This window comes from Ylistrum balloti, unplaced genomic scaffold (assembly GCF_031769215.1).
Source record: "Ylistrum balloti isolate Yb309-2 unplaced genomic scaffold, AGI_CSIRO_Ybal_v1 Utg371032, whole genome shotgun sequence".
In the NCBI taxonomy this organism is placed as follows: Eukaryota; Metazoa; Mollusca; class Bivalvia; order Pectinida; family Pectinidae; genus Ylistrum; species Ylistrum balloti.
Genome location: NW_026782573.1, coordinates 1 through 224714, shown reverse-complemented (window position 1 = coordinate 224714; position 224714 = coordinate 1). Strand labels below are relative to the sequence as shown.

At 36.0% G+C, this 224714-nt stretch overlaps 11 protein-coding genes across 12 annotated transcripts; 3 read left to right on the top strand and 8 right to left on the bottom strand.

Moving 5' to 3' along the window:
* Positions 1-42312: 42312 nt before the first annotated feature.
* LOC132560214 (phytanoyl-CoA hydroxylase-interacting protein-like) lies at positions 42313-44608 on the bottom strand. The gene is made up of 2 exons (XM_060224874.1): positions 44071-44608; positions 42313-42808 (listed from the first exon to the last, which is right to left on the bottom strand). Exons 1-2 carry the CDS (start codon positions 44577-44579, stop codon positions 42799-42801), a joined length of 519 nt encoding a protein of 172 aa, XP_060080857.1. The 5' UTR covers positions 44580-44608; the 3' UTR covers positions 42313-42798.
* A 1962-nt stretch (positions 44609-46570) lies between these two features.
* Positions 46571-49134, bottom strand: LOC132560199 (uncharacterized). The gene is made up of 3 exons (XM_060224852.1): positions 49131-49134; positions 47560-48060; positions 46571-46971 (listed from the first exon to the last, which is right to left on the bottom strand). The coding sequence occupies exons 1-3, from the start codon at positions 49132-49134 to the stop codon at positions 46571-46573; spliced, it is 906 nt and encodes a 301-aa protein (XP_060080835.1).
* Positions 49135-58660: 9526 nt separating this feature from the next.
* On the top strand, positions 58661-60019 carry LOC132560198 (neuronal acetylcholine receptor subunit beta-3-like). Its single transcript, XM_060224851.1, has one exon. It carries the CDS (start codon positions 58661-58663, stop codon positions 60017-60019), a length of 1359 nt encoding a protein of 452 aa, XP_060080834.1.
* A 4573-nt stretch (positions 60020-64592) lies between these two features.
* Positions 64593-71239, top strand: LOC132560223 (uncharacterized). Of its 2 annotated transcripts, XR_009554650.1 has the most exons (5): positions 64593-64666; positions 65735-65876; positions 66363-66474; positions 67099-70321; positions 70357-71239. XR_009554650.1 is itself a non-coding variant. In XM_060224882.1 (4 exons), the coding sequence occupies exons 1-4, from the start codon at positions 64633-64635 to the stop codon at positions 67198-67200; spliced, it is 390 nt and encodes a 129-aa protein (XP_060080865.1). In that variant the 5' UTR covers positions 64593-64632; the 3' UTR covers positions 67201-71239. The 2 variants fall into 2 exon arrangements, 1 of the variants encoding a protein (XP_060080865.1); XM_060224882.1 differs by having other exon boundaries at positions 67099-71239.
* Positions 71240-71657: 418 nt separating this feature from the next.
* Positions 71658-90404, bottom strand: LOC132560206 (uncharacterized). The gene is made up of 2 exons (XM_060224858.1): positions 90290-90404; positions 71658-73803 (listed from the first exon to the last, which is right to left on the bottom strand). Exon 2 carries the CDS (start codon positions 73791-73793, stop codon positions 73029-73031), a length of 765 nt encoding a protein of 254 aa, XP_060080841.1. The 5' UTR covers positions 73794-73803; positions 90290-90404; the 3' UTR covers positions 71658-73028.
* A 3971-nt stretch (positions 90405-94375) lies between these two features.
* LOC132560219 (uncharacterized) lies at positions 94376-96317 on the bottom strand. Its single transcript, XM_060224879.1, has 4 exons — positions 96235-96317; positions 96019-96115; positions 95720-95849; positions 94376-94668 (listed from the first exon to the last, which is right to left on the bottom strand). The coding sequence occupies exons 1-4, from the start codon at positions 96315-96317 to the stop codon at positions 94376-94378; spliced, it is 603 nt and encodes a 200-aa protein (XP_060080862.1).
* Positions 96318-99587: 3270 nt separating this feature from the next.
* Positions 99588-103228, bottom strand: LOC132560212 (small ribosomal subunit protein uS15). The gene is made up of 6 exons (XM_060224871.1): positions 103175-103228; positions 102209-102257; positions 101873-101951; positions 100742-100911; positions 99923-100023; positions 99588-99661 (listed from the first exon to the last, which is right to left on the bottom strand). The coding sequence occupies exons 1-6, from the start codon at positions 103195-103197 to the stop codon at positions 99628-99630; spliced, it is 456 nt and encodes a 151-aa protein (XP_060080854.1). The 5' UTR covers positions 103198-103228; the 3' UTR covers positions 99588-99627.
* Positions 103229-105828: 2600 nt separating this feature from the next.
* Positions 105829-116230, bottom strand: LOC132560208 (KRR1 small subunit processome component homolog). The gene is made up of 11 exons (XM_060224862.1): positions 116213-116230; positions 115027-115223; positions 114370-114504; positions 114016-114141; positions 113031-113114; positions 111621-111677; positions 110782-110952; positions 110213-110290; positions 109857-109959; positions 108382-108431; positions 105829-107391 (listed from the first exon to the last, which is right to left on the bottom strand). The coding sequence occupies exons 1-11, from the start codon at positions 116226-116228 to the stop codon at positions 107377-107379; spliced, it is 1032 nt and encodes a 343-aa protein (XP_060080845.1). The 5' UTR covers positions 116229-116230; the 3' UTR covers positions 105829-107376.
* A 12864-nt stretch (positions 116231-129094) lies between these two features.
* On the bottom strand, positions 129095-191274 carry LOC132560197 (hemicentin-1-like). Its single transcript, XM_060224850.1, is given in 41 exon segments — positions 129095-129158; positions 129707-129745; positions 131344-131425; positions 132615-132746; positions 132881-133141; positions 135074-135328; positions 136951-137247; positions 139771-140076; positions 140313-140615; positions 141562-141858; positions 142637-142936; positions 143389-143688; positions 144428-144727; positions 147688-147987; positions 148579-148869; positions 149577-149882; positions 151018-151320; positions 152960-153262; positions 154585-154884; positions 157644-157946; positions 159604-159906; positions 164193-164495; positions 165129-165431; positions 166332-166634; positions 167534-167836; positions 168488-168790; positions 169262-169564; positions 171400-171699; positions 172613-172912; positions 174252-174551; positions 175682-175981; positions 177332-177631; positions 178800-179105; positions 179464-179763; positions 180932-181237; positions 181596-181895; positions 183493-183798; positions 184157-184456; positions 186393-186698; positions 189365-189664; positions 191199-191274. Coding segments are annotated over 41 exon segments (11163 nt in total).
* A 13589-nt stretch (positions 191275-204863) lies between these two features.
* Positions 204864-214718, bottom strand: LOC132560216 (glutamate-gated chloride channel-like). Its single transcript, XM_060224876.1, has 10 exons — positions 214664-214718; positions 212999-213133; positions 211193-211286; positions 210126-210187; positions 209701-209759; positions 208632-208867; positions 207843-207925; positions 207280-207414; positions 205983-206416; positions 204864-205100 (listed from the first exon to the last, which is right to left on the bottom strand). Exons 1-10 carry the CDS (start codon positions 214716-214718, stop codon positions 204864-204866), a joined length of 1530 nt encoding a protein of 509 aa, XP_060080859.1.
* Positions 214719-216452: 1734 nt separating this feature from the next.
* Positions 216453-222529, top strand: LOC132560217 (oxidoreductase HTATIP2-like). Its single transcript, XM_060224877.1, has 6 exons — positions 216453-216501; positions 218067-218267; positions 219191-219298; positions 220346-220483; positions 220786-220847; positions 221402-222529. Exons 2-6 carry the CDS (start codon positions 218079-218081, stop codon positions 221619-221621), a joined length of 717 nt encoding a protein of 238 aa, XP_060080860.1. The 5' UTR covers positions 216453-216501; positions 218067-218078; the 3' UTR covers positions 221622-222529.
* The last annotated feature ends 2185 nt before the right edge of the window (positions 222530-224714 follow it).

Below are 224714 nucleotides of genomic sequence, written 5' to 3'. Positions count from 1 at the left end.
ACAAGCCAATCGATCTGTAGGCTTGTAAGCCAGTGTATGCCTTCTATAGCTGACTAGCGTGTGTCACATTGGTTATAAATTCAGCATGTTATCTTCACAGAATCTAAGGGGAGGGGCACTTCGGGGTTAACATATTCCACAATGACTAGTTAGGTGTAGGTACATGTAACTGATCACGTGGGAATGGGGAATGAAAGCGCGTGCTGTCACAGAGGAGATGTTAGAGAGGGCATCGCCGTGAAACGGGGGTGTTAAGCGTTCACAACATGAACTCGCCTATGTATACTTGTTCTAATCGATTAACTATTGCAGATCTAAGCCAGTGGATCACGCGTATTGCCAAACATTAAACTATCGTAGACAACCTTATATTAGGAATACGGCGGTGATGAGATAGCCATTGTAAAAAGTCTCTACATAACTAAGGGAGACAGATAGTAAAATAGCCAAGACTGTATTCATACGTCACGTGCAGAAATCATGCAGCTCAGTGAGAAAGAAAGAGACACTGAGGGTGAAATCGAGGGAGTAGAAGAAAGGCAGGGAAAGTGACATCGGGGAAATAGAGAGGGGAATGGAGGGTGACATCGGGGGGCGAGGGGGGAGGGGGTAGGTGAGAGGCATGGAGGATGACATCGGGGGAGTAGGACAGAGACATGGAGGGTGACATCGAGGACGTAGGAGAGAGGCATGGAGGGTGATATCAGGGGAGTAGGAGAGAGGAATGGAGGGTGACATCAGGGGAGTAGGAGAGAGGCATGGAGGGTGACATCGGGAGAGAAGGACAGAGGCATGGAGGGTGACATCGAGGACGTAGGAGAGAGGCATGGAGGATGACATCAGGAGAGTAGGAGAGAGGAATGGAAGGTGACATCAGGGGAGTAGGAGAGGGCAGAAGCAGGGTGACATCAGGGGAGTAGGAGAGAGGAATGGAAGGTGACATCAGGGGAGTAAGAGAGAGGAATGGAAGGTGACATCGAGGATGTAGGAGAGAGGCATGGAGGGTGATATCAGGGGAGTAGGAGAGAGGAATGGAAGGTGACATCAGGGGAGTAGGAGAGAGGCATGGAGGGTGACATCAGGGGAGTAGGAGAGGACAGAAGCAGGGTGAAATCAGGAGAGTAGGAGAGAGGAATGGAAGGTGACATCAGGGGAGTAGGAGAGGACAGAAGCAGGGTGACATCAGGGGAGTAGGAGAGAGGAATGGAAGGTGACATCAGGGGAGTAAGAGAGAGGAATGAAAGGTGACATCGAGGATGTAGGAGAGAGGCATGGAGGGTGATATCAGGGGAGTAGGAGAGAGGAATGGAAGGTGACATCAGGGGAGTAGGAGAGGACAGAAGCAGGGTGACATCAGGAGAGTAGGAGAGAGGAATGGAAGGTGACATCAGGGGAGTAGGAGAGGACAGAAGCAGGGTGACATCAGGGGAGTAGGAGAGAGGAATGGAAGGTGACATCAGGGGAGTAAGAGAGAGGAATGGAAGGTGACATCGAGGATGTAGGAGAGAGGCATGGAGGGTGATATCAGGGGAGTAGGAGAGAGGAATGGAAGGTGACATCAGGGGAGTAGGAGAGAGGCATGGAGGGTGACATCGAGGATGTAGGAGAGAGGCATGGAGGGTGACATCGAGGATGTAGGAGAGAGGCATGGAGGGTGACATCGAGGATGTAGGAGAGAGGCATGGAGGGTGATATCAGGGGAGTAGGAGAGAGGAATGGAAGGTGACATCAGGGGAGTAGGAGAGAGGCATGGAAGGTGACATCGAGGATGTAGGAGAGAGGCATGGAGGGTGACATCGGGAGAGAAGGACAGAGGCATGGAGGGTGACATCGAGGATGTAGGAGAGAGGCATGGAGGGTGATATCAGGGGAGTAGGAGAGAGGAATGGAAGGTGACATCAGGGGAGTAGGAGAGAGGCATGGAAGGTGACATCAGGGGAGTAGGAGAGAGGCATGGAGGGTGACATCGGGAGAGAAGGACAGAGGCATGGAGGGTGACATCGAGGATGTAGGAGAGAGGCATGGAGGGTGATATCAGGGGAGTAGGAGAGAGGAATGGAAGGTGACATCAGGGGAGTAGGAGAGAGGCATGGAGGGTGACATCGGGAGAGAAGGACAGAGGCATGGAGGGTGACATCGAGGACGTAGGAGAGAGGCATGGAGGGTGACATCAGGGGAGTAGGAGAGAGGAATGGAGGGTGATATCGGGTGGGGGGGGTAGGAGAGAGGAATGGAAGGTGATATCGGTGGGGGGGGGGGGAGAGGAGGGGTAGGAGAGAGGCATGGAGGGTGACATCAGGAGAGCAGGAGAGGACAGAAGCATGTAGGGTAACATCAGGGGAGTAGGAGAGGACAGAAGCATGGAGGGTGACATCGGGAGAGAAGGAGAGAGGCATGAAAGGTGACTATTCGAAGGAAGAGAGAGAGAGTAGGTGTGAGATCGACAGGGGAATATGAGAGAGTCATGTAGGTGACATCGAGGGATTATAAAAAAAAATTATGGAGAGTGTCATTGGGAAGTAGGTGAGAGGCATGGACGATAAGATCCCGGTAGAAGGTAAGAGGCATGGGGGTGTGGTTGGGGATTCGGAGAGAACAATGAAAGATTTCGGGAGGAGTAGGGCAGGGGCATGGTGGTGACATCGGGTGAGTAAGAGATAGGCATGGATGTGACATCTGGGAAGTAGAAAATAGGCACGGATCAGAAAAATAGAGAGGAACGGAGGATAAGGTCGGTGGAGTATGAGTGAGGCAAAGAGATTGATGTCGAGGAGCGAGAAACGTTAAGTCGCTGGAGTAGGAGACGTATGGAGGTGAGGTTTGGGAGTAAAGAATGAAGAATGAGGTCTGAATTGATATCTTTCGTATATCTTCAACCTTCTTCACTTAATAGCATTTTAAAAACAAACATAGTGTTCATCTTTTATCCGTAAAAACATCAGCACAAGTCATGGTGCTTTCCGATTTAGCAAATTCGTTATAAAAGTTTAAACAATCAAAACATTGTCAGTGTATAGTTGTGCTGTGTGACATGATAAGGATTTCATAGTATATTAATTGTCATATCATATAATGAGGAAGTTGACAGTAGTACTATTTTTAGCCTGTCTAATGGAACGTCATGGTGGTGACTTTTTTTTTCAAATTACGGTTCGTCCGTAGTCCGCCGTTCGGAGCCCGCCGTCCATTTGTAAACGATTGTTATAATCTCTGTTTCCTGAGAAAGTAATGGAAAACTCTTTCACAAATTTCATGTTAATTTTTCCCTTTTGCTCTTTTTATTTTGGAGCTCATCAGAAAAACAAAATGGCTGACAAGCGGCCATCATGAATTATAAAAAGACAAGATTTGTTTTTGCAATTTCTTGTACCTGGTAGAGCTTCACAGATGTCGTGTGTAGGTTCCACTTGGTCCATAGTTGTTTTCTTTTAATTTTAGAAGTGACAAAAGAAGCGTGCTAAGCCGTCAACTGAGACTTTAAAGTTAACTTTGCTATCGCTATTTGTCGAGGTTTCCTGTTGGCATGAAGTAGTGCTCTACTCTTACTGAACGCAAAGTTAAATATACCTGCAAATTGGATCTGTGTACATGAATAAAAAAAACCGATTCCATCACACAATGCAAATGACATTTTCTAATTCAAAGATTTCCTATGTTTTTACACGATCAAAATAGTCTAAGATCAATATAGGTAATCGTTATATGTTCAACTGCGACTTGTTCATACTTTAAGTATGAATTCCCAGACCGATTTGAAGACAGTCAATTATAATATCGTTTCTCTGGTTACACGTGAGTTAATAACCCACGCAACAGCTCCATATTGGTCTTCAGCGAAAATACACAAGCTCAATCCAAATGATTTGATGGTTCCATAAGTGATGTGGTGGTTCCGTGGGGGATGTGGTGGTTCCGTGGGGGATGTGATGGTTCCGTGGGGGATGTGATGGTTCCATAAGTGATGTGATGGTTCCGTGGGGGATGTGGTGGTTCCGTGGGGGATGTGGTGGTTCCGTGGGGGATGTGATGGTTCCGTGGGGGATGTGATGGTTCCATAAGTGATGTGATGGTTCCGTGGGGGATGTGGTGGTTCCGTGAGGGATTTGGTGGTTCCGTGGGGGATTTGGTGGTTCCGTGGGGGATTTGGTGGTTCCGTAGGTGATGTGATGGTTCCGTGGGGGATGTGGTGGTTCCGTAGGTGATGTGATGGTTCCATAAGTGATGTGATGGTTCCGTGGGGGATGTGGTGGTTCCGTGAGGGATTTGGTGGTTCCGTGGGGGATTTGGTGGTTCCGTAGGTGATGTGATGGTTCCGTGGGGGATGTGGTGGTTCCGTAGGTGATGTGATGGTTCCGTAGGTGATGTAATGGTTCCGTGGGGGATGTGGTGGTTCCGTAGGTGATGTGATGGTTCCGTAGGTGATGTGATTGTTCCGTAGGTGATGTGGTGGTTCCGTGGGGGATGTGGTGGTTCCGTGGGGGATGTGGTGGTTCCGTAGGGGATGTGGTGGTTCCATAGGTGATGTGGTGGTTCCGTAGGTGATGTGATGGTTCCGTAGGTGATGTGATGGTTCCGTAGGTGATGTGGTGGTTCCGTGGGGGATGTGGTGGTTCCGTAGGTGATGTGGTGGTTCCGTAGGTGATGTTATGGTTCCGTAGGTGATGTGGTGGTTCCGTGGGGGATGTGGTGGTTCCGTGGGGGATGTGGTGGTTCCGGAGGTGATGTGATGGTTCCGTAGGTGATGTGATGGTTCCGTAGTTGATGTGGTGGTTCCGTGGGGGATGTGGTGGTTCCGTGGGGGATGTGGTGGTTCCGTAGGGGATGTGGTGGTTCCATAGGTGATGTGGTGGTTCCGTAGGTGATGTGATGGTTCCGTAGGTGATGTGATGGTTCCGTAGGTGATGTGGTGGTTCCGTGGGGGATGTGGTGGTTCCGTAGGTGATGTGGTGGTTCCGTAGGTGATGTTATGGTTCCGTAGGTGATGTGGTGGTTCCGTGGGGGATGTGGTGGTTCCGTGGGGGATGTGGTGGTTCCGGAGGTGATGTGATGGTTCCGTAGGTGATGTGATGGTTCCGTAGTTGATGTGATGGTTCCGTAGGTGATGTGGTGGTTCCGTAGGTGATGTGATGGTTCCGTAGGTGATGTGATGGCTCCGTAGGTGATGTGATGGTTCCGTAGGTGATGTGGTGGTTCCGTAGGTGATGTGATTGTTCCGTAGGTGATGTGGTGGTTCCGAAGGTGATGTGTTGGTTCCGTAGGTGATGTGATTGTTCCGTAGGGGATGTGGTGGTTCCGTAGGTGATGTGATGGTTCCGTAGGTGATGTGATTGTTCCGTAGGTGATATGGTGGTTCCGAAGGTGATGTGATGGTTCCGTGGGGGATGTGATGGTTCCGTAGGTGATTTGATGGTTCCGTAGGTGATGTGGTGGTTCCGTAGGTGATGTGATTGTTCCGTAGGTGATGGTGTGGTTCCGTAGGGGATGTGGTGGTTCCGTAGGTGATGTGGTGGTTCCATAAGTGATGTGGTGGTTCCGTAGGTGATGTGATGGTTCCATAGGTGATGTGGTGGTTCCATAAGTGATGTGGTGGTTCCGTAGTTGATGTGATGGTTCTATAGGTGATGTTGTGGTTCCGTAGGTGATGTGATGGTTCCGTAGGTGATGTGGTGGTTCCATAAGTAAGGTGGTGGTTCCGTAGGTGATGTGATGGTTCCATAGGTGATGTTGTGGTTCCGTAGGTGATGTGATGGTTGCGTAGGTGATGTGATGGTTCCGTGGGGGATGTGGTGGTTCCATAGGTGATGTGATGGTTGCGTAGGTGATGTGGTGGTTCCGAAGGTGATGTGATGGTTCCGTGGGGGATGTGATGGTTCCGTAGGTGATGTGATGGTTCCGTAGGTGATGTGATTGTTCCGTAGGTGATGTGGTGGTTCCGAAGGTGATGTGATGGTTCCGTGGGGGATGTGATGGTTCCGTAGGTAATTTGATGGTTCCGTAGGTGATGTGGTGGTTCCGTAGGTGATGTGATTGTTCCGTAGGTGATGGTGTGGTTCCGTAGGGGATGTGGTGGTTCCGTAGGTGATGTGATGGTTCCATAAGTGATGTGGTGGTTCCGTAGGTGATGTGATGGTTCCATAGGTGATGTGGTGGTTCCATAAGTGATGTGGTGGTTCCGTAGTTGATGTGATGGTTCTATAGGTGATGTTGTGGTTCCGTAGGTGATGTGATGGTTCCGTAGGTGATGTGGTGGTTCCATAAGTGATGTGGTGGTTCCGTAGGTGATGTGATGGTTCCATAGGTGATGTTGTGGTTCCGTAGGTGATGTGATGGTTCCGTAGGTGATGTGATGGTTCCGTGGGGGATGTGGTGGTTCCATAGGTGATGTGATGGTTGCGTAGGTGATGTGGTGGTTCCGAAGGTGATGTGATGGTTCCGTGGGGGATGTGATGGTTCCGTAGGTGATGTGATGGTTCCGTAGGTGATGTGGCGGTTCCGTAGGTGATGTGATTGTTCCGTAGGTGATGGTGTGGTTCCGTAGGTGATGTTGTGGTTCCGTAGGTGATGTGATGGTTCCGTAGGGGATGTGGTGGTTTCGTATGGAATATGGTGGCTCTGTACGTGATGTGATGGTTCCGGAGGTGTTATGATGGTTCCGTAGGTGTTATGATGGTTCCGTAGGGGATGTGATGGTTCCGTAGGTGTTATGATGGTTCCGTAGGGGATGTGGTGGTTCCGTAGGTGATGTGATGGTTCCGTAGGTGATGTGATGGTTCCGTGAGGGATGTGGTGGTTCCATAGGTGATGTGATGGTTCCGTAGGTGATGTGGTGGTTCCGAAGGTGATGTGATGGTTCCGTGGGGGATGTGATGGTTCCGTAGGTGATGTGATGGTTCCGTAGGTGATGTGATTGTTCTGTAGGTGATGTGGTGGTTCCGAAGGTGATGTGATGGTTCCGTGGGGGATGTGATGGTTCCGTAGGTAATTTGATGGTTCCGTAGGTGATGTGGTGGTTCCGTAGGTGATGTGATTGTTCCGTAGGTGATGGTGTGGTTCCGTAGGGGATGTGGTGGTTCCGTAGGTGATGTGGTTGTTCCATAAGTGATGTGGTGGTTCCGTAGGTGATGTGATGGTTCCATAGGTGATATGGTGGTTCCATAAGTGATGTGGTGGTTCCGTAGTTGATGTGATGGTTCTATAGGTGATGTTGTGGTTCCGTAGGTGATGTGATGGTTCCGTAGGTGATGTGGTGGTTCCATAAGTGATGTGGTGGTTCCGTAGGTGATGTGATGGTTCTATAGGTGATGTTGTGGTTCCGTAGGTGATGTGATGGTTCCGTAGGTGATGTGGTGGTTCCATAAGTGATGTGGTGGTTCCGTAGGTGATGTGATGGTTCCATAGCTGATGTTGTGGTTCCGTAGGTGATGTGATGGTTCCGTAGGTGATGTGATGGTTCCGTGGGGGATGTGGTGGTTCCATAGGTGATGTGATGGTTGCGTAGGTGATGTGGTGGTTCCGAAGGTGATGTGATGGTTCCGTGGGGGATGTGATGGTTCCGTAGGTGATGTGATGGTTCCGTAGGTGATGTGTTGGTTCCGTAGGTGATGTGATTGTTCCGTAGGTGATGTGATGGTTCCGTGGGGGATGTGATGGTTCCGTAGGTGATTTGGTGGTTCCGTAGGTGATGTGGCGGTTCCGTAGGTGATGTGATTGTTCCGTAGGTGATGGTGTGGTTCCGTAGGTGATGTTGTGGTTGCGTAGGTGATGTGATGGTTCCGTAGGGGATGTGGTGGTTTCGTATGGAATATGGTGGCTCTGTACGTGATGTGATGGTTCCGGAGGTGTTATGATGGTTCCGTAGGTGTTATGATGGTTCCGTAGGGGATGTGATGGTTCCGTAGGTGTTATGATGGTTCCGTAGGGGATGTGGTGGTTCCGTAGGTGATGTGATGGTTCCGTAGGTGATGTGATGGTTCCGTGAGGGATGTGGTGGTTCCATAGGTGATGTGATGGTTCCGTAGGTGATGTGGTGGTTCCGAAGGTGATGTGATGGTTCCGTGGGGGATGTGATGGTTCCGTAGGTGATGTGATGGTTCCGTAGGTGATGTGATTGTTCTGTAGGTGATGTGGTGGTTCCGAAGGTGATGTGATGGTTCCGTGGGGGATGTGATGGTTCCGTAGGTAATTTGATGGTTCCGTAGGTGATGTGGTGGTTCCGTAGGTGATGTGATTGTTCCGTAGGTGATGGTGTGGTTCCGTAGGGGATGTGGTGGTTCCGTAGGTGATGTGGTTGTTCCATAAGTGATGTGGTGGTTCCGTAGGTGATGTGATGGTTCCATAGGTGATGTGGTGGTTCCATAAGTGATGTGGTGGTTCCGTAGTTGATGTGATGGTTCTATAGGTGATGTTGTGGTTCCGTAGGTGATGTGATGGTTCCGTAGGTGATGTGGTGGTTCCATAAGTGATGTGGTGGTTCCGTAGGTGATGTGATGGTTCCATAGCTGATGTTGTGGTTCCGTAGGTGATGTGATGGTTCCGTAGGTGATGTGATGGTTCCGTAGGTGATGTGATGGTTCCGTAGGTGATGTGATTGTTCTGTAGGTGATGTGGTGGTTCCGAAGGTGATGTGATGGTTCCGTGGGGGATGTGATGGTTCCGTAGGTAATTTGATGGTTCCGTAGGTGATGTGGTGGTTCCGTAGGTGATGTGATTGTTCCGTAGGTGATGGTGTGGTTCCGTAGGGGATGTGGTGGTTCCGTAGGTGATGTGGTTGTTCCATAAGTGATGTGGTGGTTCCGTAGGTGATGTGATGGTTCCATAGGTGATGTGGTGGTTCCATAAGTGATGTGGTGGTTCCGTAGTTGATGTGATGGTTCTATAGGTGATGTTGTGGTTCCGTAGGTGATGTGATGGTTCCGTAGGTGATGTGGTGGTTCCATAAGTGATGTGGTGGTTCCGTAGGTGATGTGATGGTTCTATAGGTGATGTTGTGGTTCCGTAGGTGATGTGATGGTTCCGTAGGTGATGTGGTGGTTCCATAAGTGATGTGGTGGTTCCGTAGGTGATGTGATGGTTCCATAGGTGATGTTGTGGTTCCGTAGGTGATGTGATGGTTCCGTAGGTGATGTGATGGTTCCGTGGGGGATGTGGTGGTTCCATAGGTGATGTGATGGTTGCGTAGGTGATGTGGTGGTTCCGAAGGTGATGTGATGGTTCCGTGGGGGATGTGATGGTTCCGTAGGTGATGTAATGGTTCCGTAGGTGATGTGTTGGTTCCGTAGGTGATGTGATTGTTCCGTAGGTGATGTGATGGTTCCGTGGGGGATGTGATGGTTCCGTAGGTGATTTGATGGTTCCGTAGGTGATGTGGCGGTTCCGTAGGTGATGTGATTGTTCCGTAGGTGATGGTGTGGTTCCGTAGGTGATGTTGTGGTTCCGTAGGTGATGTGATGGTTCCGTAGGGGATGTGGTGGTTTCGTATGGAATATGGTGGCTCTGTACGTGATGTGATGGTTCCGGAGGTGTTATGATGGTTCCGTAGGTGTTATGATGGTTCCGTAGGGGATGTGATGGTTCCGTAGGTGTTATGATGGTTCCGTAGGGGATGTGGTGGTTCCGTAGGTGATGTGATGGTTCCGTAGGTGATGTGATGGTTCCGTGAGGGATGTGGTGGTTCCATAGGTGATGTGATGGTTGCGTAGGTGATGTGGTGGTTCCGAAGGTGATGTGATGGTTCCGTGGGGGATGTGATGGTTCCGTAGGTGATGTGATGGTTCCGTAGGTGATGTGATTGTTCTGTAGGTGATGTGGTGGTTCCGAAGGTGATGTGATGGTTCCGTGGGGGATGTGATGGTTCCGTAGGTAATTTGATGGTTCCGTAGGTGATGTGGTGGTTCCGTAGGTGATGTGATTGTTCCGTAGGTGATGGTGTGGTTCCGTAGGGGATGTGGTGGTTCCGTAGGTGATGTGGTTGTTCCATAAGTGATGTGGTGGTTCCGTAGGTGATGTGATGGTTCCATAGGTGATGTGGTGGTTCCATAAGTGATGTGGTGGTTCCGTAGTTGATGTGATGGTTCTATAGGTGATGTTGTGGTTCCGTAGGTGATGTGATGGTTCCGTAGGTGATGTGGTGGTTCCATAAGTGATGTGGTGGTTCCGTAGGTGATGTGATGGTTCCATAGGTGATGTTGTGGTTCCGTAGGTGATGTGATGGTTCCGTAGGTGATGTGATGGTTCCGTGGGGGATGTGGTGGTTCCATAGGTGATGTGATGGTTGCGTAGGTGATGTGGTGGTTCCGAAGGTGATGTGATGGTTCCGTGGGGGATGTGATGGTTCCGTAGGTGATGTGATGGTTCCGTAGGTGATGTGTTGGTTCCGTAGGTGATGTGATTGTTCCGTAGGTGATGTGATGGTTCCGTGGGGGATGTGATGGTTCCGTAGGTGATTTGATGGTTCCGTAGGTGATGTGGCGGTTCCGTAGGTGATGTGATTGTTCCGTAGGTGATGGTGTGGTTCCGTAGGTGATGTTGTGGTTCCGTAGGTGATGTGATGGTTCCGTAGGGGATGTGGTGGTTTCGTATGGAATATGGTGGCTCTGTACGTGATGTGATGGTTCCGGAGGTGTTATGATGGTTCCGTAGGTGTTATGATGGTTCCGTAGGGGATGTGATGGTTCCGTAGGTGTTATGATGGGTCCGTAGGTGTTATGCTGGTTCCGTAGGGGGTGTAATGGTTCCGTAGGGGATGCGGTGGTTTCGTATGTAATATGGTGGTTCTGTACGTGATGTGATGGTTCCGGAGGTGTTATGATGGTTCCGGAGGTGATATGATGGTTCCGAAGTTGATATGATGTTTTCTGAGGTGATATGATGGTTCGAAGGTGATATGATGGTTCGGAGGTGATGTGATGGTTCCGTAGGTGATATGATGGTTCCGGAGGTGGTGTGATGGTTCCGGTTGTGGTATGATGGTTCCGTAGGTGATGTGATGGTTAGGAGGTGATGTGATGGTTCCGGAGGTGATATGATGGTTCCGGATGTGATATGATGGTTCCATAGGTGATGATATTTGATAAAATTATTCGGTTTACTGAAAACGTAAATAGGTTCTTTTTTTTCAAGAAAACCTTTCTTACCTGAGAAACTGTTGAAAACATGTCATTTTTTCAAGCTCGAGATTGTTTATATTTACTAATACGCATTACTTATATTGATTTTTGACATGGAAACGTACAGCAGAATCTACTTATTCAAAACTGACATCCTATTATTATGTACATCATTGTTTTAGCAGATTTTCTGAGGAAATATTGACCCCTGTCGAACCCAAACATAATTGACTAAAATTGAAATACTAATCTTTTGGCTTTGCAAGCTCTCAGTTTTCTTGACATTTTTAACAAATGTTCTTGACATATAGGGCCACATAATATATAAAGATATTTGGCGCATTCAAACTAGAAGTGCATGTTTCAATTCTTTGAATAATTGTCATAGATGAAACGAAATGTAAAAAGGAATACTTTCTCAATTTTGAAACTATATTATTATTTTTTAATTTTGCAATATTTTGATAAAATGATTTAATCCTTGTAAATTAAACAGTATATCAGTTGGTTATGTACGCTGTGGTTTTAATGTTTTTTTCAGATACAACAATTAACCTTGTCATACCCATTTGATTACGACACCAAATGGGTCGTAGCACAGACCCTATGGACCTTTTTGATTTTTTTTATCCTATTTCATGTGTAGTCACTCAAAGTTCTACAAATACCGCCACTTTTATTTAATTTGGTGCATAGGCAACATTCCATTTTACCTGAAAGAGATCCTTTATGAGAGATCTGTACAGTATTTCCAACAACTTTCATTGTCAAAATCCAAGATGGCTGCCAGTCAGCCATTTTTATTTTCTTATCAGTCAAATTCAAAAAGGTACAGCTAGAGAACAGAGGAATTCACACTTGAAATTTGAGAAAAATCTTTTCCATATTTCTGAAAAAAAAAGCGATAACACATTTATAAATTCAAAACCAAAGATAACCGCCTGTCAGCTTTCGTTTTTCGAATCAGTCCGAAAATGGGACAAAGCACATCTAATGACCAAAGGAGCCATACGTATGAAATGTAACAAAGAAGATTTATCAAGTTCTTCTCCAGAAACAGTGATGACAAATTATTACTGTCAAAATCCAAAATTGCCACCTGTTCATCATGTTGCTTTTCAGATCAGTCCGGAAATATGAACATACACAACTAGTTGAAGAAAATTCATCTATCTTATGATATGTGGCTAATAAACAACTTTTTTTTCAATAATTACAACTTACGACGACTGGGCACGGACATCACAGAAATATATATTGCGTGGGAACGAGATATCATTGCGTTTGATGGAAACAGTATTTTGTTACCTCGCAATCATGTTTCGTTCCCGCGCAATATACAAATATATTGTAATGTCCGTTCCTCATACTTAAATTCTTTACTCTATAACTTTCGCTCAAACAGAAATTGGAGTAATGATGGAGATTTAATTTGAAGTTTGGTTACCGTTTGACGTCAAGACATCTCGAAGAAATGTTAATCAAATTGCCAGTAAATTAAAAAGAAACCGGAAACATTTGTAATTTATTTGAAACCCAATATGTAACAAAACTTCTTCAGCAATTTGTTCTGATGGCATTTTTGTAGTCTGAATTTTTTCACAGCCATTAAACAGAGAAATATTGTAGTGCGAGTAGTGGTGAAGCAGTTTTTAATTTCAAATTTTATCAGGTTTGAATTCTATGAATCACCCTTGGACCGGTTGTGAGTGTTGATAGTTAACTGATAGGTTACTTAAATTAAGCCAACATATTCCGAGATGCATTTTTCCTATATTTGGACAGTAAGGTGTTTTATAATTTGCCATACTTCCTACACAGCACTGCTCTTGAGTGGTTTGGCAGTACATATAGACAGTTGTGACATGTAAATCGACATAATTTGGTATTGATTTAGGTCCTACAAACATCCATGACCATTGAGGGATGGCCTTCCTTACATATGCTGTTGATTTCATCTGTTTCGGTGCGTGTACTTGTGGGAGTCTGCATATATTCATTTATGCATCCTGGTCATAGTATGGAACTGGTGCCAACTTCGAAGTGTTATTACGCAGACATATACTGCCACCGGCGCCCAACACGACTCCTTATACGGTCACATTATGCAGACAGCCTGCAAACAAGCATGACAATGCCGTGTGAGCTAAGATTAGTTTCAAAAGTCAGCACATATCATATTTGTTCAAAATTTTACAAGTATTGTATTCGACAGTCACCCCTATTTGCTGACATCTACTTACAGGAGATGAGACAAATGTGTGTTTCTTTCAATCTCACAAGCACGAAATAAAAAATTGTACGGCCATCTTCTTTTTGGTTCTAGAGGATCTGTAGTTCAGAAAACATACAAGAAAAGGACCTCTATCAATGCCAAGCCTTAAGGTGATAAATTATCTAAACATGTAAAAGATGTGACCAATTAAACAGCCGCATTGTATAAAGAATCTTTACAACAATGCTTTATCACACAAAAGCAATGTTGTACAGGACTTTCAAAAAACAATTGCGAAACAAGTTTGTCCAACTTCTATTAATTACTCTTGTTGGCCTGGATAGAAGCCCGCGAGGGGCCTTATCGTAGAAGGAAACCAGAGCACAAGGGAAACCCCACGTGATCGGGCTGGTGTCTATATCACCTTTTCACGTTCTCTCCGGGAATCAAACTCCGGACGTCATGGTGTAAGGCGAGCGCGTTACCACTGCGCCATCCGACCACCCAATTAAAATAGATGTTGAAGAAAATTATATTTAACGGAAAGACATGCGTCCAGACTTGCAGCATTTCCTGTAAATGTCCGTTTCAGCCACGAGAGATACCTTGAGGGCCTGTAATAATACATGCTTCATGGTTTACGACATGTATATAATACGTTTTGTAAATTTATTCCAATCCAGTTGAATAATGTCTGAATATTTAAGCTTAATGAATAAACACAAAAGACAAAAGCACAAAGGAGTTTTTTTTTAATGGATGATTTGATATGAAAACACAGCCAAATAAAATAATAACAATCAAATTGGCAATGTGTCTTGAATTCTGTTCTTAATATCTTACCGAGAAGAGTACTGGAGCCACTTATGCATTCTTAACTGAAGAGTTTTGATGACAAATTATTGTGCAACACGCCTACGACAAGTTGGAATCTGAAGTGTATAGAAAAGAGCGAAAGATCAATAAGGAACCTATATTTAATCTTTTCCCTAGAAGTTACCACATACCCTTTCTAGTGTGTTTTGAAATACAGCTGTCATATAATCGAAGAAATCAGCAGTTAGGATTTTCAGAGACGCGGTATACTGTACATATCAATAGGCATTGATTTCATTTGTTAATCCTAGCCAGCAGTGTGTTAATGCGATCACGCGCGTTATGTCACTGCATTCATCGCTAATTTGTTGTGTCGGCCGTCAGTCAATTAATTACGTTAGAAGCTATATACATTAGAGCTATCAAAATTCGTCATTATAAAACAAAAAGTACTTTAAAGTTCACGTTCATGTACGTTCAAATCCTTTAATCTCCCACAAACAAAAACTCATGGCGATTACTGTAAAGTCGTCGTATTTCTCTCATTTCTGACGGTATTGAGTTACTAATTATATCTCATGAAACTGGAGAAAATATTGAACAAATTTTATTCATGGTAGTAAATCAATATTTTTCACATTTCCTATTTTATTTTGTCATGGTAACATTATATATGCATTGTAACGTAGGTTTTGGAAAAAAATCGCAATACTTTTCTTGTCTCTGATGTATTAAGTTACTAATTATATTTTTTTCTCAAAACTGTAAAATATATTTATACAACATGGCATTTAACTTGTTTCAATCAGTTGGTCTTCTAGGTAATGGCGATGATAAATCAATATTTTGACGTATTCAAATTTAATGATAACGTCATTTATACACAAACATGATTTTAGTCTGTGTTGCCCTGTTTTGGTATACGTAAGGATGGTTTAAGACTCCATGTTGAGACAGAATGGTCGATGTATTCAATCCTGTTGATAAATACTTGCAGTTCTGAGACTAGTTGTATTCTTATGTTGTCAGACGACTTTGTATATGATATCAGAGTTAAATGTTTTACAATAAAGATTTTGTCACAATATTTTGTAATATTTCCGGGAAATGCGCGACATAAGCCAATGAACAGTATTTCTTATTATGCATATTTTCAAATCAATAAAGATACTTCATCATAATCCGTTTGACGTAATAAATTTAATCTTGAATAACTATAACAGAAAACAAATTACACAAAAGCAAACGAAATAAAAAAACATGATTACAATGACATTACACATAGACAAAAAAAAAAAAAAAAACAACATTGTACCAAAGACGGCACGTAAATTCAAATACATACATTTTATCTCTTGAATTATTCAACCAACTGAATATCCAAGTAAGCTCAACGAAATCTCCTGCCTGGTCAGTTGTTATGTTAATAGCGCCGACAACATTAAAAGGGAAAGTTTCTTTCAACAAGCAGTTAACATGGTAAACAAGGATATATGATAGGCACAAGCAGGGGCAGAAAGGAAACTGTCTGATTCCATTAAGATTTCAGACATATTCCGGCGACAACTACAAAGAGTATAGGAATCGGCTATAGTAAACAATTCTCACTGGAATTACAGTGTGTGTAAAGCTATGTCGGCTTAATATAGATGATCGCCATTATTCTTGAAATAGTCAAGTTGCTATTTTTAACTCGTATTTTTTTAATGCTTGGATTGGAAGGCATGAATACCGATATGAAAAACGTGTGTTTATTTGTTTCCAGATGTACAGACAATCTGCAGTTGTTGACTACTTCGTCAGCGGTCGGTAGTATTTGATACCATCGGCGACAGATAGATTTTCCACATGGCCAGAATACTATAAATAACAAGGAACGGCTATATGAAAACCCTATCAGCTTACCTGGAAATTTCTGAACCTCTCAAATCATCAAGTAAAATATCAGTTATCTAAATCTATTACGTGTATTATCGAAAGAAAGTATATTTGGAATGAAATTTACAAAAAAATAAAAAATTAAAAAAAAAAAAAAAAAAACAATCGATGTTATGTAGGCGAGATAATAACAATATCTTGATATAACCTTACCAAAAGTCTAGACAACAAAAGAGTAAGTGACAACATTAAAAATTGTTTGCTATTTATCCGAGTTAACTCGAAGTTTGACAGGATCAATTTAAACCGTCCACATAGTTACGTCTACTTCGAGAGATTTAATAAATAAAAAAACAATTTCAAAGTATTCTGAAGATCTGACGTCGGAGAATCCACGATATTGACAGGTGTAAAGTGTGCCAGCTTGATACGGACATAAAAAGATGTTGCTGTAGGTGGGGACGATTCATAGCAGGCAAGTGATTAGATTTATCGCAGTTGATGGAAATGACACAATTCCATTATTGATAATTAGTGTTTCACACGTTTAAAGTACTTATATTACCTGGAGCGACCTGTTAAATGTTAATTATGTAGATTGACTTAGATGTTAAGTTATACACCAGTTTAGCGTCAGAATTAGAAGATTCAATGACGATTATTTTGACAAGTTCAGGCAACAGATAATATTCCAGTGTCACACATAAAGACTTGCAACCATTTCTTTTATATTTAATATGCAATATTGTGGTCGCGGTAGATTCCCACAAAAATAATGATTTTAAGAGCTATATATACAGCGATGTTCCTTAATTACTCTGTCAGGAGGATCGGAGCTCTCGTTATTGCTCAATGTTTCCCTCGTTTTTCGTTTTGTGCCCCCGCCATGTTTATGAGGAAAGGGTGTAGATTTTACCTTATCCATCCGATCGGTCCCGTCCTGCCGCGCGCTTCCCCAATCTTTGTCATATCTTGATCACCTCTCAACAGATTTAAGTAACATTGACCCCAAATTATCATTCATAGCATTCTGGTCTGCAAAGGTACGTGGACATTCATGCTATATAAACATGATCAAGTTTTGTGTTATTAACAGTATTAAGGCCAATGCTTTTTATATAGAATTTTAGTAATGCTTTCGTGCATACAGAATACAAATATATTGGGAATATATAGGACGACGTGCCTAATGCTCTCTATTTCATCATTTAATTGTCATTACACACAGGAATTTGACGTTCTTTTGAAAAAAAAACCAAATACATTAAAATTACGGAAAATTGATTGAACTATTGGGCTAATGCGCCTCTCTATCCGGAAGGTGCTGTTTTTATCTGTCAGTTTTCATATGCCTCCTAGATTTCAAAATGTCAGCATCATAAACGAGTCCCAGAAAGACGAAACAGTTATATGGTGCAGCTTAATTCATTGTTAAGCTCTACAGTTTCAGATTCTAAACACTTCTTAAAAGGTGCTTTACACTTATGTGTCTTGTAAAATCTTTGAACCCACAGGATATATTCCATCGTAACACATACACGTAACAGCCTTTGCATGAAAACGTTATTTTATGCACATTGTCATACAATGATATGTATATCCTCTGTTACAGATATTACCTTTGTCATCTTCAGAATATTTTGCATTTCTTTTCATCAAGATCAGCTGTATTTCAAGACGAACTGTTGATAAATTATCTGGTTTTAAGTGACCATCGGCCTACAACAGGTTGTCAGTTAACCAGCATAAGTTGGTAGGTTTTCAAATTGTCATTCTTTCTCGGACAGTTCTAAAACAGTTCCTGTTATCGCTATTGGTTGAACAGCATTTCACAAATTTTATATAACGGATCCATTTAATCTCTCTCGTTATGCCCTTTTGATTTTTAGACTTTGATATTGACAATCAATCAAAAAAAATGTTGTTAAACAATATAAAACCAAACCAAGCACTCAACAAATGTACTTACAAATAACGGGATACCGTCCTTATATGACCATAGCTGTTGAGAGGACGTTAAACGGCACAAACGATATGAGAGGGATGTTGCCGGCATCCATTGTTCGGTCTTTATATGTTCTTCTTTTCTATCAATTCCTTTTGCTCTCACCTGTATGAAAATTGAACATTCCGCTTCAGAATAGTAATATTTAATTTTCAAACTAAAGATGGTCACCTATAGGTCATTTTGGTTTTGTGATCAGTCTCGAAATCGGACAATTCCTACATGGGAACAAGGGCCAAGATAAACCTATGTATGAAATTTGAAAATGACCAATCCAGTACTTAAGAAATAACGATAGGAAATTAAAACAGTTAAAACCCAAGATGGCCACCTGTCGGCCATTATATTAATCATACTTGTCCTTAAATGAGCGTATATACAACTTGGGATCAAGGGGAACTTATGATCCATTCCGTCATTCTCCTAAAATAGTGGTAACAAGAACTGATTAAGAATAGACGGACCACGCGCAAAAGGCGATTTGAAAGCCAACCATCAGAAGGTGAGCTTATAAAACCAATAAAATCAAACCAATTCTTAAAAAGTACGTGATCGACATTTCTCAGGTTTCCTATATATTTCTCTTCCCACTGGTAGCAAGTACCTTATGCCCTTTCAATTGTGAGATTTAGAGTAATATGACAAAAAGAAACTAGCTTACAAATTACCAAATTAATGTTAGAGAGTTAAAGTTTGTTTTCATCGGATCCCATTTTAAATAGTTCTTGGGCGTTTCAGTCTAACTCTGGAAAATAATAAACGTATTAAATCTAAAGGTAGGTTTTCTTTGATTGTCAATGTTTCCATATAATTGATTTCCATGCAAGTACCGCATGCAAAAATGTAGCGCAAACAGGCCGAATCCAGAAATAACTAAAAAATAGTTGACGACAATATCCTTCTTGGATCTATGTCTATTAAAAGCTTTAAAGCTTTCCTATACTTCTCTTTTCTGGCAGTGACACCAGTCTAGCAGAAAATCTATGTAAATGTATCATATTTTTATCAAACCTATCTGATGAACACATATGTAGAAAGAAATCTTAATTTCCATACACTGTATGTATACTAGTCTGAGGATAAAAAAGTCTATTCATTATCTATAATAAGTTGATATCAATTACATATTTCAAAATAAGATAAGAAAAAAAATCATTTGCTCCTGCCCCTATTTAGTGGAAATTGAGTTGCAAGCAAGATCGCAAGACATAATGGTAATTTGACACAATGCCTGCTGTTATTGCTTCCAGAACAAGTTCCGTTGTCTGATGGTAATATTATGACTTTAATTTGAAGTCATATCAAGCCAAAGTTTAAAATAGTGCACACATTAGAAATCGCTTTGAACACTTTTTTCTATCAGACGTTTGATAGCGTGTTTTTATGTTTTCCCCGCCAAGTTACTGTCAGACAGTTAATGCTTTTCATGCTACCGAATCGCCGTCATGTTTTATTCGCGCTCGAAACGCCACATAAATCTGCAGAGCCTTATTTTCGCTCCGTTATTTCCCATAGGATGATCTCAGATGATGGATGAACCATAATCACGAATTTATTACTAAATATTGGTATTATGACGAACCGAATTGTGACAATATGGGTCTAGTGATTTCTCTATAGATAGCATTAAGCAAACTCTCTTCATTGACAACACAAGACTGTATTCTGGCAGAAAGGCAATTAACTCACTTTATAAAAACAGAGGTGTCGTTTTGAACAACTGAATATATGGAATTTCAATTATCAAAATAGCCAGACTGTGATCGCAATAATTCTTTCACTTTATTTCAATAAAGTTGGACGTTGGCGTTTTAAAAGGGAATAGATATTCGAATAAAGCATAAAAATGCTGGCATAATGCAGAATATATCGTGCTAGAATTTGCTGTTTCAATCACGAAAACAACGGAAGACGACAGTGACCGGTTACTTGGGTCAACAGAACATGAGGTTGTTACTAATGTCCGAGACAGGTTACCAAACCAGTGGTTCAATACTTTAAAGTCTTGTGTTAAGTACTTGAAAATTATACAAACGACACCGGTTGTCTGTTGTCAACTTTAATCATGTCCCTAACTTTTGCATCGTGAGAGATTGGACTTTCATATTTAGCATGCATACGCGTTCCTTCTGACAAGACCCTTCCCGTGGTACCACCATAAGACCTTGACCGTGACCTTTGACCTACATTTGAAAAACAATTAACCTTAACTATTGTACAATTAATACATTAGTGTTTCCCTAAGTGTTCATGTAGTTGACGCATGCCTTACGCAGTGGTGGTAATGTTCCCCTTCCAAATTTTTGTCGCAACCCTATAATATAACTATGGGGCTCGAAAATGGAACAAAGAAACCGAAGCAGATTTCTATATGTTATGGAATAACAAATTTGGTTTTTCATCTCCGTGAAAATCATTTTTATTGGGAAAAAGAAGGAAGATAATGCTATTATTTGAGCTTGTAGTATTGATTCTGTATTTTACAACATCTCAGTGACCTATATACCTATATACACCGTTTAACGGTTGCTCCATTTCCTTGTAGTTCAGAATTTATCAGGAGCTGTGTCCTTTCCCAAACCCGTCGGCTATCGACTGAAACGACTCATAAGGATTGCAATATCCGCCAATTTAGAACGTTATTAGACGTAAACTGATAACTCGCTGCCACTACTTTCAATATATTGTTGATCATCCGCTAAAAGGAGGACATTTCTAGGAGCAAAGAAATCGCTTAATCTATAAACTTCGGATTAACCGAAAATCAATTAATAGTCAAATGTTCTTTTAACTGGACACATGAATGGTGTGGCTTTAAGGCTGTTGATTCTGCAATTGTTATCAGGAAGACAACATAATCATGTGTCTGCTTCGGCGCGTTTTTGGTTATTTCAGGCTGGTTCACAGGTAAACTTATTAGTCGGCTTGTTACGATTGTCAGCATCGTCAATTATGTGTATACTTGCAGGTGCGTTTGGATGTTCTACACTGGTCAACAGTTGAAATTATTGGTCGGCTAGGTGCGATTGTTAATACTGTCAAATATGTGTATACTTGGGTGCGTTTGGATGTTCCACACTGGTCAACAGTTGAAATTATTGGCCGGCTGGGTGCGATTGTCAACATTGTCAAATACGATTTTCAAACACGGCAAAGGAATAAACACGATACATTGGTATGTTGCTAGAGCGATAAGTACTCGTTTATGTGATGTCACTTCTCATCGCCTCGTCTATAGAGTAGATTGGCATTATCATTTCAGACTTCATATCGGGAAGGTATGCATCTCTGTCACACAAATAATCAATGATCCAGCGGAGAAGCAATTTATGAATATAATTTAAAAAGAAGAAAAACAGGAGAACAGAACAAAGCAAAGAAACAATGGATATGTTACTAGAAACATGTGAAAAACCACCATCCATAGACGTTATTGTGATGTTTCTTTCAACAAATCACGTTATATGATGATATCACTATGATGTCTGCTAGCTGAAGCATATATTATTACCAGTCTACACAAGTCACCAGAGACACAATAAGATTAAAATGCTCATTCTTTCCTTCTCCATTATTCTCCGCATAAGATGTGATGAGAGGTCATGTTCTTGTGACCTTCGCATTAGCCAATCAGATTTCCTATCGTGTCAAGAAAGTGAATGAATGTGGGCGAAATAGCTCCCATAATCCTATTTGCGCATTAAGTTATTTCGTCATAGCATGTGGACAAAAGCTAGAACATATCTACATGTAAATGTCAATCTGATTAAAACACCGATCCATTTCCTTACTTCTACGCAGAGAGTATCAGAGCGGGGATTAGGATCTGGATTTTAGATCTGATTGTCAGAAACAAAACTTGTAGAGAGTTTTTTTTTTTAACTCACCGCACCCTTAGTTGATGCGTTCTCTACATTTATATTTAGAATAAGCATAAGTAAAATTTTAAGTATGAACAATAACAACATAAACTATGATTTCAAGACATGGCCTTATTCTCCTTGTACCTTTGTCGGAGTCTCCGGGTAAATCTTTCATTTCTAACATTTTGCACTTGTTTCATCAATGTTGAGTTGAATGTTAGTATTTCCTTTGTTCATCTTGTTGATGAGCCAATAACCTTCTATAGTAATATGTAGGTAGAAGGTAAAATAATGTTCCTCCCACTGATAAGGTGTTGTAAGATAATGTGCATCCCAATTACAAGGTGTTGTAAGATAATGTGCATCCCAATTACAAGGTGTTGTAAGATAATGTGCATCCCAATTACAAGGTGTTGTTAGATAATATACCCCAAAAAGATAAGGTGTTGATAAGATAATGAACCTTCTAGTGATCAGATGTTGATGAGAAAATGTATTTCCTATTGATAAGGTTTGATTGAGATAATGTATCATCCAGTCCTCCCAATTAAGTGTTGATTAAATATGTTCCTCCCAGTGATAATGTGAATATCAAATAATGTACCTTTTCATGTTTAGATATTGATGAGATAATATGACAAAGTGTGGTTTCCTGCTGAAGGCTTTCGGAAGTACTCTATCAATATCCTTTGAAGCAATGTTTGGACGAAAAAATAACCCTCACTGTGATGATATGAACACGGGAAAATGCATCTGTCATTGACATTGTGTAGATTAGATTTTCTAGCTTCCAGTTAGAAGCATGTACCATACAAGGATAAGAAAAATGTTAATGATACCGTGTGGTAGAGATTATAATAGAGAAACCTTCGGTTAGAGTCGATGCTTTTCTCTGCTCTCTCTCGCATTTTTGCAAATTTCTAATTTGAAGGACATTACTTAAAATCAATTGATGGACGTGATGTGTATCGATTATAAATGGCATCAGTTTCAAGAATATTCATTAATATTTAATTAAGAACCTTTATGTTTTTAAACGCTCTTTCTCTATTGGGAAATTAAGATACCGTAGTAAATCTTAGTTAAGATGCTTCATCACCATACGTCAGAGCCAGCATGAACAAAAAACCCCTTGTGACGTAACATAATACGTTGCTGCAAAGTATTGAAAGAATATTACCGTCTTGGTAATGCGTGATTGACACGGGAACACCTGCGGACTCGGGGATTTCTTTCCGTGTCTCTAATTACTTCTTCATGATTTAAGAGAGATAGCAACTGGTCTGAAAAACTGGCGACAAATTAAAGTCTGTTTTCAACTGTTTTCTGCACCATTTTTACAATCATCCAATTCCGAGTTGGTTTTATTCAAATAATTCCATGAAGAGATGGGATATGTGTTTTGTTGATTGGTTTATTCCGCTGTATGTTATGTATGTCAATTACTGCATTAATTGCGATCACTGACAAGTCAAAAGTGTTTATGACTACTTAAACTTACAGGCCATTGATTAATCCAAGTGACTATGTAATCAGTTGATGTTATAACTACAATCTGACACAGTTTTCGGGACAGTAAAAAAGCGGACATCTGGCCGTTTGGGATTTTGACGATGAAAGCTTTTTTATATCTACATTTAATTATCTCTTGGTACTTTAAGGATATTTCTCAGATTGTATATATATATATATGCTTTGTTTGTCCATAGTCGTGCTATTTTTATTTTGGCTCTGATCAGTAAAACAATATGGCCAAGAAAGAAGTATTTCGGATATGGCATTGAAAGATAATAACTATTTCTTTCTATAAAAATGCACACTATTTAAAATGAAAGGAGAAAAAAAGAAGAGAAAAAAATACAACTTTTGAAGAAGAAAAATAATGAAAGGTGAGGCCAAGATCTTTCTAGGATCTCCTTATTGTTACTTTTGCTACGGGTTACCTCAAATAACACTGAAGAGTTCGTAAAATTGTGCTGACACAACCGGGTATATGTCACTAAACTGTACCCTTGAATGGAATCGGCATTCAAAATAATGCGGTTTAGAAAACCCTGGGTTCTTAAGTAAAGCTGTTTTTTTTTCAGTGAAAGATATATCCCAGAAATCTGGCTGATGAAGATATAAATAAAAACGTATCTATAGCGAGTGAAAGCTTCTCTCATATATGGCTGTGTCTCATTTCTAATAATTAACCAAGGCAAATAAGCGTCAGATTGTGTGTTAAACGGGAAAAGACTATCAGTATAATCTAACATCTCTGAGATCACTGTTTTACTCAATTACCTTAAAATATATTAAGTGCATCATTTACAAACATGCATTGAGCCTCCAAAAGAATGCTTCTATAAATAGACGATGGAAATGGAAACAGACCTTGGATGTCGAGAGTAACTATAATTAATTAATATCACCCATGAACAATACAATTGTGTTTCTTCTTCTTCCCTTCGGCCATAGGTCCTGATATTCTTCTGAGAATGAGTATGTTCCGTCCAATAGGGTAACGGGACGAGTTTGGATTTTGATTGGATATAAAGTCGACCCAGAAAAATAACAGATTCGATCCAAAGTGTACAAAGAAATTTTCCATGTAGAATCTATCGAGAACGATTTGGTGTTAAAGTTGATTTTCCTGTCAAAAAATGCACAGGAGCAAACAACTTGTCTTCAGCAAGTACGCATAAAAGGAAAAAAAACGTTCTGACGACTTTATTTCAGCACAAAAACAAAAGTTCCATTTACGGCAGATAGACTACAGTGTATATGGCGGAAATATTCGATCGGAATCCATCAGCCACTAGCTCGTGCATGAGCGGCTTAGAAATAGATAGCATAAATGGTTACATATTACATATGGATTTATTTTACGGTGTGTAAGTGTATATTTGTTTTTAGAAATATATGAAATAATATCATGTTTGATCCAGCTCCAAGCTGTATTACGTATGGCATATTTTGCAAAAACAAAAACAAACACCAACATGTGAACATCATCATAATCCAAATTCAAAATTCCATGAAATTAGGGCAAAACATAAACAAAAGAAAGATTGACGCAGAAACTCCTGGAGAAGTACAAGGAGAATCAAGACCAGGTGTTCCGGGAGAGTATGTGTATCGGTTAATGGTACCACAATCTGTGTTAGTAATCTAGCGAAATAGAAATAATGATTTAAAGTAACGTTATATTGCCACAAATGATTTCCACGAACATGAGGTAAGAACATTCACAATATCACCGATCTCATGATATTTTAACCATAATGTATGTAACATATGTTAAGAAAAAAAAAAAAAAAAAAACAGAACAAAAAAATTTGCGCTGTCATGAAGACAATAAACCGTTTGTTTACAGTAGGATTAAATGCAGAGCAAAATGTCCGGCTATAACCTTAGGTGACAAATGTTTAAATAACCACCTGAAAACAATTGTACCAATGTTTGAACAGACACGTGATACAAGTCAAATTACATGTGCAGTACTTATAATTGACGTCCCAATTAAGTACAGTAGTACGTCAAAACACAATCAGTGCCCATAATGTACACGTGCACTATAGAACTCACGGCCACACAGTATACAACTTGTCCTGATTCCTAAAGCCAAATCATTTTTGATACCTCTGAAATGTTTCCTCGGTATATAGATTAATACAAAGGATTAACTTAATTGTAGTAAGAAATTGATACAGATAGCCATGACAGAAGCACGTGTTCCGGATAAACTCTACAAGAAATAATACAATTTGTCGTTGAGTGAATGGCATCAAAGCCCCAACCAGGAAGTAGATAATAGTAACATATAGCCCTAATCTAATCTCTATACTTTACAATGATGTTCAAACACATAGTAATCAAGCTACATAAACGACAAACGATTTTATGAGTTAACACCTCAAGTCGACTCTCCTGTGGAGATAAATCATGCCAGACACTTTACATTGACAACGAAAGCCAACCAGCTTTATTTCCAAGGGCTTAATCCTGCCAAGTTCTTTGTTCTAAAAAAATCTTTGAAATTTCACTGACTGAGTGAAGGTGACTAGACATGCAAATAAGAAAACATCTTTTGGTTCTTGTGAAATCACAATGATAAAAAATAATGTATTATTGATCCTTATTCATGAAATAGAAAGACTATCATTTCTCCTTAAGGGTGTAGTGCACAGTGATATTTTATCTACACTGACAGAAAGATGATAAAACTTTCTGCAGGAATAAATTCTGATACCAAAACAGAAAAGAATTGTCCTCTTATCTTTGCTTTCCTTAGTCTTTGTGTTTTTGGTTATAAAACATGCATTTCCGAGTTCTGAAAAAAAGGATTTGTGAGATATGCATAAATGATTTTGTATTATAGAATTTTGGCTCGGCGTTTGTTCTATTGAACAACAATTACTGAGAAAATGCAATTTTCCGAAATCACCGCAGTTTTGGAGCCATGCTTTCTTGGACCATTCTCATAGAATTTGATCAGTCAAAAATAAATGTAGGCGGAGAAAAAACGAAATCCTGGTTATCAACATTGAATATGTTTTCTTTTGGTTATTGTTATTTACGGCAATAATCTGACAAGAAACTCTTCACCTGAGACCTGCAGAAAAAGCTAAGATAATATTTATGCTTAAAGAAAAGCGAGCTGTCATCTGATCAGGGTTTAGGAAACTATTAGAACACGAAGAACAACAAAGCTGAAGCCGCGATGTAAACGACTCTCAAGTTTATGTCTGTGATCAGCGCTAGTTTTTAAAGAAATATTCCCCAGGGTTAAAGGTACAAAGTGAAGTGAATCGATCGATTTAAAAGCTATGACGTCCACGTGACTTTAACATATAATGTGCAACATATAAATATCATAAATTGAGGATGGATTAATCTTGTTCTCAATAAACGGAAGTTTAACAAAAGAGAAATTGAACTCATAATAATGCCTTATTTGGTTAACAACCTTACATTACAGCAAAAACGAAAACTGTATACCAAAGATAATATAGATACAGTAATTGGTAAAAGAAGATACGACCCTCCAATGACGGCAATGGACCACGGGGTTCCATGATACTGTAATTGATGTCATTACAAGACGTTACACTGCTAAAAGCATGGCCCGGTATTGACCACCTAGGACGCTGTCAACGTCAATCTAGAAGGAACCAGCAGTACATGTGAAGATTTTCTTCTCCGCTGACAGAATTTAAAACTACGCGAATTGTGGACATACACAGCACTTAAGTTGTGAAACTGGATTTTGGACCCCTTTCCTTTCTTTGGCTATAAATCTCAATCCCGACTGACCGATTGTCTTATTCATTATGACGATAATGAGTTGTAAAGGAAGGTTTGGTACAAAATGTAACATTTTATTTTTGCTTATGAATTCATAAATTAACACTCGAAATAAACAGTTTTTCCCAATTTTATACATAAACATGTGTCTCCTAGATATTGGAAATAAATTGAAAATAAATTCTAAAAAGGTTGCCATAGAAACCTGTTTGACAATGATTAGAGTTTCCTCCCTTCATAAGAGACTAGAAATTTGTTATGTTCTGCAGGTACTAGAACAACAAATATTTCCTCGGGATACCAACCTTCGTATGCCCAGTACTTCGTTCAGAATTAATTACTGTATTTTATGTACCTGATCCGGTTATCGAAAATGTGCTAAAGGGCTAGTGTAATAGAGACTTGAATTCATTTACGTAATGCAGATACAACTGGCCATCAGACTGCCTTATCCATGTGTATTCGCAGTTCAATTAACTAATTAGTGTCAAGTAACGACCACTAGTCCCCTCCGACGTGCAGATTCCCAGCGGACAGTGTGCGTACAACAGACAATTGCCAGGAATTGTAACAGGTAACCAAGGGCAATGGGGATAAACAGTTAATTAAAAAGTAGTAAGCACAGGCGAATCTCTTTCTGTGATAAATATTGCATTTAATAAACACAAATTTTAGATAAATAGAGTCTTTATCCAAAAATACATTTTTAAAAATAGTACGAGGTACTCCCATAAAACTACTATTGTGTTTATAAGTTAATGCTTATGACATAAAATCTAGTGCAAACTATGAACAAAAGAAACGGATGCTCCTGAAAAGTAATAGAATAATAAGACCTAGTGTTCGGAAGAGTAAGCGTCTTCTGGTTCATCGACGACATCCATCATGTAAATCTTAGTAATCCAAGTATAATATGTAAGTAATGTCACGTTCTCAAAAGAAAACAAGGTGTACAACAACTGAACAAACAGGAACGAGCATCAAACACGTCCAGCTTCATCAAACTGGACTATTGCAATTGAAGTGATAAGTAGAATAAATTGACCTTAGGTTTTTCTCTGTCTCCCTCAAAGATTTTACTGAAATGAATGAGCACCCAGAATTCCTAAATACTTTGTTGTGGGAGATACGGAAACAGATCATGGCCTGTAATTGACCGCAGCTATGCACCAAACAAAGTAAAAATTCAGAAATATAACCCTCTGGTAGAGAGCAGCGAATGATTTCCTTGATACTTATACAGAAAATGAAGTCTGTATAACCCTTAAAATCACGCATTATTTAGTAAATGTGTGACACTTCCGCACCAGGAAAGCCAGAACAAAATGATGCCCCTTTCCCGTTGATTGTAACCTGCACAGTGATAATTATGTTAATTCTCCGTAAAAGGTAAGTGTTGTCGACTACAGCTTTCCCTTCTTTTATATTTGTTATTTAGACGGATGTCTTCAAAAAGCCGGTACTGGTTGAAATATGTTCATATCTTCCAAAACTTCAGCCCACTAAAGAGAAATTCCAAATGCGGGCATATGCAAAACTGGATACACAGACGGGAACACTGTTGCAAAAATCAAGTATAAAATTTCCATGTTTCTAGAAAGGAGGTCGAATTGAGAAAATTGTAATGTCAACTAAACCTCTTCAAAAAGATATTAATAGGAAGAAACCGTACATGAAGCGGCGAAGAAGCAGTATATGGGGTAGACATATATTTTACGGTATTGCTTTTTTAAATGTTGGAGACGCGAATTCGGAAAAAAACTTTCCTTTAAGAGTCTTACACATAACCTGTTAAGCAAATTGTATGACAGGATGTGTAAACGATAACACGTAACTAGAGAGGGCGACTTGTGCCTTGGATTTTTATGTTTTCCTTTCGAGCTTTCAACAATATTTGGGCAACTAACAGCTGCTAATATTAATATGGTATGTGATATCAAAGTAAGGCTGGATACAATACCTCTCATCATTATATTTACAGGAATGGTTACAAATTACTGTAAAAATAGGATATGACATGCGACCTTCCATGTATATCATTGCCATTCATTTGACCTAAATTGATTACCAATTACCTTAGTATTTTGTGAACTAAATTTGAAGACTCTTAGATATGGCAAAATTGAAATGATCTTTTTATTCAAAATAGCACTTTTGCAGCTAGGCCGGAAGTTGACCATTGACACAAAAAATTGATTCCGTCTATCTTGTTTATCTTTCCCAAACTCTTTTTGAAGCATTTTAAAAGTGGTAGCATGTCCTTGTTCACATTACCTTAAGCCAACTTGTTAAGCATTTCTCATTGTCGCGTTAGAAAGTGACCATTGGTTAACTGCTAATATATGTTAAAAAGATTCGAGCTGATGTACCACTGTTAGGCTTCATACCAACGTTCCCAGAAAATCTCATTAGAATCGTTTCTTATGACATTAGCATCTTGTGCTGAATACCTACTCAGCAACAATTTTTTTATTTTGTTTTGTTTCTTTCTTTCTTTATTTTTGTTATACCGTGAGAGTAACATTCTGAAATGACATTTCTGTAAAAACAATATTTCAAGGCTACATTTTGTTCTATCTTCAACTTTTTTGATTGTTTTTAGAAGTCATCTAAAGGAAATGAAACAAATGTACCGCGGAGCAATGAACTCCCGTCCCGTGGTAATGAAATATCTATGATCTATTGTAAACAGCAATGATAAATTAAAATGTAAAGAGTGACAAGAAAAAAACTGAGGAAGGAGATATCTGGTAAAAACAACAACACAAAAACCATAAAAACTGGACAATAAAATCACACAACCATGATGGAAAATATAATTTCGTAATGTTTATAATGTCTAGCAAGTTTTAGAGGAAAATTGAGGAAGGAGATCTTAAAATGCTAAAGAATCAAAGGGCAATAACTTCTTCAAAAGTTGGTCAATATCACTGCAGTTTGGAAATCATAGTTGTAAGAAATACAAAGTTTGAAAGACAGGTTTTAAAAAATGAGAGAATAAATCTGCGGATGATATAAATGAAATCAAAACAACAAAATGAAACTCGTCCAGAGACACTTGAATCAAATGTCGGTCTGAAACACATCAATTCAGGTCATGATGAACAAGTCTACAAACTACAAGCAATTGATTGTCTAACGAGAGAAAGCTCTGGGCAAAATTAACATTATGAAAACAACTCCTTTAAATGCAGCTGAATCAAATTGCCGTTACTTAAAATACGGTTTCATGTCATAGCGACTAATCAGTTTAAAAACGACCGGTTGAAAACGGAGAAATACCTCCTAGCAGTGTAAGCCTTTAGAAAATTACAAGAGGTGGTAACCCATCAAAATTATGACCAATCAAATCGCCATTTAAGAAACCACGTCATGGTGGCAAAACCTGCAAAGTTTGGAAATGGTCGGCTGAAAACAGTGTAAGGATATATACGTAAAAATGAAAGGCATACGGCAGGGTAACGCCATACCATGAAATGTTCCGTCGAAATTTTTCACTTTTTTCCCCCCCAGAAAATCTCTTTCCAATTCAAATATTTTTTTATATGACCATGTCAGTTATAAAGACGGTAAACCCTATCAGACCATTATATCCTTCTCAATTTTGTCTTCTTGAACGTCATAGTGTTTAGTACTGATTTGAAACTTTTCGTCTAATACATAGTTGGACATTTTTTTCCAAATTTAATCCTTTCGAACTGACCATGACTGAATCAAAAGTTCTACAGTTTTTGTACTGTTGAGAGACGAAATGTATCATTAAAACTACTTCATCTGTGGAAAACATTGCGTAATGTATATGACGATGCTCGGATTCTTATGGACAATGATATTTCATTACAAATCTCTCAGACGGTAACATCAATATAGCCATGTCTTAGTGTCATGTTTTAATATCAATATAATGATAACATTTACAATCTATGGTATTACGTCTTCCTCATCTAACTGTAACAAGCAGTACATCTTCGGAACCTGTCTCTACTTACTGTAATTTGAAGAGTGTTAATCGTGTCTGGTTATTAATTGCTATGTATCCATTCCCGATGACGTCAATCAATACGACCCAATAACATTAAAACTAAAGTAGCCTGAGTCGGGCCGGAAATGGATACACTTCCGGTGTAGAGAAGCTGGTTCAGTCTAATTGATCGAATTTCTTCTTGTCTACTGTCGAAGTTCCGCTGTGAATGATGATGAAACGTTGTTTTAAGACAAGGTTATGAAGACAAACCTGTCTTGTTTATATTTAAGACAAAGTGCATGAAGTAGAAAGTAAATGATGAAGTTCCTGTTAAATTATTCAAAAGGTTGTATTGACAATGACCGACATTATCTCTTTGTATCTACTTTATAAGGTAATGGCATGTATGTAACTATGAACTGCCTTTAAGGTTTTTGTCTAACCAATATTAAAGTTCAAAACCATCTTTTTATTTAAATATAAAAAAAATCTATATCATTTTTATGTTATGATTCCTTTTCCCCGCTTCCCCCTTTTACAATTTTCTATTCACATTTGACCTTAATGAATTTCCCTGCGATTCTTGGTCATTGCGCATTTAATTAATCATTTTAGTGTCAGCTTATCATGCATGTCGATTCCACAATGTAATACCATCACCCCCACCTTATAAATGAATGACTGATATTTGAAGTGCACTATTAAATGCAAATGATGTTATTGATGAGCACACAATGTGTCTGGGTACCATAAACGTCCATATTATTCATGGACTGTGGAAACATGTCTTTTGAAATCCAAAACTTCCTTCAGCACAATATATGGATAAAGTCCATTATTTAAAACTTGATCATTATCTAATATATCTCTAGTAATAGCACTACGAAGATCACCTGTTATCTGACCCATCACCTCTTGATTTTATATTCATAAAATATTCTACGAGGCCAAGGTTTTCTTCACCAAGCATGTTTGTTTGGGTTTATCATTATTATTTATTCTGATTTATTCGGTTCGGTTCTTATCACGCCTTTAGTTATGTGCCGTCAGGTTTCAGTATTTCATCTGATCATTCCAAGCTGAAATATTTCGATTGTGAGACGACTAATTGTTATGTAAATTTTCATGACGATAACAATTATCTGTCTGTAAGACAACAGTGGAGATCCCGTTGTATAATGAGACGTGCTTATCCAGAATGCCTAAACAATAATGGAAAATAAACAGACAATGTGTAGCATAACGACATACGACAGCATATTCTTAGAACTGACACCACTCCAATGTTATGGTGTATTACTGAAGACCTTAAGAAAAAAGAAATTCTGATCTAATATAGAGTGAAATCTAATTAAAGAAAATGTAGGTGTATGTGGATGCTTCTAATGGCATGAGAAATACATTGATTTTTAGTTTTATTTACAACCAATAAGGTATGAAATGCTTGATAGTCCATACGTGGAGAGCTAATGTAGACAATGAAATTGTTTTCGTATTGTTTCAATTCTTACTTCTCGGCCATATGTTTTGTCAGAGACAGTATTTATTCATATTTGAACAAAAAAAACTTTACACAGAGACACATGGAGAAGTATAAGGATAACCAAGACCAAGTGTCCCGGGAGAGTATGTGTTTCGGTAAATGGGTTCTTTGTTGGTGAAAATTGCTGCCTTGATGCATCTTTATGGAAGATATAATTCTATCTTATCTATATGGCGGAGTAAAATAAGATTAAATATTACAATGACAGCTAGTGAAAACATAAATCTTGAATACGTTTGCAGTACTCAAATAAAGTACGCAGTTTGCTAGTCAAAACGTTGTGTTATCAGGTGAAAATACATTTTTGCTATCCTGACAGGAATCGACAGGCGTGCTAATCCATAGCTCTTCCAACTGAGCCAGAGAAGCACGCTCTGTCAGCTGCATGACAGAGATTTATCAAACTCAATGTTCCAACATTACATTAAATCAGTCTAACTTACTTCTGATATGGAATACCGTATCAGCAGTATCCTTGTCAATGGGCACATCAACATTTTGTTATGATACTGTGCTCTTTTATTGTAAGTCAATAACCAAACACGAAGAAGAAAGATCTTAACAAGAGTGGAAATATTCCACGTTCGATCGCTTCCTACAATAATTCAAAGAAGACAGTTCCCTTAACACCTTAAGCTGAACATTTGCCCTTATGAGAAGATCTGTTTTGGGTTCTGTCTCCTGAAAAAAACATGTCATGTCTTGAGTAATTGTATTTGCTACTCCTTATAAAACGTTCAACAGCATGGTAGTGAATGACATGTTGTTTGTATAATGTGACCGTGTGCTCGCTGAGGGAGGCTTTCTGCAGTACACTTTATTGTGGTAGTATTCAAATATCTTATTTAATCCCAACATCTCCTTGGCAATGCCTAACTTTCGGCCTTTAGCTGAGCGTTGGTCCCTGTGAAGAAGACATTGGGTTATGCAGTTTTGTAGTTCAAGTGTACCTTGCTGTTGAGGGGACGATAAACCATATAAACAAAACCTTAATTGACCCTATCTGTTGACAGGCTTTTAATTTCAATAGTGACTATTGGAAGAATTGTCCATTCCATTTTACGATATCACAATGTATGAGGTTTGTGAAGTAATAGGGTTTTTACACCTAAAATCATCACCATGTATCATACAGCTGTTTTGCATGTTTATGATTCATTTTTGATGTTAGGGGCCTTACGTGTTGAGGTTACTGCGTCTATGTTAAAAAGCCGATTTGAAGTTCTAGTAGCTCCATAATTCAATGACTAAATTAAAACGTGGCACAGAGATTACGGAAAACTTTAGGGGTAAAGTTAATGACCAGCGTCTACCACCTGTGATTTCAAAATATTGTAAAAACAAACAAACAAATAAAACAAAAACATATGCATTTATATCATGACACAATGGCGAAAGATACACAAAAAAGTTTACCAAAAACAGAACAGGGATGGGAAAAGAGTCAGTAGCGAGTCTTTTACCCTGGTAAGCATTTTCATTTAAACGAGAAATAATGTGGAAGAAAAGAACGCGTTATATATTTGAAAGAACTGAAACATATTGGTCAAATTGGTGGTAGAATCTGACAATTGTTACTATTCAAAAATGATCACATACTGAAAAGTTGCTTATATACACATTGATCTACATGTGTGTTCTACTTGTGAGCATATATTATTTTGAAAAATGCTAATTACTGGTATGACTAATAATCAGCATGCTTGAATTGAAGAGTGTTTTCGGAAAGGATAAGAGGCAATGGGAAAACGATTGTTTTTTGTCTTTTGTGTCGTTTGACCCTGTAGAAAAGAAACTAGAAAATTCTAGCATGTCAACATGATAATAATTCAAAATCAAATTCAATAAAGTTAGGACAAAATTTGAACTAGAGAAAGATTTACAAGGAGACTCTTGAAAAAAATACAAGAATACGACAAGGAAGATTAAACGTCTTCTGCTTCATCGGAATTTCATGTAAACATTGGTCAATCTAAGTAAGGTTACTTTCTTAAATGAGAACATCAAATATGTCTAGCTTTATATGTCATATGAAATACGGAAATGGAATATTTCTGAATGAGATCTCATTATTACGACTGTGAAATTAATTCTCAAGAAGACCACGTTTTTGAAACATGTAGCATATAAGACACTCATTCAGATTCAACACCAGAAAATATTTGGAGAATTAGATAGGGTTTTACTGCATATGCTTTTTACAGCCATGTAGGCGCAATCCTGATTTAAAATAACGTTGGTTTTAAATTGCAGTCTTTAAATTCAATCCCCGTATGTCGGATCCAAATAGAAATAAAATTGTCTGTTTAGAGGCCACGGAGAAGTATAGACAACACTCCTTTCTTTATATTAAATTGAAATTCGAAAAGATTTTGCGGCAAATAAAAAAAGCAAGCATCCACCGGGGCACCATTCCCGGTCATACTATACTGATAGTAAGCCAACCAGGCGACAAGGTATACCATCTAAAACCTCCTATAGATTGGCAGACAATATGATAAGACCACGAAAAACCGAGACAAGGGAGATATTAGGGAGGAAAAGGCAGTTTAGAAAGAAGAGAAAAGATCTGCGCAAAAAATAATATGCATTAAGTCAACAGGTACGATTTTTATCCCCGACCTTGTAGTACAGAGTTATATATGATTGAAAATGTTTCTTTGTGTTGACTGAATATCAGAAAAAACATTCAAGCTTAAACTAAGGTAAATGATTTTATGGACAATAAGAGAATTATGTGTATTTTTTTTTATATATATATATTTATGAAATTATCTACCATATGGTTGTAGCATTCCAGCTTATTTAATCCATCAAAGAAGGCAACAGGTTAGAATGTCAGAATATCAAGAGGTTCAACGTCCTCGCAGAACCCAGTGTTACATGAGGATGGTTGTCAAGAGGAAAATATTTTTAGTTTTTAAATCATATTACTTTGTTAGCAAGGTAATTTCAATGATATATACTACAAAAAAAAAAAAAAAAAAAAAAGAATGGTTGTCAAGAGGGAAACATTATAACAATATCTCATTAAAGGTATAGATATTGAAAATCTTTGAAATGTTCATGGCCTAGAGGTTCTTTTGTGATATGAAAATATTTTTGAATTACGTATTTGCGCTAAAAGTTCAGGTTTAAACAATAGCTTGAGAGTAATACTTCCTCTCATATAACATATCGGCCGAATTTGAACCTTGCTAGTTAAAGATACTTTAATGACATAAACTTCGACACCTGCGACTGAGGAAAAGAAAAGTCGACCAGCCAGAAATAGCAAATATCAATTAACTTTGTTTTGTTTGGAAATACAACACTTTTTGGTATACACTGTACGATATTTTGTTTCATATTTGTATAATTGTCACTAGATAGTATATCGATTGTATGTTGATAATATGGCGGGCCTGAAAGGTGTTATTTGTTCATATTTCAAAATTTCAGATTCGGACGGCGTATATTATGAAACTTTCCAAGGAAGAAAATATTCCATTGTGCTTTATACAAATTATGAATTATGTGAAACTGTGGTGCATCATTTATGTCTAAGGGAAGGTAAACGTTACTATAGTTTACATGGTGATATATAGGAAATATTTTTTTTTAATTTATTGTGATTTTTTGTGATATCTTAATCTAACTTAACTGATATTGGCAATACCTAGCAGATTGCAATAAAATACAACTATGATTATATCAGGATTTCGACAATCGTCAAGACCCGTAGGTCTCTTGTTCAGTTAAATAGCTCAACTGAATAATGACAAGAAAATTTTGAAAACTTATTAATACACAGAAAGACATAGGTTAAAAGAAGTGAAATCAATGTTATAAAGTCATTTGTGATTTTTAAAATCCAATTATCAACTTATCATTTTGCCAAATTTCCTAGGAAAATAGTTTATTCACATGAACACTTTGACTTTTGAGGGGAATAGTAAATGTAATAGAGTTAAATTGGCGGCATTATCAAAACGTATAGACGGTGATCCAAATGACTGTTTTATATGCTATCAGTTTTAATTCAATCGCTGAAGCTAGTTTGGATGATAAAATGTTTGTCATCAGGAATCTTTACAGTCTCTTGCAGCACTCAGAATAAAATAAAATGGCTACTGAAACTTTCATAATTGCTTAGTAATTATGTCTGGTACCATTACGTGGAATAGTGAATTTTATTTTGGTTGGGAAAAGAGGTCAAACTATTTAAACAGCTGTTACAATGGTTTCGGGATGGAATCTTACATCACATCTTGGTAACCAACACATTTCCTTATTTCATCAACTAAAATCCTTGCGTGTTATTTATGGAAGATAGTTCAAAAGACGCACGTGAATAGCACCTTTAATACATATATTGTTAGATAAAGTAGGCCCAAACAATGCATTAAACTATAAAGCAGGAAATAAAAAAATGTTAATAGGTTCAAGCGCCTTTTTGCTAGAGATTGTTTAGAGATATGTTCGTTTGATACCTTTAACATACTATAAGGAATCCTTTCATTTTGAAATTTTTAAAACATTGTATTAACGAAATACTGATCATTATCAAACGCTATAGAGACGTTTGTCATGCAGGAAGGGCGTAAGAATTGTATCTGTTTTCCCAGTTGTCTGATCGTGACAAACTCGGACAGATCTTCGAACAAGATTAATGCTATAAAAAAATAAAGGGCAGTGAGTTTTCAAAAACAATCGAATCAAGGTGTCGTTCGGAAAGCAAAATCATGACTTGAAAGAAATCGGTAAGAAACTGAGAGAGATCTCCAGATGATATTAAGATTTTAAAAATAACAAAGGGCAGAAATTCCTCAAAATACAGCCAAATCACAATGCTATTAAATAAGTTTAACACTGATAGAGATGATCTTCAAACAAGATTAACACCATGAAATGAATGGCCAGTAATTCTTCCAAAGTCGAAATAAACTGCCATTCGGGAAAATACAACTGCATGTCATGGTGTTGAAGCCTACCAAGTTTGAACTAATCATGTTAAACTATGGGAGTAAACTTCCGACAAATATAAGTTTTTGACGGACGTACGGACAACGCCTTATCATAAAACGTTCCGTCAAAGTTGATTGGCGTAGATAAGTACACGTATTACTATGAACTTTCTTGTTTGAAATATACAATACCCGGGAAATTAAACATCCCAAGGATCTGTCTCTCACTATTGGGTGTACATTTATCAGATTACATCTATATAATATTTTAGAGACCGGGATATGCACTTCGAAGTTTCCTTCCATAAAAAAAGCAGCCAAAAATGACAATTAATCATGGAAACAAGTTAGATACTTGAGTGATGTCAATAAATTAATCATCGATACAGACTAAAACTAAAACCATGTTTATAAGTAGTAAGTTGAAGAAACTGACTTGCAAAAGAACTTCAAACTCAGATGGTTCTAAGTTACAAAATGTTGAGAAAGTGTGTTGATGAACCTTTCTCTTGAAACAACCCCTTCTTATCCGAGAATATCTGGTGTGATGAAAGAGATGGATTCTATGACATGAAACCCGTTGGGTGAATGATTAACTTGCACCTGTCATTATATAAGGCGCGACTGACCTCACCTTCGTTGACATAATGAATGACCTCTGCACACATGTAACCTGGCCCCATGGTTTATATAAATAACCTGACCCCATGGGTTATATAAACGAATGCCTCACTCCATACTAATTTTTATTCATGAACCAATCTTTGTTGTATAAGCAATTCAACGAAAATCCAAAGTCAGATCTCAGGTCCAAATAAAAAGCGGAAACTTGGTTCCATTGTTCATGAGGGGTAGTTAAGCCTTCATCACATCAGAGATGTGCTTAGGTAAGAGGGGGATTCTACTTTCATTCAGCTCTACGGATGATCGAGTTTACTTTCACTTCTCGATGATTTAAACAACAAAGTGTAGCACACCATAAAAACAAAACCGACCTAACAACTAAAATTCATTTTATCATCGCCTTTGTACATTTTAATAGCAAAATTATAATTTAGTGTGTACTCTTGTTCCTCTTTTATAACACACACAGGTCAATCCATTATCGTCCATATGAATGCGGAACACAGCATTAGCTCCATTGCATTAACTCCGCTTGTCTTTCAACATCATTATCATAATCTTTCCTCAGATAAGTGGTCCAAAATGTTGAAGTAAACCTCAAATTTATTGCTCGCGTTTGGCATGTGGCTTAAAGGATGCGGTATTTACATCAGCTTCACCCAAAGAACCCTTAATCAATTTGCAAATGTACAAGCAGAAATTGCCTTTCCAGAGTTTTATGATCCTGAAAGTCTAGTCTTCCTCATGCTAGAAGTTTTCTTCGCGTATTCCAATAAACTCCTAACAATCCTGAACTTGGGGTCTCCTGACTTCACAACTGTAAACTCAAAAGTGACTTTTACTGTTTAAATACTTTTAGAAGAGACAGAATTGGTACAAACAATCCTATAAGGCTTTCTCCTGCGGAATCCCCTTTCTTATTTCACTTTACTTTTTCAGTAATCTCTTTTTTTTTGTTCATATTTTGCAAGAGTTTTATTGAATTAGAGCTTGGATTATGTTTCTGCTCACATTTTGGTATTTTCGTCTTGCTCTTAAAGACCACGTCTATCTACTTCCGCTGTGAATGACATAAAAGCGTGATTTGGGTTGAGGCACTTAGTTATATATGGATTACCCTTGGAACCAGGTGACACGCGTACAGAGATGATTCATTCGTCTCCCTGGAGAGTTACAAGCGCAAGTGTACCTGAACAGCCATAGGGCTGAATGGAAATAAAACTAATTTCAGACTAGCAATTAAAAAGGGACCCCCAGTAACGACTTGATTCACCTATCAAAATGGTTTATTTTTTACATATAATTGTGCTTAAAAATAAAATACAAACAACATCATGAAGTATACTTTTGATGTATATTATAGTGTCCCTAGTTAAATTAAAATTTGATTAAAATTTCTAGCCTAGAGTTGAATACAATCAATTTGTGTTAATGTTTTGATAAATGACGAGTCTTTGCCCCAATGCTGAGATTAGAGTACTCATATGAGCAGTGTCCACACAATTAAAAGTAGTTCCTGAACAATAAGGAAGTATATCACTTCCAGGCAAGCAACGGTAACGTTAAATCCTTTAAACAAGATAGCCCAATACTTTTAAAATAGTCTTCCAACAACAACAACTGTCACATGAGAGTAAAACACTGGACTGAAATATAATAGTGACCAGTGCCAACAATCCGCTTGATTATTTAAGCTGAAATACTTTATGCTATGTTATGTAATGTATATCTAATTATAAAAGTCAAATCTTAGATAAAAGTGATTTTATCACCGATTAAATTTTGATTGTTATCATTTTTTGCAATTTGATTCATGCTATAGTAACCCTTTGCCATATCATATATTGTCAAATATCAATGCAACATGAGAGCTTTTGCATGCGTTACTTGTATAAGGAATTTTGATAAAAATCATTATTTGTAATATATCAATTTACTCTAAGATGACAATGCTAAATGTTATTATTTATTTGATAATGGTTAAGACGATCAGAGTTCAGTTTGGCGGATCTGATGAGATCTGGTTAACATTATGATCCGTAAGCCGCGACATTGCAGTTTGACTCAGTTCGTGAATCACTTTTCTATGTGAACAAAGGGAAATAACTGCTTCAGATGTCTGTTTAGATGAGTCAGCTCATGTCATGGAATAAGAAAATACATAGTGATACATGTATTGAAAATATTGAAGTATTCCTTAGTACAAAGTATACACCGAGTTGAGAAACGTAGATCATGTCAACTAAAGATCTTGGTAAATACCTGAGCATGGTGGCGTCATCATAAATACTTTTGATCACATGAAATTTCGGGAAATAATAAAACTTCCTCAAATAAGAAATAAATGCTATCTTACATATACTTTCATCATACGTATGCGTATATGTTAACCGTTTATTTTTTAAAACTCTAATAAAGGGTATTTTTATCCCTACCGCCCCCTAAATGAAGGTAGTGGATAAATTGGAAGCTGGTTGTCAGTCCATCCGTCTGTAGACACAACGATGAACCGGCTACCTCTCAACTTCTGAATCAATTTCAGTCATACTTGCTAGCTAAAATCCTTATGCATTGCAGATATGCACAATCTATATCGTCTTGAGCTACCTCAACTTTTCTGAAGTTATGCCCCCGGACAACAGTTCTATGTTTTGAAGACTTAACCTAGTCATTAAATGATTTAACTATCCATCACACCTTAATAACAAGTTTTGGATGGTTGACTTATTCCGTCGAATATTGTTTCTGTCTCTTCAGTAAAAGATCTGTATTTCTGCCTAGATGCCAAGCTAGATATTCCAACATAATGAATGTCCTGAAAACACTTCTGGCTTCCTAAATGAAATGCTTGAAAATGAGGATGGCCACACTCTTTTATATCATTTGTGGTATTCGCGTATTCTAGTAATAATTTAACGTTGTTTGCGTCTCTAAGTATCAATGTAATGTTATTTGCGTCTCCAAGTGACAACAGAATTTTGTTGACGTCTCCTAGTAACAGTAAAGTTGTTTATGTCTCCTAATAACAATGTTATGATGTCTGACTTGTTTCCACAGACATCGTGCTTTCCAGAAAGTCTGTCCATGTTCATTTCTTCGAAAAGATAAACAAGCCATATTTGTTTCCCGCTTCGGCATGACGCTTTTTTGATCGGATGTTCATGTTACTAACAACCAGCATTCACCATGAATTGTTTTTATGTTTCTCTCAAGGCGTACGACAGTATCAAATTACGAATCGCGAAGACTTTTCATAGTAAATGTCATTCATGTCTTAAGGTTTGCTTTGATTGTCTGATAAATAAGGTATTTCCTTGATATATTTTCAGATATTTCAGGCACAAATTCAATCAAACTAGTACAAAATATGAACAAAAGAAAGATTTGCTCCGAGACTCCCGTAAAAGTACAAGGAAAACAAGAACAGTTGTTCCGGAAGAGTAAGCGTCCTCTTCTCTATCAACAACATTTGCCATGTAAACCCAAGTAGGTAATGTCTTGTTTTCAAATGAGATCAAGGTATGCAACAACGATCAGCAAACTAATGAGCATCAAATACGTCAAGCTTCATATCGCACAAAAAGTAGAATATTTCTCAAGGATATCACTTTAATAACCGTAAAACTTCCTCTTATCTTTTTATCAATCTGCAACATTTGAAAGCCTGTGTTACGACTTTGTCCGTTACTGGACGACTCTTGCACAAAATAATGGGAGCAGGCCCTTGAATATCGAATCAACTGCAATATGTAGCCACCATACGTTAGGGATACAGAAATGATGCTATCCAGGAATGGAAAATTTACGATAGGGAACTGAAATCATTGTGTTTACTTGATAATTAATGCAATCTAAAAATGTGATATCATGAACACGCGTAGAAAAAATGATAAAGTTAGTTACATAGAAAGTTTTTAAAAAGTATAGCATTTCATGAGCTCCCTATGAAATCCGTGAACATTTCTAATGTTGGTGAAATTTGCAGGGAAATCAGGCGAATCTCAAAGTATATACAGAATTTCGAAAATAAAGAAAAATGGTTAATAAGAAAATAACTCAAAACAAATAAGATATGTGATTTATTCAATGAATGACTGAACATAATGATGATTTGATATACAATACATCATTTTAAAACAGTTTGATTGTTCAATTAAAGAATTAAAAATGAAAAGTTCATGAACATTTACATCTTGGTCGACTGCAATGCTATATATTGTAATAAATTGCTTTCACCAAGTGATGCCATCGTTTCCTTGGGTATCTCATTTTATCGTGAAGTCATCAATTATGTCTTAAATAACTTTAATGCTTTTCTTTTGGTACTCTTAGTTAACAGTAGATAAGTATTATCTATTTAAACAGTATATGGAGCAAAATAAGATACATAATGTGGAAATGAGTATAATTATAAGTATGAGTATAATTTAGAAAGATTACATAGAGTCACTGATATTCCACATGACATCCATCGTGCTTTATTTCGGTGTCTTCTACTTCCCTCGTAAGGGTAACGGGTTCAGTTTGGATTAATCATGTCCAGTTCTCATTTACTTCAATCTGTAATGTAAATAGTCAGACACTTGACCGTTAGTCGATTTTTTTTCTGGAAAAACGGAAAATGTAAAACTCTAATGGATCAGAACAATCAACGCAGACAATATATATATATTTATATATATGTGTGTGTGTGTGTGTGTGTGTGTGTGTGTGTGTGTGTGTGTGTGTGTGTGTGTGTGTGTGTGTGTGTGTGTGTGTGTGTGAGAGAGAGAGAGAGAGAGAGAGGGAGGGAGTGTGTGTGAGTGGGTGTGTGTGTATGTGTGTGTGTGTGTGTGGCCTATATTGAGAATTTATCAACAAAATGTAAGGAGCATGTCAATGCCAAATTAATTAAAGATACATTTTTGCATTTTAACATAACATGAAAATATTTTTCAGATGGTAAAAAGAAACGATTTGTGTAGTTTTTTACAGCCTTTTTATGTAGCATCTTGAATTTCAGTATCCTGAGCATACTTCTAATTCAAATTGCTTATTCACAGACTCTCTGATTAAACTTATTTATAAACTTTAATCCCTTATTGCTGTTTGTTGCAGATGATTCCATAGCTATTCATTATAGTATCAAATATTCGGTGTATTTGATTTATATTGCTATTATTCATGTACTTTTTCAGGAGTCTCCTTATTAATCTTTTTGTTCATATCTTGGTCTAGTTATATGGAATTTGAGTTTGGATTATGATGGTATTGCCGTGTTAGTATTTTCTTGACGTTTTATATTGCTCCAAAACGTAAAAACAAATCATAAGTTTTTTCTTATGAAGGGATTTCAAAAATATATATATATAAAGAAATCATACCTATTAAACTTATTAGTTATTTTTCCCGTTTTTTATGTATAATAGTAATTGTTAATAGGAAATGAAATCATCATTCAGTTCAAGAGAATTTTTACATATAACTTTGCTAGAGAATCACTAAATCATTGGACAATCACTCATTTAGTGCTCTTCTTAATGAGTTTCATAAATTGTCAACCGGATGCGTTTGATCCTCCATTGCTCAATTTGCCTAAAATAACATCCAAGTTTTTTAACCAAACCTCTGGTCTAGCTTTTATTGAGCCTAATGAACGAAAGAGCAAAATTCAACCTTCACTGAAATACATTTACGTATACATTATAACTTTTTAAAAAACAAAGTTCTGTTTTCCTCGTAAGTTCTCTTATGCTTTCTGATCGCGATCAAAATTTGGTATCTACATTAAAAAAATTTGAGCATATAATTATTTGCTTTCACATTAAGATAATGTCACTTACTCTTCCACTGTATCCCACTCTTCGTTTTCCACCTGAATTTTATAGGGGAAAAATACTTCCACCCAAACAGGTCGTTTAGCAACTGCAAATTCGGTATCCGAAGTAAACTTCATCCATTCGTTGTCGACAGGATCAATCTTCTGCATATGCTCTAAACATTCAAAGGTATCGCCTTCCTTTACAGCCATAAGCCGGATATATTTGTTACCGGAGACCTCCGCTTTTTGTCCAAGGTACAGATTCACGCTGCTTCCAAGTTGGCTGAAAACTTTTTCAATCGGTATCTTCACGCGCTGTGTGCCATAAGGCGATTTGTTTGGCAGATTACCATTGAAAAGTGTTGAACAGAACCAGACTCCATCTGGAATCTTATCCTTGTACATTGGATTCAAAAGTCGCATCCAATCTGCCGATTGATTTTGGGGCTGTGGAATAATTGCTTGTGCTTGAATGATGTTTGGTTTGAAAAGCGAAGTTGTGACATGGTAAAATAATTTCACTTTTTCCATGTCCAGAGTGCATTAAAATTCTTCTAGTCAAATATTTTCATGTATCTATAAAAATGAAGAAACTTATAATATTTTTAATATCGACGCGCGATTTATAGCATACATATACCACCGCCTACCGGAAAGAGGACGATAATTCGGAACCAGATACTTAACACCATTACCGATATATGTAAATAATACGTCATACATAGGATAATTTTTGTTCAGAACTATAGCATGTTCGTGCGTTTGATTTATATCAAATAGTATTTAGAAGATATAAATGATGAATATACATGTACGTTTTACTCATTAAAAGTTGGTTGCCACAAGAAATACAGAAATGTTCATCCGTAATTAGGCTTCAAACATTACACGGAGGGAGAGCCGCATAGAGGATAGCAGGCAAAACAAAGTTACACCATGATTATTAAGAATGTATTTTCGTAATAAATCATTTTCAACATGCTTCACATACTATAAGTGGATGCGTGCTTGTAAAATATGCAAACTTTAAAGTTGTTAGTTTTGTTGCCGCGTTTTGTCATGATTATGCTTATTAAAATAGAAATTATCGATCAAAGAAAAATGAAAATTAGCATACATCTTCAGGGGAAGGGCAGCAGCATCAAACTACCATGTATGTATGTCTACTGAGGAGAATAGATTTAATTTAAACACGTACATGTTAGAATATATGTGATATATAGCTATCATAGGATTTAAGTCAAAGTAAATTGATGCAGAAAAGAAATAATATACAAAAGGTCATTCGCCATAAAACAGGAAAACACCTGCTTACTATCAAAACAGGCATTACTGTTAATGAGTTTTCAATCTCCTGGCTCGAAGGCTATTAACATCTAAAGTCGTTTCAGGCCAGTAAGGTATTCCGGGAAAGATATCTGAGCTCTCCTTAAGAGAGATGAAAACATATCTGTACGAGGTTGGTCGTTGAAATTTTATGGTTACTTTGTGAGACGGCGCAAAGTAGCAAAGAAACAGGTTGTGTTGTCAATTTTTAGATCGGACTAGGCGCATCACGGTGAATAGTAATGAACAAGAGAAACATGTTATTAGAAAAGAGATTGGAGTTGGTTGTGGAATTACATGGAGAATGGGTGAATGACCTTTAATAATATCTGGGACTATTGAATAAATAGGAGAAAACAGGTGTGAAACTAGACATATGTCACACTCGTATAGGAAGCCCAGGTTAGTAATTTGGAACCAGACCAGGGTAAAAATGATACTATGTCACAGCTATGAGGCTCTTTAGTATTACGATCCTTTCTATAATATGGTTATCACTTTCACTGATAATACAATCAACGGAATCTGAGATTGCATCCAACAACCCAGTCTAAATAATCTTAGTATGAATTGAAAAACTAAATGAGGAGCTTTTATTAAATCAGCGCTTGAGTATCCGAACTTGTATGATACAAGTGTCTTGGTGACTGATATTATTGATCTGTCGTGTATTAGGTACATGGTGACACCTCATACATTTGGATCCGGTGTTATTTGACAAATCACATTGATTTGACCTTATACAGGGAAATGGCGGCTTAAGGTTCCCTATAGATAAGACATGTGCATACTGTGTTGTTAGACTATTAGGTTATCAAGTAAAACATCTGTTCTTAAAATGTCTAGGTCAAACAAAAGTGTGGTATACTTATTGAAAAAGACTTACAAAATGTCGACACCCACATTCTGATATCAAATGCAAATTTAATAAATTTCAATTTTATCAATCTTGACATTAAAACGTTATACCGTCACACAAGGTAGAGAATATCACTAAATATTGACACTTAAGATTTGTTTTAAAAATTGCTCTGTCTACAAATGCTGACAAAAATGTTTATTACGTTACAATAAAAATTTTAATACATGCCATGCAAATTTGACGGTGTGAGGCTTAACAACACCTGATGAAACTGACGAGTAATTTAATCAACGTTTATTAGAAAACTCGAAAAAAATAATATGATGAGAAGCTATCAAAAAAGCTTGAAACCCGTGAAAGTACTGGCTGCGGAGTAAATGGTAGTGTTTTCTTGGTGATAATCTACCTTCACAAACACCTCATCTCCAACATCCAGATTAACTAAAGCAGTGCCTGAGTACGATCCGTAGTGATATGCGTTTCCAGCTACTATGATTCCTATTACTTGTCCGTTGCGGACTAAATGAGTGTCCGTCCAGTGGTCGAACGCTAAAGTTACCGTCCACATGAAGACATACGTCCCAGAGGACCCACATGAGAATGTTCCTGTGTTGCTACTGTACATTCTCCCAGTATTGGTTAAAACTTGCCCAAAAACTATCTGGTAGCCTTTACCCGGATTTACCAAATCAATGTCCAGAACTGCGTGAAATGCGGCATTTTCCGGAACAGAAACTGAAACATTGATTACAGTTTTAAACTAAGTTTATCAATAGAACTTGAAATAATATGATTGTACAAAAGACAAACCTATGAGTAGCATCTTTTAAAAATTTAGAGTTAGATACCGTAAAACACAACAATGACTTAAACTGGGGTAGGGGTGGGGAGTTGTGCAGCAACCCCGTAATTAAACAAAATGATAAAAACAATATTTACATATCTAAAGCTGACATAGTATGAAATATACTTAAATATTTATTACAGTTTTAAACTGACTTTATCAATAGAACCTGAAATAGTATAAAATACATTAGAATATTAATTACGGTTTTAAACTAACTTCACCATTATGCATTAACAAATCATGTTGGTATTGATTTAAGTGTACAGGAGTATCAGAGAAAACAAATGATGAGTAACACATATTTCGTCCACAATAGGAAAAACATTAATAAACAATAATAAATAGCAGGCCAACGATAAACCTCCGGAATATTTCATGTCAACTAATTGTGCTGACCTAGATAAACATTGGTTCTGACACTGAATTTAATTGCTTAACTAATGAAATACTGACATTGGTTGCAAAATGATACTAACCAGCACGACGATAAGGTATTTTTTTAAAAGTCTGCACGTTTCGTCGTCGTTCTCGTGTTATTCTTCTGAACATCGAGGTCCGATTTCCGTTGTTACTTTTCTTTAAAAGAAAGAAATCCTTCGAATTGTTCGTGTTTGTATCTGAATTCGGCGGATATTGTGGTGGTTTTGACAACATACTGTCTAGATTTAAACCTACGGTACTTAAATATTCTTTAATCCCATCCATGTTTTCTTTCAGACGAACATTTTCGGTTTTGATATCTTCCATGTTTTCTTTAAGATACATATTTTGGGTTTTCATTTCTTCAATTTGTATTTGCATTTCTTTCATTTGTTTGAGGTCCTCCTCGTGAGAGCGTTCTAGTTGTAGAACACGGGCATTGACATTAGACAACAGCGTCGTGACTTGGTCCAAGAAAGATTCCGACAAGCCTTTGGACGTTCCAGATACGAAAAGATGATTGTCGTGTCCAAACGCAGGTTGTATTCCAACGAAAACTATACACAACAACAAAACTTTGTTTTATTCGCCGCTTGACCCCGAAAAATGATAGTCGACAGAGAAAAGTTTATCTCTGATAACAGGTTTTAAGATTGGCAAAGTGAAAGACTGGTTTAAACGGGATAGTTAACATTGTACGATGATTCAACATGGATTAAAATCGTTAATTCAACGCGATATTTCAGGTTTATACGAATATTGGTGGTTTATTTTCTGGAAAACAAAAATGATCATAAAAAATAATCTGTATGTTTTGTCAATGTAGCATATATTTTTCTTTTGCATAGCTGGTGAAATAAATTTACCGTAATATTCAAGCGACGTGAGCTTCGAAACCAGTAATTTTCTCAATACCATGTTGCATGGTTTAGATCATCATTATCATACAAACTTCATGAACATGTCCGTTATAATGAAAATGAAAGAGATGTTGAAATATAAAAAACGTGGGTTACGGTGTCCTTTAGGAGGTGCTCGGTTCTGCGTTACGGCCTTAAAAATGCTTTAACATACGTCTACATTGTGAGCAGTTACCTTTTTTCTTTAAATGAAAAGCATTGAGAAATTCAAATGTTGAAAACCACCACTTATAACCAGCTTGGTATGTGAAGTCAAGTGCAAAACCAGCTGTCAATGCTCAAATAGTAATTTGATATCACAAAACAATAAATCTTACTGGAAATCAGCTGCAGAATATGTTCTATTACGAAAGCTGTATTTTCGCGCCAAACGATGATCAGAAATCTGTCGCAGCATACGCATTCATTTTGACAGGAAAACTGTTTAAATGATTAAAGAGTTTTGCCTTAACAATGATTTTCAGGTCTAAATTGGTGAGCGAGGCTTCTGATGTAAATAACAAATTTGTTTACTTTCCGAGACCAATTTTGACAATTTTTGCCCTCCTGATTTTTAAAATCTTCATAAATATTAAATGTTCCCTTAAATTAGTTCCATTGAGTTTAAAGTTCGGAAGCTGAAATATTCAGACTCACTGAACCAGCTTGTGTTTTTCCTCAATATCTGAATATTTGATCCTCTGAACACTCTCGTCAAATGGACCTACCCATGTTTTACCTTTTATCAAACAACTCGTGCGTAGATTGGGTGACGATGACTTACAATGTGGTAGGTAAGAGACAGCCACCATTAATAAAAGGTGAGTAGTGGCTAGACAGCTCTGAAAACTGGCCGTTATTTGGCAAATGAACATACAAATGACTATTTCATTAAAAACAATGAAACATGAATCACCAACTTACATATTTTAATGCTCTATATTTCACTAAAACTCATACTGTGGGCAGCAAAAACATTTCCCTGGCTGGCTAAAATCAACCCACCATCACCGTACCCCATCCTTCAATGTCATTGTCGAATATTTGAAAAAACCAACAATATCCATCATAGAGACCATAGTTTCCACTAAAACACAACATAGGTGTCACAGTTCAATGTGTAGAGATTCCCAAAAGAGAGCAGTGGATTGTAGTTCCACTGTAGAAAAGCTACCTGGTCAAATCCATTATGGAGACACCTAGCTTACATCAGTCCTTTGTAGAATCTTCGATACATGGTTTTCTAGTCAACAGTGAAATGACCCAGATAACCGTTGTGATTTATTGATAACGACTTGTCATCGTAAAATTGTCTCCATCATATCGTTCATATTATCATTTTTATGAAACAAACATCCTTCAAACCACAAGAGAAAATATTAAAAGTATTACGTTAACTATATTCATTTCGCGATATAGATTCAATCACGCGTTAGAATTTAACGATACGTAGTCCGCAGGGTTTTGCCATGTAAATATCCATGAATACAGCGTTTTGTAAATATTGCTTTGTTATCAATCTCCATCAAATGGATAAATGCACACCTTCCAAACGAAGCGTTAGGTCATGCGTAAACGACTCTGTAGTAGCATTGGGAATTCACACCATTAACCGCTTGCTGAATAAAATTCGGGAAACAGATAATTTCCTTTCCGTAAAGTTTTAGGAAATGGGCCAAATCTTAATTTTTATGTAATCAATATTTCTGTACTGCAAGAATGAAAAGCAGTTTCTGTAAGTTTGTTTTGGCGTCATTGAAATGTAGTAAAAACTATATGAAGATCTATCGAGTCAATTTCAAACGTCGTATCTGTAAATCTGTAAACCAACTCTACACTCCCTGTATTAACACACTTGCATCATCAATCTCTCTTTCTAACCTATCTAACTAACAGAATTAGAATTCAGTGACATATTTGTATAACGATACACCACAACAAATCAACTGTCAGCTCTTTATAAAATTATCACAATGACAAAACGTTGGATGCGTGGGTTATACCATCATCTGATTGGACATCAGGTTCTGATCAATAAGTTAACCGAGTGTCAACATCAAACAGTTCATTTCATGAGAGACCTTGTGAGGGACGCAGTACGTATCAAACTGTGTGTTGTTGTATCGGAATATCAGTTAAAAATGATTTTGCTTCTAATGGCTGTTTCTATATTTTTTTCAATACCTGAAGTGGAATGTTGGTTGAGACAAGACGTACAGATATTACATAATCAGCTGTTTCAAGATTATAACAAAATTCTTGGTCCGAGATCCAATCAAACTGAGAAAATCGTTATTGATATAACTTTTAATTTATATACAATCAATGAATTTGACGATAAAACTGGAAAATTCTCAATCTTAGGAGCTTTCAATTTAAAATGGAATGATGATAGAATGTCCTGGGACCCTTCGCAACATGGAAATGTCACCAGTGTAAAAGTGTATCCTCTAAAAGTATGGACTCCGTCTCTGTTCATCGGAAAACCCTATGATGATGCTGAAACTTTAAGTAATGACTTAGTTAAGGTGATATATGATAGCAAAGGTGACGCTTCTTGGGCTGTATCGGACTTGTTCCGTGTGTCTTGCTCGGCAGATATAGCTTATTATCCGTTTGACAAACAACTTTGTGGAGTATATGTTATACCTTCAAGCCTTGAGACGAATAATTACGAATTTATTCTGCCAAACAGAAGTTCACTTACACCGAACTATTTTGAAAATGGAATATGGAATGTTCTGTCGACTGAAATTCGTGTGATCAACGATCCCTTGGTTGATTATGTTGCCATGAATGTAAAATTTCAAAGGCGTCCTCTTTTTGCATTTTTAATTTTACTTCTGCCGATTAGTATAATTGCAATTTTAAATCCACTGATTTTCCTCTTGCCTCCAGATCCGGGCGAGAGAAGTTGTTATGGTGTGACTCTTATGCTGTCTATGGCAGTGTTCCTGTCGAGTATGTCCGATAAACTACCTAGTGCGTCCGAGCCTCATTTAGCCCGTGTCTGTTTGTATATTCTTGTCGATTTGATATTAAGTGGCAATATTATGCTATTTACTATTTTGGGACTTAAATTGCACAAACAAGAAGACACCCCGATCCCAGAATGGATTAAACGATTCGTAAGGATGTGTTCGAAACGGCAAACGGTTACTAACATACGTTCCCTGAACTCTGAAAATCAGCATCGGTTAAAAACACCAAAATGGAGACAGGTAAAAGTAAGAGCAATAAACGAGCATTTGGTAGACGATAAAGATGGAGAACAAACAGTGGATTATGAAACACAAAATAATGACATGAACGTCCGAAAAAGCATTGATGATTCTACCGTCATTGAAGAACGTAAACAATGTTCCTGGGATGAAGTGGCAAAATTGTTCGACAAATTTTGTCTGTGCGTGTTTATTTCTCTTCAGTTAATTCGTTTGACTGTTAATGTGATCGATTTTGCGGTATATATATATTCTGACATGTAAACATACTTGTCTGAAGTGAACACTGCATTATCTGTGTGCATTGATAAAACAGTATCAGAGACAGCATCAAAGGAATTTGTTGTATTGACAGACATGTTGTTCAACAACATAAAAGCAAGTTCTGATTCTTGCATCCACATAATGTATAGTTATCAATAGGTTTCTTCGGTGTGAACAAAATCTGTACAGCTGGATGAAAATATTGTTACTTTCATTTTAAACACACCTAACTAAATGGCAGGTACATTTCACATCATTATGACTCGCTTTGACCTTAAAGCAACTGCTAATACATGTAGGTAGGTAAAGTACATATACGTGATTGACATAATTTCCGTCTTAATTGTGAAGTTGAGAGTATTGATGAAACAGGTATTCAACTATTCATTCGTAAAATGAGTAGCTACAAGCTTATTTATACTTTTTGTGTTACTCTAAAATTTCATTATTGGATGGATGCTACAAGGCCTATGTACGTGTAACAGTACCACAGTAGAAAATATAGTATTCATAAATTAGAAGTCTTGATCACTGATTGGATATAAAAAGATCAATAAATTTGTTTAATGTCTCCTTGTCGCTAGCATTCGGTTCATATGAAAGCCAACAGTGAGAGAAGCAACTCATGTATTGCTGTGTAATGTTATATATTGGCTAGTCGGTTAAAACGATGCTTTTACAACTTTTTGCTGTTTCTACAATTCTTTTGATACCTCAAGTGGAATGTTTGTTGAGACAAGATGCACAAATTCTACTGGATCAGTTATTTCAAGATTACAACAAAGACCTTGGTCCGAAAAACAATCAAACTGAGAAAATCTCTATACAAATAATATTCGATTTTTATACAGTTAGTGAATTTGACGATAAAACTGGAAAATTCTCAATCTTAGGAACATTCAATTTAAAATGGAATGATGACAGAATGTCCTGGGACCCTTCGCAACATGGAAACATCACCAGTGTAAATGTATATCCGCCGAAGGCATGGATTCCATCTTTGTTCATTGGAAAACCCTATAATGATTTCAAACCCTTAAGAAATGACCTCATTAAGGTGAGATATGATAACAATGGTGACGCTACTTGGGCTGTATCGGACTTGTTTCATGTTTCTTGCTCGGCAGATATAGCTTACTATCCGTTTGACAAACAACTTTGTGGAATATATGTTACCCCCTTACGTTTCGAGACGGATAATTATGAATATATTCTGCCAAACAGGCATGCAATAACACCAAATTATTTTGCAAATGGAATATGGGATGTTCTGTCAACCGAAATTCGTGTGATAAACAACCCCTTTGGTGATTACATTGAAATGAATATACGATTTCAAAGGCGACCTTTATTTGTACTTTTAATTTATCTCCTACCAGTTAATATTATTGGAATCTTGAACCCACTCATTTTCTTGCTGTCTCCAGATCCGGGCGAGAGAAGTTGTTATGGTGTGACTCTTATGCTGTCAATGGCAGTGTTCCTGTCGACTGTGTCCAATAAGCTACCCAGTACGTCCGAGCCTCATTTAGCTCGTGTCTGTTTATATATTCTTGTCGATTTGATATTAAGTGGAAATATTATGATATTTACAATTTTGGGACTTAAATTGCACAAACAAGAAGATACCCCAATCCCTGAATGGATTAAGCGATTGGTACGGATGTACTCCAAAGGACAGAAGGATACTAAAACACATTGTTTGAACTCCGAAAACCGTAATCAGCCTAAAACATCGAAATGGAGACAAGTCACAGTTACAGCGAAAAAAGAACATTTGGTAGACGACAAAGTTGAAGGACTAACAGTTGATTTTGAAACAAAAAAGGATGAAAAAAACTTCCGAAACAGCATCGATGACACTAGCACCAGTGATATAAATAAACCTTTTTCCTGGGTTGATGTTGCAAAGATGTTCGATAAATTATGTTTGTTTGTGTTTACTTTTCTTCAGTTATGCCGTTTGACTGTTAATGTGATCGATTTTGTTTTATATGAATAAATCAAATGACGGAGGCAATAAATATGAAAAAGAAAATAATTTGAACCATTTTAAAAGATGTATACATTGACTTGATTTTACTGGGGATAGTGAGTTATAATCTTCATCAAGCAGTTGTCTGTTTCTTGGGTATGATCCTGAAAAGACGCTTAATTCTAAAGCATTTGTAGTATTTCTATGGATATTTTTATTGATCTTTATAGGTGATTTCCAATTCAAAATTAAAACGATCAAGAAATTAGAATTAACGAGAAACGTTTTCCATTAAGAGTAAAACGAATGTATTGTGCAAAAGTGCACACAAGATAATTGAAATGCAGTAGAGATCACCACGTGAATGCAATCTGAGTGACAGATAAATGGAATGGCGTTTTAACGTGATGATTATTAATTTGCCCCATGTTGCATTCAGATTGACAAATAAATACAACATGACAACCGTTCGATAGATTTGTAGACATTTCAAATATATTTGTTATACATTTTATTGGACATAGATGTAAAGTTACAATGGTGGTATCTGAAGCGACGTGCAAAACGTTGATGTAGGCCAATATGGCGTCATAGTATTGTCATTTGATCTATGATATATCTACATACTGTAAATACAATCCATATCAACACGTTCTTAATGATCGTTATGCAAAATGTAATTAATCTTTAACAACTTATCTAACTTAACTCCTGGAAATATATTTTGTTATGACCAATCTATCACGGATCCATCAATGAGGAAAAGATAACGTGTAAACGTCATTTATGTATTCGCAAATGTCTGTTACCCTAAGATAGTTAATTGCTGTACAAAATTTTAGAATTTGAAGATGGTGTCTTAATTGCTTAATGTACATTCCACATTTGATAATCTCATCATGTTGTGTGTGCGAAATAAAGTACATAGAATTACAATTGTCTCCTAGATTTACATATATATGCGTTACAACATGCTCCTTCGGCTGCTTGAAAGTCGTAGGTCATTTTTGAAAATTGCAAGCATATTGCATCTTATATTTTTGCATTAGTTACGGACCTGCAAATATTCAGAATTTTCATGCTGCCAGTCTTGTGTCGGCTTATTCGGATTCAGTAATTAATTTCATTTTATGGATGCAATGTCCATGCAACACACAAGGTCATACGAGGACGGGTATAAGGAGGGACACCAAGAGTGGGGGAAAAACATATAAAGAAAAGAAAAGTCAATAACCCAAGCATTGTAATGAGGCAGCAGATCTATTTTGGTCTCTTCGATGTCTTCCTGGTAAAAGATAAGAGAAAAATGTTATTCTTCAGAGGACTCACTTTAAGCCGCCTCCTACGATCGTACATTGAAATACCACAACAAATGGGTATTAATAACGCAATACATAAATAAATCAAATAACAAACGCCATCTCCAGTCAGTTATTAAATCATCAGATAATTTTCTTCCGCGTACCTTGCAGTGAAAACTGGTTTTCACGGGCCTCTTTACATAACCATTCATTCTGATCTATCACGTGATCTCAAAATGAATCAACATTAACACTATTAGGAATTTTTCACCGACGCAACCTTTTTTGCCGTGCATCGCACAACATGGTTCCTATTTGCCTTTGTGAATTATCAAATAATGTACAACTATGTGTGGTGGCAGTTGTAACTCGCTGCAGATAAGTCATTATTCTTATCATGATCAGCCAGGTTTCCGATAAGGACACACTTATTATTTAAAAAGCACAACTTAACGGATGTAAGTTGAAATGTCAGCTAGTGCAAACTACACACGACCGTTGCAACAACGTATTTTTATGGATATGCTAATGAACCGTGGATTCTGGAGTAGCATTAGCTCCTATGCAAGACCATATGCTTCGGCTCTCAAAAAGTGTAGACTCACAAATTAGTCATATCTTACGTCTAGTAGAGAGATACAGCATGCATCTTCTTTTCTCGCACGTTCAAGGGTTTTCAGATCAAATCCACATATTGATTTTATTATCCTTATCACTTAGGTCACGTAGCATAATACTTCTCAAACTGCAGATATCATTTTCAATGGTTTTGGACTGGCTATCAAAAATAGGCTAAAAAGGATTAATTTTGGAACCGACTTCATGACATCTCTGATAACAGCTAAAACAGAACCTTTCGTGAATAAGTATCTTAAAGTAGATTAAAACACCCACACGGCTATCATAATATTTTACCTGTTGATTTCAGAAATGATCTGTACATTTCCATTTTGTGAACAAGCATCGCGTATAAGTACAATATATATATTACGTTACTGCCTCTGTGAGGAAAGATTGGAGGTCTATCCGCTTGTCAAGAAATTCCAGTCTTCATAAATGGTAGTTATGGCCGTTTTCAATATGAACGGATTGGTAATCCTGTTGGGTACCTTTAGCAGTATACTTCAGTTTGACAGCACTATAAAATCGGCATTATTTCCGTAATATCAAAATGAGGTTGACACGAACATATTAAAGAATCCCACAGAGGCACGTGCTCAAAGTATGCTTTCGAACATAGAGGGGTCATTCTTGAATAACCATATCTGTCAATAAGAAATCTAGACCCAAACCATCATACTATTGATGTACGTAACATTATCTTATCATCATGATGAGAGTAAATCAGATGATCATGGAAACGCACAATAGATGTGATATTACATCACTTTTGGAGTACATACTTATGTAGGAGTCGATTGCAAGTAACAATTAGGTAGCACAATTAAGTCGGCTTCAGTTCCGCACTCATAGACAAAGTCTTACACCAACATATCCCAGCCTCACACAAACACACGCACCCGACACCAACACTCTCCACAGGTAAGCCTCCTAAAATGTACATATCTGTTCAACAATATCAAACCAAACTAAACCCATTCAGCAAACCTTCAATGTTACTCCTACTTTTCCCAAAAAATACACATTGTATCTACGTGTGTCGCCGCTTCGTACAATTCCACAGGATATACTATGACACAACGATACGAATAATGCATTAAAATCTAAGGCGAATAAAGCAAGAAAATAAATAGAAGTAATCTCAAAGCGATTTTAATCCTATACGGAACATTAAAAGTCTGACGAAAAACGTTTACACAAGCACGGCTTTTGAAGTATTGGGGATGGTTAAAATAAGAATGATTCTTCCAAATTATTTCTTTGTAAAGATACTGAATTAAAGGTGGAATGGTGTTGTAATTGTTTTACCAAATTTGACTTGATACCATGTGTTTTACTTAAGAAGATATATATCACCAGAATCACGATTGGTATCTCTCTTTACTCTTTTAATAATGTATCTACAATAATGCCCTTAGCATCGGTGACGAGTTCTAGAAGGACGAAACAACTGTATGATAAAGCATCAATGACGAAGCCTAGAAGGACGAAACAGCTGTATGATGAAGCATCAATGACGAGGCCTAGAAGGACGAAACAGTTTTATGATATAGCATCACTGACGAGGCCTAGAAGGACGAAACAGCTGCATGATGTAGCATCACTGACGAGGCCTAGAAGGACGAAATCGTTTTATGATGTAGTATCACTGACGAGGCCTAGAAGGACGAAACACCCGTATGATGTAGTATCGCTAACAAGCCCTAGAAGGACGAAACAATTTTATGGTGCAGTTTTATCAATTGGCTTTACTATATCTCATTCTAAATTTGTATCAAAAGGTGTTATTCACTTGTATGACTTTTGCACAATTTCCATGATGGTCTTTATTTCTTCAAAGTAATAAGTATTTGTTCAGGTATGGTAAATGAAATTAAGTTTGCATCGACAGTCACAAATGATTACACTCTGATTTAAAACAATTGAAATACATTCAACAATATGGAAGGGTCTGGATGAAACCTCAAAGGAGTTGTTTATATGAGGAGTGAGGGGAAAAACACCTACGTTGTCAACTCTGCTAAGAAAACAGGATAAATCATAAATCAGCTTAAATGTGGAAAATCGATCATCGTCAGTAAAGATCGATTATTGTCAGTAAAGATTGTCCGTGAAGATCGATTATTGTCAGCTCCGTAACATTATGTTGTCGACGTTTAAAAACATCTGTCAACCATTTCTCGAAATTAAAATAACCAGAAACTAACAGGTCATGATATGTCCGACCTGATGAATAGTTAATGATGTCAGTTTCTGTTACGTAGTTGAAATAACTGGCAGAGTTGTAAACATATAGCATCATGTTATACAAATAATACATAAAACAACAACATATAGAACTGTATCACTTTGATCTGCATATGTACAGTGCTTCTTCGTCAATTTCCTAAAAACTTGAAAAATATACATTGATCTGTCGAGAGTAATTTTCGTGCGTGTTTCTAATCACATCAAAACACATCAATTTCGGTATTTAATATTGATTCTCTGTTGGGACGGTCACCTCATCAACAAATAGTATTTGTTCAGCGCTACAGTTTATTTTTTACAACATTGTATACGTTTGCGTGACGTCAAAAAAGCCTTATTTGTTGACTGGTGTATGATTAAATCTCCAGGTAAACTGCCTTGCGTCGGTGTGTATTTACAAAGGGATGCCTGCATGTGATCACTTTTCATAATCATATTAATGAAAATTTGACATGAGTGAATCAGTGTGCGTTGTTTTGTGATTGGACAGGATACAATATACTAATACCACTCTGGTACTTAAGTTATCATATCAACAAAAGTACTTTGTTTCGTTTCGCGGGGAAAGGCAGTAAGGGTTGCTTGTAGAAGTTTTATTGTAAGGTGTTTGAAGACTGGTTGGTAACATGGTTTCACGTCATACACTGATTTCCATGGTGATGTGTATAGTAATACCGCACGTGAAGTGTTCCTCCAGACAGGATTTGCAGATGTTACACGACCAGCTGTTTCAAGGTTACAACGAAAATCTCGGTCCTAGGTTTAACCAAGATGAGCCAATCAGTATTCACATAGCTTTTAATTTATATTCAATCAATGACTTTGATGATAAATCCGAAAAACTATCAATAACTGGATATTTTCTTTTGACGTGGACGGACGACCGGATGTCATGGGATCCGTTGCAGCATGGAAATATCACAAGTGTGCTCATGAAAGCTTCAAGAGTGTGGGTTCCTCCACTATTCATCGGTAAACCTTACAATAAAGTTGCAAAAATAGGAAATGATTTTATTCAGATAAATTATAATAACAGCGGAACTGCTTCATGGATTGTACCAGATTTGTATGCTATTTCCTGTCCAGCGAATACAGCATACTACCCAATTGATAAACAGTTTTGTGAAATAATTGTTGCAGCATGGGGATACAAGAAAGGTGATATTGCTTTCGTTCTGCCATCTCATACTGTTACAACATATGACTTTAGTGAAAACGGAATGTGGAATGTTCTATCAACCCAAATCCGGACAGCAGAGAATCCCTTGGGTGATTATGTTGTCATGACAATCGAATTTCAAAGGCGCCCTCTCTTTGTAATCTTAGTTTTTCTACTACCAATTAGTTTCATTGGGATTCTGAATCCACTTGTGTTTTTGCTGTCTCCAGATCCGGGCGAGAGAAGCGGTTATGGTGTGACTCTTATGCTGTCTATGGCAGTGTTCCTAACAGCTGTGTCCGATAAACTACCCAGTACGTCTGAACCTCATTTAGCTCGTGTTTGTATTTACCTTCTCATGGATTTGATGTTGAGTCTAATGATAATGATATTCACGATTTTTGGACTTAAATTGCACAACCACCAAGATACACCGATTCCATGTTGGATCAAAAAATTTGTTCTGACAAGTTTGAAACATCAACGGGACTCTTACCAACATTCTCTGACAGAGGAAAACCGTAATCAGCCGAAAACACCAAAATGGAGAAAAAACATAGTTCAAGCAATAAACGAAGAGACATTAGTAAACGAAAAAGATGGAAGACATAAAGGACGCACAACTGTTCAAGAAACAACCAGGGATGAAAATCGCCATAACGACATTACTGAGAATTATGATAATTGTAAACAGTGTTCGTGGAGTGATGTAGGGAAAGTTTTTGATAAATACTGTCTGGTTTTATTCATTTGTCTTCAAACATGTCGTTTTGCTGTAACCACTATCGACACCATGATCTACCTGTATACCAGTTCTGATCTGTGAACCGCTAACTGTGTAACGTTCGATTTGATCCTTATCCACAAAGGGACCAACAGCTACCATTAAAAAATTTTCTACGTGGAAGGATCTTCTATATCTACTATCGTTTAACAAATATATAGGAATACATTCTTATTTAAAACTTGTGACGTGCTATACCTTATTGTTTTAGAGACTGTAGTTTTACACTCAATGAAAATTGTTTTTATGCACTGTCAAGATAACAGATATACTATTTATACATGTATACTTTTATTCAATATGTAAAGAACAACTGTTTTCGAATTATTCACGTAATTGTATTTTGTTCCCAATATCAGGATTTGCGCGCAAAATGTCGAAAATTGACAGATAAACTTACAACACAGGGCTTTGAGAGATGCATATTAATGAAAATAAAGGGAAAGCTTTGCAGTCGTCAAAACAATTTCATTCCATTTCCTTAATCGATGTGAAGTTAAGCGTAACCGATGCGTGTTAGTACACGTACTTGTGTGTCTGTTGATTCCGTTGTTGTATACCTTGTTCTCATTTGAGAACGAGACATTACTTACATGGAAGGTCTAAAATTTACATATTAGGTGAAATCAGTTAATCAGAAGACGCATTCTCTTTCGGAACACCATGTGCTGTTTTCCTTGAACTTTTAATGCTCTCCGTGTTTGCCGTTTTTTATCAATCGTTTTAGTCTATATTCATCGAATTTGTGTTTGAATTTACATTGTATAGACATTTTGGTGTTTTCTGTAGTTTTCCAAGTCTACATATTGTCCGAATAGTCATCAATATTAACATTTAAGTGTGAAAAACAACATAACGACATTGGCAAGAACTTTGAATCAAAGTCGCAACAAATAGTATACAAAATACATTTGTGTACATGGTACGCATTGCTATGTCATCGAAGTGTTTACTTTCATTTAGTGTCTTCTAATCTTCATTACGATCGATTGTCCTTTTTATCTCACTTAAGCTGTCATTGATATTTGATATTGGTTGTGTTGTATGAATGACAAAACTTTGTACCTTATTGCCTTCAGTTAGGACTTACGAATTGTGCCTGTTGTACAGATTGTATGATTATGAAAAGATGACTTAATTTGGGATCTGAACTATTCTTATTTCCAAACAACAACTTTCCCTCATGTCTGCCTTGATATGTCTCATTTTATCTTTAGCTGGGCGTTCGCCCCTGTGAAGAAAGTTTTTTGGTTCTGTCTCCTGGCCAAGACATACATGTGGGTGTAATTTGTTTGGTGCATTCTAATCAATCCTCAATACTCCAGATGTTTCGATCACTTTCGCTCTCTGCACCCCTGGAACATGTCACGGCAAAACTGAATGCTCTATGTGCGACACCTTTTGGATAAGACGAAAAGACTAGTTTGAGAACTTTGATGTATATTAGACGAATCTCGAGGTCATAACGGTATGGACTACTAGCTTTGAAGACGGGTGTCGTTCCTTTGTAAAGGAGCTATCAGTGTGTGATTGGGCACTTTTTTCTCCTGAAACCAGTTCTAGACCAATCAAATTTGTTCGCTTGTGCCTTCCGTTTTGCAACGAAATGCTCCAAGGATGCAGGGAGTGAAAATAATCGTAACCCCCCGGAGTATCGAAGATGGTTCTAACACACTTCAAATTTATTGAGTTTTTTTAATTATGAATAGTATATAGCATGAGAGCGCCGATATTCAATTCATCCCAAACTCCTGTGAGGCCATCTACATTTTAATGTAGGTCCTGACAGCCGTAATACAGCATACTAAACTCGCTCCTACGTTATCGAAAACAAAAATGTTTGAAGAGAGATAATTCGTACATGTATATATGTTTTCTCCAACGACCTCTTTGTCAGAATCCTTTGCCAAACAGCAATAGAATATTTCAGGTTTAGGTCGTCTTGCATTCTGATAGAAAATTCGCTGCATTTTCGAAAGAATTGACGAAAGTAAATATACCATTTAGTGATGGGATCTTACGTGACACTAATGTTAGATTGTTGTTCATGTACATTTACCATGGACAATTTAGTAAACGTACGAATCTGAAATCGGAAAAGATATCCCTCTTAGTGAAATTTTAAATATATGATAAGAAAACGTGTACCTTAATTCTGCTATGGCCAGTTTTCGTCTTTAGAAAGCCGTTGATAAATTTGATAAACACATATAGGAACATCCGGCATATGCATGACGAAGTGCAACGTTTGTTCAAATTTCTAAATCAATCAATTCAACAAATAGTTTAACCGTTCACTTGTGTCGATAATTAAGATGTGGTCAGGATGCTACCATTTATGGAGAATATGTATCACTGCCTCGAAAGAAGTTAGAAGGTCACGATCAATGTGTGAATCTCCGTCTTTATTCGGCTCCAATTGGCAACAATGGTTATTTACACAAACCAATATTTGTACAACCATCTAAGAAGGCATTCCCGCGTTGTTGTTTTTTTGTTTTTATTTCATTTTTTTTTTTTCTTTTCTTTTTTGCAATTGTCAGGAAAAACGCTGATTTCGCCAATACTTTAAGATGGTTTGTTCATAAAGAATATTGAACGATACAATTCTAAATTGATTTTTATACAATGCATGGTAAACATATCAAAACATCATTAATATTTTTCTTTTAATGTCTTTATATATTTAAATATTTATTTAGAACACGTGTGAATAAATGATATTGTCTTATAATCATTTGTGTGGAATCGTTTGTGTCAGATTGTTGAACTGCTCCGTAAAGGGGGCTGTGATAGCTACGTCTGTAGTGTGTTGTACATTTGTATGTTCAAGTAAAGATACATAGTTCGACGGTTCCTACTACCCGTTGCGGTTTGTGTTTTCATGAATCTCCGAAATGGATCGGTCTGTGCTGATTTGACTGATTATACTGGATGGAAGTAGACGGGCCTCAGGTATGTTGTTCATTGAGGTAGACACCTGCAACTTACTCCCTCAAAATAGTCCCGACTATTTACTGGACGATAAACCCAGTAAACAAGGAAATATTGCTGTGTCATCACCAGAAAAGGTTATTCTTGGATCGAGCAGAAAAGGCATACAAAGGTACATGTATATTATTTATCGCCACGGTGAAAAAAACTTAACAGGACAAATTTTTCATCACAGAAAATGTATGTGTAGTATTTTTTTTTCCAAAACCCTGAATAATGTATCAAATATAATCATCATCATCATCATCATCGTCGTCGTCGTCGTCGTCGACTTCCTTAAGACCCATATCACACAGCCACTGTGTCATTCCTAAACAATTACATATGTGTGAATTTAAGCTAAAATGAAACATATATGTGGCAGAGACGATATTTCGTTATTTCATGTTTTTATTATACCAATACATATATAGCGTCCGTCTATTAATTTAAATATGCGTTTCCCTTTATTTTGGCCTTGGTGTATGTTTAAGGTATTTCTATTTCTTGATTGGCCAGTTTCTGATAATCCCGTCAGTACCTCTTTCCTTAGCCAATGGTCAGTGTTTTCTTTGTCGTTTTTGTATTTTGGTCATTTTTGGCGCGCTATTCGGCACTCTGTCCATAGGCACTTGACTGACAGGATGGAATTTTGACAGGTAAGACATTTACTAATTTTCACTAAATTAATTGTGCAATTACTAATTCATTTGCTTCCTTTGAAAGTATATTTGATTTGTGTAATCGTGGTCGGATTTATATATATGTACCGGTAACGCTATATGGTTTTTTTTAATTTACTGTATTGTGTTTGTTTTTTATGCAGATTACTGTTACTTATTAGTACTATATCGTCGGCTGTACAGTGATCCCACCGCCCTATTCCACAAATGGGTACGCCCTTAAAAGCCCGATGTATATTCAATTTATTGCGTTTTTAACGATCTGTTCTGTATGTACATGGATGATAAGATTTGCAATATTCATTATATATAATTATGCTCAATATAGCATGTAACTATTATATTTGAAACTGTAAATCTAGTTAAAGTATTTGTAATTTTAATAGTTCTATACCTACATGTATAAGCGAACGGCTTGTTATCAAAATATTTATATTGTGCTGTATATGTGCGATATCTACGAAGTAATTTATGGTAAAGCCATCGCTAATGATTGTTTTATATTGTTACAGGGTGATAAATGTAGTTTTATCAATCGGAGAACCCTTTACAAGTGTGTTTGTTGGTGTTTAAACTGGCAAAGATCTACACTGCTACATATACACGGACATTCCTGATAACTCAACAGTCTGATAATTGATTAAATTATCAAGGTCTGATTTACGTAAAAAAAATCAAGTAATTATATGAAAAGATATTCGTATGATCGGTCGTTTATACTTTACACTATTCGGACTGTTGGCCAACGTCTAAGGAGGGCGTGTGTACCTGCACTACAAACAAACTTTGGTTGTCGTATTTAAGCAACATTCGAGGAACAATAATCAAACTGAAATATTGAATGTGTAACTCTGCGAAAAAATGTGGAACAATGTCAAGTATTTATTTGGTTCTTATACGTCTACGTTTAACGTACGTGATACCATCTTACTTTCATTTTCTTTTTGGCCGGAAGAGGTAGTCAAGCAAGGGGTATAACTCTTCTGAAAAAGATTAACGATGGCTGACGGCGATGAGACACAGACTCCAACAGGTAAATTTAAGTTGGAAAAGTGACACACAAGATGAACATATTTTAATTTGAAAGCTTTCCTTGGGTTTAAAAATAAAGTAACATTCAAAATACTGTGTTATTTGAGATTTTTGAGCACCGACTGAAGGACATTAAGGATATTATATGGAAACGCCCATATAGACAAGTAATGACTAATGCGTATTATTAGCCGAACGAAATACTATTTTGTTATTTAAGGTTCTTGTATTTGATAACCAGTCCAACGATTACGATCTACACTCATACACCATATACTATACTATTAATACTGTAATACTCTAATTAAAGAAACTACAATCGCTAAAATTTTACATAACAGATATCACTTGAGATTTTTGGAATTTTGTCTTACAGTAAATTTATCCGTCTACAAAATCATTAAGCATTGATGTTAAAGGTTTATTGCTTTCATTTAACATATAAATGTTTTACAGTACATGTTTGTAGTGTCAGCAAGGTCAACAAGGTGCGATTAGTTTTGGTTCATACAAAAGCATTGCTCTCGGTACTGTATCAGGGTCTTACTTGAAATGCATTGAAAATGATTACCTGTGTTACAGTGTTATGTAAATATAATAGATATGTGATCAATGAAGTAAGACCGACAGTGCAGAGAAGTGAATTGTGTTGATTACTTATACGCTCTGTAACTACACAACATACCGAGGTTTCTATAAAACATTTTTGTTATTTTATTCACCATCTTTCATTACAATATAACTTCAGATGTTTTTTCCAGTAAAACGGGCTTTTGGCATCCATTGTACAAAGGATTATCACAACTCCTAAATATACATTACCGTTCTCAATTTTAGTTTATAATTTTGCATTTGTTTTATGTGTATGTGGTGTAATTTAAATAACATTTGTGTCTTACTTTGAAAATTTGACAATTCACTTGTCCATACTGTCCCTATTACTTCATTGGTCATATATCTATTCCAGTAATATGAATCCAACAAACATTTGTTTGTCAGGATCCAGTACCAATTTTTGATCATACCATTGATATTACTTGTTAGATTGTGTGTATCCCTTGTACTGCAGTTGTAGCTAAAGACAAGGAGCTGTCTACGGCAGAGGTTCAGGTTCTGATCCCAGGACTAAAAGTTCAGAAATCAATGTTGTTTCTTGGGAGTAAGAAACCTAAAGAAGATGTATGCACTATCGACGTTAAACTGGAGGAAAGGTCAGTACAATAAATTAGAGTGTTTGTGGATAAACTGGCTGCACATTAGCTCTAATTTTACATTTGTATATACCAGAGTCTCTCAACCTGTATATCACGGGCTTTAGAAGAGTTTACATATCAAATGATATATAAATAACTCATTAAGTTGTTAGCTTAGCTCACTTGATTGACCAACAGTGCATACACAATTAGTAGACTTAAAGATGTATTAAAAAGTTGAGGGAGATTTCTGAAAACATTCAATTTTCGATAGATAAAAATGTATATCATAACATATATATATAATGGTATTGTATAACTGTAACCCAGTGATATTGGTATATATGGTTCTAGCTTCTACAACTTTCCCTTTCTTTATCTAAATATGAATCATTGAATGTACAGTTGTTTGAAAACAATTAATTCTTGATCTTTTAAAATAAGCTCACCTTGATTGAATGGTTGTAAGGACATCAATTGTTGAAAGTTTGATAACTGTTTCAGCTCCCTTGAGTTGACAGCAGATATCAAAGATAAAAAGGGAAAGGTGACCAAGTACAAATACAAGGCTAATAAGTTACCAAGCCTTGTAGACACAGATGCATCAAGTGTCTCAGTAAGTAATTCAAGTATTTTTGTAATATCTAGTGTCGCAGTAAGAAACTAAGTTTTTCTGTCGTGTCTAGTGTCTCAATAATTTAAGTGTTTCTATGGCAGCTTGTGTCTCATTAAGTAATTTTAGTGTTTCTATGGCAGCTTGTGTCTCAATAAGTAAGTTAAGTGTTTCTATGGCAGCTTGTGTTTCAGTAAGTAAGTTAAATGTTTCTATGGCAGCTTGTGTCTCAGTAAGGTATTTAAGTGTTTCTATGGCAGCTTGTGTCTCAGTAAGGTATTTAAGTGTTTTTATGGCAGCTTGTGTCTCAGTAAGTAATTTAAGTGTTTTTATGGCTGCTTGTGTCTCAGTAAGGTATTTAAGTATTTTTATGGCAGCTTGTGTCTCAGTAAGTAATTTAAGTGTTTCTATGGCACTTTTCTCAATAAGTAACATATACATTCCTTTAAAAAATGTTTTTAAGTGCAGGAAGGTGTAATCAGTTTGATTATCAAGACATATCAAAACCCATTGAAGTGTACTCAAGTTTGTTATAATGGATTTTGTTAGAACTGTATGATCCAAAGTGTACCATTGAATATATGTGAACAATTCATCAATCTCCATTAATGATTGTTTTTGTTTCAGTATGATAAAGAAAAAGTGATAATTACTCTGAAGAAAAAAGAAGAATACTCATGGGATGTTGCACTGTCTAAGTCAGGATTGGACCAGGACCCGGACAGTTAGATATATAGAGTAACCTCCCTTTGTTATGGAAATTCCACCACACACCAACCTATTTTTAGATAGATAATGGTATTGATATGAAACAAAATTCAATATGTAGAGGTTACAAAACTAGTGGTTGTAGTAACTCAGGTATATGGTATTTCTTTCAATTCAGTGATTTATTTTTCAGATCTTACAAAAAACATGAACTCTTTCAAGTGTTTTTTTTTTTGTAATTTTAAAAAATAAAAAGGAGAGTGAAAGAAATACTATATATACAAGTTTGTGTGACCTGTTTCTACCAGGATGATAAAAGCTATTCCTAAGTTGAACTGACCTGTTCTAAACTCACTTTTGTTTTGTTTGTCATCACCTTTAGTGAAATACCGCTAATTAATATGACCTTTAGTGAAATACCGCTAATTAATATGACCTTTAGTGAAATACCGCTAATTAATATGACCTTTAGTGAAATACCACTAATTAATATGACCTTTAGTGAAATACTGCTAATTAATATGACCTTTAGTGAAATATCACTAATTAATATGACCTTTAGTGAAATACTGCTAATTAATATGCCCTTTAGTGAAATACTGCTAATTAACATGAACTTTAGTGAAATACTGCTAATTAATATTTATTAATTTGTTATCTACAAAGTAAAACAGGATAGCAATTTAGATAAAAATCAAATTATTAAAAAAACAAGCCTGGACTACTGATTATAGTGTTCTTATATCCATGAGTGCATGAAGCACCCTTTAGGTCAAAGTTCACCCTGTCAGACAATCTAAACGTACCAAAGTGTTATACCACATGAAGTATAACAGGTATGTTTATTCAACACTTGGAATGATTATTTTCACCTATTGTGGTAGAAACCTGTTTATTTTTTTACCTATATCTGATGAGTGTTATACATTGTTGTACATGTTATACCAGATCTTAACTTTTGAATTCTGACACCTATGTTGTTTTTTTTATATATTATCTAACCTCTATATATAATCTGAAATTTTGGTTTTTGTTCTTTTTTCCTTGGGAGGAACAGGGGGTGGGGGGTTTGTTATTTTGTTTTTGTATTTTGATGTAATATCTCTGACAACACATGAACACATGCCACCAGACTGTTTCACGACTTTAGTTCATAAACAAATGCTTCCATTGCTAACATGATGAACATTTCAGCAGTTAAAATGAAATGATGCTGGACAATAATTTGACATTTAAAAACAGTATTTGGTAGAGTCCTTAAATATTTGTATAGTTTCTGAATAGCAGAGATATTTATGGATAAAACAGAGTTTCAGCTTCAAACAATTGTTCCATTATTAGTTTTAGAAAACTTACTGTCCAGTGAAATTTTTTCCTTATTTTGTATGTCATATGGAGTTGCACTTTGCTTCATTAACAAATGAATTTTCTTTTACTCTATTGAGTCTACCACGGTGCCTTCTACGTTAATGTGATGATATTTTATTATTTATGATAGTGCTCTTTTATCAGTCACTGTAAAATCATAAATTTTCGTGGTGTGCTTAATTTTGTGGGTTTCGAAAAATTGACATTTTCATTGAAACATTTTGCGGATAAATCTTTCCGATGAAATCCACCAGCACTACAATCTTTGTCAACTTTTATTTGTTAATTATTTCGTGGACAAATAAATTTATAGACTTAGAGTACCCACAAAAATGAATGATTCTACAGTATCTAAAGTTCTGTTGTCAGCAAGTGTAAAATGTCCCTTTGAGTAAATGTTGTAATTTTCTTTGCTATATATAACTGCTTGGTCCAATATAGATTCAGTGACTTGAAGGATACCTAAAAGCAAAAACTTGTAAAACAAATTTAAGAATTACTATTAAGATAGGAGCAGCTGAACGTTAATGTTTTAAAAGTATAATGTATAAGGATGTGTAAAGTAACTTTCTGTTCTTCGTTCTCGCAGGACTTTTGTCTATTTTAGGTATAATTTGATGTGATAAGTAGATCTTCAAATTATGCCAAATTTTGCCATACTGTTTTGGTACATTTCCCTGAGAAGCAGATAAGTAATGTGAATGGACTTCATAAAGAGAGTTATGTAGGATAAATTAATTGACATAATTTCACTCGCTTCTTTAAAACTAATGATGGATATAAAAGGATGTGTAATGGCAGTGTTGTTTAGTTTCATATCAGATGCCAGAATCTGTACTTAAAAGATATCAGTGTTATGATGTTAGTTAAAGGTTTAGTTGTGTGTTGTTTAGATCTAGTTGTATGTGTTGTTTAGATCAAGTTGTATGTGTTGTTAAGTACTAGTTGTATGTGTTGTTTAGCACTATTTGTATGTGTTGTTTAGCACTAGTTGTATGTGTTGTTAAGTGCTAGTTGTATGTGTTATGTAGCACTATTTGTATGTGTTGTTTAGCACTAGTTGTATGTGTTGTTAAGTACTAGTTGTATGTGTTGTTTAGCACTAGTTGTATGTGTTGTTTAGCACTAGTTGTATGTGTTGTTTAGCACTAGTTGTATGTGTTGTTAAGTACTAGTTGTATGTGTTATGTAGCACTATTTGTATGTGTTGTTTAGATCTAGTTGTACGTGTTGTTAAGTACTAGTTGTATGTGTTGTTTAGCACTAGTTGTATGTGTTGTTTAGATCTAGTTGTACATGTTGTTAAGTACTAGTTGTATGTGTTATGTAGCACTATTTGTATGTGTTGTTTAGCACTAGTTGTATGTGTTGTTTAGCACTAGTTGTATGTGTTGTTTAACTATAGTTTTATGTAAGGGTTGGCTGTAGTGGTATAAATATATAACTGCTTTTTCTTGAACAAAATATAACACATTTATGTAGAATCTGCTTTGTCCTCTTTTTTAAGGATTAAAAAAAACTTTTTATACAATATATTTACAATATTTCCTTTACATATGTAAATTTAATTATAATTATGTTTATTCTTCCTTTTTGATATATTGGTTAAACTTAGGTGTGACACCTGTTGTGGTTAAGGTTATACCTTGGTGCAACACCTGTAGTCGTTAAGGTTATACTTTGGTGTGACACCTGTTGTTGTTAAGGTTATACCTGGGTGTTACACCTGTTGTGGTTAAGGTTATACCTGAGTGTGACACCTGTAGTCGTTAAGGTTAATACTTTGGTGTGACACCTGTAGTCGTTAAGGTTCTACCTTGGTGTGACACCAGTTGTGGTTAAGGTTATACCTTGGTGTGACACCAGTTGTGGTTAAGGTTATACCTTGGTGTGACACCTGTTGTGGTTAAGGTTATACCTGGGTGTTACACCTGTTGTGGTTAAGGTTATACCTGAGTGTGACACCTGTAGTCGTTAAGGTTCTACCTTGGTGTGACACATGTTGTGGTTAAGCTTATACCTGGGTGTGACACCTGTTGTGGTTAAGGTTCTACCTTAGTGTGGCACCTGTTGTGGTTAAGGTTATACCTGGGTGTCACACCTGTTGTGATTAAGGCTTTAAGGCTGTAGACATTATTCATGTCAATCCCTGTAAAAATATAAATGTTATTTGCTACTTTAAATGTGCTAGGTTATATTCATGAAAGTGACAAATATCTGTCATTTAAATTTTGCTCTCCTGCCATTGTTACAATTACCATAACTGAGACTGTTTCAGTATACATTTATATTCATCTTTTTAACTAGCTTCAGATATTTTTTTCTAAACTGTAGGTACTTGTTATTTTTCTAATTTACTGGACAGTGGATTTTTCTTCAATGACAATGATTAGTAAGTCTCCTTTTAAAGATTTCAATGTAAAAAATCTTAATGCAAAAAGGAAAAAAAAAAGATAAATTTGAAGTATTTGAAAATATGTTCTTTTTAAATATTAAGATGAAAATCTGATAATTTGACAAGACTTGAAACATAAAGAATGTTTTAGAATTTTAATCTTTTTGATACGTTAAGAATAAGACACGTTGCTGTGCATGCAGTCTGTAATGTAGTTTTACTGTGATGGTTAGTCTACTCTATCTTGCCCTGTTAAATATCACTAGCATTAAAGAAAATAAAGTTATATGAACGATATGATGTGTTTGGCGTCATGTTGAGTCGACGAAAATAAGAACGAGTTATTTCCCTTCCCCCAGTACCGACAAGAAGCGACTTTTCCTGATGAAAAATCAAGAGATATTATGAATTAATCGACGTTCTCTTTCTCACTACTGGTTTCTTTCTTTTACTTAATATCCGGAAATATATACAATTTTTTTCTCGTGGATTCTTCATTCACAAGTTAGTTTAAGTTAATATATTAAATATAAAATCAGATTAAAAAAGAAAGAAATACGTTTCTGTCTTCAATTGAAAGTTTTAAATTAAATTGAATGTTCACATGTTTAAGTGTGAAACGTCCTGTTTGGTATATATTGTGTTTGTTTCCAGTCTGTGATAAATCCTCAACGCCGGACGCCGCTGAATTACACACAAGTACAAATCATACAACTGAGATCTTATTTTTGGTTTAATATAAAATCCTTTACATTAATGTCAATGTATATTGTAAAATTTGGTACAGAATCATAATAATATGCTTACGATATGACAATGTTGTTTACCGACAGCCACCTGGTAATATTTGTAAAATTACATGCTACGTCTGTTTGAACATGTGCTCTTAACACACGAGGAAGTCGGCTAGAACAGAAAAGTTCATTACGAATGATTAGCACCCTATATATACATTCTTTTGGTATTATATTCTCGTATAAGTGTACGTGATAATGTTTCTTTGTTATTTTTACATTTCATCATACATGTTCACTTTAAAGGGAATATTAATGTTTTCCGGTCATTCCAGGAAGTGTACTTATATTCAGATACCGTTTTTTTTTTTAAATATTTGGGTCACATCCGTAGTGTATAAACCAAATCTGTATTGGAACCCACTGAATGTAAGTTTAATTTCATTCGTATGAATCTGAATAGTAAAATAGGAGCCATTTTATCTAACTGATAATTTCTGATACTGAAATGATAAAAAAGACAATGAACAATTATCGTAAACAGCAATCTGCCTACCTGCAATAACAGTACACTACCTTACTCAGCATTTAAACTAACTTTAACATCACAGATTTTTCAGAGTTTCAGAAACGGATTTTCGATTGGTTTCTATTTTCGTGACCTACTGTTAAAGTGTCTTAGGAAACCCTTTACATTATAACATATATATCTATTATACACATTATAACAGCTGGTGAGCTTTCAAAAAATACGAAAATAAATGTGTTTCGATTTGAGATCCGATCATCCGGTCAGCAGATTGGATTAAATGTTCTCATTTATTGAGTTTAGCTTGAGAGATAACAAGTAAAAGCTGTATAAACAAGTATCACAATTAAGCTTAACGTATTATTCAACATTACCAGCAACCTACAGTTACAAATATATCGTTAATAGTTGTAATTTTAATGTGATCCGAAAGCGAACTTCACGGCATCAATCAACTTCATTGACCGTAACAATATAATTAGTGAATATTAAATATAATAATGAATTAATTTGTTAAACTACCATACTGGCGGTGATTACATTCCCAGTTCTCACCAGACGGCGCCTGCAAAGTTGTCGTGAAGCGCCACCTAGTGTTGATCCGGCGTGGATCTTTCATATAAAAGTTAATTTTCAATGCGCATGCTTGACAACCAAAAAGCTTGGCATTCCATAATGTAGACTTAAGACACTGGTACCGATCACCATAATTTTTCCCCAGATCTTAGCCGCATCATAGACATATGATTTAACCAAATATATCTTATGAAATAGGCTACCAACCGGAAAATTAATTGTCACCAACTGACAATTAAATCATATTTCAATCTTCGATCGGTTTTTCTTTGAGCTGTACTTTCTGCTCAACCCCAAACCTAAACTTACAAGAACCCTCTACATTGAAGATGACTGTTTTGTTTTCCACTTGATATCCACTTCGTCCCCGTTTCAGCTCGTCCGCCATGATAACAGAAAAGTCACCTTCTGTAGACTGTACAAAAGAATTGTTATCCTTTAAATTTAGCACGGAGACTATCACTATTCCTCGTATTCTCACTGACATTTTGTAGCTAGAAGTGAATTGCTTTTCTTTCACGACCATTTCCGCAGTGGTCGTGTGTTTTGCCGGCACCCTGACGGTGCTGTCTACAGCCCACGTGATCGATTCCTCGTGACAACTCTCCTCTGTATTATCCATATTTACTTCCCGTCCAAAACCTGCTGTTACTGCAGCCACTTCCTCCGGAAGTGCTAGTTTAAGTTCTAGATTAAACCCTTTGCTGTAGCCTTTTGAAACAGTAACCGTACTTACAGAAGTGGTGGTACGTTCTGTCTTGAAGGAATGTTCCTGTTCTTGGTCTGTATTGTTGACAAAAGTTGATGTGAAAACAACCTGCGAGTTTGGCATTTCTACCATTCGTCCGTCTGAAAATTCCGGCTGGCTGGTTATGAATCGAACTCGTGACCAATTCACGTCAAGCCTCACATCTTCAAGTTTTAATTTGCTGACGTCCTTCGACCTGGTCTTTTGAAAGGCCGTCCATGCCCATGTCTGTACAATTTCTTCGATGTCTGCTATGTTCGCCATTGGGTTTTTTCTGGAAATGTCAAAAACAAGAAACTATTGATAAAAGTAACCCCCGTTGAAAATAAACATATACAAAATGTATGTCAGTTTCAAATACTCATGATACCAGTTTCAGGTTCAATTGTGATCGTTTCAATATCACCCAATTAATAAACAAATCAAAAACATACAAAAAAACATGTTATTCATAACTTGTATTGAGGGCTCCGTTATACTACTGATAAGCTTAGTTTTTAAAATAGATGAGGTCACATTAGGACGAAATGACGGCGGAATTCTTTGGCTGCCGAGATACATATCTAGCATTATTTACATTCATGTATATGTGAGTTTTTTTATTGCTTATAAATTCTTATTTTCTAATTAAAATAACGCTGGAATATCAGTGTGCAGAAAACCTCGTCAACAGAAACGAGTCAAATCTCCATATCGAAGCTAATTTAACGTCTCTACAGAAAATGTCATCGTGAAGAGAAACTAATCACAGTTCTGTACAGACATTGTTAAAGTGATCCATTGTATCTCTAGAGAGACTGGTCACATCTCTGTACAGACATTGTCACGATGATATATTGTATCTCTAGAGAGACTGGTCACATCTCTGTACAGATATTGTCTCGGTGATACATTGTATCTCTAGAGAGACAGGTCACATCTCTGTACAGATATTGTCTGGGTGATATATTGTATCTCTAGAGAGACTGGTCACATCTCTGTACAGACATTGTCACGATGATATATTGTATCTCTAGAGAGACTGGTCACATCTCTGTACAGACATTGTCTCGGTGATGTATTGTATCTCTAGAGAGACAGGTCACATCAGTGTACAGACATTGTCAAGGTGATACATTGTATCTCTAGAGAGACTGGTCACATCTGTGTACAGACATTGTATCTCTAGAGAGACTGGTCACATCTCTGTACAGACATTGCCTCGGTGAGACATTGTATCTCTAGAGAGACTGGTCACATCTCTGTACAGATATTGTCTCGGTGATACATTGTATCTCTAGAGAGACAGGTCACATCTCTGTACAGACATTGTCTTGGTGATATATTGTATCTCTAGAGAGACAGGTCACATCTCTGTACAGACATTGCCTCGGTGAGACATTGTATCTCTAGAGACTGGTCACATCTCTGTACAGACATTGTCACGATGATATATTGTATCTCTAGAGAGACAGGTCACATCTCTGTACAGACATTGTCTCGGTGATATATTGTATCTCTAGAGAGACAGGTCACATCTGTGTACAGACATTGCCAAGGTGATACATTGTATCTCTAGAGAGACTGGTCACATCTGTGTACAGACATTGCCTCGGTGAGACATTGTATCTCTAGAGAGACTGGTCACATCTCTGTACAGATATTGTCTCGGTGATACATTGTATCTCTAGAGAGACAGGTCACATCTCTGTACAGATATTGTCTCGGTGATATATTGTATCTCTAGAGAGACAGGTCACATCTCTGTACAGATATTGTCTCGGTGATACATTGTATCTCTAAAGAGACTGGTCACATCTCTGTACAGATATTGCCTCGGTGAGACATTGTATCTCTAGAGAGACTGGTCACATCTCTGTACAGACATTGTCTGTGTGATACATTGTATCTCTAGAGAGACTGGTCACATCGCTGTACAGATATTGTCACGATGATATATTTTATTTCTAGAGAGACTGGTCACATCTCTGTACAGATATTGCCTCGGTGAGACATTGTATCTCTAGAGAGACTGGTCACATCTCTATACAGATATTGCCTCGGTGAGACATTGTATCTCTAGAGAGACTGGTCACATCTCTGTACAGACATTGTCTCGGTGAGACATTGTATCTCTAGAGAGACTAGTCACATCTCTGTACAGACATTGTCACGGTGATACATTGTATCTCTAGAGACAGGTCACATCTCTGTACAGATATTGTCTCGGCGATACATTGTATCTCTAGAGAGACAGATCACATCTCTGTACAGACATTGTCACGATGATATATTGTATCTCTAGAGAGACTGGTCACATCTCTGTACAGATATTGTCTCGGCGATACATTGTATCTCTAGAGAGACAGGTCACATCTCTGTACAGACATTGTCACGATGATATATTGTATCTCTAGAGATACAGGTCACATCTCTGTACAGACATTGTCACGGTGAGACATTGTATCTCTAGGGAGACTGGTCACATCTCTGTATAGACATTGCCTCGGTGAGACATTGTATCTCTAGAGAGACTGGTCGCACATCTGTACAGAATCTGTGTCGATGACGTCACTAGATAAACTACTCGCATCTCTTTACAAAGGTTATTTTTCATTATTTTCTCATATAGCTAAGCATCGCTAAAATGAGAGGAAATGTAAATCTGTATCTATATAAAGTTTCCTTTTTTAACTTATACAAGAGCTCTTGGTCAATGTTCAATGTAATTTCCTCGATACATGTACTAAATTCCACCGAGAAAAAATGTAAAATAAATCATTCAATTCATGTTCACTTTGAACATCAGTACTTAATTAGATACATGTAAAAATCGACGATTATAATTTTACATCACTACGACATAGAAAACTATTCAAACTGATTAATAAGCCTGTGTGTCCATTGGCAGAGATATGTGTGGTTATTGAAACAGTCAAATCCTGACAGACATCAAGAACAGTGACACATGAAGCCTTTGGAAAGTTGACCCGCGGCTCCGCACAATCGGAATGAAATCTAATACCGTGATATTAATAGGGTTGGTATACCTTTATTTGACATAGATACTTAAGTCGTACATCACATTACCCGTTTCACCTTCAATACAGAGGAGTTACAATGGGTTGACTATTGTCGTATATCATATACTTGTCTTCAAGACAAAGGGTACTTTCCGCTTGTTTTTCAATCCCAAATATACACTGTTTGGAACACCTGTTGGACAAGTCCTTAAATAAAATACTTTTTAAACTAATACAAAAGAGTTACAATTGATTGAGTTACATATATATTTTTTCTTTGGTTTGGTATAAATTTTAGTGACAGAAATTTGAAAACCTACATATTAATGATTAGCATACTATTTATTCAATACGCTTAACATATCTTGTATAATGTTTCAAGACTCGTCTGTTGATTTTTCGTCTCACGATCCCCAAATGACCAGTATTGTGCTTAATCCAGAAAGAATGATGTTTTGTCTTATACTCCATGAAAGGATAACGGATAGATTACGTTACTCTGGGTATGTACTATAGAAATTCTATTCTGAAGTTTTACGACCGTTTGTACAGCTATCCGGATTAAATTTACACCTTGCTTTGTGTATTGTGATACCCATAAACACTCTAAGTTCAGCCCATATATGTATATAAAACTCACAAATACCGCACTTGAGCCACAATAACACATTTTAACGAGCTCGTGTGTTCGTTTCACGTTCAAGTACCTGTATATCATTACAATGCACCATCACCTTGTTATCATCCACATCTAAGTGCCTGTACAATAGTGATAAACTGTTGTTTACATACTGTATGTTCTTAATGTGTAAACACCAGTACAGACCCCAACCTGTCACAGAAATTCTGCATTTTCTGAATATCTGATTTACAAATCTTTGCTTTAATTACAACACATTTCTATTACGTGTGAAATAACTTGTCTTTGCGAATGAGTGCTAGTTTTTTTTTCTATTATACTATACATTTTTCAAAACTGCAAAGTGGTCGCTCGATGCAGGTACAGTGTATTCCTGCCAACTCTTTACAAACGACCTCTGACAAAATTCACGAGAATGTTTGATTACATCCTAGAAACGTCTAATTTCTACTTAGATGAAAAGTCAATCATGTTTTTCAGTTGCTAATTAATTATACGTAATCAGATTTATTAATCAATCAACTACAATTCGATGTACAGTGTGACACTTCTATCTTGTATTGAATCTCGTGTAGTCAACAGAAAAAGACACGAAATAGTTTTATTTCATATACCCAAGTGTACATATTGCAAAAATTGAATTTAAAAAATTTAAATGATAAGTTTGATCTTACTAATGTTACTTGCTTTTACCACATATGTATAAAATCTGATTAACCAAGGCAACGAATTTCCAACATTATCAACTATATGGGTTTTTTTTTTTTTAATTTATATGCCGGAAAAATATCATATTCAATTTTGAACTTAAATGTACACTGCTTTCTAGATCAAATATGAGTTTGCTAACACAAGATGGTATGTCGGACTGATTAGTCAGTCTTGTAAATATTTGTGCGTGACGAGTATAAAATGAAGACCTCGTCTCTATACAATTCATCCTGTGATAAATTACTTAATATCTTCCGATATCATTGAATAAGCATTTGTAATTGGCTGGAATTTACACAAGGTTGTAGATAAAATAAATTCCATTTGACATAGATACTAAACAACTTGAAATCCGTTCTCCTTGTTGTGTACCGGTATACAAACGTCATTATTTGTTCCCTGAAGAGGGCGGACAACAAGACTTAGTATTATTGTTGTGACCCTTGTTAAGTTATGTCATTCGGAACACCTCAGCCTTTTCTAACCACTCCCGGTTTATCGCCGACACGTTGATTTTAAAATATGCAACTGGACAAAAATAATTCTTTATATCAAATAACGTATTATGCAAGAATTTTTTTTTTAATTCTGACATTCATAACTTCATAACATGAAAGAATTCAAATTGGGCGCCTAACCTAATATACGGCCAACTCTTTATTCTGGATTGTTCAAAACAAGTGTATGAATTTATTGGCACAGTTGCAAGCAACAACAAAAAAATCATGTTAAACAAAAACTATATAAAAGTTTCTGTTGTCAGGACACTTGCCAGAAAATAAATAAAAGGAAAAATGACGAACCACAAGGGTGAAAATGATATGTAAGTAATTATCATAGAAGAAACTGTAATAGACCCATGTCACGTGGCCACGTATCATCTGTGTAGAGTTTATAGGGGTGTGTTATTAGATATACTCAACTGTCTAATGACGGCCCCTTAGTCATAGACCGACAGTTGTACAATGCACATAGCATGTGTAATAACTTCACAAGAATTGCTGAATTTTTGTCGAGATACAAAAACACACAGACAAATATATATAATTCTAATTTTAATGGCGCGTAGTGTCGGGTTTCCATAATATCGGACGTTTGATATTTTGACGGAGCTTAGTGTTAATCAGTGGTTAGTGAAATATTCAAATGTTAATACAAAGAAGTTTAGAATATTTTCTTGTCGTTCTCTAGATGTAAATTTGTTATGACAGGTCATATTTGTATATTTTGAGTGGCAGATTTCCTTTGAAATCCTTGTCCTCTCATACAATGACTACAAATAAAATTCGCTACTACTGTAACCATTGGCACACTATCTAACCTCTTGTGTAAGACAGAAAGAGTAAACAGCTGATCACAAGGACTGGTATAACGACAAACCAGAAGCCATAAGATTCCCACGGATTTTAACCCAAACGTTACAATCTGGTGACGTTTATTAGTGTTTAAGGGCTGTCCGTGCCCCGGTAGTGACCAGTGTGTAGACTTGACATTGACCAGTGGTCAACTTTACGTATTACATATCGCCGCTGACAGGTAATTGATTAATGAGGACACATGGACGAAAAAACGTCGACGATATTTCTAGGTAGCTTAATACTGAGGTGTGTCTGCTTTGAATAATCCGGAACCCTGTACTTTCTACTCCTTACCTTGTACCCTCTACCGTTTAATATCATATGTCCCCATTCTCTATCTCTTCCCCTCTACCACTGTCACGTGATCCCTTTCTCTTACCCAGTATCTTCTACCTCTCCGTTACCTAGATCAGAGACGTATATTTGATATATACGTCTCTGCCTAGATGTACCCCTTACCGCGAGCTTTCATTTTTCAGATCACCAAATTAACTTTAAATACAAGGTTATGTCGCATTTGAAGATGTATAAATTATTGTAGACAATCTGGTTGGAAGATGAATGCTTTACAGATCTGAATAGAGGATCAAATGTAGTATAAACTAAAGCTTCAAATATAATGTCTTCTGTACTAGATAAAGGTGTACTATGAACTAGATCTATAGAATATTCTGTACACAACGCAATCTGGACCAGATAGAAAATGTCTTCCTGTGCCAAATAGACAGTAAATCATCGACCAAATAGACGTATTCTGGACCAGAGAAACAATATATTCTGGAGCAGATAGACAACATGTGCTGGACGAGATAGGCAGTATATTCTAAACCAGATCGACAATAGATTTTGGAATAAATAGACAAATGTATTCTGGAATAAATAGACCATATATTCTGGACCTGATAAACAGTACATTATGGAATAGATTGACAAAATGAATTCTGTACTTAGTAGACAGTATATTCTAGACTAAACAGACAGAATATTGTCGGAACTAAACAGACAGTATATTCTGGACTAAACAGACAGTATATTCTGGAGTAAACAGACAGTATATTCTGGACTAGATACACAGTATATTCTGGACTAAACAGACAGAATATTGTCGGAACTAAACAGACAGTATATTCTGGACTAAACAGACAGTATATTCTGGAGTAAACAGACAGTATATTCTGGACTAGATACACAGTGTATTCTGGACTAAACAGACAGAATATTGTTGATTAAACAGACAGAATATTGTTGACTAAACAGACAGTATATTCGGGACTAAACAGACAGTATATTCTGGACGAAACAGACAGAATATTCTTGACTAAACAGACAGTATATTCTGGACTAGATACGTAGTATATTCTGGACTAAACAGACAGTATATTCCTGGACCAGACAGACAGTATATTCCTGGACTAAACAGACAGTATATTCTGGACTAAACAGACAGTATATTCTGGACCAGATAGACAGTATATCCTCAACCAAATAGACAGTATATCCTCGACCAAATAGACAGTATATCCTTGACCAAATAGACAGTATATCCTCGACCAAATAGACAGTATATTCTAAACCAGATAGAAAATATATTTTGGACTAGAAAGACCGTGTATTCTGGACCAGAGAAACAATATATTCTGGAATAAATAGACCATATATTCTGGACCTGATCAACAGTATATTATAGAATAGATTGACAAAATAAATTATGGAATAAGTAGACAGTATAATCTGGTCTAAACAGACAGTATATTCTGGACTAGATACACAGTATATTCTGGACTTAACAGACAGTATATTCTGGACTAGATACACAGTATATTCTTGACTAAACAGACAGTATATTCTGGAATAACAGGCAGTATATTCTGGACTAAACAGACAGTATATTCTGGACAAAACAAGCAGTATATTCTGGACAAAACAGGCAGTATATTCTGGACGAAACAGACAGAATATTCTTGACTAAACAGACAGTATATTCTGGACTAGATACGTAGTATATTCTGGACTAAACAGACAGTATATTCTGGACTAAACAGACAGTATATTCTGGACAAAACAGACAGTATATTCTGGACTAAACAGACAGTATATTCTGGACTAAACAGACAGTATATTCTGGACTAAACAGACAGTATATCCAAATAGACAGTATATCCTCGACCAAATAGACAGTATATTCTAAACCAGATAGACAATATATTTTGGACTAGAAAGACCGTGTATTCTGGACCAGAGAAACAATATATTCTGGAATAAATAGACCATATATTCTGGACCTGATCAACAGTATATTATAGAATAGATTGACAAAATAAATTCTGGAATAAGTAGACAGTATAATCTGGTCTAAACAGACAGTATATTCTGGACTAGATACACAGTATATTCTGGACTTAACAGACAGTATATTCTGGACTAGATACACAGTATATTCTTGACTAAACAGACAGTATATTCTGGAATAACAGGCAGTATATTCTGGACTAAACAGACAGTATATTCTGGACAAAACAGGCAGTATATTCTGGACTTAACAGACAGTATATTCTGGACTAGATACACAGTATATTTTTGACTAAACAGACAGTATATTCTGGAATAACAGGCAGTATATTCTGGACTAAACAGACAGTATATTCTGGACAAAACAGTCAGTATATTCTGGACAAAACAGGCAGTATATTCTGGACTAAACAGACAGTATATTCTGGACTGGATACACAGTATATTCTGGACTTAATAGACAGTATATTCTGGACTAGATACACAGTATATTCTTGACTAAACAGACAGTATATTCTGGAATAACAGGCAGCATATTCTGGACTAAACAGACAGTATATTCTGGACAAAACAGGCAGTATATTCTGGACAAAACAGGCAGTATATTCTGGACTAAACAGACAGTATATTCTGGACTAGATACACAGTATATTCCTGGACTAAACAGACAGTATATTCTGGACTAGATACACAGTATATTCTTGACTAAACAGGCAGTATATTCTGGACTAGATACACAGTATATTCTGGACTTAACAGACAGTATATTCTGGACTAGATACACAGTATATTCTTGACTAAACAGACAGTATATTCTGGAATAACAGGCAGTATATTCTGGACTAAACAGACAGTATATTCTGGACAAAACAGGCAGTATATTCTGGACTAAACAGACAGTATATTCTGGACTAGATACACAGTATATTCCTGGACTAAACAGACAGTATATTCTGGACTAAACAGGCAGTATATTCTAGACTAAACAGGCAGTATATTCTGGACTAAACAGACAGTATATTCTGGACTAGATACGCAGTATATTCTCGACTTAACAGACAGTATATTCTGGACTAATTACACAGTATATTCTCGACTTAACAGACAGTATATTCTGGACTAATTACACAGTATATTCTCGACTTAACAGACAGTGTATTCTGGTGTAAATGCATAGCGTATTCTTGACATCGTATTCTGTGTTCTATCTATCCATGTGTTTTTAATCACATCCCGCTTGTTATTGAATTGTTAAAGCATGTGTGATATAAACCCTTGCACAAATAGAAAACAAATACACACACACGTGCCGAAGGTTATATGTTAACACGTGTTCATTCAGTCCGTGACCACTTTAATTATGAATAAACACAAGACCGGTTTTGTCAATAACCTGTTTTCCCCTAACTCTGGGCGTATTTCGTCTATATTCCATAATATAGCTACCGTGTGTATGCATTTTGAAACATCTTACATTTAGGGGGAGTGGAAGGAGTGTGTGTGTGGGGGGGGGGGAGGTGGGGTGTCGTATGTTATATTCCATCTCGAAGAAAACAGTACATTTTAAAAGCATATTTACATAATTCATCAAACACACCTATTTTTATTCTTTTCTCGGCGCACGGTCGTTTCTACAACAGAGAAAGCATTAGTCATGATAATCACTAATCACTTGATGGAGTACGGACTGATGGGCCTGAATATGGGATTATTTTTCCCTCCATTTGACAGGAATTTTTACTTTGATTTCCTCTTAATTTAATAAACCTCATCGATTCCGTGGCCGGGCTGTAAAACTTGTTCCTGGATAGAATCAGATGTGGAATGCCGTGTACATAACTCGGGGGCCATCATGCTGAACGAAATTCTGACGCTGTCGGTCATCAACAGCTTGGGACGAGTAAAGCATATAACGGAAAGAACGAAATTAGTAAACGAAAGTAGAACGAACGAATAGAGATTTCAGCTGTTTCTAAATCGATGGAAATGAAAAACTCTACTTTTGAACATGGAAGTATGAAGTGTACTTTAACAAAAACATTTCCATTCGTTTTAATGAGCACTCCATCTAGTGAAATAGCAGTTCCACAATCAAATCTTCCTTTTTTCCAAGACAATGTTTACATAAAATTGATGTCTCTGGAAAAAACATTTACCAGCACTATCGTGAAAAAATATTTTTATAAAATGACGCCCACTTAATTTGAATTTGTCGAATTCAAATCTAGTTCAATATCCTACAGTGTACATATGTCAAACGAAGCACTGCGCATCATTTTGAGGGAACACTCGTCACTGGATACGCGAGAGATGTCACTGTAGAGAGATTTTCAGTCTATTTAATGTATACATATAGATGTTACAACGATGTGAAAGGAAATGTTTTCTCTGTATTTAAGAGGTCGGTATGCTTGATGTGTTGTATATTAAACTCGTCTAGCAATGTTTTCTGACACGTGCGTTAATACACAGTGTTTACACTAGTCGATTCTTGATTTGACACGTGTTTATAATGTATCAGACTAACAAGTAAATGTTTGACATGTAGAAATAATTCCTAACCATTTCCTGTGGAATATATCCACGGTGGAAAGGCCTTCGATGTCCTAAGCATTTTTTTTACAATAAAAGATATTCACTTAATTTTTTTAAAAATTTCTATCACCATTGAATACGTTTATTTAGATATTTAAACAATTTATTCAAATGAATATTGTTTCAAAAAGTACCATTTTATCAATTAAACATAAATAAAACTTGCCTTTCAACAATGGTAATTAATTATGTCAGTAAACCTATATATCGGAAGTATTAGACACGTGCAAAATTTGTCTTAGATTGTGCCTAGCCCCTGTGTTAATACACTGTAGACTGGATACTGCGTTATGTATGGTTAAAAATACTTAAACAATTCATGTCAAATTTAGATCACCCTTTTGCCGAGATCAGTGGTGAAGAGGAAACTTTGTAACGTCACAATTGGAATTTTAAAATGACGGTCTTTTCTAAAACACGTGCCATGAAATGCGCATGTAAATCATAATTCTATCCCAACGAGACTTCAGGTCGGATTGGTGATTATACATCATTCCGTCAAACAAATTCCCCTGTCTTCTCCTGAAAGACAAGACAGATGCACCTCATCTTCGCTCCACAAATCCCAGTCGCGTGCCGTCTAATTTGGCGCACGCACGCATGCACGCGCGAGGAGATAATTAAGTTGGCTGGCGATTGTTTACAAATCCATACAAACGTTATTTCCTGTCCTCAACATGTGGTGTAGCAAGCGCTGTGATCGTAGAGTAATGGGCCATGCATGGTTGTAATAATGTTGATGTTACCGTAGTCAACTAACCAACATCCACTCAACATCCAGACACGACTCGTAACACAGGGGCTTGTGAATCCGACACGTTTAATTCAAACCATATCATCATACCCAACAAACCAAACAAGTTTGCTTTATTGGAAAGAATAAGATTTATAGCCATGTGTTGTTTATTGCACATACAGTCTATAAATAGTTTATAAGGTGGGTCCAAGGAAGCCGTGGTCATCCTTCCTTTGACCGCCACGTTGTCAAGGACTTTGATAGGTAGCATGTATTTTGGTGTATCAGAGTGAGGGACAGTGCCAATATTTCCCCTTCATGTGTAATACTGTTCCAAAGTATGTTGTAGAAATCATAAAATACGGAGCCGTTACATACAAAATATAACCAGGAGAAAAAAAATAAGAGTATTTGGTTTGCTATCACCTGTGTCGATACCTGTAACACAAATCGGTATAGTTTTCTTCTTCGTCATAATGCTATAAACAGATTTTTAAAACTGATCTTAGCTTAGTTTAACATATTTCGTTGTGCTGGCCTATAATTAGTTACACGATGTCTAGCGCTTTACACGATATTCCTCGTTTACAATAACTGTTCTACAAAATACTAAATGTACTTCAATTTGTATTATTAACACACTAACATATATGTACGTCACACACTCTTAAGTTCTGTTACTCTCCTACAATAATTCAAAAGTCCGGTTTCTGGGATTTAATCAGGGAAACTTCACTGTTCTTGGCGATTCTTTAGGAACAGCTATTCGCGAATTAAAAACCTATAGATGTACCATTGTCTTTTTTATTGTCATTCATTTATTTGTTTTATTTATTTATTTATTTATTTATTTATGATTGAAACAGAAGACTGTTACATACACATTAATGTAACGCACTATAAATTTTAAATGGCGAGAGTTATTTTCATATTAAATCAACTGGTTAGGGATTTCGCCACTGAAAGGCTCGGATGTTATGTACTATTTGGCGTAACTATATTTGTCTATGGTTTTCCAAATAGATTTAAGACATACAATACCATACAACCCTGTACATTATGTAAATCTTGCCGATTTCAATGATGTAAGTAGATTTCGTTATCTCTCTACCTTCTGTAGTAACAAGCCTTCTTGTAAATATTTGGACACAATTACTCTATACGGGTTAGTGTTTTGTTAGTATCATCATTGTGTTTACAATAACTTGGTATTCCTTGATCCCTCGTTGATATATTCTTTTCAGGAACAAGAGATTATGTTTTAAAATTTGACGCAATGCCTTGTTGAACCCAATATGCGACTAAGGTGAACCGTCCGAGGTATTTTCCTTAAGCTTTCGGAGTTCCCCATTGAACTAAATATACTGTAATACTATACACCGTGGTATGCATTGTGTTTCAGCGTTCAAAATGGGAATTATTGTCGATAACGATACTAGTTAGATACCAATCATAAGTATCGAATTTAAAACCGGGTATAAAAAAATAGATTTTTTCGTACGATAACATTTTCTTCGGTGACATCTCTGTATGATGAGAGGATCTTTCAATTGTTAGTTTCGCTTGACTGCACAATCACACACCTCAAGCGTCCAGACTTAACGTAACCCTGAGACGTGGACAGGAAGATTAAAATAGCCCGAAACCATGTCAGGGAACTATTACATACTTCCGCAACTTGATCAATACATCGATATACATTAATATATATCGTTACCATAAAAATGTCGTAGGAGACCACGAGTAGATAACTAGATAAATTTGTGTAAACGTTTAATAATAAAAAAAAATCTTGCTTTGAAATACAAAGAAGGTCCCTTTTACCATTGATCTGTAAAATGAATAACGATTAACCGTGTATACAAAAATTAATATCGGTTTCATTAAATGTGTAATCTCGATCTGAGATATGTAATACATAAACATGTACATATGTTTATAGTGTTTATCATGTACAGATTAAACAAGTTAGAGAATATGAAGGTGTGTGTTTACCATGTACAGACTAACCAAGTTAGAGAATATGGAGGTGTGTGTTTACCATGTACAGACTAGCCAAGTTAGAGAATATGAAGGTGTGTGTTTACCATGTACAGACTAGCCAAGTTAGAGAATATGAAGGTGTGTGTTTACCATGTACAGACTAACCAAGTTAGAGAATATGAAGGTGTGTGTTTACCATGTACAGACTAGCCAAGTTAGAGAATATGGAGGTGTGTGTTTACCATGTACAGACTAGCCAAGTTAGAGAATATGGAGGTGTGTGTTTACCATGTACAGACTAGCCAAGTTAGAGAATATGGAGGTGTGTGTTTACCATGTACAGATTAAACAAGTTAGAGAATATGAAGGTGTGTGTTTACCATGTACAGACTAGCCAAGTTAGAGAATATGGAGGTGTGTGTTTACCATGTACAGGCAAACCAAGTTAGAGAATATGAAGGTGTGTGTTTACCATGTACAGATTAAACAAGTTAGAGAATATGAAGGTGTGTGTTTACCATGTACAGACTAACCAAGTTAGAGAATATGGAGGTGTGTGTTTACCATGTACAGACTAGCCAAGTTAGAGAATATGAAGGTGTGTGTTTACCATGTACAGATTAACCAAGTTAGAGAATATGAAGGTGTGTGTTTACCATGTACAGACTAGCCAAGTTAGAGAATATGGAGGTGTGTGTTTACCATGTACAGACTAGCCAAGTTAGAGAATATGGAGGTGTGTGTTTACCATGTACAGACTAGCCAAGTTAGAGAATATGAGGGTGTGTGTTTACCATGTACAGACTAACCAAGTTAGAGAATATGGAGGTGTGTGTTTACCATGTACAGATTAAACAAGTTAGAGAATATGAAGGTGTGTGTTTACCATGTACAGATTAAACAAGATTAAACAAGTTAGAGAATATGAAGGTGTGTGTTTACCATGTACAGATTAAACAAGTTAGAGAATATGAAGGTGTGTGTTTACCATGTACAGATTAAACAAGTTAGAGAATATGAAGGTGTGTGTTTACCATGTACAGATTAACCAAGTTAGAGAATAGAGAATATGAGGGTGTGTGTTTACCATGTACAGACTAGCCAAGTTAGAGAATATGGAGGTGTGTGTTTACCATGTACAGACTAGCCAAGTTAGAGAATATGAAGGTGTGTGTTTACCATGTACAGACTAACCAAGTTAGAGAATATGGAGGTGTGTGTTTACCATGTACAGATTAACCAAGTTAGAGAATTTGAAGGTGTGTGTTTACCATGTACAGGCCAACCAAGTTAGAGAATATGAAGGTGTGTGTTTACCATGTACAGATTAAACAAGTTAGAGAATATGAAGGTGTGTGTTTACCATGTACAGACTAACCAAGTTAGAGAATATGAAGGTGTGTGTTTACCATGTACAGATTAAACAAGTTAGAGAATATGAAGGTGTGTGTTTACCATGTACAGATTAAACAAGTTAGAGAATATGAAGGTGTGTGTTTACCATGTACAGGCTAACCAAGTTAGAGAATATGGAGGTGTGTGTTTACCATGTACAGATTAAACAAGTTAGAGAATATGAAGGTGTGTGTTTACCATGTACAGATTAACCAAGTTAGAGAATTTGAAGATGTGTGTTTACCATGTACAGGCCAACCAAGTTAGAGAATATGAAGGTGTGTGTTTACCATGTACAGATTAACCAAGTTAGAGAATTTGAAGATGTGTGTTTACCATGTACAGGCTAGCCAAGTTAGAGAATATGAAGGTGTGTGTTTACTGTGTACAGACTAACCAAGTAAGTGATATTCTATCATGCAGTTTTAAAAAATAAGACATAAAACGACAAAATACCTTAAGACTTTACTTCCATGATCACATCTGAGATGTAATATATTACGTTGTAATTTACAAACATTGTTCTCATTAACTATCTGGACAGATACAAATCATCATAAATATTAAAATGCACGATTCTCGTCTCGTTTACACCTGGACTCAATATCTATTCAATAACACACACCTTCAGGACTGATAACACTGTTATGTACGTGTATACATGAGTATGCCCAGGGCGTTTACGTGAGAAATGTCGGTATACAGACACCAGATGGCGCGTGTTTCTGGCTGTGACCCTTGGCGGGTACATATTTATTTAGTTGTACATCCACGTCTAGTTGTGATTCGATGACATTCTATCGAAATATGGAATACACAATATCACCTGTATGTTTCACCTCGGGGTGACGGGTAATTAGCTGGTTGTAACACCGCCCTTACCCTTCACTATATAAACACCTATCCCCACATATCTCCCTAATTAAACACTGTCGTCTATACCTTTCTTGTCACTTTTTAGACTGTGTGTAATTTAAAATTTAACTAAACTTATCCACAGTTTTATACAATGTATTGTAATATTTTTATAACAGGCTATAACGTCATGTTTGTGGTTCCTCACATTTTTTTTACTTTTTGTAATACTTTTTTTATACATTTGATTAATTCTCAAAATCAAGTGTTATATCTCTATGAGTTGTTTTGAAGCACGATATTGAAGTATTGCTCTTACGCATTTTATCGTTTTGTAAAACAGACCCTATATTGATCATCCACACTACTTCAAGAGGGCAGTGATGGGACCGGATGTGATGGAGTGGGGTTGGGAGTAAGGACGGAGGTTGAGGTTAGGGTGGTGTTGGGTAAAGGGAGGGGTGGGACTTGGATGTGGTTGGGATTGTGGTAACTGCAGAGAGGTGTTTTTGGGACGGGATAAGGACAGAGGGATGGGGTCTGGATGGAACAGGGTGTTAACAGGGCATTTATTTGTGAAACACTCTATTTGTACAGGAGAAGAATGCTGGGTCAGAAAATTTAGTATATCAGAAATATCCTTAGGTGTCTTTGTAACCTTTGGAATATCTACACATCCATCCACTTGACCATTCGGCACACACCCTGACGGTCTTATCATATTACAACACTGTAGAAATATATTATATTGTCCAATCTCATTAAAAACCCAGCGAATAAATTATCAAAATCATTTACGTATCTTCACGGAAGGAAATTCTTGATATGTTCCGTTTTAGAGTAAAATTAGTACATAGACGAAGTAAGGACACTTGTCGATAAATGTGTCACATTCAGTGTACCAGTATGTTTATACAGTATATGCGTACGAGTAAGTAAAAGTCAGTTTCCGTGTTTCATATTTCCGCCATTACAAACTGCATGAATGTAGCCCAGTTTTTATCAACAGAGATAGAGCACGTGTGAATACATTATAGTATGCGACACATGGTGTGCAATCAAACTATCAATAATTATGTACAACAAAATAAATGAAATACCTGACATGTATACTTGAATGTGATAATCATACATGTATATTTTTATATTTAGATGACTTTTCTGTAAAAACGAAACAGGAAAATATTTATACATACCGTAATTGTCGCAGTAATTGTCGTTTTAATCCACTCTTATGAGGAAAGTCGATAAACCAGCGCAAAATCCCTTAAAACGAAACAAAGTCTGTACCACGATACACTGAGCCGGTGTATGTACATGTACTTGAATAGTGCTCCCAACAGGATGAAGCCAATAGGCGAGAACGCAGATCTGATTGGTGGAGATCTGTCACATGGTCTAGTGAAGGAATTATCATTATTGATATGATAGTTTTTCTCTGTCTGCTTGTACGTGGCCAGGTATGAAATTCGATCGATAATTAGACAGGTGGTTTACATCGAGCGTTTCCAAATCGATATTTACCTGGACATGTATCGATTGAAATGAAGCACTGAACACGACGTACAATAAAACTGTATTCAAAGAAATGGCTCTGCAGTATTGATATTTCGAACTACCAGCGTAACTTTGTCATCAGAAAGATTTTTTTTTGTATGTGCCAATATACATTTGATAGCTTAACTTCGGTGCATCTAATTATATTATCAGATCACCAACTCAATATACATAATACTAATCTTTTGATCAATGTTTTGTCGAATTTATATACATTGTATATCTGATTGTCAGAAGGAGTATGACCGGCGAAGAATTACCTATCAAAATATAAACAGGTGTAGAATTTGACATATGTTAACTTAGTTCAGTGATTTTGATAACCGATACTGATAAATTCTATTTATTTAATATTCTACTGGATATATAAAGTATGATTTATAATTATAAAAAGCATTAATGAATAACAACCTCCGCTTTTAGTAATTTCTGTTTGGAAATTCAAGAATATTACCAGTTTCTCCCCTTAAGGAGAATAAGACTGAACATAAGGTCCTATACAGAACAGGGTTGAACTACACCATAAGGCTGAGTTACAGGAGCTACAATAGAAAAATACTGGTGTACAGGAACAACAGGAGCATGGGCTACAGGCGAATACAAGTCTAAACTACTGGAGCTACAAAACAGGGTTGAAATATATGAACAATACAAGAATAGGTCTGAACTACGGGAGGCGATAAAAGCGAAAGGAAGGTAACATTGAGCTACATGGGTTATAGGAGGATAAGACTAGGCGATAAAAGCGAAAGGAAGGTAACATTGAGCTACATGGGTTATAGGAGGGTAAGACTAGGGGATAAAAGCGAAAGGATGGTAACATTGAGCTACATGGGTTATAGGAGGATAGGACTAGGCGATAAAAGCGAAAGGAAGGTAACATTGAGCTACATGGGTTATAGGAGGATAAGACTAGGCGATAAAAGCGGAAGGAAGATAACATTGAGCTACATGGGTTATAGGAGGATAGGACTAGGCGACAAAAACGAAAGGAAGATAACATTGAGCTACATGGGTTATAGGAGGATAGGACTAGGCGATAAAAGCGAAAGGAAGGTAACATTGAGCTACATGGGTTATAGGAGGGTAAGACTAGGCGATAAAAGCGAAAGGAAGGTAACATTGAGCTAAAGCGGAAGGAAGATAACATTGAGCTACATGGGTTATAGGAGGATAGGACTAGGCGACAAAAACGAAAGGAAGATAACATCGGGCTACAGGGGTTATAGGAGGATAGGACTAGGCGACGAAAACGAAAGGAAGATAATATTGAGCTACATGGGTTATAGGAGGAGATGACAGGAACTACATGAGTTGTAGGAAGATGAAGATGAAATACAGGTACAAGAGCGATAGGAGCCGTAAGAAGGGGTATCTATGAGAAAATATAAGGGTGAACTACAATTGTTGTATGAAATGAAGATTTTACTTTTACAAAATGATTATACGGCAGAGCACAGGAGCTATAGGAGAGTAAGGCTGAATTGCGCAATAGGGATATAAGACAGGGCTGCAGGGTTTATAGGAAAATACAGGTGCACTACAGGCGCTACAAGGTGCGAAGTCTGAACTACAAACACACACCGGGCTAAAGCAGAACGAGACATTGGTACATAAACTATATGAGAACAGGATGAGATAGAGGACCACAAAACTACATAAGAATCAGGGTGAACTGCAACTTAAAATGTATTATGAGAGAAAAAGAACTTAACTATATGATAATGAGCAAAGCTGAGCAATACGAGAACAGGACTTGATAACACTGTAGTAATAGCGAATATAGGAGTAAGGCTGAGTAGGATAAGGCCGAACTACAGAAGAATAAATATACGTCAAATATAGCATTTTATTAGGCTGAAAAAAAAAAACAAAAACAAAAACAGTCACAAAAAAACACACAATGAATTACGATACTCTAAAAGAAAATCTGGAATGTTGTGATTTTAACTCCAGCTCTAAAATAGCCCTAAGAAATATTAAAAAATTAAAAAAGTCAACGACTGACTAAGATTGATAATGGTACAGTATGTCACTGATGTTTTCGAACCTTTCTTCTTTATATACAGATGGCCATAAGATTATGATTAAAGGGAGGCAACTCGTCTAAAGTTTACGGTTAAATTAAAGCACCATATCGGCTTTCTTAAATCTGTATCGAATTGGCATTTGTTGATTGTCTTTTAAATGGTTTTAGCCACGATTTTTCATTATGAAATATTTCTGTTTGAAATGCTGTGATGGTGTATATAGTCCGCGTTATCCTTGGGGTTGAAATGAATTACTTAATTGAGAGGGTTTTTCATAGTTAATAGAAACGATTTTACATCTTTATTTTTTATTTCATTTATTTTCATTTTTATTTGCTTTATTTTCTTGAAAAAAAGTCTAGATTTTTCTACAGATCTGTATATACATCTATGGATCAACAATCTTTGTACTTTTTATCTATGAATTATTCGGAAATAATTGTAATAAAATATTCCAACATTTTGTTAATGAAAACTAAACATATGATTATTAACTCAAAACAATTTGTTTTTAATATTAAAAGAAAATGCTACGGATTCATAAACATCACAACACTACACTGCCGGCTTGAAATCGGGACAGCATGTATATGCTATATAGTTGAATCCATGTAAATTAGGGTCGTTGACTACAATTCACTCTTAAGAGAGAATGCTGCTCCATGCCTGCGCGTGCCGATTTTCCCCCTAAATTAATCTAATAGTTGCTGTATTTCTTAACGAAGATATTTTTTATTCATTCTTGTCATATGATTTGTGAAAGAACAGATGAACTACACATTCATATAGCGTGCTCCGACCAGGAATTGAACCTGGGTCTCTAGTGTGATAAGCCAAAAAAAGCATGCTTTATACAAGCCAACCCGACCCACTCCTTTTACAGCTGATTCTAAATCTCAACTTGCCAATACGTTTCCTAATATTTCTAATAACTAATGCTTGTTAAGTTTGCAACGCAAATCATGTCAAATTGAATCGGAATCATATCCGATTTTAATCAGATGTGTTCCCGACAGTTATAAAGTTTCCTATCTATTTTATATAGTTTAGCGTGAACAGCAATTAGGCTTAGTGTTCGTGTGGTCCAGACACTAGTTCTTCGGGATGAGCGCGATACCAAGACAAGTTCCAGAAGCATGAACATACAAGTAAGAAAAGACTTTAAGTTGTTCATCAAATTCTTGATAAAAAACATACTTTTCACTATTGAAGAGACTCAAATATATTCAAATAAATGTAGGCGATTACCGTGAAGATATAACTTAAACAAGTAATGGAGATTAGAGATATTTTATTTCTCACATTATCGATATAACCACAATGGACTTATAAAAGCACCGAAATTCAATTCTCATGCCAAACATATCACACAAATCTCTAATGGACAAACACGACAAAACCCCATTTCAAACACGATGTCATGACGTCACTACCGCAATCCCTTCATCAATGACACAAGGAACCTGAAAACAAAACAGGTAGATTTTTATATACTTTTTGTATCAGAAGCAGCAGATAAGATCCGTTATCCTATCGTATGTAATGTTAGTTATCTGATATACCTTGCATAGTGGATATTAAATTGGGTCACAAGCGTGATATACTTTTACTTAAAACTGAAATAGACTAAATGCGTGTAGAAATGTCTGACCAATTCAAGAAGGGACAGATTCTGTCGGAACGGAATATACATACCTAGCGTGGAACTGGGTACCAATAGTTGATTTGACGCTGGATGCACAGTGGAAATAAGGCCATGTGTTTCTCCTTGAATTGATGGCAGAACTTCCTCTCCCAGTATAGATCATCCTGAGGCAGTTCTTTTGTCAACATCACAGACAACTCTAGACCATAGTTAAACAGCAACATGGCATTGGACCTCTCGGCGAAATTAGCTTTGTCCCTCTTACGAGATCCGGAAGGTTTCCATAAATATCTTCTTTTGGCCAGACAGGGAGCAGTCCCACAGTGACGACACAGGGAAGGACCTTTACAAGCAAATATAACCATTTAAAAATATGCCAACATAACTTCAAAATGCAAGGGTTCTCCCCGCGATAAACATCTATAGTTTGATAAAATCGAAGGCTGACTGATACATCTAAGGTATTTCCGGTCGACAAACCTGACAGTTAGACAGTTTCACCCGTAAATGTAATTTGAAAACGAAATAATCATTCTGATCGTACTTTATACGCTCAGCAAAGTGTATTTTGATGTACGCATACATGTAAGTAGTTTCTAGAAAGATGTGATAGAAAACAGATAAATTACAATAGAAAAGTAAATATCTCCTAATATTCATATATCGTATATGATGTCAGTTTCTGAGACATAATTGACAAATCAACACAAAAGGAATGTGTTGCGAGAGCTCAGATGGTTAGAGCGAGTTGTCTGCAAGCTTTACATTCTGTCTTACATAAATTTGTATCGAAAAGTGTTATTCCTTTGTGTGTTGTTAGTACAATCTTCAGTTGAAGATCGGAGTTTTTTTTCCACGAGTATTTGCTCAGGAAGCCGAGAAACGTTCTGGTCAGTACTGACGTGGTCGTGTCCTTCAGGGGCGAGATACTTAACTCTAATTTCTCTTAATGGAACGCGACGGGCCTTCCGCACGATGACCATTAAGGTATTGTCGTAGATATCGGCTGTTTCGGCATCGAGAAGTAAGACGTCTGTAGCATGCCATAATTTTCATTTTTCCTTTTTTCTCGTGAACCAGATCAGATTATCTAACTAATTTTTAAAGGATAAGGACATAATCCGGAATTATTAATTGCCGATTGGCTTACCTCCCTTACCACACCATTATCTCCATACCACCCATTATAAAGCATGTATACAACAGTAGCTATACATGCTATTACACCCAGCGTCAAAATGACCCTGGCCGTTCACTGGGCGATTAATTCAGCAAAGAAGTTGACATACTTCAAATGTATCAATACTAGCAAGTACAAAGGGTATTTATTGTTAACTACTATATCTACTTAAGTGAAGATAAAGAAAGATAAGGTAAGTATTACTTTTACTTACTAGTTTTCCATTCCAGAAATGTGGAAAAGATGATTGAGGATTTCTCTTTGATCGCGTTTCCAACCACATAGCCCAACAAAAGGGGTAGAACCATGAGTAGGACGGATGTGAAAATCCCATTTATATTACGCTGAAATAAAGTTTAGATTGTTTAAAAAACAATTTACTTCAATGCACAAATGGCAAGTGGCATTTATTTCACACGATTATGCCTCATTTCAAGTAACAGCTCAGTTTGTATATCCATATTCGGAGATAAATATACTTATTTATAAATATGATAATGATATAATACTTACCATGATCAGATCGGTTAGCGTTGGGCAGACATTTTCGATTTCTCGTCCGGAAAAATAGGAAAGCAATCTTTTGAGATACCCTGGCTCTGGTTCAACACTAAAAGCACGAGGCAATTAATAAAGGTAAGATAAAATTGTTTGACACATCTAAGAGCACCATTAATTACCATAGCAATGTAACTGATGTCAAAAGTAATTTAATGAAAAACTACTTACCATGTGTACTCCCGATAAACAGCAGGACCTTGGTGCATGGCGCTCAGCATTACCACGAATATCAAAAATAACTTGATATCCATTGTGGTAATACAAGATTTAACACTGAAATTGCATAAGGGAGAGGCTAATCAACTCCGCCATGGTCGATTGCTAGGCAGCATAGTAACAGGAATGTGACGTCACAGATTGACTTTCTTTTTTATTTCTAATGACGTCATGCTTATTGTTTTCGTTATGCAATGATTTCCATACAGGTGATGATGAAAAAACCCACAAAAACCAATGACCCATAGACTGGCAAGGAGTGTGCATTTACTTCCATCCTTGGACTATTTTTTACTTATGTGATAGCACGGTAAATGATTTTAGCGATAAGAAGTCAAAATTGTTGTCAGAGTAGACTATCGTGCTGTATCTTATTCTCCTTGTACTAGGTTTTCAAGAGTTTTTGGGTAAATCTTTCTTATGATCATATTTTGCCATATTTTTTATTGAATTGGGGTTGGATTATGATTATGTTGACATGTTGGTATTTTTGCTGTTCCTTTGATGCGATCCAATATTAGTTCATCGACGTCTGTTCGATATTGTAAACTTGTTCATCGTCGTTTGTTCGATATTATAAACTTGTTCATCGACGTCTGTTCGATATTATAAACTTGTTCATCGACGCCTGTTCGATATTATGAACTTGTTCATTTACGTTTGTTCGATATTATGAACTTGTTCATCGTCGTTTGTTCGATATTATAAACTTGTTCATCGTCGTTTGTTCGATATTATAAACTTGTTCATCGACGTCTGTTCGATATTGTAAACTTGTTCATCGACGTCTGTTCGATATTAAACAGTTGTTATAGATAATTTGAAAAGTCGTTCATCGACGACAAATTCACATTTCAAATTTGTATTCGTCGACGTAAGATCAATATTTATCAAAGGTCATTCATCAGCGCTAAACCGACACTATTTTTTTTTAAAGTCGTTATTTAAAATTGATAAAACGTCAGAATGGTTATAACCTGCTAATATCGTTTGTTATTGCTGGTTAGTATTATCAATTGTTTCAGAATAAGATTCCTTATTGTTCACAGCGAAATATCAATAAATTGATAACGCATTTCTCTTTCAAAATAAAAAAAAATGGGATAAAATAATTTGAAAAGTCGTTCATCGAGGCCAATATTCACATTTCAAATTTGTTTTTGTTTTACGTAAGATCAATATTTATCAAAGGATTCATCAGCGCTAAACAGACACTATTTTTTTTAAAGTCGGTATTAAAAATTGATAAAACGTCAGAATGGTTATAACCTGCAATATCGTTTGTTATTGCTGGTTAGTATTATCAATTGTTTCAAATAACGTCAGTTCACAGCGAAATATCAAAAATTGATAACGTTTCTCTTTCAAAATAAAAAAAAATGGGATAAAATAACTTATTTGACCCAGTCTCTCTGTACCCAGATAATCAGACCCGTACTTTATACAAAATTGAATCTTTTCAACCCAATGATGCCTTACATCAGATACTATCAAAATCTCTTCATTCAGTTTTTAATCTTTCACCCGTTGTATGTTGCCCTGGTCCTCAGTCCGAAGTGGTTCAGACCCAAAGTTTATATAAATCTGAAATTTGAGTACCCTTAAATACATGTAATTGGATTATTGTATGGAAACAAGCATATATATTTGATACAGTAGTTATCGGTAAGTTGTTTTTAATTCGTTTGTAATGTTGACCATACTGGTCATTCCCTCTCTCATCACTGTGGAATGGCTCCAATTCAAACCAAAGTGATCTCGTATGAAGGACAAAGGTAATTTCTCAGAGAAGTTCAATGCCACGATGTTGTCCAGCTATGGTCTAGTGTCTGTGATATTGACCCAAGAACTGCCCCGGGATGACCAGCATCCAGCAGGAAATCAACTATTGATGTCCAGTTCCGCGGCTATTTTTATTTAATGCATCACTCCCCTGGTAAACATTTTCACAAACTCGACAAGCAATTCCTTTACATTTTACTTTATTGGCATCCAGTTTTGGTTAATGGGAAGAAGTCGTTTGAAAGTTTTCAACTTTGACCCCTGTAACTTTGAAAACTGTTAAAGGAAAGTTTCTTTCATAAATTTTAACTTTCTCGCAGGAAGCTATCATACTTCCAGGTATTAGAAACTCGTTTAAAAGTTTTAACAAATTTTACCCGTGGACTTTGGTTTATTTCACCCCAGGAACCTAGCAGCTAAATACAATGATCCTTGATAAAATTTTACCTGTGACCTTTGTTTTATTTCACCCAAGGAACCCAGCCAAATACCAAGACTCTAGACCCACTGCTTAATTAGAAAGGTTTTAACACAGTTGGCATCGGTGACATGAGTACGGGTCAAGGTCATCCTTTTTTCCGAAGTTAATTTTCTTCATCCCATGATCCTTTCAGTTGGTGTCGCGATTTTCGTCGGTTATTTAGTCATTTGATTTTTTAAAAATAAATTTGACCCTTAAATATAGGTCAGTCATTTTCGGGAACTTTTATGGCTTTATTCATTCCAGATAAGCAATTACGTGTACTTTGATTAATGAGACGTCATTTGACGGGAAAGATTGTAGATGTACTATGTACCATTAGGATCATGCGAGTGCACCATTCAGATGTTACTTCGTTCAGAAAATTCAGAAGATAAAGTGATGTTGATCACATGGTACTTCCTTTCAATTTTAGTCAGCTATCAAGTGGTTCTTTTGAACAAATGCACCCATTTTTTTCTTTTAAGTCAGTCATATAGCATGTATATTTCAATAAATTGTTCCATTTTAATTAAGGCAATATCGTATTTCTTATTTTGAATAGTGTCAATTAGTTTGAAAGAAACTCTAAGTAGTTTGTTTCATCCGTTTTGATTGATCACTCAGTGCTCCATGATCAGTTTTAACTTCATTGAGTGTTTAGTCATTCATACAACCATACTCTTGACACTATGTTGTACTTCGGTCACAATCTGTGGAGATATAATTGCAAGTCTTAACCATACCCACAAACCATTAAGAATTACTTAATTGTGCTTATTAGTATTTTGTGTTCTGTTCCAGCTTGTGTAATTTGAAAAGCACAAGAGATGAAATCCATGTTATCTTAAACCCTGGTTGTTTGTACCGATTACTAACGTATCACTTCAAGACTAAATGATATCCAAGGTGTCTGTGGTAATCATTCTTCCTAAAACACCAATTTGAAAATTATGTCAAAATCTGTTAGCAAAGGAGCAGTAAAATCAAATGTGTCTGAATCAAGAAATACCATTGGAGCTTGGGTAAAGAAATTCTTGAAATAAAGAAAGACAAACTTAAATTCCCATCTGGCATCACATTTATTACTGTAAAATAGGTCTTTACTGCACCAAGGCTGCGGCAGTTGCAGATTCGCTGCAATGAGAAACAAAAACATATTAGTTAAGTTTGTAGCTTCAAATATTATCTAAACAACAGAGAAGGAAAAGTGACAGTAAATAAACAAATCTCTTGCCTAGGAACAGTTTCCAAACATTAACAAGGCACAAAACTACTACTTCAAGGTGGGAGAAAAAGCTTAAATATTCATACTGATCAATTTCATTGTTAAGATAGAAGAAACATTATAATGGCTTTCATGATCTTATTACCGACATGAATTAAGCTTCTACTTACTATTTCCAGTTGGGTGCTAAAACCCTCTTCCTCTTGTAGTATCTCGCCAGACGGTGAATTCTGCTTTCCACCAGAATAAGACGGAATTTAGCATCCCTGTCCTGAAACCAAAACAGAAATAATTCAGACATTCATTTCTCAGTATTTACCCTCACAAAAATTTTATTTCACATTCAATTTCAACCACCATTGGATTCCAAATCCACTGCTTGATACCCTCAGATGGCCCACTGCACAAAACTTCAGCACCAGTTGCCATGGCAACTTATGTTTACAACATGGACACCACACGTGTTATGTTGTAAATAGCATAGGCAGATCATCACTGGTAACATACAACTAACTCTGTCTAAAGTAAGTACTGTCTTTCAAGATTGTGTATTTAAACATAAACTATTTATTTTTTTTTTGAAAACAAGTATCCTTACTTTTGCTAACATCTTATGAAAGTTGAATAAAAAATTATTTCATTAGTAATGCATGGAAATGTTTTTACAAATTAGTCAAAGTCAATTAAGATGAATATCCCTCTTCATTAAATTAAATGATGGAAAAATATCTGTTTCTGATAACCCTATGATACAAAGTGCATAAAATCAGGTGCTTTACCATCAAGGTTCTACCAATGATCGATGAACAAATTAGCTTAATGTATCAAAATATTTGTCCGGTCCAAAATTTCATTGAGTCCTAGTACAGAAATTTGGTATGGATGTTTTTTATTGCATAACCTATGTGTTGTTGATAGCTTCTCAATCCTTTTTTGAAACACTTTTGATTTCTAATTGATAATTGCAAATTTGGTGAGGGAAGCATTACCTTCCTGTTGCGTTCCATGTGTTTACGGATGTTCACAGCCTTCTTGATGAGGTGGTAGAGATCCTCTGGGATATCAGCGGCCAGACCCTTGGCCTTCAGGATACGTAGGATCTTGTTTCCTGTTACAAATCTGACTTGTGCAACTCCATGGGAGTCCCTCAGAATGACGCCTACAAAACAGGTAGTAAATCAATAGTCTACCATCTCGCACCAGGAACCAATTTGGGTTATTTATGAGATTTTCATTTCAATTTTGGTCAGGAATCACTCTGGGCCAATTTTTTTTCGGGATTTTAATGCATACATTTCCTGAAAATTTCATAGAAATACTCTGATGTACTGTATTGTAGGAACTATATAATCCACTTTCTGACCCAAAATTATCTCTGCAAATTAATGAAGAAAACATCTGTTCAAACCAAATTGATCACTTCAAGGAAGCCTGACAAAATAAGCTTTTCCTACACTGATTGACAAAACAAAATTCCTGACCTTTTCCCCACAAAAACTTATTTTTTCAAAAGATATTTATATCTTTACAAGATATTCCAAAACTGAATTAACAAGAGTAGGGTTCTTAAAGTATTTCCTTGACCAACTCACCACAAAAAGGAAGATTTAGATCATTCCTTGACAAATATGACAAGAGAAGGGATATGTTGGTTTTATGTTTCAAAACATCATTGATAATACAGGAGTTACAATCACTTTTGCTTTATGCACCCCTGGAATATTTCCTCGTAAAATTGAAGGGACAACTAAGTAATTTGATAGGTCTAAAACAGGCTGCTGAGAAAAATCGACCAATCTCAGGCATTTATGTTCATTTGAAGATTGCATAGGAGCGACACCCAACTTCAAAGTCAGTACAATATACTGTTGTTCAACCTCCAAATTTATTTGATGTATATCAAAATCAAACGAGTCATCTTATCTTATTCACAAGATGTCATACACGAATCCGATTTTGCAATGACATGTTCCAGGGATGTAAGAGAACAATAGTGAGTATAACCCATGGAGTATTGACAATTGGTATACAATAGACATTATATGATTGACTTCATAAATAAAGGAAGAAGCTTGTCAACAAGCATCATTGAAAAAAATAATGTCCAACTAAATACAAACCAATCTGAGATGGGGTGAGCCCCTTCTTTGCCAGTTTAAATATTTGTTCCTGCACATCATCTGATGTCAGTTTCAGCCACTGAAAATTCAAACAAAAGTACTGTATCATCATTGTTGATATAACACCACAATCAAAAGCATCCTTTACACTAGCTACTGGTTGATGGCCCTAATGACTTTTAGGTGTTGACAGGCTGTTAAGATTGTAATAGAATAGTTTACAGCAGTTGCTAATTTACATAAATATTTCATAATGGAAAAATATTTTTCTGTCATCATGACACCTCCGATTGGAGTTAAGAAAAGCATTGAGAAGGTTTCATGAAAATCACTTACTGTAGGGACTGATCTTCTGTAGGGAAGAGCTGACTGGGAAATACCCTTTCTGAAAAACAAAAGAATGAAATAATCAAATTGTTGTTCTGTCGGTTAATATCCCCAATTTATTAAACTGAATTAACTGCTAATAAATTGATGGTACACCATGTTTTCACATATCATAATATTACCATTAGAGCAGGTTAAATTGTCTGACAATCAAAAATTTCATTTTGCCAAATATCCCCAAGATAACCTGAAACAACTGGCAGTACTTCTTTTCCGACAAAGTTATAATGTCATTAATGATAAGTTAACCAATCAGTTTTCTTCAGTGACGTCTTTGCATTCCAATATAATCTATCTTTTAGTGCAGCTTGAGGTGGTTCAACGGTTGAACAAATTACAAATTGAAATAATTAAACTACATTATCAATGAAATTAAAATTAAGACTTCACATTGTGTCATATATCTTGTTGCCAAACATGCATTTTATTTGCACCGTCTTTTTATGCTGCGAACAATCACGGTGTATACTTTCAATATTATACAAACGAGATGGACATTCAGCTTATTAAATACCAACCACTGATGCGGCAAAATCACCATCTATATACCCCCCCCCTTCTCCCCAAGAGAAAATAAAAAGAACTTCATGAAATCAAGATATTCGCAACATCATTACGTCTATAATCTCACTATTACTGTCATTTATAGAGAATAACTATTACAGAGTGGTAAAGATTGACAAAACAGTCATTTTAGTACAGCAGTGTCTAACCATGGCGAAATTTTTTAGAATTAGAATCAAGTCACCCACGTGGGACGAGACTAAATTTTATGAAGAGCTGTGGATCAAAACATGTTATATACAGGGTATAATGTGGTGACATTGCTTAGTACATGGTTTTACCTATCAAGCGAACTTAATTTTATTAATGATTTTAAGACGGGAAAGTGTTTATTTTCTGTTTGAGGCATACCCGGGATTGTGCATACGACCCATGATGGCAGCGTGAGGAGAAAGGCCCGGATGACGGAAGTGCCGACTGAAGCGACCTCCTTTAAAGGGAAGTAACTGTATAGTTAAAGATTGTCCACACGTGAAAAGCAAAAACAAGTGAAATGTTGAAGCGCCAAACATTGAATTAAACTGCATTACAAACTGTTTCGTCATTCTAGGGCAAGTCAATGATGCTTAGGACCAAAATTCAAAGATCGTAGGCGCCTGAGGAAAGTCCAAAATGGTCGAAAGAAATTAAAAATCTAGTTGGAGAGGTGCGCCAGTCTGGAAATATTGTATGTGCAGGTATCCCTTGCAGAAAATTGGAAAAATCTTGGTTAAGGTATCTTAGAATACTGAACGAAGTCATGTTAATCGAAATCTCTTTGGCTCATGTATCTTTAACTCAATAATTGCAAATGGCAAAGTTCATGAAAGTAAAAAACTGCGGAAAACATAAATTATATGTGCTTTGTGAAATGACAAGACAGAATGATCAAACTAGCATGATAATTTTAATTTGAGGGAATTCGAAGTAGCAAATATATTTCATTCTTAATCAAATAAAAGAATCCATAGTACAAAATTGAGAATACGTGATTTTAAATAAAATTAGTCGGGAAGTTTTACGTCCACGATTTTCATTAAAAATACAATTTTGAATGTGAACTGATATCGCTCAAGTTCAATATCCCATAAATGCGATGATTAGTGACTTTTGGTAAAAATAGATTTTTGAAGTTAGCGATTTCCTTTATCCATCAGGGCTATAATTAAATATGTGATTTGTGAATTTTCTTAACGCTATAGAAACTCGTATATACCGTGCACGACCACCACCTCGACCTTGCGAAAGTATGAGGACCGGACACTGTAGGTTGAAGCGCCTTAAAACTAGCTCAGGTTAAAAAAATCAGATTTGCTCCTAAATTATTTTTGTCTTACTGTTCATATGGCACATGGATCCCATCGATGTTCTGAGACTAATGCTGTATTAGAATGTTCAAATACTTCGATACATTTTCCGGTAGCAATGTCACGTATAATCTGACGTTTTAAGATCAAATAACTGTTTGGATCAATTCTCGTCTTTAAAAAGTGAAGTCTCGCATAAATAAGTTGTTTGACTGTTTGGGGACCGGAAACTCTTTCTGTTCCGATCTTTGGGGTCTGCAGGGTTCTCTTAAGTTCTGTTAGGCATCTTTCTGTAATTTGGAGTCTGAGAGCTGTCCCTTCCGTTTTTTTTTTTTTTTTTTGGGGGGGGGGGGTATAGGGAGCTTCCCCACCGAAATTTTTAGTATTGGCAACAAACACACGACCTCCTCCCCCCTCCCCCCATCCCTGCATTTTGAAGTATTAAGAGATTTCCCTCCCTTTTCTGGTATCATGAGCTTCTAACTCCCGTTCCGTCCGGGAGAACCTTCCCCGTCCTGTTTGAGGTATTAAGAGTTTCTATCTGTATTTTTGTATATTGGGAGGTTCCTCTTCCCGTTTGGGGTCTTGCATGAAGCTTCTCCATCCCTTCTGAGATAATGAGAGTTTCTTCCTCACGTTTGGGGCACTGGAAACTTCTCCCTTCCGTGACTAGGGGACTGGGAGCTGCCTAAGATACCACCAGAACATGTGTGTCTGGAGTCCCTTGGGGAGTATCCCCACCCGCTGTTTGTTTGGGAGCTTCTCCCTTCCGTTGCATTGGCTATCTCGGGAGGTGGTGCTTTCTACCGCTGTCTGGGCTCTGGAAACTCTTTCTATTCCGATTTTTGGGAGTCTACATGGTTCTCTAAACATCAGTTTGGGATATTGGAGTTTCTCCTTTCCTCCTTTCTGGGAGCTGCCCCTCTCGATTGGGGCATTGGGGACTTCCCCTGTGGGACGTTGTGATTTTCACTTCTTCTGTTTAGGGCATTCAGAGCTTTCCCATACGGAAGGGGTATTAGGAGCTTCTCCAACCCGTATGGGATATTAGGAGCTTCCCTGTCCTATCTGGGGCATTGGAAGCTTCTCAATCAAATATGGGATATTAGGAGCCTCTCCATCCCATTTGGAGTATTGGAGAGCTTCTCCATCCGGTTTTAGGTATAGGAGAGCTACTCCGTCCAACCTGAAAGAATTCATTCTTCCTTTGTTCCAGGTGGCTGGAGTGGCTTCATCTGTCAAATGGTTGGTGTCTCTCCCCCAACCCACATCTCCAACAACTAAACCCAACCAATCCATCGCTCAGGATCTTGAGACAAGGCGGCTTTGTATTTTCATTGAGGTCGATGTGTGGAGATTTTCTATCCTAACATCCTCTCAGATATCTTTTACATTTATAAGTCACATTGTAATCTGTCGTTGTGTTATGTTATTTCATTTTCTATTCCTGTGGTTACAGTAGGTCATATACCATGGGTTTGTAACAGGAAGTAAAGAAATATTACATGGTGGTTAAAAAATCTTTGAGCAACCAAGGCCAGAAGTCCAAAAATTGTTACTTGACTATAATAATCTAGATTGTATAAACAATAAGCATAAGTGTGGGGTTCTTGGTGGAGGGAAAGACTGTTCCTTCTCTCTTTACTGCTCTTAAATATGAATATGTGATGCAAAGCATTGGAAAAGAAAGATAAAAAAACAGAGAAAGCAGAGAGTGAGCAACTTTCACATAATTTTAATGAAATGAAATGTCATTTATCTAACATAGTTTCAAAATTTGCTCTCAGTACACAATAACCTTAAACCACTAAATCATTCATACCTGAAGACACACCACAACCAAACATTGAACTCTCAGATTTCAAACTCTCCTGTCTCGGTGTGTGGACAAACCACAACCAAACATTGAACTCTCAGATTTCAAACTCTCCTGTCTTGGTGTGTGGACAAACCACAACCAAACATTGAACTCTCAGATTTCAAACTCTCCTGTCTCGGTGTGTGGACAAACCACAACCAAACATTGAACTCTCAGATTTCAAACTCTAATGTCTCAGTGTGTAGACAAACCACAACCAAACATTAAACTCACTCAGATTTCAAACTCTCCTGTCTCGGTGTGTGGACAAACCACAACCAAACATTAAACTCACTCAGATTTCAAACTCTCCTGTCTCGGTGTGTGGACAAACCACAACCAAACATTGAACTCTCAGATTTCAAACTCTAATGTCTCAGTGTGTAGACAAACCACAACCAAACATTAAACTCACTCAGATTTCAAACTCTCCTGTCTCGGTGTGTGGACAAACCACAACCAAACATTAAACTCACTCAGATTTCAAACTCTTATGTTTCAGTGTGTGGACAAACCACAACCAAACACTAAACTCACTCAGATTTTAAACTCTCCTGTCTCCGTGTGTGAACAAACCACAACCAAACACTAAACTCACTCAGATTTCAAACTCTCATGTCTCAGTGTGTAGACAAACCACAACCAAACATTAAACTTACTCAGATTTCAAACTCTCCGGTCTCAGTGTGTGGACAAACCACAACCAAACATTAAACTCACTCAGATTTCAAACTCTCATGTCTGGGTGTGTGAACAAACCACAACCAAACACTAAACTCACTCCGATTTCAAATTCTCATGTGTCGGTGTGTGGATGAACTACAACCAAACATTTAATTCAGCTACTCACCCATAACTCAAACTTTCATGTTGTCCAGTTAGACCAACATAAAGCTTACATCCAATACACTCTCTGTGAACTACAATTCACAGACTTTCTCTTACAAAAGAAAATCAACACCTATTAAATATGACCTTTTGCGATAGACCATCTTACTCCTATTATGTTATAGATCTGCAAACAGGAGATTCAAAATACTCTAAGATCTTAAAATATTCTTCATTTTCTTTGCTTTTATCAATTTTCTCACAAAATTCACAAACCTCACAAAATTTGGTTTTTGAATTTGTACCGATACAGAAGAACAACATGTTATGATTAATTCGCGATACACGAGTCTATGTCAAGGCAAGCTTTAAAATAGCATCACATCTCTAGGTCACCACCAACTTCATGGATACCAACTCCAGATCAAATGCTGTCATGGAGAGTCCAAACACGGCCACAGACAGTCCAAATACGCCTAAGGATGTTCTAATGACAGCCATAAAAATTTCAAATACAGCAAATGATGGCATTTGTCAAGCTGTACTTTAATCTAGCTCAGATGGTGTTTTGTTCTACTGTGTCATACTTTCTTCTTCTGAAATGGGAGAAAAATAATCTATGATGACATCATCAGAAGTAAATATTATACATCATAATAAAAGTCTATACTGGGATTAAACGCAATAAGAAAACGTCATAATTTTCCCATGCAAACTCCTGATGTAACAATCAATATTTGCTGATAAGAGGAGATAACTCTGTAAGCTTTGTTGTTAAATACATGTAATTATGAGTTTCATAAATCCAAATCTAAGATTGTACAAAAGACACAAAAGTGAAAAGCACCTTTTAATGAAATTTTAGAGTTAGAAGAAGTAGAGCCAAACCTAAGATGTATTTAAATTCCTGTCTTGTGAAGTTGATATTCTGACTTTCTGATTTTGGTTCGACTCTCAGGATTTTAGAGTTGAATCACTGACTCTTGACATTTTGGTCTAATAAATACCCTGGTCAATATCTATGTCTTTAAAACTGAAAGGTATTTGGCCATGAAACATATTGAGATTTAACAATTATGAAATACCTATAGATTTGACCCACAATTCTTCACTCAAAGAGACATTTTCCATACCCTCAATTCCTTAAGTATTTTTTCTTCAGAGAAATGAAATAGAAATTGGTGCCAATTTTTCAGTTACTTGTTGTATACTTGCAGATGATATTTCATATTAAAGGAAGACATTTTGCCCATTTCTCTTAACCAGTGCATCTTTCCCTAATTAGGCACATGTCATAAATTCATGCACATAAATGGGGTAAGTACCAAATTTGTTGTGTCATTTTGCAGTCAATAAGATTGCCAGTCAAAAACAACAATACCCCAATGTGCAGCTTTTTACACAACATTAAGAAATAAAACCATTCCACATCTGAGTAATACAAGGCCTTTGGAATGTATAAGCGAAATGGAAACCCACGAAATTCAATTTTTCTTGAAATTCATTATGCAAATTTAGCTAACCAGATTGAAAGTGATAAGAAACTAAAACAAAAGTGTAATTCCTAATAAGACAATTTTACTTACTTGAGCTTTTTTGATTTTCTTCTTCAGAGATGTAATGTCAACTTCTGTACCTAAAAAGACAACATAGAAAATTTGTCGTTTACACAAAGCACATCCTCTAATTTTCAAATCTCTAAATGCTATGCCATTGTATACAGCCTGTATATAGGGCAGTTATCAAAACCAAGAGGCAAAGAAAATCAGAGACAAAACTAAATTTTGTCTTTTCTGCGGTTTAATGGTGGCACAACAACCAGGGTCATATGAGGACAGCATATACAAATTATTTCATTACTAGCTTATTAATTTGTTACTATAATAAGAATGACTGTTACAGTAGTGTTGGTGTTTGGGTAAAGGTCTTCTCTCTCCTTGACTTGTTCTATTTCTAGGCATGGATGAATGCCAGTGTTGTGGTGACATGAGGGGCAACATACATCTCCCTCGTTCATTGTTATAAAAGTATAATAATTATACATACAACACCTTAATTACACAACTCATGATTTGATAAGATTGATGAAAACAGTCAAAGACTGCTTTTTTTATCAAGCTTCAGAGAAGTTTCATAATTCAAGGACTTACTAAGTCTGCGCAAAAATCTCTTATGAAATTGAAATCTAAATATCAGATTTTGCTTTGATAGTGTAGAAAGCATTTGTGGCAATAGCTTTATATCAGACTGTAATAAAATCTTAGTTGGTGACATTTTCATCTCTCTTTCTTTCATGATGTGAAGATGAATATGATGTCTGGAAGTCATAATGACATGCTTGAAGCCATTGGATTCCAGAGTTTGTGTTGAGGTCATCCCTAAAGTCTTTTTAAGGTTAGAAATTAAGAGGGACCCCAATTCTATTCAAGAAGGCTGCTCAAGCCTTACAAGACCCCATTTAATCTGAAAAGCATTCCATTTAGAAAATACACAGCATAAGCTCTGCAAGGAATTATTGCATAGTCATAACAGTTTATATGTAATAGCCGTCTATCAAGTGAGATCAAAACCTTTTTCTCAATTTTACTCACTCCAGACTTTACAATTTTGTTAGCCCTAGGCATTTCCTGTCCAATGAAATTATCAGAGGGGGAATTTCAGGTATCAACACAGTATTCTGATATGAAAAGATGCAGTAACAATGGAATTAAAGAGAAAAGATGCCATCAAATATCAGAGGTACTTAGTAAAACTTAGTAATCTTGAATAAAGCATGTTTCATGGACTAAACACCCAGTTACCATAGACTGGATATAGGTAGGGATGACAAAATTTCCAAACGTTGAAACTTCTCATGAAATGGACTGTGGAAATGGCTAACTTGTAAGGCAGCTATTGGTGTTGTAACACAGATAACAGATTAGTTATGATGAACTACATCATGAAACTGTCAAAATTTCATCACAGCTCATATAATGATGTATCAAATAATAGAAACATATTTATAATCACACGAGACATGTTTTTTGATGAAGACATTTTGTTTTCTGGAATCAGGTACCTGTGGTTTTCTGTTTCTTGACCATTTGTGTTGTTTCTGTTGGAGGAATGAAGGCCTGAGCTCGCTTCTCCTTCTGTTTTGTCTCATTTTCTCTTTGTTTTTCCTGAAACACGTTTAAATATCCATTGTATAACAAAAATGTACTGCTATGTTAAGGAGCATTATCTATTGTTAACAATTTTTATACAGATACCGTTTAGTGCCTTGGTGACTCTTAAAAAAACATCACATATATAAATTAATTTTTTTTTTTCAGGCAGAATTACATATATGGGTCATGCTTCAAACTTTCAAGCAACAAGATATATCAACAGAACTAAAATAAACCCCCCTTTCCTTGAGAAGGCGGTACTTACTTTCTTCTCCTGCTGGGCCTTAGCCTTCTTCTGACTTGCCTGGAGGAAGTACTCCCCGCTCGCCAGCTCCTTGTCAATCTACAAAAGCAGAAGACAGCAATTAAACATAATACTTTCCTACTTATTCCAATGTTCGTTATGCAGCGGATTAAAAAAATAATAAAAATAATACTTGATTCCAGTCATTTATTTTCAGGTAGAATGAGGTTGATGGCATTCAAATTTGGAGAATTGTGACAGTATTCGATATAATTTCACATCTATGTTACCAAAATTTCTCAATTACTTTTTCAACAAAATATTTCTAAGATTTAAACCATATTGTAATTGAAGAATATAACATTTCCAATAATGAAATTTTCATCTGATTTCATTTTCTTGACATTAGAAAATTCATAAAGATAAATTGGGAGAATAAAATTGTATTTCAAATTGCCCTGTCAATGTGATAAATCATTCATATCTTGATATTGTGAGAAACACAGTTTAATTGCAAGATCAATATATTGAAAATTTTGTATATAGTTGTCTTATTTAGAAACAATAAAATAGGTTAATCTTTTATATACCTTGCTCTCCACTTGTGGAGGAGGGAATGGTGTGTAATCTTTCTTGATCCTCTTCTTTTTTGGTTGCTTTCTCTTGCTAATAGTTTTAGATTTAAATTTGGGTAAGAACCTGTCCCAGCTTTCCCCTTTCAACTTGGGATCTTTGGCTAATTCTTTTTTAATCATAAGTGTCTGTAAGAACAATATGTAAGAATACAGTTAGAAAATGTTAAATGTTGGGTCATAAATTTACTTAAATAATGTACGAAATCAAATGTCCACTGTTGAGTCATTACTTTTCAAGGGGGATAATTTTTTGGTAATTTTGCAGGTACTCAATCCACAAATCTTTATGTCCACATATTGTTTTAAATGGTACAGGTATAAGCAGATTTATTGAGCTATATCCACAAAATCAAATGTCCACGAAAAAGAATTATTTTGAAAAACCATGAAAATTGAACCTCACCAAAAAGTATGTTTTTCAGTATCTGGCACCATAAATAACAAGATCACCTGAAACCTGAACTTTTACAGATGTGGTCAGATGATACAACAGTTAATGACTTGCCTTACATCAAGACTACGTCAAGGGTTTTAATTCCCCAATCAGACGTAGACAACAATGAAATCACTGGCTAAGCCATTTGAGTTTTACCTTGGTATTCTAACTTGTGGTAACTTTTTTGAGTAAAATTCCTTTCAAGCTTTTAATTAATTCAGAATTCATTAATATAAGCAAGTATACCTTGATTAATTTATGTAAAATAAATCAATCTTATATTTCATGTACAAAATTCTGAGAACTTTCTACTGAACAAAAAATCCATCAAAGTATAAAATATGTGATATTAGCTTACTTTTATGTTGTATATTGGATGGATGTTTTTCATAGTGTCTTCAACAATTTTCCTAACCTGAAAAAGAAAGCGATGCAGAACATGAAACAACATGTATAAACACAATTAATTTCATTGCAGTGATATTATCAGCCAATCTGGTCACAGCAGCCTCATTAAATATCTGCACAATTTGCTGCTTATCAAAACCTAGACGAGGGATAAAGGTAAGAGGTGTATCCACCGAGTTTCATCAAAATCTGACCTGTCCTTCAAAAGATATCATGCGGAAAGCAGCATCCAAGAGTGATTAAAGAAATCAGCCAATCAAGTCACTGCAGCCTTATCAAGTATGCGTGAAATTCACTGTTAATCAAACTTAGGCAAGGAATTAAGGTAACAAGTGTCCAAACCAAGTACCATAAAAATTCAACCAATCTTTCAAAAGAGATGCAGAAAGCAGCATCTGGATGGAGGGAAACCATCAGAATAACCCCTGCCAACTTTGTTGGGCAGGTATAAAAAGGAAATCCTTATCTGTGATCAACAATCTGGATATGTTAATTTTTGTGTGTCATATATGATAATGCATGTGGAAAATTACTGTAACCTGTAAACTAAAATGGCTCCCTGCCTGAGTTGATGCGATTAATGTTACTTATTTCGTAATTCTGAATTAACTTAGAGTTATCAAATAACACACCCATAAAAAAACTGATACTGAAAAACCGGATTTTACTGACTGTGTCACAACCATCACTGCCATTTCTGCTTGCCATCATGTGTTTGTGATAAAAAAGAATTAAAGAAGTGGTAAAGCTGGACATTGGAAATCAACTGTGAATATTGAGATAGCACAGAAACCTAACTAGACGTGTATAAAAAATGTAAAATCAATAGAAAAATTAATGTTTTATGGAAATTTCCCTTTAACAATGACGCCACATTTTCTTTTTTATAAAAATGTTTGAGAAATCTTTGTATCAAAACTTCTGGAACACTTAATCAATTCATCATTTGATTCATTTTTTTCCTCTGTGATGGTCACTTTCACTATTTCATAGAACCAAGCCATAAACAATGTCTTATAAACAGAAAAATTGTTTCATTACCTTTGACATTATAGACATACACAAACATATCTACCTGACATACATATCTACATTTTTGCAGGTAAAAATTAAAAAAATACCTTTCACAGAAGAGAGAGACATATCATAAGCATATACTGAGTGATAAAATTTTGTTATGTACTAAATTTCTCCAGCAATAAAACAAATGTCTGGTAATTAATAGGCTATTCAAATATATTATACAACTGTTTGGCCTACCTTCTGACGTTAAGCACAAACTAATGTTTTATCCCCTTCTCTTGGCTTAGTGCAAAATAATCATTGTACAGAAGTTTAAGAAGCTTCCACAAAGACTTACTTCTCTGAGTCCTTTGTAGGGTCCCAGGGCAGAGACTGTGTTTCCCTGTACCATCACATAGCATCCAGTTAGTAATTCTATAGCCTGCAAGTAATAAATCCATCTTTGATCAATAGCTGCCTTTTAAGTTATCCATTTCCAATGTTTGTTTGGTAAGTTTCAACCTTCATAAATTTTGTTAGCCCTGCCTACTTCTGGTCATATAGTTTCAGCATATTCTATACACACGTCTTAAAATAATAATTCTTAGATATTAAAGGTATAACATACAGTTATGACTGTATCTCTTTTGATAGTTGATGGCATTTTTTCTCTTTGTTTCCATTGTTACAGCATCTGTTCACATAAGAATACTGTGTTGATACTTGAATTTTCCCCATTGCTAATTTTCAATGGACAGGAAATGCCTGGGTCTAACAAAATTGTAAAGTCACATGACTGAGATGACTGAAAGTCAAGAAAATTTACGTTCCTTTTTTTTTTTAAACTTGAAATGCAGCTATACACTATTGTTTTCAAAGGCACATCTCACCTTTAATTACATTATCTATTTATTTTCACCTTTAATTACATTATCTATTTATTTTCACCTTTAATTACATTATCTATTTATTTTCGCCTTTAATTACATTATCTATTTATTTTCGCCTTTAATTACATCATCTATTCATTTTCACCTTTAATTACATCATCTATTTATTTTCACCTTTAATTACATTATCTATTTATTTTCACCTTTTATTACATCATCTATTTATTTTCGCCTTTAATTACATCATCTATTTATTTTCGCCTTTAATTACATTATCTATTTATTTTCACCTTTTATTACATCATCTATTTATTTTCGCCTTTAATTACATTATCTATTTATTTTACAACAAAGATTAGACTATATATATATATAATGTTTGATATGTTTGTTGTCCTATCTTAATCATTCCAGGACTTTAAACTAACAAACATATATACAAACATTACAAACCTTGAGTGTGGAACCATCTGGACCTATGAGTCGATGTCTTCGTTTGACAAATCTTTCCTTATTTCTCACCAGAGACCCAATTTTTATGATGTCACAGGCAACATCGTCTTCTGTGATTCGTATGGCCTGAAATGAGAATTGTATAACAATATGTTTGAATTCCTTTGTAATTTTCGGGTGCTTTCAAAGAATCGAATAGAAATTTTGAGAAATGATAAAGGGACAGAGAGCTGCACAGATGAGTTACATGATTGGACAAGTGAATGAAAAGATGGAAGACATACACTGTATATTGTGCTGATTGTAGAGTTAAGAACACAAAAGGCAAACCTTCTTTTTTATCTATGTTTTCACCTGTTCATATGGGACACTCCTGGCCAGTAGCTTAAGGAGATCGCGTGCTTTAACGATGATGTAGGGGTCCCACGTTTTTCTGGTAGTAGCTACTGTCATGCTGCCTTCTACCACATCGAGTTCTGCTTTAATGTGCTTAAAAAATGAACAATATAAAATAATTACAATGTTCACCATAGCAACATAAACATAGTGTCCAAAATAGAAATGTCCCCGCCCTCCAAAAAAAACCCAACAAAAAACAAAGAAAAAGCAAGTTTCAAAGATTTACATATATATAGATAGATATCCCTGCACCTCTGTCAGATAAGCAAGTGGTGCAGATGGTTGTCTGTTATTAATGTATGAACTACATTTTGAACCAATTAGCAGTGGTTGTCTTTAATGCAATTTGACCCTATTAACCTTGACCTACAGACATTGGTCTGGGGGCTTCATATTGCAAACCAAGGCCCTGGTGTAGAGTTTGATCCCATCTTGCACTGCGTTCAGTGATGAGCAACAGCTAGCCTACTGCAAGGAGACCCCACCTCAAAATGACTGTCTACTCAGCATCAAAATCTGATTTGGTGTGAACCTTAATGTCAGATTATGGAGAGGTTCATGTGATACAATGAATACCAAAATCATAGTTATTCTACAGCATGATATACTTACATATTCACCCAAGGTTTTCTTCACAAGTGGCCAGCATTCTCGGAGATATTTTTCTCTATATTTTGGGAATAAAGTTGCAAAGGAGGATTCAGCCAGAACTCCATGTGGGTTATCCTCTTTTGATATGCCTGGATCTTTCCATCCTTCGGGAACCTCTAGAAGGTCTTTTTCCACATTCTTCTTGCCCCATGTCTTTTCTAAAAGTGACATGATTTGTAAAAGTAAATAACAATAATAAAGATAACAATGTATTTTTGAATCATTTCCCAAATAGGTGTAGTCGTTCATTCTCACCACCTGTGAGATTTCTGGCATACTGTGTATTGCAGATTCATGAAGACAACATCTGTGTGATTTTATTGAAATAACTTTATTAATGACAAAGCAATAAAAAGCTTTAGACTGATGATCATGACATACGTAGGGACACCAAAAATGACATATTATAGCATGAGTACTTACTAACCACTAACACCCAGTCTGTTAGATGGGACTTAAAATGGTGTCCCATGTGAGAATATCCAACTCACATAATAGAGGTCCTACTGTGTAATGTTGATGAAGAGTAGGGGTATATGCGCTGACACAGAGGTCTGGTAATGATACAGGGTTTTCCATAATTTTGTTAGTAGTAGGCTGTGTAGTGAAAGTAGGAGGCCGGCCTGCCGTGTACGTGTAGTCGTGTACGGAACATTATTACGGAACTGGATTGGTGTAGACGGCCAAATGATCAAAGTAACCGATCAAATTGACCGGCGACTGGCTCTTATGGAAAATCCCGATGATATATCATGACTAGACAGGTTCACATAACAAGTATTATTAGGAGACTAGTTGGACTTAGAAAAATACAGTCTATGCTGTATACTTGTGGTCAGAATTAAGTTAGGACAATATCAGGCCATGGAGTCATCCTCTAAAACGTAGTATAAGGTTATCAAAACACCTGATTCCATCTCTATGCTGTAATATTATCATCACTGACCATAACGTTGTCTGTTGTTTACATACAGTAGATCAGTGCGTGGCATTCCTAACATGTGCTACAAGCGCATTTATAGGAAAATAACAATCGATAATCAGAGGTTTTGGTAACTGGCATTCTTACTTAGTTTACAGGAAATGTTGGATTATTTGGTATTTAATTAGTCTACATCTACTGATAAAGAATAATGATGTTCCTCACCCTTTTTATCGTCCATGCTGTTTGTCTGCAGTTAAAATGGCGGAAGTAGGTGGCGCATTGAAATCTTACTCGAACCTCTTATGACTTATTCATCCAACTATTCTTTTACGTTTATCGGAACACTTCAGCACTAGCCAATTTCTGCTCTCGTATACGGATGTAAACATCCGCAAGCACGTGGATCGATCGAACCAGTCAAAACCAGTACCTGCCTGGTAGAAAGCTGGTTTCGAATTGCCCAAGAACGTGCACGTGATGACAGTAGAATCGTCTGTTGATATCAACCATGCAGGTATGTATATTTATTTCAAATCACAATTACAAATACTTCGATTCGGAAATGTACATGAACTGTGCATATCTGAAGAGATCGACCATCCTTGATTTTAGATTAATGAAAGTAGCCAAGCACATCTTCTCAACTTTGAGTGGCCTCACATCTGTGTTTCTGTAGAGAAATAATTCATTTAAGCCTATAATATATTCTTTAAGTATATATAAGTATATATAATAATGAAGTAATAGCGACAGTACGCACGAACGAATTGAATATGAATTACATTACATACATTGAACATAAAACAAATACAAAGTTAAATATGTATAGCTCATTTGACACGGTGAATGTTGAGTGCATGTATTCTGTGCATCATATAGATTGGCACACATTCCCAACTGAACCCACGGTCCATTTATATATGTGTGTATGATAGTACTATAATATAAAACATGTACGTATGGACCACGGTTACATACATGTACTGTATATCGGACTTGAATTGGAAATTTGTGCCAAGTCCCAGTACTGTGCATGAAAACATTTAATTCTAAGGTTGTGGAAGAAATGTTCTGTGGGGAACAGTTTTTACATGTTGAGAAAAAAAAGCAATAAAAGTCAACAAGATCTTCCTTGTGTTGATAATACTTTGTAGAGGTCAGACAGGTAACTGCTATCTTTAGATGTTGTTGGGATGGTTGTGTTTTCTGTCTATGCAATCGACCTATTATCAATGTACTTAGTGACCCATAGCTCTGTACTACCATACTGTTTCATTGTCTGCTGAAAAATACATGTTCTTCATTAAATGATGATGATGATGATGATGATGCAATCTACATGCAGATATATGTAATTGTTGTATTTTCAGAATTGATGTTTTGAGGATAATAAAATGATGTTTTGTTTTCTGCTATAATTGATCTAGGATATTGTTATGGTAAACAGTGACGTATATATCACATCTCTGTGGTAAAGTAGGAAAAAGTGTGTGTATGTAACCCTTTTATAATTTGGTCTTATGAAATGTTATATTGTGAAACATCTTTGAATAATCAAAAAATAAAAACTAAAAAAAAGTAAATTGTTTACTGATTGTCTATATTTGCAGTCTTACTATAAAGTCAAAGTCATTACTTCGTATTCAAGTCAGGGAGTCATGGGCTTACTATAGGACAATGGAGTAACACTCAGTTTTCTTTTATTTCCCTGTTTATTATTTACATGTTATTTAAGATATGGCTCTTCGTTTCACATTTTTTCACTGACATCACTAGATATGAATTCTAGATTAGGAAATATGTGTGTAAATAAACACTATTAAAGAGACACATTTTAAAAAAAATGCAAGGATGTTTTTTACAATGTACATACATTGTATGTCAAGAGCATGTTCAGGTCACATGATAGATATTTCGTTCTCAAGGCTGTTGTCTGATCATGGTCACAAATAACCTTGATTTCCTCACCTTTAAATCTTATCAGTTGATAACATGTAGCCTTGATTTATACAAAGCTTTCAGTTACATTAATCTCTTTTAGAGTGAAAGGACAAAGTTGAAATTCATAGACCATGTTATGGAATTTACATGTATAGGGTTACAAATTTAATCAGTGTATTTACAATAATGCCAACTCATTTGATTTCATCAGATTAATCTGATATTAGCCATAGGATTCATCTGCTTGACCTCATATACTTCATGAATTAAAACGTATTTTAACAATTTTGAATTAATTTAAAGATCTAATTTGATTAAAATAATGTAAAAACATAACAAAAAACACCATCTAAATATATACAGATGTGATAACTATGCGACAGAATTGATTAAGTCTTTTCCCTTTATAAACCATGTCCCTATTTACCTTGATTTTGATTGGCTATGACTAGCTATTATATGACAAGAGGATGGCGATATATTACTCAAAAACATATGTTTTTAAATATGACTCATTTAAGTTGTGAATGATTTTAAGTCTGAAGAATTTATGCTATAAGAGAGAGTTGAGTGAGTGATAGGGAGTTGGCTTTTTTCAATTGTTTTGAGGTTGATGCAATGTAAAAATTTTGCATTTACAAAGAGTTTGTACATTTGTGTATCATGTATGACAGATTTCCGTCTGTTTGTTGAAGTTGTAGTGCTCATGCCGAGGAGGTCAAGTAGACATTCATAAAATTTCCTTTGTCAATTACAACTTAACGTCAATTACTGGTATATCCATGTACCACAGTGCATAGCTTTTAACCTTTGGACTGTCAGCAACAACATATAACTGAAAAAAATTATTTTAAGCTCACCTTGTCATATACTCTGAGGGCCAATGAAATTGTTATATCATCCTACGGGTTTGTGTTGCTGCCAATCATCCATCACCAATTAATTTTTTGTTGGAAAACTTCTTCTCATGAACCTCTCGACCAATTTTAACAAGTTTCACTTAAGTAGGTGTTTTTTATTCAGATTTGTGAATTCAGAGAAAATTAGCTGACTCCTGTTCAGCCAGGATCACTTGTTTAATAACTTTCATAGGAAAGATTAAAAAAAAAATTCTCAAATTAATTCTTCTTAAAAAACTGGAAGACATTCAGTCATATTTGAGCTGCTGAAATGTAAAATATACTCAAATTAAGTAATCATATATTTGTGATCTTTACATGTCTTAAAATGGTTTCTTTAAAAAAAATACTTAAATAAATTGGAAATTCAGTCTAGCAAAGAAAAAGATAAAAAGCAAAGATAATTGAAATTCAGTGTACATAGTGTAGCAATTTACAAACCTTTTTTTTGCATTGGAAAAAAATATTCTGATACACCACCTTGGAGCACTGAGCTAACACAATGACCTCAGGTTTATATGTTCTGATATCTTCACATTTAAAAGTCATCGTAAGGACAAGGTCTGGAACATTATCAGCTGATCATGACCATGACCTCACTTGACCTCTTATAAGTTTTCTAACCTGATAAGTGGTGTAATAGGAAAGGATTATCCTTTAGATGGTCCCTAGTCCGCTAACACTGACCATAATCATAGACTCGACCATTTTGAATCATTGCTCATTATGTTCTGATTTGTGGATTCACAAATACAAGCAAGCAAACTGGCTTCAGTTTTTGAGTCTGTGATTAGCCTATGGTTAGTTTTATCAGACTGACAGAGCTAGCTCAATGATCTAGAAGTGTGGTAGATTCCATAAGCTAACAAGTATTCTATTGATTAATACACTGTCTGCATGACACCAGTGATATTACTAGAATGAGAAGCGTGTGACTGGCTCTTCCCAAGGTCGATGTCCCATTATCTCCAAGAACTTATATAAGATGCAGAGGCGCTCGGCACAAATATGGCTCTTTCAATATAAGCTTGGTACTTTTAAATGAACCTCTTGGTTGAGAATGGGTGACAAATCCCTGTGATAATTCAGATAAATAGGTTGAGTGAGAGTATAATTTAGGACACTTTATATGAAATGTCTACACGTAGAAGCTCAAAGCATGTTCAGAGTGAGTATTTGATTGAGGGAATGATTATAAGATAGATATTATTGTTCTTTATCATATATGTTATGAATGCACATTGGTAAGTAATGTATACAGTGAAGTATGTTACTTATTTTGAGAAATCTGTTTGGGATGTATGTATACTTGGTGAAAGTATATGATGTAGATTTTGATTCCCCCACCCCCTTCAAAGACCTATGTTTTATCTTATGTGCATATGATTATATACATACATGGCTGTATTTTAGTGCCACTGGCTACATTTACAGTCTTCATGCATGCTGCAAGTTACAATTTCAGTATCATAATCAGGGGATTGGACTTGAAGATCTGGGTTTAAGTAGATTGAACTTCAAAATTAGCCTCTAGAATTGATATGATCTTTCAAAAATGAGACTTAAATTCAGACAGTTTAATTTCCATAGCAAAAATTGTTTTTGCCAGTATTGGTTCATTTATGCGTTGATCTATTTCGATACATTTTAAGAGAAAATTTTGGTTAATTGGTTTTAATTGGTGTTTGATCTTTATCACATACATATATGTGACTGCCTATTGCTGGGTCAAGGCAATACTCTCTAGCAGATTTTTTTTTTATGCCAGGAACAAAATCTTGCTTACAACATTAAAAGATTGATTTAAAGGAATGTTAACTGAACAGATTTATAGCATATTACTAAAGCAGTTTTTCCTTACATTTCGATCGGTTTTATGCATTTCGTTACAAACCTTAAGTACGGTTACCTGCAGTATATATGTCAAAGAAGGTCATTCATAAATCTGTGTAGTATTCAACTCTAGTTTGAAGCAAGGCACAAAGTGTGTGCATGTTAATTACATTAGTCATAACTAATTATTATAATTATTGACTTTTTTATATCTTGCAGAATCTCGACCTGGAGGCATACACTTAGCATCAATGGTGTTCCTGCTTGAGAGAGAGAACTGGAAACCGAATACTCAGGGACTTGATAGCTATTCAAGACCAGAAAGAAAGTCAATATTTGCTAAAAAAAAATTTACATAGATAAAAAAAAAATAATAGACTGAAGTTCTCCAACAAAATGCCAATCAAAATGTCTCCACATGTCAAGACCAGCGATCATATCGAGGCACAGGATGAAGTCAAGCTGCTTGAAAAGAAATCCTCAGACTCCAGTATGTCCAGTTACTCAGGAATAGGTCGGAGAGGAACAGAAATAAGTATATACATATGTGAGGATGGTCACAGATTTAATTGTGATGATATTCCGAAAAGTACTTTTGATACTACATATTTAAAAAGTATCACAAGTTTTCAAGCTCCTCCAAAATCTAAAGTAGCTACCTGCTGTTTTGTTTTAGCAATACTGGCCATTGTTGCCTTGACAACGATAGCCCTTATCGCTGGTGTATATTTACGGTCCCAAGAGGCTACAGAAACTGTTGTGGCACAAGTTGGCAACAAAACCTTTGTTAACTTAAACATAACAAAAACAGTGAATCAAGGAAATATTTTTTCTTCGTCAGAATCTCCAGGAGTTAGTTCAGTGGATAATATCATGTCAAGCCCATCATCTGTAACATCAAGCTGACTGGATGAAATGTTCTAATCTCATTAACAGTGTAAAGCGATATTATCCTGAATTTTACTGTTTACTTAAAAAAAACCATTGTTTCAAAATGTCTCATTATAGCACTGTCTCAGTTTTAGTGTCTATGTGACTGGTTATTGAACTAAAATGAAATTGTTAAGTTTGATACAAAATATCTGTGATACAGGTATTTGAAATATTTGTTGTACACTTGACATATGTTCAGATATTTGTTGTAAAATTTGTAGTATATTTACACCAAGTATGTTATTTTAACACAATAATTTCATGTTTAACACTACAATTATTTATTGATCATATTCAAGACTGAAATCGCTAATTTTGCTAGCTAGCTTTTACTGGATTTTTTACATGAATCATGGACAATTACATTCAGACCCAAGCTTAGATTGGCCTGAAATTTATTTGTCATTTTCACTAATCTGACATAAAAGGAGGATCCTTTATGAGTTATCACATCATATTTACAATAGCTTGAAGTGAAGTATGACACGCGCTATTTTGCAGTATGCAGTATTGTGTTCATGAACAAATGAAACAGTAAATTTAACATTCATGTACATTTGTACCAAGGTCTTTCAGACAATAAGATATACATATGATGTAATAGAGGTCATTGTTTATTTCAATGACTCCGCTAGAATTTGAACTCAGGACCTCTGGCTTACTAGTTTGACTAGAGTTCTCCCAAGCTGAACGGTATATTGCAGCTAGTATTTTACCAGGGTAACAAAATTATTGTTTGATAATGGATCATTGCTTTGTTTAAGATGCAAGATATCCATATTATGTTATTGTCAGACATTTGTTTTTTAATTGTCTGGAATGACAGCCATACTGTATTATGTATTATTCTCCAATACAATTAGGGGGTCAAAATGTTACTTCTGGCTCAAATAGATTGGCTTATTACTAGACAAAGAAATGTCATCTCAATATATAATATATTATCTTGATTTAAGGGTAGGATAATGATTATTTATATATAGCAGTAGATTGGGGTTTTTTTTTTGCATTTTTGATAAATATTTTCTTTTGAGTATACTTAGATAATTCCATAATGGTTTATCCAGAGCTACCATGTCATATATAAATGCATGTGCTATCAAGGTTTTAAACATCTCCCATTGTTTGTCATATAAACAAAGAAAATCTAATAACATCTTTATGTAATCCCCCTGCCTGGCACATTTTTTTGTTAAGTGATTGATATAAGAATATCACAACTTTTGAAAATGTAGATAAATCACTGTTTATCATTATGCCAATATTCTTTTTATACTAAATGCTCATATAATAAAATCTCAGTATATGTTAATACAGAAATAAGTGTCGGGGCCAACACATAACCTATATCTTGTTGAAAGTAGCTTTAGAAATATGGGCTAAATACAGGACAGTTTTTTAACATCTGTTGAGACAACTTAAGAAACTCCAGTAGATATGGATGGGCTTATTACCAGACATAAGCTTATTGTTGGATAAATAATGATAATTCCCTTCATTTTTTCTTTTAATGTCTAATGTGTATCAATTTACGTAAGTTCTCAATACTGTTAAATTATCAATTTTTGTGGAGGTTTATTTTTTTTGAATTCGTGGTTACTTTTAATCCACAAATTTTCTACAAAATGGAAAGGTGACATGGGTTAATATACTTGTGGATTTTGTGATCAAGATATATCCAAAAAATTTAGTGCTAAGGAAAATGTATATTTTTTGGAAAACCATGAAATTGGAGCCCCATAAAAAAATAATGATTATATAGTATAATGCCAACCATGTGTGCTTCTCACTGGCAAAATATTTGATAGAATGTCTCTCTTTTATAATGAATATATTATGATAATTTTATTGTACTTTTCTATATTAAAACCTTGATAAAATTTGTATTGTTCTTTATATTCTGCCAATCATGGTTACAATGTATTCCACATCATTAACACTCTTCAGATTCGCTGGCGATTCATGACCCCACTTTTCCCATGCATGGCTTTGATAATTTCTTTACACCTCACCTTTGTTCCTGAATGTAGTTCTTGTAAAATCTGTTTGTAACTTTTAAGGTTTGATGAATGAGAGATGGCAGTAAAACAAGGCTTTCCTATATACATGTACGTGTAAGTCTGTAGATAATATGATAATAGTATGCAATTATTTGTTTCATAGCTAGGAATAACATAAAATGTAAAATTTCAAGTTCATCTGTTCAAAATATCACATTAACTTTTTATAATAACCCCAACTTTGGTAAGGGGGGATGTTTATAAAAAAAATGATTTGTCTGTGCTTTTATAGATGCATGAGTTTGTGATAACTTTTCATACAAGATAGGTGACAAACTCCTGAACAGATATGGTTCATATTCACACAATAGGATAACATCATACCTCTGTGTATATTTATTTGAGGACTTTCTCACTTTCATTTTATTTTTACTAAAATTATTTTGTTGAACCAATATCATTCACTGTAAATGTTCCTTTATCAGGCAGTGAGTGTGAGGGCCTGGTGCTACTTCATTTAAGTGCTACATCGTGTTACTATTATTTTTATTGATAACATTTTAGAATTATGTTTGTATGCAGGTGTCTAACATACACTGTATGTTACTATTCTCATAACACCTTTTGAGAAATTGTCCATATGTCTATTTCATCTTTTGACAAATTTATTTATTCAGTTACAATTAAAGTTATATACTCAGAGTTATATCTTTTCTGTTTCTGTTTTATATATGACTGCTACTTAAAAAAAAAAAAAAACTCACTCAAGATCTTTTATTTGTGAGGATTTTTAATGAGGTTTAATATCAAAGCATCAGCCAGACTCACATGTTGACTTGTATGACAACATTTACACCGTTTCGGAACAGATGAATTATGTGACGATGCTTTGCTTAAGTTATCTGACGACATTAAGGTTATGCACGTTATCTGCTAAGGTTCGTCAGCGTATCAAACTTGGAATTAACGAAGGATTCTACAGGTTAATGAAAGGCTCCATTACCGGTTATTCAAGGAACCCAAAGAAATCCTTCTAAACAATGGAGCTCAAACTTGGCATCGTACTAAGTTTTTGTACAAGAATTTACAACAGAAATTTGAAATGGTAGCCCATGGTTGAGTTAATGGACAAGGTATTTAATAGTGGAGCTGCAGGGCAATTCAGATTCACTTATGTTTTGACTCGTGAGCGGTTTATGAAAGAAAGTCCTTATACAATACCGTGTTGATTGGACATAATCTTATAAGAAGTATAGTTGGTGTTTTGCTATACTTCAGACGTGATGGGTTTGCTGTTAGCTTTAACCATTTAAAAGGTACCGCCATTCAAATGCACTTTCATCTGATTCTGAAATACAATTTAGTGTCACTGTGATATTATTTTAGTTATTGTACCTCTTCATAGATCAGGCAACAAAAGCAACAGACATATAGTTTCAAGACATAATTATATTATCATAACATGAATCATGCTAGAATTAGGCATTTCAAAATGTCACTTGCAATTCCGGCGATAATGAAATAGGATTAATATAACAAACAACTTTTTAGTAAGGGTTGTTTGCAAAACTACTAATTTTTGTGATTTGGTCAAGCTTTAAGTCATATGAAGTTGTCAGATGAACCATGTTAAAATTGAAAACACACCAATAAAATGGAAACAAGATGATGCGAATGGTGACATAGCTATGAAATTATGACTAAAGCTTTCTTGGTTTGTGTTTTGGAAGGTTTTAATTAAGTGACACGAGAGGCAGATCTGGTCGAAACAGCAACGTATATGACAAAGGTAAAAGGCAAACATCACGGTAGGGTCAAGAGGCCTGAGCCAATCTCAGCACTCGATGATATCTCGCTTATTACTACCGTTTGAATTATGAAATGATCACGTACATTTCATGTCCTTGAAGAAATTTCATATTTATCCGACCACTTACGAACATTATTTGAAAACGTAATAACGAAATCCCATTTCTCGTGATCTGATACCGTGCTCACTGTTTACACAAGCGAATTATCGAGTTTTAGATCATTTTTGTCGTGATGATGTTTTCACAGGTCATGGATATTCAAACAGTCTGCATTATACAGGTATTTTCATTGAAGTATAACAACACTAGCTGTTAAGGGTTAACACGTGTAATTGAGTTATGTACAACAATGTTAGAAAACGGTGCACTACTTTTCTTTTCGCAAGAAACAAAAGCACGTGCTCCTTTTTCATTGGGAGAGTATTCAGAGACAACATGCTTTATTGAGACGGAGTTAAGTCAAAACGAACAGATTTCCTACCAGTTTCTGGTAACACCAGATCACAGACGATTTGTACATTTCTTTTGATATAAGGAGAATGATCCTGATCGTCATAGAGTACAAGATCAGAGTTCATGTTTTTACAGCCGGCCTTCGCCAGCCGTTGTCATTTATTGGTTACGTTATACAGTGATAAATCCAGACGAAGTCGTCGGAACATGTACACCGAGTCGTCTATGTTGGTGACGCCCCTAGTCCACTTTCTACCATGGCGTCACGAAGTTCTTTGGAGGACTCTATGATATAAATCTACTTGGACGCTTCTGAAAAAGTTAATGACCACAGACGCCTTTCTGGTAGCAGATACCGCTCGTGGCAAGGGCAACAAAGAGTGGACGTAGTATTCATAGACTTGGACTTGGTGCTTTGTATAGTACTACACCTCTGCCACGCTACCGCCTGCAAAGGAAATATTTTGCGCGAAGACAATTGTAACAAATGGAGACCTATGATATACATGATCCGGTGACGGACGAGGAAGTTAAGTCATAAGTCGTTGTAAATTACATCAAATCAATCTGATTCTACCGTGTGCCACAGCTTTTCGTCGTGTGAAAAGCTTTTTTCTTTCTATGCAATTCATGTTTCTAGGACATGCAATATGGCATATTTGTAAGGAAAGTAATCCACAGGGGACAAAGAAGGCGGCAGAGAATCTCGTCATAGCGAAAGTTCCGCAATTCTATTCAAGCGAGGTTCGTGCACTTAGATGATTGGATAGTTTTACCAAGGACAGTTTTACAGTCTCATTGTGTTAAGATAAAAAAGGACTACTACGTTCTGGAGAACATATGCTCTTGTTAATATGCAGGTTGGTCAAGAGTCGGTCAGTACTACACCATTTTCAAGAGCAGTCTTTGGTCAAGGGAGACACTTCACAAAATGCATGTTACGTTCTAATGAATTCTGACGAGGTGGAGCCATGTGGCCTGTCTCTTCCACGGTAAGACATTGTGTTATATTATGGAAACTGAAATGTCTATTCATTTACCAGAAGATGGAAGACTTTTTCGAAGAAAGATTAACTCCTGTTCCTCTACTGACTTCATTGGAGTTTTGGCCCATGTGAAGTTATGACTAAGGAAAGTCAGCGATTGGCATGAGAAGTGCGACACAACTAAAGTTAATGAGGGTTAGAGCGCATCATGCTTTATTATCGCGCTTACTGGCTTGATTGATCCTTGGGGACCGTTAAAGACATTGTGATCTGACATAGCGACCAAGTGCAGTGTCGTTGATCAAGGCACATGCGTTTCAAGTTGAGGATCAATCGTTCCAACTCTCCATATATGGGTACGATGGTGAACCGCGCCACCAGGGAATTAACAATGAAGTATTGAGTACTTTGTGACGAATTTGAGGTCTTTAGTCGCATTGGACTGTGATCCACTTGATACAGAGATGCTCTTACCTAGTTTTCTCTTGACACATCAACAAGAAAAGTTACACGCACTAATAAAAATTCTGTTCTGTTTCCGAAAATAGTAACTTCGGTTTCCCTCCAACATACAATATAAGTTCCCCTGTGTACTTTCATTCCTGCCATTTTTACCGACGGTTAATGATATACGCTGTTCAATTGTTCTTGTTGTAAAGTAAAGATTGTATTTACATATTAGCCTCTAAATCTATTTTAAATATCTTGTTCACTCACATATCCTTTAAAAAGTTATTCAAAGACACATATTCTAAATTCATTATAAGTGAGATACTCTGTATTATGCTAGAATGGCGGTAATGAATATATTCACCAACACAAATATTTTTAGTCTTCAGTCTAACCTTCCTATACCGTGACAGCATTTACTTAATGATTCTGAAACAGGTAGACACTCCGCAGAAAAATGTGTTATATAATACAGATCATGCTTCGTGACCAGTTATAAAAAACACGATATCGATATATCAAATGAGTATCTTTATTTTTATAGATGAGATAGATGAGTATAATAAAAAATACAAAATATGCATCACGTATTTATAAGTCACGAAAAATCACGCGACTTACTATGATACATACTTAATATGAGCTAATGCTGTCTTATATATATTTTGTTAAGTTTATCAATACACCTATATAAATTATGGAATATAAGTATTTAATATAAATTTCTTGGTTTCGTTCTGTTTTGTTGAATCCTGGTTCATCCTTTGGTTAAACCAGCTATCTCTTTATTGAAACTGTGGAATCATAAACTGTCGTGGTTCTCGAATTTCATTTTTGTTTAAAACTTCTTTTGTGTGTTTTTTCCCTTTATTAAAATCGAGAATTCAAGAGTAAGTGTAAGAAATCAAGGCAATCGAAATACTCACGAATCTCAACGATTTCATAGTAAATGTACACAAAATAAAATTTGCCAAACCATGCTGAATAACAATGGAACCATACTGTTTAAAACATTTTTTATATCAATATATATATATGACAGCTCGAAATGAAATGCGTAAATGGATTAGTGTTTGAATGTCCAAGATGAGTTTTTAAGTGTAATACGACCATTCAAACGTGATGTTTTAGTGAAAATTTCATAATGATATACATGAGTGGTTACATTTTACTTTTCCTATCTATTCTATCTATCTATTGCATCTCTCGTTCTAAATTACATTCTAACAATAAAGTTTCAAGTCAGGAAATGTATTACTTTTCTAGTCAATCAAGTTATTCAGTTCATCGTCAGGTAGTATGAAACGCCTAAGAGATCTGAAAAAAAACTATAGGCAATTGGTATTTGAAATATTTCGTTAAGTGAAATATTATGCATTTACGAAGTTTATTTACCAGAAATGTTATATTTTATTAGAAACTGCTCTCGACAGTCGCGTATTAGTTGTATGTCCATTTTGGTCAATTAACATTCACCCTAATTTAAACGAGTTTACAATAACCAGGATCCATCTAACCAATCAAGTTAACATCTAGGTTGTTATGTACTAAGTTATTCATATATAAAAATATAGCATATTATCAAGTTACAATAGTCAAATCTTGATCGACCTCTACATCTACTTATTGTTTACACATATACTTTTGAAGAATACATATATGCCTGAAATAGTTAGCTCACTTCCAGAGGAGAAGGATACATGTTCAGGACTTCTTGTTTTTGCAGTTCTCTTTTGACGTTGACGTACTTCCGTAGATTGATTTGGATTGTCATTCATTTACCCTCTCTAGATAAAGATCACTCCTTGGCACGTTCGCTCTCATAGTAAGTGAATTCTTGTCCAGGTAGGTCGTATGGAGATCTGTGCATGAAAAGAACGAGGTAAGTGATTCATTTTACTTGATGTACATATTCAATATATTTAACAGTATTCAATATAATTTCATATATTTTAAACGACTGGGTAATGCCATATTTTTTTAGATTGGCAATACCTCCCTGAGTGACCATTTTTAAGTTTAGCTAACACTTTAAGTCACCACCGTTCTAGGTAGCGGTAACGGGATCAGAAGGGGTAAGGGTGTCGTGTATCAAAAGTAGGTCACTATGACCTAAATTTGACCTTTAACCTACATGAGAAAAGGTATTCAGGGCCATATCTTCTATATTTCTAAACATGGACACTTCATACTTGGGATCAAGGTTCATCTTTGGGAGACGGTGTATCGCGTATCACAAGTCTATCAATTGTCGTGTCAGACATGCTTATAATAGACAATGCTCACGGATTTCCCTCTCTCGATTTATTAGATGTGGGATTTAAATTATGACAAAAAATGACCCGTTTGGCAATAAACGATATACTTTAGTAACTTGTTACTTTCTATACCGTATATGAAATGCGCTTACCGGAAGGAGTTCATTGGAACAACCGCCATCGAAGGTTCGCTGAAATGCACAAATATATTATATAATATTTACGACAACTCAAAGGGAGATAATTTATGCCTCGTGTCCTTTTTGAGGAATAAAACATACGATATATATCATGAGCTTGCCAAACCGAAAAAACACCAGTATCTTTAAGGGTAAGTTTACCATTGTATGACATTGCTAGGATGTAACTTTACCAAAGTCAGTTTTGTATATCCAGCGCAAGACCTGCTGACAGCGTAAGAATATTACAAGTGATATAAGCGATTTGAGATTGTTTTCCCTAAGATGAAAATTGAAAACGATCAATGAGTAAATTGAAATGCCTTCAGCTGGCATTCGTTGCCCATTAATGCCAATTTTCAATTCAACATGAAGCAATTCAATGCTTAAATAAATGAAGATCGGTTGACGTTCACTCGGAGATACTTCTAGATCCTCTACATGATACAGTTTTTTTTACATAGTTGTTATATAAGGAGGTAGCATTAAAATAAAATCTGCTGTTCTCAAAACCTAATCTCTTTTTCAAGCGGAGTTTCTTATGTACTTAACACGTAATTAGAAGCGCTTACTTATTCGGCTGAAGCGCATTGTGATGTAATGTGATGCACTACGACTTAAACAATTGTGACGCGATATATCACCTTCATACTTTAGACATAGATTGTGTCTCTGTTCAGAAGGACTATCATAATTGGTAAGGATAAAAATGTGAAAAACGTCACGTCAATTTTGTTACCAACTGATACCAGGTACCACAAACTCTTCCAGTTTTTACAGACACTTCATTTTTGCAAGATTATTAGTTAAAAGAAAGCGTGCAGAGCCAGTTCTTTTTTAGCTATAGTTTTTTTATTTATTAAGAATCCTGAAAGTTTGATAAAAAAAACCCGCTGAAATTGTGATATATCGCGATATACAAATATATGTCTACTGATACCGAATTACGATATCGGTGGTCGGGTGGCGCAGTGGTAACGCACTCGCCTTTCACCTAGCCGACCGGGGCTCGATTCCCGGAACGGACGTGAGAAGTTAAGGGGTCACCTGCCCGACTACGTGGGTTTCCCCGGGTACTCCGGTTTCCTCCCACAGTAAGACCCCTCGAGCGCTTACATCCGGGCCACCAAGAGTGGTTAGTATAAGTCGACATAACTGGTTTCGCAATTGTCGTAAAATAAATAAAGGAACATGATTAAATAAATTGATAAAAAAATATGAAAAGAAACATTATTTGAAAACAAAATATAAAGAGGCTTTAATTTACCACGGAGCGGTTCACCTCACCATTTTCATATTTTGACCCCAGTTCATTTTACCCTGCTTCACAATATCATGTTACAACATCACTATATGTGTATCATGGCGCAAAACCCTTGATATGCGGCAAGAATGCAAACACGTGGATAATTGAAAGTCTTATTTGCAATTTTTATTATGTAAAATAAAAAAAATCGAACTTTAGTATAAAGCAGAAAAAACGTTGACATCTCGGATAACATTTAAAAAGCTAAAAATGGGGTGGTGCAATGATTCTCCAGTAATGCAAAAATTGATTACAGGACACAAATAACGATCTTCTTTCAGATTCTTAGAGTATATTGCAATACCTCATCATGATTGGAGACATCATTGGCATGGGAGCTGGTGTTGGCTTCCTTGTGTAAACCCTCGTCTTCTTTGGTTCTTTAGCTATAAATATGAAATCAAATTTTTAATTTCAAATAATGACTATCGTAAAAAAAAAAAAAATTAGACAATGGTTTTTATATTTTAAAAACAGTAATTGATTATTGTAAATGTGATTAAAACATCTATGAATAGCAGAAAAAAAAAAAAAAAAAACCAATAAGATGTTGAGCATCAATTATGAATTTTAGAAGTTACGAAACAACTGCTTGATGCACTTCAATTCATTTTAGTTCTGCTGTTTCTTATTTAAAATTTATTCTTAATTTATTTAAAGGTGCTATTCACTTGTGTTTCTTCTGTACAATTTCAACACGTTGAATTCATTGGTTAAGTTTACACACAAGTAATTTGCATTCTTTTGAAATTATCAGATATACGAAAATGACAAAAAAAATATTAAATTACGGAGCTAGAGCACCTTTACATCTAGATTTTGACATGTCTTTTAACCACTTTGAATTTTTTTTTTCTATTCGATGCAACAGTTTTATGATACATAATTCATCATTTTGCAAAAGTTCCTCAAAGTCACGTCATTAGAAGCCGTGTTTAAGTAATAAAAAACCATCGCGGTTAAAGAACCAAGAAGACTTTAAATCCATAAGTGTTAAACGGACTGCACAAAATATTGAAAATCACATTGAAAAAAATGAACTTAGTTGCAGATAAGTATTGTATACATTTTGATAAATAAAGCTGTTTCTTTGAGTAATGTAAGTTAACATCAGTGCATAATCTAAGCTTATGATTATCTTACCTCTGAGAATAAACAAATGATCAATTACTATATTTTTGTAACCTACATCGAATATTTACATACGATATACAGTACTATATTCCGAATATTCAAAATCCCCAACAATGTTGTATTGTCTATAATTTTTAGAATTTCAATTTTTTTTCCAATTTTCTTACATTTGTATTACTTCACATTATGTGATTTATTGCAATGCCAAATTACAAGTAGGTGCCTTAACTTAAACAATTATTTTATTAATTGTTTTACACATTAATTTTTAAAAAGTTGATAATTGATCAATCGCAAACAGCGAACAATGCTTCTTATCAGGAATGCAATATTACGAAATTTTTGCTTATTAAAATGTTTGGAATTTTACTTGTACGTATTTTCGCAAAGTGTTATTACATGTTATGTACAGTGAGGTCCTGGATAATTGTTTTAACTTACATCGTGCTAAACAGCAGACGCAAACGATGATGAGAATGAGAAGGAGCACGGCGACAGCAACAGCTATAGCGATGATGGATTCAGTCGAGAGTGGCGGAGTAGTAGGAGTGGGCGCTACCGGCGTGACTGCAGCTACACATTTAACAAATTATTAAATGTTTATGAATGTGTTAAAAACCCAAACGATTTTGTTCCTCCAGCTTTCACACATTATGTTTAGTTAGCACTTAAGTCTTAAGAAGAAGAAACAAACAATTCTAACTCACCTGACCGGAGATTAAAGGTGATGGCTGACGACTCCCCAATAGAGTTGGTAGCGTAGCAGGTGTATGAACCATAGTCAGTGGCAACCGCTATAGTCGCAACGTACGTAAGAGCGGTAGCACCTGGGATGTTAGCATTGTTCTTGGTCCATCTGTATGTGTCGACAGAAGGATTAGCGACTGTGTTACAGGTGAGAGTTCTGGGGTCATTCAAACCAAGGATAACATCCCTTTCAGCAGTGGTCACTGTGCTGATTGGTTGATCTGTAAGAGGCACATCATCGTAGTTACCTTTTACATTTTGGTAATGTACAACGACATATGGCTAAGGATATTTTTACTGTTCAAATTTTCGAAGTTTTACAAAAAACAATGAGAGCAAAATTAATATTTCTTTTCAAGGATGTCATGTAAAGAAAATTTATCTTATCATCCCTTTATCTAAGGCATCTGCTTGTTCGTTGTTTTATTTCCTTGAAGATTCCGATGAGTTTGTAATCCATATTGCATTTAAGCTATCACGAAAGATACCATGGCACACATTGATGCTAATTTTTCATTTAATTAAATCGTGTATTACTGGTGGAAAATGTATTTCGATTCCCAATTTCACGTAGAATTCTAATTGACTGATCCAAATGCAAATATATATATATAAATATCTTTAATAAGAGAAGTTATAATCTCAGGAATTTATTTACATTTAAATACACATTTTCGTCTTTGATTTGGACGTTGTACACTTCAGCAAGGTTCACAGCCATATATTTGTACAGCCGATCACTTTTCTTTGAAAAAAATTCTCAACATGCGAACGAAGGCAATCTTAAATATCTTTTGGGATGATCAATCATAGATATAAATATATTTCAACTTTAGTTAGGACAGTACAGATACTTCATCTTAACATCCAACTAAGCAGAAAACTGTCACAAATATCTAAATTAATTAACAAAGTCGTATTAACAGTACACGTTCGCTGTAGAATGAGAATAAAAAAATATTTGGGAGAAATTCGGGAGAAATGGTGCTTAACACCGAGCTAAACGGAAAACATCAACACCGCCCGATTAATTAACACAGATAACTCATCAGTAAACGTTAGGTGAACTTCTGAATCTGACACGTGTGTTTAAATACTATATATAAATATATCAACTTCTTCCATATGATAGCTTGAAAACTTGGCTTACATAAAAATAAGCTTAATGAGGAGCAAAATGCAAACAATTAGCATGGCACAATTTATATGAAAATGATTAACTTTTAACTTAATTTTTTTTTAAATTTTCAATGGAAATATTAATTACTATGCTCTTGCTTTATACATAACTATAAAGCAGATTTGGTGATGATAGGAATCTTATTGGATTGAAAAATGTATGGTAAACGCAGATATTAATTCCGCCGCCATTGCCTCAGTCGTAAGCAGAAATGTAACGCACATGTCTCGATTTGCCACACAATCACACGCGAGACAATAAAGGATATATATATTCTTTTAATGCACGTCTAGTAAACATATTTTTTTGATTCACGAAGGACAACATATTGCTTCACCCCCTTTTTTACTAATATATTCTTAGTCGCACTCTTTGATGCTTATGGTAGTCCACGTGTTCAATGCCAGTGCTCGATAACATTCAAGTTAATTTCTATTATATGCATATGATCCAGTTCTATATTAGAGGTAAGCAATGTCTCTGCTTTTGCTAGATTGAACCATTTATTAGCCCAAGAATGATCATTTAAAAGATCGAGCAGTTTGGCAGGTTTATCATATGTTCAGTTTATAATTAATATATTATTATGACCAACAAAAAGAGACCAAGAACCGAACCTTAAGGTACCCCTGCATTTATAGATTAAACGATAGATTAACTCTTTCTACTAACACGTATTGTTTCCTATCAGACACATAATCCATGAACCAGTTCATAACTAGAAAGTTAACATCCATTATCATGTGCATCTTTCTGCCCAGGGAACATCACAAAAAACCTACCAGGAAGTTGCTTCCTTTTCAGATTGCAACATATCTTTGTGCCAATTTCACTAAAAGCAGACGATGATAAAAATGCCTAGATATTCATGCGGTACCTGAAAGTGGATATATTTATGAAAATTTTTAAACAATTATAACTTAGATATTCTAATGACTTCATATTCATTTCACTTTATCTGGTGATGTCTTACATTGAACGTCGACATTGAAAGGCGCTGTGGCTGATCCCCTGGGATTTGTGGCAGTACAAATGTACTCGCCATGGTGACCCCGGTCGATGTTCTGGATGGCCAGTGTTCCTACATTCGACACAACCTGCTGAGTTGATTTCTTCACCCATTGGTAAGTTGGAGTGGGGTTCCCCTCCGCGGTACATGTTGCTGAAAAGCTTTGTCCCTCTCTTCTTGTAACGGATGGAGGATTGACTCTGATGTTAGTTGGAGCGACTAGGATGAAAGTAAAGTCAATGCAAATTAATCTTGCAGTACGAGTACGAGAGAAATATACTGAAGTTGGCGCGATAAATTTTGGCAACTTAGCAGAAATATGATTTTTAGCGACAACGATGATTGTTTTTCAAACACATATGAAAACTGCAATTCGCACAACGCCTCTAGTATGGATAACGACGCTTGGGTAAGGGTAAAATTATTTCAGTACACCGTGTCATTAGTGTTTGACAAAAAGACAATAATTAGATAAACAAGGACATAGTCATCAAGATCCCCTGCCCATGTTCATTTGTAAAAAATATAAATTTGAAGTGAGCAACATGGAAAACTGGAAAAGATATCAGCCTCATTAAATATAGTAGAATTTGCCGATTTTCAAACTTGAACAAGGGGTTTAGGTAACAAGTCTACCAAGCAAGTCTCAACATAATTCATTTGTTTCTTCAAAAGATAACAGTATTCATTTAGAGCGATAAAAGATATTAGCCAATTAGGTCAAACAGCCTCATCAAATACACGAGGAATTCGCCATTAATCGACCCTTGTCGAGGGATTAAGGAAAGAAGTGTACCAGCTAAATTTCGTCAAAATCATACCAGTCCTTCAAACAATATGCGGAAAGCAGCATCATGACGGACGGAACCCATTTGAATAATCCCTGCTAACTTCGTTGGGAGCGGTATAATAAAAAATATAAAATGCTTGTAATCATTAGGTTTTATCTAGTATGTTTGTCATGCTACACACTCGTTTCATGAACATCATATACCACATGCTCAGTAAAACTATTTAATTTAGGCATTTGTTTAAAGTAAACGAGCCAAGAAACTGATTTTTCTGTATATAGCAAGTTACCTTGACCTTCGAATTTCAAATCTGTAAAGCAATCCCAGGCAAACGTTTTCAGTAAGAAAATACCATATGAAGTTTGGGTTTGTTTGGCCAAAGCAATTTTTCACATGGAAACTGATTTACTATTTCTGGCAACAGTGACCTTGACTCTAAACCTTGGGAGATAAAAAAACTACATACCCCCAACAAGCACTTCCTTCAAGGAGACTTGGCATTAAGTACGAGTGCTATTGGCCAAACAGAATTTGAGATAATGTATAGAAAAAAAAAAAAAAAACAAAAACAAAACGGACGGACAGCTGATGACTAGAGGGTAACGCATCTCGAAGTAGGTCCCTAACATGGTCATTAGCCTTGTTTATGTACATATTTTGGAGGACCAGTCAAATAGGTTTCGAGTAATAATAACAAAACTTGTTGATAAAGCAACAAGTACAATAAAGACACTAGTGCATAAAGGTTAGTAGAGATCGATTGAACGGTTTTAAATTGCGCCCGGAAGGTCTTATCGGACGAAAACACAGACAGTTGCAATTCTTCTAAGAACATATTTTGCAGGCAGGGGATAACTTAAATGGATCAAGAATTTCTATTTAAACACATATCTTTACAAGTAATGTGATACAGATAATCTTAATTCGTGTTGACTTCTCACTCGTTACGCTTAATATTCCTATTCCCCACATAGAATACCTCCCTCTTCATATGAACATGTATAAAAATGTCTATGGGCCAAAGAACTTTGAATACGAACTGTAACTTACCAGAAACAACCAAGGTAGTGAGCCCGCTCTGACCGGTATTCACAGTATTTGTAGCATGACACCTATAACTTCCTTCATCTGCGCTAGTCAACTGATTGATCGTCAATGATGGGTTCGTCGAGACAGATCCAGAGTATTTTGGCGGAGCCGCAGTGATAGTGTTCACAGCACCACTCACTGACCTCGTCCAGTAGACTTGCGTCGCAGGTGGATTCGCCACCACAGTACACAACAGGACAACGCTGCCGCCAACGTCTACTTGGTATGCGGTCACCGGTACGCTGACAACTGGGGCGGCTTTAGAAGGAGTATATAAAATTTATGATTAATAAATGAAATAGATTAACTAGTCACATTATATGATATTATTGAAAATTTAAACACACACACACACACACACACACACACACACACACACACACACACACATATATATGTATATATATGGTATCGCCTCATTTAAAAAAGTATTTACTGGAGATTTAAAACTTAAAACGTGTCCATATTACTTGTTTGCAGTCTTATGTTGATTAGTGTCCATATGTAATGAAACAAAAACGGAACAAGAGGTCCCTGTCGCTCACCTGGATCTTAAAGCTTAGCAACGGTATACAGGCTTATAGGTTGGGTATTGCAAATATTTTCAAACTCGGCCACACAACCTCTTTTGTAGGGCAAGGCCAATGAGTACATTCTTCTATCATGACTGCCCTCCTCTTTTGATGCCCCGTAAGAGTTTATATAGTTATCGGGCTGGGATCTCAACTTTTAAAAAAAGTCCTAGAAGGACGAAACATCTGTATGAAGCAGTTTAATTCATCGTTTGGCTCCACTGTATTTCTCACTAAATTACGAAAGAATGCTATTCACTTGTGTGTCTTTTGTAAATCTTTATGATAGCAGGTGGTATATACTGCTGGTAGACTTTAAGTTACCTGTTTGCCACGTTTTAATTCTCTCAAATAGTGGCACGTTTCAGAAAATACATATGGGCTTGAAGTTATTCTAAAATTATCTGGATGAATGAAAATTACGAAATTAATCTAATTATGGGGCTGCTTCTCCTCCCCGTTCAGACATTGACTTTTCTTTTGATCGCTTTGGATTTTCCTTAGTTGTCTCCTAGGCTTCAAACTTTAGGTCTTTAACATCACTGACAGCTGTATTATGCAGTTTAATTCATTGTTGAACTCTACTGTAATCTCACTCTTATTCACGAAAAGGTGCTCTTCACTTATGTGCCGTCTTTTGTTCAATCCCTAGAGGCGTGTCACACCCACGCGCAATTCTTACATCATGACTTTGTTTATCTCTTGGCGTAGAGCGATTCTGGTTATGGGGTGGGAATCTTAACCGTTTCAAAGAAATTATGTCCCCAGTTGTGGAACCACACCTCCTTATTAATTCGTACATAATGATTGTGTTTTCCTCTTGATACCCATCATTGATATATATGGTTATGGTTCTCAACTGCTTCGAAGATATAACAAGGAAACGTACTACCTTGTGGCGGGGACAGACCCTGGGACCTATACTTACATCCCAGGTGTCGCGACGCACAATCTATAAAAAACTGATTTCCCTTCACCAAAACATTCATCAGACCAAATCCAATATTCCTTCATGAGGAGTAAGTTTATGAAGAATTTGTTTTGTTTCCTCTATTGCCCTCCCCCTTCGCTCCAGAGTTCCAATACACAATTTATTTCCCTTTATTAAAAGATGTTTCAGACCAAATATGGGCAAAAATCCAATTATTTTAGGATTTTAAAGAACTTCCTATTTGGGATCCGCCCCTCAGTCCTTTGAGGCATAGAGATACCATTTATACAAAAATGTTTCCCTTCTCTAAAGAATGCTTCTGACCAAATGTGATCAAAATCCGCTCAGCCGTTCATGATTAGTAGCAATTTCTAGAAAACGTTGACGAGCGGACGATGGACGTCACACCATTGCATAAGCTCAGGTCTCTTGGATCAAGTGAGCTAAAAAGCAACAACGTATCAACAGAAAGATAATCCAAACTCAAATTCAGTTAAATTAAGGAAAGGACCAATGGCACAAAGCTCGCCTCACATTGTTTATCACTCAATTTTAAACTCGCATTCAGGGATGGTTTCATCAACTGGAATCTCAACAAATGATATTGATGTTAGAACAGCCAATGAGGTCTTTTAACACTAGAACCAAAAAACTTGATGGTAGATTAGATTAGATTTTACACAAACAGTCGAAGCCCACAATGTTTCTTTAAAAAATCATTAACTCCAAGAAATTAAAAATTACACCCATAGAAACCCACAAATCAAAACTCAGTACCCTACTACACTAATGAGTTTGCTGATGTCTTTCATCTCTTGCACTAACAACTTAATATTAGATCTGACATAAAAAAAAGTACACGTCCAACACGTTGAGATCAAATATTTTTTTCCAAAATATAGTTATTGATTCCGGAAAGAAATATTTAACACCCAAAAGAATCCACAAACCAAATATCAGTACCCTAGTACACTTATAACAACGTTCACTGATGCCTTAAAACACTTCAAAGGGTTGATAGACTGTTGCCTTTCAACACGTGCACCAAGAAATAAACATTGGTTTTGACTACTAAACCCAAATGCCTAGCACGAACCAAAACGATGACGAAAATCACACTTGAAGAGTATTTTATGAATGCATATTATTTGTTCATTAATAGAATAATTTTACGCTGCTTCCTGTCATATCTGAACTTATGGATATGACTTAAAGCATATGGATATTCATTTTATCAATACTTTCTCCTTTTGAGAATGAATAATTATAATTACTTACAGCCCACGACGTTTACAAAAACTTTTCCGCTTTCTCCTGTGCCAATGATATTTGTAGCTTTACAAGTGTAGACTCCTTGGTCAGTTTGGGCGGCATTAGTAATGGTCAAAGAGGGTGTGTTTACGGTACCACCAGTATATTTCGGGGAAGTAATAGTGAGTGGATTGGCCGCAGTTGAAGGAGGTTTGGTGATAGTCCATGATACGGATGTCGCAGTTGGAACGCCAGCAACGTTACAATTAATCGTAAAGCCTTCACCAAGGTTGACATTGTAAGTTGTCTGTGTGACTGTCACGGTGGGTGCATCTGTTAAATAGAATAGAATATATGAAAGGAACAGGAAAACACGGTTGGAGTATATCATTTAGGAAGAGAAACTAAATATTATGGTTAAATAAAATTCCGGCGTTTCGATGAAAAACATAATTAAATATTATGTTGTATAGCATATTCTCATTTGTCATTTTGCAAAAGAAAGGGAAAAATCTAACAAATAAAAAAAAGACACCCTCTCCGAACAAAATGGAAGATAACTGAATCACCTCCAGTAACGAAGAGATAGGCAGTTTTGCTAACTCCTTCCCCTACGCTGTTGGCGACAACACATTGATAGAACGCCTGATCTGAAGCCGCAGCAGCTTTAATCGTTAGCGACGGGGTTGTAAGTATGCCACCACTGTACTTGGCGTTTCCAGCTACAACGATATCAGTGCCTTGGGCATTGACAACCTTTCTCCATTTCAGTGAAGTTGCGTCAGGCGAAGCCGTGAAATCACAATCAATGGTGATGTCTTGTCCAGTTACGACAGAGTATGAAGCCTTGCTGATCACAACTGTCGGTACACCTACAGTTTAAAAATGTTAACGTAGGATTTTAAAACGTTTCAATGTTAGTATCGCAATGTGAAGTACATCTATAAATTAACATATATCGATAGTAGTATCGGAACTGACGGTAGGATTAAACATGTTTCTTTGTCACTATAAGAACTGATGACATATCTAGAATTTTAAATTTCATCAATGTTGCAAAGAAAAGCGACCGTAAGTGGTGGGTACAGGAAAGTAACTCTGGAATAAGCAATTGTTTTGAAGTTTGCTTTACTCGGCTATCTCCACCAAAAAAATAATATGCTACTGAAATTTTATTCAGTGACATTATGCAAAAAAGAATCAATACCATTTTTATTTTCTCAAGCATCAATCTTTTCCCGCCTTCAACCAAATAAATACAACCCAACCAACCATTGACTTGTTATGCATATATCATTAAATTCGTTACAAAACAATACATTGGATTAAGAAACCGGAACTATCCGCCATTAGTTTAAAAAAAATGGTAATTTGCCATAAATAAAGGTCCGACACTGAAGCATTTAACTTTTGGTCTCAATCATAGGCTAGTCATTATAAAGTCATTATCCAGCACAAACCATAGATCAACATCGATAAAAAAATCTTCCCCTTATAATTACAATATGAAAAATGATTTCCACCTTCCTTAAGGGTGACATGGAGTCAGTTTTGTTATTACCAACAACGCAAGATTCAACAAAGAGAGTTATTGCAGTCAGCGAACATAGATATTGTCCGTCGTCAACCATGAAAAAAACTATTGAAAAATAATCAGTCACGACAATGAAAAAGCAATAGTTCTACCAATCTTATCTACAGAATTGCAAAAACGCATTGTTTTTTTTTAGACCAATAGGTTCAACGTTCACATGTATAACCATGACATTGATTATTCAATTTAGATGCAATGCAAATCGTTAGTTCAAAATTGCTTACTTCCTGTTACAGTTAATTTGGCTGCTGGACTCCGTCCAACACCAACCTCGTTTGTAGCCGAACATATATAGTTTCCTTGGTCAGTATTTGCGAGGGAGTTGATGGTCAAGGAAGGGTTGGCAACTGTAGAGCCCACGAATTTGGCACTGACAACGATAGGTGACGTCACTCCGCCGATTACTCGGGTCCATTCTATTTTAGTAGCCTGAGGAGTGGCTGTAACCTGACAATTTATTGTAACAGACGAACCAAGAACGGCAGTGATATCCGGATTTGTAATGGTAGCAGTAGGCAAACCTGAAATTTAGAATAAGATTTTTTTCGAGACAAAATTTTTACAATGGTAAATACATCTTAAAATCCGAGAAATGGCAAGGTTACCGAATGATCAAATAAATGTTTGACTGAATTATAACAGGATTTTCAAAATATATTTTTTAACTGGGGGGTTACCTGAAGTATTCAAGGAAACAGGTAAATTGAAGGTCATTTTTGAAGATTATTCATAACATTAAACAACTGCAATGCTATTGCATACTTATTTAAAACTATTTGTATAAAGAATCCTTCGTTCAGAACAAGAGCTGCTTAGAGAAGGCAAACATAATATTTCTGCTTAAAAAAACAACATTTTCTATAACATTAATATACTCGGAATGACAAGTAATACCCCCTCAACACAAATCGACCTAGTGAATTTGATTTTAAACAATATTTCTTCCAGTGTAAATATGATTTAATTAATAATTGGGTGTTAATCTAATTACTTCTCTAAAACATTCGTGTTGGGAAAATGACAGATCTTGTGTTTAAAATGATTTTTTTTACAAGAGTTTATTTCGAATAAAGTCCATCATTTTACTTAAGCTCCAACTTTGATAGAATTTCACCACCTGTATATGCTGTGAAAATAACCGGAAACAAATTAAAAAGCTTCTACTAATATCAAATCATACTCATCTTGCTAAAAGATATCTAAAATGTTAAATAATATAAATAATCCGTACCATCTTATCACTGTCTTATAAAAATGTTACCCATATGTTGCCATATTTCAATTGGCACATTAACCAACCTCCAGTGACAGTAAGCACAGTTGGATTACTGGTGGTAGATCCAACCACGTTCGTAGCGGTACATTCGTAAGTGGCAGCGTCGTTAGAGGCAGCATTATTGATGGTAAGGGATGGAGTTTGGATGGTTCCTCCGGTATACTTAGTGTTGTCTATATTTAACATGGATGTCTGGGTACCGACAGTCTTGGACCAGGAGATACTACTGGCTGTTGGGTTTGCCGCTACTTGACAAACAAGTATGACACTCTTTCCAGTGATGACAGTATACGATGACACGGGTATACTCACAGTGGGAGCAGCTGATTGAACAAATTATAAAAAACATGATCAAATTATTGACAAAAATTGTAGTATATATGTAAACTGTTAGACTACCAGTGAACGTGCGGAAAATTGAATTCGACGGGGAGGTAAGTATCCGAAATATGCGATCGTATGTTAAATGTTTAAAAGAAATGAATAAAAAGCAACGCAGCCAGATATTTTTTCGCTTAACTGAGCATGCAAGCATGCATGGAAGCTACGAATGGAGCTATATTCGAAGTACTAAAAGTCATTCAAGAAAAATAGAATTTTATGAAAAAAAAGAAAATCACGTAAAAATGGTTTTGGTTTTAAACATATTAAAGGGCTCATAGGAACAGAGGAATTATTCATTGTACTATAAATGTACTCATTGACGATCGTAAAGGAACTTTTATGCAATGGTTACAGTAATGTAATGTACTTAGATATGACTTCCAATTCTTACCTCCAGTCACACTCAATGTAGTTCGCCCGCTTTCACCTGTGCCCACACTATTTCTGGCTGTGCAAATGTATTGAGCTGAATCAGCGGCTTTCGCCGTCACGATTGTAAGGGAAGGATTTCCGGTGGTACCACCTGTATATGCAGCTTGGCTTACGTCGATATCCGTAGTAGTGGTGCCTTTGATCATCCTCCACTGTACACTGTCGATTGGAGGCGTTGCTGCCACGATACACCTCAAAGTGACCGATTTACCAGATATAACGGAGTATGTAAGATCGGGAACAGTGACGGTCGGGATATCTGAAAATAAATTCAGTAATCAACGCAATTTCAATTTCACCGTTATTATATCAGTTTTAAGCGATTCGATATTTCGCTACTTTACTGGACGGAATGAAATCAAGAAATGAATCAAATATAAAGTTAAATGATTAAATAAAATTAAGGACGCTTATATATCTTCCTGAAAAATAATCATTTCTACTTCAAAATCTTGCTTCACCTTAATTTTTTTTCTCATTTGCTGAAAGTCCGATATGCCGTAAAAGGCAGATGTTGACCCCGTTTGAATAAATATATGTTCGCCGCCCTAATTACTATACACACAAGTAACTTATTTTGTTTTAAATAAAACAACAACAGTATTTTCCCTCGGCCCCTCCATTAGAAGATCATCTTCCGTAGCTATGACACTGTGTTTGGTTTAAAAATATGATAAAAATATAGAGAAGCCGCTTTTACACAGAAGTTAATAAAGTTATATTTTGACAGGTTTTAAAGTTGAATTGTGATGGGAATTGAGAATAAAAAGCGACATCCGTTTTGTTGTGCCTTTTCAATTTATGACGTGATGTCATTGTTCATATTACGACATTACAATTCATTACTGACCGGCGCAGCCAGGGTTAATCACACCTATGAAATACATTATGTATGTATAAAAAAAGTTTATATTGCTGAATTTACTGGATGACAAGCCGGTTATGTCATAAATACAAATATGTAAATATGTTATAATGATGTAATCCACGCGAGTTACCTCCGGTAACTGACAAAGAAGTCTGAGTACTCCTGCCTACACCGACGCTGTTAGTCGCTGTACACACGTATGTTGCCGCGTCGACGCTATCAGCTCCAGTGATGGTGAGCGATGGATTGGCTACTGTCGATCCGGAATATTTGGCAGCAGTTGTAGAAACAGTAGTTTCCGTACCGCCAGAAGTACGTTTCCAAGTCACTGATGTGGCCGCTGGCAGACCGGAGACCGTACATTGTAAAATGACAGTACCGCCTTTGATAACATTGTAGGATTGTTGAGGGACTTGTACAATGGGGACAGCTGAAACAACCAAGAACGATAAAAAATGATGAATGTTGAGGCTTTTCTTGACTCCAAACTGAAGGCGGTATTGGGTTGATGAAAGACAACAATTTTATATGGAGAAGAAATTGTTTCCAATGTTATTCAGCAAATTAATCGAAGACTAAAATTTCTATACAGAAACAGCAGCTTCCTATCTCAAAATGAAGTGGTCCGATTTATTCCTAACCTCCAAAAACAGGACCAGAATAACAGTAAATGAAATTAAAAAATTGGTGTGTTGATGGAAGAAGGGATAATTCGTCAGCTTCGCTTTTTTAAATCATACATTTTACATCAATACTTAAAGCTGTCCTAGTATTTACAGGTGTTTGATGTTTTTTCGGTCTGTGAAAAGCTAGTATTGGTGGTTCCGGGAGAGTACGATGTGTGGTAACCTTTCACCCCATCATGTCACCATTGTCAACAATCTTCTAGAAACACTGACAAATCGTATTGTCCAGTAAACTTCAAAACATTTTCTCGAAACCAACAATACGTAGAAAAATATATGATGAAAAGACTATTATATGGCCATTTTGATATCACTCCACATCGGCCCTCTGGCTGACATCGGGACTCTCGGGCTGAGAAGGAGTGCGATATCAAAATGTTGGTATAATAATCTCTAGAATGTCCATGTTACATAAATAAATAATGACATGATTATTGTACTGGCAACAATGTGTCAACATCTGATTATAATTCGTACTTTAAGTTGATAAAAACGTCGACAAGGATGATGTTTTAGCTTGGTACAGATAAAAATAATCAAATCGCACATACATATTTTATTTGATCGTGTTTTATGCTCACTGTAAATTGACACCCAAAGCCAACGGTTCGCACATTATTTATCATTATACATATACAGGCTTTTTGTATGGGAAAGAAACTTGGCCAAGGCATTTTGTTTATAATGAAGAAATACAATGAAATTATTCGGACAAACGAAAATTTATAAAACTAATCTCCGTTTCTTTATAAATCGTTTCTTTTATATACATGCATGAAAAAAGGGCAAATCCTACTATTTCTTTACTTATTAAATATGCACTTTTAATTACTGAAGCCGGCAGAGATATTCGTAAAAAGTAGATGTTAATTCCGCTTTGGTGTAAACCTACCGATCTTAATACGTTTGATGGGCTATATAGTCTCACGGACGATTTTCTGTAGATATATATGATCGCAATACAAAAGAACAATATGTACTCCGTTACCAGGGTATTTGCATAACCAAACAATTAAAGTTCAAAGCAGCATATATTTTGCAAACAAACACAGTTCGAACGTAAGATATTCCTTACATTGCTAAAAGTACACATTCTGCTATGATTGAATGAAGTAGTTAATCGCCCGTCCGAGTATTGTCTTTTGTGTTTTTAATCGCGTTTACGTTAGTATATCTTGAAATTAATTGGTTGGATAATGTTAAATATGATCAAACCGCATCCCAACATGAATTGAAATTTCATGAAATACAACTAGATTCGCATAACAGGACAACGTTTCTGTAAGAAATCAATATAAGATTAATTAAAGGAATTTGAGCAATATCTGGGTATCTATAATTATTGCCTTGTGGAACACATAAGAGGCCTTGATGAACATTTGCTCTATATATTGCCCCAGCGTACTATATAATCTTTAATTATTGGAAACAAAATTCTTATCCTTTGAAATTTGTTAGAGCGGCCTTGTATGAAAACGACGCCAATCGAACGCACTCTCACGTAACGTTCGGAATGCCTTGCAGGTTACTGTTATTACATACGTACAATACCGATTCGACCCTCACCTCTTGGTCTCTCCGGCAGACGACAAAACAAAAATTGACAGGATTTAGAGAATGTACGACAGAAATATGAAAACTTGCGTGAGTATGCTTAGAATTCTTACCCATGGCAAAGAGCAAATACAATTTATTCAGTGAGGTTGTTAATAAGTTAAAATGTCATTAATCTGCTTATATATATTGGCCTAGTAATTGGAGCTCGATCTGTCATACTGGTCTTCGGCTTTCGGCCTAAGGCCAATATGCGAGACCTCGGCCAATATGAAATTAGCAGATTAACAACACTATAAAATTTACCATTCAATCTGGACATATCTATATACAAAAATAAATCAAAAGAATGTACAGCAAATATCTCATGTTTGTACAGACCTCTTTTGATTTTCGAAAAGTAACCTTAATGGGATGCGCTAGCAGTATTAAACGGCCAAGTGTTAATGTAATCTCACTTGACAGTCACGTGACATACTTGATGCGTAATAACTACTTCAAAAGTAGTATTTGTGGGCACCGCGTATGGCGATGAAGTTTTGAAAACAACAATACGATAAAAGAATTCATGTAGATTAAAGCCATTTTCAAAACACTTGTTTTTCGCGGGTTTTAAAATAAAAAATGCACCATTAAACTACATGCGTATATTTATCAAGCAAAGAGCTACATAGTAAGACGTAGTTTTAATCCGTTTGCGATGATATGAAAATTCAAGGTAAATAGCGGAGAACAAAAACACAAAACAAAAAAAAACAAAACCTCATCCTTATCGTCTCTTCAAATCAGTGGTTGATTTGTGCGATTTCACTTTTTCGTCTTTTCACTCCGAGAAGAAAACAAATAATAAGAAAAAAAAAACGAGAACTATGATTTATTTTTTACCTTTTTGGGAGCGAAAGGACAGGAAATGCACACATCAGCCACCGTACGTCAAACACTCATTGATCGAATGACATCGTTTTTCACATTGTTTTATGAATACAAAATCAACGTTGGTTTGGAGGGACACTACTTGTAATGTGTTTTAGTGGATTATGCAGGTTCGTAAAATAATTTAACAAGTAAAGAATTAAGGAAATTGTTGAAGAATGTTAAAAAAATCTGGAAATCGAACACATCCTGTATATATTGAGTGAAAAAAACTTACATCCGGTTATAGACAACATTGTTGAGGTACTAGTACCGGTGCCAACGAAGTTTGTGGCTTGACATATATAAGTCCCTTGATCGGCAGACGTTAGGGAGTTGATTACGAGTGAAGGCGAGGCTACACTTGAACCGCTATATTTGGTGCCATCTACTGTAATTTGGTTTGTTCCCGATGTCGTAGTTTTGGTCCATCGTACAAGTGTAGCCGACGGTGTGGCGGTCACGGTACACTGAAGGGTAACCGAACTTCCTGTCACACCTTGATAATTGTTAGCTCCAATCGTAACAGTCGGTTGTGCTGTAAGATATGTCAAACGTCACAATATCTGAATCACTATGCCAGTTAACACACTGCATGTTATTAAAAGTATATAATATATTGAATGATCATAATTATGCGTTTTTCAACACAACGTATGCAGTTCTCTGGATTGAAAGAATTGTACTGTGGACTGACAAGTGAATGGGACCCTTTAATACAATTTTGAACTAGAAGGCGTAAAGCAAAGCAATGAACTGTCTCATACAATTGTTTCGTCCTTCTAAGACTCCTCAGTAAAGCCAGAATATGAAGTGTGATATTTGCAGAGTTAGAGTAATAAATACGTAACTCTAAAATGCTGATTCTTGTTGCAAGTTTCATCTGAAGTGTTTGTGTAGTTTTCTGAGAGCGCAGTTCTAAAGGTCTTATTTATATTGCTCGTAATTCCGTTCATCTGTATGATGGTTTGTATTCTACGCAGTTCTTATGTCATTTTATGGGAAGGTCATACTAAGAGATTAATCTGAAAGTTATTCCGTGCAAACGTTATTGGTAGATTTTGTGTATTTGATGGGTTTTTGTTTTTAATGTTTCTCTGGTATTCCTTGCACAAAGCATGACATTTACCTCCTGTAACAACGAGATTCACTTGTGGACTCTGCGCTGAGCCGACAGCATTAGCAGCTTTACATATGTACGTCCCAGCATCTCCAATTGCGGCCGCGCTGATAACGAGGGACGGATTGCTGATTGTAAACTGACCACTGCTAAGAGCCAGTTGGGTTGTTTGTCCATTAGCATTCCTCTCCCAGGACACAGTGGTCACGGCTGGTGTTCCAGTAGCAGAACACTGGAGCGTCACGGAATTGCCAGTAACCACCGAATAAGATGTTGAGGCGACAGTTACCACAGGGAGACCTAGCGAAAATAAAAAGTCATATACATAACATGAATATTTCTATGCATGGAAAATAGAAATATGGACAATAAGAACATGATTCGAGGAAATTTAATAAAATACCGGGAGATTCTAGTACAAGATTTATATACATACATAAAATGGAGTGTCGGCAAAGCTGTAATATACATTATATATAGAGTGTACGAACATCGTGTAAATCTAAAATCCATATAATGTAAAATTTAGAGTCAAAAGCCGAATAAAAAATGTCGGAATAACGTCAAAATATAGATTCACACAACATAAAGTGTCGCAATATATCATATATTTAACCGTGTTAAGATTCCAAGTTAAAATGTCTGAATACAAGGCAAAGTTGAAGAAACAGTAATGATCGTTGATCAGAGAAGGCGAAATGCCAATATTCACGGCAAAACATTGGAATTAGGTTACAAGCAATGAAACCATGCTGGTCCTTTGTATAGCTAAAATAACCTAACAGTTTGAAAACACCATACCACGTGGAAACCACGTGAAGACCCGAGAACAAAGGTGATGTGTAATGAGTTAAAGATAACTCAATTCCTGTCTAGCATAGTAAGCTGACAAAGTGATTATGTTTGATTATAGAAAAAAAGAAAAGTAGTAACAATTTACAATGGGGATGGGTAAGGTACAGCAAAGCCCTCTCAGAGAGCTTGAACAACAATCGTTTGTCACTCACTTCCGGTGACCGTTAGAGTCACTTGACCGCTTGTTCCTTTGCCTATTGCGTTGGTCGCCGAGCACCTATAGGCTCCGTTATCGGTTGAGGCTGTATTTGCGATATTGAGGGACGGACTGGCGGGAGTTGCACCAGAATACTTAGCGTTCCCTGCTACGTTGATAACGGTAGCTGCGCCATTGCTAGCTACCCTTTCCCATTGCACAATAGTCGCGACAGGATCGGCGGTTACTACGCATTGTAGAGTAACAGCTGTTCCGGTTGTGGCAGTGGCAGGTGTTGTCTGTACGGTAACGGTAGGTACGTCTAAAATCATAAGTTATAGTCGTTAATAAATTTTGATTGGTTTAACGAAGGTTATTGATATTTTGACCTATTTAAAAGACAAAAACAAGTTTTAAAGGTTTGAAACTACTGTTGAATATTTCAGTGTGTGCCAAAAGAATATCAGACACCACAGTATTCTACAGCTGTTTCGTTCTAGAAAGACTCTTTAAAAATGCCGAGGGTCAAAACAAAAAGTTCAAAATCTTAACAATTAGATAATTGTACATATCAAATAATTTGCTGCATATTTTATCAATGTTGTACATTAAACCTTACAGTTAAACCTCGCATAGAAAACATCTCAAAGTTAAAACCATCTAACTTCATTTCGGCCCCAAAAAACCTGTATATTTTTGTATCATACTATAAAGACCTCTTAGGACCGCTCCTTTACTAACACCACCTTCCTCGCAATTAATACTACCTCGCCTCACTTTTAATACCTCGACACTGATAAGACCACTTAACATTAAGGCCATATCCCTATTAAGACCACCTCGCAATTAAAACCACCTCACTATTTAGACCTCTTTGCAATAAGACCACATCACTAATAAGACCAATTCGCAATTAAGACTACATCGCTAACAAGACCAACTCTATTGAGATAACCTCAATTTTAAAATGGATTCAATATTTAAAACATAAGCGTTCTTTTATGACAATTACAAAACAAATTATCCGATGGGTCTTATTGATGTGAGAAACCGGAGTCCACTAGAAGAACCTGCGTGGCCGAGTAGATTTCCCCTTACCTTTTTACTTCTGTCTGGATAATTGACTCCTGAACTAATGGGCAACCCGACCAACATTCCACTTAACTAATACCACCTCGTATTAAGACCAGTTTTACACAGTTAAAAAATTTGGCTGTAGTGTATACATGGTAATTGAAAAGGTATTAAAATAATTGAGTTTAGCATGTCCCATTCAATATTTATTATGGCAACAGTTGCTAAAGGGTTGCTTGGCTTGTACTTATTATTAATACGTACAACAATATGGAAAAAATCATGAATTATGTCAAAGCTGTTATTCTAATAACGTCAGGCTGGATTATCCTATTAACCATTCGTTAACGTAAAGATTTCAGCATTTGTGGGAAATTACGAACCTCCTGTAACGGCGAGGAAAATTGTTCTACTTGTTCCTGTGCCGACAGCGTTGGTAGCAGTACAAGCATAGAAGCCCTGATGGGTTGTTCTGCTGGCGGTCGGTATAGTGAGAGCTGGACTAGTGAGACTGCCACCTGTGTAGTCGGCACCATTTACAATAAGAGGAGACGATACAGTTCCCTGAATCTTTTTCCAACCCACAATCGTTACAGAAGGTGTGGCTGTGATGGTACAAGGAATAGTGATGGATGATCCGGTCTGCACAGAATAACCAGCCTGCGGAATTGTTACCGTTGGAGTACCTAGAAAAAAGGATTTCACATAGAACGCATACTCTGGCACGATTTGTTCGAGGGGGAAGTAGAAGAGGGAAAGGGAGGGAGTGGGGAGTACGGATCAGTATAAGATACACACCTTACACACCAAGAAGAAGTAGTTGTTGGGATGAAGACGAGTATCTGGAATAACATATGTGTAGAGGGTATTGGGTTTTTCAGTATTAATCTTACATAGTATATTCACGCAGAGGTAATATGGAAAGGGAAAACATTTCTTTATCATTAATTCTGTGGTCTCTGTGGGGTCCCGACCCGATAGTTGCACGAAAGGTCAATATCTAAGTACTCACCATGATTTTATTGTGGAGTGGATAACAAGTCAGTATTTAGAGTGCCCTCTCAAATGTCATGTGTGTGTGTGTGTGTGTGCGTGTGAGGGTGTGTGTGTGTGGATGTGTGTGTTTTTTGTGTGTGTGTGTTTGTGTGTGTTTTTTTTTGTGTGTGTGTGTTTGTACGTGTGTGTGTGTGCGTGTGTATTTGTGTGTGTGTGTGTGTGTGTGTGTGTGTGGTACATCCTCTCAATATGTAGTCTACTAAACTCAGAGGACATTGTGAGGTAAGTATAGAGGTAGTCTACTAAACTCAGAGGACATTGTGAGGTAAGTATAGAGAACACTATGTAAAAATGACACAAAGTATACACTCACTTTTGGTACTTGTTTGGAAATGGACAAATCAGATATTTTGCATGTAATATAATTCTCTAAATGGATTTGGCACGAACTTCCGAAAAAAGTCTTACACTGAATGAATTAATTACAGTCTCTTAATTATCTATATCAGGGACGTATGCTCTGTATATACGATATGCGTTTTTGAGGAGACGAAAATTTATCGCAACACTCAAACGTAAAATCGAATTCAAAGTGTTATACTTTTAAAATATTGATACAGATTTTTAAAGAAAATTTGAAATTTTAATTGATTTCTTGTTCTTGTGATAAAAATTTCTTGTTACAATTCAAAGACTGGGTTTTAGGATCTGGACACAGACTGGGCACGGCGTACGCCAGTGTTTTACGACAAAAAGAAAACATGGCGGTAAAAGATTAGAAAATGTATGCCTTTATGTAAATATGGAAATTCTATAACGTACGAAACATGCCAACATCAAAGGACACGTCGTGTTTGCAAGGTCATGGGTACTGTATACCGGCACAAGCGTAGATTTTGCGATTTCGGCATAGTTTTTGAGGTACATATTAGAGACGAGAACGTGTTTCAACCGACAGGGAAATGTCTACTTAGCAATTGCTACCTATATTTCCGAATGAGTTAGATCAAAACTTGGTTTATACTCTGTCAACATTTTTCATCAGACACTCATTGGGAAGTTAAAACATTTTTCTTGAGGATAATGAATGTACAATAAAGATCTGCGGCCCCTAGAATACATATATGAAAAAAACGTAATTTAAAAAATTGGAACGTTTGTCGTTAATTCGTGCCAAATCCCGATGTAATAATTACTATCGTACAGTTCAACTTAGGTTTTGATTTCAATTTAAAGTCACGACACATATAAAACACATTCTTACATAGTAATGACATATAGAAGTCCACTTGATATTAAGGGAAATTGAAGCAAATAGGTCTTACTTACTTCCAGTGACCGACAAGGTTGTCGTATCTCGGCCTATTCCAACAGCGTTCATCGCAACACAAGTGTACACCCCCTGGTCACTGCTTGCTGCTGTGTTGATTGTTAATGATGGCGAGGTTAACGGACCAAAAGAATATTTACCACCGCTATTTGCAACGTTAAGTGTAGTCATTTGGCCATTGGACGTAAGTTCCCAGGTTATGGAAGTATGTGGTGGAGTGGCAGTGACAGAACAAGGGATAATGATTTGAGCTCCGGTGACTACGGTGTAGGTTGCTTGTGGAATATCTACCAATGGTAAACCTGTAACACATAAAGCATGATCAAAAGTCATCTATGTTACGATACTACACCCTAATGAAGACTGAACGGGTGTTTCATTGTCGCCCTCATCTTGTCACTAAACTAAACAGCTGCACTCGGGGTTTTCTCTAGAGCCAATCAAGCGAGCGGTAAACTTGTACCAATACATTTCCTCTTTCCACTCCAGTGTCCTTTTATACACTTTTTAGTGGCATAGCTAAAAAGACTGTTTTGTCATTTTTTTTTCTCCTTAAAATATATGTGTTGTTGCAGTGGTATAACGGTTGATGTATGAAAAAGAGTGCTATAGAAGGCTTATCATCATGAGAAACCTGAATCTCGTCATATCTTTCAAGCCTATACTTATACTGTAATACTGTTATACCAAACAAATCTTCGTGACATAATCAATATATTTGAAGCAATAAGAATGACCGGCTTTTTTTATTTTATTTAATGATATCTATTAGTTTTGCATTTGTATCCATTCTCAAAATAAGCAAAATATGACTCCCGATAATTTGATGTGCTGCATGTTGATCGCTAGCATTTTCATAAGTTCTACTTTTTGTAAACAATTCAATCACATGTTTTCGTATTTTGTGCGTGCAGAGCTGCATGCCTTACTTAATTAAAATATTAACATGAGGCCCATAAGGCCTGTGTCGCTCACCTGGCCTTGCTTGGCTGAGATTGCTTCATTAAACTGATCGAAACATATTTATTTTCCTATTAGACCCCAACCCTCTGTCCTTAAACGGGGTCAGCCAAACCCTACATACTTCAGACGAAATCATTTTTAGTGAAGAAGGATTTTGAAGAATTTGCCTTATTTGTAATATTTGGCCCGACCCAGGTGAGTGAGACCCACAGTTTACAACAAATTGTTTCCCTTCCCCAACAATGTTTCGACCAAATCTGATCAAAATCCGATCATTCTTACAGGAGGAGTAGGATTTTAAAGAATTTGCTTTATTTCCACTATTGGGCTCCTCCCTTCCCGCCCAAGAGAGATGAAATTTGGGTCAATTTCATAACATTTTTCAAGTAAGTGAAATTGGTTCTGATAACTTTTACCAACGCGTGGCGTGATATTCAGTATAGTTGTCTTGTTGCCGGATTATATGCAATAATGGATACAGCTTTCTGTTTCCTTCAGTGCCAAACGTCGAATTCTTGTTCAGATTATATTTGTACGGGCTGCGTTCATTTGTTTTAACTTTTAGATTTGTCTTTCTGCTAGACTGTCTTATGCTTTCCTATTCCGTCGGTAATCAGAATCTGATAGGCTCGAACACGTATTTAAATTTCGTAGAGGACACATCTGATTGTCAGTTGAGTCGTGTCGCTAGTGCCGGTCCCTACTTGATTGGTAGCTGTGCATCTGTAAGTTCAACTGTCGGCCGGTTGAGAGGTGGTAATGGCCAAGGATGGTGATGCCGTGGTTCCTCTGCTGTATCTGCTGTTGGTTTTGATCGAAACATCCTGATAGACACCGTTTACAAGTTTCTGCCATAGAACGTTTTCGTGCGCGGGGTCTGCGGTAACGGTACATATAAGGGTAACAGCACCACCTGTTGTTGCCGTGTACACATTTTGTCCAACTGACTCAATCGGGGCACCTTTAAATTAGAAACATTTATAATGAGGATCAAGAGGGTTGGGGGTGGTGGTGGGGGGGGGGGGAGGAGTAGAGAATCAGCGGAGAAAGAAATTAGGAAAGAGGAGCAGGAAAAGAGAGAGGAACAGGGACAAGCAAAGCGGGAACATGGGATGTGGAAAGAAAGAGCAGAAGGAAGAGGAGGAGCATGTGTAGAAGAGAGACAGAGACACACACAGAAAGAGAGAGAGAGAGAGAGAGAGAGAGAGAGAGAGAGAGTGGAGGAAGTAGGTGAGTGAGAGAGGAAGGAAAAGATGAGGTGACGGCGACAAAGGAATGTATAGTAGGGAAAGTCATATACATGAAGGAACTATTTCTAATGAAATATCGTAATATTCCTATACATGTATTTTCATTCTGTAGAAAATACTTCTTACTTCCGCTGATTGTCAGTTGAGTCGTGTCGCTAGTGCCGGTCCCTACTTGATTGGTAGCTGTACATCTGTAAGTTCCACTGTCGGCCGGTTGAGAGTTGGTGATGGCCAATGATAGTGATGTCGTGGTTCCTCCGCTGTATCTGCTGTTGGTGTTGATCGAAACATCCTGATATGCACCGTTTTCAAGTTTCAAAAAAAGAGGAACGAACAGGAACATTCGAGAAGGAGAAGAGGAAAGAGGAACAGGAACAGTGAATAACAGAGAAAAGGAAAGAGGAACGGTAACAGTGATACCAGAGAGAAGGAAAGAGGAAGAGGAACAATGGAGAAAGAGAAGAGGAACTGGAACAGTGAATAACAGAGAGAAGGAAATAGGAACAGGAAAAGTTAAGAAAGAAAAGAGGAAAGAGGAACAGGAACATTTGAGAAAGAGAAGAGGAAAGAGGAACAGGAACAGTGAATAACAGAGAGAAGGAAAGAGGAACAGGAACAGTGGAGAAAGAGAGGAGGAAAGAGGACAGGAACAATGGAGAAAGAGAGGAGGAAAGTGGAACAGAAACAGTGGGAAAAGAGAGTAGGAAAGTGGAACAGAAACAGTGGAGAAAGAGAGGAGGAAAGAGGACAGGAACAATGGAGAAAGAGAGGAGGAAAGAAGAACAGGAACAGTGAATAACAGAGAAAAGGAAAGAGGAACGGTAACAGTGATAACAGAGAGAAGGAAAGAGGAAGAGGAACAATGGAGAAAGAGAAGAGGAACTGGAACAGTGAATAACAGAGAGAAGGAAATAGGAACAGGAAAAGTTAAGAAAGAAAAGAGGAAAGAGGAACAGGAACATTTGAGAAAGAGAAGAGGAAAGAGGAACAGGAACAGTGAATAACAGAGAGAAGGAAAGAGGAACAGGAACAGTGGAGAAAGAGAGGAGGAAAGAGGACAGGAACAATGGAGAAAGAGAGGAGGAAAGTGGAACAGAAACAGTGGGAAAAGAGAGTAGGAAAGTGGAACAGAAACAGTGGAGAAAGAGAGGAGGAAAGAGGACAGGAACAATGGAGAAAGAGAGGAGGAAAGAGGAACAGAAACAGTGAATAACAGAGAGAAGGAAAGAGGAACAGGAACAGTGGAGAAAGAGAGGAGGAAAGAGGAACAGTGAATAACAGAGAGAAGGAAAGAGGAACAGGAACAGTGGAGAAAGAGAGGAGGAAAGAGGACAGGAACAATGGAGAAAGAGAGGAGGAAAGTGGAACAGAAACAGTGGGAAAAGAGAGTAGGAAAGTGGAACAGAAACAGTGGAGAAACAGAGGAGGAAAGAGGACAGGAATAATGGAGAAAGAGAGGAGGAAAGAGGACAGGAATAATGGAGAAAGAGAGGAGGAAAGAGGACAGGAATAATGGAGAAAGAGAGGAGGAAAGAGGAACAGAAACAGTGATAGCAGAGAGAAGGAAAAAGGAAGAGGAACAATGGAGAAAGAGAAGAGGAACAGGAACAGTGAATAACAGAGAGAAGGAAAGAGGAACAGGAACAGTGGAGAAAGAGAGGAGGAAAGAGGAACAGGAACAGTGGAGAAAGAGAGGAGGAAAGAAGAACAGAAAAAGTGAATAACAGAGAAAAGGAAAGAGGAACGGTAACAGTGATAACAGAGAGAAGGAAAGAGGAAGAGGAACAATGGAGAAAGAGAAGAGGAACTGGAACAGCGGAGAAAGAGAGGAAGAAAGAGGAACAGGAACAGTGTATAACAGAGAAAAGGAAAGAGGAACAGGAACAGTGAATAACAGAGAAAAGGAAAGAGGAGCAGGAACAGTGGAGAAAGAGAGGAGGAAAGAAGAACAGGAACAGTGAATATAAGAGAAAAGGGAAGAAGAACAGGAACAGTGGAGAAAGAGAGGAGGAAAGAGGAGCAGGAACAATGGAGAAAGAGAGGAAGAAAGAGGAACATGAACAGTGAATAACAGAGAAAAGGAAAGAGGAACAGGAACAGTGGAGAAAGAGAGGAGGAAAGAAGAACAGGAACAGTGAATATAAGAGAAAAGGGAAGAAGAACAGGGACAGTGGAGAAAGAGAGGAGGTAAGACGAACAGAAACAGTGGAGAAAGAGAATAAGGAGGACCAGGAATAGTAGAGAAAGATAGTGGAAAAGAGGATCAGGAACTTTGGAGAAAAATAATAGGAAGGAGGAGTAAAAGCAAGGGAGAAATAGAGAATGGAGAGTAAGAGAGGAATGAAAAGTTGAAGTGGCGAAGGCAAAGAGAAGTATAGTAGGATAATCATGTACATGAAGGAGCTATTTCTAATGAAATATCGTAATATTCCTATACATGTATTTTCATTCTGTAGAAAATACTTCTTACTTCCGCTGATTGTCAGTTGAGTCGTGCCGCTAGTGCCGGTCCCTACTTGATTGGTAGCTGTACATCTGTAAGTTCCACTGTCGGCCGGTTGAGAGTTGGTGATGGCCAATGATGGTGATGACGTGGTTCCTCCGCTGTATCTGCTGTTGGTGTTGATCGAAACATCCTGATAGGCACCGTTTTCAAGTTTCTGCCATAGAACGCTTTCATGCGCGGGGTCTGCGGTAACAGTACATATAAGGGTAACAGCACCACCTGTTGTTGCCGTGTACACATTTTGTCCAATTGACACAGTCGGGACACCTTTAAAACAGAAACATTTATAATAAGAAGGGAAAAAGAACAGTTGAGAAAGAAAGAAAGAGGAGCAGGTAGAGTGGAGAAAGAGAAGGAAGAACAGGAAAAGAGAGAGAAAGAGACGAACAAGAGCTTGTAGAGTGGAGCAATAGAGGAAGAGGAGGATGGAGGGGCAGAGACAGTGGAGATGAGATTAGGAAGGAGAAGCAGGGGACAAATAGGGGTATAGGAAGGAGGAGCAAGAACAGGAAAAAAAGGCAGGGAAGAAATAGAGGAAGAGCAAAGAACAGTTGAGAAAGAGAAGAGTAAGGAGGAGCAGGAACAATGGAGAAAGAGAAAAAAGAGGAACAGGAACAATGGAAAAAGAGAGGAGGAAAGTGGAACAGAAACAGTGGAGAAAGAGAGGAGGAAAGTGGAACAGAAACAGTGGAGAAAGAGAGGAGGAACGTGGACAGGAACAATGGAGAAAGAGAGGAGGAAAGTGGAACAGAAACAGTGGAAAAGGAGAGTAGGAAATTGGAACAGAAACAGTGGGGAAAGAGAGGAGGAACGTGGACAGGAACAATGGAGAAAGAGAGGAGGAAAGTGGAACAGAAACAATGGAAAAAGAGAGGAGGAAAGTGGAACAGAAACAGTTGAGAAAGAGAGGCGGAATGAGGACAGGAACAATGGAGAAAAAGAGGAGAAAAGTGGAACAGAAACAGTGGAAAAAGAGAGGAGGAAAGTGGAACAGAAACGGTGGAGAAAGAGAGGAGGAAAGAGGACAGGAACAATGGAGAAAGAGAGGAGGAAAGAGGACAGGAATAATGGAGAAAGAGAGGAGGAAAGTGGAACAGAAACAGTGGGAAAAGAGAGTAGGAAAGTGGAACAGAAACAGTGGAAAAAGAGAGGAGGAAAGAGGACAGGAACAATGGAGAAAGAGAGGAGGAAAGAGGAACAGAAACAGTGAATAACAGAGAGAAGGAAACAGGAACAGGAACAGTGGAGAAAGAGAATAGGAAAGAGGAACAGGAACGTTTGAGAAAGAGGAGATGAAAGAGGAGCAGGAACAGTGGAGAAAGAGAGGAGGAAAGAAGAACAGGAACAGTGAATAACAGAGAGAAGGAAAGAGGAACGGTAACAGTGATAACAGAGAGAAGGAAAAAGGAAGAGGAACAATGGAGAAAGAGAAGAGGAACAGGAACAGTGAATAACAGAGAGAAGGAAAGAGGAACAGGAACAATGGAGAAAGAGAGGAGGAAAGAGGAACAGGAACAGTGGAGAAAGAGAGGAGGAAAGAGGAACAGGAACAGTGAATAACAGAGAGAAGGAAAGAGGAACGGTAACAGTGAATATAAGAGAAAAGGGAAAAAGAACAGGGACAGTGGAGAAAGAGAGGAGGTAAGACGAACAGAAACAGTGGAGAAAGAGAATAAGGAGGACCAGGAATAGTAGAGAAAGAGAGTGGAAAAGAGGATCAGGAACTTTGGAGAAAAAGAATAGGAAGGAAGAGTAAAAGCAGGGGAGAAATAGAGAATGGAGAGTAAGAGAGGAATGAAAAGATGAAGTGGCGAAGGCAAATAGAAGTATAGTAGGATAATCATGTACATGAAGGAGCTATTTCTAATGAAATATCGTAATATTCCTATACATGTATTTTCATTCTGTAGAAAATACTTCTTACTTCCGCTGATTGTCAGTTGAGTCGTGCCGCTAGTGCCGGTCCCTACTTGATTGGTAGCTGTACATCTGTAAGTTCCACTGTCGGCCGGTTGAGAGTTGGTGATGGCCAATGATGGTGATGACGTGGTTCCTCCGCTGTATCTGCTGTTGGTGTTGATCGAAACATCCTGATATGCACCGTTTTCAAGTTTCTGCCATAGAACGCTTTCATGCGCGGGGTCTGCGGTAACAGTACATATAAGGGTAACAGCACCACCTGTTGTTGCCGTGTACACATTTTGTCCAATTGACACAGTCGGGACACCTTTAAAATAGAAACATTTATAATAAGAAGGGAAAAAGAACAGTTGAGAAAGAAAGAAAGAGGAGCAGGTAGAGTGGAGAAAGAGAAGGAAGAACAGGAAAAGAGAGAGAAAGAGACGAACAAGAGCTTGTAGAGTGGAGCAATAGAGGAAGAGGAGGATGGAGGGGCAGAGACAGTGGAGATGAGATTAGGAAGAGCAAGAACAGGAAAGAAAGGCAGGAGCAGGGAAGAGCAAAGATATTTTGAGAAGGAGAAGAGCACCAGGTGTAGGGAAAAGAAGTGGAAGTGGGGGAGTAAGACAAGAAGGAGAGGAGGGGGTGGCGGCGTCGAAGAGAGGTATAGTAGGTTAATATTGTATAAGAAGAAGTTTTATCTGAAGAAATATCGCAATAATTCTGAAGCGATTTGTGAAGACGTTTGCATGCTCGAGGAAAACACCGAACTGAAAGTAAATATTTTTCAGAGGTTTGAAATTTCGTATGGGCATTTTTACATATTCCAAGATATCGACCTAATTGTTTGTGTTAAAAAATGTTGAAACAAAAAAAAAAAAAAAAAAAAAAAAAACTTATTAATATATTATCAGTAGGTGCAGCGAATACCGCCATTCGATTTCCACCAAGTGTTTTTCTTTAATAGTAGACACGAAGATGTCCTAAATATTCCATTCCACATCAAAAATATTCAATATAACTAGATTGATAATTGTTCTCATTTGTGTCGTCCTGCTCCTTCCAGTTTATTATGCCTGGTAGCTTCGTCGTTAGTTATTTTTTTCTTAATACGATAACGCAAATTTACTTTATTTAACTGACTTAAAAAGCAAATGATGCTTACCATTGCAAAAATATAGTACTAGTCGTGTTTACTTTTTTCAAGGGTCCTCATGTTATTGTTCATATTTTGTCCATGTCGCATCGATTTTGAGTTGAAATTATGATTTGAAAAAAAAATATTAGTAATTTCCTATTTTCGTAAAAACTATATGACCAGAGTAACTGCTTGAATCATACAACACTCTCCTATATAACAATCAAATATTTAACTACTGTTCACCTTACCGAGAACTATAGTTTGTACTCATAGAAATAAATCATCTATGCCCATTCGATATGATCCAATATCTTACTGAATAGAATAGATTTAACGTTATTCTTTTTGAGACTGTTTCCCTGTTTTGAAGGAATAAATAAATTAATGAAAAACTTTTACTTATGAAACAGTTCATATCATATAGATATCTTATATCATTGCGAAAATCTAGACTATTTAAAAAACAACCTTCAAATTATCTCTCACAGATCATGATGGCATATACAAATGAGTAGGAATTACACAAAAGGCAATTGAGATTTTTAACCTCATGCTCAAGTGATTAGGATAGTGGATGTTTATCACACGAGAGACTATGAAATCAATTTATGTTATAAGATTCTGCCCTATTCGATCAATAAGTGCGTGTTTAACATCAGCGGAACAGATAGGGATAGCAGCGCATTGTTAGATTACATCAAGTAAAAATATATAAGTTAACCCAGACATCAGAAAATGGTTGACACGATCACTCCTTGATATTTTAATATTGACCAAGATCACCAATTCTCTTACCGTGGACAAGTAATTCTTTTACCCCAGATAAGTAAATCCACCCTTTTTACCGGTGTGAGATTTCCATGCCTCACCTTAGGGTTCTGACAGGGGATTCCCCTGTCAGGACAATGATATGACGTCAAAGTAATGACCCAATGACGTCACGTCAACAATCAAATTACATCAACGATGCGAATCATTTGGACAACGAAAACACATACGAGTACCAAATAAAGCCACCAGAGTAAGAGAAAAATAATCACTTATTCCCTTATCGGAGGGGTTCAGTGATCACAACCATAAGGAAATGAGGTTTGTTACAAACACACGGCAAGCCTAGTGTTTGCTAACTTACACGTCTTTCCCTCAAGTTGAGATCCACCTATCTGACCTTCAAGGCGGTTAAAGATTCTATTATTTTTAACTGATGTAGAACTGTCTAATACAAAGTCGACACGTAAATTTAATTATTAAGAGGATGAGGAGATGCCCGTTTACGTACTTCCATCACGACATTCGGGCTACGACATTGACTGAAAATAATTCCAGCATTATTATTTTAGGTAATAATAATGTATGTGTTATATGGAATGAAACATATCACGTTCTTTAGATTTAATGAAAAAAATGCTAGATAAGGATATAAGATCCCGATACATGACTAAACATTATTTCATACCAACACAAGGCATCATCGCGAAGCACTACTAATAACCCACGGTAGGGGTTTTGGCAATTTCATTGCGGCATGTAAAGAGCATTAACTGAAAAAGAGGAATACTATTATAATTACTATCTTAACGGCCCGTCAATACATAAAAGGTCATTAGGGCCATCAACCGGTGAAACACATCAAACAAACTAATAGATAAAAGAAAAATGCTAAAAATCTTAAATGGTTATAATGTAACAAAAAATTAAAATGGTAAGTCATAGTCTTTAATATTATTGTTAAATTCTTAACGGCCCGTCAAGACATACAAGATCATAAGGGCCACTAACCGGTGAAACATACAGCGATCCGAAAAGGAAAAAAACATCAAACAAACTAAAAGGTAAAAAGCAAATGCTAAAAAGCTTAAGTGGTTATAATATCACAAAAGATCAAAATGGTAAATCATAGGCTATAATATAGACCAACATTTTTCTGATAGCCTTGAATTCTATCAATCTCAACAGTTTCAAAAAGGGTCTTAAGACTTGTAACATTACGATAAAAATTTCTCAAGTAGACAGAAAGTCAATGCAGTCTAACAGAAAATGTTGAACAGTGAATGGCTCATCGCATCCTATGCACCATGAATTATCTTCGCCTTTCAACACATATAAATGTGTAAGGTATGTATGGTCCATCCGAAGACGGGCAAGGACACCTTTGTCTCGGTGGTTGTCTCAATAGCATGGAGACCATTTACCGATGCAATTTTTTGTCGGTATATTGATCATATCATATTCAGATATATAACAATACAGTATATCATGTAATTCATAAATTTGCAAAAGGTGCTGGTTGTATGTCATGACAGGAAAGGAAAAATTATAAATGTAGAATTTGCATTATTGTAGTTGATGTATAACCGTCTTTATAGTTTTTATCAACTGGCGCTATGACAAATATGAAAGAATAATAAATGAAACCAAAGTCTTAAAAAATTAGTTAATACCATGGTTTGGCTAGACTGTTCTACCTCTAAATATGTGTTTAAGGGTGCGATCCATTTGCGTGTCTATTGTGCAATCATCAATATATCTTGAATGATCTTAAAGATATCTGATTTCTTTACAGTAACAGAGACATTGACCTTTGATCCCCAGACATTTCACGGTGCAATGAATGAAATTGGCCCATCAATTGAGATATCATACAGAAACATATATTCTTTTTTCAATTATCAGTAGCCTTGATCCTTTACTCCGACCTGAAATGTAATTCAAAACAATCACTTCTTGTTTAAGGTTTTGAAGTGATGAAGAAGTTTTTTCTTTAATGAAACGTTGAAGGAAATCTGAAACAAACCCACAAATTAGAGTTCAAGATAATGTACAGAAACTGATTTTCTTTTTATTGAAATAATAACCTTGACATTTGACCTTCGGATCCAAAAAAGAATTCCAAGCATGCCCCTATCTCCCTAGATGACCCATTACAACTTGAGATGTTCTTTGGCTACAGACTTTCTTTTTATATTCACTGTTGCTTTGACTATTGACCTACGAGTCTGTTAAACAAAATCACCAAAGAAAACTCTTTCTGATAACGTCAGAAAGAAATGGTTACCAAACCTCCTAAACAACAATGCTAAGCCTTCAATTGCATGGTGGCATCCGGATTTAATCGTAATGAGATTTCACTTACTTTCACTGATGTCGGATGTCTACAATACTCTGATATACAGAAGATACATTTTTTTCTGATAAGTGCCAAATGCGATGTATTTCAAGTTGCTGTCGTGAAGTCATCGCGATTTGATACATTAATAATTAAATATATATTGAAATTGACCACGTTATTCAAATTGTTGACGCATTCTTTGCGCGTGTAAACTTTACTTCCCTTATTTCTGTGGGGTTGCTTTGCGAAATAAATAACACCACGTGAGAAAAAAATTTGAAAGTGAAACTGACATAAACATTTTGAATCCTTTCATGACTTGCATGGTGGCACCCGGTCTTATTCGTAATGAAATTTTACTTACTTCCACTGACTGTAAGCTGGGTGTTTTGGCTCACTCCAGTCCCTACTGCGTTATTAGCTGTACATCTGTAAGTTCCGCTGTCTCCCGGTTGAGAACTGGTAATGGCCAGGGATGGTGAAGTCGTTGTTCCGCCACTGTATCTACTATTGGTGGTGATTGGAACAGCCTGATAAACATTGTTGACAAGCTTCTGCCACGTCACAGATGTATGAGCTGGATTTGCTGTTACCGTACATACAAGGGTAATAGCGCTGCCAGTGACTGCAGTGTAAGTAGTCTGGCCAACAGCCACTTGCGGTAAACCTTAAATGCAAACAATGGCGATGCAGCTAGGATTTGACGTTATGAAGTAAGAAATATAAGATCAATAAAGTCACTTGCCTCCTTATAATGAGGAAAGATTTATATCAACACGTAGGTTATATTTTAAAGATAAAATAGTAGCAAGTCATACAGTTTGTAATAATGATCTAGTACTAGATTTAATTTCGGATGTCAACAATGTTGTGATATACAGAAGGTGCATTTCAATACAGAAGGTATTTTTTCTGATAAGTGCCAATCGCGCTATATTGCAAGTTGTCTTGAAGTACATCGCGCTTTGATTGATTACGAGTCAAATATATATTGAAATTGACCTCGTAATCGAAATTGTTGACGCATTCGTTGTGTGTGTTAACTTTATTTACCTTAGCAAACATATTTTCCAGCAACCATGGAAATGCGCAAATGAGGCGAAGGAGAAATTATTCACTTGCTATGTTTCGACGAATTGGTTTCCCGTTATTTCCTTAGGGTTGATTTTTTTGTATTTTGGTGGATTGAATAACACCACACGAGAAAAATCTTCAAAATTAAAACTGACATAAACATTTTGCATCCTTTAATGACTTTCATGGCGGCACCCGGTCTTATTCGTAACGAGATTTTACTTACTTCCACTGACTGTAAGCTGGGTGTTTTGGCTCACTCCAGTCCCTACTGCGTTATTAGCTGTACATCTGTAAGTTCCGCTGTCTCCCGTTTGGGAATTGGTGATGGCCAGGGATGGTGAAGTCGTTGTTCCGCCACTGTATCTACTATTGGTGGTGATTGGAACAGTCTGGAAAACATTGTTGACAAGCTTCTGCCACGTTACAGATGTATGAGTTGGATTTGCTGTTACCGTACAGACAAGGGTAATAGCGCTGCCAGTGACTGCAGTGTAAGTAGTCTGGCCAACAGCCACTTGCGGTAAACCTTAAATGCAAACAATGGCGATGCAGTTAGGATTTGACGTGATGAAGTAAGAAATATAAGATCAATAAAGTCACTTTCCTCTTTATAATGAAGATATATTTATATCAACCCGTAAGTTATGTTTTAAAGATAAAATAGTAGCAAGTCATACAGTTTGTAATATTGATCTAGCACTAGATTTAATTTCGGATGTCAACAATGTTGTGATATACAGAAGGTGCATTTCAATACAGAAGGTAATTTTTTCTGATAAGTGCCAATCGCGCGATATTGCAAGTTGTTGTCTGGAAGTACATCGCGCTTTGATTGATTACGAGTCAAATATATACATATAATTCAAGAGGGATATTAAAACCCACCTGTTTACGTCTGCATTTTAGACTCCCACGCAGACGTCCTGTATATAAATACTTTCACCACTACTTACTTGATTTGGTTACTGTGTTACATATGTTGATTACTGTGTTATACATGTTCTGTAAATTTTGTAGTAAGATTATCATATAATTGTGAAGCGCATTAGAGTATTTTGTCAAAATAGATAGTGCGCTATATAAATGTTGTATATTATTATTATTATTATATATATATTGAAATTGACCTCATAATCGAAATTGTTGACGCATTCGTTGTGTGTGTTAACTTTATTTACCTTAGCAAACATATTTTCCAGCAACCATGGGAATGCGCAAATGATGCAAGGGAGAAATTATTCACTTGCTATGTTTCGACGAATTGGTTTCCCGTTATTTCCTTAGGGTTGATTTTTTTTGTATTTTGGTGGATTGAATAACACCACACGAGAAAAATCTTCAAAATTAAAACTGACATAAATATTTTGCATCCTTTAATGACTTTCATGGCGGCACCCGGTCTTATTCGTAACGAGATTTTACTTACTTCCACTGACTGCAAGCTGGGTGTTTTGGCTCACTCCAGTCCCTACTGCGTTATTAGCTGTACATCTGTAAGTTCCGCTGTCTCCCGTTTGGGAATTGGTGATGGCCAGGGATGGTGAAGTCGTTGTTCCGCCACTGTATCTACTATTGGTGGTGATTGGAACAGTCTGGAAAACATTGTTGACAAGCTTCTGCCACGTCACAGATGTATGAGTTGGATTTGCTGTTACCGTACAGACAAGGGTAATAGCGCTGCCAGTGACTGCAGTGTAAGTAGTCTGGCCAACAGCCACTTGCGGTAAACCTTAAATGCAAACAATGGCGATGCAGTTAGGATTTGACGTTATGAAGTAAGAAATATAAGATCAATAAAGTCACTTTCCTCTTTATAATGAAGATATATTTATATCAACCCGTAAGTTATGTTTTAAAGATAAAATAGTAGCAAGTCATACAGTTTGTAATATTGATCTAGCACTAGATTTAATTTCGGATGTCAACAATGTTGTGATATACAGAAGGTGCATTTCAATACAGAAGGTAATTTTTTCTGATAAGTGCCAATCGCGCGATATTGCAAGTTGTTGTCTGGAAGTACATCGCGCTTTGATTGATTACGAGTCAAATATATACATATAATTCAAGAGGGATATTAAAACCCACCTGTTTACGTCTGCATTTTAGACTCCCACGCAGACGTCCTGTATATAAATACTTTCACCACTACTTACTTGATTTGGTTACTGTGTTACATATGTTGATTACTGTGTTATACATGTTCTGTAAATTTTGTAGTAAGATTATCATATAATTGTGAAGCGCATTAGAGTATTTTGTCAAAATAGATAGTGCGCTATATAAATGTTGTATATTATTATTATTATTATATATATATTGAAATTGACCTCATAATCGAAATTGTTGACGCATTCGTTGTGTGTGTTAACTTTATTTACCTTAGCAAACATATTTTCCAGCAACCATGGAAATGCGCAAATGAGGCGAAGGAGAAATTATTCACTTGCTATGTTTCGACGAATTGGTTTCCCGTTATTTCCTTAGGGTTGATTTTTTTGTATTTTGGTGGATTGAATAACACCACACGAGAAAAATCTTCAAAATTAAAACTGACATAAATATTTTGCATCCTTTAATGACTTTCATGGCGGCACCCGGTCTTATTCGTAACGAGATTTTACTTACTTCCACTGACTGTAAGCTGGGTGTTTTGGCTCACTCCAGTCCCTACTGCGTTATTAGCTGTACATCTGTAAGTTCCGCTGTCTCCCGTTTGGGAATTGGTGATGGCCAGGGATGGTGAAGTCGTTGTTCCGCCACTGTATCTACTATTGGTGGTGATTGGAACAGGCTGGAAAACATTGTTGACAAGCTTCTGCCACGTCACAGATGTATGAGTTGGATTTGCTGTTACCGTACAGACAAGGGTAATAGCGCTGCCAGTGACTGCAGTGTAAGTAGTCTGGCCAACAGCCACTTGCGGTAAACCTTAAATGCAAACAATGGCGATGCAGTTAGGATTTGACGTTATGAAGTAAGAAATATAAGATCAATAAAGTCACTTTCCTCTTTATAATGAAGATATATTTATATCAACCCGTAAGTTATGTTTTAAAGATAAAATAGTAGCAAGTCATACAGTTTGTAATATTGATCTAGCACTAGATTTAATTTCGGATGTCAACAATGTTGTGATATACGGAAGGTGCATTTCAATACAGAAGGTAATTTTTTCTGATAAGTGCCAATCGCGCGATATTGCAAGTTGTTGTCTGGAAGTACATCGCGCTTTGATAGATCACGAGTCAAATATATATTGAAATTGACCTCGTAATCGAAATTGTTGACGCATTCGTTGTGTGTTAACTTTATTTACCTTAACAAACATATTTTCCACCAACCATGGGAATGCGCAAATGAGGCGAAGGAGAAATTATTCACATGCTAGGTTTCGACGAATTGGTTTCCTGTTATTTCCGTGGTTTTTTTTTTTTATATTTATTTATTTTTGTATTTTCGCGGATGAAATTAAACCACGTGAGAAAAAAATGTGGAAAGTAAAACTGACATAAACATTTTGTATCCTTTTATGACTTTCATGGTGGCCCCCGGTCTTATTCATAACGAGATTTTACTTACTTCCACTGACTGTAAGCTGGGTGTTTTGGCTCACTCCAGTCCCTACTGCGTTATTAGCTGTACATCTGTAAGTTCCGCCGTCTCCCGTTTGGGAATTGGTGATGGCCAGGGATGGTGAAGTCGTTGTTCCGCCACTGTATCTACTATTAGTGGTGATTGGAACAGTCTGGAAAACATTGTTGACAAGCTTCTGCCACGTCACAGATGTATGAGCTGGATTTGCTGTTACCGTACAGACAAGGGTAATAGCGCTGCCAGTAACTGCAGTGTAAATAGTCTGGCCAACAGTCACTTGCGGTAAACCTTAAATGCAAACAATAGCGAAGCAGTTAGGATTTGACGTTATCAAGTTAAGAAATAGAATATGAATAAAGTCACTTGCCTTTTTATAATGAGAACAGATTTATATCAACCCGTAGGTTATGTTTGAAAGATAAGATAGTAGCAAGTCATACGGTTTGTAATATATATTGAAATTGACCTCGTAATCCAAATTGTTGACGTTTTCGTTCAGTTTTACTTTATTTACCTTAGCAAATATATTTTCCAGCAACCATGGGAATGTGCAAATGATGCGAGGGAGAAATTATTCACATACTAGGTTTCGACGAATTGGTTTCCTGTTATTTCCGAGGGGTTGATTTTTTGTATTTTGGTGGATTAGATAACACCACACGAGAAAAATCTTGAAAGGAAAACTGACATAAGCATTTTGTATCCTTTCATGACTTTCATGGTAGCACCCGGTCATATTCGTAATAAGATTTTACTTACTTCCACTGACTGTAAGCTGGGTGTTTTGGCTCACTCCAGTCCCTACTGCGTTATTAGCTGTACATCTGTAAGTTCCGCTGTCTCCTGTTTGGGAATTGGTGATGGCCAGGGATGGTGAAGTCGTTATTCCCCCACTGTATCTACTATTGGTGGTGATTGGAACAGCCTGGAAAACATTGTTGACAAGCTTCTGCCACGTCACAGATGTATGAGCTGGATTTGCTGTTACCGTACAGACAAGGGTAATAGCGCTGCCAGTGACTGCAGTGTAAATAGTCTGGCCAACAGTCACTTGTGGTAAACCTTAAATTCAAACAATGGCGATGCAGTTAGGATTTGACGTTATTAAGTAAGAAATATAAGATAAATAAAGTCACTTTCCTCTTTATAATGAGGACAGATTTATAGCAACACGTAGTTTATTTTTAAACGATAAAAAGATAGCACGTGATACGTTTTGAAATAATAATCTAGAACCAGAGTTAATTTCGGATGTCCACAATACTCTGATATACAGAAGGTACATTTCAATACAGACGGTAAATATATTTTTCTGATAAGTACCAATTGCTATGTATTGCAAGTTGCTTTCAGGAAGAAGATCATCACTGCAATATCTTGCAATCAAAAGCAATGAAAATCGGTCGAGCAACTCTGTAGGTTACAGTGCAATTTGTACTGTATCGAATATTGCAAATACAGGTTGCCAGACATTTCGGTGTCCATATTTGCAAAATAGAACGTATTGTTGCACGTCTAAGGGAAACTGGGCACATTGCCGACAGACCTAAGCCTGGGTGTCCGCGCGCGACATCATAACGTCAGGACTGGTTTCTTCATCTCGCGCATTTGCGCAATCGGTACCTGGATTGTTTTTTGCTCTTTTCATGGATCGAATAAAATCACGGAAATATGACTTGAAAGTAAAACTGACATAGAATTTTCGCACAAGTTCATGATTTCCGTGAAATGTTTTTCGTCGAGGTTTGACAAAGCTACGGAGATTTTGTAGCATGGAAATTTTACAGCATAAGAACGCATATGTTTGTCGCGATTCTTTTGCAGAGTTTGATAAGAAAATTGACTTTAGGAGGATAACGCAAAATGATACTGTCACCTCACAAATATTGTAAAAAGCAATACATTGAAAAGCGATTAAATTCACTGTTTATTTTTCAAATAAAGAGGTATTACTTCACTGGCCTGACATTTGAAATAATCCATTTGAAATAAGAGAATGCATAGCTGGACAAACTTAATGTCGTTTCCCCCAGAATAAGGACATAAACGTAAAAATGATCAAAATGAAAAAAAGGACTTAGGCGGGCACGGCACCATATGGTTCTTGCACTTCGCATGACATGTTAACAAAATGCACCGACAACTAACCAAAAGCATAGCCGGACAGTGATTGTTAATGGACAGACGACCGGACAAGCTGGTAAAAGTCAACCCTAGTATTCCAAAATCATGATATTAAAGTATGTCTGTTAGTGTTGAGTCGATTTGTTTTCTAGATTTTTAGCGTATCTTGTTGAATCTGATATGACGAAAATGTCTATTCAAATATTCGCTGTTTTTTGTTTAAAATAAGTTTGACAGTTGCGTAATTTATAATTTGATTAGATCCTGTATAATACCGTCAAGCAATACCAGACTCCAATTAAATGTTAACGTAAAATGTCAATGATTGTTTATTGAAGCCTTCAACTTTCACATTGTCTTTGGTAAGTGCGCCTCCTAATCTGGGATTTGGCATGTCTTTAGATCAATTCTCTGATTTTCTCTAGTCGTCTCTTAGGTATCTACGTCATTAGACCATTCAATCAGTTCGAGAAGGACGCATTCTGCAGTTTAATTGACTATTCTGTAAAGTAACTATGTATTGAAAGGTGTTATTCACTTCTGTCTTTTGTGTGATCTTCTAAAGCCTTGTCCAATTAAAAAGTATGGTATAATACGTCAATGTAAATTACACATATATACTGAGTGGAGATAATTTCTTTTTGTATCGACTATGTCTGAAATTAAAAACACTTTCGTTTTTTCGATCTTCATTCGTGTATACGATATATCTTTGACAATGTATTTGAATGGTTTAGAAGTTGCTTTGCATTTTATGAACGACGCCGTCTTACTTGTTACAATGAGCTGGGTCGTGCCGCTAGTCCCAGTGCCCAATCCATTAGTCGCGGCACATCTGTATGTCCCAGCATCCGATGTTTCGGAAGGATTTATGGTCAATCCTGGGATTGTTGGAGTTCCACCGCTATACCGAGAAATACTCGCTATAGAAATAGTCGTGGGTACATTGTTGGTGATTTTTGTCCATGTCACCGAAGTGACTGCAGGGTTTCCCGCTACAGTACAGGGAATAGTAATTGGTTGGCCTGCAACCACGGTATAAGAAGACAGGGGAATGCTTGCAGTCGCTGCACCTACAACGCAAACAGAAAATTATATACTTACACAATCTTTTGATCAATCAAAACAGTTCATCAATTACTTGCTTCGACTTTTCACATTATCTTTGGATAGTGGGTCTCATCATCTTGGTCGTGACATGTTTTTCAGTTAATGATGATTTTCCGCAGTCGTCTAAGACGAGTCCAAGAAGGACGTAACTATTGTACCCTGCAGTATATTCAGCTATTCCGTAACTTGACTTTGTATTGAAATGTGCTTTTCACCTCTGTGTGTTCTGTGCGATATTTTAAAGTATAAACAAATCCTCCTTTGTTTAAATAACTAAAAGCTTAAGGTATGATTATTACGTCAATGTATATTATACACATATAATGAGATAAATCAATTTCTTTTTGTAACAATTTGTTGCATTCCATTTCTTTTAATCAACAAAGAAAGGAAGAATAAAAGGAGAAAATCTTTCAGGATGGAGGTAGTGAATATAATCATTGATCTTAAGGTTTTGATCAAATTCAATCAACATTCATTTTAACACTGAAATTATGGTGTTATTAAGATTAACAATTACCAATAGGGCGAAAATTCTCTAATTCATCATACAGACCTGATCTGAATGTGATATGCACGTCAAGGTTATTCGGGAGCATTAAAGAATTGAAATTGAAATTTCATTTACGGTGCAGTTGAAGAGCAATTAGGAAATCATGTCGATTTGCAACGAACAGATAATGAAATAAGATAAATAAAGGAACAATCAAGAGACAAAGAAAATAAAAAAGTAAGTCTCGTTATCTATAATTAAAAAAACAATTTTGATTTTTTTAGCGATCTTCATTCGTGTATACGACATATCTTTGATACTTTATTTAAATGATTTAGAAGTTGCTTAGCATTTTATGAATGAAAAGAACGACGCCGTCTTACTTGTTACAATGAGCTGGGTCGTGCCGCTAGTCCCGGTGCCCAATCCATTAGTTGCAGCACATCTGTATGTCCCCGCATCCGATGTTTGGGAAGGATTTATGGTCAATCCTGGGATTGTTGGAGTTCCACCACTATACCGAGAAATACTCGCTATAGAAATTGTCGTGGGTACATTGTTGGTGATTTTTGTCCATGTCACCGAAGTGACTGCAGGATTTCCCGCTACAGTACAAGGAATAGTAATTGGTTGGCCTGCAACCACGGTATAAGAAGACAGGGGAATGCTTGCAGTCGCTGCACCTACAACACAAACAGAAAACAAGAGTGCCGTGGACACAATATACGCCGCCAAAAAATATAAAGATCAAAATAAAATGGCATCAATCTTAAAAAAAACAAAGAACCGAATAATCGCCCCTTCATGCACATCTACCCATTAAAGTAGTGACATTGAGCAAGTTTCGTGAAAATCTTATTGTTATTTTAAGAGAGCTGCGTTCACAAAACTTCACTAAGAGCAAGCTACAGATACAAAGTTGAAAATGGCATAAATCTTACAAAAATCAAAGAACCGAATAATCGCCCTTGATGCACCTCTATCCATTGTAGTTGTGACATTGAGCAAGTTTCATGAAAATCTGATGATAATTTAGGAGGAGTTGCTTTCACAAGAAACGGACGTACGGATGGACGGACAGACGGAGAAGATGACGCCAATTTACGACTGCCTCCGGCGCCGTATAATGATATACTTACACAATCTTTTGATAATCAATCAAAACATTTCATCAATTACTTGCTTCGACTTTTCACATTATCGTTGGATAGTGGGTCTCATCATCTTGGTCTTGACATGTTTTTCGGTTAATCATGAATTTCCGCAGTCGTCTAAGACGAGTCCAAGAAAGGCGTAACAATTGTATCCTGCAGTATATTAAGCTATTCCGAAACTTGACTTTGTATTGAAATGTGCTTTTCACTTCTGTGTGTTTTGTGCGTTATTTTAAATCATAAACAAATCCTCCTTTGTTTAAGTAACTAAAAGCTTAAGGTATGATTATTACGTCAATGTATATCATACATACATACCGAGAGAAATCAATTTCTTTTTGTAACAATTTGTTGCATTCCATTTCTTTTAATCAACAAAGAAAGGAAGAATAAAATGAGAAAATCTTTCAGGATGGAGGTAGTGAATATAATCATTGATCTTAAGGTTTTGATCAAATTCAATCAACATTCATTTTAACACTGAAATGATGATGTAATTAATATTAACAATTACCAATAGGACGAAAATTCTCTAATTCATCATACAGACCTGATCTGAATGTGATATGCACGTCAAGGTTATTCGGGAGCATTAAAGAATTGAAATTGAAATTCCATTTACGGTGCAGTTGAAGAGCAATTAGGAAATCATGTCGATTTGCAACTAACAGATAATGAAATTAGATAAATAAAAGAACAATCAAGAGACAAAGAAAAGAAAAAAGTAAGTCTCGTAATCTATAATTAATAAAACAATTTTGATTTTTTTCGATCTTCATTCGTGTATACGATGTATCTTTGATACTTTATTTGAATGCTTTAGAAGTTGCTTAGCATTTTATGAATGAAAAGAACGATGCCGTCTTACTTGTTACAATGAGCTGGGTCGTGCCGCTAGTCCCAGTGCCCAATCCATTAGTTGCAGCACATCTGTATGTCCCCGCATCCGATGTTTGGGAAGGATTTATGGTCAATCCTGGGATTGTTGGAGTTCCACCACTATACCGAGAAATACTCGCTATAGAAATTGTCGTGGGTACATTGTTGGTGATTTTTGTCCATGTCACCGAAGTGACTGCAGGGTTTCCCGCTACAGTACAGGGAATAGTAATTTGCTGGCCTGCAACCACGGTATAAGAAGACAGGGGAATGCTTGCAGTCGCTGCACCTACAACGCAAACAGAAAACAAGAGTGCCGTGGACACAATATACGCCGCCACAAAATATAAAGTTCAAGATAAAATGGCATAAATATTACAAAAATCAAAGAAGAAGAAAAAAAAATCGCCCCCTTCGTGCACATCTACCCATTGTAGTAGAGACATTGAGCAAGTTTCGTGAAAATATGATTATTTCAGAAGGAGCTGCGTTCACAAAGATCCACTATGAGCAAGCTACAGATACAAAGTTGAAAATGGCGTAAATCTTACAAAAATCAACGAACCCAAAAAAACAATCGCCCCTTCGTGCACATCTACCCATTGTAGTAGTGATATTGAGATAGTTTCATGAAAATCTGAAGATTATTTTAGGTGGAGTTGCGTTCACAGGAAACGAAATATGACGCCAATATACGACCGCCTTCGGCGGCGTATAATTATATACTTACACGATCTTTTGATAATCAATCAAAACAGTTCATCAATTACTTGCTTCGACTTTCACATTATCGTTGGATAGTGGGTCTCATCATCTTGGTCTTGACATGTTTTCCGGTTTATTATGATTTTCCGCAGTCGTCTAAGACGAGTCCAAGAAGGACGTAACTATTGTATCCTGCAGTATATTCAGCTATTCCGAAACTTGACTTTGTATTGAAATGTGCTTTTCACTTCTGTGTGTTTTGTGCGATATTTTAAAGCATAAACAAATCCTCCTTTGTTTACATAACTAAAAGCTTAAGGTATGATTATTACGTCAATGTATATTATACACATATAATGAGATAAATCAATTTCTTTTTGTAACAATTTGTTGCATTCCATTTCTTTTAATCAACAAAGAAAGGAAGAAAAAAATTAGAGAATCTCTCAGGATGGAGGTAGTGAATATATTCATTTATCTTAAGGTTTTGATCAAATTCAATCTACATTCATTTTAACACTGAAATGAACAGATAATTAAATAAGATAAATGAAGGAAAAGAAAAAAAGTAAGTCTCGTAATATGTAATTAAAAAAACAATTTTGATTTTTTTAGCGATCTTCATTCGTGTATACGATATATCTTTGACAATTTATACAGATGATTTACAAGTTGCTTCGCATTTTATGAATGAAAAGAACGATGTCGTCTTACTTGTTACAATGAGCTGGGTCGTGCCGCTAGTCCCAGTGCCCAATCCATTAGTTGCGGCACATCTGTATGTCCCCGCGTCCGATGTTTGGGAAGGATTTATGGTCAATCCTGGGACTGTTGGAATTCCACCACTATACCGAGAAATACTCGCTATAGAAATGGTCGTGGGTACATTGTTGGTGATTTTTGTCCATGTCACCGAAGTGACTGCAGGATTTCCCGCTACATTACAAGGAATAGTAATTTGCTGGCCTGCAACCACGGTATAAGAAGACAGGGGAATGCTTGCAGTCGCTACAGCTACAACACAAACAGAAAATAATATACTTACACAATCTTTTGATAAGCAGTCAAAACTGCTAAATATTTCTTACTGTGAAAAAATGTATTCTATAATTAGAATGATGTAAGTGATGTTTTATTTCGCTTTATTAACGGTCATAAGAGATGTCGCAAAATTAAAATCCCTAGACAAAAGGGAATGCTGTCCTTCATTGAATTAAAACTAAATATTTATAATCTGACTGATGTATTGGGCCAGAAAAACAACACGGAACATGCAGGTTACAGTCTAATACCAGAGCCTACCGGACAATCTGATATCAAAGGTGTTGTCAGCGTTGTTTAATAAACATTTTCGACTACTTTAGAGGCTGAGGAGCGTGTTATATAATCTATATTACATTCACCTGCTTTACTTTTCTTTTATTGATATGTAAAATCTATAGTACATCTACCTTCTATAGTTGTCCGCATAGTTTAAGTTTGTATAAAAAATAAGGTATAACTGATATCATTATTATGTATTGTGGTTGGCTGTAGGTCTCAATTTCACTGTAAGAGAAGACTTCATTTGGTTAAGTGAATGCAGTTTTATGAATTATCAGCACCTCCCTAGAGGTAATGAAGTTTCCTTTACATGTAAGAGTAACTCCTCTTTCTTGACTTGAGTAAAGTGTTGTAAATAACCGATTTCGTGCAAGAGTTATCCTTCCTTGGATAACTCAAGAAGTACTTTCAGTATGAATGCTATGACTCTTGGTTACGTCTATTAATTTGAAAGTTTTATGCCCCTTCAGTTGTCTAAAACAAGTTTTCGATTAAATGCCTTATAAGTGTTTCCTCACTTAAGATTCTATATTTTTATAGTAAGTATTACATTCACTTTCATTTACAGAAACCGTGCCAAAATGACAGATTTCTGATTATTCGCCTTTGCAATCATAGTTTGAACTGTTTGTTCCATATTTTACAGATCGTCATCGGCAAGGTTATCTCACAGCTTGATTTCGTTTTAGTAGGGCGAAATTATATGTCGATCGACGACAATTTTTGACGATGCAGGAGTAGTGATAATTTAAAACACCTTTACGTGTTGACGGGCCGTTAAGATTGTAATAATGATAATAATAATAATTTCACATTTGAAGACATTCTTTCGTTTTGGATCATAGTGTACAGACAAGAGGAATATGCTCCCTTTAGGGATTTCTTTATTTCAGAAGAGGACATTGAATTCCTTAAATATACTAGATGAACATTATTTGAAAGTTGACGAAACCAAATAAACACCGAAAATTGTGTGGATAAAAAATATTTATAAGGCGACTGAGGAACTGCCAAAACGGTCAAGCTAAAAATCAAACTTACTTCCGGTGACAGTCAGCGTTGTTCCAGTGCTCTGAGATGTACCAAAAGCGTTTGTTGCTTGGCAAACATACGTTCCCGCATCTGCTTGTGTTAGCGAGTTTATTGTAAGAGAAGGCGCTCCAGTATTTCCGTTTTGATATTTTGCAGTGCCTACCGTGATTCTTCCAGTGTTTGTGCCACTTGTCTTGAACCATTCAACTATGGTAGCGGCTGGGTTGGCGGTTATAATACACCCAAGCTGAACAGAACCTCCTGTTGTCCCGGTGTATGTAGTCAAAGGATGCTGTACCGTTGGGGCATCTGAACATCACAAAATGCTATTTAGAAAACTATTTTTGTTTCTTATCTATTTATTTGTTTACTTTCATTATAAGCCCAACAAAACTTAATATGAAAAAAACCCAGACATACAGTGTGTTAGTCATTTCAATAGACTGAAAGAATTAAAAACAGCAGTAATTAGCATAACAATTTTTTATATGTGTGTATATGGTCAGTTATTTCGAAGGACGCGCCAGAGGACGAACTGAGTATTGGTCATCAGGGATCCGTTGAGGTTTAAATATTAAAATTGAATGAGCATTCAAACTAAACAACTTATAGACCTTTATGCATTGTTAAAGGGAAAACGCAATGGGCATATGCATTTTGAAATTCTACTGTTGTACAATGCATGTATCTTTCCTAAATATAGATAAAGCAAAATCTCATATCGATTAAAAGCATAAAGCAAAGTGTTGACTACTTCCTAAAGAAAGGCACACATATAAGATTTTAATAAATTCTATTGCAATCGAGTTGATAGATTTCACTCAGTGGCGTTTGACAAATATGTTCTTTGTTTCTCAATGTGATCTCAATGACGCGGCAATCTTGTTAATTAGAATAGGAAAATTCACAGTTGGGAAATTGAAATATTCAGACAGCTTTGTGGAGAACTGTCTATTTTATTTTTTGTTTTAACTTATTTTTCTTTGTTATTTTACATACGCAAATTAAGATGACAATATCTGCTATTTTGTTAAATCCGTTCATCCAAATTATAAATTAAGTTACATGATGGTATTACAAAGATGGAACTTTTAGTGTCATTTTCCGTAAAGAATGTTTGCAGATTTTAACTAATGATTGTGGTCATTGATTAGAAAAGTATTTGTAAATGGAGTTTTTTTTATCAGAGATGTTAGTGAGCATACTATGTATAGTTCTCTATACCTATAAAGTATCATCAAATTTTGACGATTTGGGTGTTGATAAAAATTAGAGAATTACTTGGAAATGCTAATAATGAATAAGCAAACCAAAATTGTGAAGTGGATAAATCGTTGTTGCAATTAAAATCAATTTCTGCAGTAAATCGAATAAATCACAGAAACTGATTTCACTTTCCACAGATTTCTAAAAACTAAACAATTATTCCGGGAAAAAATCCGATCATGATAAATTAAGAATTCATAATTCTACTTACTGCCAGTGACTGTTAGCACAGTGTTCCCACTATTTGAAGTTCCAAACTGATTAGTGGCTGTACATCTGTAAGTTCCAGCGTCGGAAGATTGGGCGTTAGTGATGATGAATGTTGGTGCGGTGGTAGTTCCTCCAGTGTTGTATCTACTATTTGTCGTTATTGATACATCCTGATACGCGTTATTGACGAGCTTCTGCCATCCGACGCCTGTTTGTGTAGGATTCGAATTCACGTTACACACAATAGTGACTGTTCCTGCAATAGCCACCTGATAGTTATTCTGTCCAATGGTAACAGTCGGTGGAGCTGAAAAAATTAAATGGGAATTAGTTTTAGTGTATTGCTTTACCAATACGCACAATAAGATACGGAAGCAATCAGCGCCATATCATACAAATTTGTCTAAGAGCTGCAGGAAATATTAGTTTTGTCCTTCTAGGACCTGTTAATGATGCTTAAGGATGAAAATATGAAAAGTGATGGAGAAGTCGAATCATATATGTGAATGTTGCCTTACAGCAAAAATATGAATTAAAGGAAGCGAAATGAATCAAACTGTGTACCGTGCAGCTATTTCGCTGTTCAGTGGCTGTACAGTGGTGCTACGTGCCTAGGAGGCGACTGAGGAAGGACAAAATATGGTCAAGCAAAAGATCAAACTTACTTCCGGTGACAGTCAGCGTTGTTCCAGTGCTCTGAGTTGTACCAAAAGCGTTTGTTGCTTGGCAAACATACGTTCCCGCATCTGCTTGTGTTAGCGAGTTTATTGTAAGAAAAGGCGCTCCAGTATTTCCGTTTTGATATTTGCCAGTGCCTACTGTGATCCTGCCAGTGTTTGTGCCACTTGTCTTAAACCATTCAACTATGGTAGCGGCTGGGTTGGCAGTTATAATACACCCAAGCTGAACAGAACCTCCTGTTGTCCCGGTGTATACAGTCGAAGGATGCTGTACCGTTGGGGCATCTGAACATCACAAAATGCTATTTAGAAAACTATTTTTGTTTCTTATCTATTTATTTGTTTACTTTCATTATAAGCCCAACAAAACTTAATATGAAAAAAACCCAGACATACAGTGTGTTAGTCATTTCAATAGACTGAAAGAATTAAAAACAGCAGTAATTAGCATAACAATTAATTATATGTGTGTATATGGTCAGTTATTTCTAAGGACGCGCCAGAGGACGAACTGAGTATTGGTCATCAGGGATCCGTTGAGGTTTAAATATTAAAATTGAATGAGCATTCAAACTAAACAACTTATAGACCTTTATGCATTGTTAAAGGGAAAACGCAATGGGCATATGCATTTTGAAATTCTACTGTTGTACAATGCATGTATCTTTCCTAAATATAGATAAAGCAAAATCTCATATCGATTAAAAGCATAAAGCAAAGTGTTGATTACTTCCTGAAGAAAGGCACACATATAAGATTTTAATAAATTCTCTCGCAATCGAGTTGATAGATTTCACTCAGTGGCGTTTGACAAATATGTTCTTTGTTTCTCAATGTGATCTCGATGACGCGGCAATCTTGTTAATTAGAATAGGAAAATTCACAGTTGGGAAATTGAAATATTCAGACAGCTTTGTGGAGAACTGTCTATTTTATTTTTTGTTTTAACTTATTTTTCTTTGTTATTTTACATACACAAATTAAGATGACAATATCTGCTATTTTGTTAAATCCGTTCATCCAAATTATAAATTAAGTTACATGATGGTATTACAAAGATGGAACTTTTAGTGTCATTTTCCGTAAAGAATGTTTGCAGATTTTAACTAATGATTGTGGTCATTGATTAGAAAAGTATTTGTAAATGGAGTTTTTTTTATCAGAGATGTTAGTGAGCATACTATGTATAGTTCTCTATACCTATAAAGTATCATCAAATTTTGACGATTTTGGTGTTGATAAAAATTAGAGAATTACTTGGAAATGCTAATAATGAATAAGCAAACCAAAATTGTGAAGTGGATAAATCGTTGTTGCAATTAAAATCAATTTCTGCAGTAAATCGAATAAATCACAGAAACTGATTTCACTTTCCACAGATTTCTAAAAACTAAACAATTATTCCGGGAAAAAATCCGATCATGATAAATTAAGAATTCATAATTCTACTTACTGCCAGTGACTGTTAGCACAGTGTTCCCACTATTTGAAGTTCCAAACTGATTAGTGGCTGTACATCTGTAAGTTCCAGCGTCGGAAGATTGGGCGTTAGTGATGATGAATGTTGGTGCGGTGGTAGTTCCTCCAGTGTTGTATCTACTATTTGTCGTTATTGATACATCCTGATACGCGTTATTGACGAGCTTCTGCCATCCGACGCCTGTTTGTGTAGGATTCGAATTCACGTTACACACAATAGTGACTGTTCCTGCAATAGCCACCTGATAGTTATTCTGTCCAATGGTAACAGTCGGTGGAGCTGAAAAAATTAAATGGGAATTAGTTTTAGTGTATTGCTTTACCAATACGCACAATAAGATACGGAAGCAATCAGCGCCATATCATACAAATTTGTCTAAGAGCTGCAGGAAATATTAGTTTTGTCCTTCTAGGACCTGTTAATGATGCTTAAGGATGAAAATATGAAAAGTGATGGAGAAGTCGAATCATATATGTGAATGTTGCCTTACAGCAAAAATATGAATTAAAGGAAGCGAAATGAATCAAACTGTGTACCGTGCAGCTATTTCGCTGTTCAGTGGCTGTACAGTGGTGCTACGTGCCTAGGAGGCGACTGAGGAAGGACAAAATATGGTCAAGCAAAAGATCAAACTTACTTCCGGTGACAGTCAGCGTTGTTCCAGTGCTCTGAGTTGTACCAAAAGCGTTTGTTGCTTGGCAAACATACGTTCCCGCATCTGCTTGTGTTAGCGAGTTTATTGTAAGAAAAGGCGCTCCAGTATTTCCGTTTTGATATTTGCCAGTGCCTACTGTGATCCTGCCAGTGTTTGTGCCACTTGTCTTAAACCATTCAACTATGGTAGCGGCTGGGTTGGCGGTTATAATACACCCAAGCTGAACAGAACCTCCTGTTGTCCCGGTGTATACAGTCGAAGGATGCTGTACCGTTGGGGCATCTGAACATCACAAAACGCTATTTAGAAAACTCTTTGTTTCTTATCTATTTATTTGTTTACTTCCATTAAAAGCCCAACAAAACTTAATATGAAAAAGTTATGAGGCATTTCAACAGTCTGAATAAAAACCAAAACGGCAGACTGCATAATATATGTTATATATATATATATATTTCGTACAGTTTTGATAGCAGACAAAACTTGTACTACTTATGGGGCTGGACAAATGTTAACTACTAGTATATCTACAAGTGGGGCCATATTGCTGTGTAGTACAAGTATATCTACACGTGGTGCCAGATTGCTGTTTACTACTAGTATATCTACAAGTGGGGCCAGATTACTATGTACTACTAGTATATCTACAAGTGGGACCAGATTGCTGTGTACTACTTGTGGGTCCGGATAGCTATGTACTACTTGTGGAGCTTGATAGCTGTGTAGTACTAGTATATCTACACGTGGGGTCAGATTGCTGTTTACTACTTGTGGGGCCGGATAGCTGTGTACTACTAGTATGTCTACAAGTGGTGCCAGATTGCTGTTTACTACTAATATATCTACAAGTGGTGACATATTGCTGTGTACTACTTGTGGGGCTGCATTGGTGTGTACTACTAGTATACCAACAAGTGGGGCCGAATTGCTGTGTATTACTAGTATATCTACAAGTGGGGCCAGTTGCTGTGTGCTACTTGTGGGGCCGAAAAGCTGTTTACTGCTAGTATATCTACACATGGGGCCGGATTGCTGTGTACTACTAGTATATCTACAAGTGGGGCCAGATCGCTGTGTAGTACAAGTATATCTACACGTGGTGCCAGATTGCTGTTTACTACTAGTATATCTAAAAGTGGGGCCAGATTACTATGTACTACTAGTATATCTACCAGTGGGACCAGATTGCTGTGTACTACTTGTAGGTCCGGATAGCTTTGTACTACTTGAGGGGCCGGATAGCTGTGTACTACTAGTATACCTACAAGTGTGGCCAGTTGCTGTGTACTGCTTGTTGGGCCGGAAAGCTGTTTACTACTTGTATATCTACACATGGGGCCGGATTGCTGTGTACTACTAGTATATCTACAAGTGGGGCCAGATTGCTGTGTACTGCTTGTGGGGCTGGAGAGCTGTATTCTTACAAAGTTGCTTACTGATACACTTAAGGCTATATAGCTGTGTTACGGCGGTACCTTTGTATTAGGGCGGTAGACGGTGACAAAGGAACTGAGATCATAATTTTGTGTTTGTGTAAGTATAGTTTTCACAAGGCTTTATTTTTTGTATTTATTATATATTTTGTTACTTTATAATATTGTTAAATTTAATATTGGCTCGTTTGTCTATTTTCTCCTAGGACCGCCACATCCCATATCAATGAACATGACATCTGATTTTTCCTTAGAAATTACTTTTTCCGTAGAAACATTTTTCTCTGATACCAAACTATAACCATGATGTAATTAAAATCAATTTCTGCTGTAAATCGAATAAATCACAAAAGCTGATTTCACTTTCCACAGATTTCTAAAAACTAAACAATTATTCCGGGAAAAAATCCGGTCATGATAAATTAAGAATTCATAATTCTACTTACTGCCAGTGACTGTTAGCACAGTGTTCCCACTATTTGAAGTTCCAAACTGATTAGTGGCTGTACATCTGTAAGTTCCAGCGTCGGAAGATTGGGCGTTAGTGATGATGAATGTTGGTGCGGTGGTAGTTCCTCCAGTGTTGTATCTACTATTTGTCGTTATTGATACATCCTGATACGCGTTATTGACGAGCTTCTGCCATCCGACGCCTGTTTGTGTAGGATTCGAATTCACGTTACACACAATAGTGACTGTTCCTGCAATAGCCACCTGATAGTTATTCTGTCCAATGGTAACAGTCGGTGGAGCTGAAAAAATTAAATGGGAATTAGTTTTAGTGTATTGCTTTACCAATACGCACAATAAGATACGGAAGCAATCAGCGCCATATCATACAAATTTGTCTAAGAGCTGCAGGAAATATTAGTTTTGTCCTTCTAGGACCTGTTAATGATGCTTAAGGATGAAAATATGAAAAGTGATGGAGAAGTCGAATCATATATGTGAATGTTGCCTTACAGCAAAAATATGAATTAAAGGAAGCGAAATGAATCAAACTGTGTACCGTGCAGCTATTTCGCTGTTCAGTGGCTGTACAGTGGTGCTACGTGCCTAGGAGGCGACTGAGGAAGGACAAAATATGGTCAAGCAAAAGATCAAACTTACTTCCGGTGACAGTCAGCGTTGTTCCAGTGCTCTGAGTTGTACCAAAAGCGTTTGTTGCTTGGCAAACATACGTTCCCGCATCTGCTTGTGTTAGCGAGTTTATTGTAAGAAAAGGCGCTCCAGTATTTCCGTTTTGATATTTGCCAGTGCCTACTGTGATCCTGCCAGTGTTTGTGCCACTTGTCTTAAACCATTCAACTATGGTAGCGGCTGGGTTGGCGGTTATAATACACCCAAGCTGAACAGAACCTCCTGTTGTCCCGGTGTATACAGTCGAAGGATGCTGTACCGTTGGGGCATCTGAACATCACAAAACGCTATTTAGAAAACTCTTTGTTTCTTATCTATTTATTTGTTTACTTCCATTATAAGCCCAACAAAACTTAATATGAAAATGTTAGGAGTCATTTCAATAGACTGAAAGAAATAAACACAGCAGCAGACTGCATAATATATCTTTCAGTTGTGATAGTAGAGAAAACTTGTGCTACTTATGGGGCTGGACTGATGTTAACTACTAGTATATCTACACATAGGGCCATATTACTGTGAACTACTATTATATCTACACGTGGGGCCATATTGCTGTGAAGTAGTTGTGGGGCCGGATAGAGCTGTGTACTAATAGTATATTTACAAGTGGTGTGAGATTCCTGTTTACTACTAGTATATTTACACGTGGGGCCGGATTTCTGTGTACTTCTTGTGGGGCCGGATAGCTGTTTACTACTGGTATATCTACAAGTGAGGCCGGATTGCTGTGAAGTAGTTGTGGGGCCGGATAGAGCTGTATACTACTAGTATATCTACAAGTGGGGCCAGATTGCTGTGTACTACTAGTATATTTACAAGTGGTGTCAGATTGCTGTTTACTGCTAGTATATCCACACGTGGGGCCGGATTGCTGTGTACTACTCGGGGGCCATATTTCTGTGTACTACTTGTGGGGCCAGATTGCTGTGTACTACTTGTGGGCTGGATTGTTGTGTATTACTGGTATATCTACAAGTGGGGCCTGATTGCTATGTACTACTTGTGAGGCTGGATAGCTGTGTACTACTAGTATATATACAAGTGAGGCCAGATTGCTGTTTACTACTAGTATATCATATGTTGTAAGTTAAGATGAATTTAATTCGGATCTAGATTTTAGGAGTTTAAGTTATAAAAAAAGAACTAATGTCATTAAAAGTCAAGCTTAGTTACAGCCATTTCATGGCACAAGCATAAAGTTATATCCTATCATATACATGCTGTTAAATGGCTACCTGGAATTTAAACGCTAAGTTAATTAACATTACTGATTGTATTATTTAGTATAGGTTGTTCAGTATTTAATAAAAAATTGTTTTCGAGGAGTTGAAATTTAAAGGTATTTATTTGATTAATCGCTGTACAAATGTAATTTTCACTCTCGGTCATCAGGTTAAGGTTTAAATGTTAAAATTGAATGATCATTCAAACTAAACAGCTTTGTTATGCATTGCTAAATGGAAAGCGCAATGGGCATATGCATTTTGAAATTCAACTGTTGTACAATGCATGTATCTTTCCTAAATATAGATAAAGCAAAATCACATATCGATTAAAAGCGTAAAGCCGTGTTGATTACTTCCTAAAGAAAGGCACACATTTGATAAGATATCAATAAATTCTCTCACAATCGATTAAATAAATTTCACTCAGTGGTGTATGACAATTATGTTCTTTTTTCTCGACATTAACATAACATATATTTCTCAATGTGATCTCAATGACGCGGCAATCTTGATAATGGGATTAGGAAAAATCACATAAGGGAAGTTAAAATATTCAGACAGCTTTGTGGAAAGCTGTCTATTTTATTTTTTCGTTTTAACTTATTTTTCTTTGTTATTTTACATACACAAATTAAGATGACAATATCTGCTATTTTGTTAAATCCGTTCATCCAAATTATAAATTAAGTTACATGCTGGTATTACAAAGATGGAACATTTAGTGCCATTATCAGTAAAGAATGTTTGCAGATTTTAACGAATGATTGTGGTCATTGATTAGAAAAGTGTTATATTTGTAAATGGAGTTTTTATATCAGAGATGTTAGTGAGCATACTATGAATATTTCTTTAAATCTATATAAGATCATCAAATTGATTTCGCTATTGATAAAAAATGAGAGAATTACTTGGAAATGCTGATAATGAATAAAAAAATATCCGGTCATGATAAATTAAGAATTCATAATTCTACTTACTACCAGTGACTGTTAGTACAGTGTTTCCACTATTTGTAGTTCCAAACTGATTAGTGGCTGTACATCTGTAAGTTCCAGCGTCGGAAGATTGGGCGTTAGTGATGATGAATGTTGGTGCGGTGGTAGTTCCTCCAGTGTTGTATCTACTATTTGTCGTTATTGATACATCCTGATACGCGTTATTGACGAGCTTCTGCCATCCGACGCCTGTTTGTGTAGGATTCGAATTCACGTTACACACAATAGTGACTGTTCCTGCAATAGCCACCTGATAGTTATTCTGTCCAATGGTAACAGTCGGTGGAGCTGAAAAAAATAAATAGGGATTAGTTTTAGTGTTTGGTTTTCCAATACGCATAACAAGATACGGAAGCAATCAGCGCCATATCATACAAATTTGGACTAGAGCTGCAGCAAATATTAGCTGAGTCCTTCTAGGACCTGTTAATGATGTTTAAGGATGAAAATAGGAAAATGATGAAGAGATAGCATTAAAATGTATTTGGTAAATTTGATAATCAGTGTTTATGTTCGTTTGTTTATTTAAGAAAATACTGTAAGGGAAAATACATCCACCTTTAACAGAAGTCCACCTTTATCTCTTATCTTGTCGCTAGAAAAATCAACTTGTGGAATATATGATTTGCCTGAAGGCAGCAATAAAAGTCGTTCTGGCATTTTTTGTAGATATGTTGACCTTTACATTCCAGAGGTACGGCCCCTGAATTAAGAAAATGTCTAGAAATCATCATCCGCCCATCTTCTACAGTCTTAATGGAGTATTGAATTGATATTGGACAAATAGTATTATGAATAGAAATCGTAATAGAAAATTGATTAAGGTCAAGTTCTTATTTGTGCATAGTCATGATCCTTAGGGAAATGACAATCTACCTGTAGTTCGCCAAAGAAGAACCAACTTAGCTTGACAATTATCATTCATACTTTTCATGAATGTTGCAATACGATTAACGACCTGTTGATGGATTGGGATATTTTTGTCCAGTAAACAGGTGAAGGAAGGGGCATACCAAGGGCTAAGTAAAGTACTCCGCAAAAAAAAAAAAAAAAAAAATCCGGATAGCCCATGCAATCTTGGATGTTATCACAAGATTTGGTTAGTATTTGTCCGAACTAGGGGCAATCAGTAGCAACATCAAACATTTCAACAGAATCACGCAAAATGTTGATTTTAATGATAACGAAGGCAAATGTCCAACTGTAGGGACACATCTGCTCATAATGTAGGGATCAGCACCCATCCAAGTTATCAATGTATTGAATAGACATATAAAACGTCGAACAATATTGTTTTCGAGTTTTCTAGTTCGACACCCATGGTACAATAACTCAGTCGGCATAGTTTCCAGATTCTTGAGATTTGTTTAAAAAGTGGTTGCGAACATTCTCATCTCCAATCGTAGTTTTCAGCGTTGTTAATAAACTTTTATTTCTGCTTTAGTAGACTGACATTTGTGCTATAAGTGCATTAACCTGCATTTGTTGTCTAGGATGAGGGTAAAATTTTTCAGTCTTTGATTTGTATGCAAATTCATATCACATTTACCTGCTTTAGTTTTCTGGATTGTAAAAATAACATTCTCCGCAAAGTTTTGAGTTTGTGTAAAACATTAACTGATGATAGATATCAATATTATATACTACAGCTGTCTGCGGGTATTGTATCAATTTCACTGTAAGAGTAGTCTTCCTTGGGTTAAGTGAATGCGGTTTTATGATTTATTAGCACCTCTCTAGAGGCAATGAAGTTTCCTTTACATGTAAGAGTAATCACTTCTTTCTTGATTTGAGTAGTGTTGATGAATTACCAGTTTAATCAATTTCCTTGTTTTCTTCTCGTGCAAGAGTTATCTACCCTAGAGTGACTTACAGAAGCATTTTCAGAATGAGTCCCACGTCTTTTGGGTAAGGATATTATATCATAAAGTCCCTTCAATTGTCTAAAAGAATTTTCGCTTAAAATTCGCTGTAGGAGTTCCTTCACTTTGGTTTCCTACAATCTGTATCATTCCAATGTAAAATAAACTTCCCTGTGTTTATGATTTATGTTATAGACTTGCACGGCAAGTGCTTTGCCAAAATATCAAAGTCATGGTTATTCGTCTTTGCAATCATAGTTTGAGCTGTTTGTTCTATAATTAATTCAGGCGGGCGAAATTATATGTCGATCAACAAGACTGTGGGAAGATGCAAAGGGTATTTATACTAGTATAATACATGTACAACCATGTACTTTAACCGCCATTCACATTTGAATACTTTCTTTCGTCTTAGATTATAGTGTATAAAATGGTAGAAAATGTAATTGCATTTGTAAACGATACTAGATGAGGTTATCTTTATATGAGGGTCACTCATAAGTAGTATGTGTTCTTCGAGCATAGAGTGACTCAAAGTTTTAAAAAGAAAGCTGAAGAAACCAAATCAACATCGAATCTGCCTGGATAAAAAAAGATATGTACTGTAAAAGTGTTTATTTTTGTCTTTTTATCGCTACTTTCGAGAAAAGAAGAATGGAAAAATAGATACTGAAAATAGAAATGATATAGAAAACGAGACTTCATTTCGGGGCATTTGCGAAAAATAACCCTTTTGTCAAAACTGTTTGAACTTTGAACAATCAAAGAAAACTCAATATATGCATAACAGAAATTGTTGTAAACGGAACTTTCATTATAAAGGTAAGTGACAATATAATCAAAGTTTTGAATTTATATTTCAGATTTCAATAACTGATTGTCATTCAAGAATTGAAGTGAAAATCTACGACACCACCACCCCCCCCCCCCAAAAAAAAAGAGCAACTAATCCAATTGTTTTAATGTTTGTGAATGTGAATGGCCACTTACTATAAACAGCTGTTTTGTACTTCGGAAACTGGACAGTAGTTTTAAAGGCGATTTTGTTGAAACCTACTAAACATGAGGAAGGGGGTAAACTATCCAACTTACTTCCTGTGACAGTCAGCGTTGTTCCAGTGGTCTGTCCTGTTCCACCGGCGTTTGTTGCTTGGCAAACATACGTTCCCGCATCTGCTTGTGTTAGACTATTTATTCTAAGAGAAGGTGTTCCAACATTTCCGTCTTGGTACTTGGTATTGTCTATCGTCAAGCTTCCAGCGCCTGTGCCAGTTGTCTTCACCCATGTTACTGAGGTAGCGGTTGGGTTGGCGGATACAATACACCCAAGGACAACAGAACCTCCTGTAGTTCCAGTGTATACAGTCGAAGGATGCTGTACAACCGGGGGACCTGAGCATAAAAAGGGCTATTTAGGAAACTTTGTTTGTTTCTAATCCATTCATCAGTTGACTTTCATTGTTTCAAGCTCGGCATAGCTTCAAATGATAAAGCGTTTAAGTAATACAGTTTTTAAGTAATTTTTAATAAAAAAAATAAACTGAAAGAATTAAACACAACGATATATATAATAGATGTTAAATTATTAGAGGTAAGTAGTGAAATTGCGTACAGTTTATCATTTCTTCGGCGTTGTATTCAGATGTAGAATTCAGTAAAATACATATATCTATGAAATATTTTCGTTGATTTTGTGCCCAAGAAATAATAATAATAAAAACAATCAGTGATATCCTCAATAAGGAATGAACATAATTTATTACTTTTATCTAGATATTTATTATTCATTCAGTTCTTTATTGATTTAAGTTGACGTTTGGATGTATCTTAGTTTATTCTGTCATGCTACTTAGTTTTTTATATGATTATCAGACTGATATTCATATCTTACATATAATTTGCTCATGCTTGTTTCTCTTTCGATGTCACATTTTAATGACTGATGGTGAGGCAAACGTTAATCCGGATATAGTATTTAAGAGGTTTTGTATTGATAAAAGAAAAAACCGTCATTAGAATTCAGGCTTAGTTACAGAAATTTCAAGGCACAAACATAAATTTATGTCCTATCATATACATGCTGCCAATGGCTGGAATTCGAAATCCTAAGTTAAGTAACATTACTGACATCATAATTTTGTTATTCATATTTTCATACTCTGCATGCCTATCAATTAAGAAAATGATGTAAATTTGTTAAAGATGGATAAAACACCCAGGCAAGATGAACAGGGTAACAAACATATTCTTTTGTCTTGTTATCGGTAAAGGTTGGTTAAGTCAGCATAAAGTAAAGCGTTGTTTATTTCCTGGCGAAAGTGACAAACGTTTGATTAGACTTGAGCGAATCCTCTCACAGGCAAGTGCATTGGTATCACTTAGTGGCGTATGACAAATATGTTCCTTTTTCCATTGACAACAGTGTCAACTACCAGAATTGTTTAAGTGTAGTTTCTGAGACAATTCCAGTCCGTGAAAGTGAGTACTAATGAACTATGGCATTTAAAGAGTAAATAACTTATTTATCTATGATACAAACATTTTCATTTTTTATAATCATAAAAAAAATAACACGTAGTCATTTTGTAAAGTCACGTTTTATTATTATTATTATTATTTTTTTTTTTTTTTTTTTTTGCGGCGGTGTAAGAAATGATCAAAGAAATTAGTTTATTAATAAAAAATATTGTGTTCTGTGATTAAATCATGAGGATTATCTTTAATTTTTTTTTGATGTTATTGACCCATGATATAAAAACAAAGTGTATCTATTTTTTGCAAGTACATTCCATCACCCACCCACCCACTCCCCTCCCCTCCCTTAAAAAAAAAAGAAAAGAAAGAGAAATGGAAAATGGAAAAAGACCCCTTTGAATATCGACCATAACATGATAGACATGACGACATAGCTCTTAAGTATACTTACTTTGCGAAAATACCATGGGAATAGTCAAAACCAGCATCAAGCAAGGCAGAACTCCGGGGAACTTCGGTCTCCCCATAGTTGTTTCCTTGGTTGTGTTTTCACCAACCAGAATAATGTCGGTAAGTGATGAAATGTGGGCTGTTGACGCAGTAAACCTAATAAAGAATGAAAATGACTTTTATTTCATATAATGACATCCATTTTGTGATCATATTTGTTACAATACTTGGTTTTGTGGTTACTTACAACAGGTGATATATATGTATATTGCAATCATTAACAACAGGTGACAGCTATTTTGTAATTGCTAACAACATCTGACCACCATTTTTGCGATATCTAAGAACGGACAAAAACTGCAACAGGTGACAACTGTTTTTGCAACTAAGAACACCCAGTGACAACGATTTTCTGATTTCTGACTTCTGTGTAATAACTAACAACAAATGACAACTATAACTGGATGACAATCATTAAGTCACTAGGTAACAACTGCTATGCGATTTCTATCACCAGATGACAAATATTTTGTAATAACTATCACCAGACGACAAATATTTTGTAATATTCATCAACAGACGATAAATATTTTGTAATATTCATCAACAGGCGACAAATATTTTGTAATATCTATCAACAGATGACAAATTTTGTGTAATATCTATCACCAGATGAAAACTTTTATGTGACTACTTAAAACAGTTGATATCTATCTTATGAATAATAACAACAGGTGACATCTATTTTGTGGTTACTTTCACTGAATGGCAAATGTTTTGTGATTACCTACAACATGTGACATATATCTTATGATTGCTAACAAAAGGCGATAAGTATTGTTGATAACGTTCTATGATAATCATTTCATGTTCTTAATTTGTACTTTACTTCTCACGAATGTAAATCTAGTACGTATTTTATCTTTTTATAACTTTTTAGAAGTGAAATGGGAGAAACCGATTATAAAGAACGCCATGCAGGCGACTTTTCATGATGGAGTTAAGTCAGTTTGGTGTTGATGTTGATTGAAGAATGAACAAAAACACAACTGAATAGCACCTATTAATACAAATTTAGAATATGAGACAATAAATCCAAATAATTAATCAAACAGATGTTTCGTCCATTTAGGACTCGTCAGTGATGGTAAGGGTCTAAACTTTGCAACTTAAATGACGACTGAGTAAAATCAAAATTGATTGAAGCAACTGTTAAAAACTGGATTTGGTTGATTTTTAAAAACAATTCAGAATGTGATGAAAAAATGCGCTTTACATAGAATGTCGGTATAGTCAATATATTTGTCGAAATATGCTCCACAAAAGCTGAAACAACTATTTAAATAATCTAGTTAGGGTTTTATTGCTATGAAAATATCATGAATAACAGGACATCGATGCAGAAAAAAACCCTGAAAGACCCATCTGAGATATAAAGTATCACAAGGAGAATAATCAGTACCTTTATCCGTCTATTCTATTAAGCTACATATTTTGAACGTGTTTTACCTCATTTGTAAAGTAGCAGGTATGGAAATGTACGTTTTATTGTCTTATTTATGTTATTTCACGGCAAACCGGTTGAAATTCTGTCGATTTAACTGATGAGTCTATTTGCAAATTTCCAATAAAAGACATGTTGTTATATTGTATGAAAATACTCTTCTTTGACGTTCATTTAATGGTCATTTGATGTATAAGCATCTCCGCGTATGTTCAAGGTACACTGATCACGTCCTATTACACACAAAGGTGAAGAGTTTTGATAGCATCTTTCTCATACTCGCTTCAATTATAACACCAAAAGGATTTCCCAACCCATTCCCTGACTAAGAATTTTTTATAAGCCAAGCCGTGAACTTCAACCCTTATTTGTATTAGGATGATGTAATGAGATTTAATTTTTTATTTTTTATTTTTAGAAACTCATATTTTTATACATTATTTCCATGTTTCCATGTTTAGGAGATTATACGGATCTAATATGTCATTCTAACACAAACTATTTTTACATTTCTATGGACAGATCACTGTGTCTGCGAATTTACATGATTACAATCACAATTTACACATTACTGTGTATTTTAAGAGGAGTGGCGTTTTACGCTGATTGTTATAAACGGGTTTTGGTACTTGCAGAACCGGTTTTGAGCTATTAATAGTACAAGCGTTTTTGCAAAGGCAAACTTGTCAGAAACAACAAATGTATCCCGAAGCCTGTTTGTACAATGACATTGTTGCTGCATATCCTTTTTAAAAAAAACAGACCAGTGTACTAGGGTATACATTTTTATCATAGTGTCCCATTTCTAATTTTCAAACAGACAAGAGAGACTTTTCAGACAAAAATCTATGAATTTTATCACGACCAGGGAATATTTAAGCGTTGTGTTTATGTGTTAGCATGCACATGGTAGTATAAAAATCGTCACTGCGAAACAAAAGGACTTATTTGTGGTACAAACACACGTTATCTGTTTATCACAGTTTTGAAGTACAAACACACGATGTGGCAATGCTTTATCACACCTTGGAAGTACAAACACACGTTGTGACATTACTTTATCACACCTTGGAAGTACAAACACACGTTGTGACATTACTTTATCCCACCTTGGAAGTACAAATACACGTTACGATAATACTTTATCACACCTTGGAAGTACAAACACACGTTGTGACATTACTTTATCACACCTTAGAAGTACAAACACACGTTGTGACAATACTGTATCACAAATTGGAAGTACAACAACACTTCCTTTATAGAAAAAACACTCTTTTAAAAGCTTTCATTATGGTCATTGAATAACAATTACACAAACACCAAAACAGACTTTAGTAGACAAAGTATGTTTAACGAAAACGACAAATACATTAATTCTTTTTTAAAAAAAGCCTGTCAAACAACATTTTCTATATTAAAATTTTTAATGACACATGGTGCACAATGTCATGAATTTTAACTACAACCTTATATTTTCTGTCTGCATAAATATGATATTTCGTTCCGCTCCTGGCCTGAGCATTCTTTCTAATTTACACTTCGTATTCCGATGGTTATCGAGAAAAATTTATTCGTGATAAATCAGCGAGTAACGAAAGTGTAACAAACTATTTCTACATGACTTATTTGATCAATATTAGTAATAAGTAATAGTATTGTCAGCTGACTGATATGGTAAATAGCAGAGCTGGCCTTGTTGACGGTATAAGTGATGAAAGTTTAAACATTAAAACTCCAGATGCTTATACAGACTACAGCTTCTATATGATTTAGCATGTCAAATTAATTTATATCGACGTTTCGCTTGGGGTATAAAAGGTCTTTCTTAGTTGTATTAAGTTATAGTTGATATTAAAATAACTAATTTATTGTTATAGCTAAATTATCGTTATGTTGCTCCGCTAATTATCGTCATTTCACCGTGCCATAACGATAATCTTCTTTACGTCTCGGCGAATAGACGATAAACAGCGGGGCGAGAAGAAGACAATTATCGGCTGACAAAACGATATGTCCGCAGCGAAAAGGCAATAGTTAGAGTTGTATCATAACAATGATTATTGTTGTATTGCGGCGAAAAGACAATAATTAATGGGAAGACATTACGATGATTATCGTCATTATCGTCATGTCGTGGCGAAAAGAGGATATTTAACGCCAGAGAGAAAACGAAAACTATCGTATTGACAAAACGAAACAAAATAATGGCAGAAATTAGCCACCATCTTTTTCTGAAATTATTTCACAAGTGGACCCTTGGCATACAATTCCGAGTTTATATGTATATATATTGGTGATCATTTTGGTACCAAAGATGTAAAAAAAAAGTAACAGTGCTTCATCGAATACCGGCGAGTTTCAGGTGTTTTGTTGATCCCCTATCATATTTAATGTAAACCATGCAAGTTACAAATCCCCCAGAAACATTGTTACATGCACCTGTTTACTTAACTAAGTAATAGGATGTCTTAAAATGGATTTAAAGACCAGTATGAATGATATATTTTTCATGAATATTAAACACATATATGCCGTCAAGCATTACGTTGCATGCGCTTGTCTTCAAAGCTGCGTCATTTTGAATGCATATCTCAATACAACTTATCAAAATTAAATCTATCGAAAGTGTAAAGGAAAGTGTAAAACAAACATTTAGGTATAATTGACGTATCACAAAGCCTAAACTTAAATACAGGAGTGTATAACACTTAAATACAAATTTAGAAATAGATACTGCATCATGAATTAAACTACATCATACCCTGTTCCACCCTTCCTAAAGCGAATGAGAAAAATAAAACCTGATGGAACGAAATGTCAGAAATCACATTAGATGGTCTCATAGAAAGTTTCACCAACTGAAACTGTACAAAAGACACACACACAAAAAATCAAGAAAATATCAACATGACAACATGATCATAATTCAAACTCATATTCCATAAAACCAGCGCGAAAAATATGAACAAAAGAAAGATATACACGGAGACTCCTGAAAAAGCACAAGAAGAATAAGACCAGGTGCTCAGGAAGAGTAAGCGTGTTCTGGTTCATCGACAATACCCGTCATGTAAACCTTGGTCAATCCAAGTAAGTAATGTAATTTTCTATAATGAAATATACAATAACGGAACCAACAGGCAAACTCTTTATTTTTTTTTTTTTTTTTATTCAGGTTTTTATCAATAGTCACATACATCAATCACATCACATGCATAACTACACGTCATACATTGTACTTGTATCTAAAATTAATGCATATGATATAAAATATTACAGTGCATATGAAAACAAAAAAGTACATACTTGTTGACACTGTGTTAACAATACGTTGGAATACGATAATTCACTAATTTATTAACTGATTAATAAAGATCCATTTGTTTTGAATAATTTCTTGTTTTCTAAGGCTGTATCTATATAACCCAATGTCCTCTATTTTTTATATTGAGAAATATATTTCTTGCATTCAGAAATAGTTACAGTTTTATTTTTTAATTTACACAAAAATATAAAGTATTTCATAAGAAGCATTAAAAAATTGATTTCATATCTGTGTTCTATTTCTACTACACCAAGAACAAAGACTTCTGGATTTCTAGGTAAAGACAATTGGTGTTTGTTTTCTAATAATTCTATTAACCAAAACCAAAGTGTTTTAACAACATTACATTCCCAAAATAGGTGTATAATCGTTTCTCTTTCATTTGTGCAGAATGTGCATCTTTCGGTTTCTGCAAGTTTACATTTCATTAACTTTGTATTTGTATACAATATCCTATGTAATATTTTATACTGAAAAGTTAGAAGTTTTGTATCATCAGTTATCTCCTTTGATATTAAATAAATTAACTCCCAAGTGTCTTCACTAATGTCAGTATTAAAATTTTCTTGCCATTTTCTTTGACTATTTGTAGGTTTCTCAGAAACAGATTTAATAAAAATTTGATAGAAGTACAGGCAAACTCACTTGTATCGAAAAGGTCCAGCTTTATTTAACACAAAGAAATAGAATATTTCTCAATGAGATCACTATGGTGACCATAATTTTCATTAACCTGCATCATTTGAACCCTTGTCTTACGAGTTTGTCAGTCAGTTAACAATATTGCTATCCAGCAATGGAAAATTCATAATAGGGAAACTGAAATCATCACATTTATCATACAGCTGGATGGAAAGCTGTCCATGTTGGTTTCGTTGTAGGAGAAGATCAAGATAAACAGATAATGCAAACGAGTTTATCGTATCTTTGATTTCCGGTTCTGGTGGGTATATACGACGGACGTAGTCAAAGATTTTAGTATTATTTAAAGATAAGACGTCATCAATATATCTGAAGGTGAAATCATATGACTTTTCAAGGTCTTTGTGACATGTTTTGATAAGCCCTTCAATAAATTCAGTCTCACATGAAATGAAAAAAAAAAAAAAAAAACAAGTCAGCCAACAGAAGGGCGCAGTTGCACCTTTAAATACAGAGACAGGTAATGTAGTGAACTACACCATACAATGGTTCATCCTTATAGGACTTGTCTATTATGCTAAGTGTAAAAAATGTTGAGACTTCGGAGGAGGCTGATTAAGTAAAAATACGTATATAATATGATGGGGAGGTGCACTAAGTCGCATATTCAAACAACTTTATGTTTGCAATATTGAATTATTTCGAATAGCATCAAGTGGATGGATATGATTTGCTCTGTCTGATAAATTTCGTTTCTATTCGGGCAGTATATCATAAGGAACTATTACATAAATGTAAGTAGATTCTCATGGTGCTTCGAAAATGTCCTTTATAGAAGAAGTCGATCGTTTAATGTACAAAACACACTAGTAAAATGCATAAAGAGAAATATCATGAATACTGTTTGTACAACGTCAGCAATAGTTTAGTCCCTGATAATACTAAATTCTTTTTATATTTATTCGTTGATGCATTAGATGTTTTAATCAATCTATTTCATACCTAATTATTTTCATAAGGATTATTGATTTGCCATTTACTGATTCCCCTTTAAAATAATAATGCCTGCTTCAACAGCAATCAATTGACTTTTTGTGGAATTTTGTGAAATAACGCTTTGAAGATATACTTATTCTTGTGAATGAAATATTTCAACGTTGCAATACAATGTTTTTCCTTATTTATTTAGTTTTTTTTCAATTCTAAAAATGACGTTTCGTGGGTCGGTGAAACTTTCAAAAATCTCATGATAATCTAAGAAATAATCATCTTCAATAAATATGAGGGGAAAAGTGTGTACTTTCCCGTGGCATACTATTACAAGCTAATTACGAAGCATGGCATGCTAAACATGTATGGAAGATTAATTACTTACCACTAGGCCACCTTCACAGCAGCATCACCAAGTGACGGCGGAAGTTGAAGTAACGCCCTTATCTAAGCTCTCGCGAGATACTGCATAGACGCGCCATAAAGATAAGTTTTTTTCTTCAGAGTAGATATATTAGACCTGCTCTACAGCTCCATTTTAAGAGGTTTAAATATAGATGTTATGGTAGCTGAACGAATCGGAGCAATGCAATTATCAAATGTTTAGAAATGAACTTGATGTTGATCATGTGATATAATATGATATTCGACATTTGATTCAATATACATGACACAGACAGATACATTTGTATATTTTCATTGTATTACCGATGTTTTAGAAGAAATATGCTGTTAGGAATACCTTCATAAAAAATACAGATTTCAGATTTTGTTTTTGATATAATTTTAGATAGTAGTGACAATGAACTCAGATTGGAACACTTTTATATTTTCAGTGTGATAGCTGTTTAAGATGACTTGAGCAAAATAAGAAAAAAATGATAAACGAAATGTAAAAATAACGAAGGTTAAAAATTAACACTACCCAAAGCATACAGAATTTCATCAACCAGAAAGTCATATCGTTATTATGCGTAGAGTTCGAAAAAACATGATGACGGTGCAGGATATATATTCATTGTGCAAAACAGGTTTATAATGTGCTTTTGTGTTTGCTGGATTGTGCACTATACCGTATCTGTGCACTTAAGCCACTTATCATATACATTAGCATATTTAAACACGGCGAGGAACTTAAATTTGAAATACTGTACATCACTCAGTACACAAATTATCTTTAAATGTTGTTTTTTCACATTCCGTCAACGGTTGAAATCTTTTCTTATATTGATAAAATCATTTATCGACCTTATCAAAATGCTCTAAATATATACAGTTTTTGTGTCAATGATTTTCTGTATAGTTGTTGTGTTCCAGTTCCGGTCAACCTAAAAGGCCAAACCCTCTTTTTACGGCCAGTATTTTTCTTCACTTAAGTGTTTAGTAATCTTTAGAGATATTATGGCATGTGCTGGTTCCATGTGGTGATTATGTACCCATAGAAGTTAAAAACACGTTTGGTAACAAATGTGTTGTTAGTGTATAATTCCAATTATCTAATTTCGAAGAAACATTTAAATGGTTACAAAGTATCACTCCAATGCGGCAGCTGCGAACTAATGAACCATGGCTTAATTAAAGAGGATAACTAGAGTCAACTAGGGATAGGATGGCATTCATGCCATTGTAAAATATTTTCCAAAAATTTATCTGTTAAACAGGTTATCCAATGTCATTACAACTCATATTCAAATTTTAAAACATGCATTTCAGCATTTCTCAGTTTCTCATGAAGACCTTAATGTTGTTTTTTGATACTAAAGTTTGGGTGTCGCGTGAACAGGTTTTTGATATTTCAAAAATGCTGCTGGTCGGGTTTTTAAGGCATCGCGTAAGATACCATGCATATGTATTAGATTTAAAAGTACATTAAGATCCCTTAAGTGCTTCCGTCCGGGCTAACAAAAGAGATAAATGTTGGTTGGAGAAACTGTTTTTTTTTCATTAAAGACGATCACACAGCTTTGACCTTATATACTTACTAAATTCCGACTCATTTTTGCACATGCATTATTTATATACAAGATGATACTCATGTCATAATAAATAATGGTTTGGTATTATATTTCATTAGCCCACTATACCCGACCTTGTGTATTTGAATTCAATTGTACAATAGGACAAACATACATACAGACAGAAAGATAGACAGAGAGACACTCGCATGCTGGTAGACACAGACAAACACACAGATAGACACACACACACCACCCCTCACACACACACACACACACTCACACACACACACACACACACACACCCTCACTCACGATCACACACACATACACACACCCTCCCCCCCCCACCCCCACAACACGCACACGCTGACAAACGCCAACACACACATCAACACACACCCTTACAAACAAATGGACGGACGGACAAAGGACGAATGGACGAAACCATAGACATTCTGCCATAAGTTATCAATGTTGTGAATTCGCTTGAATATTTTTGCATTCCAGAATAATAGACCAGTAGGTAACGCCAATGTATTAATATATGGAGTCATTTTCTAGTTCACTGACAGTCCACATATATTTCTTTTGATGGGACATATACATACTTTAATGTAATCTAAATGAGAATATTTACGATGGAATAATGTTTGGGTTTATCGTGAACAGGTTTTCAGCATAGAATTATCCGGCTCAGACATCAAATGGAAGCTCTTATAATTTTTTGTCAGATATATAATGAGTATGAGTTAACCTTTCTGATGTCGGGCCGCGAAATAGATATTGTTAACAAAAACATACTCTTTGAAGAAAAATATGGTTAGTTTGTTCTATATCACTATTCACACCAGTAATGTCGACCATAATGCGTTGTTATACGACATTTTATCAATCTGAAGTTATACGAGAAACGATCGCCATAGAACCTCCCCAACGAAAGCTGGGAATATTTTATCGCTTAATGGCGTTTATTCCTTAACATTTAATTTATATCATGCTTAACACTATACACTGTTGTAAGAGAAATATAATTCTGTTTTTAAACGTGAAAATAAAAATGTTAAATGTGGGAGTTTGCGGATTTAAGTGTATAATACTACTTTTGAACCCACCTCACGTTAATTTTAACGCAGGTGTAAAAGATATAAGAAAAACAGATAAAACGGAGTATATTTAGCAGATGAAATAAAATACAGCTTTGTTGCCGTCCTATTTATCAACTGATTTTGAAAGTAAAATGATTGTCACGGGTAATTGAATCTGACATGGATCGTTGATCACCTTGGAGTGTATGTGGCTGATTGTGAAGTTTATGTATCTAATTACACCGGTTATCATACTTGGACACAGGGAAAGGCAAAGTTTCTGTTGTCATCAGGCATTATCATATTATCTTTACGCTTCGGTGTAAATTACTCATTCGTAACGATTTCTATTTAATAACACCTTGTGTCCCGGTGTTAGAGGAATTTTTCGCCGCTGTGTTTTGAAGGCAGAGTGATCTCAATCCCAAAGGTAATTGTGATTCTGGGTATTTAGATAATTCTGTTTACGTAACTCATAAGAAATTTCAACGTGGTTACTTAATATTCAATTAAACTTGAATAAGAACAAAATTTTATATATTTTTCGACAACTTTAATGAAAATTTAAATAATAGTGTGCAACAAAGACATTATGCATTTTTTCCCACGGAGGAATAACGTCTAGACGTTGTGCACCGGTTCGCGAACGAAGCGGTATCGGCCATTTTGTTTACAGGCACCGAAGCGGAGAGCAATAAATATCAGGCTTGAGTCGCTTCATATCTTTTGAAATGTAAAGTTACAGTTATTAGATGCTGAATAAAATTTTTATTTTGATTTTTTTAAATCTCATACTTGTGGTATATTGCCAGTCTAGTAGAAGTTGGGGAGTTTTCTCCCCTTACCTAATATTTGTATTCATAAGCACTGGCAAAGGTCAAATTCATTGGTAAATGAAACAGATCACATTAAGTAGTTTTATTGTCTGATTTGAATAGAAATTGAAATATATAGTGATGACATGATACTACTGTAAGTGGTGACGTCAAAATGTGTAAACTGACTTTTCACTAGGGAGAGACGTATAGGATCTTTCCTTAACTAGAGGGTAGGACAGAGAAATCTCTACTGAAGGAGAAGATTCTTGATTGTCTACACCGAGGGTTTTCCGAGGGTTAGACCGTCAGGAATCTCCTTTGAGGGTAAACATTTCTCTGTCCTAACCTAAAGGTAGGGAATGATAATTCTTTTCTACCCATTTCCGCTTAAAATCGTATAGTCATTTGCATTTGGGGCCCGGATGAAAATTGTTAATGACGTAAATGACCCCAACTGAACCCGATATATCATAAGAATGACGTAATTAACAATTACACGAACCCCAAATACCACTTCCTGTGCGTGCAGGCTGTCTTGCCGTTGTAAGATAAAGATATCTTACCCTCACTAGAAATATGGATATTTCTGTCTGGCGGGGTAGAAAAAAATCCTTCGTAGGCAGAAGCACGTGGAAAGTGTGGGTGAAAATCGTTTCTCGGCATTGTGAGCGTTATCTTCCTTCGTGGTTGTATATAATATTAGCGTGAATGGTGTTTTGATTATCAGCATATGGAATACAACGCTTCATATATAAGTGTGAAATTGTTAAAAAAAAAACACTTTCTTGCATTAATTTTAAACAAATTGAAATAATTTTGCTCTGTCGTTGACGGAATTTTAGATCATAAACAGCTATTCCAGTGAAAATGATCGGATTTTCTCTCCTCTGGTTAGAAGAGGGATTAAAAATTGTAAAAAAAAAAGACACATAAGTCAAAAGCACCTTTGGACATAAACTTAGAGTTAGATAAAGTACAGACAAAAAATAAATCATACTGCATTATAGGTCTACAAGTGTTTCGTCCTGTGAGTAGTCAATGATGCCTACAGACCTAAATCTGGCAGTTTGAGAGGCACAATCTATATCTAGAATTTATTGTAATCCATGAAATATAAAATAAAAACCCTATATGTGCAGGTGCACTAACCTCATAAATTTCATTATTCTGAAAATTTGAATAGAATGTCCAGCTCATGTGTATATTCCTATTCAATCTGATCAAATAAGCGTGTAATTTTGACCGTATATAAAATGGACTTCAGTATGATTTACAACAGCAGTTTGTATATATTTGGTAAATTTCTTCAACGTTTGGAGTTAAGATATGATATCATTATTAAGACGGTAGTGTTATGAATCAGTATATTTTTTAGGAGTAAAAAGCTGGATTGTCATTGCTGTCTTGTCAGAATTACAGAGGGAGAACTCTGATCTAATATATACAAATTCAACTCGTTTCAATATAATATGCATATTTGAAATACAAAGATAATGTATTTCATATATTGTTGATAGTGATGTGAACATTAATTCAACCGACTGCTTAGCTGATCAATGGTTTGAATATTGCGTGCCAAATTATGAATTACATGTTGGCAAGTTATATGCATGAAGGACGTAATTAACGCAACATATGTGCGTATAAGACCAGTTGTATCGAAAAAAGGGGTTAAGATCAGTGAATTTCAGTTACTATTTTGTATTTCAGTGGATCGATAGATATTTACATATACGACTGGGAACAAATCTGGACTATATGGTGGCCAATTAGAACTGAGAAGTTGTTTTTAGCCAGAAATCACGACAAACCCTAGCAACATGGCGCCTCTCGTTGTCCTGTTGCAACGTCATGTTACGTTGATGTATAAGAGGAAGGACGTGTGGTATCAGGAGCTGATAGGTTACTGCTGTAAGAGTGGAAAAAGCACGAGAGAGGTCACTAGGCTTGAGATATTCCTGCCCATACTATAACACCCCTTCCTTGAAATATGTCTCTTTCCGTTATGCAAGCGTCAGAATATCGTTCACCACGATGTCGATAGAAAAGTTGTTGTCCATGTAAAGCATGAAGCGAGACTCGTCAGTGAACAACACGCGTCCCTAAATTGCCAAACGAAACTGATTATGTGCATGTGCAAACAGCAACTGCATTCAACAATGGCGACCCTATGCGTAAGTGGCGGACCAACACAGGGACGTCGTGACCTTAAATGAAACTCTTGCAACCGATTCCAACTGTTCCTGTATACATTAACCTACCATGAGTGCCGACATCTTGGCGTGCCGTCTCCGCCGCCGTCTGAAATCGGTTACGCAGGTGCAAGAGATGTATGCGCCCATCTTGACGCCACACTGGCGTCCGCTCCTGGGACGGTCACCCAATCTCCCTGTGGCTCTGAGTCTGAGATGCCCATCTAAACGAGATATTGGTGTCTGATGTACACCAAATTGCCTGGCTTCATGACGTTATGAATGCCCCTGCATTATCAGAGCAATGACTCTACCCCTACCAACTTCACTCAATAGTGTCTCTTCATTTTTCAATCTCTTCGAAAAGAAAGTGATGCTGGTGCAGCAGTACCCACGATGTATTTTTTCTTGAAAAATCTGCTGAAAGCATGCAGCGTCAAGCGGGTTCGCGATCGACGGAATTTTAACTGAAGAGCATTATCACAGTGCACGGATGTAGCTCAGTGTCAAATCTAATCAATTATGTCCACGTGTCCAAAAGATGTATGATAAAAACCGAACTTATGTTTTTTTTTTCCGCTAGTACATAATATTCATATAAAAATAATTTGCTTTCTACATTTCCATGTTCAGACTAAATAGTAGAGGAGGTAAGAATATCTATAAAATCAGTCTTCATGTCATTGTATTCAGAACCTCATATTAATCTGTATTGTGTGGTTTAAATTAATAAACCTAGAATTGATATCATATCCTGGCTTAAGCTTTTTATGAAATGTGCTAGGCTGGAAACGACCCCAAAACTTTATTCAGTGTTAAAGAGGTATACCAATAAATGTTACAGAAGACTAAAATGATAATGATTTACTGATAAAGATTGCAAGGTTTATTAAATATATACTTTGTTGTTGAAAATGTATGCGACCTTTATAGGTTGACAGCAATTATTTTGAAAATGGATCGCTATATCTTGTAAAAGAAAACCTTTATCAACCTTTATCACCTTTACGCCGAAGTTTACAAGCGGATTTCACATTCTTACATTCTTATATTACTGTTAGTAGCAAAAGTCCTTGAGTATTAAAACGCATTTCAATAAACACATGTGTTTTGTATGAAATTTTCCAAGGTAAGGTAATTATATTTTGTTTATACGATGGTGATGTCCGGCTCCGTTTTCGCAATAAGAGTCTTTTTATTCAAGTAATAAAACCAGTAGAAAATCTGGAAAATTATGTAAGCGACCGCATATAAAATCCGCGCAGCCTTTTCTACATGTCCTGTCGATAGTTTCATCACGACACGACTCCACCAAAGCGATGGAGTGCCATCGTCGGATTTCGTTGCCAAATCATAGCTTGTTTGTCTGCCAGGGTCAATTGTATCCTTAAATAAAACAAAAACAATATAAACATTTGCCAATTAAAGGTGTCAGAAAATAATTTCGTATTTATGGTCAGATCTGGATCAACTTTAACACAGATAACACAGACAGAAATGTCAAAATCTACGCTTTTACTAGTAATAGAGAGAACAAAATCATTTTTAACTTTTTTTTCTTTATATATAAATCATAGTTTTGATCGATAGAATAGGGTTGGTATATATATTTTAATTGAAAAGCAAGTACACGACACTGACACTTCTTATCTCGATCTTTCCCTACAACGGTACCACATGGACCACTTCCCACAATGCAGTATAAGCTTGATGATTTCGATTTTCCTGTTGTGAATTTTCCATTTAAGGATAGCAATATCCCTGCAATACTACCCTATGATGCTTACATGTCGAAGTCCATTTTAAATTCAGGGGCATGCTCCGATTATCATGTGCAATAAGTCATCAACTGACGGACAAGCTCGAAACACAGGTTCTTGCAGCCGTAACAGGGATCTCATTGATAATGTTTTCCATTTACTTTGTGCTATAAGAAGCTGGGCCTGTTTGATAATCGTTAGTTTGTCTCTTGGATCCTTTGTTGTATATATTGTTCTCCTTCGAGAACCTGACATTACTTACTTGGTTTGAACACGTTTGACACGGCTGTTGTCGCCGATGAAACAGAGGATGTTTATTCTTCCTGATCACCTGGTCTTATTCTCCTTGTACATTTTATAGTATTTTCCATGTAAATCGTTTTCTTTTGTTATCTTTTATCCTTGTTAAATTAATATTGTGCTTGCATATTGGTATTTTCTTGTTGTTTTTTTCCAGAAATAAAGATTTTCTAGTATTTGTTATTCATTCATAATTCCGCTTACTTACCGGATGTTGCTGCTCTTTCATTGAAAAACCAACGATTCCATCAACACTGTTTCCATTTTCCTTGCAGTGGTGAACACTTGATTTCGATTCTTTGTCAGTATAGCATTTCTTTTGGAAACTGTCAACTGCGTGAACAAAGGTATATTCCACTATAGCAACAAGCACAAATACAAGGTTCGCGCTAAACCAAACTTCAATGGCGTCAAGTTGGATGCTGGATGGAAGCAGAAATTTGATGCCCACCTCCTCCGTTATCATGGCAAGCAAACACAATGTACCAAGCTTAATTCTGGCCGATACTTCTCCCCGATCTATCCAGAAACTTAGCCAGCCAACGAACACAACAAAGATGCTTGGCATGTAGAGGCGTACCATGCTCCGCATGTAGTCTTGGATAAGCACAACTGATATTTCTAGACAGGAACTCTCCATAACTGAAGGTAGAAAATATAACATTTTCATAACACATTAATGGTAATCTATTTCTCATAAAGCTTGCTTTCAGACATGTTTTCAGTATTCTTCCTAGCGAAGATTGGTGCACAAAAACTGTTGGTTTTTTCTTTACTTAAAATAAGGCTTTAGGTCACAATGGAGAGATTGTTTTATTGGTTCTTTGGAATCAAAATACAGACCAGTAATAAAATAGAGCCCGCACTTAAGGTCAAAGTAGAAAAGTGAAAAGACAGGTGGAAAACCCTGAAATATTTTTTTCTCTCTGAAATTTGAGTTCGTGAATAAATAAAACTCATGATATCTGTTATTGCCAAGATACAAACTATACCCGCTCTCATTGTTTACCATTTCGTGGACATAATGATTTGTGAATAAATTGTTTTCACAAAATCAGGAGAATTTAAGGTTTTACTATTATCTGCATGGTGTCAGTTCCTGATTATATCTAGTCGACAGGATTTTAAAATGTTCACCAGTTCTTAAACATAAATATGTGTTAAAAGCTTAAACATACTATATCCTTGTGTTCATTTAAAAGGTAGGAATACTTATATTCAAAATTATGGAAACATTTCCAGACTGTGAAAAGATATTGAGATTTTTTTTAAATTTTGATCTTCCATTTTGACATGTTCAAGAGAACTGAACAAGTTCACTAACGCTATAATTGAAGGTGGTTCTTCTGATTAAAACAATTCAATTATCTGAGGTAAACTGATAAGTCCAGTTGAAAAAATCTGCATTTTCGTGGTCCAGCCTTAATTGCTTTTACGGAAAACGTAATGTCCCATGAAAACATATATTCTTAGAAAGGATTCATACTTATTTTCACAAAAATTACCTGCACTGTCATCCGCGTTACAGCCAGAGAACCGCCATTGCTTTGTGTCTACCGAGTCCTCTTGGGCGCTCCTAGTGAACACTACCGACCTTTGAGTGGACCATTTTAGTACAACAAGATCTTGTGAATATGAGTCTGTCAAAAAGTGGAAACCTAAACTGAATCTTAATTCAAACTCAAAACAAGAAAAATAATCAAAATAAAATAAAATACAGGAATTTCCTTTAAAAGGAAATACGACAAGGCAGACCTCAGCTGCTTTAACGTTTGGTTGAATTGACCAGTGGAAAGTGAAAAATTCAATTGTTGTCACTGAAAAACATAAAGAAATTTCAAAGCAAAATTGACACTAAGAATATTAATCTAACCTGTTTGAAAAATCTACAGCAAGAAGAAATAAAGAGGACTTCCCAACTTTGTTAACCGCTGGCTAACTTTAACCAAACTTTAAGTATCAGAACAAATGTCACAGTGGAATAAGAGTTAGCTTGCTTCATTGACAACATTTGCAAAATAAATTAAATGCAATCAACAATTGATAATAGTGTTACTAATATACATACGTATTCTGTACTTGATACTGCATATGAATTCACCCAATGGAAAACGTACAGCCTGCAGATTGCATGTAAGACCAACAGTTAATCTGGAATTATGGAAGCAGCAAATATTTTATATTTAGCACCAATCATTCCAAAATCAATAGTTTCAAATTAACATAGACAAAGTTGATTAAATCTAATTATACAAATGTTTCATTCTTTTGGGTCTCGTCTGTGGTTCAGTGGGCTTCAAGTGTCTAAACATTGGAGGTGATTTAGGACAATCCAAATTGCTTGAAATACATATTCAAATATGGATTGAAAGGTGAACTTACCTCATGTTTTATCTATAAGTTTCATGGAAGGAGGAAGCAGTACAGGATGCAGTTTTGTTAAACAATTGACATTTATGATGTATTTTAACAAATCTATTTTTTGTTCAAATATTACGAAATCTGTATTGAATTGAGGTGTATACATATATGTGCTGTGCTGAAGTAGTTATCTTTAACACGGAGCAACATCCGTTTTTGTCTTTTTTCTCTTTATTAACAAGTAACCGTTTGACATGTTAAACACGTTTAGCTTGAAAAGGAATCAACCTTGGGTAAAAAACATCATATCTAACTCAATGAAATTTTCGGTAAATAACAAATTTACTTATTTATGAAATTAATATTTGTGTTGTAAATAGAAAATCGACTTGTCAATACCAAACTTTATTTGCTTTATGTTCTCCTTTGAAGTTTTTAAAGAAATTAAAAGCACGTATTCTCTTCAAAAAGCTCCGTTTATGTTTTATGCACATACCTTATGCTATAAACAATTGTCCCGTTCGGGAAAATCCAGACAAATCGATTAGGCAGTACCGAATCGTGGACGCGCGAATGTAACTCATTTTCCACGTAACTCTCCACCAACCAAATATTGTCAAAATAAACCTGTCTGACCACGTGGTAGGCATGTGAATCATTAGATATATCAGGATATGCTAGTCTCTCGTCTGTCCATATTTGATATGTATAAAATGTGAAATCCGCCTTTTTCTGAAATAAATCCATATATATTATTTGTCCTTTGTAATACGCATAAAAAATCGATTTTTTTTTCGATATATTTCATTATTCAATCTTCTTTCCCTAAATGCATACTTCCGTAATTTCATCCATCGTCTTTATTAGATTTAGTCGATTAACACAATGCATCATATACAGTAACGCAGTTCACCTGAAGGTTCTAGATTTAAATTATCTCTCGTAATTATACCCGAGTTTGATGTGCGCCGTGTTGATATTTTCTTATTATATTTGTACAATTCGATCCTATTACTTTCATCACGTGATTAGACAATTTACCATCATGGTCATATCCCAGAATTTTCAGTTTTCTTTCAGAACATTTTCCAAATGATCATAATGGAGACGTCGTGGTGATTTAATGGTAAGGCAGTTTTGGAATTTCTTGACTAGGAAATTTGGTGCCGTAGACCGTGAGTTCGAGGCCAGGCCAGGATAGAGCACGAATCGAAAATTGTGTTCCTTTATCAATTGTGTTACGATGGCCAAATATATATATATTGTTGAAACTTATATACTTTGAAATCAATAAAATTCGCGAGGTTTCTTTTGATGTTCGTTCATTTTGTGGGTATTGTCAATCCACATATTTATATCTTCACTGTTGAACTTGGTACAATAAGATTTATTGTGCTATTGTTATCTACGAAATAATGTTGCCACGAAAAAAGTTTTTGTAAGACCACAAAAATGTATGATTTTATGGTGCAGTAATTTACATACATTTTAACGGTGGTATATGTAGTGCTTTACGATTGTTGTATATAAATAAGAGTGGGCCATTTTGCAATTTTCTTCCATACCTCATCTGTAAACTGTACATTTGTCATTATTATGTGCATCTGGACTTCTGTCAAATTTCCTGAAAGAAAAAAGAAGAAACGTTTTGTATGAAAATGATCATTTGAAGTTTTTTCGTGAATTACCTAAGCTCATGAAACAATCAATGACGTCATTGTTCGTCAACAGGCATGCTTGTTACATTGCAATCAGGATCAATTCAATTTACATACATTGGGTTTTGGAATAACTTTCTTAATTTTACAATTTATTCCTTATTGAGTAAAAGAAATAATGACAGAATGGTCTATATTAAACATTACGAACATGTCAAGAGAACATAAACACCAACACGAAACAGTTGAGAAGAGTGAAATACCATGAACACGAGAAACCATGATCGATTGTGATCATTAATGTTATGTGCCTTGTCGTCTTCGGTATTTACCTGTATGATAAAAAGGAGGCGTTGACATATCACGCGACAGTCTAGCATCTATGTCTTTTCTCCTGATTGAAAATGAAAATAGGAAACGTGCATATATATATCATTTCTTTATCCTTCTTTAAAATATATATTCATCTAAGGCTGGTATATGCGTATAAGAAATCAGCACTTCATTCCACATGAAGTAACTTTATAGAATATATAACAGCATTTACACTTTTCAGAAGTTATTTCGAATAGAAAAGATAATTATCATAAATCGATTATGCTACTTATTCTGTTTTTAAAAACAACAACTGCATTAGGTCATATAGGTCATTTATTATATGATATTCTTTGAGCGAAATTTATTTTCTACCAGCATCTATACACTTTATTATATTACCCTATCTTGGTCTGCCACTAATTTGGAGCTAAGGATGAACAGTGTTTGGAGAGTTGCGTAGCAAAAATATATAGCTGGTCAACTCTCAATGAACTAATATTACTGACATTATTTTTCTTTCTTATTGTTTTTTCTTTTTTTTTACATCCTACTAACAGTCAGAGTCAGTAAAGTTTAGTTGGTGGAGGAAAGCGGAAGTTCCTGGAGAAAAACCACCGACCTGTGGCCAGTATTTGGCGGTTGCCCCACGTAGGTCTTAAACCCGCGTACCTGAGGTGGGGACTAATGATACAGACGATCAGAGGCCTTAACCTATTGGACACTGCTTGTTATAAGAGCTTTCTTTTCTCATAAAGGGCTCACGGCGTTATAGATAGATTGTTGTAAATTATACTGAAGCATATATCATAGAAAAAAACTTCAGAATCAAAGAAGAAATATAAGGAGTACGACTCATTTTCCATTGTCACAATTTTCCTTAATAACCTTCCTCTCGGGTTGAGATTCCGCTAAATTACCCCCAAATAGGCGAAATGTTCTTCTTATGTTAGACATGTCCATTGAAAGTACTTTGTATGATATTTGATATCAACCAAACATCAATATTCAAATCAACACATATGGGTGATTACACTTACACTCAATCTTAAATTATAATAAATATTCTACATTGGTAACTTACTGTTGTGGGGAAAGGATGCACAGCCCAAACTCAGTAGCAAGGAACATGACTAATGCAGCTATACAAGTTCCTGTACAAGTGAGTGTCATATTGACTGTAAAACATGAAAAAAACAAATCATGTGTTTACATGACACACATAGCATATCATTACATATTTCAAATTACAAATAAATCATGTGTTGTTCTTTGGTAAACTTTTGGCCACATGTATCGTAATAATAGACCATTATAGAATATATTTTCATGTTGTTTTTACTTGTCTTCATTGAAATAATTTCATATACAAAAAAGGTTAACTTATAACTTACCGTCCCCTGCATGTACGAGTTATTTACGTGTCTGAGGATATGGTCTCCGGTCTACTGACTGACCATTGGCCACTACCACACCGTACATTTGTTTGTTCAACAATAACAAAGGACTTTGAGCTGTCGACTCAGTGAAGCTCCACCTGATTTTACCTTTGAACTCTGTATTCTGTATGCAAACTTTCAGAGCTATTGTCAAGTATTTTTCATAACAATGGCCATGACCCTGAGAGCGATGACCGGGACTTCATGGCTTTAAAGAGGCTTCTGACGTCAATAAAATCCTGTTTTATCAATATTTATCGCATTTTGATTTCTTATTAACATTTTGAAAAATAACACAAAGTAGATCATGCAGATATAGAATTAGCTGATTTTCAACCAATTTATCACAATTACAATATTTAGAATTTTAAAAAATGCATTTAGTGGCATATCAAGTCATTATTAAGATTTCTATTTCTCACAGCGACATTTGTTCACGTACTCAATGTATTTGTTTATCACACAACTGTCGTGTTATTCTGTAAATATAGCAATGTATAACATTTGCGCATGAGCCTATATTATAAAAATCATTATGACGCCATTAGATCATGAAATGTTATCACACGCACGCACGCACACGCACGCACGCACGCACGCACGCACGCACACACACACACACACACACACACACACACACACACACACACACACACACACACACAAATAGTCTTGTCTTCTATACTGTAGAAGCCATTGTATGGATTCTGTTGTAAAATAATTCACAGTTCTATTCAATTACTTCTGGACAACATTCGGCGGTCCTCCTGCCAGGTGAGATTAGCAACAACCAATAAAGAGACATTGCTCAGCTTAATCGTGATTATTTACAATGCGATAAACAATCATTTGAAACTACAGTTTTCCAATTCTAAATTGGATCACGATGATATAACAATTGAACTACTCTTTTCAATACAAATAGTGGGGCAGCTCGATACTGACCTTATACACATCGTTATAGCAGCGACAGAATCGTACCGGAAGCGATAGATGGCGCCATTTAGACAGCATAGTCAAAGAGAACAGCAACAAGCAGATGATAAAAAAATATGTTTTATTTACTTTTAGCAAACATACAAATCATGCAACATTACATCAAGATATTTCAATAGTCTTTTCATATTTTTCTTTTATATTTAAACTAAGAAAACCTTGCGCACTTTCAACCGGATCCATGCATAAGAAGACCGTATGCTCTAGCACGAGCACCATTGCAATACGGTAACAGGTACTGGGGATGATGATGCTTTTACAATTTAGGTCTGGATGCAGAAATTTGGATACTTCATGATTACCGCAGAGTTCTGTCAAGGCTAAACCTTCAGCATATATCAGGATAAATTTCCTTGCCAAGCGCTTTCAAAATGAAGTGACTGGTTTTAATAAAAAACACACTTTAAGCTTGTGTATATATATATCTAAGTATGAAAAATTATCACTTCTCTTACCTGCACTGTCATGCGCGGCACAGACAGTGAATCGCCACTGCTTTGTGTCGACTGAAATCTCCTGAGCACTCCTGGTGAACACCACTGGCCTTTCAGAACACCATTTCAGCACAACAAGATCTTGTGAATAGGAATCTATCAAATACCGACAAATACTAAATATGTTCAGATTTTCTCTGCGTCTGATTGGATAAGAGATCGCCTCTTCCAGTTAGATATATAAGATATGGACTTCCTTATCCTAAATGTAGAAGAGCTGGGCCATATTGGCATCAATCTATTGTAATTTGTTTTAGAGGATAATTTGTGATAATGTGAATTCATTAGTTATCGTTATTAGTGGTTACTCTAAATCCACGAATTTAAATATCCTTGTGACGGTAACCAAATAAAAATCGACATGTATGATAGAACTAGTGGATTTATTAAGTCAGATCTATACCCGAAATAAAGTGCCAACGAATATGTTTTGAAGAACAACGAAATTCGAGAGCACCATGAAAATATATTGTAGTATTGTAGATAAAGTAATTAGTAAGCGTCTTCTGCTTCATCAGTGAACTACAACTGTCGAATCTGACCATTAGTGCAACATTAAGCTGGGAAAAATAATGAATCAACGTAACTATTGTATTCAACATCCATTACCAGAATTTAAGATAAATTGTTTGTCTATATCTGCCCGTTCGAGTGACTTTATATATTGATATGAGACAAATTTTCTCTTTTTCTTTCATTTCTACGTCATGCTCTTATCTTTATGACGTCACAGAATAATTACTGTTCGTGTTCTTTGTTATTTTACATCGAATAAGGTAACTGACAAAAGACAGAATTTTGACACGAGTCAACAAGAATTGTAATATCCGATCTACGATATGTCAAGAGCGCGATACCAGGCATCGTTTAATCAAGTCTCTGTTGTTATTGTAAACTCTTACTATCCTGTTTGTACTGTGTTAGTATGACTTACATGTAAATGAGTAATCCAGAGTTCTATAAACTACAAGAGAACCATTGGATAGTGTTGATCTGAGGTGTGAAAAAACAACGTAAAATTTGAAATTGCAAATTTTGCATAAAAAGTATAAAATGAGTTAAAATATGCCATTAAGTAATGAAACCTTTTTACAGACGGACAGTGCTCCGTTTTAATCAGAACTCTTTGATCAACTAATTGCTAATGGCTTATATCTCTCAATATATTTGTTTGCTAAACAAAGGCGAAAAATGTTAAGTTGTGGACGAAATAGATTCCAGCAAAATTTGCACTTGACCATTATGTACTGAAAACGCATCGTAAGACACACTAATACCGGCACTACGGTGAATAACAAGGTCCGTGGTCACGAGGACAGAAGCTAAGACAAGAAACCGTTAATTACTACTGTTTAAATTGGAAACTGTGAAGGCATTTTGATGAAATGATTTTAACGACACTATGATTGTATTTGGTTACTTACACATAAGCAGAATGACAAAATAAAAACTTGTCATAAATACAATTATTTTAAGTAACTGTTCGACAGCGTACTATGAAATAGACAAAAAATGAATATCTTTCGTAACACTGACTACCTCGTACGCATGATTTAGTACATATGTCTCAAACGTTAGACTTGTTATCTCTTACACACAACTAAGTATCTCGAACGTAAAACCTACTATCTCGTACACACCCCTTAGTATCTCGAGGGTTACGCCTTTGTCTATTGCGCATAACTTAGTATCTCGAACATTAGGCCTTCTGTCTCGTACGCAACACTTAGTATCTCGAACATTAGGCCTACTGTCACATACGCAACACTTAGTATCTCGAACGTTAGGCCTACTGTCACGTACGCAACACTTAGTATTTCGAACGATAGCTCTACTATCTCGTAAACACCGCGTTTTATCTCGAACGTTTATCCAAATATCTGGTCCATACCACATGGTATATGAAACGTTAGGGCTACTATCTAGGACATACCACATAGCAGTATATTAATCAATAGACCTACTATCTCGTATACATTACGTATAATCTCGAACGTTAGTGCTACTGTCTCATGCAAATCACTGAGTATCTCGAACGTTAGTCCTACTGTATGTACGCACTCCTTAGTTTATCGAACGTTTATCCTATAATTATTCTCTCGTAAATGCCCCATTTTATCTCTAAGCTTTGTCTATTGTCTCTTCCGCAACATATAGTATCTCGAACGGTAGCCTTACTATATTTCTCACTACATAATATCTCGATCGTGATGCCCACTGTCTCGCACGCATCCCATAGTTTCTCGAACGTTAGGTCTACAGTCTCGTCCGCACTACATGATATCTCAATCGTTAGGCCTACTGTCTCGTATGCAACTCTTAGTATCTCGAACGTTAATCCTATTATCTCGTGCGCACCTCAACGTATTTCGAACGTTAGGTCTACTGTCTCGTACCCACCACTTAGTATCTCGACCGTTAGTCCTATTAAAATTAATCGGTGTTGAAAAATAACAAGGAAGGTTCCAAATCTAATTGAAATTTCTGTCTTATGATTAATGTGGCCTCTGATGGTGATGGCTGCTACTAATGTATTCTGAGGTGTTTCTAGTTAAGGGCAAAGTAAACAGGAAAGTGGGGTCATATTTGCAAACATTAATGGACGATATAGATATGATAATGAGAGTGTAGTATGTGTTTAAACTCATTTGAATTATCGCACGACATGGAACAAGAAATAATTCAACGTTCAATACATATTCACCATAAATATTGCAGGTTTATGTATTTCAGTGACAGATGTTACTAAGCTTGGGACATTGCTAATGACTACATGTAATGTATTTTGATCATGGACAATTATTTGTGTTCAGTTTCATTCAAACAACATTGCCTCGAAAAACAACAAGAAAATATCAACATGTCAACATAATTATAAACCAAACCCCGACACCCCCCTACCCCATATAACGAATTGTATCAGTTCGGCTAGACGCCGGATACGCTGCTAAGTAACGACTTTTCTAAAAACACAAAATTTGTTCGTCCTATTGAACGAATGCTTCATGATACATAGTTATTTCAGTAAAATTTGATATTACGCAAGACGTTTATCAGTTTTCTTAATTTCTATTTGAATCATGTAAAGAAATTGATTTTTCTTACATTGAATGAGTGATTTTACACGAGTTAAACTATTAACCATTTGATCAATATATAAATAATAACACGCGATATAATGTTGTTTCGGTTTTCATTTTGTTTGTTATCTAAGATTTATCCAAAATCGATGTTAAAAGACATGTTTGTATCTGTACGAAAACGTGGACGAATTACGAGAGTACTATGTGTATACACATGAAGACGGTAGCTTTGTACACGTGTCCCGTTTCACCGATATCAGCGTTACAGTTTGTGACCCCGTAATGTTTTAATGTTACTGGTATGCGGACAGCCGAACGATAGATCAGATCGATTGGTTGGAATACTGTTGTGGACCGTTTCTCAAATAAGATTTCAAAAATGTAAGTATACTTCCTACTAACCCACTTGTAATGGAGTAGACACAGCGATCGTATTTACATATCTGTATATATATATACACTGTTGAATTGGTCACTCGTAATCAGCTATTTATAGCCATTCTTTATGATGTTTACAAATACCGGTTATATCGACATTACCATAAAATTGCTATAATTACCGTAGATTTGGCTTTTATATATTGGTATATACCTTAAACTCTTTAGATATATGACAATTTTTTAAATTTAGTGTGAAGTGTATGTGTTTATCGGAAGATTAAAGGAAATGACCTATTTGTACTCTGAGGATAGGTCACTACACTAAGCCAATACACTAATCATGTGGTATTCGACGTACAGCTGACCGCGAGGTGAAAGATAGGATTACCCTTAGAAAGGGGAGATGGAACTAATAAAAAAAAAAACCCTCATACACACAGATATAAATAACCTTTAATGTGTCAACAAAGATTCAGTGTTTAAATACATAATGGATAAACAAAATGTTATCGTTCTCAAGCTGACCCAGTTATGATACAGATCGATGGTCATATATCCGTTTGTGTATAAGTTAAATATCCATGCAGATGTTTTTATCCGATGTATTTACTATATTTATGTTTATGTATAACGTATGCCTTTAGTATTTTAGCATTTTTAGAATTATTTCCATTGCAAGAACATATCCCCATGTTTATCTGACCCAAGCTCACATTCTTAGTTTGATCAGTTAAGCCAAGTATGCGTTTCGTTGACTACATGAATATCTTACTATCCCAGATCCTCGTTTTCGCTATAACGCAGAAAAGTTCTGTAGTTGAGACCTGTATTGAGGTAAAGGTGTACTCTGGTTCCCAGAAATAAAACAACATCACTATTTTACTTAGAAATTGTAGACATGAAAGCTACGTAAATATATGATTCAGCATTAAGTTTGCACCACGCCAAACAGGTGTTCGTGTATTGACAACTGGTTTGATAACTGTTTATCCAATTTGATAACAGCTATTTTTTTATTTGCAGAATTTTCTTATCGTAATGAAATTAAGTCACATTTTTAAACTAGATAAAAGTACTGTATTGGGATTTTTGCGGAACCGGCTGATTATTTTCAGTTATTATTGTTAAAATAATGCTTTACTGATATTAGCAGAGTTGAAGAATTTTTGTAACTGTAGAATTTTGAGGAAAATTGTTGTGTCGTTTCTTGTCGTAGTCAAGCGGTACAAGGATATGAGAAAGACAGCTTTTGTCATCGGCTACACTGGGGAGTGTGGGGGAAGACATTTTTCCACCCTATTGTCTGTTCTATAGTAACGTTATTTATTATCAGCCATTGTGGCGGTTTTTTTTGTTAACCCCACATTGGCTTTTTATTATAATTACTTAAAAAATCATCTTTTGTTCATTTTATGGTTTATGTAACTGTAAGATATGTTTTTAATTTCATAAATAAATACAAAGTCACCCTCTCTGTAAGGGTGGTCTTTTTCATTCATACTCATTGTTGTGTCGTTTCTTGTCGTAGTGTGCAGATACATAAAATAATGCTTTACTGATATTAGCAGAGTAGAAGAATGACTGAGAATTTTGAGGAAAAAGTCAAGCGGTACAAGGATATGGGAAAGACGGCTTTTGTCATCGGCTACACTGGGGAGTGTGGGAAGGAGCTCGTCAAAGCCTTGTCAAAGAATAAGATATTCAGCAAAGTGGTCCTCGTCGGTCGCAGAAAAGTGGACCTCAGTCCTGATCCTGGACCAGAGTTTGTATGTTTTTTTAAACTGTTCGTTTTTATATCATTGAATTAATTTCTTAAAATCACTCTCCTTTTCCTGAAATTCGAATAAATAATCTAATTTTAATATTGGTGTGTAATTCATTTCTATAACATGTTGACAGACTTGTTTACATTTAAACAGCACGCAGGAAATTATGACGTCATATACCTAAACTGCATCGTACACACTTTATACGTCGTGATTGACCTTAAGTACCAAAACTTCCTATGTTACTCATTTCTTTAATAAGCTATATCGATATTTACCATAGTCACTGATCATTATATTTATATATGATAACTGTGGGGCTCGACTACCGTGGTTCCTTTATGTCATTTCGTGGACATGTGATTTCTTGGATGCAATACAGTTCTATAAATTTATTTATACCAATTTCAACAGTTCTTGAATATGTGTGAATGCGTGGATTAAAAGTACCAAGGAAATCAACGAAAAACACACGAAAGTTAATGAATTTACTGTACAACACAGTTATCGGAATAAGAATCGGGTCCTATCCCTTGTTATTACCCATTGGATCCAACAGAAATAAAATAAATACTTTATAATCTTTCTCAGCAAGAACTAGATAAGCATGGCTAAATAAATATATAAGTATTTTGAATATATAAGTATATGTCCCTTTGTTGAATCGTTAAAAGGGCAAGACAAACGCACAAATACATCGTTTACGAAAAGTCAAAATATTATTTCATAATAATCATAAAATCAAATAATTAAATTATATGAATTACGAAATTAATTTTTCATATTCTTATTCTGGTAGATTTTTTTCTGATATTCTAACTGTTCGGAGGGAGAGTGATGGGAAAGGTTTGTGATTTTAGATATTTATATTTCGCTATCATTTTGATGCTTGTAACGAATAACAATTTAATGTTTACCAACAGGAACAAAGAATTGTTGATTATGATAAGCTGGAGGACCACACAGAAGCTTTCCAAGGAGCCCATGTAGGCTACTGTTGTTTGGGTACAACAAAAGGAAAAGCAGGAAAGGTAATGCCGTAGTGCTAAGAAAGTGGAATTCATGTGTCCATGAACGACATCTGTTTATATGTTTTTCATAAAAATGCGGTCATTGTGAGCGAATATGGAATCGTATTTATGTTTATCACATAGGGAACCTGCAGTAATATGATTCTTTTACTGATAGCGTATTACACTTGTAATAATACTATTGTTATGTCACCTGTATATGACGTCACACGATTGTTTCGATGTTGACAAACATATAAAATGTGTTTAAACTGAAGTTTACGCTGGTCGTTGGTCAGGATTTAGAAACACCTTTTGTAAAATACGCAAAAATAAATATATCAGAAATGTGTTTATCTGATATTTGACAGACATGAAAAAATAAATCTATGATGATAAATTGGAACTAAGCGAATAATCTCTTTATTCGTCAATTTTGACAAAAAATAAATAATAAAAAAAAAACCATGCAATTGAGTCACTGTCAATAGCAAAAAGCAAAAGGAAAGAATGAATGGGAAGCGAAAAACTACGGGTTAACAGATATCATTGACGTGAGCTTCAGATTATGTTCAATAATTGAATATTATTGGCCGATGTCAAATTGTACATATCCATTGAAGTTAGCTCTATTCCTAGTTTAGGGGTTCCATGCAGGATGTTGGTACTTCAGAGAGATTAAGTTAACATCATTTTCACTGGGAAATCGTTTTACCCTTTTCAGAGCCTGCCCTTTTTTTCCCTCGCGAAGCCATAAGTGACCACTACAGACATTTCTGCATATCAAATATTGTACAAAATTGAGCTTAGATTATGATGATGTTGATATGTATTTTCATTTTCCATTCTGTTTACCTTTGTTATAAGTGACCATTACATGATAGCCACTGGGCACTAACAGCTCTACCGTTGTATCACGAGGTTAAAATCTATACTTATTTTGAACTGTTTTTTTTTTTTTTTTTTTTAAATATTTCGGTATTTTCTTTATTTTTATCATTGACAACAACACGGAAGTCTTCGCCAAAATATTTTGCTAACTTTAAATGTTTGTTTTACTTTTTACAGGAAGGTTTTATAAAGGTAGATAGGGATTACGTAATTAAAAGTGCAGAAATAGCAAAGTCAAATGGCTGTCAACATTTTAGCGTGATAACAGCTTCAACCGCAAATAAGAACAGTATGTTTCTCTACGTAAAGACCAAGGTTTGTAAATAAATAAAAGTATACAAAAGACACACATGCTAAAGACCTAAATTTTGAAGCATAGCAGGCGACTGAGGAAAACTGAAAGTGTAGGACAGAAAAGTCAAATATAGACATACAATGAATTTTCCATGTAATATATTCATGTATTTTTTCCTTTTTAAATGAAAAAAAAAATCCTCAGAAATTAAAATAGATACAGAAATTGTCCACTTCTAATAACTGTTTTTCGTATCTGAAGATCATATATCTAATGTCATACATTGTGCATTAATTAGGTATTATTTTGCTCTGTGTTACAGGGAGAAGTAGAAGATGCACTGAAAAATATGGCGTTTGACAAATTAACTATCTTTAAACCAGCGTAAGTATTAATCGCATTCGAACAAATACATATTTGATGTCTTCTGTTTGTTTGTATGTATGTACGTTTATGTTTAGAGAATACGACTAGCTTATCCCGAAATGCTTTCGACAAGGTTTGGATTCGGCGCATTTCACATTTGATATCACGGAATTATCATTAAAAAATCGTTTGATTTCCACAAATTCCGTATACTTCGTTAAGGTTTGAACACTCTCCCTATTTGCAATGCTTTCATTACTTTTCTGCTCTCTTAGTATTTTTAGTTCGCTTTTGACCATGCCATGGTCTGCCCTAAGATTTTACATGGTATTTTCCTTTTTTAAATTTTAACAATATTATGAGACAAGGACACGACCACACCTGGTTACGACTTTTTAATATACTTGTCCACCTTCTACTCGGTAACCCTGTAATTTTATGATTTGTCCACTGTGACGTGGACATTTCCCTGGAAATTTAACCCTGTGTCAAATTTCCTCGTGAAATAAAGCCACTTATCCAACCCTCCCCAGCTTTCTTAAGTACAAATGTATTTCATTCTATATATTCAGAGTCCTGTTATGTGATCGTGCAGAAACACGCATAGGAGAACGAATTGCAACGACTATTATGAAACCCTGGACAATGATGTTTCCCACCACTGGGTCAGTACCTACAGCGTATGTGGGTAGAGCGATGGTTATAGACACAGTGACACCGGGTGATGAAAAACTCAGGATCTACAACAATGGCGAGATACATGGATTGGTCAAACAAGACGGAAAGAAATGACGAGGCCTTGAAAAGCAAAAAGTGCATATCTATTCTCAAAATCATTGGCTGATTTTCGCTATCCTCTGTCGATGTTTGGGAAAATTATAAATTTTTGCACAGCAGGGAAATTCGGAATCTCGACATCGTCATTAGTATCGCTTCCATATTTTACACTTAATTTGCTTATTGTGAAGTAGCAGTTACTATTGATGCTGATTTCGGGGTTTCACCCGATCTAAATATATTTATCAAACAACCATGAGCTGATGAAAAGTTTAATATTTTCTAATAAGAATAAAAATAAATCGGGTTTTAGAGCCTTCCGAAGGTATGAAGTTTTAAACATAACGTTAGATATACATTGTATATGAATTATATAGACGTACGACGTATTGTGATAGAACTGGACCTTTCTGTGAATGGTTCAGTTGAACACATTTCCATTCGTTAAGCACATGAACTAGTTATTTTTATCAAATACATCCATTTTTCAAAGAACAAAACACACTGTATAAGTCAAAAATGTGTGCTTATGCACGACAACCATGTCAAGGATTTGAAATCGATGTAATGAGAAAAACATTTATATGAATTATGTTGGTCAAGATATTTTTAATCCAATAATCGGGTCGGCTGTTCTCATTACATGCTGTGATAAGTGTATTGTGGGTAATGAAGTTCGAACGACACTTCCTGGTAAGGCAGATTATATGTGCAGCATGAGAGCTTTTATTTACCATGAGACACTCGCTGAGTTAGCCTTTAAAGCATAAGATATAATATTTGATTCAGCAATTTTGTTGTTTTTGCTGCTGCTTTCGGGCATGCAATATTGCAGTTCTAGTCTTAATATACTTAGATCTGCAATGTGATCTACCTTATATTTACAAACACATAGAACTATATGAAACATTTTTCATTTTTGTCTCAAGACATCTATATATGTTTTTCATTAAAATGATTAACTCTTTTCAGTTCCCAAATGACAGATTGGATTACTGATAAGCCTTGGTCGTTTGCATTAGTCATTGTTATCAGTGGTGTAGTACCTATCGCAACACCGGGTCTTTTTTGTTTTTATACTTTCCTAAGTGTCTTCTTGCATATTCTTTTATATTTTGCCTTCGTCAAATAAATTTTGTTTTCCGGTTCTGTTGACATGTCTATATTTCCATTTCCCCCTCTTTTTATTGTTTTTGTTATTAATGCTTTTGTTTAAATTAAATACCTTTGGTTGTCAGAACACATCAACTACTAGACTTTTGAGTGCTAAAACCAGCAGTGTAATAAAGAATTATGGATAAATTGATCCACGCCGTATGTGTATTTGGTGACATCTTGATAGTAATTAACTTTTCTATCGTTTTTATTATGACGCTGTATACCGGTGTACATAGTACAAGGTTATTTTCGCTCTTGTACCATTAATCACGAATTTACCTCATGTTTATTCCGCCCTGTGCGAAATATATAAAAAGATTATATGAGTAAAACAAATTTTCGACCCCATCTTAAAATCGATCTTCTTGTTCATGGCAGAAAGGTGCAAAATTAAACATAAACGAACATTTCCCTGTATGCATTATTCAATTAATATTGATAGTCTAGATATGTAGACATGTATTTTTAGTAAGTTATTATTTCATAATGCTAATGATCAATGGAATATCATACTTCGTATTGTCTTTACAGCTCACATATTAAATAAATAATGTTTTTAATAAAATTCGGACGCAATCTTGTCTTTTCCTATCATGGATGATTTTTCATGAAACTAGACACACAGACGCTGAGGAATAAATTTAATAGGCCGTCAGCAGCAGAAAGATATTTTAAGTAATGAATGAAAATCCATGTACAGTAAGTAATAATAAAAAGGGCCGTTTAAATCGATTAAATCTTTGAATACAATTCCTAATGTGAGCAAATTGTCTTATCGGCATTCGAAAGTTTCAAATTCTCCTTGTTATTCGCTGTGACCGTTTGCTCAAAAGGTTAACAAAAGCTACTTTGTTTTCAAGTATATTTTACGGATTAATTTTGTCAATCGTCTATTTCGTATTTATATTCGTAAACACAATGTCACTGTTAATAAAGAATACAGGGAGTTTGATGTAAATAAACAATTTAATTATGACGAAATTAGTGTTAAATGAAAGCATGTGACTGTCTTGTCATGGGATTTATAGTCGTTATAAATGCCATTTAAAATAAATCCAGCTGCTGAGAAGCACTTTCTGAGGGAAAAATACTGATTTTGTAAAACAAAAGTCGGGTCAATGCAGCAAAAGGTATATCCGATTTATATTACAATTCCTGATGCGCTAAGTTTAGCCCACCCAAATGTACAACCTCATAACATGTTTCATAATATATACATATCTATGTATATTAAGTTTTATTATTTTTGCTATTTTATGAACCATTTTCGCTCATATAGATAATTTTATTGGTAGATAGCCAAATAGACTTCTACAAGGGGACACCGCCTTACATTAAGCATGACTATTCATTGAGTGATAAACTTAACAAACAAAAATTGCCTAAAATAATCCATCTCTTATCCATAATAAATAATCATATTGATATCAATTTAGTCTATAACTACTTGTAGCCGGAGTAGTCGTGCAGGCGTTGTTTTTACTATTATTAGCACTCTTTACGGAATGCCTATACATAGGGCTCCGGGTAGTGTACTAGCCTTCCTGATAAGACGGTGAAGTATTTATGCTACCTAACGATTTTACATAAAGTGACGAACAGGTTGGTCAACGAGTAGCATATGTTGTTCAGATAGCTTTAAGTGGAATCTAATCATAAACCGATCATGTAAGTATATATCATATTCTGTACAATTTTACAACACAGTATGCTAATACGATTATTCATTTAAGCATACTTGCTAACGACGCAGGAAATACTGGTAATTTGGCTATTCATGACAACTCAGCATAGATTTACTAATCCGCCATATTTGTGTTACTTAAGATCCTGGTAGTTTAATTATATAGCTGTAGTACTGTAGTACACAACATATTAAAATTTTCAGTAGCGTGATCGTGTGCTCATTCATGAAGATTAAACACATATTCGATTACATATGTATGTGTA

What these genes read in the sequence shown, in the direction of transcription:
- LOC132560206 (XM_060224858.1), bottom strand. Translation starts at nt 73,793, where the DNA reads ATGGCGAACATAGCAGACATCGAAGAAATTGTACAGACATGGGCATGG.
- LOC132560223 (XM_060224882.1), top strand. Translation starts at nt 64,633, where the DNA reads ATGGCTGACGGCGATGAGACACAGACTCCAACAG. An exon ending in GACGTTAAACTGGAGGAAAG is followed by an intron (nt 65,877 to 66,362) that starts GTCAGTACAATA and finishes TAACTGTTTCAG; the next exon opens with CTCCCTTGAGTTGACAGCAG. An exon ending in CAGATGCATCAAGTGTCTCA is followed by an intron (nt 66,475 to 67,098) that starts GTAAGTAATTCA and finishes TTTTTGTTTCAG; the next exon opens with TATGATAAAGAAAAAGTGAT.
- LOC132560217 (XM_060224877.1), top strand. Translation starts at nt 218,079, where the DNA reads ATGACTGAGAATTTTGAGGAAAAAGTCAAGCGGTACAAGGATATGGGA. An exon ending in TTCTCTACGTAAAGACCAAG is followed by an intron (nt 220,484 to 220,785) that starts GTTTGTAAATAA and finishes TCTGTGTTACAG; the next exon opens with GGAGAAGTAGAAGATGCACT. An exon ending in TTAACTATCTTTAAACCAGC is followed by an intron (nt 220,848 to 221,401) that starts GTAAGTATTAAT and finishes CTATATATTCAG; the next exon opens with AGTCCTGTTATGTGATCGTG.
- LOC132560199 (XM_060224852.1), bottom strand. An exon ending in AATACCTTATCGTCGTGCTG is followed by an intron (nt 46,972 to 47,559) that starts GTTAGTATCATT and finishes TCAATGTTTCAG; the next exon opens with TTTCTGTTCCGGAAAATGCC.
- LOC132560216 (XM_060224876.1), bottom strand. Translation starts at nt 214,718, where the DNA reads ATGCGCAATAGACAAAGGCGTAACCCTCGAGATACTAAGGGGTGTGTA. An exon ending in TAAGGGGTGTGTACGAGATA is followed by an intron (nt 213,134 to 214,663) that starts GTAGGTTTTACG and finishes GGTATTTGATAG; the next exon opens with ATTCCTATTCACAAGATCTT. An exon ending in TGCCGCGCATGACAGTGCAG is followed by an intron (nt 211,287 to 212,998) that starts GTAAGAGAAGTG and finishes CATGTTTTACAG; the next exon opens with TCAATATGACACTCACTTGT.
- LOC132560198 (XM_060224851.1), top strand. Translation starts at nt 58,661, where the DNA reads ATGGTTTCACGTCATACACTGATTTCCATGGTGATGTGTATAGTAATA.
- LOC132560219 (XM_060224879.1), bottom strand. Translation starts at nt 96,317, where the DNA reads ATGGATATCAAGTTATTTTTGATATTCGTGGTAATGCTGAGCGCCATG. An exon ending in CGCTAACCGATCTGATCATG is followed by an intron (nt 95,850 to 96,018) that starts GTAAGTATTATA and finishes ACTTTATTTCAG; the next exon opens with CGTAATATAAATGGGATTTT. An exon ending in ATTTCTGGAATGGAAAACTA is followed by an intron (nt 94,669 to 95,719) that starts GTAAGTAAAAGT and finishes TTGCTTGTAAAG; the next exon opens with GTCCTTCCCTGTGTCGTCAC.
- LOC132560208 (XM_060224862.1), bottom strand. An exon ending in CCTACAAAGGACTCAGAGAA is followed by an intron (nt 111,678 to 113,030) that starts GTAAGTCTTTGT and finishes TTTCTTTTTCAG; the next exon opens with GTTAGGAAAATTGTTGAAGA. An exon ending in AGGCCCAGCAGGAGAAGAAA is followed by an intron (nt 109,960 to 110,212) that starts GTAAGTACCGCC and finishes AACGTGTTTCAG; the next exon opens with GAAAAACAAAGAGAAAATGA.
- LOC132560214 (XM_060224874.1), bottom strand. Translation starts at nt 44,579, where the DNA reads ATGGAAAAAGTGAAATTATTTTACCATGTCACAACTTCGCTTTTCAAA.
- LOC132560212 (XM_060224871.1), bottom strand. Translation starts at nt 103,197, where the DNA reads ATGGGTCGTATGCACAATCCCGG. An exon ending in ACAGAAGATCAGTCCCTACA is followed by an intron (nt 101,952 to 102,208) that starts GTAAGTGATTTT and finishes TTGAATTTTCAG; the next exon opens with TGGCTGAAACTGACATCAGA. An exon ending in ACATGGAACGCAACAGGAAG is followed by an intron (nt 100,024 to 100,741) that starts GTAATGCTTCCC and finishes TTTTGGTTTCAG; the next exon opens with GACAGGGATGCTAAATTCCG.